Consider the following 281,348-nt stretch of genomic DNA (forward strand, 5'->3'; position numbering starts at 1 on the left):
ACCTGTTGCAGCATGACAAAGAGAGAATTCAGTGTCAAATATCTAAATCTCACAGTATAGCTTGCACAAAAATATTATGTCACATTTGACCCCTGATCTCACTTTTACATTTCACATCTGCCTTACTGTCAAGTGAACCTCAAAATGCGTCATATATAAAAAGCAAAATGTATTCATGGTAAGTTATTTACAAATAATGCCTATGACCCATTACCCTCTCCTACATTAAATATATATATATATATGTAGGAAAAATTTAATATTGATAATGATATTGTGATAACATCATTTTCATTGTAGTTTAGAAGTAATATTACATGCACTTTGCTTACAGACAAAACTCTTAACAGAATTATATTCTTGAAATAACAGTTTTGTCTGTAAGAAATATATAAAATTCCCGCTCTCACCCTGCAGGCATTCTTTGTCCTTCAAGCTCGGGCCTTTACCAGAGGCCTGGGAGTTTGAGGGTCCTGCACAGTATCTTTGCTGTTCCTAGGACTTCGCTCTTCAGGACAGAGATCTTGGATGTTGTTCCTGGGATGTGTTGGAGCTACTCGCCCAGCTTGGGGGTCACTGCACTGAGTGCTGTTATTAATGGGACCACTGTTACCTTCACCCTTGACATCTTGTCTTAGCTCTTGGTACTTATTAAGCTTCACGTATTCCTTTTTCCTGATGTTGCTATCGCTCAGTATAGCTCCAGCTACTAGTTACTACTATGTTGAGTTGGTTAGGCATCACCTTCCCTTGGCCTGGAAGATATCCGGACTTCTAGGCAATACTTGGTATAGATGTTGCTTTTTACTATGCCGGCCACTTGGTTATGGCGTTCCATATATACCCGGACTCTTGCACCCTGCTGTTATGTGCTGGATCATCTCAGGCTCATCTTTACACAGCCTGCACTTGGGGTCTTGCCTGGTGTGGTAGGCCCCAGCCTCTATGGATCTTGTGCTTAGGTCTTTGTTTCTGTGCTGCCATCATTAGTGCCTCTGTGCTGTCGTTCAGTCCAGAGGACTGTCCTTCCATGATAGTTCCTCTTCTTGCTCCTCATCCATCTTAGTTTTCTGCTGACTGAGGTATTCACTAAGTGGGGAATTTATATATGAATTCTACATGATTACTATTAATAAAAAGTAAATAAATACATGTTAAAACTAAACTTGTATCAAATAAATCTTTTTGATACCTTGTTGCACATAAAAAGGCTTCACAGATAATAGCAATAATAAGAGTGGTAATAATTATAACAACACAAACCTTTCAACATCTCTGCAACACTTAGACAGTAAGATGTTAACTATGTTAAACATAAAAACAAACCAACAGAAGTCAAAAGTAAATAAAAGAGTTAAAAGACTAAAATTAAGCACCTAGGATAGCAGTAGTAAAATTAATGACTAAGATATGATTCTATAGCAATAAAAAGTATATCAGAGCTCAAGAACAGAAGATGGGGAAGTTGTTATCTCTACAGTCCAGAGTCTATCTGGCTATATCTCAAAGCTACAATAAAACACTTGTGATAACTAGATGAGGTGCCAATAATAATAATTGTGTAACAATGTAAAAAAAAAAAGGAAAGATATTGCTGTTAAATAGCTCGGCTACACTCGAAAAATATCAGTTGTTCTGTTTTTGAGCCACAATGAAGAAGTTGTTGTGGGTCTTTTGTCTGTACGTTTTTTGTCTCCGTGGTTGTCAGAGCAGTGAGGTGAATGGAAGAGAGGACTTCATGCTTCTTGCAGGGCCTCTGACAAAGCAGGTGGTCAGAAGTTCGGACAGAAGCGTAAATGATGCCTTTGACTGCAGTCATCCCGTTCCTCCTGGCTCCAAGCAGTACTTTGAGTACCTGCAGAGCAGAGGGGTGACCCACTTCAAAGTACCGCTGTCATGGGCTCAACTTCTTCCTACAGGCAACCCCAGCCAGCCCCAGCAGGCTGTGGTTAGATGTTACCAGACCCTGCTGAAACAGCTGCTGGAAGCAGGTCTTCAGCCTCTGGTCATCCTTCATGGATGGACAGTTCCAGAGTCTCTGCAATCAAGGTATGGAGGCTGGGAGAGCCAGGAGCTGGCACAGATGTTTCAGCAGTATGCAGAGTTTGCCTTCCAAGAGTTTGCACCACTTGCACACTCATGGGTGACACTGGATGGTGTTTGGCATGACGGGCAGCCTGCACATGCTCCCAGTTTTCTGCAGAACATCCTTCAACTCAACAAGAACATTTACCAGATGTACCATCAGCGCTTTCCTGACAAAGGTGAATCAAATTAACAGAAAAAATGAAGATTAATGACAAAAGTGTCGTGACTAAATTTATGCTTTCAGAATTCTTCTCTAGTAAATACTTTTTTTTTATTTCTCTGAGGCTTGAGTTCACTTAAGGTTTTGTTTATAGACAAGTGTCTTGAGAAATCACTTGTAAAAATAAATCAAATTTTATAACCAACTAAGTTAATAAAATCCTTCAGCACATGTTCAGCTGTTCCCAATAGTAAAAGTGCCTTTCATGCTTGCATATTTACAGGCAGACGTCTGTCACTTGGACTGAAAACTAAAGATGTGGCTTCTCTCTCCCACATTAAAGCTTCAACAAGTGTAAGTTTTTTCTTTTTTTTTATAGATACATCATCTATACAATAATATATGTATAGTCAGAATTTCACCTCCTTGCATGATTTTTATTTAGGATCCTAATAATATTTTCGGTTGTTGATATTATTTTGATAATCGGCAATGAAATATTTTATATTTACAATAAGCTCCAGTTATTTACTCACCAAATATATGAGAAACAAAATTCTTCCACGGCCTCAGAATTGACAAATATCCCCTTTAATGATTTTCTTGCATTTAAAGCTTGTTTTTAAATCTCTCCAAAATATTACAAACCTCAAATTCAGCTTTTTAAGGAATTTGCTTATCTGCTTAGGATGAATATTCCAGTGAACGCCCCCACAGATGTTCGCTTACACGATGTTTACCACTCATTGATAACATAAAGTCTGTAAATGAATCAGTCCACATTAAAAGGCTTGCATGTATCACACAGGCGATTTTTACTGTGGCCAAACAATGAAATCTTACATTTGTCTCATGACAAAACTTTATTTCCATTCCAGTTAACGTGCATAAATTGCATGTTAACTGGCTGTTTTTGCGGGGGTTGCGTCTTGTAGAGGATTGTTCCCTTGTTATAAAATTATTTCAAGCCATTTAAATAATTATTTGATCCAATTTTTTAATATTTTATTCTTTTTATTTTGGTTTTGTTGAAGGCATTCAACAACTCTTTACTCCACACACTCTAGTGACAAGAACAGCAGCACTAACGTACCTGAGGTTAATTCCCAAAGGAAATTTTAATCATTTTCTCATAATCTGGAACTACTGACTGTTGTTATATGGATTTTATATGGATTGGTCATATAATTATATACTTTTTGTTTGTTTGTTTTTTGGTTTGTTTAGAATATGACTGATTTGGTTTTTTATGTCATGTTGAGTGCTGTGTGGTAGGCAGGATGTAGGACCCAATTTCAGGACTCATAAGACAGATTGAACTTAAAGCGGCAGCGTTTATATCTGGGAGACCTTCCATAAAAAGTAAACATCACAAAAAACAAACCAAAACCTCAAACTAGAAAACTAGAAATAAACTGGACACACTTGAATCTAAAAACTAAGAAACCAAGAAAACCACACAGCACGGTGATGGTACAACGCAACACTGATAGAGAGAAACACAGGGCTTAAATACACTGAAGGATAACAAAGGAATGAGACACAGGAGGAGAGCACAGCTGTGTCTTGTCAGCAAACATGGCGCGACCAAGGGGAAGCAAAAGTAGAAACACTGACAAGAGACAAGGGACTGTCAAAGCAAAACAGGAAACATGAGACAGTTCACAAAGACGCAGACTAGACACTATGACGTGGAAACACAACAGACCTAACAGAGGCAAGACCAAGACTACAAATACAGAATAAGTCAAGAGTATAATAATACTGGGCTAGGAAATATAAAATACACAGAGAACCTAACAAATAAACAAGACTCAAGAGAGAATCCAAACAAGGAGTTAAACAGGGAATAAAGGACACTCAAAACAGCATAACTAAGACTACCAGTGAATCAGAACATAAACCATACTACAAAATATTACCAAAACAAGAGAAACTCAAAATGCTGGGTCATACTGACCCTGAACCGTGACATTCAATTTATTTAAATGATGCCAATGAAAACAAAGAATAAGTCACTTTAATCACCTTAAAATTTCTAAAAAATGATGAAGTAATGGTTCAAAAAAGTCCCATCTCAGAATGATGTGACAACCTGATGTTGTGTATCTCCTGTTTTGAACAGATGGACTTCTTGTCAGTACACATTGACTACAACTGTGCCATCTCTTCAGAGTTTGAAAATGAACTGAGGAACTTACAGGTACAATAAGCATTATAAGATGTTTTTTTATACGTTGCATTTAACATTTTGCTGATACAGCAAAGCTACATATGTTTCATTTTATGTTGTAGATTTTGAGCGGGAACTTGCCTATCCTGATTTACAAGATGAGCGCTCATGATTGTTCTCCCAATGATTACCAGCTTCTTGGAGATTTCCTAAATGGTAAATGTCATGACAGCTTTTTGACTTTCCAAAATTAAGATATTAATAATCATTTCTCATAACAGAAACAAGAACAATACCTAATTTTATGAATGTGCAGCTGTATATGTAATACTACTTTCTGGTAGCTGTTGTAGTAGAGATTCGTGTTGTGAAATACGTACTCATGGTGCCTAATACACCAGTTAAACATTTCTGTGACTATAATACCACTTATTATTGTGTACAGTGTACATCCTTTCAAAAAACAGCTATCTGAAGATATTACGGGATGGCAGAATAAAGAAAAACCAAAGGCCACAACATCTGGGCAAATCCTCTGGTGTTGTTAACCAAACAGAATACATTGTTATGGGCCAGTGATGTTATATAAGGCACCCATAGACTTAGCACACACTTACGATGTTTTTCAGTAATAGTGAATACATATTGTTACAATAACATATATCAGAACTATATCAGAACTGAACTTAAAACAATTCATATTTCTTGAACACAACACAGTCTTGATGGACAATGGCCTGAATATTGTGGGATGTGACATGAAGGACATGTTAGGCAAGCTGGACATGGAAGATGCTCTTGTCAAGTAAGAGTTCATTTTCTGATTTATATGTACTGGACTTCTGTTATTTTTATTTTTTTTTCTTATTTGCTTAAAGATTTGCTTATATTTTTCATGTTTCTCTCTCTTTCCAAAAGTCATGGCATTTCACACCACACCAGGGTGACAGGGTTAAGAAACAGTTATCAGACTGTATGGGATAAATTTAAGTCCCAGACCACAGCAGAACAAGATCTTTTCCTTCAGGAATCATTCCCCTCTGGCTTCCAGTGGGCCACCTCCAGTGTATCTTTTAAGACTGAAGGTGGCTGGTCAGAAGGTGGGAAAGGAGAGACTATTTGGGACCGGTTTGGTCACGAGGGCTTGGCCTTTGCAAATCAGACAGCTGACCTAGCTTGCGACAGTTACCGTAAGGTAGATTATGATGTCTACCTTCTGCGAGGTCTTCAGGTCGACACCTACCAGTTTTCCATCTCTTGGGCCCGTATTTTCCCCACAGGGTACCGACAGAGCCAATCAGAAAAAGGAGCTCAATACTATGACCAGCTGATAAATGCTCTCATTGCATCTGGCATACAACCCATTGTCACTCTCTACCACTGGGATCTGCCTCAAGCACTCCAGAATTATGGTGGATGGACCAATACCTCCATTGTAGAGGCCTTCAAAGACTATGCAGACTTCTGCTTCTCCAGGTTTGGAGACAGAGTCAAGATCTGGAACACATTCAATAGTCCCTGGGTAGTGAGCCATGCCGGGTATGGTACTGGTGTGCATGCCCCAGGAGTAAAGGACTATGTGGAATCTTCCTATCAGGTGAGAGTGATGTTATCAGAATACTACAATTAATCACTTTATTACAAGTGTAATTATTGCACTGATGTATTTAACATTTGATTTTGCATTATCAGGTCACTCACAATATTCTCAAGTCCCATGCCGAGGCCTGGCATGTCTATAATGACAATTACAGGAAAACACAAGGAGGAAAAGTGGGCATTGCCTTGAACTCTGACTGGGCTGAGCCCAGTGACCCTGCCAAACCTGAAGACGTAGCAGCTGCAGACCGTTACCTGCAGTTTATGCTGGGCTGGTTTGCACATCCCATATTTGTAGACGGAGATTATCCTGCAATACTCAAAGACCAGGTAGAACAGAAGAAAACCGCATGCCCTGACTCTGTGCCAGCAAAGCTCCCAGTTTTCACTCCCACAGAGAGCAAGAGGATACTTGGTACTGCTGACTTTTTTGGTTTAAATCACTATACTTCTCGGCTGGTCAGCAACAGTAATGGTGGGTGCACCCCTGGTCCTGACGGTGTGGGTGACTTCCATGCAACTGTGGACCCCACATGGAGTTCCACAGCTTCTGACTGGATCTATCCTGTTCCTTGGGGACTTAGAAGGCTCCTGAACTACATTTCAACAGAATACCTGAATGTTAACAAATTGCCTATATACATAACAGGAAATGGGATGCCAACAAATTACAGTGTTGACAGTCTCACTGACACCAGCAGAATGGACTATATGAGAAGTTACATCAATGAGGCCCTGAAAGGTTAGTGTTGGGGATTTTCCTGATCTGAAGTCACTTTTTAGAGAGAGAGTTAAAATAATTCAAATATTAATTTTGTTTTTGTTTGTTCATTTTGTAGCAACACTCACAGATGGAGTGGATGTGCAGCGATTCACAGTGCAGTCACTCATGGATGGATTTGAGGCAAACCAAGGCTACAGCCAAAGATTTGGTCTTCACTATGTCAACTTTGAAGTGGGATCCAGACCAAGGACCCCAAAGCAATCTGCATATTTGTACGCTGAGATTATCGAGCAAAACGGTTTCAGTTCACAAAAAAGTAAGAAGTTTAAAGCTGCAGAAAGGCCATTAACTCGACGTTTAGCTGCTTTACCACCCTCAGAAGTTCCATCTCAGGCAAAGGTAGTTTGGGAGAAATTCTCTTCACAGTCAAATTTTCATAGAAAAATGTACCATTATGGCACTTTTCCTGAGGGCTTCAGTTGGGGAATTTCTTCTTCGGCCTACCAAATTGAAGGTGGCTGGAATGCTGATGGCAAAGGTCCTAGTATATGGGATAGATTCACGCAGACAACTAACACTATTCCTGATAAAGCAAACGGCAATGTAGCCTGTGACAGTTACAACAGACTTAATGAAGATCTCTACATGCTGCGGGCTCTGAGGGTGAAGTCATACAGACTCTCTTTGTCCTGGTCCAGGATCTTTCCTGATGGCACACGTAAGTCCCTCAACCAGAAAGGTGTTGACTACTACAACAGACTCATTGATGGTCTTATAGCGTACAATATCGAACCCATGGTAACACTGTACCACTGGGACCTTCCTGAAGCTTTGCAAAAGGTCAATGGCTGGGAAAGTGCAGAGATGATAGACATTTTTAATGACTATTGTGACTTCTGCTTTGCTACTTTTGGTGACAGAGTGAAATTCTGGATAACCATTAACCAGCCTCAGACAATTGCATGGTCTGGATATGGACTTGGAAATATGCCACCAAATGTTGTGGACCCAGGATATAGACCATACATAGTTGCACACAACCTCATTAAAGCCCATGCCAAGGCCTACCATACATATGATGACAAATATCGTCAGTTGCAGGGTGGTCTAATCTCCATAGCCCTCAACGCTGATTGGTTTGAACCTGCTGATGTCAACGTAGTCCGTGAAGTGGTGACTGCTGACCGGGCGATGCAGTTCCAACTGGGATGGTTTGCACATCCTATTTTTAAGAATGGTGACTATCCTGATGCACTGAAGTGGCAAGTTGGGAACAAAAGTGAAATCCAAGGTCTTCCACAGTCAAGACTTCCTTCCTTTACTGAAGAAGAAAAGAACTTCATCAAGGGAACTGCTGACGTATTCTGTGTAAATCATTACACTACAAGGGCAGTGAGCTATTTTACAGCTGCACTTCAGCCTCACTCCTATGAATGGGACCGGGACATGAGAGAAGCAGAGGAACCTGATTCACCAACTACAGCCATTCCTAACCAAAAAGCTGTAGCCTGGGGCTTGAGGAGACTCCTCAACTGGATCAAGGAGGAGTATGGTGATCCAGAGATTTATATTACTGAGAATGGAGCAGCAGTAGAATGGGATGACTTTGAAAGAGTAATGTTCTACAAGACCTATATCGATGAGGCTCTCAAAGGTGCAGTGATATAAAAATATTTCAGAAGATATTTAACATTTTCCACCACTGCCATGACTGGTTGTTCATTTATTTTGTATGTATGTGTTTGCATTTGTGGTTACATTACAGCCAATAACCTTGATGGTGTGCGGTTGCGAGGATACACAGCAACAGCTTTTATGGATTCTTTTGAGTGGCTGCACGGGTACAAATTTCTATTTGGGCTGCACCACGTGGACTTCACAAACCCAGATCGTCCAAGAACACCAAAGTACTCAGCTCATTACTATTACAACATCATAAAGGATAATGGTTTCCCCTTGCCAGATGATGAGAAGATGCTTCATGGCCACTTCCGTGAGGATTTCATGTGGAGCACTGCTTCATCGGCCTACCAAGTAACTTATACTTTTACTGCAATTTTACTTTTACTCAGTTAAGCAGTAGTTGGGGAATGATTTGAATACTGTCTTGCTTCCCTTGTTTTCATCTCTTTAAATTTTTGTTTTGCATTTACTGTGTCCAGATTGAAGGAGGATGGAGGGCAGATGGAAAAGGTCTAAGCATCTGGGACAAGTTCACTCACAGTCCTTCCAAAATATTAAATGATGACAATGGGGACATAGCCTGTGACAGTTACAATAAAATAGAAGAGGATGTTGCGATATTAAAGCAGCTGAAAGTAAGCCATTATCGTTTCTCCTTATCCTGGCCGAGAGTCCTTCCTGATGGCACCATTAATAACATTAACGAGGCTGGAATCAACTACTACCAAAGACTTTTGGACGCACTGCATGCTGCAAATATCCAGCCACAGGTATGAATAATTCTTTGCATTTCAAAAAGATACATTGGAAGTCAGTGAATTCAGTAAGAGTCATTTTTCCTTTCCTTTCCTTTCCTTTCCTTTCCTCTTCAGGTTACTCTGTACCACTGGGACCTGCCGCAAGCTATAGAGGATTATGGAGGCTTTTTGAATGACAGCTTTGTTAAGCTTTTCAGGGACTATGCTGACCTCATGTTTGACCGTCTTGGTGACAAAGTGAAAATTTGGATCACCTTTAATGAACCAATCATTATAACCAACCATGGATATGGCTTTGGAAGCTTTGCTCCAGGTACGGTTTAAGTAATTTTAAGTATTGCTTTAGTGCTGCATGCTCTCTCTTTCTCTGTGTCAAATGTGTCCATGTTTGTCTCCAGGAATCAGTTCAGGTCCAGACACTTTGCCCTACATTTCTGGTCACAACCTGCTTAAAGCTCATGCCGAGGCCTGGCATCTCTACAATGACAAGTACAGGGCCAAACAGAACGGCATAATCTCCATCACTGTCAACTCTGACTGGTCCGAACCCAGGAATCCTTATAGGCAGGAGGACTATGATGCTGCAAGATGTGTGATGGAGGTATGCCATTTCTTCTCAAATCTGACAAAAGGAAATTGACGGCAGTTAGTTTCAAATTACTATTATGTTTTGTCTTTGTGCAGTTCTACCTTGGCTGGTTTTCCCATCCCATATTTAATGGTGACTACAGTGAAATTGTGAAGACAAGAATACGAGAACGAAGTCTAGCTGCTGGTCTACCACAGTCTCGGTATTAGGAAGGCTATTATTAAATGCGTAAAAGTTTCTTTGTTATCCTTTAAGTAGCTCTATAGTAAAATACTTTAACTCACATACAAGTCCACTAAAATCAATAAGGTAAGTTTGGTGTCACTTCAATTTCTCCAGGTTGCCTGAGTTCACTGCAGAGGAGATTAAGAGAATCAAGGGCACTCATGACTTCTTCGGATTGAACCATTACACATCTGTCCTGGCATTCCCTGTGGACCATGGAGATGCTGCAGGCTTTGATGCAGACAGGTAAGAAGTTAACATTTGCAAAACAAATGCCGTCTTGACCTTCTTCTTCTGGGCCTTTTTTTTTTATTAAGTACTTTATGGAATTCTATCCTTTGTAGGGGTGTAGTTGTAGTTTCTGATCGTACCTGGCTGGATGCAGGCTCCGTCTGGCTTAAGGTTGCACCATTTGGCATCCGGAGATTGCTGAACTTCATTAAGAATGAATATGGAAATCCACCAATTATCGTCACTGAGAATGGAGTCTCAGAGCGGGGCCCTGTTGATCTAAATGATGTTCACAGGACCTACTTCTATGAAAAATACATCAATGAGGTGTTGAAAGGTATCAAAGCTTCTCATTCTAAGAAATCTAAATCCAGGAATGTCCTGGAGAGGAAACAAAAATACAGATGTTTTGTGTGTAATATGGATGCTTTCAAATTATTCTGCTCTTTCTTTTAAAGTAAGAAAAATAATTTGTCCTTCTCTTCACAGCTTACTTGCTTGATGGTGTGGATGTGCGTGGTTACACAGCGTGGTCACTATTGGACAACCTAGAGTGGGCTGCTGGCTATATAGAGAGATTTGGCCTGTTCTACGTTAATCGCTCAGACCCTAATCTTCCTCGAGTGCCCAAGAACTCTGTTAACTTCTACACCAAAGTCATAAAGTGCAACGGATTCCCTGACCCCGAATCAGGACATGAGTGCCTGAACACAGAGTCTGGTGGTAAAGGTATAAAAGATTTGCTCACATACCTGTTTTACAGAACCCAGTTAAACATCTTATCTAATGACAAAATGTGTCATGACAATGTAACAACATTTTATTTAGCATAAAATCCGGTTGCCTCTTAAACCTTTGCAACTTTTTACTTCAATACATTTGACTTCAGTGGTCTTCAACGTAGAGCAGTGTTTCACAAACAAAGAGCAGAGTAAAGCACTTAAAATCATTTTTTGTTAATGAGACCTGATGAAAATAAGTGTCAGGGTACTGTATCCGCTAAGGTTTGGACTTGTACTTGTTTTCCAGCTTCAGTCAGAACGCTGTTGTTATAAACTGATAAGATTTGCTCAGAAACCTGTTTTGAATGATAGACACTTAAATTAAATGTTCAAATAAATAACTTTTCAGCGGGTTAGTTAGTACCCCTTTGCCAAGCCTCTATGATCTCTACTACTGTGCAATAATTAAAATGAAGTTTTGATTTACAGTACTATACTTCGAATGTTCACAAATAATATGACAGTATTGTTTTCATTGTGTCTCTTCTGCAGCAACAACTGCGCCAACAGCTGCGCCAACAGCTGCGCCAACAGCTGCGCCACCAGTCAACATTAACAGCGTGAAATTCCTTGGTCTGGATCTCTCCGCCGATGATGCTGAGACTGGACTTTACACCACATTTGCTCTACTGATTGTTGCAGTAGTAGGAGTCATTTGTGTTTCTGTTTTCCTCTTTAAGATAAAAAAAAAAGCCATGTAAAGTGAACATGTGGACAGTATCAAAATGGAGTGAAAATTGTAACTGTAAATAAGCTTATGTGCAGTGTAGGCCCCCATAAACAGCATTTGATTGCAGCCCCTTAAATACTGAACAATACTTGAACTACTTACCTCATCAGACATAGTGTGTATAAGAGTTCCCATAACTAATATTGTAAGTTTATCATTGCGTATTCAGTTATTAAATCCTTGTACATTATAATTTGCTTGAGAACTGATCAAGATCATTAAAAGGGTCATTTCATCCTGTAATCAAAATAAAAATGTAATTTTTGTAATAAAAACACTCATTATAATACAGGATGTATCATGAGCCTCAACCATATTTTTGTCAAATAAAACACTGTAGAAAAAAAAACAATGAATTATGTCATGATTGCTATTAAAACGATTGCTATTCTTCATTTTCGGATTTGTTTTTTCACTTTTTTGTACAGTGAGAAGTATTATTCAATATTGATTATGGAAAATGTTACCTTGAAGTAACCAAAATGTCACGATCCTGGGTCGTTTGACCCAGCACTTTGAGTTTCTGCAGATGTTGATGGTTTATGTTTAAGTTTATTTAGTTATCTGAAGCTCCTAGATTGCCCAGTTATAGTTCATTGTTTATTAGATTCCCCTTGTGCCTTCGCCCCTGTGTTTAAGTCTCCCTCGCCCTTCATGTGTTTCAGTGATGTCTTTGTCTCCCATCTCCTCCTCTTGTTTACATGTTTCCCCTTTGTGACCCATTTCATCTATCGTGTGTCCCCCCCCCCCAAACCATTATGTTCTGTTTGTGCTTAGTTTTGTCCATGTCTCATCTCAAGTCCACTTTTCCCTCTGTGTGTAGTTATAGTGTGCGTGTAAATCTAGTCTGTCATGTGTTTCATGTCTGCGTGTCCTATGTTATGTCTGCATCCCATTATGTTTCCTGTTTTATTTTGAAGAGTTTGGTGTTTCCATGTTCAGTGTGTTTAGTTTTACTTCGTCATTATTTTCATTCGTATCAGCTGTTTCCCCATGTGTTTGCACTTCCCCTGATTACCTCTTGTGTGCATTTAGCCTCTAAGGTTTCATTTGTTCCTTGTCTGCCATGCTGCCATGAAGATCTTCATTTGCTCATGCCAAGTCTTCACGTTCCAGGTTTTTCCATGCCAGGTTTCCATGTTCATGTTCATCTTTCAGATTTTTTATGTTTTGGCTTAGTTCTCCCAGTTTAGGTTATTGTTTAGTTTCGCCTTTTCCTTTTTGTTTTCTACTGTTAACCAGCCTTAAATAAACGGCTCGCTTCCTGTTAAGATAAAGATTTGTTTTTCGCATGTCAGCACTTGGGTCCTCCACAGTCAGCTTCAACTAAATGTGACACAAAATTAAATTGTCAGTCAAAATGCAGTTTACTCCAAGTCCATCATCTCTTGCATTGGTCAGCAATGATATGCCCAGTATATCTGACGTGACTTTTACAGAAAGGCAAGCAGAGATGATTGCCCTTCCTCCACTACATTCATCTAACACAGGGGTGTCAAACTCAAATACACAGTGGGCCAAAATTCAAAACTGGAACAAAGTCGCGGGCTTCCTCTAGATATAAGAATTAATCTTTTCTTATGGACTCAAACAAGTTTTGCTGAAAAACTGAATATGGAACAAGCAAAGCTTAATACTAAACAATATATATATTAGCTGTATAATACCAGTAGGCCAGCTCTAATAGTAATTTGGTATGGCTTCGCGGGCCAAATATAATTAGGCTGCGGGCCAAATTTGGCCCACGGGCCAGAGTTTGACACCTATGATCTAACACGATTAAAATAAAACACACCATCTGTACACTCCACATGGGCTCTTCATCTTTCTGCCCTCCTTCCTGGCTGAAGAATTGTAAAATATAATTACTACTATAGACAAGTAAGTATCATATGTTACCAAAAATTATTTGTTATTAGTTTAAAATGATAAGTGGTGGAGGATTTTTTTAAACCATTTCTTTGGAAAAAGAAGCAGTGCAATTGTATGAAAACCCTTCAGAACACAAACTATTACTGGAAAATTGTGCATTAAGTATCAAAATTAAAATAATTATTCTTCAAAACACGTTCCCCATCAGTGTTAAATGGATCAATACCACTGCTACACATGTTTAAGACTGAGCCGATTTTAAATACTTTTGATGCTTTTTAATGTTCAATATCATATTCTATAAAACATATTTTTGTAGTGGCTGTTCTGTGATGACCTCTAGGTAGGTGGGAGGTATGATAAGGTTAACGATCAATATCTATAGAGAGAATTAAAATATGAATGAAAACTGAAGGTGGAGTGTTGACAAAACAGCTAGTTAAATGTATTCCATTCAGACATTCTCATAGATGCTAATCTAAAAGTGCTGCTCAGCCTGCACCTGCTCAACTTGCCTGTTTGATGGACATGGTCAGAGCTGCTGTCCGTCTCCATCTTCATCATTTCAGCTTTCCTTGCTAATGCACTAAAGCAGTTACTGATAACTTTTTCAAACACCATCTTCTGTGTATCACACATACTGGCCAAGGTGGTTAGCAAGAGGAAAGACATCTGTTACGATGCTCAATCACTTAAGTGTATTTACTTGCTAATGCTAGCCATGTTTCAAAATGAACTGCAGGTCCTGGCTGATCTCAGAACAGTAAAAGCTGAGGCACTGGCAGCTTGTCTCATAGGCTTCTCTCTCATCAGTTGACACGGAGCTTTCAGTGACAATGGCCATTCTCAATATGCGTACTTGTGTGTACTTGCATTCTCGTGGACTTGTGATACGTCATCAGTCACAGACAAAGTAATGTTCCAATTCAGAATACGCATCAAGCCAAATGTGTTCTTGCTCCTCCTATTTTATTGAGCATGCATCGGTGGTGACTTGTGTGGACTTGGTGCAGCCAAATATCCCAGAATGCATTTTGTCCAAACTCAAACGTGGCAATGGTGGAGGATAGTGGCTAAAAAGTTTGAAATATTACTGTTTCTGGGTCACAAAATAAACTTTTAAGATATTTTCAAGTGAGAATGTAGCTGAGTAAACTTCAAATATCTGCTCTGTTTATCAAGACACCACATATCCCTCCGGTTCTGTGCACCCCACACCGCCCTTACTTTAGTGTTTCAAAATTGGCCGGTCCTTGTTAATTACTCATATTTGTAAAAGTGCTCTGACATTTTCAGAGATGTCTGTTACCCCACCAGTTCGATCACTGACCGGGAGGACGAGGCTCACTAGAGCCGGCGAGAACAGTGGACTCCCAGCACATCGTTATCAACCTTGCATGCCTGCGATCTTTCGCTACTCAGGTTAAACATGATATATAAGTCACTTAGATAACTTCTAAATGTTAATGTTTGGTTTATTTTGGTGTGGCTAAGATTAAAGGTAAGCTGGACTGTTTAATTTAATATTGAAGTCTTGCTTGGAGAGCTGTCAGGATATTTTGAATTTTACCTGTCATATCCCCTGATGTAAAATGTTCTGTTCATATGTGAACAGCTAAATCTAAATAAAATGTAATGTTAAAAATATTTAAATTCAGGAGGAAGCATTTTCAACGGGAGCAAAAACAGCATGTTAATACATGGAGATCCTGAAGGCTGCTCTAAAAATGATCAGATTATATTTTAAATATTTGTTCAATTCTCTTCCAAACCCTTGCTGTCTATTGTAAGTTTGGAGTGTCTAATTTTTATTAAGAGAGAAATTAAGCTTGTGTTTCGCTCATGTAGTGATTGTGCTTAATTGTATGAAACCTATTAGACATTATTAAACAGATGATATGTAAAAGGGAATTTTGCCAAGCTGCAAATATTAATCACAAATTAATATTTATAAATATATATATTATAAATTAATATATTATAAATTAAGAGAGGATGGCAATAAAAACTCCTGAGCTGTGATTTCATCAAGTACACTGCAATTGTAGAATGACCACACTTCATTCTCTGGAAGTCCGGACTTCCGTGTGAACTTACATTTGGACTAGGAAGAACACAAGGACGGACTCGCAAACTTGAGTTTTGACAAACGACCACAATCTTACTGCAGCCATAAGATGGCAGTAATGTAATGGTTTATGTGTAATAAGTTAAAGAGTCTTGTAAATAAATAAATAAAAGAAAAAAGTCTGAGAAAAAGAAAATATTTGTCTGCAAACTGAGTTTTTTAGCACAACGTTTCACAGTCCATATACAGATTGTCACAGTTTAGGTGACTTCAAGTACATGGAATTTATATCTGTAAACTGACTAAACACAAATTGCCCTCACCACAAACTGCACCAATAGTTGACAAAACCTTTAATTTTAAATATGTTTATATTGTCTATTCTGTAAAATAGTCAGATTGTCTATTCTTATTTAATTCACTTAATGTACAGAATTCACCTGCTTGCTGCTACTACTGCACATTCACCTAATGTATATACTATATACAATACTATATACTATGTCGAGGAGCGTGTCAGGTTACATTTCACTGTGTGTTATACTTGTATAACTATGCATGTGACAAATATAAAGAACCTTGAACATTGGTTAAAATAACTTCAGTGGCATGACTTAGCACTGCATAGAATACAGGACACGGACTCTTATAATTGATGACATTGGTTCACATTTTATATAGAGTCTTTAATTAGATGTTGTAATGGTGTAACACTCCAAAAATCATCTCTTTCAGACACTGAACACAATATGCGACCCTTTACCTGAGCAACAGATACGGTTAAATGTCAGTCTTGTCACAGTCCTGGGTCATTGATCCAGTGCTTTGTGTTTGTGGACTTCTTGATTAAACGTTATGGCATTTCTAGAGTGACTAATTTTATCCCTTGTGGTTCTGGTTTATTTCCCTTAGTCTTTTCCTTCCTTGTGTGTTGTCCGTAGGTTTCCTGTGTTTGTTGGTCTTGTTGTCATGTCCTGTCTATTATAGTCTCTGTGTTCTGTCTTTAGCACACTCCTTAGTCTCTCTCGCCCTCTGTGCCTCCCTCTCTATCTTTCTCCCTCGCCCTCTTAGGCTACGTTCACACTGCAGGTCTTAATGCTCAATTCCGATATTTTGATCAAATCCGATTTTTTTGTCTGCTCGTTCACACTACAAATAAAATGCGACAGCAAATGCGCTCTAGTGTGAACCCTCAAAGCGGCCCGCATGCGCAAAAGAAGACGTCACACACAACGCGCTCTGTTTAGACCCCGACCAAACAATATTGTTTGACTGATGGCCCTTAATATAAAGACTTCGGATTTTACGTTTCCCAATTTTTGCTTGAAGTTATTTTGTTATTTACATAATAATGTAAATAACCTAATAATTATCCTTATTGCTGTTTTAGAGAGGAGCGGTGCTTCAAAGGATAGCTGCAGATTTCTGCCAGAATCTGCAGATTATACAGTACAAATAAAATGTTAACGTTTCTCCAACGTTGTCTTCCCAACAGTTTCACTGGATGGGCAGGAAGTGTTCGCGATGTCTTACCGGGCGCTTCTCCGGCGCTGATAATTCTTGTGTCTCTGTCTTGTGTCAGTGATGTAAAAGACGGATTTAATGCGACATGACCGTTCAAACAGCAGTCGCTTTCTAAAACATCGGATATGTATCGGATTCAGTACCACATACGAAAGTGACCCAGGTCGGATTTGAAAATATCGGATTTGTGCCGTTCACACTGTCATACCATGATCGGATATGGGTCGCATAGGGTCAAAAAAATCGGATTTGATGCGCTTTCGCCTGCAGTGTGAACGTAGCCTTTAGTGGTGTCTCTGGATTTCATCTCCCTTATTTGTTCCCGTGTTGCTCTCCTTGTGTTTCATTTTGTCTGCCCAGACTGTCACGTGTTTCCTGTCTGCTTGTTTCCTCTCCTGTTGTTACGTACTCTTTGTCTGGGTCTCACGGTGCGTGAAGAAGTGCGTGAAGCTACCTTGACTCATGTGTGTTATGTTCAGTTTTGCTTCCCCTGTTCGGTTAGTCAGATTTGCTCCAGCTGTGTTTAAACCTGTTGCCCATCCTCTTGTTATCCTGTGTATTTATGTTCTTCATCATGTCGTCAGTCTTGATGTCCTCCCGTCATGTTTCTCCCCATGCTGTGTGCTTCATGTTTTGCCTCTTACTTACCATACCAAGAGTTTATTGTTTGGTACTTTTAGTTTGTAGTTCTCAGCACCTCTGGAGTCCTGTGTTTGGGTCCAACCGCTGCTTGCCACACAGCCAGGCCTTGGTAGGTCTGTAGTTCCAAAGTAAACAATGTTAAAACCAAAGGTGATCTTAAAGCCAAACATTATTGTCAAAGGATGGTAATTATTGAAGGTAGTTATAAGAAAAATAAAAGCAACAACTTTTAATTATAACGAATCTTTCACGACACACCAACCCACTGACATAAATATGCTCAGTAATATGAAGTAAAAAGTAAGTAAAATGCAGTCAATAATAAACATCTGTGCCTTCAGTTTGTTCATTTGTTTTGCTCATGTTCATGTTTTAAAATGTATCACAACTTTAGTTATTGCAGCAGGTAGCCACGATGAGGAGCTATTATGCAAGAGTTATAAAGTGAATAAATCCATCATTCACCTTCTGTTGCATGAAACCACAACCAGACTGTTATGTAAAGGAAATCCTGCAAAGTTTGAAATGGGGTTTAGAAGGCACATCAGGGTCTAATCAAAGAAAATGCCACAGTTGTTTGTGCAAAACACTGAGAGGCACAACATACTTGAAAAAGATTTTAATGAACGCTGAAATTAGTAACAGGTAGGATTTTGCAGCAGTTCAGAACAGTACTGGAATTATTATCAATATGAAATCCTTTGTGTACGAAGGTAGTCTCAATAAGACTGAGACCTGTGTAAAAAAATAATTATAAATATAATATAAAACAACATATTAAAGATGATCACAAATTAAAAAAAAAAAAACACATGCAAGAGTTAAAAAATGTCAGACTCAATAATGTCCCAGTAAAATCAGAGATTGTAATTTTAAAGTTTTTTGTGGCTTGTTATAGGAACCAAAGTATTTAAACCTGGTTTTTCCAAGTTCACTGTGAGGAAGAGGTACAGTCAGTGTTAAAGTGTGTACATTCAGGTAGAAGCATGCATATAAAATATATCACCATAATCAATGTAGACAAAATTGTGAATTAGATGCTACGACGTGTGAATGAGAAGCAAGATTTAGATGTAAAAATCTGGTCTTTGTCTTTAATTTTTAATTTTAATTTAATAATTCTTGAAAGGCATTCCATATTGTTTTTAAAAGGAGTCTATCATCCAGCCAGAGTCTAAAGTATTTATAACAATCAACAGTTTCAATTATATGATAATGAAGGGTCTGAATATGAACTGTAGGCTGGGTCCTTTTATGTGCGTGTGTGTGATTGCCAAATTGAATCACACACAGACTGTTTACATTACATTAAAAATAGTGTAAACTTGGAAAAACATACATAAAAGAGGTCCAAAAATAGATCCCTGTGGAACACCTTTGTTATATTACTGGTGAGTGGACTTGACTTTAAACTCAGGTTCTAATAGAACGATAGTACTTAAACCATTTCAAGGACTGTTTATCCAAATGAACTGAGAATACCGTTTCTAATTCCAAATTGATCTCCAAATTTCCCAGTTCACTGAGATATTGCATTTAAAAAATAATACAGATGAACAGGAGCTGTAAATGAATGGTTGTTGGTGCAGCAGTGTAATACAGTAACTTTTGCATTAGGAATTGCCATATCTATTTACTAGGGGTGCAACGATACACAAAATTCACGGTTCGGTTCGGTTCGATACTTTGGTGTCACGGTTCGATATTTTTTCGACACAAAAAAAATGTTCAGGCTTTTTTAATTTGTCATTTATTAAAATTATAAATATATATTTTAACTCAAAAGTACAGTTTTTAAATTTAATGTTGCTGAAACAAAAAAGTAATAAAAAAAATAAATATATCTCAGGGCTTGCAAAATTTCAAAATCCCTGGTAGCCCTTCGGGCAGGGACTCTTCAGTTTTTGTAGCCCAAAATAAATTAAAGTAGCCCGAATAAAAAAGAGAGCAATTTTTTGATTGATGTTTTGTTTCCTGTTTTGTTTCCTTTACAATATTATACATTAAAGTATAATATTGTAAAGGAAACAAAACATTAATCAAAAAATTGTTGAAAAACAAATTACAACATTGTATAAAAATTACAATCATCAACTCAAATACTTGGATCTAATTGAACAGAAATTTCTATGAACTTGTAAGAACTGTGTAGAACATGAATCAGTCTGTGTCAGATCCTGAATTTGAAATTTCCACTGAAGTCACAAGTAAGAGGCAAGTGGAACCAAGATCTAGGCCATTTGCTTTTTGAAGTTTGCAAAGACTGCTAAATTTTGCCAGCGGTAGTTCACTCTTTGCAACATAGTACGCTGTTTTAAACTGATTTTCAGGTTTATTTTTAGTATGTTATTTGCAATTGGTGTTTGTTCTGGGAAAGATATTGCAGACTGAGCAATAATGCATTTCTTGCATTTCTCATGGGTTCTAATGGGGGCCTTTCTTAAAATGACTGGTCCCAGTAACAAAGGTGCTTGTCGACTCAGAAATCGAGGGAAAACCAACAACACACCCGGCAGAACATTATGTTATTTACACGGGTGCACATAAGTGGTCCGCATGTGCGCATTCGCTGTCAAAATAAAAGACGTGCACCAGATAAGAAGTTGCAACGCGCGTTTGCGTCCATATAAAAGGCACTGTTTTTGTCTAGAGTGGGATTTTCACGGCACATTCCACACCACATCTCTGTGCGTTCATCATTTGTTTGAAGCCAGATCACCTCCTGCAACCACTTTTCCGAGAATACGTGCTTCTTTTGTGGTTCGGTCTCCTTCTGACATTTCTTTGGAGGTGGAGGAAAACCAAAGTAATTGCTTAAAGGAGCTTGCTTCTTCGACATCTTTAAGAGTTCTAAACAAATGTCTGTCCTCCTCCAGAAAATCTTATGTACGCAAACACGCGTTGCAACTTCTTATCTTATGCACGTTTTTATTTTGACAGCGAATGCGCACCTGCGGACCACTTATGTGCAGCCCTGGTTATATAGCTTGTCATTTTGCAGCCACAGAAATTCTTTTGTCCATGAAACCATAAAGCTGCACTTTCTTTTTGCCTTATAGTCTGATTTGTCATAACTTTTCCGTTTTGTGGTAAGCTTTTCTTTGGCTGTCACTTCTTCACCCTGACCTGTCTTATTTGGCTCAGGAGAACTAAAATATATATCCTGCTGCTTTTACACACGCACTCACATAACGCTCAGTGATTCTCTGCGCGATCAACCTCTCACATGTTTAAGCTTGTTGCGGGAGATTTCACTTGTCATGTTTGCATAGTAAGCTAACGATTGATAAGACGATGTCAGAGGAATTGGTGCTCAAATTATCGTCACTCACCAATCAGTACTGTCGCTCTCTATACACAGTTCGCGCCATTGCAAAGTGAAAGCAAAAAACAAGCGCAAATTCAAACGCGATTTCAATATGTCACATATTGACAGTGGCTCACCGATGCCAATGACATAATTACCCAGCTACATTTCCGAAAGAATGCAAAAGCATTGACATATATCTTTCCTTCTTACGATAGCCCGACGGGCAGGGCAGAGATGGAAAAATCGCTAGCCCCGGGACGCCGGGCTAGCGATTTTGCGAGCCCTGTATCTGATTGAGGAATCACTCATCTTTGGAGAAGAGAGTTTATTACAGAGAAATGTCTCTTTCCAAAATAAAAGCTATACTATACGCTTCTTCTGGGCTATAATTCTCAGCAGCATATTAAACATATCAGGTCCCCATAAGGAGAATCATGTGCTAACGACTGTCTAAGTGACTCGGGTAAAGTTTGTAGCATGTGTGCTTGTTGTTTTTGTCTGCTTCCACTTGTCTTTGCACTAGGATGATGTTGGAGTAAATGTGCAGTCATATTCGTTGTGTTCCCACTAGTGCTGTCAGCGTTAATCTCGTTGAAATGACGTTAACGCCACAACACGGCAAATCTCCGTTAACGAGCTACCACGGATCGCCCCGTGCGTGGGGCTGGACGGCCAACACGTTAACGAGCTAACTGCGCTAACACGCTAGTTCCCACCCATGTAATTGAGCATTGCATGGCACATCCAACATACTGTTTTACTTTAGTCTATGACGCGCTTACCTTCAGGGTCATACTTCACATGAAAACCAAAATAGTTCCAAACACCAGATCTGAATGAGGGTGGGGGAGGTTCAATTTGCCATGTTGCAAGGAGAGCTTAACTTCTGTCTCGCTAGCTTGCCCTGCGCTCAGTGAATCTGCGTTCGACTACTCCGCCTAAGCTGCACTGTCGAGCGCAGATCCACTGAGCGCTCAACACAGACAGCATCGTCAGAAGGAAAGTTGATAAAATAAATTAAAAATTTTGTATTGTTCGATACATATGCGTACCGAACCGAAAGCACTGTATCGAACGGTTCAATATCGATACGAGTATCGTTGCACCCCTACTATTTACGTTTTGTTGCACTGGAGTCACCAGCATTTCCTGGTAACAGATGAATGTGAATTTAATGACATTCATTATGACTAATACCACATGCAGTCATTAATTTTGCTTTTCAGTCTCATGTTAAAGTACAGCACACTCTATTTTCACTTCTTCACTTGCCCACCTTAGTGGGTAAGTGACCTTTGGGACCTGTGATAAGCAGTTATGGAAAAAACACTGTCATAAATACTGTCATAAATACTGTACATCTAATAAATGTGTTCTGGACAATAAACTAAGACAAAAGAAAGCCTACCAAAGTAACTTTACCTCCTAATATAGTTTTCAAAAAAGTGAAAACTGAATTCTTTTTCTATGAAAACATGCAGGGTGTGACTTTGCTGTTAATACCCCCAGAAACACAACTCCTCTTAATTTAGATTTGGCCCATTTAGATTTTACTCTGCCAATGCAATCAACTTGAGGGCATTCAGGTGCCCCCCACCACCACCACCACCACTGCTTGACGTTAGGTCTCTCCTATTGTCAGTTTCAACTTTCAGTTTGATTTGTTGGTTTAGATTGTCTGTCTGTATTCGGGTTCTAAATACTGCGCTTCATAACATAGCACATATTACGGAGCAATACAGTTTTGGCTGTATAACCATTACTTATCATTGTACCTTGAAAGTTCGGGAGATTTTAATAGCCTTGTTTATGCAAGTCAGGAGGTTGAGTATCAAGAAGCTGATAGTGGTTTATGATGGATATTTTGTTTTGACAGCTGTAGCTGATACTCCAGTTCATCTACATAGAAATTAAGCTGGTGAGAAAAATACTCAGTTTTAATTCATTCCCCTTGGTCTTTTGAACTGCAGAACTAACTGACTTTTAAAATAAAATATCTTCTCATGCTTGTTTTCTGCTAATTATCTGTTTTTTTCCTTTTAACTGATATACTGTAACTCACACTGATATAAAAATTATACATTTTAAAAGGTATATTGCAGCTGCACATTCGAGACTTTTCAGATCACTGCAAGATAGGGATTCAATTATCAGTAGATTGAGTCCAGAGTCTTTCTGACCATATTTCACAGCTACAATAAACATGTTCACTTGTAATAATTACACAAGATACCGATCTTGATTGGGTAATTATGCAATAAGAACGAACAAAAATTGCCTTAAAGAACTCTGCAACCAGTGAATATTGTCACTTCGTTACTTTTCTTTGAGCCACAATGAAGAAGCTGTTGTGGATTCTTTGTCTGTACGTTTTTTGTCTCCGTGGTTGTCAGAGCAGTGAGGTAAATGGAAGGCAGGACTTCATGCTTCTTGCAGGGCCTCTGACAAAGCAGGTGGTCAGAAGTTCGGACAGAAGCGTAAATGATGCCTTTGACTGCAGTCATCCCGTTCCTCCTGGCTCCAAGCAGTACTTTGAGTACCTGCAGGGCAGAGGGGTGACCCACTTCAAAGTACCGCTGTCATGGGCTCAACTTCTTCCTACAGGCCACCCCAGCCAGCCCCAGCAGGCTGTGGTTAGATGTTATCAGACCCTGCTGAAACAGCTGCTGGAAGCAGGTCTTCAGCCTCTGGTCATCCTTCATGGATGGACAGTTCCAGAGTCTCTGCAATCAAGGTATGGAGGCTGGGAGAGCCAGGAGCTGGCACAGATGTTTCAGCAGTATGCAGAGTTTGCCTTCCAAGAGTTTGCACCACTTGCACACTCATGGGTGACACTGGATGGTGTTTGGCATGACGGGCAGCCTGCACATGCTCCCAGTTTTCTGCAGAACATCCTTCAACTCAACAAGAACATTTACCAGATGTACCATCAGCGCTTTCCTGACAAAGGTGAGTTAGAAGAAAAATAGACAATTAAGATGAGATACTAAGCAAATAGAGTAAAAATCAGAAGTAAGAAATCTTGAGAAATTTCTCAAAAAAATTCCTTCAAATAAGCTATTTTTAAAATATTGCTGAGAAATCAGATGCAAAGGCTTTTACAAAAGGAGTTTTTAATTTCACCTTTAAAAACACAAAATCAGTATTTCGAGAAAACTGCCAAAAAAAAAAAGCATTTTAAAAATCAAGTTTGATTGGAAACTACTATCAAAAGGTAAATAAAACAAACAAAAATAAATCACCATTAAATGTCATATTTGCTGTTTTCCAGTTCTCATATATGTCAAAAAGTTATATTTTGGTGTCATAAAATAAACACATAGATGTGTATTTTAGGCGTTTTTGTAATATTCCACAGCACATCAGATTTTCTGTATGTCTTAAGAAGTTAAAATACTGTTAAAAAATACCACCTGTTGAAAATACTTCATGGCCAACTGATACTGAAAGCCTTCAAAACATTGTTTATCGGACATATTACAAGAGACTGTCATGATTATCTCAGCAGCAATTGAATTCACTAAAATAATCTTGTATGTATGTCACTGTACAGTTTGACCCAACAAGCCATTTTTACAGCAGACATTTTATATTAAAATAAATATTAAAAAAGACTTTAATGCTTCTACATTTACAGGAAGACGTCTGTCAATTGGGTTGAGAGCAACAGATATGACTTCCCTCTCTCACATTAACGATTCAACAGCAGTAAGTTAAATACTCTATTTCATTATGTATGTAAACGTTATGTATACCTTAAGCTTTAATTAAGACCAAGTCCCTTTATTGTTAAAACTGAAAAGAAAATCAATCTGAAAATAACAATGAGACATGCTTATTTGCCCAGAGCTAGAAATATGTGAAGCTTTTTGAGGGTACAGGGAGAATCACCTTTACCCTTGAATTGGAGATTAGCTTGCCTAGATAAGATAATCATACACAGCTTGGATCAGCAACCCAACCCAACAGCCCGATTAAATTCCAAGTGATCTTTCTCCATCACACACCCTTTCACCTTGTTGTCACATGCCCACATTCTGCTCATCAGATTTTTCTTGAGCCTAAGCCATGAGCCTGATCACAGTGGTTCGATCACTGTATGAAACACTGCTCAGCCTGCATGAAGACTCAAGCAACAGTGCATAAAGAAAGTGAGTTCGCTGTCCAAGATCTAGATGCCTCATATATCAGGAGGGACCAAAGGAATTGGGGTAAAATGACATGCTGTTAAATCCAAACTCTTATTGCCTGGTAGGCCAGTCTTGCCTACCAGGCAATGGTTAAAGCTTGTGATTTAACCAAATCAAAAGCTTGTTGATGTTGCTTAGCATCTCTGAGGCTACAATCCAAGGCTTAAGATATGATATTGTGTGGAACAGATGGAAAGCAGAAGAAAGTGTGAGGCAGATAGGATTTTACTCTACCCTGGTTTGCGTGTTTGGTGGTTGTGAACAGCGCTGTCCTGTTTTCCTGTTTCATGCTAAAAACCAACTTGAACCCAGTTTCTGCATGGTATTAATGCTACTTTCAGAAATCGATCTCCCCCTGGTTTGTGCACTTTGAATATTTTCTCAAACATGGTTGCCTGTTTTCCGTTTGATGTAACCAGAGGACCACATGTTTGGTGGTTGTGGACTGCAATGTGCTATTTTCATGTTTAATGCTATGTAAATAAGAAATTATATTTCAACCTAATTTGGTATGGTTGAAAATGAATTGATACAGTTTTAGCAATGTGTTAAAGGTCCACAGTTTGAGAGAAATTCCTGTGACAGTTCATAAAACATAAAGATCCATGCCAAATTAATTATACTGAACTGTCCATTGTGGTGACCCACAAAAGAAGCTTTACATTCATTTATATGACAAATTGACAATTTTTGTAATAGACATTTTTAAACAATGATATTCTGGCACTTTGTGTTTCACATGACTATGTAATGGTATATTTTTGAAACAATAGTAGTGTGATATATATACATCAAAGAGTATCACATACAGTTTATTTTTTGATCAAGAGGCTTGAGTGTAATGGTATGCTGTTGTGTATCTTCTATTTTTAATAGATGGATTTCTTGTCGGTGCACATTGAATATAACTGTGTTATCTCCTCAAATTTTGAAAACGAGCTAAGGAGGATACAGGTACAGTAAACACATGAAGAAAAAAATTCCTAGCTTTTCAGATTTTGCATTACTGTTAAACTGCTGCATCTGTATATTCTGTAACACTGTAGATGTCCATTGGGAACTTGCCTATCCTGCTGTACAAGATGACTGCTCATGACTGTTCCCAGAGTAATTATCAGGTTCTTGGAAATTTTTTAAATGGTAAATACAATTATATTTTATGCTGTTATTTTCCATTAAATTACCAATGAATATGAAGAGCTATACAACTAAATTTGTATTTACAGATATATAGCATATAATCTCAAAAAGTTGATTCTGTTCATCTGGATGTAGAGTTTTCAGTTGGAGTAACGTTTCATCACTCATCCAAGTGACTTCTTCAGTCTTAACTGCATGCAGGTTTCCCCAACCTTATAAAGAGTACATTTGCATACTGACTGAAACTAGCACCGGTGACTAAAAGTGGACCGTGAGGTTTCCTAGCCCCATGAGCTTTCATAAATATGACAGTGGTTTGCCATACAAACTTTCGCGTCTGACTGGAGGTAGATGAAGTGCATTACACTTAAACCAGAAGGTGAAGTTAATATCGTTTAATATGTGGAACTGTTAAGAGATATTAACACCAAAACAATGACCAGCGCCACTGAAACCAGTGCTCACACTGGTAATCATGGAAAAATAAAAAAAATATTATGTCAAATAAAGAAATCCTCTGGTATTTACTGAAGAAAAAACACATTAATATAAGCTTTTACATTAGGCAACACTGTAAAAATTGACAATACTGCTCTCATAAAAGTGGAAGAGTTATCAAGTGAAAGTGATGAGTGTCATGTCATCATATTATGAGCCAGTAAAGTGCTAATAGAAAATGTTGGAGCACAGTCAATGCTTTCTGCATAACTGTTATGACAGATGCATTGTACCAAGAATATTGGGTTAAATGAAGAAAGTGTTTGCACTGTAGATTTTAGTTGACTAAAATTTCTTTTGGTAACCCAAGTATTAGCAAATATAAGCAAATATTATGACCCATTTTATTAGGATACACCATCCTAATCTGATATTACATAATGTATTATAACATTACATTCTATACTTTTAAATTCTGCATTTTGTCCTCAAACGAGCTGCCAAATGTACAAATAGGGCGGGTAAAATAAGTATTGAACACATTACCAAGTGTGTTTCTAAGTAAATATATTTCTAAAGGTGTTGTTAACATGACATTCTCACCAGACGTCTGTAGCAACCCATCCAAAGAGAATGCATTTTTTATTTCTTTATACTTACTGTTTTAACATTTTAACACTGACAAGACATAACTGTTTCTTGACCACAACACAGTCCTGATGGACAATGGCCTGAATATTGTGGGGTGTGACATGAAGGACGTGTTAGGCAAGCTGGACATGGAAGATGCTCTTGTCAAGTAAGAGTTTATTCTCTGATTCACATATATTGTTATTCTATTTTTTTTTAAGTTCACGTGTGATATTTATGTCTTTTTATTTTCTGAAAGTCATGCAGGTTCACACCACACCAGGGTGACAGGGTTAAGAAACAGTTATCAGACTGTGTGGGATAAATTTAAGTCCCAGACCACTGCAGAACGAGATCTTTTCCTTCAGGAATCATTCCCCTCTGGCTTCCAGTGGGCCACCTCCAGTGTATCTTTTAAGACTGAAGGTGGCTGGTCAGAAGGCGGGAAAGGAGAGACTATTTGGGACCGGTTTGGTCATGAGGGCTTGGCCTTTGCAAATCAGACAGCTGACCTAGCTTGCGACAGTTACCGTAAGGTAGATTATGATGTCTACCTTCTGCGAGGTCTTCAGGTCGACACCTACCAGTTTTCCATCTCTTGGGCCCGTATTTTCCCCACAGGGTACCGACAGAGCCAATCAGAAAAAGGAGCTCAATACTATGACCAGCTGATAAATGCTCTCATTGCATCTGGCATACAACCCATTGTCACTCTCTACCACTGGGATCTGCCTCAAGCACTCCAGAATTATGGTGGATGGACCAATGCCTCCATTGTAGAGGCCTTCAAAGACTATGCAGACTTCTGCTTCTCCAGGTTTGGAGACAGAGTCAAGATCTGGAACACATTCAATAGTCCCTGGGTAGTGAGCCATGCCGGGTATGGTACTGGTGTGCATGCCCCAGGAGTAAGGGACTATGTGGAATCTTCCTATCAGGTGAGAGTGATGTTATCAGAATACTACAATTAATCACTTTATTACAAGTGTAATTATTGCACTGATGTATTTAACATTTGATTTTGCATTATCAGGTCACTCACAATATTCTCAAGTCCCATGCTGAGGCCTGGCATGTCTATAATGACAATTACAGGAAAACACAAGGAGGAAAAGTGGGCATTGCCTTGAACTCTGACTGGGCTGAGCCCAGTGACCCTGCCAAACCTGAAGACGTAGCAGCTGCAGACCGTTACCTGCAGTTTATGCTGGGTTGGTTTGCACATCCCATATTTGTAGATGGAGATTATCCTGCAATACTCAAAGACCAGGTAGAACAGAAGAAAACCGCATGCCCTGACTCTGTACCAGCAAAGCTCCCAGTTTTCACTCCCACAGAGAGCAAGAGGATACTTGGTACTGCTGACTTTTTTGGTTTAAATCACTATACTTCTCGGCTGGTCAGCAACAGTGATGGTGGGTGCACCCCTGGTCCTGACGGTGTGGGTGACTTCCATGCAACTGTGGACCCCACATGGAGTTCCACAGCTTCTGACTGGATCTATCCTGTTCCTTGGGGACTTAGAAGGCTCCTGAACTACATTTCAACAGAATACCTGAGTGCTAACAAATTACCTATATACATAACAGGAAATGGGATGCCAACAAATTACAGTGTTGACAGTCTCACTGACACCAGCAGAATGGACTATATGAGAAGTTACATCAATGAGGCCCTGAAAGGTTAGTGTTGGGGATTTTCCTGATCTGAAGTCACTTTTTAGAGAGAGAGTTAAAATAATTCAAATATTAATCTTGTTTTTGTTTGTTCATTTTGTAGCAACACTCACAGATGGAGTGGATGTGCAGCGATTCACAGTGCAGTCACTCATGGATGGATTTGAGGCAAACCAAGGCTACAGCCAAAGATTTGGTCTTCACTATGTCAGCTTTGAAGATGCATCCAGACCAAGGACCCCAAAGCAATCTGCATATTTGTACGCTGAGATTATCGAGCAAAACGGTTTCAGTTCACAAAAAAGTAAGAAGTTTAAAGCTGCAGAAAGGCCATTAACTCGACGTTTAGCTGCTTTACCACCCTCAGAAGTTCCATCTCAGGCAAAGGTAGTTTGGGAGAAATTCTCTTCACAGTCAAACTTTGATAGAAAAATGTACCATTATGGCACTTTTCCTGAGGGCTTCAGTTGGGGAATTTCTTCTTCGGCCTACCAAATTGAAGGTGGCTGGAATGCTGATGGCAAAGGTCCTAGTATATGGGATAGATTCACGCAGACAACTAACACTATTCCTGATAACGCAAATGGCAATGTAGCCTGTGACAGTTACAACAGACTTAATGAAGATCTCTACATGCTGCGGGCTCTGAGGGTGAAGTCATACAGATTCTCTTTGTCCTGGTCCAGGATCTTTCCTGATGGCACACGTAAGTCCCTCAACCAGAAAGGTGTTGACTACTACAACAGACTCATTGATGGTCTTATAGCGTACAATATCGAACCCATGGTAACACTGTACCACTGGGACCTTCCTGAAGCTTTGCAAAAGGTCAATGGCTGGGAAAGTGCAGAGATGATTGACATTTTTAATGACTATTGTGACTTCTGCTTTGCTACTTTTGGTGACAGAGTGAAATTCTGGATAACCCTTAACCAGCCTCAGACAATTGCATGGTCTGGATATGGACTTGGAAATATGCCACCAAATGTTAAGGACCCAGGATATAGACCATACATAGTTGCACACAACCTCATTAAAGCTCATGCCAAGGCCTACCATACATATGACGACAAGTATCGCCAGTCTCAGGGTGGTCTAATATCCATAGCCCTCAATGCTGATTGGGCTGAACCTAAAGATGTCAGCGTTCGCCGTGAAGTGGTGGCTGCTGACCGGGCGATGCAGTTCCAACTGGGATGGTTTGCACATCCTATTTTTAAGAATGGTGACTATCCTGATGCACTGAAGTGGCAAGTTGGGAACAAAAGTGAAATCCAAGGTCTTCCACAGTCAAGACTTCCTTCCTTTACTGAAGAAGAAAAGAACTTCATCAAGGGAACTGCTGACGTATTCTGTATAAATCATTACACTACAAAGATTGTAAGCCATGTTACAGCTCGGCTTAGCCCCGAGTCTTATGAATATGACTGGGACTTCAAGGAAGAAGAGGAACCTGATTCACCAACTACAGCCATTCCTAACCAAAAAGTTGTGGCCTGGGGCTTGAGGCGACTCCTCAACTGGATCAAGGAGGAGTATGGTGATCCAGAGATTTATATTACTGAGAATGGAGTTGCTACAGAAGCACAGACAACTTGGGATGATTCTGCCAGAGTGTTTTTTTACAAGGCCTATATTGATGAGGCTCTGAAAGGTATACTGTTAAAGTGATTTCATTAGCTACATTGCATGATCTTTATAAGTATTTTCAATGTACCTAATTTTTTTGTGCGCTTGTTTACATTACAGCCTATAAAGTTGATGGTGTGACTGTGAAAGGATACACTGCAACCTCTCTAATGGATTCTTTTGAGTGGCTAAATGGGTACAACGTTGGATTTGGCCTGCACCACGTGGACTTCAGTAGCCCAAATCGGTCAAGAACACCCAAGTACTCAGCTCATTTCTATTATAACATCATAAAGGATAATGGTTTCCCATTGCCAGATGATGAGAAGGTACTTTATGGACATTTTCGAGATGATTTCATTTGGAGTACTGCCACAGCATCATACCAGGTACCCTAGATAAGGCCACTGCACATATATTGCAATGCTTACTCTATTTTCATTCATTTCAAATTACTGTTTTATACTTATTCCTTTCAGATTGAAGGGGGGTGGAGAGCTGATGGCAAAGGTCTCAGTATTTGGGACAAGTTTGCTCACACTCATCTCCGAATCTCCAATGATGACAATGGGGACATAGCTTGTGACAGTTACAATAAAGTAGAAGAGGATGTTGCCATATTAAAGCAACTCAAGGTGACCCATTATCGATTCTCCATATCATGGTCAAGGGTCCTTCCTGATGGTACCACCAACTACATTAATGAGGCTGGACTCAATTACTACCACAGACTGGTGGATGCACTGATTGCTGCAAACATTCAGCCTCATGTATGTATAATTACAGCTAAAAGAACTGTACTAGAATTGGTAAATTCAATAACGTCAGTAAACCCTTTCCCTTTGCTTTCAGGTCACTCTGTACCACTGGGACCTTCCACAAGCCCTGCAGGATATTGGGGGATGGGAAAATGACACTATTGTTACCAAATTTAGAGATTATGCTGACTTCATCTTTGACAGACTTGGCCACAAAGTGAAATTTTGGATCACTATTAACGAACCCTACAATGTAGCCATGATAGGACATGGTTATGGAGTAAGTGCCCCAGGTGAGCTTTATGCTTTAGTATTCCTGGTTGTCTGCTTTATTTAACAAATAGGAATAGTACTGTTACTGAACATGCAAAACTGTATATAAGGACACCAAAATTGTTCAAAACAAAATGTACTGTTACAAACATCAAACAAAATGTCTTCTGTAAAAACAATAAAGCAATCCTTGACCAAACCCTCAACAACAAAAAATATAAAGCGTAGAGGCTGCAAATGTGTCTGTTTGTCTCCAGGGATCAGTTTCCGACCAGGTACTCTGCCCTACATTGTTGGTCACAACCTGCTTAAAGCTCATGCTGAGGCCTGGCATATTTACAATGACAAGTACAGGGCCAAACAGAATGGAATTATCTCCATCACAATTAACTCTGACTGGTCTGAACCCAGAAATCCTTATAAGCAAGAGGACTATGATGCTGCAATACGCGCCATTCTGGTACACCAGTTCCTGTTATATTTTAAAGCAATATGTCATAGTGGTTATTTCAAGTGTCTTTTGTGTGTCTTTTTGTGCAGTTCTACATTGGCTGGTTTGCCCATCCTGTATATAATGGTGACTACAATGACATAATGAAGACAGTCATTCGTGAGCGAAGCCTTGCTGCTGGTCTGTCAAAATCTAGGTATTAAAAAAACTACATTTAGGCCCCAAAAGGAAAAAAAATATTTGCTACAAAGTTACCTTTAAAAGCAGCAGGACATTTTCACTTTTTTTGTTGTTTGGTCCTTTTTTCAACCACCACATAACCTGTTGGTTTCACTTCCATTTTCCAGGCTGCCTGAGTTCACTCCGGAGGAGGTTAAAAGAATTAAAGGCACTTATGATTATTTTGGGTTCAACTATTACACCACTGTCCTAACATTCCCTGTGGACTATAAGAACCTTCAGCACTATGATGGAGACAAGTAAGCAAACGTTAGATAAATATTATTAGAGTAATCTTTCATTTTTCTTCTAATAAAAGAAACCAACAGATTTAGCACAACTGACTTTGTTCTCTGCTGTGGCCGTTTACTGAAATGTGAAACTTATTTCATTGTTTTACTCAAACTCAAAAATCTAATCTTTTTGATCTTCACAGGGGTGCAGGGTCAATTGTTGATCTCACCTGGCTGGATTCAGGTTCAGGCTGGCTGAAAGTCACACCATTTGGATTCCGCAGAATACTTAATTTTATCAAGGAGGAATATGGAAATCCACCAATTATTATCACTGAGAATGGCATCTCAGAGCGGGGCACTGTTGATCTAAATGATACTCACAGGAGCCACTACTATGAAAAATACATCAACCAGGCGTTAAAAGGTATGAAAAATTTATCTTGGAATCTATTTAGGACCAGCACAGTTAGAGAGAAGAAGGCTATAAATATGTCTCAGATAAAATGTGGCTGTTTTTTTTTTCTTTCTTTTGTGGAAACATTAAGAAACTAGATTTTAAGTGCAAAAAAGTTAACTTATCTCTTTTCTCTTCCCAGCTTACTTACTAGATGGTGTAGACATCCGTGGCTACACAGCTTGGTCACTGATGGACAACTTTGAGTGGGCTAAAGGCTTTTCAGAGAGATTTGGTTTTTTTTACGTGAATCATTCAGACCCTAATATTTCTCGAGTAGCTAAGAAATCTGTTTCCGACTACTCTAAAATCATAACCTGCAATGGATTCCCTCACCCTGCGTCAGGACATGAGTGCTTGAATCCTGTGGAAGGTAAATTGACACCATGGATTGTAAATAGTACGTAGCCACCCTACTGTAAACATAAATATTTAAAGTCTATGTTTAGTTTCAGTTGTATCAGTTCAGCATTATGGTATTACCAACTTGGTACTTTAAAGTCAGAACACAATATATATTTGTGTGGGAAGTTTTCAGCTAATGCTAACCAGCCAGGTTGGCTCTCCATTGACACAGTTACATTGCTAAAAACTGCGAAATGCATTAAAGTTAAGAGAAGTGGAATTCCCACCTAACAAGGTGCTTCCACAGTGCAAAAGCAAGCCTTTTAGGACACCTAAACTGGACAGCTGCAATACAATATGCAGTTCCATGATCAGAAGTAACAGGGATACCGAGGGGGTCCTAAATATCTATTCCTGCATGCAAGCATTTTGTAAGTTGAGCTTAAGCGTTATAGCAGAGTTAAGCTTGTGTATTGTATGAATGCAGATCATTTAGACAGATGTAAGATGTTTGCAAGTGTGTTAGTTAACAGCACTAGCTTACTAACAAATAGCTAAAATTAGCATGATAATTAGACACGGTGCAAAAATAATGCTCTGACATAGTGAAAGCTAATGTTTTCATCTTGTTAGTGTTTTTCTTACCAGCTCACAGACACCTGCTACTTAGAGGTGTATAGACATACAAGAAACCTTGTTGTAAATAATAGCATTAAAAGTGCTCAGAATACTGAGAACAAAATTCAGAGGTCCAGTTCACTGACTCAGAATAGGTACAGCCTAGCAGAGTGCTAGCAACTGTAGCTGTAGTCAAACCTGCCACACCACACCAAATAAATTTAAACCTTAATGCAATTTCTGTGGGGGAATTCTAACAACAGGTAAAATAGGGCTTTGATTTACAGTTACTGCCTGCAAATGTTAAAAAATAATATGAAAACTTTGGTTTCTGTGTCTTTTCTGCAGGAACAGCTGCACCACCAATCACTGACAACAATGCCACTATGAGGTTCCTTGGTATGGAGCTCTCTGTCCGCAATGCTGAGACCGGACTTAATGTCACATTTGCTCTTCTGAGTGTTGCAGTGTTTGGAGCTGTTTGTGCATCATTTTGCTTCTTTAAGTCAAAAAATCAGATTTGTAAAAGTGGAAAAACATTCTAATTGCAGATAACTTGACGTATTATTAAAGCCCTCATATTGACAGATGCATTTTAATTGCAGGTATATTAATTATTTATTTTCCTCTTCTATAATGTTGCTGTCACTGTCAAGGTTAAACTACAATTTTAAATCATTTTTAAAAATGATCTGTGGTCCGTTTAGTTTGAGATACCATGTAAGCGTACATGTAAAAATATGTTTGTGTGTTTTGGGACTAATTAAGTAAAATATTTCTTCATTTGCTGTTTAGTATCAGACTTTCAGACTTCTGCATATAGGACTGACCTGCAAAAGCTTATTACCTGCTGTATTAGTCAACAAAGCCAAGTATTTTCTGTTAAAAATCATCAGTTTGTCAGCCAGGGTGATTAGTTTGTCTATATGGCTGTAAAATGGGTTTAAAAAGTGCTATTTAGAATATTATGTTGTTTCTTCAACTTTCTGTTCTCAGAAAGCTTTTTAAAAATGGAGTGTAGGAATCACCTAATTCCTCTAGAGGTCACTGGCTGTCTAAAGTAGCCATATAAAACGTACTATGCTAGTGCTCAGCTTACTGGATTGTGGCATGTTCAGTACCAGAAAGTAAAATAATCTGACTTACTGAAAATAAATGTATACCATACCGTACAGCATCAATAATGGTGTCTGTCCAACCATCAATTGTCTTACATTATCCTTGTCAGTGTCGCCGGAGGTTGGAGCCTATCCCAGCGGCCATAGGTGCGAGAGACAGGATACACCCTGGACAGGTCGTCAGCCTGGCACAGGGCTAACACAGGGACAGACAATCATTTGCGCTCACATTCACGCCTATGGGCAATTTAAATCCACCAATTAACCTAACCCCACCAACCGTATGTGTTTGGACTGTGGGAGGAAGCTGGAGTACCCGGGGAGGAGAACATGCAAACTCCACACAGAAAGGTGAGGTGGAGGAATCAAACTCAGGACCTTCTTGCTATGAGGCAGTGCCCTGTCTGATTTAAGTTGCAAATAAAACCTATTCATAGAAAATTAAATGTATGGCCAAATCCCCAAATAATTTATTTAATGATAAAACCTCACTGGAGACCTTTTGGGGTTTTTTTAGATCACACTCATATCATATCTAACTGGCCAGTTACATTATACCAATTCAATGTTTGGGCATGGTCAAGACCTGAGCACCAAAATGGAGAAGAAAGGTAGTTTAACTGACTTTGAATGTGGCATGGACAGCAGGATAGAGCACCGTGTCATAAAGCTCGGATCACCTCTGACTGATTTTCTGTGCACTCAAATGGCCTCCAGTCGCCAGACTGTGCACTTGTGAAAGCGGTAAGTGTAGCTACTCAGGTATCTAGTGAATGTAGATAGAAGTGACCCGACATATCAGCTTGGATTAGTCATTTGCAGGTGAAATTGTCAAGTATTAGACCTCACAGACATCATTCAAGTCACTGTACAGGTCACTGATGGAAAGTAACCGAGTTATACTTGTGGCCTTTTTCAATACATACAAAGATGGATCTATTTAACTGGACCACTTTCCAAATTTTACCCAAGATTGTGGGACGTGAGATAAAGCATACCAGTAAAGGTAACATAGACATTATTGTCCAATGTTGTCTAAAACAATATTTGTAAACAAAGAAAAACTAGGACCAAAAATCTGAATTTGGATTTTTATTTTAAAACTAACCACAAAGTTCTATCAATACAAAAAGTATAAAAAGTACAAAAAGCATTGTTCAAAAATAACTTGAGATGAAAATATGAATTGGCACTGTGGGTATTATTCAGAATAGAAAAAGATGGCATCTCGTCAGAGCGCGTTCAAGGCATTAAATTCACATTGATTTGATTACAGATCCTGGAACAGTGAAAACACTCATCCAGCAATCAGCACTTTCAGATATCAAACAGATACAGTTTTATCCCCACTTAACCAAAAGAAAAAAAAACAACAACAAAAGTTAACATTTCTTGTGGCCATACATGATGTGTACCTAATAAAATAAGAAAACAAAATTATTTAAATATTAAAGAGAAAAGTGTTGCAATATTATCTCAACTGTACCAAACAGAATACACCAGTCCAACAAAATCTGGCATCAGGGAGCTAAGACAGTAGCAAATACTCTTTGAAAAACAGGGAAAAAAACAAAACAATCCCAAACGTGTTGGCCACAGTGACAAGAGTCAAGACAACAACACTTACAACTAATACAAAAATACAGTATTAAATGTTTAAAACAATACAAGTCATTATCAAGAGTTAAATGGTTTTCAAGCATTACCCAGGTTTGTTTATTCCTTTGGACAAAGGCATCCCAAGTGTGTTCCAGTCACCAGTCAGGCACCAGACTTAGGAATGCTGACTGGTGCAACATCATCAAAATCACAAAAAACAAATCCTTTGACACACTTGAGGGAAACCTTTGTATGAAATGTTACCCCTCAAAGTCTTCATCAGCATGACAATAACTCCAGTACCTTTTCTTTATGAGTGGTGCCGTGTCCATTAACCCTTTGTTTGCATGTAAAAGCACTCTCACTTCTGCACAAAACACAAAATTCTTACAGTTTCAACATCTTTTTTTGCACATCTGGCTTGGCCTTAGAAAAATCCCATTAAGTTTTCCAGTTTTAATCTAATGCAAACTTTAGATGCAATCACTGAACATCCAATGGAGGACAAACTCATAAAAATGACTAATAGCTCTAAGACTTAAAGTTAATTATATTAAAAAAAAAAAATAGCTGCCCTGAGGGAGAAGCACATGGTAACCTTAACTGTTCTTGTTGCACTATGGCAGTTTGTAAGCACTTTGGATCTTCAGACCGGCTTGTGTCTCGAGTATTGCTGGGTTGAGACGACCGTTCTTGCAATTTGAACCGATGCTCGACCACAGTCGGCCATAACACTGGAAGGCTTGGGCTGACTTCATCCACCTCAAGCAATTTCACAACATCCCACTCACACATACAGACTCCCCTTGGTTCAAATCCCTTGTGTCCTCTCACTGCTCCTCGTGTTAACTGCCCAGCTGATGAGAATCTATGCACGAAGACCTGCAGACAGATCATCAGGGTTGTTAAGCAATGAGTTTCAAAAACAGCCAGAAAAAAAAATAAAACTGTGGTTATCAAGAGACAAAGACGGAAGCCTCACCTTTGTCACAGGTACTGCTCTGCTTTTCCTGGGCAAAGTTTAGCCTGTTCTGCTCCACTGCAGTGCCGTTAGATTCGGGGCTGCTGCTGCGTGACGGGCTGCTCTCCTCGTTCTGGTATGCCATATCCAGATGCTGCTGGGCCAGTTTTAGGTGCCTGCGCAGCCTCTCCAGCTCCCGAGACGATGCCTCGTCCCCGAAAGACTCGCGACCTGAGTCTCCCAGGTTATCTCGAAATCCCAGTTTTCCAGATGGATCCTTCTTCAAAGCAGTGTGATAGCCTGGAGGCGCAGAGGGCTGGCGGCAGATGGAGGACCTCTGGCTGGCCAGAGCTGAGTGTCGTGGGGTGGGGTGCCGGGGCCGTGGCGTGCAAAAGCAGTCACGGATACCACTGATGCCAAGGTGCAGGATCTCCAACAGGGTAAAGAGGAGACACAAGGCGCTGACGGCATACATTATAAGCAGGAAGATAGTCTTCTCTGTTGGGCGTGACACGAAGCAATCCACTGTGTGCGGGCAAGGGGAACGTGTGCATACGTACGACGGTGCCACTTCCAGACCATAAAGGATGTACTGTCCAAACAGGAAGGAGGTCTCAAAGATGGCACGTGATAACAGCTGGAACACGTAGACCTTCATCAGGCCATCTCTCTTGATGCGACGGCGCCCGTCGTGCTTTTTCTTGGGCTTTTCCGCAACCTCCTTTTCCTTTTCTGGCTCAATTTCTTCAGTGATCATGGGATCCTCCTCCCCATTGTCCTCCGCTTCCTCATAGTCCCTGTTAGCACCACGGCTCACTATAGGCATCCTCTTCCTGCCCTGGGGCCTGTAGTCATCGTCATCCATGCGAGCAATCTTGTGCATAGCAAACCCAAGGTACATGATGGTGGGAGTGGTGATCATGATCACCTGAAACACCCAGAAGCGAATGTGCGACAATGGCGCAAAGGCGTCATAGCATACGTTCTCGCAACCAGGTTGCTGCGTGTTACACACAAATTTACTCTGTTCATCGTAGTAGATCGACTCTCCTCCAACAACCGTCAGCACAATCCGAAAAACAATGAGGAGGGTGAGCCAGATCTTGCCCACAAAGGTGGAGTGATTGGAAATCTCATCCAAAAGGCGTGTGAGGAAGCTCCAACTCATTTTGTCTTTGGAACAGGAACACAGCTATGTCTGTGTAAGAGAGGGAAAAAAAGCATATATCAAAGTTAATTTCTGGATGTCTTTACCAAGAAGCTGGCCCGACAACAGAAAGCGCGTGAAGGAATATGGGTCAGTAAAATATGACCAAAAAAAAAAAAAAAGAAATACAGTAGTACTTAACATTTAAATTCACTGTAGTAGGTGTATCATGTTTTTGCAACACAAGGTGGTGCTATTATGTCACCCTCACAGTAGTACCCATTACAGCCATGGACTAAAATCTGCAGGCATGCTCAGGCAAGGATCTCCGATATTGTCTGAATAGATGCAATCAAAATCATGTAACCACAGGCAGACTGCGATGTGCAGATAGTCTAACCAGCAGACACGGTACATGGTGTTTATCACAGCAAAAAAAGAAAGAAAAAAAAGCCCTGAGGTCAGACATTAAAAAAAAAAAGAAGAAGCATTCATGTAAGGTCTGGAACCATGCGCGTGTTAGCGTGAGGAAACTTCAGCAAGCAAAATTTCAGTCAAGCACCACATTTCCATGTTACGACACTGCTGTGCAAAGACACTGAAAGCTGTCTTCATCTTTTACAGAGTTCAGTGACATTCGCAGAAGTTTAAGAAGTTACAAACTAATTCAGAGCCACGTGTGGTTGTTCTTAGCTGAATTTTAGTAATCTGACAACAAGGTAGTAATGAAGAGCTTGTGTGGTTTCACAACATCTGTGTCAAACCTCATAACTTCAGCTGTGTAATTATCCAGAACTATAAACCAAGCTGCTGCACTTCAACCAGCTACATGAGGTACAAGTTTCTATTCAAACTCTTATGCTGCTTTTTGCCTCTGCCTTGAAACGACTCTGTTCATATATCGGTCATAAAGACTGAAAAGCCTTTATTCAACTACATGAATCATAAAATAAAAAGTAGTGCTGTGCAAAAACCTCACGTCACCCCTCATTTCTTTAGTTGTTATCATGTGATGTATATACTATATATTAAATATAATTTTTTGTTATCTATGTTAATAGTGAGATCAAAAGTCAATTGTTGTTGTGACCACCTTTATTCTTCAACACAACCTGAACTCTCAGGCTGAGACGTTTCTGATGACGAATCCGTGCGCAGCAGATGGATCAACTGAAGGGCCAGATCCCTCTTCGCTGGATTTTTCCTATTTCTCAAGGTCATAACTTACAAATACTGTTATTCGCCTGTTTTTTTGCCCTTTTGTCTTCCCTTTGCCCAGTTTTCTCATTTTTTTTAAGCTGAAGCCCAACGTATGCCAAGTTTTTAGCTAACAGCCATGTGGGAAGCACTCTGTTGTTGCACAAACACTATTTCTTGCCCGTTGAACTTTTATCTGTGACCTTTTTCATCAACTCGACTAAAGAAATGGGAAATGACTTTTAACACTTTAACACATTATTAGTTTTATGCTTTTTATTCTTGACAAAGAACAGCTAGCACCCTACGGCAACATCAGCACAAAGGAATGGCTAAGACTCGACTGATCCTGACATCACCATGCGCTCTATTTATACTTTTTTTTTTATTGATTTCCTGCTCAATGCAACTAATTTATATCCAAGTCTCCACTGCCACTGTGAGCAGAGAAACACGGCTGGAATGAAAAAAGCAACCAATGAGCTTGATGGAACAGATTCTGGATTTCCATCCTCCCATCCCTACTGTGAATATAAAAGCATGAAGTTTTGAATAACTTATATATTATGGTTACAAAAAACAAACAAACCAAAAAAAGAACATATTCACCACATCATACCACAGAGTTTATATAACATCCAAACATATCTTTAGAGTTTAAAAGTTGAAGCCAACTGCAAGTACCTCAAATCGGAATTCTTTCAAATGCCCAAAAGGGGGCGCTCTCCATGGTTTTAAAAAGATGGTTGTATTGAAGTCTGTGGGGAAACTACTCTCAGCTGACAAACTCAGTTTTTCAGTCAGATCAGCTCATTGGTCATGTCGTCTGTGTGAAAGAACTTCCTTAGCTTGAGGTTTTGTGAGACTGCCAACGAGTGATGCCGTTATGCCGTCTCTGTTAAACGTGAAAAGAAACGCTGGACATGAAAGCCTCAAATTATTCAGCCAGCACATTTGTAGGATTTATTGTGCTTCCTTTCATAGCTTGGATTATGATACTTTTCCATCTACCCCATGTTTTTAGCAGTGAGGGAGAAATCACATTTAACATCATTTAAACATTCATTCATAACTGCTGATTAAAAGTATACATGCACACCTGCAACAAGCCTTTTAGCTGATAATATGCTGTGTGGCTAAGAACAACTGCATGCATGAAAAGATCAACTAGATCAAATAAGGGAAAAGTGACCCGAACGATTCCAACGCCAACTACCACTGAAAAGCCTTCCAAAGATCACACATTACTCTCCTCAGCGCTCCAGCTCAAAATGTGGTTTGTTATACCGGGCAACTCTCCAGTGTGAGTGGTACTCATGTTTGACGCAGGGTTGGCAAGGACAAAAAACAAAACAAAACAAAACAACAACTTCCTTAGATAAAGAACATTTTGCATTGTGCAGGAACAACTGGGTCATGACAATCAGATAAATGATCAGCAAGTTTTTGACGATTCAGTCTGAAACATTAACTACTAAATCAAAGAATTATCTTCCTGTGTTTAGTCACTGCTCCCCTCTCAGTATCTCATCTGTGGTTTATGTTGTTGCTGCATGCAGCCATTTCATTTGTACATGCAAAGAGATGCAGCAACACAAAAGTGTGGTATCGCAACTGTTGGGTTTCCATGGAGATAACACATACTAAATATTTGTGAGAACTATCTTTACCCTCCATCTAAACTGAGCTATACTGTAGTTTTGTTGATGCAAAGCCAGGAGGACTATAGGTCAAGATGATCCTCAGCTGCTTGAAATGTAGGTTAATAGTTAGATAGTAAGAACTGACATTTTGTTCAAGTCTGAGTGCTCACAAGCAAGCCTAAAGCGAAAAGCTGGAAGTAGCAGAAAGAGCTGAATGTAACCCTCAGCTGCTCTTGATAATTGAGCACTGGAATCAAAGAATGGTATGTAGATGGGCCTGTTGCTCATATCCTTATTTTTAGTTTTACAGCTCCTTCTCAGCACCACTATTCACTAGTCCATCACGTGCGAACTGCTAAGTTACTCAACAATTTATCAACTTTTACATAACAAAGATTGCCTAACAGAAATGCAGGACCTCACTGGATCAAATTCCGAGCATCAAAAACTCCATCAAAAACAATTTTTGGAATCGAGCTTATCACTTCCACTCATCAATGCTGGTACACTGCACATAACAAAACAAGGGACCTGAAGTCACGGCAGCGGAAGTGTTCATCCAAATTTTGATGAGTTTTTGTAGCGTTTCTACCCTGCTTTCAGTCTCCTTCAGCTGTGCTGACTCTGAAACCACTCATGGGCCTACCCACCTATCCAAGAAACAGTAATGTAATGTAAAATCCATCTATTTTCAATGACCACATTTTATATAGCTTGAACCATACATTTACTAGAGGGGTGATACGAACATCAGTATTAACAATTGAGATTTTGCAGAGACTCCCTGCATGTTCCCCACTCATCCGTCAAAAGACAAATGAGTTTCAGCCTTGTCTGCAGAGCCAGCCCGGGCCTGTCTGTGTGGTATTTGACAGAAAACAGGCTGCTTCCACCCAGTGGAGATTCAACACTGCCCTCACCCCCGCTGAACAGAGAGGGTTTTGTGCCACATCTGGGAGGCTCGCTGCAGTTAACCTTCCGGTACCTCAATGCGCTTAAGCATAGAAGCCCCTGCTCTGAAGCAGGGGGGAGAGACCGACAAGTAAGCAGGGAACGAGCAGACCTGAGTAAGGAGTGACTTCCGGTTAAGTTTAACGATAGAACCGGGTTTGGGGGGGAAAAAGACATCCCAAACCATCCGCCCATCACAGCACAGTGAGTCACATCATAAAACCTACTTAATTAGTAAAACTGAGGAAGAGTAATGACAAGAAAACAAGAAAAATCATTTAAAAACCCAAATTCAACGAATTCCGATATGGAATTTTAAGGAAGCTAATCCATTTGCAGGGAATAAAATTCCTCCTCGTGGCCAACGACTGGACACGTCGTCAGCGCGGTGCCCCGCGTGCTCCGTTAATGTTACCGACTGTTATCAAAGCAAACCGGTAGGCGACATTGTTTTTATAAATCCTGAAAACCGTTAAGAAAGTATCGATATTGCAGCTAATATCCCACATAAGCGTGTGTGGGCAGATTCCAGGGGGGAAAAACCAGACGGTTCCTGACCGTCCAATCACAAAGTGGATGCAGATAAAAGTCCCGTTAAAACGAGATAAATAGTCCGCGTGCCAACGCAGCTGTAACTGCACATGCTGCTAATTAGATATCTTTGCCTTAATGTGCAGTAAGATTCCCCTTTTCTCTCTTTAATTAGCGCTCCCTGCTTTCACACTGTGCGCGTAAACTCTCGTTTAACGGATTTGTGCTGTAACGCACGGCTTATTAAAAACGCTGCAGTGACCTCCGACGCTTTACAATCACAGCCACCGGCGGACAGGCCCGAGAAGTTGAAGATAAAAGTCTAGTTAAAGCTCTTATTTGTTAGCCAAAGCTAAGAGAAGATGCACCCGCGTCCCCGCCGCGCTTTGTCTGTGAGGTGTTTTACCTTCAGTTATGATTCCAGGTCCTCCTTTTCATTAAAGTCGTGGTCTGACGCAGGGTTTCTCTTTTAAATCAAAGTCCTCCCGCTCTTCATATCAAGCCATCCAGGTTTTTCTTCTTTTCCAACGAGGAGCTCGCGTCGTTTCTCCAGTTGTGTGTCGAACTGCTGGGCGAGGACAAAGAATATTCCCAAATCCCCCCTCCCCTCTTTTCTTCTCCTCCCAGTTCCAGCCAGGCACCCCACCCCCTTTCTGCGCAGCCAGGAGAAAAGCATTAAACTGCCAGCATTCCTGATGCAATCTTTGCTTCGTCTTATAATTCCAGGGTGAGAGGACCGAGAAATGTGTCGCAGGAGGAGCATTCTAGAAGCAAAGAATAAATCTGTTTTTTTACTGGAAAAAACAGAGAATGGGTTTAGTTCGCCACTTAAATTTTGGCCTCGTAAAAAGGCTTTAATTGTTAACAACAGAGACAGTTTTATTGGAGGTGCTTGAGCCTGTCTGCAACCTGCAGAAGTTTCCATTTCTGTCCAAACTGGATAATTTCCAGGTATCCAAACTGAATTAAATGTCTCGATTTAAACTCCAAGTCAGAACAAACTGTTCCAAATCAGATGAATTTAAAACAGGCTTTAGATGTAATGACTCAGTCCATCTCTGACTCAGAGGTCCAGAATAAAATCAAACACACACACACACACACACGTACAAACGAGGACTGACAGGTTCCAAAAAATTATAATAATGTCATACAGAAAAGCAGATGTGCAGTGCCTTCAAAGCTGAATGTCACAGTAATTCAAGTGTTTTAGATATCCACGTTCAAGGATTAAACACATCCAACAGATGCCAAAGAGATAAGATACACATTGAGGAAGACATGCATCAGTTTGTCTCACTGTTCAGGTTAAACATGTCCACACATACACTGCAGTGTATTAAATCAGATCCCACAAAAGCAACTGGCCTGCAGCTAGAAGTCTGCAAACAGGATGATTTTCCTTACTGTCCTTATTTTCCCTTCAAAAATAATTTTTTTGGAGAAACAATGATTAAATTAAACTATGGCACAAGGAGCGATGCGTCACTAAAGCTTGTGATGCTTAGAAAACACTGCCATCGCTAGTTTCACAACTGACATCTGGACCTAATGTTGTGTAGCAGACCAAACACAAATCTGTTTTTTCACAGCACAATTACGTAGAAAAATATGTGAATTGACGCAAACTCTCTGGACACTGAGACACAGTGTCCAGCTGTGATTCTGCCAATGACTGTGGATTCTCCTTATGCCATAGGCAATTACTAATGGAGGACAAACTCAGCGTCAGCATCTGTGGGCAGATAGAGCTGAATGCTTCATCTTCACTTTAATAAAGAGACAGAGCAAAAAGGGGCTTGGAGACAAAATCCTAAGTCTTTTCAGAAAGTTTCTTTCATTCATGAGTTTTACTTCTCTATCTCCCATTGGCCGTTAGGGCTGAATATGGACTATATTTTCCATATGGGCTATGGAAAATATAGCATATAACTGGTATCCTTCATACATTAGAGGTTCCAGCAGCAGTATCGCAGTATGCCATGAAAAAGGTGGCATCAAGCCATGAAGCAGCTGTCAACCATTGTTTTTCTAGAACAATACAGCCTGTTGAGAGTGGGTGCACCTCTTCCTGCTGATGCCAGCATTCGGAAGTTGTTGCTATCATAAGCCCCCTTCCTTTGTGTCACACTTTCTTTGCTAAGAAAAACATGTGTTTCCTGAGCCCCCCTTCAACACTTCTTTGAACCCACATCCCACAGTAAACAACATTGATTAGTCGCCGTCAAAGGAGAGTTAAAGCTTTTAAGCCATGTTGTGTTTAAATCAAGACCTTCTGTGTGCCCTAATCTGACATTGGCTCTAAATGTTCTTATTTATTTTTATTTATTTATTTTGGGGGGGGGGGGGGGGGGGGGGGGGGGAATGTGACACCCACCACGCATTATTGGCTTGCACTTAATCAAACCTGCTGAATTTGCAGTTGGCTGATGCTGCACTTTCGATAGAGAAGTGACATGAATGAGGTATGCACGGTCACCCAGATTAAATATCGCAAGCATGCAGTCAGCATCAGTCTCCCAAGATAGTCACTCAAACTGAATGATGACATTGTTCTCCCTGGATTCCCTGAAATGCTGCTCTCCGTCGCTTCACCGCACCTCTCCAGAGAAAAATGCAGACAAAGCACATCTACTCTACTTTCTGCATCAAAGCTGTGAATGCACCGTCAGGCTGGGGGACAGTTGGGCTTCGTCTTATCTCTTTGATAAGTGCTCGTTGCTGGTGAGAGCAAACAAGGAGAAGGACTTATTGTTTAATATCTGCTGCAAACAGGAGGTCAGTGGAGGAATGCAAAGCCCTTCCCCCTTTTCATGGTGCAGCCCGAGCTCTATTGTGAACCACAAGCATGCTTTTATTCATGGGGTGTAATGTGGGGTGCTCTGGGAAACCACAGTGCAAATGACAGTGAGAGATAACGAGGAGGCAAGGAAGCCTGGCCTCACGGCCCCTTCAGACCACGAGCTGATGCTTGTCTTCTTGTTAAGCAAACATGCATGTCTGCATCAACAGAAAGCACCAGTGTCTGTTAAACACATTTGCAGTGTGCCTGTCTCTCTTCAGCTCCTTGGCATTCAGATGGGTCTTCACTCCTGTCCGGTCAGCTGGCTTGATAGCAAAGAACACTGTGAAAATATTTGGATTTAGTATCTGGGTGACAATAAGTCTGCTAGGTGCTGAGAGCCCCTCGTCACATTTTAAAGAAGCATCTGCAAGCCAACAACACTGCCACAACACAGGAAGTGAGGCCTGTTAGGGAGCCACAACAGCTGGCTGTCAGTTTAACTGAGGCTCTCAATTTTCTGTAAATTAGTAAGCTTGCTGCTGGTTCTGCACTAGGAGTGATGCTACCAGTATGAGCTCTATCACATGAGTTAAAGACAATGAATTACAGGTAAATCTGGACTAGGATGTACATCCTCTCAACATGTATCATCAAAACACACAGACCCAGTTCAAAGGTCCTTTTGAGTTGGTAACAGCAGGTAATGTTGTCATGTAACTGATCAGTTTTGAAACGTATCAAAGCACTTTTAAAAGTAACTTTAATCAGTGCTGGTTAGGATCAAGGTTATTATAGTGAACTCAAACTAGACATGAAAAAGCATCATAGTTAATTCAAATAAAAATAAAAACTATGCTAACTGAAAGAAATGTGTAAATAAATAAATATGTAGAGGATTTTTTTTTTTTAGTTTTAGTATCTTTAATCTGAAAAACAGTGTTGCTTCCTACCTGATGAGGTGTTGATGAACATGTATGTCCACTGCTCTTTTGTTCTGTGTTTCTATTGTAATACCTGTCCTTATTTTCCCAAGTCACACCCCTGCTAAATGCCCTCCATACAATAACAATTAAAAAGCTAAAAAAAACAAACAAACACTGAAACTAATAAAAATAAACTGAAACTGAACATTTTCAAAAATAAAAACTAAAGTGAAACAAGATAAAACTCACTCTGGAAACTAACACAAACTAAACGTAATTAAGAACAAAAAGTCAAAATGAAATAACAATGCAACAAAACCACAGCAGCACTGGTTGGAATACATCCTACAAGTTTGCACATACAAACTGTAGACATTTTTCCATCCACGTCAAACATCTGCTGCCATGTTTGCCTGTAGAAACCGAACTTTTTCAGAAACAGTGTAGAAAAAAGTGTTTGTCAGCACTTTTTCTGTGGATGGAGAAACTGGTCTCAGAGCAGATCTTGATTTACGGCTTAAAGCTGCTTGCTCAAGTGGCCTTTGATTACCCAGCGGGGGAGACTTGAACATTCCTGTGTTGTACTGCTGTTACAGTGTGGGCCACATGGTTTTTTAAAAAACACAAATAGCTCTAAGTAATTAATCCGCACCCTTGCGGACAAGGTCTTACACCACTTGTTTATCACTGTTGTTGGGCTGTGCGTCTGTCCACTGGCTTTGCGGAAAATCTAAAAAAAAGAAAAGAAAGTAAAACACACGCGCAGTCACACGCACGCACATACATCCGGTCTTTTGGATGTGGTTTTGCAACATAATATTCAACTAAAAATGTGAAAGGGCTTTGCTCAAGAGTTGCCCTCTTGTTTGCCTCAGAACCTGAGCCACTCTGAATCATACTCTTGTGATATTTGCTTTCCTGCCACAAACGCACACACGCACATACACTTTTGATGAAAGGGTCAACCCAGACTGGTTTTGTGCTTGAACGCTTGTGTAAGTTCAACTGTTCCAACATACTGTTCCTCTTTTGGGCAGTTTTAGCAGAAAAAATATGTGTCACTCGGCAGGCTGTACTGATAAACTGTATTTGCTTATTTAACTTTTAGATCAGATATGTGCAGTTAACCATCTTATTAGACATCCAGAGAACGGATTCCCTTTCCCTCTGCCTTAGCACCACCCTGACAGAGCAGATAAACCACAGAAGCACACAGAACCACACCATATTAAGGTCTTGTTAAGAGTTTTGCTTGCTGCACGCCCTTGCTGGTTTTCATTTTTTAAATTGCATTCTTGTGGCTGTCTCCCAGCTACAACACACACACATATACACAGAAAAATGCACAAGGGCGCGACTCATTTTATGAAATGGCATTAGCGCAGGGTTAACGTGGCAACCAACCAGCATGACTTTGGAAAAATAACCACCCTGTCTTCACTGTGGCCCAGAGAAGAATTCCAGTCTCCTACAGCCTGACTGTCAGCTGTGTAACCTCTTTTGTTTTCTTCTAATAAGTAAGAAATGGTAAGTATTAATTCACTGCTTTGCACTCTCTTTCATACTCTGTGAAACTCTCTTCAGGTAGCTGATCCACCTGCACCTGTGAGGTTTTGGGCACTTACTTAAAATGACCCAGAATAATTCATTCCAGCAGTACCCAGAGTCCTAGCTGTAATATTATAATTCACAGTACAACAGGGAAGTGGAGCTTCCTGCCAAGAAGACTAATACTTTCCATCTGTGTGTTGTTTAGGAGCCAGTGTATCCCAAATAGTGCCTAATAAGGTTCTGCCTCAGATCAGAGTAACTCACTTCCACTCCACCTAATAATGCATCAGTAACAGAATGACGAGCTTATTAGCACCGGACAGGCATTTTAAAAGTTCACAGTTGTGCACATCAACATCTTATATGCATGCATGTGCACAACCAATGAAACAAAAAAAAGGAAAAAAGTATGCAGACAGGCCTAAAACTGTGTTGTATACCACACCTACGGCCCCATACATGGCAAAAAATAACCAGCTGTTAGTGCCAGGCCAAATGTAATTACAGCACCATGGCCACAAATTGCTTTTGGAATTAAAAAAGAAGAAAAAAAAAGTAGGCCTCGCTCTTGAGGCTGACTGGAAGTAATCAGCGTGTGCTAAAAAAATATGTGTTATGCCTTAGAATTTTCATCTCATTAATTAAATTAGATCAATGTGTTGTAAATGTATTCATTTTTAAGGAATGTGCAGCTTGAACATTGTTTTTCGTTTCACATGTTTATTGATTTCTGTGGCGTCTGAGCATTTGTCTTCACAGGTACTTCTTACTTCCTCACAGATACGCAGCTCCTATCTGTTCCTCTCATCTCAGTTTAAGAACAATGCATTTTTGGGGGGTGGTGGGTGGTGGTGGTGGGGAGGTAGAGTGACCAAGCACCCTGGATGGTAAAAGTGGGGGTGGCTGGGTTTCATTTGCGAGGTCACCTTGTCTTGCTTTGGGGGGAGGGGGAGTGATGTTCTCAAAGTGTGGCTCTTTCTCAGGTTTTTCTTTTTGTTTTTTTAAATCTAAATCTTTCCAGAATCTTTTTTAGAGGCGAAATTACCAAACATAAAATTCCTGAAGACACAAATCCCATTATGAAACCTCCTGTTTCTGTCATACAGTCAACATGAGCAGCACGCCTCGTCAGCATGGTCGGGTTACAGTTGGAACAGACTGCACGTGGGACACACAAAAGAAGCCTTACGGAGGAGGGGTACTGAGTTACCATGGAAACAGACAGCCCTACCCCGGAGCAGATGGTGGTGGTTAGGGTATCAGGGGCTGGGTGTAGTGATGGCGGGATCCACAGATGATTATCTGTCCCGGGTTTCTGTTCTCAAACAACAGCTTCTGTGTCTTCGTAGCAAAACAGGTGGCTCAGGTTTGTGTTATATTGTTAATGCACAACACGCGCAACTTCATTGCATTTTAATAATTGTTTTGATTACAATCTTCAACATACTTTATTTTTTATTTGAGCTAAAACTGGTTTGTCACTACTTGGAAGATTTTCATGATTCATTTTGGTGGATTACTTAGGTATCTACAAGGAACTGAGAGCTGGGCTCACTGCTCTTACCCTGAAGAAATCCTCCTTTTGCATAACAACACTGGAAGATGCATGAGTCATCAGTTGGTGAACTGAAGGAAAGTTACTCACTGAAAAAACTTGCAGCCAGGAACTTGGAAAAAAGGAGTTTCTGTTTCTCTGATATGCAAATCTGCCTTTTACAAATATATATTTCTTCCTTTGCTTCCCTGACAGGCTGTATTTTATGGATAATTCACATTAAAAATAGACTAACTCTGAAAGCCATACAGTGATTACTAACTAGTGAGGCCTATAGGGAATTTTACAGAGCAGCAATTGTCTTTAGCTGTTTTCAAGAAGTCAGGATGGAAATGATCAATCAATGAACACTGTAATTATACTGCCAACCTCAGGGATACTTCAACTGTGGGTATAGACCCATTTCAGGTGGGGTATGGCTGACTAGGGGAAGAATAAGAAGTTAATTGAAATAAATGTTATTTATATCAGAACAAAAACTTATTTCACTAAAATTCAGCTTGGATCCTGTTTTTTGTCAGTGTTAACAATTCTGGCCTTTTGAAGTGAAGCATGTCTGAAAAGGTTTGGAAGAAAAACTGGTGTTTCTCAATCTCAAAATATTATATCAGAATCAGAAAGACTTTATTTATCCCCAAGGGGCAATTAAGATACAACAGAGCAGCATGATGTTGAAGATAAGGACAGGGCATAAACAGGCAATGTATGCAACACATACTTATGATAAACTCTAACTCAGCTTCCTACATGTTATATCCAACCAGTGCATGAAACGACATGCCCGGGGGTTAAAGCGGGTAATCTTTTGGTGCCAAAGGCAGTCATTTGTAAACACTTCAAGGTGCAGGAAATATAGCTGGTGAGGATGGCCTCTGGGCTCTGCTGCTGCTTACAACACTCTGAGAAGCACGCTTCCTGCCATTTGGATTTTTGGCTTCCTTAAATGTAATTAAATGAGATAGAAAAAAAAGAGATTTGGTTATATGAATGAAGCATCATGTTAAATGTGTTACTCGTGTTTTGTTTTTAAAGCATTTTTAAGTGCAGCTGTGTGCATATTTCATCATTTGAAATAACTGAGGGCAAAGGTTTTGTTTTACCATGAGTGCAAAAAATGTTATGGGAGTATCACTTATCAGGCTGTTATCTCCATGCGCTTTTGCATACTCTCCTTTAACGGGGCGATCGTCGCTCAAGAGTTGGGAGTTCGCCTTGTAATCGGAAGGTTGCCAGTTTGAGCCCCGGTTTGGACAGTCTCGGTTGTTGTGTCCTTGGGCAAGACACTTCACCCATTGCCTACTGGTGGTGGTCAGAGGGCCCGGTGGCGCCAGTGTCCGGCAGCCTCGCCTCGCTGTGGCTACAATGTAGCTTGCCATCACCAGTGTGTGTGTGTGTGTGTATGTATGACTGGATCTGTAAAGCGCTTTGGGGTCCTTAGGGACTAGTAAAGTGCTATACAAATACAGGCCATTTTAACAGATTCTATTTGCACCTTAGTCTGGTTTGGAGGACATGTAACTGTAAATTGTCTCTTTCTATATCTCTACGCACTTGCATGTGGTATAAATACCAACCAAATAGCAAACTATGCTAGTAATTTTCCTACAGTGAGCCTCTTAAACTCCCCCACATTCTGGTCACTCTGATGGCGTCATCATGACTGTGCAAAAGACTCAGAAATGCGTAAAAGTATTTTTTGGAGCAAGTCTTTGAGTGTGGCCAGACAGTGAGGAATTATGAGTGGGGTAAAAATGCTAAGATCACCCTTGATTCAGCAAGTACAGAACCTCTCCTCCTGGATGACAGGAAAATGGGAGCATCAATCAAAGCAGCCGTGCGAGATGGCAGAGGAGCAGAGGATTTGTGGCTACGGAGCCATGAAAATACAAAAATGAGGCCAAGCTTCAGTATCACTGCCAAGCGGAATAAGTCAAAATTAAATTACCCTGTAAATTCCTTGTCGTGCATGTTGGGGTAATAGTTAATATCCATCAACCATTTCAAACATATCTGACTAATAAAGAGTGCTTATTGCCCTTTAACCTTTTTTTCAGGTTGATATCCAGTGACTGATGAGATTTCCGGTGATGAGATGCATGTCCGTAGAGTTATGGGTAGCTTGGACATGGTTTCTGTATCGCACATGTGTTTATTCCATCTGGCTCTGCTCATGTCTGAGTGGTGATGTCATGATAAGAGGCCTTTGGGTCTCACAGCTTCTTATTACACCATAGCACTGGGTCAAAGTTAGACTTTTGGAAGGTTGTGTTTAAGTGTGGGCAAAATTACAACGTTGAGTTACTTTTCCAAGTGGAAATAGTTCTCCCAACTGTTGGAGGACATGACTAGGGACATGAGCACAGCTGAAACTCAGGGCTCTGCCCTTAGTAAACAAGTGACTGAGAAAGCAAACAAAAGAATACCAGACTGCCTTTTTACAGTTATTCAGTGGGGATCATCCTCACCCCGTTGTTGCTTTAAGTGCAAACAGGGCAAGAGGTGTTAAACCTGATTCTATGCAAATGCCTCATCTCATTCTCATTCCTCTAAGCTGAATAATCATTACAGCAGAACCCTCAGAGCATTTTTAAGAAGAAGGTGAGGAAGCTTGAAAGATGTGTCCAGAGCAGGCAACTGGGCACTTCTCAAGCCCAGATAAAATCCAGTTAACATGCTGTAAGTGTAAGTGTCCACTGGCCAAGTAAGCAAGCATTAAACTTGAGTAGAAATATGCCACCAAAAACACAGTGACTTCCAGATGAGAATGGGAAATTCTTGTGGCCTTCTTTCAAGCTTTCCAGCCTGCAGAGACCTAATTGTCTGAGGATCCCATAAAAAAAGGCTCTTAAAAGAGAAGCTGGGTATTGTTATTCTAATTTCAGCTTACAAGTGTTTTATGCCTTTACAGAAAAAAGTGCAGATTGACAGCACAAATGCAGAAAGGAGACGCGGAAAATCACTTCCTTTCAGCTCACAACAGCCAGTGGTCACCCCGTATAGCATGCTTCTCCAGCGATCACAGGAAAAAATGGAGGGAAATGCAACGCAGCTGTCAGCAGATTCAAATCAGTACGTGACAGAGCACAAGTGAGTATGCTGTCAAAAATGTGTTATTTGAGGTTTGAAACCCTCCTTTGTTTGGTAGTATGGGTTGGCCAGTTTCATGCTGTCATCCCACCAAGGTAAGAAACAAGTCATCAGCAAGTGTGAGGACTTCTATAAAAGCCCAAGTGTTGACAGTTTGCTGGTCTGGAGCTTTCTGGTGTGAGTTAACACAATGCCACAGAGCAAAAACATCAGCAAGGATCTTAGAGAAGCAACTGCTGTGGCTCATCAATCTGGGAAGGATTATGTAGCCTTTTCCAAACAATCTGAAGTCCATCTACAGTGAGAAAGATTATTCACAAGTAAAAGGTTTTCAAGACAATTGCCAGGAGCCAAGTTAGATCTCAGACTCTACAGGCCTCAGTTAGCATGTTAAATGTTCAATGATAGCTGTCGCACAGCTGACTGTGGAGTAAAATGTAAATAAATGCAGAATCCAATCATTTACAAATCTCATAAACCATCTTTTAGTCACAATAAAACACAGAAGACATAGAAGACCGAGCAGTCCTGGGTCTTCTATGCAGTATTTGTTATTTCATGATGATCCTCCAGATGTTTTCAATTGGTGAAAGGTCTGGACTGCGGGCTAATTCAGCACCCGGACTCCTCTACTACAAAGGCATGTTATTGTAACAGATGCAGTTTGTGGTTTTGCACCCTCTTGCTGAAATACGCATGGATTTCCCTGAAAAAGACACCATCTGGATGGGAGAATATTTTGATCTGAATCCTGAGTATGTCATTCAGCAGGTGCAAGCGGTCAATTCTATAGGCACTAACCACCGCCATGCCATCTGAGATCCAGACTTCTGAACTCATCCCTTATAACATGCTGGAAGGTTCCTTTCCGCTTTAATCTAGAGAACCTAAGTCTACGAGTGTCTGTGCTTTCCAAAAAGAAATTCAAAAGAATTTCAGAGTTCAATCCATTCAACCACAGAGGTTTTCCACTTTTCCTCTGTCCATTTTCAACAAGCGTTGGCCCAGAGAAGATGGTGGCATATCTGGATCATATGTATGCTTTCTGAAAGTGGTCCTGAGCTCACACAGTGATTCCCATGACAGAATCTTGCCTGTTTTTTTAATGGAGTGCTGGAAATACTGCCCGAGGGCTTGAAGATCATGGGCATCCAATATTGATTTTCAGCCTAGCCTCTTCTACACGGAGAATTCCCCAGATTCCCAAAATCATTTGATAATTTAATAGACCGTAGACGATGAGATATCCACAGTCTTAGGACCGTTATTCTGAAATTGTTCCACAATATGTTGAGGTGGGTTTTTTTTATACAGACTGGTGAACTTCTGTCCATCTTTTCCTCTGAGAAGCTCTGGCTTTATAAGATGCTATTTTTTTTATGCTCACTTACTTTAGCGATCAACTTACCGATTTAGTTGGAATATGTTCTTCCAGCAGTTTCTTTTGAGAACCACTTACTTTTCCATGAAACAGTAAAATGTCTCATTGTAAACATTTGGTTTGCTTTCTTGTTCTATTGTGAATATTTTTTTTAATTTGTTTTTTTAAAAATTGAGTTTCCAGAAAAAGAATGAACAAGTATGGCTCGTTTGGACGGGTTGTCATCAGAATCAGAATTAGAATCAGAATACTTTATTAATCCCTGGGGGAAATTATTTTTTGTTACAGTGCTCCATTATAAACCAACATTAAGACAAGACAGACAATACGCTAACTAAGAATAGTACAATATATACATATATATACATACATAAGTCACTCATAAATAAATAGCTGGAAAAGAAACGTGTAGTTGTAGCAGTAACCAGTGTGTTAAGTGGATGCGTTGTACAGGGAGATGGCCACAGGCAGGAAAGATTTCCTGTGTCGTTCAGTGGTGCTTTTCGGTAATCTCAGTCTCTCACTGAATGAGCCCCTGTGACTGACCAGCATGTCATGGAGTGGGTGGGAGGTGTTATCCAACATTGTCTTTATCTTGGACAGCATCCGCCTCTCCGACACCACCTTGAGGGAGTCCAGCTCCATCCCCACAACATTACTGGCCTTACGGATTAGTTTATTAAGTCTGTTGGCATCTGATCTGTCATGTGAAGGCCTCTCCTCTCTAAAAGGAACATGGCAGCATAACTTAGGTTTGCAAAGTTGCATCTGAACAAACCACAAGACTTAACAAGAGTGAACCATGAATATCTCTGTATGCCAGTTCTAGAGTCAAACATGTGGCCGTCTGTCTCACAGCTAAAACTGGATCATGCAACAGGAAAATGATCCCAAGCAGACCACCAAATCTACAAAACAATGACTGGAAAAGAAAGACTCAAGATGTTGCAACGATCCAGTCAAAGTCCAGACCTCAACCTCATTGAAAGGCTGCAAAGGAACCTTTAAAAAGTTGTGCATAAACCAGTGCCCATAAACCTCAATGAAATGAAGCAGGTTTGTAAAGTACAGTGGTTGAACAGTTCTCCGCAACAATGTGAGAGACTGATAAAGTCATGCTGAAAAAGATGCTGTTAACTACAAAAACGTCTATAAAGACCAGAAAACCTTAAAGAAACTCAATAGTTCAAAACTACAGTTCAAACTCATTGTCTGCTAAGGTAGGGAAAATATTAAATAGCTATATATGTGTATAATTACTGTGTTTAGTTAGTTTTGATGGTTAGTAAAGTTCCTGTCATGTCTGTGTGGGTACTCAGGATTCTTTCCACAGTCCAAAGACATGTAGTTAGTGGGGTTAGGTGAAGTGCTGATTCTAAACTGGCCTCAGGTGAGAATAGTAGCTTCGATGGATGAATTCTGTGTTTAAGTATTTCTCATCAGCTGATCAATGGCAATGAACTTTTGTTCATGTTCATTCAGTGGAATCGACCTACGACAGTCTGAATATGTTGTCACATCTATGAAATGCTTCTTTCTTATGTCATTTCTGGTCACCATCCAAATGAAAGTCTGGTGGTTCAGAGACAAGCAGAGTTTCCAGGCCAGATTGTCTATGCCACCATGAGCAACCATGGTCTCACCATGTGACTAACGCAGTGGGTTCATATGAGTTAAACACTTCACCCTTTTATATAGTCATGTGGAGAAGTTTCACGTAAGTCAGACCAACGAGGGGAGCAGCTGTTTATAAAACATGAAAATAGCTTTATAGTCACCACTGTTTCCACCTCGCGAGCCTGTTTGTACAAGGAGTTGTAAAGTCAGCCTCCAATGATTGATTTTTTTTCCAAGTGAACTGAAATCCTCCCTGTTTAGTTTTCACAACCATTCAAACAGAGCCAACACTAACACAATATTTCCTGTGAGATTTAAACAGGTTGACTGGAGCACACAAAGAAGGGGGAGATTCGAGCGCCCCCTTCGGTGTTAGTATTCTAGATATATGTTATGTTATGTATGAGCATCTAAGACAAAGACAGAATTTAGCAAATTTGAAATGAAAATCTAATGTAAACAAAAAACAGGTTTGTGACTCTCCCTTACATGCTGATGATCTGGACTTTATGCTTGTTATCCTTGCCCTTTCCATTTCAGTGATGTTATTCCTGATGACACACACCTCAGCGCTGATTCAAGTGGACAGTATTTTGTAACCTCCTTGTAGAGCGACAGGTACACTGGAAAAACGTATGAGGTGCATAAGCCAGCAAGCAGACAGGTCTGCTGATGCACCTGTGATCCATCACGGTGGCAGCATTAAGCTTCCCAGATGGCACAGCACCAACCAAGGGAGACTGGAGCAGCAAAAGATGAAGTGCATCTGTACAGGTCCACTATAAGGTCAGAGCAAAGTAAATCTTCAGCAGTTATAGACGAGGCTCTGTGTGGATCCTCAACTGTGGAGCGTCAAAATCCTTGCTTTTAGAGCAGGCTAGCAAACAACAGCTAACTGAAACTAAGCAGTGTTGGTCAAGTTACTTGAAAAAAGTAATCAGTAACTAATTACTGATTACTTCCCCAAAAAAGTAATCCCGTTACTTTACTGATGACTTATTTTCAAAAGTAATTAATTACTTAGTTACTTAGTTACATTTTAAAAACACGATTTACAACCTGAATAGGTGATAAAGTGATAGATCTTTCAGCCCAATTCTACTTTTTCTGCATAATCCATCATACAAAATGTAATCAAATGGAAAAGTCTCTTTTTAAAACTTGTTTTATTAGTTTTAATCTTTTAACTTTATGCATCAAGCAAAAATTAAATTATATGCAATATTCACTGACTGGAAGAAATTTGTTTAACATTTAAACCTATTTTCTGCACACTTCAGCACATAAAATATATATTTCTTTTGTTTACACTCACTGTTTCAAATAGATGCAGGTCAAACACAGCAGAAAATAAATAAAATCAAAGACTCAGCAGTCCTGTTGCTCTATTTTACCTTTGTAAAGCAGGAGTGGGGCAGGCGGAGGTTTACCCTGGTGCAGGTGAGCCGCAGCGGTCAGTTGAAGAATCTGCGAGTTTCTCTGTGAGTTTCCCATTACGTTGTAGCTACTCGGTGCTTGCTTGGAAGTTTAGGGGTTTCTTTTCGCTGTAAAAAGAAGTTTAGTTCCCACGCACAGCGGACACTAATGTTTTTGTCACTTTTTATGGAATCAAACTCAAAGTAAGGTCAGTACTTCCACGCTTTCAACGCTGCACGCTCATACTCTCTCCTGCACTCGATATATTATCCATTGTTGATCTGCACACAGCTGTTGTCACGAACGTCGCACTCGCTTAGGTCACTGTCATCAGATGTTCTCGCAAAAAAATCACGGTTTTAGTAACGCAGTAACGCAGCGTTCCTACGGGAAAGTAACGGTAATCTAATTACCGTTTTTGCAATAGTAATCTCTTACTTTTCTTACGTTACTTGAAAAAAGTAATCGGATTACAGTAACACGTTACTGCCCATCTCTGCTACTCAGTAATCAATAATACTCTAGTGCTATATTTTTGACTTACATTCAAATGTATAGTGTACATAATATAACAAACTCACATGCATCTGTCCTGAATGAGCTGCTAAAGGCTGATAGTGTATGGAATTATATAGGGACTCATACGGTTCTGATTTTTGTGCATTCTTTGTGACAAAACCCACTTATTATGTTGAGTTTGTGGGATAACGATTTTTAAGCAAAACCAAATGCTAACCCAAGACAAGGAAGGGTAGAAAGCAGCAATAGAGGAATTTAGTTGAGGGGGGGAAGCAGGTTAACCACCAAAAGTTCACTAACTCAGCAAAGTACTGGGAAAATCAACAAAAGAGAGAAAGAACAAAGCCCAAGAGACTCAAAGGAGCTGAGGAAGAGGAGGTCAACGAAATCATGTACTGACAAACAACAAGAAAAGGCACACAGACTAAATATGCACAGGGAAGAACAATGGCAGGAAATAAAACACACACCAGGAAAAAACCTACAGAATAAAATTACTTGAAGCACCACACAGACATACACATGTAGAGAACAGACAGGTAGGAAGCACAAAAAATAGAAAAATAAAAACTAAGAGATACTTTTAAAACCACCAAATGTCTCTCATTCTTTTTGTTTGTTTTTGTGCCACCCTGACTGCAAAAACATCTTAGTGATGATGTTGTCCTTCACCTTCCATCTACCGAAGTTTAACTGTGGAAATGTCGACTTATATCAAAGACTGAACGGCATTATTAAAACAAATTGGGCATGTGTCCTTAGAATGTGATTCAGTGATAACATCCCTATTACTCTATTCAAGCCTAGGTTTTGGTAGCCAACAGCAAGGAGCAAACATGATTATAAGTTGCACAAGAAACACCTGAGGCTCAAACAAAAACAGCTGTTTGCCTTTGATTCTTGCGAAAGGAGTGTGTGATTAAGTGCCTGTTTTTCCTGAGCTTTTGTAAAGTGGAAATTCAGGAATTGTGCTTGAGTAAAGTTAATATAGAGGGACATGTAACTCTCACAGCATTACCGCAACTATGAAGGTGTGAAAAGTGCATTGAGAAAAATCCCCAATTATAGCTTGTAAAGCAGAGGTGGGTGAATTGATCCAAATATCAATAATATCGACACTAATACTGGTATTGGTATTAAATCGATATTAGTGCACTAGGATCAATAGTTTGTTTCTATCCTTTAAGTTCAAAATGTAGCCCACTGGACTGTGCTACATAAAAAATATGAGGTTTTTTTGGAAATAAAAAAATTAACCGGAATAAACTCGTGTTCAGAATTTGCAGATTAATGATGCTTCATCTCATAAGTCACAACACGCTGCTGTTCCCTACATAAGCTGCCTTTATAAGTTAAAAGTATCTGTATCTGTATTTTAATTGAATGAATATCAAAATTTACACTGTTGCACACCACTACTGTAAAGTTAAGTATCAATTAGTTAAGGAGCCCCAAACTGACTGTTTCACCAACAGCTGAAAAATAAACCATGCATTAATGCAGATATTACTGCGTAAACAGTCAATATCATTCCAGCACAGTACGAACAGTTTTAGGAAGGAGGAGGGTCCACGGAAGAATGAGGCTTCCAGGTCAGTGACTTAATCTTGCTATTAGTCAGATGGATCTTTTCCTTCTGCATGTCCTCTGGCACAACATGGGATTTATTGAATGTATTTCTGCAATAATTTATCGTATGTGGAGCGAAAGAGTCCACCACATGTCTGACTTTTGTTCTTCTGCCAATATCAATCATTGCTGAGTAATCTGTGATGAACTCAACCACAGAGGCACGACATATTTATTTTATCTCACTCAGAGAACTACAATATCATGTGACCTGTCAGATTAATGAGGCCTGCTCACTCAGTTTACTGGCTCCCAAACATGGTTCCACCCACCATTATAATGCCTGTGCTCTGACTGCACCCTTTAGGGCATATTATACATGTTCACTATTAACCTTCTCACACTGAACATCAAAACTCCTTCCTTCTCACAAAATCCGTGCCACTTGTTTTTGTTTAGCTGGAGACATATGGGTGGGACAGCTCTTTTCTCAGTCACCTGACACTTTAGTTATGAGTTTTAGATGAAAGGTTGGGGTGAGGTCTCCAGAGAACCTGATATTATTATTACAAACGTGTTGTTCTAAGTCTGTAAAAGGATACTTGTGGCTCTGGATGGGACAGAACTAAACTTTTTCTTCCTTGGCTCCATAACTGCACAACAGCCAAGTTTTTCAAGTGTTAAAAGTTAACATGTTGTATATAACTTAAGAAAAATCTACTTAAGAAGAAGAAGTGAAATGAGGCAGGGCTTACTCATAGTGCCTGTCAGCTCTCAAGACCCTCTTTGCTGCTTTCAAAGGAAAGAGCTGTGGGTTTTGTGGCCTGCCGATTCTCTTTTCATCAGCTTGTTTCCAGCTGTTTTTAGTAGAACAAACTTCTAATAAACCGACTGCTATAAATTGACAGTAAAATTATGCAATTAAAAACTAGAATTACTGCCTTGTGGTTGTATGATTTAAACAGGCAGTCAAATGCAGGCTTAAATTTATGTCTTGACTTATTTAATGGTCAAGGACCTTACTTAATTACTTGCATTGCAGTTTTTCTCAGGAGAGATGTCAATGGAGGAGGCAAAGAAGTGACACGAGGAAGGGGAGTCAAGAAATGTCTCACATGCAAAGTATGATGACCATTTCCCTTCTTTTCTATCTCACTGATAAAATGTGTCCTTGTCAAACATATGATGTCAGAGTGAAACTGACCTTTTGTGACATTTTGTCACAGTTAGTGTTTGAATACTTGAAATATGAACAAAAGTGTGTTTGTGTGTTCCAAGCAAACAATTATAACATAATAACAGATATAACCATACAGTAGATGTTCCTGTAATCTCACGTTTACAACAACTAGACCACAATTTTTTGTGATCACAGTGACTTTGATTTCCAATCTTTGATCATCAAAATGTAATCAGTTACTTCTTAACTCCAAATGAATTACTGCCAGATTTGAAGTAATTCATTTCACTATGAAGTGAATGATGGAAACACTCAGCGTCCTTTAACAGTAATATTCACTTTTTGTGAATCTGCAAAAATGGTGGTTTTTAAAAAAAAATGTTTTTTTTATTTTTTGTTTTTAGTAAACAACTAATTTAGGGTCACTTTTAGTCATTTAGGGCCATCATGTGACAGTATAATCTTTGAATTTGGACAGTTGTCTGGCTTGGAAGGAGGACATTCTGGATCCCTCTCTTATAACGTGATAAGTCATCCCTCACTCTGACCAAATCATGATATATTTTAATCCTCCATGAAAGTAAAGATTAAAGCTCTCTATAAGCCTGTTGTGGGAACAAAGAAGTGGACTCATGTAGTTGTGGAAATTCGTGATGCCTGGTCTGTACTGCATGTTCTGTACTCATAACCGCTACCAGCAGTTTGGAAATCATCCTACATCCTTCTCTGTGAGGACTGCTTTGTAAAATGACACACCAGTTTGAGTTACAGTGCAGGCAAAGCTCTGGCTCACTGCCACACTGCGAAGCTAAACCTGGAGAAACAAAAAGTGTTTACGAGTGAGGACTGAGTTGGGTTTAAAGTGTCCAATCACTCCGCATCAGTGTGCAAATGGCTCCAACAGGACATACACAACAAGCCTCAAAGCCCTGAGTCCCAAAGTTTTCCTGTTGCTTTGAAAGACAATGGGACGCTCCCGACACCATCCCCCGTGACACCATCCAGCGGCTCCAGTTCACCGGCTTCACCTCCCCCACCAACCACAGCAGGAGCCTTTGCGCAGCTGGCCACCTCAGAGGCTTTATTTATCCCCATTCCCACCAGGACGTCTCCATTCCAGAGGGATTTATTAACAGATTCTCCAAGAGAGAAAACCCCCTCAAACTAATTGGGTGATACTTTGTCTCACCATCAACCCTGAAGCACTGCACTGCTGATAAACTGTCTCCAGACATGTTTAGCACCATCACCAGAGAAACATCACATTCCAGCTTGTTTCAAGGCCCCCATTATTATCGCCATTCCCAAAAAGTCCAAGGACCACAGGGCCTACTAACTACCTCAATCTTGTTGTAAAGAGGTCATATGAGCACCTTGTGGTGTTCTGGTGAACCTAAAAATTGCAGTATTTTTTGTTTTAAATCCGTACACGTCTCACACTCTGCCTCCATCCAACCCGCTTGTTTCCTTCTCTTTCTGAATCAAGAGAAACAAGTGAGCTCCTCTCACATTCTCCCTTTCACTTCTTCTGATTGTCCGCTACATACAAACATAAGATGTTAAACACCACAAAGGAGTGGTTCTTTTGGACACAGCAGGAGAAGTTTGCCTAACCATAACCATACTCGAGATAACTCCTGTCACTGACATTGTGAGAATCAAGAGTGGAAAAAAACTGTCTGAAGTCTGAGCTTTTAGGTTACAGATTAGTCACCTGCACAAACTTGTGCCTCATTATTTTTAAGAGACCATGTTAACATGAGCATCTAACGTTGTAGCAACATGCACATAACAAACGATAAGGAAAAGCATAATAGACCACTGGTGACGCCTTTGCACGACCAGCTGTTTGACTTTATGTCCGGATGAATTCCAACTCCATCCTCTAAGAACTGAAACCATAGGAACCCGCCTTGTTTTCGGATTTGAATATGATTATCAAAACTGCTGCAGAACAACTTCTTAAACCTGAGTGTGCCTAAGTTTGTGTCAGGTAAAAACGAAACCTGTTGTTACACATGCACTTCACTTTTTTAGACATGCCAAACCAGAGCTACACTTGAAAACCTCAAATGTGTAATACAGCAGCTAACAGTGTGCCCTTTTTTATACACGAACGTGTCAGAAATCTTCTTGTAAACACCCAAAGGAAATTTATATGTGATGAACACGATCTTAATACATCCATCTGACAGCAGTGTAAATCTGCAGACTATTGCAAATGAACTGAAAGTTCATAACAAGGCAACAGTGTCCCAAATTTGTTTCTCTATGGAACCCCTACCCTTTGTTAAGGCCCTTCATCAAACTTCCACACATATATCCACACTCAAGACCAGTTTACAGCCTAGCATGCATGCCTTTGCACTGTGACAGGAAACTAGAGTAACCCAGACCAAACGTCTGCAGGTGCAGGAAAAACATGCAAACCACATGCAGCGAAGTCCCAGACAGGATGGAAAACTGAACTTTCTTACTGACTGAATGTTCATTTATTGGACCTCTAAAACTCAGATCTATTACTGCTTCTTATTTATGCATAGCTCCTGCATCTGGGCTTGCAAAAGTTTGTGAGCTAAGATCAATGACTGTAGAAATGGCTAAGATAAGATATTTTAGACTTAATTTGAATGGCTGAAAATACCCTTAATAACAAAGTAGTTAACCTTGGTTAAAATATGTTTCTGAATGTATATGCTGTGTCAAACTCAAGTTCAGTGCACAGTTAACATGGAAATCTACCCACTGCCTGAGGCATCTTGTGTGCATATCTTTGCGTTTGGACTTTATTATTTGTTATTCCAAATATGAATATGGCAGTGCAAAGCAAAACAAAAACTCAAATCCTTGAATGATAAACAAGACTCTATTTCATGTAATTAAAGCCTTTAAATGTGTCAGTGGATTTGGCTAAAGAAAAAAATATGAGTACACAGCTATGATACCTATTTGCACACATTCAAACATATTCTATTTAAAGCTTCACTGTGGATGTTTGATCTACTAACTTCCTTTCTGGTTGTAAGTACGCTCTTTTTACCATCTTCCTGTATAAACTTGTTTGACGTCCGACACTATTTAAAGGCATCATGGCTAGAACATAATACTTACTTAGCCTGGCCCTCATTACTTGATCTGTTGTGTTTCAGAGAGAACAAATATTAGAGCAATTTTTGTATCACTCAAATACCTGCTTCCAATATGTTTTTCAAATTGAAGCTTTACATCTAACCTAACTTTATTCCTTTGAAGTTTGAAAAATGTCTACTGTACATCCCCACATGAAAACAACTTACATAACCATGAAACTGGTTATATAAGGGAGGGCCATATCGCTACAGAGGAAAACAAGACAAAGCTCAGGCACTTTGTGCAATTGGCCTGCACCCTGCTGGACTGTCTTCCAACGTTTCACTTTGAAAAATAAGGCGAGGGCTGAAGTTTTGCACAGGCATCACTGTGTCACATTTTAAATACTTCCACATGTAAATGTAATGAAAAATGTAAAATGTAACTATAACACACTTTAGCTGTTCACCAATGTGCAGACCTGGAAGAAAGGAGCATGAATTTTGTTGTTGACTGGATTTACAGGACACTGCCGTATCACACGTGGTAGTCAGTAGGAACCAAAAAGTGAGCCGTCACTGTCACAACAAAGGTTTTACCGATGAGGGGGAGTGTACTCGTGCTACTGTTTTAAAATCCAGCTTAACCCGAGTTTAAATAGACACAACCTTTCGGCAGTGTGGTCACAAGCTAATCTCCAACCATCACGCACACAAAAACATAAGCAAACAGAGCAGGATGTGTAAACAGGAGTTCTGTATGGATGGTCTTATTACAAACTGACACACAGGCCGCTTTGTGTGCTGGATTTCTCTTTTGTGACGTATCCTAGATTGAGGTATTAAAATAACAAAGGTCTCCGTATGCCCTTGTATGGATCCTGAACAGAAGGGTGTTTTGTGACAGCTCCCTAATGTCACAGCTATCAGGTTAGAGCCCCTCAGAGATCAAGTATGGTAAGCAAATAACATCAATCTGGTCTTCAGTATCTTTAAATACAATTATGGTGAGAGATGACCCCTTTTCAAACACATCTAGAAACAGAGTTAGTAACTTGTAAGAAATGTAACGGTAAAAGAATAAACGCATCCAAACATACTTATTTGTTTGTATTTGAGGTGTGTTTTCCTGTTGGCAGCCTCCAACATGTTTACTTATGTGGGCCCGTCCTGGGAAAAATGCAAATTGGTTGACAGGTTTGGTTACTCCAAAAGAAAACAATGATTTTAATGGTTTAAAGTAAAGAAATGAAATACGTTTGTTCAGTCAGTGCAAACAAGTTTAACTGTACATTCAAAATCCCTGGAATATCTTAACATATAAAAAAAGAAAGCAATTTCAGGAAAAATCTGTCAACACGAATTCCTCTCATCCTACATACACACATTTTTTACTTCTTATCTTGGATCAACTCATAGGGGCAGTGTCTGAGCAGAGACGCCCAGACTTCCTTCACCCCAGCCACCCCTTCCAGCCCATCCATGTCATTCCCAAACCAGCTGAGAGATATAATCTCTCCTGCGAGCCCTGGGCTTGCCTCCATCCGATAAGACATTCCTTAAAAACCTCATCTAGGAGGCATCCAGGAGGCATCGAAGTCAAAAGTTATGGTCAGGCTATTATAGACAAGATATGTGCAAGAAGGATATGTGCAAATGTGCCAATATAGTACAGGAACAAATACCCAAACCAGGTCAACTGGCTCCTTTTGATGTGCAGAAGCAGCGGTTCTACTCTGAGTCCCTTTCAAATGACCTCACTCTAAGGAAGAGTAGAGCCAACCTTCAGATTCTTTCAGTCACTTCTCAGAGCTCATATCAGTCTAAATTCATAATCTCACAGGTGGTTAAATTGACAGCTCCATTTTTATGCTCAGCTCTCTCTCTCCCACAACAGATCAGTACATTCCAGTTGCCCAGTCAGTCAGTCTGCACCAATCTGTCTGTCAGTCTCCTGCTGCACTCGTCCCAGCTTTAGAACAAGACCCCAAGGTGGGCCATTTACCCTTTTCCTTCTGAGAACCATAGTCTTGGTTTTGGAGGTGCAAGCTGGAAATTTCCACCTGATGAAGCCAACAGAACCGCATCATCTGCAAAAAGCAAAGATGAAACGACTGCAGTTGTGACTGACTTAGCTTATGTGTGGAAGAAGAGTCAAATGACGTGTAGAAACCCTCCCTTTCTGTGAGTGCCGCATTCACATAGTCACAACAGCCTCAGTCAACGCTTTTATCTGACTGAGGTTTCAAGTTTTGTTTAACCTGATAACACACAAAACCCTGGCTCTTAAGAAAAATAACTTGCTACATAGTCCATCTCCCTGTGATGTTCTCCTCGTCTGTCTATGTTTGTATTTGCGCCAAGTTTGTGAGTTCTTGTGTTGCAGGGTTTTAATTGTAGTAGCAACTGGTGCAGTGCAGGTGGAGTATTAGTGTTAGTGGTTATATTAGTGTTAGTGGATTAGTGGAATACCATTGTATATTTGTCTGCCATTCACATCTTACGTCAGGTGACCTGATAGGATGAGGCAAGATCTCACAGTGGTTTCACCCAAAATCTGTGGCGATAATGACCCGAACCTTCCCCAAGCATTGGCTTATGTGACAAGGCGCATGATTAAGAGTAGGTCAACACCCATTAGGGTTTAAATACCTGTGATTCTCCAACTTCTGGTTTTAGAACTGAAGAAGCCTCTTGATGAGAGGTGTAGTGTCTTTACAAAACTTAAACTCCAGTCACATTTTTCCAAGCTCCTTACACTACCATGCTGTGGATGACTGAGAACCTACACAGACATTTTATGAGCCTTCATTACTTTTATCCTCATGTACCAAAGAACACGTTTTGTGTGAGCGTTGTATCAGTTTCTCAGAGATGGTGTTTTCTCTTAAAGAAAACTTACTGGTGATCATCAGCATACTCACTGTTTCTGAACTGAGGCTCTGTGTGTGTGTGTGTATATATATATATATATATATATATATATATATATATATATGTATAGCGAAATGCCCCCCTGGTGCATTTATAAGAATATAATCTGAAAGAGATCTAAATCTAGGAATTAAAAATAAATAATAACTTGCTAAATTTGGGTAAAATTAGGAGATAAAAAGGTACAATTACTAACTATACAATACTATAATAATAACTATACAATACTAACTATACAAAAAAGAAATGACAGAGACACTACGAAGTGGATTGTGCAGTAGGTATTGAATACTAGGTTCAAGTTATGGTCAGGATATTGTAGACAAGACATGTGCAAGATGGAAAATGTGCAAATATAGTATAATTTAGATGTGTGCAAATAAGCATATTGTTCCCAGGTCCAGTCTGTAGTGGGTTTGTGGAAGTTTTTGTTGTTTTTCAGTCTTTTGGTGAGTATTGTAAGGTGTTTGTAAAAGTCTTTGTGTATATCAGTCCTTCGGTGGTAGTTAGTTGAGACTGCTTGGGGGAAGAAGCTCTTGCAGTGTCTGGCCATTATGGTTCTGATGCTGCAAAACCGTCTGCCAGATGGAAAGAGGGAGAACAGTGCATGTGAGGGGTGGAAAGTGTCCTTCACTAAGCTGTTCAGACGTCGGATGATGTGTCTGTCGTAGAGTTGGGAGATGGATGGGAGAGGGCCTCCAATGATCCTCTCTGCTGTCCTCACTATCTGCTGCAGAAACTTCATTTCAGCAGAAATGCATTTCCCATACCAGAAGGTGATGTAGCAGGAGAGGATGTTCTCAGTGGTTCCATGGTAAAATGATGGGAGGATGGGAGGAGGAAGACTTGCCTTCTTCAGTTTCCTTAGAAAGTAGAGACGTTGTTGGGCTTTCTTCGTGATGGTGGTGGTGTTCAGGTTTCAGGAGGAGTCATCTGATATGTGCACACCCAGGAACTTCACACTGTGGACCATCTCAACAGCAGACTGTTGATGTGCAGTGGGCCATTAAGCTCTTCCTGAAGTTAACAGCCATCTCTTTAGTCTTCTGAACATTTACAGGCAGGTTGTTATTCTGACACCAGTCCACCTGGTGTTGTACCTTCTCTCTGTATTCAGTCTCAGTGTTTATATGCCTGGAAGTGTTTGATGTAACTAAGAGAGGCCTTGTTTTCTATGTTGTCATGTCAAGTTCTTGCAGATGAAGTTCTATAGAGCACGGCAGAAAAATATATCCCTATTGCCAAAGGATGTACTGAAAGGTTTTACAGTTTTAACCACTGTAAATGCAAGATTGTTTAACTATCTTCTCTGGGCATCTGTTGGGTTTTGTGGTCAGTGTTTCAGGCTAGAATCTGCTGATTAGACCAGCATGTGGTCCTACAGGTGGAGAAAGTCTTTAAATTGACACAGCAGGGTTATTATGGGAAGCGTTTACATTTAGTACAGGGAGTGCAGAATTATTAGGCAAATGAGTATTTTGTCCACATCATCCTCTTCATGCATGTTGTCTTACTCCAAGCTGTATAGGCTTGAAAGCCTACTACCAATTAAGCATATTAGGTGATGTGCATCTCTGTAATGAGAAGGGGTGTGGTCTAATGACATCAACACCCTATATCAGGTGTGCATAATTATTAGGCAACGTCCTTTCCTTTGGCAAAATGGGTCAAAAGAAGGACTTGACGGGCTCAGAAAAGTCAAAAATAGTGAGATATCTTGCAGAGGGATGCAGCAGTCTCAAAATTGCAAAGCTTCTGAAGCGTGATCATCGAACAATCAAGTGTTTCATTCAAAATAGTCAACAGGGTCGCAAGAAGCGTGTGGAAAAACCAAGGCGCAAAATAACTGCCCATGAACTGAGAAAAGTCAAGCGTGCAGCCGCCAAGATGCCACTTGCCACCAGTTTGGCCATATTTCAGAGCTGCAACATCACTGGAGTGCCCAAAAGCACAAGGTGTGCAATACTCAGAGACATGGCCAAGGTAAGAAAGGCTGAAAGACGACCACCACTGAACAAGACACACAAGCTGAAACGTCAAGACTGGGCCAAGAAATATCTCAAGACTGATTTTTCTAAGGTTTTATGGACTGATGAAATGAGAGTGAGTCTTGATGGGCCAGATGGATGGGCCCGTGGCTGGATTGGTAAAGGGCAGAGAGCTCCAGTCCGACTCAGACGCCATCAAGGTGGAGGTGGAGTACTGGTTTGGGCTGGTATCATCAAAGATGAGCTTGTGGGGCCTTTTCGGGTTGAGGATGGAGTCAAGCTCAACTCCCAGTCCTACTGCCAGTTTCTGGAAGACACCTTCTTCAAGCAGTGGTACAGGAAGAAGTCTGCATCCTTCAAGAAAAACATGATTTTCATGCAGGACAATGCTCCATCACACGCGTCCAAGTACTCCACAGCGTGGCTGGCAAGAAAGGGTATAAAAGAAGAAAAACTAATGACATGGCCTCCTTGTTCACCTGATCTGAACCCCATTGAGAACCTGTGGTCCATCATCAAATGTGAGATTTACAAGGAGGGAAAACAGTACACCTCTCTGAACAGTGTCTGGGAGGCTGTGGTTGCTGCTGCACGCAATGTTGATGGTGAACAGATCAAAACACTGACAGAATCCATGGATGGCAGGCTTTTGAGTGTCCTTGCAAAGAAAGGTGGCTATATTGGTCGCTGATTTGTTTTTGTTTTGTTTTTGAATGTCAGAAATGTATATTTGTGAATGTGGAGATGTTATATTGGTGTCACTGGTAAAAATAAATAATTGAAATGGGTGTATATTTGTTTTTTGTTAAGTTGCCTAATAATTATGCACAGTAATAGTCACCTGCACACACAGATATCCCCCTAAAATAGCTAAAACTAAAAACAAACTGAAAACTACTTCCAAAAACATTCAGCTTTGATATTAATGAGTTTTTTGGGTTCATTGAGAACATGGTTGTTGTTCAATAATAAAATTATTCCTCAAAAATACAACTTGCCTAATAATTCTGCACTCCCTGTATGTGCTGAGTAGGTAGAAGGGTGGTCAAGGGTCACGAGGATTCACAAGTGAATGAGCTCTATGGTGGTGATGTCAGAACACTCGAGGAACATCTGTGGTGGGATGGGCCTCCTAGATAACAGTGCTATTATTCAAACTCTCATTCGACTTTCGTTTCATGTGGTCACTTTGTGTAAGAACCACAAAAGCATTGTTTAACAGTGATACTCCTGAGTGGCTAGAGGTCTCTCATTAGTCATGTATCTGTGGATCAGCTTGATGTTCCATTCAAAGGTCAAAAAAGGAACAGAATCACATTTTCTTAAAATGCCAGGAGTGTTGTCTCTTCCTTTGTGTTCTTTGGTGAAGAAGCCCCCTTCTCAGATATCTTGAGTGTGAAGGTGCAGGTATTAATGTCTTATTCATTCTACAATTTTGAGAATGTAACTATACAATGCATGAATAGGCATAGACTATATACATAAGAAAAAGTACTATCCCTGCTCCAAAGCCCTGTTGCTATTCCTATACTGCAGATTTTAAATACTGTACAACTCAAAATGCAACTGCATGATGCTGCATGTCAGGAGTCGACAGGGGCAGGAAAACAGGGAACTTTGTAGAAATCTTCAGGGACTGGTGCAGTAGGAGCTGCCCCCACCTCAATACAGCTAAAACCAAGGAGATAGTGATGGCTTTTAGAAGATCTAGGCCATTCCAATCATCAGTCTCCATACATGGGCAGGACACTGAGGTGGTGTACTCTTATAAATATCTGAGGGTCCTATTGAAAGACAAGCTTGACTGGGCCCAAGAGTACTGATTCTCTTTACAAGAAGGGGCAGTGCCACCTCGTCTTCTTGCAGCTGCTGAGGTTCTTTGGTGTGTGATGAGATACTGAATATGCATTTGATCATACTGTGGTGGCCAGTGCTCTGTTTTAATGCTGCTGTGTGTTGGGGCCCAGCTTAATGGACAACATCACTAAGCAACTGGGCAAGCTGGTGAAAAAAGCCACTGAACAAACTGAAATCTATAATGGACAATGTCAGACTCAAGTCCTTTTAAACATTATTTTTTTTGTTTATTTATTTATGGTTATGACTGGAGAGATGTTTGTGCCCGGATGTTTGAATTTCAACTTGGGGATAAATAAAGTATCTATCCTAAGAGTTTGAAAGCGCATGATCTATTCTCTGAACACAGATAAGTGCTGCCCCCTACTGATGAAAATGTAGAGGAGTTTCTGGATGTAAAACATTTGAAGACTTCACAGACTCTCATTAGACTATATCAGGCGCTCAACTTGTTTTTTGTTGCCCATATTGGATACTGAAAGTTAAGACAGGAAGTCTTGGGTTAGAGGTTTTATTTCTGGGGTTGGATTGCATATTACGTGAAAATTCAATAAATTCAACCACGCAAATGCAAAACTTGTGTGTCATTTGACATCCCCCTGAATTCTTAGTAAATTGGCAAATCAATATAAAGCAATATTGCAGAAGTTCTACATTTATATAGTTTTTGCATATTCACAGTATTACATGTATACTCATGTACCAATGTGTGGAAAAAGAAGAAAGAAGAAAACTTAATTTCTAGTGAAGTAAAGGTGAAAGATGTGCATGACAAAATAAGACGATTCCCAAGGCCGCAGACATGCACACGGTAACTAAGCATCAAACAGGAAATACTAAGTTTAGAGGGTTTTTTTGCCCTTGTTTGAAACTTCTAACAAGGAATTCCAAACAAGGCATTTTCTCTGATAAAAACACGTTACACAATAAAACAGAGGCAATGATAAGTTTCCATTTTGTGGGAAAAACCCCCACATGAACAATTTTGAACTTGACGGTTAAATGCAACATGGAGTGAAAGGTAGCACTAAAATGGAAACTGAGCTCCTTATCTGATGGGGCTCTGGTAACTGTAGTAATGTAGACAATGTATTTTGCACATGCAAATTAAAAAATAAATAAAGAAGAAGAAGAAAAAAAACCCAGTTTAAAGTTTAAATTATCTACATTTTCTGCCAAAGGATCAAATTAGACAAAGTGACTTTTACATAAAGTGCCTCACTGGTATAATGTTTCCTGTCTGACATTTACCTGAGAGATCGTCAAAATGGTTTAGAAGACAACCTGTTGTCATCTTATTCATGTAGATCGCCACAGGCAGATAGTGTGTGTGGGTTCGCCCACTTCCCTTGAGCTGAACAATTTGCTAATAAAGCACCAGCAACACAGCTCTGCACAACCATTTCACAAGGACTTTAACCACATCTCTGAGCAAAAACAACACTCCTGACAAGGTGTTCAACTTGTGCACATCACAAAGAAACGATGGAGCAACAACTTTTCATACTTTTTGTTTTGAAGTGTTTTGTTCTCACCAATCAAGCTGTGAAAGGAACAGAGGTAATCAGTGGATATCTTTGACATTCGTGCACTTGTTGTGAATGTGAGCAAAAGAAAAGGGGACTATGGATGTGTGCTAGACTAAGAAATGATTTTCTTGCAAATTTTATTTCTAAATATTATGACACAATGATGACTGCAACTTGCTGCTTTACTGTTTACTTGTCTTCATCTTAGTACTACCGACTAAAATAGTTGGGGGTAATATTGCACCATCTACTTTGCACTGTACTATTTCTACCTGTGTCCTAGTATTAACACATTGTTATGTTTTGCCCCCCTGCAGGTCTTCCCCAATTTGGACAATCTCATTTTAAATTACAGTTATGACGAGGATGAAGAAAATAATTCAGAATCTTCTCCTTGCAATAAAACAGTGCCTGGATTTAACAACATGGGGATGACCGTCGTCTACATTATCGTGTTTGTTTTCGCCATCGTAGGTAACAGTGTTGTTGTCTTTGTCGTTTTCAATATGAAGAAAAGTAAAACCAGCACTGACATCTACCTGATGCACCTGGCGATTGCAGACCTGCTCTTCTGTCTTACCCTGCCGTTCTGGGCTGTGAAATGTAATGCTGGCTGGATCTTTGGAAACTTCCTGTGCAAACTCCTCTCAGGCTTTCAGGAGGCATCTGCATACAGTGGCGTATTCCTGCTGGCATGCATCAGTGTGGACAGATACTTTGCCATTGTCAGAGCTACGCGGGTCCTGTCCTCCCATCACCTGTTGGTCAAAGTTATTTGCAGTATTGTGTGGCTGGTGGCTGTAATGTTGTCCTTACCTGTGGTGATTAAGAGGGAGAGCATAGATACTGAATTTGGAGTGTCCATTTGCTTTGAAAACGTTACTGGTGAAAGCAGCGATCGCTGGCGAGTGACTCTACGCGTTCTGCGGCATACACTGGGCTTCTTCCTGCCTCTGGTGGTCATGGCTGTCTGCTATGGCTGGACTGTGGTGACTTTGTTTCACACACGCAACCAACAAAAGCACAAAGCTATGCGTGTCATCTTGGCCATTGTGCTGGCATTCATTCTGTGCTGGCTGCCTTATAATGTCACTGTACTGATTGACACACTCATACAGGGAGGATCTCTGGAACTGACTACATGTGAAACTCATTACACAGTGATTGCCATGCTGAGTGTCACCGAAATTCTGGCCTTCATGCACTGTGCAGTGAATCCGGTGCTGTACGCCTTTGTTGGGCAAAAGTTCCGTAACCAGCTGCTCTCAGCTCTTTACAGACACGGCCTCATCAGCAAGAGGCTCCAGATGGCTTACAGGAAGGGCTCTGCTGGCAGTGTAGGCAGCTTAAGATCCAGAAACACCTCAGTCACAATGTAAAAAAGCCCTGATGGATGATTATTTACAGGCTCAGGTGGTGGTCATTTTTTAAAATGCATCTTCAACTGGTCAAATGTCCTCAAAGTGCAATGTACTAAAGATCCAGAAAGTACATTGATGCAAACCACATATACACCATCACCCCTAAATAGCAAATTCAGAGAAAGTAATAACTAGATGTGTCACGTTTTTTACTCCATAACTGCTTTTGCAAGTCGTGTGAATTTCCAGGAACAGATATCGGGGGAGCGGATTGTCTTTTTCTTTCTTTTGCTGAGATTGAAAAGGTAGCAGAAAGCAGCATCGCTTGGCTTAAGATAAAATAGAAAACAGGAGAAAACATCTGTGTAGAACAAAATCTGGTGGTAAAAATAGTAATATGCAGATGTTTCTGGATGTTAGCATTTCACACAGCCAGTTCAGCTGTTTCCTTTGGTTAACAGGAGGATTTTGTTTTCTAAATAACTGGTCAGTATTTCTCAGTTTAACTCATTCCATTCTATTACTAGAATTTCCAAACAATACCCAAAATGAACTTGGTTCATTAGTAACAATGTTGCTACCAGATTTGAAATAAAATAGTCAGTTCAGTGCCTCACCTGGATGTCTCGTGGTGTAATGTATGGTGTAACTTTTGAAGTATTATTTCAGCACGAATATTGATTACTGAATCTAAGCAGTGCAACATTCAGAGAAAAAGAACGCAGGTGTTCAAGTTAAAAAGAGAATCAGATAACATGGTTAGCACTGTCATATAGCAAGAGAGTTCTGAGAAAGAAAGTCGGGGCCTTCCTGTGTGGAGCTTGCCTTGTCTGCCAGGGTTTCCTCTGGACACACTGGCTTTCTCCCACAGATATTCATGTTAACTTGTGCTGTAAATCACTTTAAGTGTTTAATAAAACTGTATAAAAGTGGTATAGAAATGTTAGTTTGACAGGTTTTGTGCTTTGAGCATTCACAAAAATATTGTTGCTGTACATGTTCTAATGACGCTTTAGTGTGTTTGTTCATTAAGAATAAAAAACATTTAAAAATCCAGTGTTGATGTGATATTATGCACATTATTCTGAGGCTGTCCAGTAAATATTTTTACCTTATTCTACACAGTAGTGGAGACAAAAAGTCTCAGTCTGATATTATGTTTCACACAGGAAGAAGCAGTGGTGAAATCTGCCGTCTGTTTCAAAAACAAGCTGTGTTTGTTTCTTTGATGAAAAGGTTTCATTTAAGTAACAGAAACTCTGTAGAAACTGATAGTTTGTGTTGTAATCAGTGCTGAGATACTGTTTTGTCCAAGAAGCTGTTTCTTGCATGATCAAACCAATGTGTATTTCTTTGACTCTGTTTTTTACTTGAAGGTGTGAAGTGATGTGCGAATGAGTCTGCAAAGTGTTGCTTCAAAATTAAAACTGCATGATATATGTGCACCGCACTGTGCTTCAAAATTAAATGTCTCCATTATGCAAGCTTATTCTTGTGTTACTACTAAATATGTGTTTAGGAAAATGTGGTATATCCAGATTTGTTTCTATTCAAGCATATTTGTCAAATTCTGTCTGCAGCTAAACTCAAATAAACGTCATCTCACACTTTGTGGTAGTCTGGCCATTTCCCTGTTTCCGGTTCTGCGTCTTGATGAATGAACAAGCTGTCTAAGAGGTATTTTTACCCTTACAATCATCTTTTGCACAACCTAATAAAGTGACTGTTACGTGCCAAGAGATGTGGCTTTGCTTTTGGTGTTCTTTTTATCGTTCAGGTGTCAAGCCTCCACCTATTGGCCAGTTCAAAGTTGATTGGCATGTGTCTATTGGCTGGTCTGGGCACAGTTGGCCAATCACTCTCCGAGGATCGCTACAAATGAGCAGCTTCCTGGCCAGCTGGGGGCTGCTGGCTTCTGCTTTGACAAACATTTGCGAACAGGCTTCTTTGTATTGTGTGTGTTGGGAGGCTGGACAGGTAAGCTGGGGTACCCTATACACTGGTTGTAGGTTTTACTCTGTTAGTCACACTAGGTTATGCAGTTGATGCCACTCTTGTATGTTTTCACTGACCTTTTGTCGAGTAGCTAGGTAGGCCTTTTGTTTTGCATTTTTTGTTTCAGTTAGGCCCTGGAAGCTATCGACCTCTTTTTGTTTTATTAATTTCTTTGATTTGGATCAACCGCCCAGTCCTCCTCCCCCACCTCTTTTCTTTTGTTAAGTTTGACTATCCAGGCAAGCAACCAATAAATCCTGCCTGATTCTTAACTGTTCTGTGGTCTTCCTCCTTCATTGATTGTGGTTGTCCAGTGTTGCTGTCTCCTTCCTACCTTTGCCTCCACCATGGTGGGGGGGACGTAACAGTGACTAAATCGACATTTTACATTTGAGTATATTACAAAGGAAAGTTCAGCACTGTGGCAGAAAATCTTTTTGAAAATTCCTAAAGAAAGAGATCTTCCTCGAAGAGGCAGATTTCAAAATGAAACTTTATTGCAGATCTCAGATATAACGCCCCCACTACAGTCTCCACTCTGTTGGAGTTTTTTAACAGAATCAATCACGTGTAAACACACGTGTGATGGTTTCAAAGCACCTTTTCCAAAAACATGTGGAGCAGGCCCACCAGCTGTAAGGCTTTTCTTCTAGGAGATGGAGCTGTATTTTGAGATAATCAACAGCATACAGCACTGCCAACTTTAACCCCTGAACAGCCTAATAATTAACTAAAAGAAACTAAAATGCATGTGAGGGCAGCAGTGCATCAAATATTCTGCTGGAATTAAATTACTGGGAATATTTTGACAGAAGACTTGCACATGAAGGTTAAGAAATAAAAACAGAAAAAAATGAACAAAGCTTAGGTTCAAGAGTTCAACCAGCTCTTAGAGGTGCTTCCTCACTTTCAGAGCTCTTAGATGTAATCAACGCTTCCTTTAGTTAACAGAACAGATGCATTTGCCCCTGGACTTACACAGAAAAAACATTTCCTAATAACAAATGTGAGGATCATCATGACACCAGGGGTTAACGCAGATAAGCAGGAACTGAAAGTGGCTGCAGTAAAAGGCAGAATGGGAGGAAGTTGCATATTTTAATCTCAAGACAATTAATACAGCATTTGGTGACGTGCATGTTCTAGACTTCAGGCCCTCATTGTTAGCAAAGGGTTTTAATCCAAGGATTAAAAAAATACAGTTGTTTGAGCCTATAAAGATGACGTGTATGGTTGTGTGTGTCTGTGGGGGGTAAAAATTGCACAATACTTAATACAATCATTTTAGTAAAACTATTAAATTAACTTCAATCATATCTTGATTTTTTTTGTTAGACTTAAAACACCCTGTGGTGATGCACAGAGGCAAGACTGCACAAAAAGCATATTTCTGGAGCTGGAGCTGAATATACTTTGTGGTAAAAGGAATTACCACAAGAACACACCCACGCACACACACAGGCTGCACAGTTGTGACCTTAGTCACAGAGAAGCAGAATGAAAAAGGAGAAGGAGGATGTCCCATATTAGGACATTTTTCATGCCAGTGGTGAGGCATCGTTTCCATATTTAGAGTAATTTATTTTTGCTTATCTGCGTAATAATTTTAAATCGATATTGTGTAACATTTTTGTTTTTAGTCAGCCTCTGCAACATAGTCACAAACACCATTAGAACAGTCACTTCAAAACACAGGTGTACGCTAATCACAGAAAACACACTGACACTCTGAATCCCACACAACTTGTTTGAAAGCAAAACAAAATACAAACAAAACATCATTGCATTTTATTCCACTATGTTAATACTATAAATAAGAAACATTTGCTGCACAAATCAACACACAAAAGCTCATCAGCGTTTTGCCCCCCTACAGGTCAAATGTCTGAGGGGAGGAGTACCAGATCCCCAGAATGTTGTGCTAAAATATTAACTATTAACTACTGGGCTATTTCTAGTGTATTGATATGTGAGCTGTCCTTCACGGGTGGCCTTGTTTCCAGGACACGCTGATGTGCTTTGTCTTATATATTTTTGATGTGCTATATATATAACTATATATCTATATTTTAACTAAAAAGAAAAGCTGAAAAAATGCAAATAATGTCAGGAATACAAAACAAACAAAATAATGAGATGTACAAGAAAAAGAAGTTAAAAGGAAGATGGAGGTATGTGTTCACTGTGAGATTTGTTGCAATGCAGTGTTTTTACTAAATAAATAAATAAAAATAGATAAATAAATAAAAATAATAATTCTATCTGGTGATTAATCATTTGCATCAAAAAACAAACAAACAACAGAACTTTTGTCCGACTATAAAATACAACCTTCTTTTCATGTGTTATACCAAGTATTGTGCAAAAATCTTGAGCCACCAGTTGTTTCTTTGTGAAGCCAGACTTTCTTATCATTCTTTTACAGTGCTCAGTAGTTGATGTTGGTCTTTCAAAGTTATTTGCTGGAGATTGGAGATTTTAAATAACATTTAGGTACATTGTTACTAGCAGGTTGTCAGAAAAATACATATTTTGCCCATTTCTTTATCTGAATCTATAAAAAATGCCAAAGATATCACAGTTCAACAGACATAAAACAGCATGTTTGCACCAATAAAGTCATAAAGAGCTATTAGCTGAATCTTTGGCATACCTCAGCATGGTGTGCAGTGTGTCTCAGTTATGTGCAGTAAGTGAACAGAGAACAGAACCAAAAGCAGAGACAAAGAAAGCTTTGAATGTCCTTCAGAAGAACCCTGGAGAACTACTGCTGAAGATACTTAAAGAAATTACAAAAGTTCGGACTCTTGAATTTTATGTTTGCTATAATTGTACAAACCCTATTTTTGCATGACAGACTTTATTTCCAGGTCTGTTTACGTGGAAATAAAGTCTTGAACGATATATAATATGTCGTTAACTTTTGCTCCTACAATCTAAACACATCTGGTACCTGCACTGCTATTTCCGGAGTGGGCGGGGAGAAGCCTGCGCGTAGGCCGATTCCATGTTACCATAGTAACAGCATAGCCGCAGCTCATCTGTTGGTTGTCCGCAGGAGCTGTGGAAAAACTGCGTTAAAGTGGTTGCTGGGCCATTTTTAAGCGCCGCGGAGCTGCAGGGAGCATCTCAGGACCGGGCAGGTAACATGGAGCTGTAATGGTGGATCCTATTCCACCAGATAGCGTTTGAGGTCACGCTTTCACGGCGCAGAAGATAACGTTAGCGGTCAGACCCACAAATTGTGATCAAGCCTGCAGCAGAGTGCGTTACTATTGGAGTAAGACTTCCGCTTTATTTTCAAAATAAAACTACGTTCAATTCAATTTTATTTTTACAGCGCCAAATCACAACAACAGTCGCCCCAAGGCGCTTTATATTGTACAGTATATCCTATAATAATAGATACAGAGAAAAATCCAACAATCATATGACCCATATGATAAAATGTTCTCATATTACTGTGAAATCAGAAATTGCGTCAAGCTGTAAATAAAAAATATAAGTGCGTGAATGCTGATTTTTTTATGTGTGCTGGTTAAAGTGGTTAACAATCGCACTTAAGGGTCTTTAAATACTTAAAAAGAAATAATTAAGCGTTAGTAAGTGTTTCAATGTGAAGACAGTTTAACACAGTTTTCCCCAATTTTATTTTAAATTGTTTCTCTTAGCAACCAGTTTAATAGTTTAAATATTCATTATAATATTTTTCTGCTCCTTGTGCATGTGACATCAGATGGGCGAAGCTATTAACATCATAGCATAATAACTTATATTAAAGAAACATTTCAAGGAAAGATTTTTCACTGTGTTAAACAGTGTAAAACATTAACCAAAACCACCATTAAAAGAAATTTTTAAAAAAGCTGAAACTGTAACGGTGCGTACACACTGAACACGATAGACGCGACCAGAGCTTCAGGTGTGAAAAACATCTCAGTGATATCTCTTATATCACTCCCCTTTAAATAGCTGTCCAGACAGCACAAAAGTGTACATTATTTGTTGAATTGTGTTTCTTATTTAATAAGCGCTCCTTTTAGAGAATAATTGACGACGAGCCTGAGGTAGAAAAAGTCTCTTACGAGAAATAACCTTAATATAATATGTTATATAACGTGTCTAGATAGAGTTATAGTGTTATTTTCCAGGAATTTCATTTTTTTCATTTTATAATACTAGTCACAATAATAATTATTATAAGAAGAAAGTAATTAATGACTTATTAATAGCTTATCTGTAATTATCACACTCTGAAAAGGCCTAGAAGTGGGCTCTTCGATCTAATCCTCAGTACACACTGCAGTAGTTGCACATCCTTAATATCTGCACAACCTGTGCAGTGTGAACAACACAGTTTACAGTACAATTTCAAGCATATATATTTAATTTGTGTTATATACTGGGAGCTATTCTATTTTATAACTTTATAATATATTAAATTGTTTAATTTAGTTTAGACAGTTACTGTTCTTCCTTCTTCGAGCAACTATAACCACATAATTTCCTCAAGGTTTAATAAAGTATTCTGATTCTGATTCTCTGAGGTTTGACACCAGTTTTTCCACTTTTACTTTGAAAGAACACCCCCGAAACCGGAAGTTTAGATGCCACAAAGAGTAACATTGTAGCTGCGCTCTTTAGCCGTGTTTCTGTCACAGTTATAACTCGCTATTAATACTCTAACGTCGTAGCTGTAGTTGCTGTAATGAAGTAGCTGGGGGGATTCATGCCGGCGGGCTAAGAGCCGCAGAGATACGAGCATTGTTAGCTTTCATTTCTTTAATAGCAGCTGACGTTAGCACAGGGTGTTAGCTGCCCTTGGTTTCGGATCACGCTGTAGTTTGGTTCTCCAGCAGGTTCTGAAGGACTCACGATGTCTAATGATCTCGCTGGAGTGTGGGAGGTGGCGCTGAGTGATGGAGTCCACAGAATCGAGTTTGAACACGGGACCACCACCGGAAAGAGGGTCATCTACGTGGATGGAAAGGTGTGTAGTCATACGGGAAACACTAGACGTGTTTTGCTGGACTAATCTTATTTATTAATTTATTTGAGTTTATTTGAGTGTTTCTGAGGTCAGCCTCATCAGCTCCTGTGATTTTCTGATTTATGCTCCAGGAGGTTCTGAGACGGGACTGGATGTTCAAACTGGTGGGGAAGGAAACTTTCAGCGTGGGCAGTTCAGACACCAAAGCCACCATCAATATAGATGCAGTCAGTGGCTTTGCCTATGAGTACACCCTGGAGATCAACGGGAAGAGCCTGAAGAAGTACATGGAGAACAGGTCAAAGGTCACCAGCACCTGGTTGCTCAACTTAGACGGCATTGACTGCAGAGTGGTCCTGGGTGAGCTCCTCTCAGTGTTTGTATCATTCAGCTCTTGTCCTTTTACTTCTGTTACTGTGACAGCTTATAATTATGATTTTTTATTCATACAGAAAAGCTCTATATTCAAGATTCTGCAAAAATTATGCAAAAAAACCCTCCCAACAACCCAAAACATGATCTCATAGGAGAAAAGATGCAACTTATTTTATAGCTTTAATAGGTTATAAAATACAAATATATATCTAAGCTACATAAAGCTTTAATTCATCTACATAGTCAGTCAGGATAGATATAGACCTGATATTTAGCACAGTGTGATTTATGCCTCTTCACAGCCACCCTCTAATATTATGCAGTAGCTGAGCCTAAGCTCCTTAACTACTCTAAGCTTGGACCATATACAGCCGTGTCTGTGATCTAGGCGAGTTAATCCTTCATATAATTGTACTGCTTACAGTGGATCAAGTGGCAAACTGCCTTGAAAGCACATGTCGCAAATAACCACTGTGCATTGTCTGCATTTGTAACAGAGATATCCCAGCTGGGAAAGAATGGAGATATTAAACTAAACTTTATATTAAAAACAATCTCTGTGGTTTGTCTTTCACTGTATATAGTACATTTTGTACTATGCTTTATCCAGCATGTCTTGTTCAACTATTCACACACATTCATACAAGCACTTCTACACCTAAGTGCTTTCCATCTAATAGTCACACTCTGATGAGCACATCGAAGAGCAACTTGGGGTTAAGTATCATGCCTAAGAATGCTTTGGCATGTAGACTGAGACAGACAGGAAAATGTAAATTAATCCAGAAACACTTTGTTCAAAGGATTCTGGCAAGACACAGTAAATACAACTTTTATTAAAAGTCAGGTTATCATGTTAAATATTCATTACCCTGATGTTGATCAAAATAACTGTGGTTGTGATTTTTGCTGTAACTGAGCTGCCTGAATTTGGTTCTTGTTGAGAAACAGAAACAAACAAAGACTTGATTTATAGTAGCCAAACAGAGCTCAGCAACTCTTTGGAATAATATACAGCATGAACAGTATATTAGATTAGCACAAAGATAATATCTCTGTGAAATGAACTCTAATAGGCTGTAATTGTGTGTAATTACTCATTTACTCAGTATGTAGCAGCCAGTGTTCTGCCATTGGAGGCATTTTCCATTTTTCTTGTCTTTATAACTCAGTCTGTGCATAGACTCATGTGGTCCTGCAGGTCTGAAGTCTTTGCTCTTCCCTGCCTTCAGTGAAAGTAACTTTATTAGCTCTGTTTAGTGTTTCACTGCAGAGAGCAGATGAATGCAGATAAAGATGAAGGCAAACAAGGGCGTTGCTCAGATCAGACGTTGCATCGCCTTTCAGTCACAAAGTTAATGCTGTGGCTCTTTAACAAATGCCAGCTGTGGTTTTATAATGTCAAGCGGAGAATTCTGTGCTGGTGCAGACCATAAATCTGGCTCTTAGTTTGCAGAAACCACCTACAAGTGATTAAATACGCAGAATAGATATGAGTAAGACAAGGACTGGAAACCACAAGACAATCAGATAAACTTTCTCATTCCAGCACCCAGCAACATTACACCTAAAGTTAAAGCTAGTCACTAACCTGCTCTCACTGGCTCAGCAGCTGTGTTGGCCAGTTTACTTACATTGTTTTTAATTGCTTATCTGGTAAATATTAATTTAAAAAAATCTATGTCTTTTTACTTTCAGAGAAAGACACCATGGATGTTTGGTGTAACGGACAAAAGATTGAGACTGCAGTAAGTAAAACACGAGTGACATAATACAGGTTGTTATTAGAGCAGCAGTTCCCTTAGTAACAGACCACTAGGGGTCCATGACCCGGGGACCCTGCAAGAGAGGTGGTATAAATCATAGATTCATTAAAGAGTGCTTATGTTGATGGGAGGCATTCACATTAAGGATTAGGGTGTGCGTACTTGTTTTGTGTATTAAAATTAGGTTTGGATATTGTCTTTGTGTTCGGATATGTAATTTTATCTGGGGTGTTGGTCTTATTATATTGACTAGTTAACTACAGTTGTAAAACCGTAAGTTGTTTACTGATGATTGTTTGTGTATTCCTGGTTGTTGTTTTATCTGCTCATTGCCTTTGAATATAAATTGATTGGTTGCTGGTGTGGTGCGGTGCATTGTTTTCTTTTGGGATATCATATTGGATCATTATTTTCGTTTGGAACAGGACGCTTCCTTTCTAAGTTCACGCTTTTGCGATTTGCGCCTGCAGGGTGAGTTTGTGGACGACGGCACAGAGACGCACTTCACACTGGGAGACCACAACTGCTGCGTGAAAGCTGTGAGCAGCGGGAAGAGACGAGACGGGATCATTCACACGCTGCTCGTGGACGGCACGGAGATCGCTGAATGCACAGAGTGAGCGTGACTGCGCCTGGATGAAAGCAGAGATCTGGTTTTGTATCTGTGACGCCGAGTGAGGGCGCGAGGTGATTTAAAGCTGATAAAGTCAGGGACCAACTGAGAGAAACAGTGCATTGCTGCTGTAGTGTGCGGAGTATATTAGCCATATATATACTGGTGAAAGCTGTCCTGTAAATAGCATAGCTGAAGACAGAAGCTAAGTTTGAGCAGTTTTAGAAGACCGAGGGCAGCTACTAATGCCAGAAACAAGCATTTACTGTCTCCAAATGTTCACACTGGATATTTGATGTGTACACTGGTCTTTATAATCATATTAACACTATTAATCTCAGTAATATCATCAACACGGGAGTCCAGATGTGCCACATTATTCTCTCTCAGCCAGGGTTTTAACACGAGCAGCTGTTTTTGAAGAAGTACTGTATCACACAGCCAAATGTTACCAGTGAGCTGTCCCAGTAAACCCTCACCTCATTCTGTCTTACCTTTGTGCTAGCTTTCTTGTATTTTCAAATGTTGTGGAGTGGGAGGTTCAACAACAGGGTAACTTTATTCCTTGAATGTAGCAGTGGACTGGTTCCTGTTCTGGTGTCGGCGTGTTACATGCTTTGTGTTTCCATTGGTTAATTCTGTTGATATGAAGTGATTAGCTTCCAACGGCCTGCTGTTGATGTGTCAGAATATTTACAGGGTGCGTTGTTCTCAGTTTTCACTTAGGCATAAATCATTTACACAGCTGCAATCACTCACTGATGTCCAAACATACTTTAAAGACGTTCTGTTCTCTTTAGAAAGATCTGTGACTGTGTTGTGCTGTTAATTCATGCGGTAGAATCATAGAGTGTATGATGGACAAAGCCACTGTGATGTCACCCACATTTGTCAAAGCCACATTTTTGGACCCTTCAGCTGTCCACTGTGACCCTCTTAGGGTTTTTAAACCAGATGTCACAGAAACGGGGTCGATCGGTCATTGCTCCCATTATCGTCTTTCTGAACATCATGTATTATATATGATGTAAATGTAGTGATTGATACCACTGATTAATTAATGAAGTGTTTACCGAGGTCACAGCTCAAATGACAGAGGGCTCCTTTTCCACTGAAATCTGTTGAGTTTTTTTTCCTGCTAACTACAAGTACAGAAGTCGCCCCCTGCTGGCTATTAGAAAGAATGCAGGTTAAGGCATTGGCTTCATTTTACCAGTATGGAAGCTATGTCCATCTTATACATGCAGTCTATGGATAATACAGAATTTGAGCTAAAAATATTTTAATAAAATCATGGTTATCAAAGATTGAAGATTTCTCCAGTGTATGTGAAACAAATGTTTGGTAAGAGACGTTCACTAAGGCTGTACTCACACTAAGAAAGCTGTGCCATGCCCGAGTATGTTTGTTTCCCATTTTCCAGTTTGTTTGACCAGACTGCTGCATGCTCCACCCCGGCAGGGTTACATGAACTGCTCCAGTCCAGGTTCAGTTGGACTCAACGTGTGCATGTTATGTGACCACTAATCGTGCACAAGTACTTACATGTAACTCCGGCAGTTGTTCAATGACAGCTGCCTGTGTGAAAATCACTGTGTTCAGCATTTCACAAATCTATAAGGCATATGAGAGGATGAAGTGTCACCACTTTAAAATTAAGCTAGATGCATAAAATCATGAACGTCACTGTAGACACACACTGATGCACACTCTGAGCCCACACTGTTAAGGGTGAATGCAGGCGATCAGTGGAGTGGTGACGAGGCGACAGCCATGATGTGTGTGAGTACATCCTCACTGTTAGAAATTGGAACCCAGATTTACTCAAACACTGAGCCAATCCAAACTGGGTTTAGGCATTAAAGAAAGTACTGTTGATATTTACAAAGAGAGCGCAGTGACAACATGGCATGTAGGAGATTTTGAACTGAGATTTTTGACCCGGCTGCATATATTTCTATGAGTTCCTTTTTCTAGGTGCAAAATATACAGAGAACTCTTAAAGCTCACAAATTGATTTACTAATGTTTGCAACACAATTTATTGCTAATCGTGATAATATTTAATTCAGAATAAAACATGAAAATGTTTCCAATTGTTATTTTTGTGCTTGATATTAAAATGAGCTGACTGTGTGTGTGTGTTGGAAACATAATACGTTTTGTAAATCATTGGTAAAGCTAACCACACCTTTGAGCTCACATGCCGTTTTGCCCCATTTAGTAAATCTGGCCAACTTAGCAAACTTCATCTGCTGATGTCTGTGAAACTGAACTGAAATGCAGCTGAAAGCTTCGTGAAACGGACACACTATTTGTTTTTCCTGTCAAACTGTTTCAAGGGTCAAAGGTGAAAATGTTTCATGCTCAGTAGACTGTGACATTGTATAGTTATGATTACCTTCTCACTCTGTTTTTCATGTGTCGTGTATACAGGAATAATGTTTATACATGTATTTCATTTTGTAAGTTGTTTAAATTGTATTTTATTTTATTAAATTTGTGTAGTTGATCAGGTTTTGTTGTTGAGCTTTAAGTTAAAAAAAATCTGGACACACTTAAAGCTTTGCTGTGTTTAATAGTTGTTTTTCCATATTTCAGTAAATGTTGTTACAACAAAAATATAAAAACAAAACATAAAATAAGTCCAGATTCCTCAAACAAACAACAATTTTAAATTTTATTTTGACATCAACACAGGAAAACTGTAACTACTCATGTCCATTATGACTCATTCTCCCATTCATCATGGAGTTCACCACCACCACCATTATTTTATGGACAAGCAAAGCTAGAATAAAGTCTTTTCATATTTATTGTGGTATTTGCTGTTATAATCATGTCTAAATTTATGGAGTCATGAGATGCCACTAAACAAATGAACCCTTTCAATCTAAAAACTACAGTGTTGTTGATATAAAACGCACATTATTAAGCTTAATCTTGATTGATAAACATGTGACTGGTTCTACTGATAAAATACATTTTGATAACTTGCTGCTGCCATTATTCAGCAATACATTATGAGAAAAATAAGCCCAGTCATTCCTTCATATTTTGCTACTAATATCCATTATATCAAGTCTATAACTGATACAAACATTTCTTTTTTACTAACAGTAAATATGCTCATTTTGGATCTCCTTGAGCTTGTTTTTTCTCACAGGTGATGATGTACCTGGGCAGGGCTTGATAACTGCTAAATATGACAAAGATGTCAGACACTCCTTTCACACTGTCATACCTAACTTGTGGATCTGTCCCTTTAGCAGGTGGCAGAATGAGATCTCGCTGACCCTCTGTGGAGTCCCCTCTCAGCACGTCAGCCTCCACAAAGTACAAATACTTATCCTTTTCCTCCTTCCAAACGTCCATGGCCTCCTTCACTGTCCCAGCAAAGTAGATGCCTTCTCCATATTTTGGGTCTAGATCCAGACAGGAATAAATATGTTTTGTTTCTAGGTGTGTTTTAATTATATTATCTGTAGCTTTGATATATATAATGTTAGCATACCTTCAGGTGGTGCACACTCTGCATGGAAACCAATTTGGCTAACCATCTCACAGAACTGTGCAGGTATGCGCTGAAACATTTTCTCAGAGGAGCACCCCAGCTGGTTTTTCTTGAGGTCAAACAGCTTCTTCAAGTTTAAGTTCTCCACTTTGTCCACCTAAAAATAAAACATTTCATTTTGAAATAAGGCACAAGGCTTATTTATATAGAGGAAGAAACTAATAAGCAACCAAATCCCTAAGCTTAATAGTAACCCACGAAAAGTTGAGGAACATTTTATGAAACATAATTTACCTTTAATATCCACAGACCAAGATTTCTAAAATCAAATATTCTTTCTTTGAACTCCCAGCTTGAGTTGTCCACTGTTTTTGTCTTTCTTTCTCTTTCACAAGGCACTTCAGCTAACAACTTGAACATTTCATCCTTTTCCTCTCTAACAAACTCCTCCTGGACAGTGCAGAGCATGGCCTCCACCTCCAACACAGCACCCACAACATCCTCAGCTGAATGCCCATCTACTGTTAGGCAGGCGTGACCCTTGGACAAAAACTCCTCAAACTTAACACCCTTTCTGGTTAGACGAGAGAGCTGCAGGTATTGCTTCTCACTCAGGTGCTGGATGAAGTTGTTGTAGATAACCACGGAGGGAGAGCGCCTGAAGAGAAGATGAGTGAGCCATTTTTCAGCCTCATGTAGTGATTCTTTACAAGGACTTCTCAAACTGATCTGTGGAGTTGGAGCTTTGTTGAATCTTAAGTCTTCTTTGTTATCATATGCTGGTGGAGAACACAAAAGAGAAAAATCACTGCTACTATTATTTTAATTATATTTGAATGGGATTAATAAAATTATAACCATCCCTCCATGCATTTACTTTTCTACATTAGTTTTTCTGGATTTTACAGAAAACACCATAACAACAATCAGTGATGAACAACCAAGCTTTCTTATTTCTTTCATGTTTTTATGCTTATATCTTCTTGACACCTTTCTTACAGGGTGAATGTATTCATTAGCAAAACAGCATTAAATATCTTAAAAAGACAAAATGTACACTGTTGAAACAAAATACTTTTTAAAATTAGTTTTAACTTTTTAACTTGCTATGGTTTTACAGGTAGTTAATTAACTGAATATAGGGACTTTGATAAAAACAAACCAACACTTAGATCAGTAATAAAAATGCTCATTACAAAGGTACTGAAAATAATCTAAAAAGAAAACAAAAATGCTGATGTATTGTTTTTTAATGTTCTAATGGAGCAGCACTGCTTCACTGTTTTACCTTGTCTGAAGCTGGAGTTGGAGATTTTGTGCTGGAGAGATTTCATTTGTCCCTCAAAAGCCTTTAAAGAAAAGGTAATTAAAAATATATTATTTAAAAAAAAATTGACAAAACAATAATGACATGAGTTGCACTTGCAACACTGCCAAACAAACCTAGTCAACAGTTTCCAGGAGGTGCAACAGTGCTTCCCACCACAACAAATTACAGATATGTATCTATTACAATGATAGTTACTTAAAATTCTAAAATCTTGACAGAATATGCAAAATACAACCTGAAATGTGTCACGGTCAGAAGGAAATATGACAAAGTAAACATCCATCTTTCTTTGAGCTGTTTGGGCAAAGTCAGCCACTGCCTCTAACATTATGTATGCAGCTTCTTGTTTAGGAAACCCGAGGTGTCCAGTTCCGATGGCAGGAAAGGAGATTGAGTTGTGGCCATTTATAACTGCCATCCATAAACATTCCCGTACTGAATCAGAAAGGGACTGCAATGAAATAATAAGAGAATAGAGAAAGAAAATCCAAGCTCTTATTATAGTCCAAAAAAAGCATCTTTTTTAAATTTTTATCATGATTTTTCAGAAAAATATATTATGATCTTTTGGTTCGAAAGTGTTTCCAAGGATTAAACTGTATTTTAAAATAATTGTCATATTATATTGTATGCTTTTTGTTTAGAGTTACAAATATAAACCAAATGAAAGTCCTTACAGTTTGGAATGTATCACACAATGACTATATTACACTATATGGACAGAAGTATTATGCCAAAACTTTTAATCTGAATTTAGATGTTCAATTCAGTTCTATTACCACAGGTGTACAAATTCAAGAACCTAGCTATTTAGTCTGCTTTTACAAACATTTGTGAAAAATGGGTTATTCTAAAGAGCTCAGTTAAACATAATTCTGTCATAGCATGCCACCATTGCCACAACTCAGTTTATGAAATTATCTTCCTGTGTGTAATGGGTAGTCCCAGTACTTTTGCCCATATAGTCTATATATCAGCATTTGACTTTTATGAAAATGATACACAAGATTTCATGTTATAATCTACCTTGTGTGCTGCTGTTTGTTGATTATGGAAACTGCAGAAAGTGTGAAACACCTCCTTACACCATAGTTTGTACGCTTTTGTAATGACAACTTGTTGCCCAGAAGGAGCCTTTAGTATTTCATGCTGCATTCTGTCGCCTGCTTTGCTCAGCAAAGCATTTGAGATCTGACCCATTTTCAGGTTTCTGTCAGATGATGCTGTGTTTACAATGACATCTGTCTAAGAGGATGCAAGAACAATTATTATATGAAAACAAATTGAACAAGAAAATACACAATGTAAAAGCAGTGGCCATAAAAATACACTACTGTAACTTGATGTGCACACTAAAGTAAACAAAAACAAAAACAAATGTGAAGAACAAGCTAACTTGCTGTTTAATAAAAATAGCAATTGAGAAACAGTACAAGACTTTACCTTCTGATCCTCAATTTTATCACTCTTCAGGGTTATAAGAACGTTCCCAATCTGGATGTTTGCTGTTTTGGCAGCACTCCTGGTGTTCCTTTCTGCTGCTTGGCTGTATGACAAACTTGGGTTAGATTGGTTGGGACCTAGGATGTAACGGCAGGCCATGTACATTTCTGTGACTGTTGGCTCATCATTGTTTACAAAGAAGATCTTAGTAGGAAGTTGTCGATGGGGAAATCTTTCATAGTAGTCTTTCACAGTTGACACTATAGTTTTTGCACAGTCTGACCGGGGGTAATTGAACAATCCAGAGCTTATAGCAGGAATGGCAAGACTGTCCAGACGATATTGTGTAGCTTTCTGAAGAATACTCGTGATGGTTGTTTTCAAAAAAGGTTCAGCACGTGAAACTTCGGGATAGGAGGGGTTAGGTAACAGTTGTGGACCCACAGCATGAATTATCTTCCTGCATGGCAGCGACCCAGCATTAGTGACAATGGCTTCTCCTGTTGGTAAGGAACCATATTTTTCGGTGTAATTGTCACTCTCCGTTTGGATTTGAGGACCACCAGCTTCACACAGAGCTTGAGCAAGGCCACCACCATGATGAAGAAAAGAGTTGGCAGCATTGACAACAGCATCCACTTTGAAATCGGTAAGATCAGCCTTCCACACAGACACCTCAACACCTGCAGGCAGCTTGACAGAAAACCTCTTCTCTGGGGCAACAGTCTGCCTCTTCTGCTGTCCACAGCTCACATCACTCTCAAAATCCACACCTTCGAAGGTGACCACACATCCAAATTTGCTGTCGAGGATATGACTCAGAGCAGATCTACTTTGTTTTACAATGTTGAGTGAGGATTCATGAAGGGGGATTTCTAATTTATGATCCATGGTTCCTGAACAGAATAAGACTGTCAGTGAATCAAAGAATGACAGAAGCATCACAGCTAAAACAGAGTTTGTTGCTGTTTTCTGTTTGCCTTTTTACTAAGTAATAAATCATGAAAACATTTTAGCTAATATGTAATTGGCTAAGATATATATTTGAGCAGACTATCTAAAAAACATGTACAAGTAAAACACAATCAATAATTGATTTTTCTTTGCTGTGTTATCTCGTAAACCAGGTATTAAATTTGTTTATGAAAGGTGCTATATAATTAAAGTTTGTTTATTTAATTATTATATTTAGAAAATTTCTGATCTATTTCATGTTATATTAGAATATTCAAATTTGCTTGTAAAAAGGCAATTCTAAGTGACACCCACTGTTGAGTGGCAGTGTTTACATAAAGGATGTCATTCAATATCAATCAAACTAGAGCATTATAGAGTTTATTAGCAAATCAAAGTATTGTTAATTATTGCTGATTTTATAGAGATTACAACAATGCAGTCAAACGATCTGTTCACTGTCTGCGGCCTGTGGTAACTTTAATTTGCACTGAAAATGCAACAACTAGGATCCCACCCACTGTAGGTTTTGTGGATAATAATAATGATAATATGAATATTAAATAATGTATTCTATACTTTTGTGGTGTTATCAAGTCTAAAATAGCCTGTTTGGCATTGGAGAATAAGTTTATGCGGCTCACGTGGTTGCAGGTGACCTACCCAGTAAAATTCCGTGTGAATTGCTGTTCTATCGTCACTGCAGCAGAGGGAGACAGAGACAAACAACGGACACTTTTAGGCCACTCAGAAATAATTTACCTGCTCCACAAACAACAACGTCGGGACAATTTTCCGTGTGCTTGAACACCGCTTGACTCCGTACTAAAGAACTTTATATATTTTCATAACATGTTACATTTGTACAATTTACGTAGAGAAAACAAAACTAAGTCAGTATTGTATAAGGTTTTGTTTTGTTGGGGTCTGTTGCAGTTCACTCACTACTTGTACACTGCGTCGCAGAGAGATAAAAATCATAGCTTGCTAATCTAACGTTATTCAGAACTTTCTTTTACCGGGTAGACCAGTATAAATGAAGAAACTGTCAAACATTTGACGTTTCTGCGTCCTTTTTATACATTGAAAAGCGAGCAACATAACACGCGACCAGTCAACGAAAGTTGCTTTTGCTGGTGACTGGAAACATAATGCATGAACAACACACACTCGACTAGCTTAGATAAAACATAGGTTTTAGTTTAAACGAATATTGAGGTTTATTGCGCAGAAGCCAGATACTCACCGTCGCACACTTTCAGCTGGAAAGTACCGAAGTGAAGGAGAAAGCGAAAGAATGAAAAGAGGGCGCGGACGTCTCCAAACTGCCTCCGTGGACTGCAGCCAAGTGTAAAAAGGTGTTTTTCAGCCCTTTCTCTGTAGCTGCACCCTGTTCTGAGCCAACCCTTCAAGGCCAAACTCAACAACACGCCAATAAAAACTGCGTTTCGTTTCATAGGAAACAAAAGTGAAACTAGTTCAGAGCAGACAGCAGCCGGCCTGCGAAGATGGCCGGCGCACACTCCTATCCTCTGCTCGTTGAACTCGAAGAAACCAAAATACCCAGATTAAAAACCAAGTTAGTGAAATACTTTCAAAGTAAGAAATCTAACGGTGGTGGCGAGTGTGAGGTGGAATATGAAAATGGCAGCAGGACGGCGATGGTGCGCTTCCGGAGAGAGGAGGGTAAGTTTGTCACAATAAAGTCATGTTTGCTTTATTTAAGCAGCTACAATATGATTTTTTTTTATCGACGGAGTTATGTGGTGACATGTGTTTGTGCTGTGTCATAGATCAGAGAAACGTTCTGGCCAAAGAGTCGCATCAGATCAGTTTGGAAAAGGGCGTTTTGAAGCTGACGGTTCGCTTACCCACGGAAGAGAAATCATCACGGGTGCGAAAAGTTTGTCATGAATCATTTATCAACAGCTGTTCTGTTCTGTGTACCTCAAATCTGTTCTTATATTGACGATGCTATTTATGAGATAAGGTTTCACTGTTGACAGTGCACCGTGAAACCTACGCACCTCTAATTTCTGTCGGACCCTCCTGTTCTCAAAAGGAAATGCGAGAATATTCAATTCCTCAATTTTGTGTGACCCTTGAGCCCCTCTACAGACTCCAAATTATCAGTCAGTTCCGTTGAACGTAAATCTGACCATGTTTATCTTTTACTGGAAGTCATGTGACTTTATAAAGCTAAAGCTGTGCTGCACACTGCTCCTTTCTTCCTGCCGTGCGGATATTGTAAAAGTCAAACTCACTGCTCGGAAAGCATTACTGGGTGCGGTTTGCTTAACAAAGCTGATAATGAATTTGTTTGCATGAATTACTTTTTGGACCAGCAAATATTTATGGCGCTTACACACACACACACACACACACACACACACACACACACACACACACACGCTATAATTCTAAACAAATGTGACTAACGTGTATTTTTTGTATTTTCTTTATACAGGAAACTCCGTCTGATAAAGATAAGAAGAAATGTAAGTACTGAGTGAGCAGAACTGTGTTTATAACCACTAGTGTAAAAGATCAGGAAGTCCTTTCACTTGTCCACCCCTATAGTTTATCTACTTTTAGTATACACCACTGTCCACTTTATTAGGTGCACCTTGTTAGTATCCTATTGCAGCGGTCTCCAACCTTTTTTGCGCCACGGACCGGTTTATGCCCGACAATATTTTCACGGACCGGCCTTTAAGGTGTCGCGGATAAATACAACAAAATAAAACTAGTACCGGTACCGAAAAAAGAAGATTTATTCACAACACGCGTGAAAAGACCCAGGAAAACCAAGTTAACGACAAAAACGATAACAAAATAACGCTGAAAACCGATAAAACCCTGAAAACCATACATTTCACACCTGAGCCTCAACTCTGGCGGCCCGGTACCAAACGACTCACGGCCCGGGGGTTGGGGACCACTGTCCTATTGGACCCAAATTCTGACCCTAACATACAAATATCATCAGATTAATCAGACATTGCTACACTTTCAAAAAAAAAAAAATTGTCCAGTTTTGGTGAGTGTGTATGAACTGTGGCCTCAGTTTTCTGTTCTTAGCTGACAGGAATGGAGAACAGTGTTGGTCTTCTGCTGTTGCAGCCCAGCTGCTTCAGTCTGTGACATGTTGTGTTTTTCAGCATCCCTCACTTGTAACAAGTGGTCTGACCATTATCCTCTGATGCCTGAGATCACCGAGCCATTGCTGCCCCACAGAACTGCTGCTCACTGCATATTTTCTCTTCTTTGACCATTCTCTATAAACCCTAGCGGTGGCTGTGTGGGAAAGCCCCACAGCTTCTGAAATATTCTGATCCGCCCACCTAAACACCAACAACCACAATATATACTAGAAAATCTCTAGGTTACACTTAGCAGGCTAACTGTGCCAATGTTAGCTATTACTGCAGTAAATGATAGTTGTACATCTTTGCTTTGAGCCATTACATGCTTTACTGATGGCTAAAGTTAGCGCCATTTGAAATCATTTAGTATCGTAGGTAAAGTAATTTCACAAGCTAGCATTTCTACTTAGTTATGATTTTACTACTGATGACTTTCGCAAACAACATTCTGTTTTCCAGCTAGTTGTTAACTTAACACTTCACAAATCTAGCAGGGCTACTTTGTGACACTGGAAAAGCTGAGTTAACACAACAGCCCTGGGTGTTTGAATTAATTAAGTGATCTCATCCACTCGAGGCAGGTTGTCTCAGGTAGTTTTCTCAGACATTCATTTTTTTTTCAGATGAATAGCAACTCCCCACCACCAAACACAATTTGGAACTATTCAGTGTTTGTATTGTATTACAAGTCCATCATCTCCTATTTGGCTTGCCTTTCATTTGTACTGTTTTAGTTGAGTTATTATTTGAAGTTAAATATTTGTATAAAGGAATGAATTCAATACGTGTGAGGCCACTGAAAGTACCTCAGGTTCTGTGACCCTTTCTGAACTGTATTTGCTAGATAGCTTGTGATTTGTCTGTTTAGCTAGCATTAGTAAGAAAACAAAACAAAAAAAACTGAATCTGTGAATCAGAGATTAGACAAGCTGACAAGCTTTATGAGATAAAACTGCCTCTCCCTCTCTCTCAATAAAATATCCAAAGCTTCATGCTATTTTAACATAGTGTGCTTTACACTTCAAGACTGGTAGGATACACTAGATGTCTCCTAGACGTTACGTCAATAAGACCATACAAAGTCTGATTATTTTTTTAAGTCAATATTAATGATTATTCTTATTTTAATTAATTTATTGATTAGTGTGAGGCAATAGCTGTGAGTGAAACACCAAAATAAGTAATTAAAATATAAGTGTTTTTAGTCTTGCACTATCTAAAAAGTATATGTTTGTTACACTTGGCCACATTTGTCTTTAACAGCAGATGTTGCTGCAGACAAACAACCTGCTGCTGATAAAAGCAACCCGACAGTTCAAACAGAAACAGAAGGTGGAGACGATGATACAGCAGAAGAAGAGCCATGTTCCACCTCGGCCGTTTTAGGGAATATTCTTGATAATACCAACCAGGAGTTCTTGGAGATGCTGGTGGAAAACATCACAAAGTCTCATGACTTCACTTTGGAATTCTTTCCTGACATCTCCTCTGCTGTGGTGACTTTCCAGAGTGGAAAAGGTACTCATTTCAGAATGAAATATTTATGATATGATAATATAAAGTTTAACCGGCCGTTTGATGCTGAAATCTGTATTGCATAACCAGGTCCAACACTCATTAACATAAAACAGCATAAAAATATGCCACAAATGTAATAAAAGAATTTTCCAGGACAATGTGGCCATTTTATTTGCCTGAGTTAGAATGACAAAGTTTTCTAGCGCACTAATGCACAGGATAGCAAAGCAACACAGACTACTGGTAGTGTAATGTACCTTGCTAATTATAAATGTGCTGATACTTCATTCTTTATCCTGCAGAATTTTTTTTGTTAAAAATGCCTTAAACCGTTTTTTAATCTCTATTTCACAGAAAATGCTAATTTTGTGGCAAAATGCCCCCAAAACAAAATGTTCACCAAGAAGGGATTTTCTGTTCAACCTCTCGAAGTCACAAAGCAAGTTCTAGTTGACGACATTCTACACTTCAGTGAAGAAGTTTTTCAGCTTTATTTTGAAAATGAAGGTGGGGATGTGGAAGAGGTCTTCCTTAATGAAGCGGAACAGTCTGCTGTCATCACATTTAAAGATCATCGAGGTAATTTATTTACACTACACTGTATGTTCCTGCAAACCTACAGTTATAACATGTGTGAATAATAATATACAGTATGTTACATTCTTTCTTCAAGCTGTTCAAAAAATCTTCAAGAAGAAGCATTCCATAAAAAAGGAAGAAATCAGAGTTTATCCTTTTTATAAAACTCTGGGCGTGGCCCTCTACGACAAAGACAAACCTTCACTGAAACTTCCCGCTGCCATCTCAGAGCCCATTGACAGTGCTGTCCTCAGATACCTAGCTCAAAATAAATCAGCAGCAGAGACCATTTGCAGTGAAATGGAAAAACACTTCTGCATCATAAACCTCGGCCAAACCACTGTGACCTTGAGTCCTGTGTCTTCTCTACTAAAGCAAAAGGATGCCAAAGCCATCATCAAAGAGTGGACTGATACTGTGAAGTCAGCGTTTGCACAATCTGTGTCACAGTTCAAATCTGTGAAGTTCTGTCCAGATTCAGATGCATGGAAAGAGTCTGAGAAAAAGATCAGAGAGATGTTACTGAATGAAAATGTGATTGTAGTACCTGATAAAGACAGAGGTGCTTTATCAGTGGCTGGTCCTGTTAGTGATGTCAACAGACTGGAGAAATCTCTTTCTGAAATTATTAACAAGATTGCAAAAACGATCCACAGGGAGAAATCAAGTAAAACCGAAGAGATCAACGTGTCACCATCAGTTTTTCATCTCCTGTGTCAGGATGGCCTTATGGACAAACTTCTACTTGTGTATCCAGAACTCAAATTGGCACCGGAGAGTCCTAATCTGAAAATAACTGGTTTAGGGGAAGAGGTTAATGCAGCAAGCAAAGTTATATTTGACGCAGTACTTGCATTAAAACGACAGAATCTGGAAGTAGATAAATATGTGCTTGAACTGTTGAAGGATGAGCAACAAGAGGAGCTTACAGATGCTCTCCTCACATCTCATCAAATAAACGCAGCGTTTGAAATCAGTGGAAACAGAGTGCAGCTCCTTGCTGTTTCTGACAGAGATCTGTCTCATGCTCAGGACCATCTAGGACAGCTGTTAACAACTCAGTACATTAATGTTGAAGACAGTAATGTCCTGAAGAAGCCAGAGTGGCAGCAGCTGGTCAGTCACTTAGAGCAGGCTAACAGTAAGCCATGCAGAACTCGAATCAACACAACTGCTCAACAAGTCGTGGTGTCAGGCTACAAGGATAGTGTCATAAAAGTTCAGCATCAGCTTGGTGACTTCTTAACACAGAACGCTCACATAGAAGAAACTGTTGTGGTCAAAGCTAATGCTGTCGTTAAATACTTGGAAGATTTGAACACATCTTGGATGGAGAAAGTGAAAGACAAGGTGAGAGTGTCTTACAGAAATGAGGCCATCTGTCTGAGTGGATCCAGAGTGAATGTGACACATTGCAAGACTGTGGTTGAAGGTGCCGTCTCTGCTGTAGTCTTTGACAGTCTGAATGTTTACAAGCCTGGAGTGAAGAAGCTCTTCCAGGAAAATGAAGCTTATTTTTCCACAATCAAAACTAAAAGTGGTTGCCTGGTTCAACTGGTCGATAAGCCAGGTGGTGGACAAGACAACATTAAACAAGTACGAACACCTTTATACCAACTTAAGATGCCTGGAGGAGTAGAAATTGCTGTTTACAAGGCAGATATGTGCAGTTACCCAATGCAGGCAGTTGTGAGTCCATTTAATCAAGACTTGAAACACAGTACTAGTCTTGCAGCAGCACTTTTGAAGGCTGCCGGCCCTCAGTTCCAAGATGAATTTTACAAAATGAAAAAAACAAAGGGTCAACTCAAGCCAGGAGACTGTGTCATAACTGATGCAGGAGGAACACTTTGTTGCCAAAAGGTCATCCATGCTGTGGCACCCAAGTATGAAAATCCACAGCAAGCTTCAGCTCAGTTGAACAAAGTTGTTAAAGGAAGCTTAGAAGCCGCTGAAAACCACGGATGCGTCTCAGTAGCTCTTCCATCTATTGGCAGAGGAATGCGCTGCTTTCCCCTCAAGCAGTGTGAACTCACCATTGTTAAAGCAGTGAAGGAGTACTGTTATGAGAACTATGATGACATTACCTTGCAGAAGATCCATTTCGTGAACAATGATGACATTGCTGTTCAGGATATGGTGGCTGCTGTCAGGCAGGAGTTTGGAAACCTCAGTGACTCTCATTCTCACCAAGGTCCTCATCTCACTGCTCCCACACAATCAGTATCACAGTCTACTGGATCTGACCTGTGTCTGAATCGTGTGCAGACCAAAGAAGGCGTGGACATCGTTCTTACAAAGGGAAACCTAGAAGCTTCCACGGTAATTCAGATTTTGGCTGTTTATATCTAATTAAAGTGAATAATAAATAAATTAATTAAGAGGCAAATTGTCCAGTACAGGAACCAACGACTTCATGCATTAACTATTTACATGTTGCTGTAAAGTGTCTTTTTGTTGAATGAATTTCAGGGGTTAATTTGGAGGGGGTAATACATGATAAATATGTACTAACAGTCTGCTAACCATTTTTTAGATGGAGGTCGTTGTGAACACTGTGTCTTCAGACCTTGACCTCAACAGAGGTGCAGTCTCACAAGCCATCTTGCGTGCAGCTGGACCCAAACTTCAGCAGTTAATAAATGCGCAGGGTGCTACTGGAAATGTTGGTGAGATCATTATTACTGATGGCTGCCAACTAAAGAGCAAAAAAGTCTTTCATGCAATCGCACCTCACTATAAGGATCAAGCCACATCTGAAAAGGTGAAGTACCTTACATTATAAGGTAAACGTTTAAGCTTCGAGGTTAAAAAGCCTGTTTGATCCAACTTTCATGATGAATGTCTTTATATATAACTGTCTTACAGACTTTGAGAGGAATCTTTAAGGACTGCTTGAACATGGCAGAGGATAATAATCTAACATCCATATCCTTATCAGCCATTGGTGCTGGAAACCTGGGTTTCCCAAAAGATCTCGTAGCTTCTTTGTTGTTGGATAAAATCTTAGAGTTTAGCAAAAAGAAACACCCCAAGCATCTGAAGAAGGTCGTGATTGTACTTTACCCCAGTGATACACAAACTATCCAGGTAAGAAAAAATAACAAGCTTTGAAGCAACACATTCTCAGTGCTAACCAGAAATCTTTTAGGTCAATTAACCATCAGCATTTTTAACCAGTAAAATCTATTTTTCTTTTGTTTCCATTGTAATCTTCTTTTGTTGGGGGTAGAACTGACCATATGGGGACAATATTATCAGCTAATGCCAGAAAACCTGGCATACTGCATCCATATACTCTGATATTTTATCTCAGAGATTTTTATACTTTTTGATCACTGTGTAGTCATTAGATAATTTTAGCTACCCTATTGTTTTTTTTTATTGTTGTAATTTTAATGTTTATCGTACATGTTAAATCTCAATGGGACTACTTGTATAATTGAAGGTTGAATTAAAAAAAATAATTGGCAACAAGTAACAAAAAATAAATTAATTAATAAAATACTAGTATTTAACTCATCAAAACGTCTTGGAAGGCTGTTAGTAATATTAACCATGCTGACTCAAGTTAGCAGAGATAAAGCACAGCACACAAATGAACACACATATTTCTTCTATGGGCATAAGGCCTACTTTTGGAGACAGCCTCCAGTAGTAATTAAACTTGTTCTGTTGTGTTATTTAGTTTCAGGTTTGGTGTCAAATTGGTGAGCTTCAGTTGAAGTAATCGCTCTTCTTTTCTGTCTGCAGGCTTTCAGTGATGAATTTCAGAAGAAGTTTCCCAGCGCCTCAAGTGGTTCAACAAGTTCTACACAAAGTAAAGGCAGGCAACACTGTTTGATATGCAGTTGCTATATAATGCTACCAAATAAAACAATACAAACAAAACAAAAACTGGATGTATTTTTGCCTGTTTTCAAAGAAATGTAACAAAACAGTTAGTACAAACATTTGTACTAACTGTAATAATAAACTCTATTATTTGTCCATATCCTAATGGACAATTAAATTAATAGTCAAAATTAATGAAGTTCTATTTTGTAATAATTTATTGCTGATAATTCTTTATTTTTGTCCATTTCCAGGAGGCCCCTTCTCTAAAATCACCTCAACCTCAGACATGCATGAGACCAAAATGGGCAATGTGACTATACAGGTAGTAACAGGAGACATAACCAAGGAGACCGCTGATGTCATTGTCAACTCCTCCAATGAAAACTTTACTCTTAAGTCAGGTAATAAAACTTTACTCTTAAGTCATCATAGTAAGAACTACAGTGCTTGAGCTGTGCCAAACCGTTAACAGCGGTTGTTATTATTTTTTTCCTGCTCTAAATATTTATTTTGACATATAAATATTAAAGATATTATAATAATATTTAATTTAATATTATATATTAGACATAATATATATTTATATATTAATATTTAGGTACAATATAGAGGATAATATGTAAATATAGTCCACATCTTTAAAGTATTTTTAGATAATAATACACAAATAAGAAAGAAGGTCACAAAGTAATTGTATCTTTCAGATTATGTGTACAGTATGTATTCAATGGTGATGTAACCTTTGCCTTCTCCAGGAGTGTCTAAAGCTATTCTAGAAGCAGCTGGTCCGGCTGTTGAAGTGGAATGCCGCAACCTTGGTAAGAAATCACACCAACCTTTTATAACGCTGTAATTCAGAGTTGGCACCAGACAGTATGGCCTTGTACACACTGAAATTTTTAATAAGGCTCATTAACATACGTTACCTTCACCTTTAGGTGCTGAGCCCAACCAGGGCATGGTATTGACGAGCCCCGGTAACCTGAAGTGTAAAAGGATCCTCCACCTGGCTGGACAGACAGACCCAGTAAAAATCAACAAGACTGTGAAAGATGCACTCCAGTTATGTGTGAAAAGCTCTTTCACCTCTGTATCGTTTCCTGCCATCGGGACAGGTGAGGTTTAGAAAGCATTTTGTCACTGACAGGTCACATATGTAAATGTCAGTTTTAGGCCATGATATTTTTTGTAGGTTAAGCTAAAATATGTTGACAGGCTGCAGCTTGTGCTGTACTGGATTGATGTAATTCAGGAAGTTGTGAGGAATGCTATGATTATAAAAGCCTCCTAACTTCCTACTGTAGCTTTCTAACTGATAAACACAGGGTGATGAATAATCCTCTGTTTTCAGCCAACTAAAGGCATTTTGTTATCTTGGGGTGAACTGTTTCCTCAAATGTATGACATGTTGTGCTCTTTCTCTATTCGTTTGCATTAGAAGGAGGCGTTGTGTACTTAAATACAATTTAAAATACATTTATTAGATTCTTTGGATTTAATTTGCAGTGAGTTTGCGTTTAGAAAGATGTGTATTGAGAGATACATCAAATTTCCTTATCACAGAACAAATTTAACATCAAGTTCAAAGAAGGTTTAATGGAGAAATTTTAGAGCCAGGAACAGTAATAATAGTGTTTTAATGGTGTCATCTGTCGATGTGGCTCGCCCCAGCAGTCTTCAGTGTGTGTTGTCCCTTTTTTTTTTAGGTCAAGGCAATGCACAGGCAAGACTGGTGGCTGATGCCATGTTGGATGCGGTGACTGATGTGTTGAGCCAAAACACTGCCAGCCCCCTGACTACAGTTCGCATAGTTATTTTCCAGAAACCTATGCTTAAAGACTTCCACAGCAGTATGCAACAGAGGGAAGCTGCTGATCCCGATTCTAAGGATAAAGGAGGGTGGAACTGGGGATGGAGCAAATTCAAATGTAAATACATAAAACGAAGAGCTTTTGGTTTCACATTCTCAAATCACATATCTCTAATCAGTTTCAAATGTTAAGTTCTAATGTTGTTTTTGAAATTTGTTATTTCAGCAATCTTTACTGGTGGAAGTGCTGACAAACCAAAGAATGACAAAGATTTTGTCATTGACAGTCTGAAAGTGGAGGCTACTTGTTTCCACATTTGTGGTGACACACAAACCAGTGTTGACTCTGCAAAGAAATGGATAAATGACAAGATATCCCAAGAATATCACAGCATGGAAATTGGAGACAATGCCATCCATAGTTTCTCTGATGCAGATCGACAGAAAATTGTTGACATGCAGAAGACCATGGACATCAGCATAAGGACTGAAAGCAACAAGCCAAAAGCCACAATCACTATTGAAGGACTCAGCAGGGATGTGCTCAAAGCTAACACTGAAATCATTAAAATGATGAGCAGGGTGAGAGACGAGGAGGAACTAAACAGGAAAGTGGACCTGGCCAGCGCTGCGGCAGACTGGCAGTATCAGCAGTCTGGGTTCCAGTTTCAGAGTTTTGATGAAATGACCAACTTCCACCTCGAGGAAGCACTGCAGCAAAATTTACCAACTGTAAAAGTTACATTCAAGGGTCAAGATTACACTGTCACCATGCCAAGAGGACCTGCCACTGACAGCCAGGGAAATATCCTGGAGATAAAGAGAATTGACAAGCTAAAAGGTATTTTAATAAAACCAAGAGTAGTAAAGTAAAGTAAAGTAAAGTAGTAATAAGAGATCAGCAGTGTGTTAGCATTTGAAATCTTGCATGGTTTCGCCTACTGGTAGGTCTCTCAGAGTTTTCACTACTGAAAGCTGAAGTATCTCCCCAAAAGCTATACAATTTTATTTTGTTTTGTTTTTTTAATTAATTTGTTACTAGGTGATGTTCCTGAAAACTGGGAACAAATGAAACCTAACGCCACCAATCAGGCTTTCCCATTACAAGCTGGGACACAGGAGTATGATGAAATCCAGAAGCTGTTCCAGGCCTCATGCAAACAAACCATTACCAAGGTAGCATCAATCACATTGTCTATTGTTTTAGCACATTAGCATTAGCCAAGTCAGATTACTAGATTAAAGTGTTTTTTCAGGAGTAAGTAAATTTACAAAGCAGCAGGTGACACAGAATTTATATCTCAATAAACGACATTAAAATGTTGTTCATTGAAAATGTAAAAGTTGCCCAGTAATATTCAAGTGTTAGTAGATTTGACACTGTGTGACGATGTTATGTAAATTATTTCTTTTCTTGCTCTTAGATTGAGAGGATCCAGAACCCTGCATTGTGGAGCGGTCTACAGGTTAAGAAGCGTGACATGGAGGTGAGAAATGGTCACCAGAACAACGAGAGACGTCTTTTCCATGGCACCTCCGAGGACACTGTGGCTACCATTAATGACCGTGGCTTCAACAGGAGCTACGCTGGAAAGAATGGTGAGACGTTTGTGGGCATTTATTTTGATTTTGTCAGAGAGCTCATAATAGAGACAAGGTGGGAAATGGGGGAGATACTGCCCATAAAGATATATTTAGATTAAGGAGATAGCAGTAAGCTAAAAAAAAACAACTACTAAAAGAATTTATCTCCAGGAGGTCCCAGAAGACTAATTAATAATAAATAACTGTTTTTTTGGTCTCTACTGGAAACATGAATTTAATGTTACATGCCCGTTTGGTCATAATGCTTTTAAGAGTTGCAGGTCATAAACACTTTCAAAAGAAACTTTGATTTACAGAAGTTTCTCTGATGCTTCATACCCATGCGGTATGTTCAAATTGTAGTCTTTGAGAATATCTACTACTGCTACTGGTAGAACAACAACAATAATAATAATAATAACAGAAAATATGTTCGATCTTTTTCATTGGCTTTCTCTTCTATTCTCAGCTGCATGCTACGGCAATGGAACTTACTTTGCTGTCAATGCAAGTTACTCTGCTAGCAATACCTACTCCAAGCCTAATCAGAATGGGGAGAAGTTCATGTACGTCTGCCGAGTTCTGACTGGGGACTATGCTCCCGGACAACAAGGCATGATTGTACCGCCAACAAAAGGCACCAGCACCATTTCCACTGGTCTGTACGACAGCGTTGTGGACAACATGGCCAATCCCAGCATGTTTGTTGTCTTCCATGATATCCAAGCTTATCCTGAATATTTGATTAAATTCAGCTAGTGCAGCTAGTGAACAAGATTGCAAATCTTAACTAGAGATCACCTTACGTCATTACATATAAGGTGATTACGTTACTCCATATTTTTATTCTTGGACTCTCCTTGAGTCACAGTTCAAAATGATTACATTAGATGAAAGATTTTAATTTCCAGTACATTAAAAAACATGTAAGAACATCAGCATCAGCTTGATTTATCCAACTATTATACAAGCATTAATCAGTGAATGGAAAAAAATATGAAAGCATTACAAAACAAAATTTGTAATGCACTTTGTAACAAAAGTTTACATGTTAATGCAGGTCAAGCTCAGATTAAGAATCACTTTGAAAGGAAAAGTGTAAAAGAAATTAGCTGCTGCTCACATAAACAAACCTGCAGAAATGATCAAGCACAACAATTGTTCTGAATGCTTAAAGTATAATAAATTTAAAGTGGCTTATGTATGCTTGATGTTGTCTCTAATTTTTTCCTCTTGAAGGTAAGCTATGATTTTGAATTTTTAGTTTTTTCAGTTTTCCAAATAGCATCTGTTCCAGATTTCTTTCTACATTTGATCTTTTCAATGTGTATGTTTTTTGATTTGAACCTGAAAAACAGAAGTGTGACTACTAAGAGAGATGCTGATTAAAGTTTTGTTTCCTCCAATCAGAAGTAATAAATATTCAATCTCTCTCTTTTATCCAATTCCAAAGGTTTGTCTAAATTGATTACATAGTGTGATCTATTGATCAATGGGATTTTTTTTGAGCAGTAAAATTGAATTTGAAGACATTTTCTGTAAGCATTTTATTGAAGTACGGAATCTTATTAATTCTTCCACAGTACACAGGAATGTAATGTCATTATTAAGCATGAATTTTTACTCCCAAAGACTAGCCGCTTCAGAAAACAAAACAGCAGTAGCACAAGACGTATATATGTGTGTGTGTGTGTGTGTGTGTCTCCAGAGCTCAAAATATCACCGGAGAGTCCTAATCTGAACATAACTGGCTTAGGGGAAGAGATTAATGCAGCAAATAAAGGTATATTTGATGCAGTACTTGCATTAAAACAACAGAATCTGGAAGTAGATAAAAATGTGCTTGAACTGTTGAAGGATGAGCAACAAGAGGAGCTTACAGATGCTCTCCTCACATCTCATCAAATAAACGCAGCGTTTGAAATCAGTGGAAACAGGGTGCAGCTCCTTGCTGTTTCTGACAGAGATCTGTCTCATGCTCAGGACCATCTAGGCCAGCTGTTAACATCTCAGTACATTCATGTTGAAGACGGTAATGTCCTGAAGAAGCCAGAGTGGCAGCAGCTGGTCAGTCACTTAGAGCAGGCTAACAGTAAGCCATGCAGAACTCGAATCAACACAACTGCTCAACAAGTCGTGGTGTCAGGCTACAAGGATAGTGCCATAAAGGTTCAGCATCAGCTTGGTGACTTCTTAACACAGAACGCTCACATAGAAGAAACTGTTGTGGTCAAAGCTAATGCTGTCGTTAAATACTTGGAAGATTTGAACACATCTTGGATGGAGAAAGTGAAAGACAAGGTGAGAGTGTCCTACAGAAATGAGGCCATCTGTCTGAGTGGATCCAGAGTGAATGTGACACATTGCAAGACTGTGGTTGAAGGTGACGAAATAAAATCAATAATGGGTCAACTCAAGCCAGGAGACTGTGTCATAACTGATGCAGGAGGGCAGCTTTGTTGTCAAAAATTCATCCATGGTGTGGGACCCAAGTTTGAAGAAGACAAACTTGACACCAGCTACAGTACGACAGTCAGGTCTTCTCAATAATAAATTGGAAATAAGCTTAGCAGTTAATCAAAATCTTTAGTTTTAACATAAGATTATCAGGAGAGCAAGTATGGCCTTGTACACACTCAAATTTTTAATAAGGTTCATTACCTTCCATTATCTTCACTTTTGGGTGCTGATATTAGCATGATATTGATGAGCCCCGGTAACCTGAAGTGTAAAAAGATCCTCCACCTGGATGGACAGACAGACCCAGTAAAAAAATCAACAAGACAGTGAAAGATGCACTCCAGTTATGTGTGAAAAGCTTTTTCATCCATCATTTTCTGCCGTTGGCACAGGTGAGATTTAGAAAACATTTTGTCACTGAGTCTGTTGGCATCTGCGAACTTCAACCTCAACATTTTGTCACATATCCAAATGTCAGTTTTGGGCCACCAGATTTTTGTAGGTTAACCTGAACCATGTTGTGCAACTTGTGCTGTACTGGAATGCAGTCATTCAGGAAGCTATGAGGAATGTGATGATTATAAGGGCCCAAGCTAACTAAAGTAGCGTGCTAACTGATAACTGACTTTAGCATTTCAACAGCTGATTAAACACACTGTGATGAATAATCCTCTAATGCTTTCAGCCAAATAAAATCATTTTGTTATCTTGGGGTCAGTTGTTTTCTCAAATCTATGACATGTTGTGCTCTTTCTTGACACACTCACATTAGAAGAGTGTGTTGTGTGTACCTAAATATAATTTATAATCTAGTTATTGCATTTCTTTGCAGTCAGTTTGTGTTTAAAAAAAATCACCCCCAAGGGAAGAAGGTAAAGAGAAAAAAGGATTGGCCCAAGAATTCATTTGCGGCTTCCTCAACTAAGAACTTCCCATTTGGAACTGAATCCATAGTGTTCTAAGTAAGACATGACAATGGTCACTGCTGTGTCGAAGCAGCAGTCAGATCTAGAACCACAAGAATGATAAGCCACCTGAATCTGTAGTTAGTAAAGGATCATTAAGATTTTTTCTGATTCAGTGTTGTGAATAGTTTTAAAATCAAACTGGAAATATCCAGAATTAGTCTAGAAAAGATTGCAATTGCAAAAATACAGTTCTCTTAAATTTTAGACATAAAAATGCAGTTTTTAAATCTAAAATCAGAGAGGTTAAAAGAACAGTTTTAATGGGGTTTTTTTTTAATCAGACGATCCACCATATCTTGTTTTATATAAATGGGTACAACACCAGAAGTAAGACTGCTGATAGTTTCTAGTTTTCTGGTCCTTTTAAAGCCCACAATTATTTCATTGGTCTTTGTCACGTTGAGCTGCAGGTGAATATGTTCACCACAGCCTGGTACTCCATTTCATCATCCCACTGATACAACCAACCACCACACAGTCATCAGATGACAGGTCTCTGTGCAGTGGCTCGAGTCCATGGTGTAGAAGATCAATAGGAAAAAGGAGAGGATGGGCTGTTGTGGTGTCCAGGTGTTGCTGATCAACTTGTCAGACACACTGGTAGTCTACAATCTAGGACATGAGAGCGGCATCCACCTGCATCGCTGTTAGCTTCTCACCCGGGAGGGTCAGCCTGTTGGTACCATAAGATAAGAAACATGACACTAAAATGACCCACAGGTCTTCTATGATGAAAACCTTGTCATATCTTGGCAAGATTTCAGCTAAGAGGTCAGAAAAGTCATTCATGAAGTCTGTTGTATTTAGAAGGTTGGTATATCACTACACATAGCGCTGGACTACTCCAGCTCAGCTCAAACATATCCAGCTCAAAGCTGCCAGGTTTCACAAACAAAAAGGAAACCCAGTTTTTGGCAGATGACGAGGTTGTTCATGATGAATGAAAGTCTTGTTTGTGATAGATCTATCACTTATCTGGGCGCACCAAGCAGGGCTCTTGGAGCCCACTTCTCCAGATGGTGTAGACTTGGCTCATTCCAGCAGTCTTTAATGTATATTGTATCTCTTTTAGGTCAAGGCAATGCACAGGCAAGACCGGTGGCAGATGCAGTAATTGATGTGTTGAGCCAAAACTCTTCCAGTCCTCTGACCACAGTCCGCATAGTTATTTTCCAAAAACCTTTGTTAAAAGACTTCCACAGCAGTATGCAACAAAGGGAAGCTGCTGATCCTAATCCTAAGGATAAAGGGGGATGAACCTGTGGGAACATTGGCTCCAAAATCAAAGGTAAATAATGGCTGCAGGTCTTATTTACCTTTGACCAACCTTTGACCTTTTTTGTAAAGGATTTAATACCTGTAATTGATTTGATTTCAGTTGGAAGTGTGTTCCATAAATCATAGACTACATAAATTGTCCAAATTTAAATCTGTGATGTGGTATTTTACTGTTGCTTTTCACTAATGTGATTATTGTCTAGTCACTCTAGGTCCAGACTATTTATACATTTGAAAACAAGTTTAAGAAAACACAAATAAATGAAACTCTCAAGACTAAGTATATTATATTACTTTAGATTGTGACAGTGATACAGCCGACATGGTTATTATCCCTTTTCTTTACAATTTAATTGTATAAAGATGTCAAATGCTAAATTAAAGGTGGTGATATTTGTGCCCAAACTGTCATACAATATAAAAAACGAAAGAATATCAGAATGCATAAGTAACCGAGCTGCAGAAGTGGGAATATAGTGTTGAATTAACTCATTCAAATTAGCTGTAACCGTCTTTGATATCTTACTTACGTGCTTAGCAAAATTTGAGATGTGGATCTAAAATTATTCTCAAAAACTTAAAATCATTAACCTTCTCTATATCTTCATTCTTGGATTTGATTTTAAAATCGTTAGATGGCCTGCATTTTCTAATAAAGAAACACAATTCAGTAAAGGATGATTATGTTCTTGCCACTGCTGGAAATCATCCAAATATGCTGTTATTTTCTTCTGTTTCACCAGGTGACTTAGCGGGGACGTATATAACTGCAAAAAAAGCACCATCCGTAGTTTCTCTGATGCAGATCACCAGAAAATTATTGACATGGTTGTCAATTTTATGGCAATAGCACATATTTTACTGTCAATGCTAGCTACTCTGCTCGTGACAGCTACTCCAAGCCAAATCCAAATGGAGAGAAGTTTATGTACGTCTGCCGAGTTCTGGCTGGGGACTCCACTCTTGGACAACCTCCACTGATCTGTACGACAGTGTTGTGGACAAAAAACCCAATCCCACCATGTTTGTTGTCTTCCATGCCACTCAGGCTTATCCTGAGTATTTGATTACATTTAAGTGATGCAGCCAACAAGGAAGATTATAAATCATAACTTGATATTACGTATAGCTCCATATTTTTATTCTTGGACTGTACTCGAGTGGCTTTGCGGAGTGAATAAAAACAAAACTAATATATAAAATAATTAGATTTTGTCAATTCATTTGCTTTTTTCTTTTCAGGTTTTAATTTTAAATTTTGTTCTTTTGAGTCACTGATAAATTTAGACCATTTTTTGGATGCTCAATCACCCCTAAATTTCCTCATAGCTCCCCTAAAATAACTATTATCTTTATTATTGTTTATTATTGTTTCCTGACTTTGTCTTCTAATGTTAAATTTTGCCAACTTTTCTATCAGAGAGGGTAAACGTTAGAATAAAAACAGGTTTAAATGTTGTGAGTTCTTGATGTCATGGTGTTACAGATCATTCACACAAGAGGATCTGCGTGGTTCCACAGCACAAGTGAATCAGTGGTGCAGATTAGAAAACACAATTGGCTTAAACAAGCAAAAGTGCAATTTCTTCTGATAATCCATGGTCAGTAATGTGACTTCAAGCATGAATTAAAAAGTGTTTTCTTATGTGTTTATGTTCTCTAAATAACAAAGCTAATGTTGGCTAGATAATATTTATAAGATTATAGCTTATTTTAACCTAATTAATAGCTGCCAGCCAAGGAGCTGATTTACTTTGTTTTATTTTGTTAATATTTGAGATTCTGGATGAACTGGATGAATTATGGTATAGACAGAAACACTGACTTATTAGAACTTACCTGCCAATGGCCACATTCAGTTAAAATGTTGCCACAAACTTTATTGGGTTGTAAATTCATTTTCACTGTTGCATTTGCCTTCTGGGTGTCAGCACAAAGAATTACAGCTCACAATAACTTCTAATGTGAGCTTCAGTAGATTTCTTAATGTACAGGTTGTGATCAGCTGACTCTTTGTTTATTTATACAAGTGAATTCCACAAGATGTCAGCAGTTCCACAGGTTGTTGGCATATGCCCTACACTGACAGTATATACTGTGTTTATACCAGACAGTATACAGTTGGTATAAGGGTGGAATTCAGTAAATTAATCTAAGCATCATCAGATTTAAATTAATCTCTGCTAATAAATTAAATAATACAATATGTTACAAAGTCAAAAAATATAAGAAATAGCTCTAATATATACAAATAGTTTAATTATAAATATCCAAAATATTACAGGTGCCTACAGTTCCTTTTTGACACCAGAAGAAGCCCATTCGTTAATAAATCCGACCCTTTATAATGACAGCTTTGTTTTAATGAACTTTGTTGTATGAAAGACTCATGAAGTGACAAATGGATTTAAACCGATTATGTTAACTGTGCATATTTTGAACTTCTCTTGGAAAAAGGAAAAAAAATAAATGTTTGTCTTTTAGTGGAATAGCTAATAAAAAGGGCACATTTAGAATAGAATAAACCTTTATTATCCCACAGATGAGAAATTTCGGTGTTACAGAGCTCTTACAGCAAGGGAAAATAAAATATAAAAGGAAGACACAGGGTGGTCCTATAAACATACAGGTATATCCAGGTAACAATGTACAATATATGTATAGAAAATTAGAAAAAATTGTACGGAGATATGTATAAAATGTACAGTAAACAAACAAGCTGGTGAGTAAGATGGACAATGGAAGGCAGCAGCAACACTTCAATCACATTGTCTTCAGGTTGTGGAAGCATATTTGTTGCATATTTTTTGCAGTCGTTGTTGATGATTTCAGTTTCTCCTCGTAAACATGCTGCATCTTGAATCTGCAATGTGTTTTTCTCAAATGTTTAATTTTTTTATTTTCTTTTCTGTTTTTTTCCCAACATTTTGGGAAATTTGCTCGTCTGTCTAGTCAAAGTTTTTTTTTTTTTCATAAATGGACGAGTTTATTTTTCTAATAATACCGCCAATATAAGCAGTATGTTAAACATTAAAATCGTTTTGGTTTGTTTGTTTGTTTGTTTGTTTGTTTGTTTGTTTGTTTGTTTGTTTGTTTAATGCATTTCAACCTGTCTAACACTGATACAGTTTGTTTTTTATTAGTTTCCACCATGGGAGGAACCAGTCCTACGTGTATTCTACTACAAGTGAAGCAGAAAGTGAAAGACTTTATTCTTCTTTGTGCGTCTTCCCGGCCTCTAACGATGGCCGAGGCACACTCGTATCCTCTGCTCGTTGGATTCGAAGAAACCAACATACCCAGTTTAGAAACAAAGTTACTGCAGTACTTTCGTACTGTCGGTGGCGACTGTGAGATTGAGTATGAAAATGGCAGCAGGACAGCGATACTGCACTTCACGAGAGAGGAGGGTAAGTTTGGCTCCATGAAGTAAACTGAAAATAATACTACTACTAATAATAATAATAGCTTCTACGCCGTATTATCAGTGGAGTTCTTTACTGCAGATTTTTATTCTCTCTTGTGTCACAGATCAGAGGAGTGTTCTGGCGAAAGAGTCTCATCAGATCAGTTTGGAAAAGGGCATTTTGAAGCTGACGGTTCGTTTACCCACTGAAGCGAAATCATCACAGGTATTATTTATGATAGGCCGGTGTAGTCAAGGGAGATCTGCATACCAAAAATGTTCAAGAATAGTTTTGTATGCCCTTGTCAATATAAATATGCTAAAGTAAAATATAGTAATGTTACACTATTTGTGGGTGGAAGTTGTTGAACCTCCTCCCCAGACTTCGAATTTAGGATTAGTTTATATTAAACGACGATCTGTGTCTCGGTTTTGAGCTGTTTATCCAGTTCTAGAGGTCACGTGACTTACCGTGAACTCAAAGCTGTTCTCTCTTTCTGCTGTAGGAATATTGCACAAAAAAAAAGCAAACAAAAAAACCCATTACTGTGTCTTTTGTTTTGTTTTGCTTTACACAAATTAAGTATAATTAAATATTTTTTCCATTATATTTCTTTAAAGACCAACAGCTATTTATAGTCTGGTCACACAAGATTTCAGTATAATAAAAAAATGGTGAATACATTTATATTTTTATTTGTTCCACACAGGAATTCCCATTGGATAAAAACAACACGAAATGTAAGTACTGAATAAAAACAACACCTCAATCTTATGCCATGCATGCTATATATGTAATGAAGGTATTTCGTTTCTACATAATATTTTTTTACAACCATGTGTTTGTCAAAAACTTCTACAAATCTCTAACTGGTATTTAAGGTGTTTTTTCTCTGATTAAGCATGTCTGGGTACATGAAATATTTTCCTGCTGTAATTTTGAATTGAGGAATCACTCCTCAACTCAAATATGAATTTTTGTCTAAAATATGAATTTGTCAGTTCTATTCATTTGTCTACCCCTCTGTTTTATCAGGTTAGAGTATGTTGTCATCGTTTCACAGAAATTGTGGCCTGGCATTGCAATTGTTAGTGATAGCTGATGCATGCTGTTGAGCTGGGTAAATAGAAAAAAAGGTCTTACATATCTAAATTGTTTTACATGTTTGTATTTCTTTCATTACAGCTGTTAAAAACATAAAGACGAAGAATTCCATAAAGAATGACGAGGCCAGAGTTAATCAGTTTTCTGTTTTAAAAAGTTTAAGAAGGTCATTTAAGGGCAAGGCATCAATAAAACTTCCCGCTGCCATCTCAGAGCCCATTGACAGTGCTGTCCTCAGATACCTAGCTCAAAATACATCAGCAGCAGAGGCCATTTGCAGTGAAATGGAAAAACACTTCTGCATCGTAAACCTCAGCCAAACTACTGTGACTTTGAGTCCTGTATCTTCTTTACTAAAGCAAAAAGATGCCAAAGCCATCATCAAAGAATGGACTGATACTGTGAAGTCAGCGTTTGCACAATCTGTATCAAAGTTCAAATATGTGAAGTTCTGTCCAGATTCAGATGCATGGAAAGAGTCTGAGGAAAAGATCAGAGAGATGTTACTGAATGAAAATGTGATCGTAGTACCTGATAAAGACAGAGGTGCTTTATCAGTGACTGGTCCTGTTAGTGATGTCAACAGACTGGAGAAATCTCTTTCTGAAATTATAAACAAAATCCACAGGGAGAAATCAAGTAAAACTGTAGAGATCGAAGTGTCACCATCAGTTTTCCATCTCCTGCATCAAAATGGGCTTTTGGACAACCTTCTACTTGTGTATCCAGAGCTCAAGTTGTCACCAGAGAGTCCTAATCTGAAAATAACTGGCTTAGGGGAAGAGATTAATGCAGCAATCAATGTTATATTAGATGCAGTACTTACAGTAAAACGACAGAATCTGGAAATAGATAAAAATGTGCTTGAACTGTTGAAGGATGAGCAACAAGAGGAGCTTACAGATGCTCTCCTCACATCTCATCAAATAAACGCAGCGTTTGAAATCAGTGGAAACAGAGTGCAGCTCCTTGCTGTTTCTGACAGAGATCTGTCTCATGCTCAGGACCATCTAGGCCAGGTGTTAACAACTCAGTACATTCATGTTGAAGACAGTAATGTCCTGAAGAAGCCAGAGTGGCAGCAGCTGGTCAGTCACTTAGAGCAGGCTAACAGTGAGCCATGCAGAACTCGAATCAACACAACTGCTCAACAAGTCGTGGTGTCAGGCTACAAGGATAGTGTCATAAAAGTTCAGCATCAGCTTGGTGACTTCTTAACACAGAACGCTCACATAGAAGAAACTGTTGTGGTCAAAGCTAATGCTGTCGTTAAATACTTGGAAGATTTGAACACATCTTGGATGGAGAAAGTGAAAGACAAGGTGAGAGTGTCCTACAGAAATGAGGCCATCTGTCTGAGTGGATCCAGAGGGAATGTGACACATTGCAAGACTGTGGTTGAAGGTGCCGTCTCTGCTGTAGTCTTTGACAGTCTGAATGTCTGCATGTCTGGAGTGAAGAAGCTCTTCCAGGAAAATGAAACACTGTATGTTTCCTCAATCAAAACTAAAACTGGTTGCCTGGTACAACTGGTTTATAAGCCAGGTGGTGGACAAGACAATGATGACACTGCTGTTCAGGATATAGTGGCTGCTGTCAGGCAGGAGTTTGGAAACCACGGTGTCACTCATTCTCAACAAACTCCTCCTCCCAAAGCTCACAAGCCACCAGTTTTTCAGCCTACTGGATTGGACCTGTACTTGTATCATGTGCAGACAAATGAAGGCCTGGACATTGTTCTTACAAAGGGAAATATAGAGGCTGCCATGGTAATTTGGATTTTTATTATACTTAGTTCAGATTAGATAGTTCCCTTAAGACAGAACTTTTCTTACCACAAGATGACAGACTGCAAGAGTATGTATGTAGCATTGACTACTCACCCTATCAAGCTTTAAATTATTATATAAATTATTATATAATAATTATTTAAATTATATAAATTATTATTATAAATTATCTTTTTAGTAAAGGGGTTCACTGTGTCTTCTTTTATTATTATTTTTTGTTTTCTTGTTTATAATAGTTATTTGCACTGCTGAACTGACGACTGATCACTTTCATAACTTTTTAGACAGAGGTGATTGTGAACAGTGTGTCTCCAGACCTCAACCTGAACAGTGGTGAAGTTTCACAAGCCATCTTGCGTGCAGCTGGACCCGAACTTCAGCAGTCAATAAATGCACAGGGTGCTGCTGGAAAGGTTGGTGAGATCATTGTTACTGAGGGCTGCCAACTAAACAGCAAAAAAGTTTTTCACTTAATTGCACCTTGCTGGGATAATGGACAAGGCACATCTGAAGAGGTAAAGTATTTCATCATATATAATACATTTTTAATAATCATTACAGTCTAAAATTGATGACATATGCATATTCTTGAAACTAAATGTCATTATCTTTAATATTATTAAATAGTATTTATTTGTTGCCTTACAGTGTTTGCAAGGAATCTTTTTGGATTGTTTAGACATGGCAGAGAATAATAATCTAACCTCCATATCCTTGCCTGCAATTAGCACTGGAAACCTGTGTTTCCCAACAACTGTCGTAGCTTCTTTGATGTTGGATACAATCTTAGAATTTAGCAAAATGAGACACCCCAAGCACCTGAAGATGGTTGTGATTGTACTTTACCCAGCTGATACACAGTGTATTCAGGTAAGAAAAGCTTGCACCGTAATATATCATATTTAAATAAACAGCAAGTCAAGTTTTTCTTTGGACATTGGCTGCCTTTTAATTTATTTTCAGACCATTTTCAGAGGATTTTTTGTTTTGTTTTGTTTCTCTTGGCACTTTACACTGACCTATGAATCATGCAAGCATAACAAACTCATGGGTTGAACCAGTTTTGTATTCACGTATTAGTAAAGATGTGAATACAATTATTTTTCTTTAAGCATGTCATGCCTGTCAGGCATGTTTGTTCCCATTTCTTTGCCTGACTCTACATAAAATATCACAGATAATACAGTTAGACAGACATAAAAAATGATTTTTCACAATGATATTCAAGCGGAAAACTTGCATTGGGCGCAGTTTGTCCTTAAAAAAATCTGAGAAAATTGGACAAGCGGACGAGAAAGGAAGAAGTGGTGGGAATCTTCCTCTGGGCATAGATTCAACAAGGTGCTAGAAAGATTCCTCAGAGATTCTGTTCCATACTGATATAATAGCAGATGTAATAATGATGTAATAACATATATAAACATATATAAATGATATAATTATACATTTGTTTCATTCTTGTGCTTTAGATGTATAATTTAATGCCCCCCTCTTGAATCACTATCTTATCATAGTAGAGGAGTTTGTATGTTCCAGGTATCCCAGAGGCTATCTTGTCAGTAGGTCCTCCCATGGCAAACTGATCCTGGGTGAGGGACCAGACAAAGAGCGATTTAAAAACCACAATGAGAACAAAATCAAGGGAACAGTTTACTCTGCCTGGGATAGGTTTACAGGAGCCCCACCCTGGAGCCAGGCCTTGAGAGGGTGCCTGAGGGCGAGTGCCTGATAACTGAGCCTTAGCCCATGGATCCCAGCCATGCACAGCCCAAAAATGCGACATGGAACTAGCCTGCTGTAGGCCTACCACCCACAAGAGGCAGTGCAGTGTGTGCTAAGCAGCAGCCAGGGGTGGAGACCCCAGCAAACCCATCCCTAACTACCAAAATTAGCATTTGGGGCATGGAACATCACCTCTCTGATGGGAAAGGAGCCTGAGCTAGTGTGTGAGGTCAGGAAGTACCGGCTAGATATAGTTTGGCTGTAGTTATCCAAGGTGAGAGGCGGTAGCCTGGGGTGGGTATCTTAGTATCCCAAAGTTTGCTGTCTGTACATTAGAGTTTTCCCCAGTGGATGACAGGGTTTGTTCTCTGCACCTTCGGGTCAGGGAAGGGTTCCTGACTGTTGTCTGTGCCTATGCGCCAAACGCATGTGCTCCAACTATAGGAGGAGCACACTCCTCAGCCTACCAGAAAAAGTCTATGCCACGGTGCTGGAAAGTAGAGTCTGTCCTTTAGTCAAACCTCAGATACAGAAAGAACAATGTGGTCTTTGTCCCAGTTGTGGAACACTGGACAGGTTCTTTACCCATTTGAATATACTTCAGGGTGCATGGAAATTTGCCTAACCAGTCTACATGTATTTTATGGACTTGAGAAGGCATTTGACCGTGTTCATCTGAGTATTCTGTGGGAGCTGTTTCTAGGTAATGGGGTTTCTGGCCTGTTGCCGTGGACATTTGATCCTTATTAGCTGTTCCCGTTGTCAACAGTTCTGTTCATACTTTTTATGGACAGAATTTCTAGGCGTAGCCAAGTGGCGGAAGACTTCCATTTGGGCGGTTTCAGAATCCTGTCTCTCCTTTTTTCGGATGATGTGGTTCTGTTGGCTTCTTTAGGTGGTGGCCTCTAGTGCAGTGATGAAAAGAGGTGGTGATGTGTTTATCAGTCGATCTATATCCATACCTTCACCTATGGACAAGAGCTTTGGGTAGAATGACATATACAAGTGGTGAAAATGAGCTTTCTCCAAAGGGTGGCTGGCCTTTCTCTTAGTGATAGGGTGAGGAGTTCCGCCATTTGGGAGGGGCTCAGAATAGAGCTGTCAGACTCCTGGGTGAGGTGTTATGGGCATCTCCCACCAAGAGAAGGTCTTGGGGAAGACCCAGGACATGTTGGAGAGATTAATTTAATTTTAATTTGCTTTATACTTTGATTTTTACTCACTGGTTAACTGTTGGCACAAAAACTATATTGTTAGGTTTATAAAATGGAAAGGAAATTAGAATTTCATTGCACATATTCTTCATTTAACGATACTAAAGATCTGTTTAAAGGTTCAGTAGAAACAGTCTTCTATGATGAAACAGTAACTAAGTTTTGTTATCTGTAGTACAATACTGGACCCTGTTTGTAGTATTAGTTTGGAAAGTACTTGCACTTTCTATATAATTATGTCCTCATTTCTTAACAATGCTGCTTCCCTGCTGACATATTCATAGTGCTACGTCTTGTAACACTGCACGCTACATCGCATATCTAAATCACAAGATGGTACCAAGGCCTCTGTAATGTCAGTTTTGATTCAATATTTTTAGACTGACATAATATGCCAAAGCCTGATTGCATAGAGTCAAAAAGGTCTTGGACAAATTCTAGAGATTCTGCTACATATTGACGTGATAGCATCACACAGTTGCTGCAGATTTATTAGCTGCTTATCCCAAATTCCCTTTCAAGTACGTACCAAGAGTGCTCTGCCGGATTGAGGTCTGTGGAGGCCACTGGTACAAAGTATTTTTCCAGTCTTCTGTTGTCCAGTGTTGGTGAGCCTGTGTGAATTTTAGTCTCAGTTTCCTGTTCTTAGCTGGCAGGTGTGGTCCCCACTGTGGTCTTCTGTTGCTGTACCTCATCTACTTCAGATGTGTTGTGCTTTCATAGATGTTTGAGTCATTGTTGCCTTCATACCACCTCAAAGTAGTCTTGCAAGTGTTGTCTGACCTCCAGCACAGAGATGGGCTCTACAGCTGCCCTCAAGTGGCCTTTTAGGAAATTGAATTCTGTGTGAACTTTGTTTTTAAACTCTGCAGGCTGGTGCTTTGTATATTGCATCGTTTAACTTCTATCTTGGTTTAAATATTAGTGATTTTTTTTCAGTTGAAGAATTTGGTTTTATTTTTGCAGGATTTCAGTCAGGAATTTAAGAAGTTTCCAAATGCCTCAGGCGATTCACGTTCAACAAAAGGTGAATGCACATAATATTGTTTATTTTTAATTTTTTATCACAACTTTTGCAAACATTTCAAATGTTGTTGTTTTTTTTCAATTGTTGATGCCAGGAGGCCCCTTCTCTAAGCTCACCTCGACCTCAGATATGTATGAGACAAAAATGGGAAATGTGACTATACAGGTAGTCACAGGAGACATAACCAGGGAGACAACAGATATCATTGTCAACTCTTCCAATGAAAGCTTTTCACTTAAGTCAGGTAAATCATAGAAAAAAGTGGAATATTCAAGTTTTGAAAAATATTTATAGTTATATGTAATTCTCTCCTCACTACTGCACAGTGGACATAGCAGTCAACAGAAGAATTAAGCATCTTATTAAATTAAGTATTGAATTACACAAAAGATGAATCCACCTACAGTAATCATTATCTTTAATTTTTATTATGTGTATAATTTTTCCACTTTATCCAGGAGTCTCTAAAGCTATTCTAGACGCAGCTGGTAAGGCTGTTGAAGTGGAATGCCACAACTTTGGTAAGAAATCACTTTAACTTTTAGATTTTATGACACTGTAACTCAGAGTAGACTCAACCTACAGTATAACAGTTTGGGGTTTTTTTAACAATAAAAATGAAGCTGACTTAATATAAAGCCCATTTTTGTAATCATACTCTAAGATTGCCAATAAAGGAAATATGGCCTAAATAAGCATCCTCATGGTCATTAAGGATAAAAGACATAAAGATCCACTATCTCCACATTTAGGTGCCAAGTCCAATCCAGGCATGATAATGACTCAGCCAGGTAACCTAAAGTGTAAGAAGATTCTTCACGTGGTTGGAGATTCTGACCCAGTAAAAATCAACAAGGTTGTGCAAGATGCACTTCAGATGTGTGTGAAAAGCTCCTACACCTCTGTATCATTTCCTGCAATTGGCACAGGTGAGATTTATTCATGTATGTCAGAAGTTCATGATATGGGAAATCTACATACCATTGTTACGTTAAGCCTATACCAGAGACTTGTATTATGAAAGAGGTTATGCTTCAGATTAGAGATCAACAGACATGAAATCACCTCCTACTGACCAATCAATTCTTTGCACAATAGCAAATAAAACAATTACTTTATAAATATTAATGCATGATCCTAAAACTGGACATGAATTTGCACTAGTTAACTTTATGTCAAATTTGCACACAGTCTAAGCTGGATCTTTACTTACTGTCAAAGCTTTAAACACCAACACCATACATGCAGCTGACGGAACTTCTGAACTGAAAAACTATTGTCAGCAGAAAGTACAGTTGTGGACAAATAGTATGTTTACACATGAAGCAAACTTTTCACTGATAGTAACTCAAAACTGTAAGACCAGACTGACCAGTCTGTGCACTGCCTGTGTTAACTAAAAGAAAGACTACAACTCATGGCCTCACACACGGATCTTGGAATGCCTAGAACAATACAAGATCAATGGGACCGTAACACTCTTCATCAGGAGTTTGATGGGGATGTGGCGAACAACAGTATAGGCTAACTTCAAGACAATTGCACATGTCACTGTCAAGTGCAGGATTTAACAAGGACTTTGGAGGCTTTGGCAGTGGCTAAAGAAAAACTCTGGTGTTTGAGGAGTTCAGTGAGGCAGGTGTAAAAGACTGTAAGACTGCCTCTAGGCAATTCTGGCAACTCAGGATCCCACTGACACATCTTTCAGCAGAGTGTGGGGATGAGGGAATGAGTCATCCATCACTGAGGGTGAGGTCACCAAGTCAGTTAAACAACTCCTTGTTAGCAGCCCCTGGGGTGGATGAGGTTAACCCCAAATGCCTGAAGGATGCTTTAGGGCTTCCTTGGTTGACTTGCCTCTACATTGTTGAATAGAAATCTGAAGCGATACCTCTGGATTGGCACATTGGGGTAGTGGCTATCTTCAAGAAGGGGGACTGGAGTATGTGCTCCAACTGTAGGGGACTCACGCTTCTCAGTCTGGGTAAGTCTATGACAGGGTGCTGGAAAGGAGGCTGTCCATTAGTCGAACCTCGGATACAGATAGAACAATGTGGTTTTTCGTCCTGTTTGCAGAACATTGGATCAGTCATGAGCACTGGGTAGTGACCAAAAGAACGAGATCACGGATAAAGGTGGTGGAAATTTGCTTTCTTTGAATGGTGACTGTTCTCTCCCTTAGAGATGGGGTGAGGAGTTCAGCCACCTGGGAGGGGCTCAGAGTAGGGTTGGTTCTCCTTCACATAGAAAGGAGGTAGTTGAAGTAGTTCAGGCATTTAAAAAAGGATTCTTCCTGGGCGCATCCTGGGTTAGGTGTTACAGGCATGTCTCGCCAGGAGGTTTGCCTCAGGCAGGCCCAAGACACGCTGGAGGGATTATATCTCTCAGCTGGCCTGGGAACGCTTTGATGTTCCCCCAGACAAGCTGGAGGAGTTGGCTGAGCACAGGGAGGTCTGGGCTTCTCTGCTTAGGCTGCTGCCCCTGTGACCTGGCTCGGAGAAGAAAATGGATGGAATGGATGGATGGATTTGGTTACAGTTAATCTTTTTGGTTTCTTGCTGATGCCCTCTACTATAATTCTGTTGTTTCTCTACTCACTTGTAGGAAACTAGAGGAAATAACTGTAGTTTTAAACGCTTACATGTACACACACAGTTAATGTCCCTCCATTTAGAAAGATGGAGGCATCAGAGTGAACTTCTCAATTCAACACAGAGGCTCTCACAACCTAAATCATGACGTCAGTTTTGAATAAATTAATTTTTTTAATTACATTTATGTATGCTGTATGCATTTTGTTCATTCCTAAGTTGTGAGTGTACACAACAGCCAAAATACTGTCTTTAGTTATTAACATTTGAAATGATGAAGGCACTTGAAATGCAACGCAAAATTAGCTGCCTTCACAGAAAAACACAAACACTTTAAGTACTGTATAAACTGTGTTTACTCTTTCCTTCCCAGGCTTCTAGAATTCCGATTGGCCAAAATTTCTGCACGGCTAGGATTTCACATGTTCTTGACAGTGTTTGACTGTGTTTTTGGCGTTTACATCTGGACAGGTTTTTTTTTTTAAAAACAAAAATGGAAAAATTAAATTTTCAAAAATACCCGTGTACGTATGGACGTAGCCTCAGTCTCTGGTTTCAACACCTTCTCAGATGTATGCTCATGATGGATAACAATAGTAGTAGTCGTGGTGGTGGGTATTCTTGTTAGACTTTCTTTTTCAGAACCATACAAACTTTAATTGGGTGATGTCACAGTGTTTTGAGTTTTGTGTGGAATTATTATTCTTTCCTTTGCATTAAGACAGGGGTGGGGTAACTCCAGGCCTCGAGGGCCGGTGTCCTGCAGGTTTTAGACGTGTCCTTGATCCAACACGGCTGATTTAAATGGCTAAATTACCTCCTCAACATGTCTTGAAGTTGTCCAGTGGCCTAGTTATGAACTAATCATTTGATTCAGGTGTGGTGGCCCAGGGTGATATCTAAAACCTGCAGGACACCAGCCCTTGAGGCCTTGAGTTCCCCACCCCTGCATTAAGAAGATTTTTTAAGTTTAAGCTTTGTACATTTTAGTTATTTTAGTGTATGCATTTGGGTCCTCTCTGCCTGAAACACAGCACCTCCATGACGGGTGACCTGGGTCATGACCCCCCCCCCCTCCCCATAACACCTCTTAACCTTTCTGATGAAACAAAAAAGTGTAAAACTCCCCTTGACCAGTTAAAAGGTTTTGCAGTGTGCTCAGATTTACAAAAAATGTACTCCAAACTGAATTGTTTATCTTTTAAGGTAGAGAGCATGAGGCTGGGCATTGGCAAAATAAGTAAAACATCCAAAGGCAGGTTTTACGCTTCCGTAAGAATAGCTAAAGAATTCTGACAGAGCTGAACTTGTCACTCTGGTTCATCCAGTAAACAATGAGACTCATTATGTACGCAAGTGCCTTAGGTCCATAATGACAAACAAAGTATGGAAATAAAGTGCAACTTATCATTTTTGAAATGAGGCAATTTTCTGTGTTGATTTTTTTAAATAGATTTTTTAATTATTATTAACCACACAGTGAATTTTGGAATTTCTAAGTTGAACATCACCATTTATGGAAAATTCCATTAAAAAACAAAACAAACAAACAAACAAACAAAAACAGTGTACATAAAATTAATGTTTCAGTAAAATACTTGATTAGCTAAATTAAACTCTAATAACTTCTACTGTAAAAATAATATTCTGACATCTAATCTTCTTAGAAGAGACACTTGCTGGCCTATACACCTCATGATTATCAGACTGCATAACTACTAAACCTCCTTCTGTGTAACTTGAATCAACTTACAGAAGACTGATGCTCTGGAAAGTTTACTAACAAAACCTGAGACTACACATAAATAGCATGTACCTTTAACAAATCAGTTCTTCAAATTATAATAATAGTATTATAATATTTTTAGGTCAAGGTAATGTAAACGCAAGACTAGTAGCAGATGCCATGTTGGATGCAGTGATTGATGTGATGAGCCAAAACTCTTCCGGTCCCCTGAGCACAATCCGCATAGTTATTTTCCCGAAAGCTATGCTAAAAGATTTCCACAGCAGCCTGGAACAGAGAGAAGCTACTGATCCTAATCCTAAGGATAAAGGACAGGGAACCTGGGGAGGCATTGGCATTGGCAAAGTCCAAGGTAAAAATATGTAGAAGAAAAATCCAGTACTGTTCTGCTGTCTCCAGTCAATGTTGAACCTTAACTTCTAATGGTTTTGAAATTGGTTTTTCAGGAATGTTTACTGATGGAAATACTGAAAAACCAAAGAAAGAGAAAGACTGCACAGCTGAAGGTCAGGAAGCTGATGCCACTTGCTTCCATATTTGTGGTGTCACTCAGGCTGATGTAGATATAGCCAAGAAACTATTGTTTCAAGAACCTGAGACAACCACAATTGAGGACGAAGCCATTGGTAAACTCTGTGATGCAGACCACCAGAAAATTGATGACATGGAGAAGACCATGGGTATAAGCATAAAAATAGAAAACAGTAAAGTCAAGCTCACTATTGAAGGACTGAGCAATGATGTGCTTAAAGCTACCTCTGAGATCAATATGATGCTAAGCAGGAAAAGAGAGGGTATTCCTGAGCAGTGGGAACGCATGCCAGCTGAGGCCACATGTCAGGCTTTTGCAGTACAAGCCAAGACATCAGAATATGACGAAATCCTGAAACATTTTCAGGCCTCATGCAGTGGATTTGTTACAAAGGTAACATTTGTTATTTATCACTCAGATCATTAGAGCAAAAGGTTTTTGGTGAATGGATCATCAAATTGATACTGACTAATCATTTCTAGATTTAAATTGAAAATGTATTTTCATGCATCTGTTCAAGTCTTTGTGCAGTCAAACCATTATGAAGTTAGTGTTAAACATTTTTTTTAAATCTTTTTTTTTAAAAAGTTTGTTTCACAAGAAAGCCAATAAAAGCAGTTAACATAAATCTACATCAGACTACACAAAAAAACACTTTTCTTCCTCTCAGATTGAGCGGATCCAGAACCCTGGATTGTGGAAGAGTCTAGAGATTAAGAAGCGTGAGATGGAGTTGAGAAATGGTCATCAGAATAACGAGAGACGTCTTTTCCATGGTACCTGCGACAGAGCTGTGCCAAATATTAATGACCGTGGGTTCAACAGGAGCTATGCAGGAAAGAATGGTGAGATATTTGTGGGTGGGGGATGTGTCAGTGTGCCAATTGTTTTCAGTTTGATCTTAATGCTACCGAGAGTTACAGAGTTGGCCATAAACACACTTTTTTCAAAATCAGCTTTAGACTACAGAAAGAATGGAATACACAGAATGTGGAGAAAACTTGCACAAGGAACAATGCTGAAAATAAATATTTTAGAAGAGAGTGAGAGACAATAAAAGGTCAGAGTAGATCAGAATAGGGATTATAAGTACTGGGACTGTGGCTGATAAGGGGAAAGAGCTGGCTGATATGATGGGCGAGAAGGAAGGTAGATATATATTGTGTGTAGGATACCAGGCGGAAGGGAAGCAAGGTCAGGAGCACCAGAGGTGGATTCAAGCTGCTACAATGATATAGATAGAAAATGAAACAGAGTAGGGATAATCTTGAAGGGAGAGAATGTGAATAGTGTTGTGGAGGGGAAGAGAGTGTCAGACAGAATCATGGGTTTCAGGCTGGAAATCAAAGGGTTGATGTTGTCAGTGTGTCTTCAGGGGGAGAAAGTGGTGATTGGAACAGCCCTCAGTGGAGATGTAGGTGAAAGGAACAGAGGTCAAATTTGGAAGAACAGATGGAAGGGGGTTTTGCTAAAAGGATGAAAATGGCTGTGGCCACCAAGTAAAGTCAAAAATCTAATATATGGGTCCACAGTGTTTGGGTTGTGGCTGCCCCTCCGGTGTACTTGCTGTAATTTCTATCTGTGGAACCCGAGGACTGAATCTTCAGATGATGTCTTCTGCTCATCACAAGACACAGAGAAAAAAAACTACCGCATTTTCCGAGCCGCCTTCTTTATACTCTTTTGTCCATTTGCCTCTCTCTCTCTCCTCCTGTCTGTTATTTACATATATCCAGCCACACTCTATCATCCTCTCCATCTTCAACCTTTCACTCTCTTTTAACTAAGGTGGTGGTTATTTTGTTGAAAGCACTTCCTTACATCTTCTTCTTTTCCATATTATACTTAACAAAATTTGTCAATAAATACACCGCATATGAACTTTCAGTTGTGTATTCAACAGCACTTCATACCATTTCTCTTATTCAGAATCATGTATAATGATTGGTTGGCAACATATTTCTATGTCTTTGACTACAAGTTAATTTGATTTACTATTAGCAGAAGCTAATAGTAAATCAAATTAACTCCGACTTGTAACCCCATGTGATGTCTGTGTTATGTGTATAAGGTCGGGGGGGGGGTCCCATTTTCACTGCAGGGCAACCTGCTTGTGACAAATAAAGCTTGATTGATTGATTGATTGATTGAAGCACACAGAAATAAACTCTGTTTTTGTATCAGACATAAAAGACTGGATGTTAATATTTTCTACTCTCTCTGTTAGTGTGAGTTTAATGTGAGGTTAACCTCAATGTGAGGTTATGGAAGTTTGAGAGGATTTAGTGTTTGATTTTCAGACTGGTGCAACTACTAGGAATAACAGAAAGCGTGTCAAAGAGTTTTTTCGTTGACTTTCTGCTGCTCTTCATTTTCAGCTGCATTATATGGCAATGGCACATACTTTGCTGTCAATGCTAGTTATTCTGCCAATGACACCTACTCCAAGCCAAATCAGAACGGGGAAAAGTTTATGTACGTCTGCAGAGTTCTGACTGGTGACTTCACTCTTGGACAGAAAGGCATGGTTACACCACCAGCAAAAAACCCCGGATCCACTGACCTGTACGACAGTGTTGTGGACATTGTTGCCAATCCCACCATGTTTGTTGTCTTCCATGACACCCAGGCTTGTCCTGAGTATTTGATTACATTCAAGTGATGGTAAATGGTAAATGGTCTGTATTTGTATAGCGCTTTACTTGGTCCTAAGGACCCCAAAGCGCTTTACACTATACACAATCATCCACCCATTCACACACACATTCACACACTGGTGATGGCAGCTACAGTGTAGCCACAGCCGCCCTGGGGCGCACTGACAGAGGCGAGCCAGTGAACAAGATTATGAGACATAATCAACTTACATCATAAAAGTGAGCCCATTATGCTACTTTTTAACTCTATATATTTATTCTTTGACTCTATTAGACTAGCTCTGCATGGTCCACAGTTCAAAATCATTTGAGCCTTTTATTGGCTCACATTGTGGTCATCAGAGTTTTGTAACCTTGTAAACCAAAATATCTGAAAATCTTGTGTTTGTGCATCTATAGATGATAGTTTGTGTGCTTGTAAAAAAATATTTACACATTACACTTTTTTTTTTGTTAAGGTCTGTTTACAGACAAAGCAAAAAATTACATGTAAAACTCTTCACTCGAGTTCCCTGGCTGTGTGTGTGTGCTGCAACTACGAATTTTGACCTGATTTTTCTTCCTTTCAGCTGATTGGTCAATGTCATGTCAATCACAAATTTAACAATCCAGTCAGAGAACAGACGGGTTTGGCTGTCAGAGGGGTGCTTTACAGGGATACAGGAAAAATAGAGGAAACAATAAAACATAAGATGGTCACAGGAGGAGATAGATGCCCCTGATCTTGAGACACAAAAACTCAAAAGCATGGAGGTCTCCACCCAAAGTCCAACTTTATTTTACTGTTTTCGCCTCCTAGGCATTATAAACCCTGCACAGGTTTTTTTTTTTGTCTTCTATTTTAAGTACAGAAGATTTTTATGTGGTTTTTTTATGTGTTTTTATGTGTTGATTAAACATACAGTTTAAGGTTATCAAAGAAAGACTAAAAAGAAATAAAATCCTATTTTAAACTCTACACCTTCTGTTTCTGCTTTTACCTCTTCAGTATTGTATCACTGGAGAATCTTTACCTTCCAAAGCAACTTGAGGTGACTGCTGCTGCCATGTAGTGCTATATAAATAAAACTGAATTGAATTAAACTAATCCAGCTTTAACTTATCACATGTTGTGAGTGTAGCTGTGTATCCATCTGAATCCATGGAAAGGTTTATCACTCTGTCCTAAATCTGTCTTTAAACTTACTTTTTTGGTTTTTGGTCTTGCTTGCCTTAACTCTGTACCAAAATCCTTATTAGGACCACAGTCAGTCATAACATTTCTTCTGGACAAACATTTGAATGCTTGCCCATCCTACAAGAGGAGATGAACTGTTCTGCTCAGGGGAGATGGAAAGGCCTTACATGCTAAAACTAAACTAACCCTCAAACTAACCTGTAAAATTAAATCTAGTGCAAACTATGGATAGTGTAATACATTTCCCATTTCCTTACCATGATGCAAGTTGTTTTTAGTAAAATAAAGGGTGGGGATGACAGCATCAGCACACTCTTATATGTGTAGTTTCACTTAAAAATTCATTGAGTTAAATTTCACCCTATACTGTCTCCTTGTGGAAGACAATAACAGTGTTCATCATATTCTGTGATTCTTTTCAAACAAATAACATCAATACCACTTTCTGTTTGAGGAACACAAACATTTTCTGGTAATTGTATAACAAATTTTGTGTATTTTCTAGGTATGAAAACCCCTCACATTGTTGAGTGTGCCCCCACATCTTTTAGTATAACATGAATTAAGTATAGAATTGCTTATATGCTGGGTTGACAGATTTTTTATTTTCTCAAGTTGTCAGTAGCCCAAATTACAAATAAAATAACATTTTCAGAAATTAATTTCTCATCATAATAAATGCATCTCATAACGCAGTTAAAATGTAAGCCCTGTTTATCAGTAACCACTATCCACCTCTGTGAAAGAAATTTATGTCAGGTTTGACCTAATGTGTAACTTCTATATCGAAATTAGACACATGAGACAAGTGCGATTTGAGGGTTTTTTTTAATGCTTAAACATTTTTATTTCTAATATTAAGTATTGGCAGTACTGAAATATAACTTAAAACACTCTTTGAATATCAATTTTCAAACAAAGGATAACCAACTAAAATATGTCTCTGTCCTAAGATCGAGTGGAACTCAAATAGGTTTTAAACGAGCTTACTGAAAGTTCTCACCACCTGCAAATGGCAGTGTGGAAAATAAATCCAGAACATTACTTAATATGTCTGTGAAGGTTCTCAGTCATCCAGGTCATCGTAGTCAAAAGAGCTTGCAAAGAAAGGCGTCTGGACTTCTTTAAGTTGCTTGAAGACGTTTCACCTCTCATCCGAGAAGCTTCTTCAGTTCTAATGTATACCTGGCTTAGCAGGAGGTCGTCAGATAAGTGATAATTTGTACGTAGAAGCTTACAAATGGTCTGTCTGCACTGGTGTTAGGTAAAACAAGCCAAACATTATTTTTTGTTAGAAATGAAGTAAGCTAACTAACACCGGGAAAGTCAAGCAGTTTCTTTCATGTGGACTTCGCTACGAGGTAAATTTCTTACCTGTTGCTTTTGAAGCCCAGATTTCCCTTTTAACGGAGCCGTCCTACTGTTAGGTAGCAGCGCGTGTTAAAAATGACAGTTTGACTCTTCGGCTGTTTTCTAGGGGCCTTGTCACTCATGAGCCCTTAGAATGAGCCCCTGTCCACTGTTATAGTGTCCCGCGGTTTGATAACCACTGAGGGAAATCACAGTTGCCATCACAGAGCTTTATTTAAATCAGAGTCTCTGGTGTAGCCTGCACTCTGGCGCTGTCTGCAGCACACAGTGAGTCACTGCACTATTATATCTGGATTTCTGCTGCGCTGTTCGCCAGAGTGAAAGAGTGCACGCCATTTGAAAATGATTTTTCTTTATGTGTGTGCGTGTGTGCGCGCGCGCGCGCAAAAGCCACGCTTATGTTTTTTTTTCTTGTTTATTGTTAGGGTGGAGTTTTATTTTTATTTTTTTTTAATTGTCAGACAGAATCATGGGTTTCAGGCTGGAAATCAAAGGGTTGATGCTAAATGTTGTCAGTGTGTCTTCAGGGGGAGAAAGTGGTGATTGGAACAGACTTCAGTGGAGATGTAGGTGAAAGGAACAGAGGTCAAATTTGGAAGAACAGATGGAAGTGGGTTTTGCTAAAAGGATGAAAATGGCTGTGGCCATCAAGTAAAGTCAAAAATCGAATATATGGGTCCACAGTTATTGTTAGGGTGGAGTTTTATTTTTATTTTTTTAATTACGCGGACTGTATTCCCCACCCATGGGCGCAGGTGTGTCTACCTGCCATTGGAAGTTTCGAACGCGGAAGTTTGTAGGACTGTCATGGTTGCAGGGAGAGTGCGGCGGACTGGTTTAGCTGCTCTGTAAAACGAAATACGCAAAACAGCAGCTTGTTCGGGCGCTGCGCCTACACAGGTTTTCTGGACTTCCCGACCCGAGTCGTCAGCCGTACAACGACCCAATGGCATCTCCCGGACCGGGGAGTACCAGCGGCCCGGTGCAGGGAGCGGGGCTCGGGGAGAGCCCGTCGATGAGCACTGAGAAACTGAGCTCCTCGGCTGTCAATCGCATGTTAATGGAGTTTCTGATTTACTGCGGGAGAGCCGTGTTCATCTTCTACCCCATATACCTGACGGGTTACCTGGGCCTCAGCATTAGCTGGGTGCTGCTGTGCATGTTTGTGCTCACTTGGTGGAAGAAAAATCGCCAGTGGAAGGACGCCCGGATCGGATCGGCTATTGACTTTGTGGACAATGAAAAGCACACGATCAACACCGAGCTGAAAAGTTCCCTACAAATGGCATCTTGGGTAGGTTATGTGTAAATATGTGTACAATAAGAAACTGTCGCTCTGCATCTGTTTTGCTTTAGAGCACTTCAGCAGCCTGGCAGCAAAGCCTTTTAGGTCAGCAGCTCTCCAGTCATCGTAGAAAAAGCTACCATGTCATTTATTTGTTTAAAACTGTAGGAAATAGTATCGTTCTCCCTTGCACTGTTTTGCATAACAAGACACACTCAGGCTGGTCCATTTTTTATTGCACCACACTCACCCAAAAGAGTGACTCATGGCACGCAACAAGGGTTAGGACAGACAATGAAAGAGGTTTCTTCTAATGTTAGAGGAATTCAGCACGCACAGTGGCTGTGAAACCAGGCCAGATTTTACTGATGGCTGTAGTTTGTGTCTTACAGGCTTATCTGTTCGTGTGTCCATGACCATGAAAGATGCTGATGACAGAGCCCCTGATGACAATTAAATCAAAGTCTCAGTTCATGCAAGACATATTTTAAATACAGCACACCCGAATTCTCATTTTAAAGCAGTTGGATGAGTTCATTTTAAATGAATTAGATTTGCATGACTAATTCTATAATTATATTGCATAATTAATAAGTAATTCATCTTCTGCACTCTTCATGTCAGCATGTTGTGCAGACAGTTTCAACTGAGATTATGTTTACAAAAGCACTTCTAACTTTAATCTATTTTTTCCTAAAGGTGAATTTCACTGATGTGGAGAAGGCTCAGTGGCTTAACAAGGTATAGTACTGAAGTTCACTTACTCCACCTCATCTGAGCTTTATGAGGTATGACACCAAGTATGTGTCCCATCAACACTCTGGGGGGGTTCATTGATAAATTAGCTGAAAGCAGACTGAATGAGTGACGATCTTTCATTTAATTACTGTTAAAAAAAATCGTATTAATTGGCTGTGACTTTGAAATGATAAACAAAAGTTTAATACTATACGCCTTTTTGAGTTCACCTAATTTAAAAGTATACTGTAAGTAAGATTCCATTTACTGTTTGATCAAGGTGTTTCCACATGGTGTTTTTTGTTATGTGTTCAGGTGTTGGAGCAGGCGTGGCCCTTCTTTGGGATCTACATGGAGAAGCTATTAAGAGAAAACATCCAGAAGTCTGTCAGGACCTGCAATACTGCACTCAAAGCATTTACTTTTACCAAGATCCATTTTGGACACATAGTGAGTTGCTGTGATTTATGCACCATTCCTTTTTGTACTGCTTCAAGTCCACTTTAATATGCAATGAGTTTTGTGATTGAGTGAGTTTCTTTAAATGCTTCTTTATTTTCAGCCTCTCAAGATCACTGGAATAAGAGCATACACACATGAAGTGGAACATAGGGAAGTGATTCTGGACATGAACTTAAGGTCGGTCAAATACATTTTTAAAATGTAAATTCCAAGTAGTCTGCATGTTGTTTTCTCTTGCTATCATTTATGTCTGACCAGCTCAGTTCACTCTGCAGTTATTCTGGTGATGTGGACATCGACGCTCAGGTGAACTCAGCAATCACAGCTGGTGTGAAAGGACTTAAAGTGAGCATCTCATTTTTCTGTCTTCTCTCTATCTATCTGCGTCATATTCTTATTGTTCTTCTAAAACTTTCTTTAAATCTTCCAGCTCCAGGGGATGATGAGAGTTGTTTTAGAGCCTCTTATTGGTCAAGCACCTCTGGTGGGAGGAGTCACTTTTTTCTTCATTCGCCGCCCTGTAAGTGGCCACAGATTTTAATCCGTTATGTGATTAGCACTGCTTAAATCTCCAATTGATCTCCAATTGATTTTTTTCAGACACTGGAAATAAACTGGACTGGCATGACAAATGTTCTGGACAGCCCTGCTTTTGGGTAAGAAAATCCCAGAGGTGCTTTTAAATTGAATCATTCTCTTGTTGTCTCTTTAGGGTCATCCAGACTTTTTGATATTTATTTGTATCACTCCATCTTTTGCTTTACAGTTCACTGTCAGAGGACACTATCATAGACATCATCGCTTCTCTCATGGTGTTGCCCAACCGCATGTGTATTCCCCTCATAGACCAGGTCAAAATGGACCAAATGAGGTTTCCACTTCCTCGTGTATGTACCATCACATTTCCAATTCACACATTTAGCTTCACCTTATAACCAGCAGCTACTTGGATTTTTTTGAGTAAGCACAGTGAATTTTAAGACAACATACGTTGTATATGTATACTTTTTGCTCTTTTAACCTATTTTTACTTGTTAATTATACAAAGATTCTATCATTAATATGAATCATGTGCTTTTCCCTCATAGGGGGTGGTGAGGGTCCACTTGCTGGAGGCAAGAGATCTGGTGGCTAAGGATACATACATGATGGGTTTAGTGAAAGGCAAATCAGACCCCTATGCCACACTCAGAGTGGGCAACACAAATTTCAAAAGCAAGACCATCAAAGAGAATTTGCACCCAAAATGGAATGAAGTGTATGAGGTAGGCTAACACAAACACACTTCAGTGACACACACTTTGATTTCAGTAATGGGATTACTATTTGATTCTGCTGTTTTTGTCCCTCTTTTAATTCCCAGACAAACTTGCTATCAGCTCAAATCAGCTAGTTTTTAGAACAATTTCTGCACAACCGTCTCTGATCTGCCTAAAACATTTTGAACTTATATAATGAAAGCTGTGAAAGTTTTGCTTCACACATCAAATCATTTTCAACAGTATTTTTTTCAAAATTGATTTTAAAACATTTTTTAACTGCAGATATGTATCAAAAGTATTTTCTCTTCAGTTTGTGGTAAGGACCCGACGCACACAAAGGTCTTTGCTGTGCTGATGTTTTATTATATATGAAGGCACGCTTGCATCAGGAGGCAGCTCCTTCCTCAGCTCCTCCACTGCACACTCACATCCCCACCATCTCCACCATCCCCAGATATATATAGAGAGCGACAGTCGTTAGTCACAGCACGCACCTCCTCTGCCACACCTACGCAGGACAGACAAGATAACATTTTAGGCTTTTATATTTAACAGTCTTTGAGATATTCATGTTCAAACATTGCTTCAGATTGTACACAAAAAGGCTTGAAAGTGGCTCAACAGACCATTTACCTAAAAATATATATTGAAAAGTATCTGATGGTAAATGGCCTGTATTTGTAAAGCGCTTTTCTAGTCCCTAAGGACCCCAAAGCGCTTTACACAACCTGTCATCCACCCATTCACACACTGGTGATGGCAGCTACATTGTAGCCACAGCCAGGGGGGGCACTGACAGAGGCGAGGCTGCCGGACACTGGCGCCACCGGGCTCTCTGACCACCACCAGTAGGCAACGGTGGCAGTGAAGTGTCTTGCCCAAGGACACAACGACCGAGACTGTCCAAGCCGGGGCTCGAACCGGCAACCTTCCGATTACAAGGCAAACTCCCAACTCTTGAGCCACGATCGCCATATGCAATTTTAGCTTTGCCATATGATATGCAAAGCTAAAATTTTTCAAGAATCATTGTATATGTTCAAATTTGTAAAATTTGTACGTAACTCGGAGATGGTTGAGCAGATGGCCTGTGCAGATTTGATGCGATCATCCTAACACAGACGTTTTTCTTACACTGTAATCCCGTCTGCATCATGCTACTGAAGACAGAGATGCTTGTTTTTGCTTGTAAAAAACAAATAACTCATTATTTGAAGATTACAATTTATTAGTATCTAATATCCCATTTTCTATAAGTAATCTACTAAAAACCTTACCCATAATATTTTAAGAAATCAGACTCATTAAACTTGAAAGACATTTTGAGATATCTTTGTTTTTTTTATGCAGTTTGTTGTCCATGAAGCGCCGGGCCAAGAGCTGGAATTAGAGCTCTATGATGAGGACACAGACAAAGATGATTTTCTTGGAAGGTATTTAGCAAACTTGTGCCATTTTGTGTTACCTATGATTTCTTTGGTTCTTAGCCCTCTGCTGATATCAGTAAAAGGCTGAGGTTGTTGTTGTCATCCCGCCAGGCGGGCAAAGGGGACACTTGAGGTTGTAAATGTGATGACCAGAAAACGAGGTGACGTAGGAGCTTTAAATTGATACCATAGCTGTATGCACTACAAGTCATAGATGAGTTTGAATCTCAGTAACCCTGACCTCAAGGTCAAGGTCAGAGGTCAAGTTTTCTGAAAATTTTGTGACCGCAATAGCTCAAGGAGAAAGTCACCTAGCAGTTTAAAATAGAAAGGTGCATCTAGTTATAGGCAGAAGGGTAGCACTGATAGACTCCGGTATTTCTACTTACCTCATCATGCTGGTCTGAGTCCCGGTGCAGAGCCACGTCTGCCTCAGTGCATTTTAAGAACCAGGCAACAGTTTGAAACTGTTGAGGTCTTTTTTATGGTCAGAAAATCGTATTGGACAGAATCTGTGGATAGCATCAATCATCTTGTATTAGTCCTTCCCAGAGTCATTGACATCAGTGGATTTGTAGCTATGAAAGTGATATAAACACGCAGTTCTGACGCATTATTGACGTTATGTTTTTATTTTACATCTATTTAGATATAACCTCGATTTGGGAGAAGTGAAGAGGGGAAAACAAATGGATCAGGTGAGCTCTTTTATCCTGAATAAGCTCAGTAACCTCTATAACACAACATTTCTTATCAAATGCTCTTGTATGTGTTACTATTTTCTATAGTTTTGTATTTACATTAAAGCTTTTGAAACATCCTCTTATTCTCCCAGTGGTTTGCTCTGGAGGATATACAGCACGGTGAAGTTCATCTTAAGCTCCAGTGGTTTTCCCTTCAGACTGACACCAGCCTGATGAAGGAGGTACAGCAGCCCAGTGTTTCTTCAGTCTCGCTAACATCCGCGTTCATACATTTTACTTTGAACTAAAAGCTGCGGCGGGATGTGCACTGCGCTCAGCTGCTCCATAAATCCCATTATTTTTCCCTCTCCAACACTTTCTTCCAGTCCACCGACAACCTTGCCTGTGCTATGCTTGCAGTGTATCTGGACAATGCCACTGATCTACCAGTAAGAATCTTCTAATGGGAAATATTGCTGTTGTTGTAAGGCATTGATTCAAGTGTGCTCAGCTATATTCTTCCACTTCTGTATAGAAAGATGGCCGTGAGGCTGCAGACCGTCATAAACATGGGAAGAACCCCAAAGAAGAACGGGTAAGATAAAAGTGTCGTTGCATAACTGATGCCAGTTAATAAAATTGGCGTCATTTCTGCATTTTCTACATTTCATTTTGCTTGTTCAAAAAAACCACATTACATAATTTATTTCCTTCTTAAGGGTAAATTGAGAAGATGTTTGCCTCAAAGTGTGTCGTTCACATACGCAGATGGTTGTTTTCTTTGACTGTCCAATAAAACTCTCGGCTTCTGTTTCATTTTAACACTGTGCAGTTGATAGCGCTTTCGTATCTTGATGTCTCGGTCAGATTAGCTTTCTCTTGTAGTTCTAGGTGTGGTTGTGTCTGTGAAAGCTGGTCCTTCCAGTTTGTCTGGTGCATGCCTGTCATTTTGTATGGGTGTGTTATTGTCAGCTAGTTTTCATATCACCTGAGGCTTTTCCAGGTTAACTTTCTCACACTCGCACAACTCATCAGGACTGTGCTGAGAAAAACTTAGAATGATGTTTCTAAGGTAACAATATTCACATTTTTCTTAGACTTTATGAATAAATATGAATCCCATCCATCTGATATTTTGGGCAATTATAGGAAACTGTGGGAATTATTTAAGAAAACGTTTTTACTCAGAGCGTTTAAGCTTCCACTTTGTGCAAGGTGGCATAATTTCATTGCCTCTGACTGTCCTCTGCTGGTCGTAGGATGAAAAAGCAGTCAAAAGTGTGTGAAAAGTAAAGTGTGAGAGAACACTGAGTGTCTTGAGTTAAGGTTTCATTATCCTGAAATGCAAAAAATGAGGGTTGGCCATTGTAGTGTGTGTGTGTGTGTGTGTGTGCCTCTAATGAATCTCAGCTTACACTTCTTTTTCCCACACATGTCCCAGTTTCTGTGGTGTGTTTGCATTTAATACTGGGTTGAATTCATAAGATTCCAGTCTGCTTGTTGACAAACACCCAACGTTTGTAGAACCCACATAGAATTTCAATGACAGAAGGCAGACTGCCGCTGAGTGTCACATACTGCAGCCTGCCTGTCAGGTATGCAGTGATCCATGAGATAAACGACATGTTTAGTGAGATTTCCTGTGGCTTCTGTCTCAGTAGAAACTGCTGAATCATGTTAAATACAGTTGAGAAATTCCAGAAGGTGATCTTCACCTTGTAGCTATGATTATCTAGATCTTATGTGGATTTTTTGTTTTGTTTTTCATCATCAATCCATCCATCCATCTTCTTCCGCTTATCCGGGGCCGGGTCGCGGGGACAGCAGCCTAAGTAGAGAAGCCCAGACCTCCCTCTCTGGGAGGCATCCTTGTCAGATGCCCAAACCACCTCAACTGGCTCCTTTTGAGGTGGAGGAGCAGCTACTCTACTCTGAGCCCCTCCCAGATGGCTGAAGGTCTCACCCTATCTCTAAGGGAGAGGCCAGCAACCCTTCATAGGAAGCTCATTTCTGCTGCTTGTATCCGCAATCTCGTTCTTTCTGTCACTACCCACAACCTCAGGGACATAGATCGACCGGTAAATTGTGAGCTTTGCTTTTACAGACAGCTCTCTCTTCACCACAACAGCGTCCGCATCACCGCAGCTGCAACACCAATCTGCCTGTCGAGCTCCCGCTCCCTACTCCCATCACTCGGGAACAAGTCCCTGAGATACTTAAACTCCACTTGGGGCAGGATTTTTTTTTGTTTTTTGTTTTCTTTTTTCACAGTTTACACAATTACTTAGTTATTCTTAATATATATATATATATATGTGCTCCTTTATAGACATTTTTTATTCACTGTGGTTTTGCAAATGGATGGCATGTGTAAAAAATCTGTAAAAAGGATGAAATCAAAGGTAAACACTGACTTAAGCTCACAAGCACAGGTTTGGCCACAGCTGAAGAATTCATACCGTATGTCTGTGAAGGTTCTCAGTCATCCAGGTCATTGAAGTCTAAGGAGCTTGGAAAGAAAAGCGTCTGGACTTCTTTAGGTTGCTTGAAGACATTTCACCTCTCATCTGAGAAGCTTCTTCAGTTCTAGGGTAAAATGGTGGAGAGTCCCACTGGGTTTAAATCTGGGACTCTCCGATCTTAAATCTGGGACCTAAAGAAGTCCAGACGCTTTTCTTTTCAAATTCATACCGTAATTATGACAAAATTTCACACGAAAAGATGATGGACTGGATGTAAACTGCGACTTAACCGTTATTAGAGATTTACCACTGCAAGTTGGTAATTCTGGTATTAGTGTTGACATAGAAGTCAGTAATTAGAAAACTGATCCTCTCACTGTCTCACTGATTTGCTTTATTTTCAGCTCACAAAGAGAGTCGCCTGCCCCAACTCCTTTGTTGAATTTTCCATTGACAAGGATGTTAAGAAAAGCAAGGTATTGCTCTCACTGCTGATACGTCATTTTCTCCTTTAAATGTTTCTGTTCTTTATATTCCTGTTCATATGTGATGAATCCAGATGGTTAGACTTGCTGATTTGCTACCGTTTATCCACTTTACAATTTTGTTTATATACAGTAGTTATGTTTGTGAACACTTTGTGTGATAATATTTCCCCTTTGTTCATAATGTAGCAGATTATTTTTTAAACCAGAGAATGGTCTACATTGAGGAGCTTTATTATGAAATATGTTAGAAAGCATAGCAGGTATATTTCAACTAAATTCTCACACACACACAAAAATCCCACTTATGACAGAAACGTGTCTGTCTGTGGATGTCTCAACAACCAAACTTATTTGTTATTTACTTCTGTGGGGCTCCAGTAAGAGAAGAACAGAGATTATCTATATTTCACTGCTCCAGATCCTACGAGTCACAGTACTGTCAACAGCATATTTTAAAAGAAAATATTAGTTGTGTAATGTTTTATAGATTTCATACCGTAGCTGCTATTAAGAAGGCATTTAATAAATTCACTTTAAGCTCAACATAATTAAACCTGAATGAAGTACTACAGCATTTGGGCTTGTTTTTTGCCAAAGTTCAGGTGGTAAAACACATTTTAGTCATTTCTAGTTAAATCAGAACTTTTAGTTTTAGGACTGACTTAGCATGGGGGAAAAAACTAAAGCCCACCAGCAACTCTAAGCATTATTTTCTCTAAAGTGGCCTAAAATTAAAAATGTTTGACTATTTTTATTCTAGAAGCACTTTGACCTTTGATCAGTAATATATATAAAGTCTGTGTTGTAAAAATAATTCCATTGCAAACAAGTAGCACAGTAACTGTCTTAAAATTAATTTTTTTTTTTTACTACTCGATTCACTGTTTCCCAGGTTGTGTATGCTTCCAAAGACCCGGTGTGGGAGGAGGGCTTCACCTTCTTTGTGCGTAACGTCAAAGCTCAGCAGCTCTCTATTCAGGTTTGTTTTCTCTCTCTGGCAAAAAAAGCAACAAAGCTATTTGCAAATTTATTTATTTTTTTTTTTTTACATTTTTTTTAACATTAAAGAAGTAAAGGTTTCTAATTGTATTTACCATATTCTTCAATCATTATTTTTCCACAACTACTTTATGATTCTAAATCATATTCTGAAACTAGATTCTTTCAATCTGTCTGATCTCCTCATGAGGTTAATGTAATTTGTATTTTTCATATTTTCTTTGTTCATGTGGTTCAGGTCAAAGAGCCTGAGAAGAAGAATCCACTCGGTGTTCTCAACTTGCCCCTCAGTCGCCTCCTCAACACCTCCGACCTGACTCTAGACCAGCGCTTCCTGCTGGAGCGCTCTGGAGCAACCAGCCAGATCAAACTGAAGGCCACTCTGAGGGTGGGCATGCATACATAAACACAAAGCAAATGATCTCTGTTGGTTTCCCCATTGTGTTTTCCACCTCTCTCATAAGTGATGGTTTTAGCCACAGTAGCATTGCTCATGTCTTCAACTCACACAGATTCTTAAATTGGAAGAGCCTCCACCCAAGCCTATCGTCAATCCTCCTTCAGAAGTCAAACAGCAACAGACCAAACAAGCAGGGAATACCTCAGTCTCCAATCCCTCCAACGCTCCATCCTCTTCTAACGCAGTTTCCTCCAAAGAAATTCCTGTTGTCTCTACTCCGAAACAAGTGCCAACTTCACCAAATGAAGGTTATTTAGCTCAACGCCGTGGCTCCTTCCAGGCGCCTGAAAACAGGAAGGAATCATCTTCATCAGCAAACTTGCGTCGGTTCGACTCTCACAGCCTGCTGTCGGAGAACTCCATTGCTTCATCACGATTCGACCTGTCAGATGGAGCCACCTATCCCGAGTGAGACTTTGTTCTCTGCATGTTCTGTTAATGTCGACGTCTAACCTTTCTAGAAATATGGTGAACTGAGGCAGTTGCTGCATTTTTGAAAGAGTAGAAATAAAAGTGACCTTTGCATATTTGTTTCTCTTTAGGGCCATTAGGAATCATCAGGGTTCGTTTGGAGAGATTGAGCTGGTTATACGCTACGCATCCCTGAGACATAAGCTTGTTGTCATTGTTAACAGGTGCAGGTATGTCCCAAAAATCTGTCCTCAATAGTATTTAAGGCAGTAAAAAATGTAATTAAATATTCAAAGCTTAAATACCGTGGCCTCTACCACACAGGAACCTATTCCCCTGCAGCGAGAATGGCACAGACTCTTACGTCCGCCTGTATCTCCTCCCCGACCAAACCTGGAAGCATCGTAAGAAGACGCATGTCAAGAAGAGGACAACTAATCCTGTCTTCAATGAAAAGTACGCTTACTGGATTCATTAACCATCTTGCACTAATTTTTTCAAATAGGAAGAATTGACAATTTATAGTTTGCAGATTGTGTATCTTTAAAGCTCAGCCATTGACATGGTTTCCTTTTTGTCCCAACCTGCTTTCATCACAGGGTTGAGTTTGACGTCTTACTCGAGCAAGCACAAACTAGGAAGTTGGATGTGTCTGTGAAAAATAACAAGATGTTGGTTTCCAGAGAGAGAAAGGACATTGGCTCGGTGGGTAATTATACTTATAGATCAGATGAGCTACTCATTTGGTAGTGATTCCCTGAAAATATAAATAATAAAATATGTAACTATGTACAATGGGGGGGAAGCATTAGATCCCCTGCTGAATTTGTAATTTTGCTAACTTAGAAGGAAATGAACACACTCTAATATTGATGCAGAAACACAGAATATGAACCGAAAGTCCAGAAAAGAAAGCATTACATCAAAGTGATAAATGATTTACATGTTGATGGTATGTTTTGAGTCACTGTCATGTTGGAAGACCTATCCACAACCCACATTCAGTGTTCTGTCTGAAGGAAGGAGGTTATTTTATGGCCCTGTTCATTGACCCCTTAATGTGCTGAAATCGTCCTGTACCCTTGGCAAAAACAAGGGAAAAAAGTCTCAAAGTATTATGTTTCCAGCTCCGTGCTTGACTTTCTTTGGGTCATACTCAGCATTTCCTTCCTTGTAAACATGGAGGAAACTGATCCTGTAGACAGGTGTGCTTTATAAATATAATGAATTGACATCAGTAGTATCTTGATTGATTGACTGTAATCACAGTAAATTGGTAGGAGCCAGAATAATGGCTTGGTTTTAGTCAATCAAATACTTATTTCAGTCAATGACATGCAAATCAGTTTATAACTTTTATGATTTTTTTTCTGGATTTTTGATAAATATTATGTCTTTAAAATGAAACTACCATAAAAAATGAGACTGTTCATTTCTTTGTGTGAAACGTACTTCCCTTTCTATATTTCTGTTCCTGACCCAAGCTTTAAAACTACTTGCAGCCGTCCAGTGCCACTCTTTGCCTCCTAGTAGATGAACCTATTGTATAATAAAGTCCTTGGTAACTTCCTTCTTGAGTTATCACATTAACAAGATTCTCAAAAAACTTGAGTTTTGAAATCCACATTGAAGTTGAGGTCACTAAGATTCAAAACTCAACTTAAAAAAAAAAAAAAACTCAACTTGAAATTCCTACATCGCCACTGGTGTCTGTCTGACGACAAGACCCCAGAAAGCCTTTTACAGCTGTGGGGTAAAAGGTTGTTAGTGAGACTGCTTGGTGCACGGTGATTTGTCAGACAAATATGCAACCTTTCATTTTCCAAACGGGCTCATAACAGTTTTCTTTTTTATTGATCCCTTTCATGTCAAACTGTCTTTGGCTGTCACTCTTTTGCAGCCTGTTCCAGATAATTAATGGCACTTTTGCTTCTGTCCACAGGTAATAATAGATCTATCAGAAATAGATCTAGTCAAAGGCATCACAGCGTGGTAAGGGGACACTTTTCTTTTTGCATGGTTTATGTGACACTAGCTACAAACAAAATGTTAGTAACTCCTGGTGTGTCGCTCTGATTGCCCCTTTGCTGTGGGGCACTTTTTTCCTGTTTCTTTTTTTTATATAACTTCCTGGACTATTGCTGCTGTTATGGAAGTTTTATAGCAATGTAGCATAAACAGTTTTTGTACAATTTCCCAGATGAGTGTAATTGTGGAGGGCATAGAGCCTATCTGCCTGATGGCAGAAGGGAATTAAAACAATAGAGGATAACCTTTGCTAATTTTTATTTTATACTTATAATCACATAAACGTCCGATATTTCTTTTCTCTGAAGGTATGAGCTCACTCTACCCGGGCTGAAGAAGTGAGTGTAGCATGTACAACTGAGAGAAACTTCAGCTTGAAAAGCTGCTGCTGCAACCTCTGCAGAGAAAATGACAGACGTTCATACTCCTTACTCATCCGAAACACAGCAAACCAAGATTTGTTTTTGTGTGTGTGTGTGTGTGTGTGTGCTTTTTTTTTTTTTTTTTTTTTGTGTAACAAAAAAAGACCCTTAATAACAATGAAAAAAAGGTTTGTGCAAGAAAAGCAATGTCTATATTTTGGTTATTTCATCTGAACCAAAGTTCATCTTTAGTGTTATATTGTAAATAGATTTATTGACAGTTTTTATATATATATTGGGGGAAATCAGGTAAAAGCCAAATGTTTGTTACAGCAATGTAGATGAGTGAGTGCATGGTGAGGAAGAATTACACACTTTGATAAACACTGAAATGCACGAAGTCCCACTAAGCAGATTTTACATTGAGGCAGCTGAGCTGTTCTGCAGCTCATTGGAAGTAAAACTGCATCCAAGAAGGGCACAAGCCAAGTTCTTTGGCCTCAGTTACTGACTCAATAAGATATCATTCCTTTTAAAGCTAATCCTCTCGGACCATTCAAAATAACATCTCAGTACGCCGTCATTCTCTTTATGAAGGACTACAGTTCTGAGCTAAGTAGTTAATCAGAGGTTTGACATAAACACTTTAAAGAAAGATTTTTTTTTGTATTTATGTATTATTTAAAAAAAAAAAAATCTCAATTGTAGTTGGTAAATTTGTTACAGCAGGTGGCAGAATATTTTTAGTAGAACTGTCTTCAGACTACCAGAGATCTATAGTGGATGAAGACTTTGTCTTGGCTAATAGTTTGATGTTTTTCTGTTTTACATTAATTATTGAGCAGGGAAGCTGTTCCCAGTTGTTTTTGAGCTGAAGCTAAAAGGGACATTCATTTTCAATTCATATTTATGGCAAATAAATATCTTCAAACTGATACATGGTTGATTTGACATCATTTCAGTGTGAGATTGTGATTGTGAAAAGAATAAATCTCTTCAGGCAGCTTCCCAGATGACCAGCTGGTCACGTTTGTTAGTCTGTTTAGCGTCCAAAGCTTTCCAAGATATCCTTTTCAAATTTTGTGTGATGGTAGATAATATGCATATCCAAAAATAAAGATTGTAAGTGTCATGATCTTGGGTCTGGTGAATATTCTCTATTTTGTGGTTCTCGTGACTTAGTCTTTTGTATTTGTAGCTCCCTAAGTTAGCTTTTGTATTTTGTGATTTCTAGGCTTTAGATTTTGTTACTGTGCCTCCCTGAATTCCTTGTGTTATGCCTGGTCGCCCTAGTTTCCATGTTCGTGAATTTCTTATTTTACTTTGACAGTCCTGCGTCTATTCTGTTTCACTTTCTCCCTGTCTCATGTGTGTGATTAGTCCCAGCTGTGTTCCCTGTTCCTGTTTCCCTCGTTACCCTCTTGTGTATTTTGCCCTCTGTCTTCCTTTATCTGTTGTTGGTTTGTCTGATTGTGTCCCTCCATGTTTCCAGGTTCCAAGTATCATACAGTGTTTTGTAGTTGGTTTTTCCAGTAAAGAAAAAAAAACGTGCAAAATTGTGAACCGCGTTATAGCGAGGGACCACTGTATTGCTATTTTATTGCTTATTATATTCCTCGCACTGTTTGCAATTTCCACATGCTCTTATATGAGTGATGGAGTACAGTACTACTTTTCAAGGCTGACTGTACTCTAGGAAAGAGTCGCTAGGGGGCAGTACCACCACATATACAGAGTCGGCTTGCTAATCTAAACAGGCGTTCCTGTTTAGATGATTTGTGATCCTGTTTAGTTAAACATAACATAACACCGAAGAGGAAAAGCAGTTGAAGCGTACATGCGCGTGGGTCCTCTTGTTCACAGGCTTTAGGGCGAGTTAATTGGTTACCTAGCAACGGCGCTGAGTTTCTCTAAAGAGTTTATGATAACTATGAACCTTTACAGATAGTTTAACACATGTAAGTGTTAAACCAGGGTTAACACAGGTACGTTCAAAATACTACAGCTGTCTGTTTCTTCTGATACAGCATGCCCCTTCAAAACCATCTTGCTCGAGGTTTTAATCATCACTGTCAATTCATTGAACACTACCTGAACAATGACGCAGCAGGCCAAAACTGAGGGAAACTGAAGTGCCTTTAAAAACAATCACTCCAACAGTATTGTACACAGCTCTTTCATATTATTCATGATATGCAAGCTTTGATATATAAGTGCTTGAAAAATTATTTGAAAGGACATTAAGGTTTGTATGCAGAGAAGGTGATCGGCGGTCCACTCCCCTCCCTGCACTTAATTGCCAGCTCAAGATGTCTCTCCAGAGCCAGGGCAAGTATACAGGACCACCTCCATCCTAACCACCACCTCTTCAACATCCTGCCTTCTGGAAAAAGGTTCAGATCCATCAGGTGCAAAAACAACAGACTAAAGAACACCTTCTTCTCGATGGCTGTCAGAACTCTTAATGCAAACTAAGAGTGTGTAAAGACTTGTCCAACACATCCACTCTGACACTGCTGTTGATCATCCATGTGCAATATCTCAATCTTTCCATGTTCTGTGCAATATTTTTTGGGCTCATGTGCAGTATCTTTGGTATGTGCAATATTTTCCGGTCTTGGGCAGTACTTTGGTCTCAGTAGAATTACCATCTCCACCCTAAATGACCATAGCACCTCCACCCTTATTTATTTATTATATTTTATAATTGCCCTTGTATGCAGACCCACAATGTTTCTTTTTCAATTTTTCTTACGCATACACCATGTATATAGTTTCACTCACATATATGTAAACATTGCTTTTTATTATTATTTTTCCCCCTTGTTGTATATTGTTTTCTCTTCTTACTTTTGCACCTTTGTGGTCCATCTACCCAATTTCACTGTGCAAGAAACTGCACAATGACAATAAAAAGCTCTAAGTCTCTAAGTATCATTTCTGACTGAAAGATATTTATTGCATTTATTAATTTTTATGCAGTATCATATAAAACCTCCAGAGGGAGGCATTGGGTGAAAAAAAATCCTACAGCTTTTCATTCTGGAGTTGTTGGAAATCTGCCTTTGTGATGTTGACTGGCTCTTGCTCTGGGAGGTTGCTGCTCTTGGGCCCATGAGCCACTTGTTGCTGTTGTGTCAGGCATCTTTCTCCCAGATGAAGGACTTGGCCTCTGCTTCTCTGCTGTATCTCTTCAGCCTTGGGGCCAGATCTGTGAGCCTTTGTTTGTCAGTTTCTAGAGTCTCCGTTACGGATATCTCTTTGTACCTTTTTCATCCAGGTCTCGTTTTTCATAACACCCCGCTGCATTTCAGTTAACCAACTATAAAATCTTTCCTGGCTTCCCCGAGTTCAGCTTCCAACCTTCTTCTCTATTAGGACCTTCCTCTAGATGCTTTTTTGATTTTATATATAAGTCTGGGATTGCTGTGGCAGTGTTGTATATGAGCTCAGTGGTTTCAATAATACTGGTAGACAGGTGTTCACAGTAACCATCAGAGCATATCCTCTGATGGTTCTTTGTAAGTGAGCTGGGGGAGTTGGGGGAGATTTGAGTTGAGTTTTTTTTTTTTTTTAATTTAATATAGTGCAAAGGTCTTGAAATGGTATTCAGCTACTCGATTCGATAATGTAATAAAAGTTTAAATAAGACTCTGATTTACAGCTCTTATTCACTGAGCTTTACTCAAGTGAGACTCTGATTTTCACTCTGCCTCCTTCTGCAGGACAGACTCCATCAGAGCAGATACTACTTTGTATGTGATTCTCCTGAATTGCACAACAGGATACACACCATGTGAAAATGTAAACTTTTGTTAAATTAAATTGCATCTATAAAAGTCACACATGATGTTGTTGTTCAAAATTATGTTTACAGTGCAATTCATTTTTTTTAAGCTGAACACATTCTCCACATTCCCCTCCCCAAGTAAGCCTACCTGCACTCAAGAAGTTTCAACATGGAAGTTTTGGGATTACAATGGTGGCTGAGTGAGTGCAGTAGACTGGTTTGTCTACTCTTTAAACCAAAGCAAGACACAGGAAAACTCATTTGTTCAGGCATTGATCCAAAATAGGTTTGCTGAACGTTTGGCAACTGGTCCTCACGGGGAGTACGACCCGATGGCATCCACCAGACAGTTGCCTCCAAGCAACCCAGCACAAGGAGCAAGGCCCAGGGAGAGTCCATTGATCCGGGTGAAAATGTTCAGCTCCTCAGCTATCACTCAAATATTAATTGATTTCCTGATTTCCTGCGGAAGAGCCATGCTCATCTTCTACCCGATGTATCTGACAGGTTATCTGGGCCTCAGTATCAGCTGGGTACTGCTGTGCATGTTTGTGCTCACTTACTGGAAGAAAAATCGCCAGTGGAAGGACGCCCGAATTGGATCAGCCATTGAGTTAGCGGACAGTGAAATAGAAGTGGTCAACACCGAGCTGAAAAGTGCTTTACAAATGGCGTCCTGGGTATGTAATGAATTAATACAGGGAGTGCCGAATTATTAGGCAAATGAGTATTTTGTCCACGTCATCCTCTTCATGCATGTTGTCTTACTCCAAGCTTTATAGGCTCGAAAGCCTACTACCAATTAAGCATATTAGGTGATGCGCATCTCTGTAATGAGAAGGGGTGTGGTCTAATGACATCAACACCCTATATCAGGTGTGCATAATTATTAGGCAACGTCCTTTCCTTTGGCAAAATGGGTCAAAAGAAGGACTTGACGGGCTCAGAAAAGTCAAAAATAGTGAGATATCTTGCAGAGGGATGCAGCAGTCTCAAAATTGCAAAGCTTCTGAAGCGTGATCATCGAACAATCAAGCGTTTCATTCAAAATAGTCAACAGGGTCGCAAGAAGCATGTGGAAAAACCAAGGCGCAAAATAACTGCCCACGAACTGAGAAAAGTCAAGCGTACAGCTGCCAAGATGCCACTTGCCACCAGTTTGGCCATATTTCAGAGCTGCAACATCACTGGAGTGCCCAAAAGCACAAGGTGTGCAATACTCAGAGACATGGCCAAGGTAAGAAAGGCTGAAAGACGACCACCACTGAACAAGACACACAAGCTGAAACGTCAAGACTGGGCCAAGAAATATCTCAAGACTGGTTTTTCTAAGGTTTTATGGACTGATGAAATGAGAGTGAGTCTTGATGGGCCAGATGGATGGGCCCGTGGCTGGATTGGTAAAGGGCAGAGAGCTCCAGTCCGACTCAGACGCCAGCAAGGTGGAGGTGGAGTACTGGTTTGGGCTGGTATCATCAAAGATGAGCTTGTGGGGCCTTTTTGGGTTGAGGATGGAGTCAAGCTCAACTCCCAGTCCTACTGCCAGTTTCTGGAAGACACCTTCTTCAAGCAGTGGTACAGGAAGAAGTCTGCATCCTTCAAGAAAAACATGATTTTCATGCAGGACAATGCTCCATCACACGCGTCCAAGTACTCCACAGCGTGGCTGGCAAGAAAGGGTATAAAAGAAGGAAAAACTAATGACATGGCCTCCTTGTTCAGCTGATCTGAACCCCATTGAGAACCTGTGGTCCATCATCAAATGTGAGATTTACAAGGAGGGAAAACAGTACACCTCTCTGAACAGTGTCTGGGAGGCTGTGGTTGCTGCTGCACGCAATGTTGATGGTGAACAGATCAAAACACTGACAGAATCCATGGATGGCAGGCTTTTGAGTGTCCTTGCAAAGAAAGGTGGCTATATTGGTTGCTGATTTGTTTTTGTTTTGTTTTTGAATGTCAGAAATGTATATTTGTGAATGTGGAGATGTTATATTGGTTTCACTGGTAAAAATAAATGATTGAAATGGGTATATATTTGTTTTTTGTTAAGTTGCCTAATAATTATGCACAGTAATAGTCACCTGCACACACAGATATCCCCCTAAAATAGCTAAAACTAAAAACAAACTAAAAACTACTTCCAAAAACATTCAGCTTTGATATTAATGAGTTTTTTGGGTTCATTGAGAACATGGTTGTTGTTCAATAATAAAATTATTCCTCAAAAATACAACTTGCCTAATAATTCTGCACTCCCTGTATGTGTACAAAATGAGACAGTTGATGGGCATTTTTATTGGGGTGATCTGTGTATGCTGCTTTGCTTTAAAGCATTTCAACAACCTGGTACCAAATGTATTTAACTGACTTGTGGGGAAAAAAGAGAGGTGATAGAAAATAAGATAAGCTTCTTCTTATGTCACAGGATTTCAAAATGTACAGGAGATGTGCTATTAGATTAGATTTTACTGATGGCTCCAGTTTGTGTCTTGTTTGTGTGTACGTGACTAAGAAAGAGAATATGCTTCTGCTGATAATGACAGACTTCATGGATTTAAATCTAAATTACAAGTTTGACTTCATGTACAATTCCATTTAAATACAGAAATCTTAATAAATGTACGTTGAGTTGTATGTAACTTTTTGTAAGACTTAAAATAAATTATACCATGCTTATCCTCCATATCCATTTTATTAAAAAATACCCTAAATGTTGTTGAATGAGAAATATCAGGGTTATTTCTTTGAGTTGTTTCCACCACTCTTAGAATCATTTAATTTTTTCATTTTATTTGAAAGTTTTTATGATCTGTTATCAAGATTTAATGACACCAATACATTTTCAACATCATTCTGCATACTCACTGTGTTGTACAGACAGTATTAATTGAAAATTTGATTCCAGACCCACTTGTATCTCTAACTTTATGTTTTGTTTTTTCCCAAAAGGTGCAATACACTGATGTAGAGAATGTTCAATGGCTTAACAAGGTACAGTATTAAAGCTATTTTGCCTAACATACCTCAGGTGAAGTATGTAAGTCCCAGCAAAATGTATTTGTTTCAGTGACCTATGATTTTTGTTTTATTTTAATCAAGACATTGGAGAAAAGTGTAGTAGCAAACGGCAGTTTGAACAGAGGGTCAGCTAGCCGGCTAAACAACACGCTCCTAATCTTGATTTTTATCGAGTAAAAAGCTTTAACAGAGATATTTTAGTAGGTAAGTATAATAGGTATATTTACCGCTCGCCCCTGCGGGTGGTCTATCCTTCAAGCTCAGGTCCTCTACCAGAGGCCTCGGAGCTTGACGGTCCTGCGCAGTATCTTAGCTGTTCCATCAGAAATCTCTGATGTTATTCCCGGGATTTGGTGGAGCCACTCGCCTAGCTTGGGGATCACTGCACCTAGTGCTCCGATTACCACTGGGACCACCGTTACCTTCACCCTCCACATCTTCTTGAGCTCTTCTCTGAGCCCCTGGTATTTCTCGAGCTTCTTGTGTTCCTTCTTCCTGATGTTGCTGTCATTCGGAACCGCTACATCGATCACTACGGCCGTCTTCTTCTGTTTGTCTACCACCACTATGTCCGGTTGGTTAGCCACCACCATTTTGTCCGTCTGTATCTGGAAGTCCCACAGGATCTTATCTCGGTCATTCTCCATCACCCTTGGGGGCATCTCCCATTTTGACCTCGGGACTTCCAGGTTATACTTGGCACAGATGTTCCTGAACACTATGCCGGCCACTTGGTTATGGCGTTCCATGTATGCCCTGCCTGCTAGCATCTTGCACCCTGCTGTTATGTGCTGGATTGTCTCTGGGGCATCTTTACACAGCCTGCACCTGGGGTCTTGCCTGGTGTGATAGACCCCAGCCTCTATGGATCTTGTGCTCAGAGCTTGTTCCTGTGCTGCCATGATTATTGCCTCTGTGCTGTCTTTCAGTCCAGCTTTGTCCAGCCACTGGTAGGATTTCTGGATTACAGCCACCTCCTCTATTTGCCGGTGGCACATACCATACACAGGCCTGTCCTTGCATGATGGTTCCTCATCTTCCTCCTCTTTCTTGGGTTTCTGCTACCTGAGGTATTCACTTAGCACGCTTGATGTCTTCGTGGATGTTCCTTGTCTCATCTTGGACCGTGGTGCTGACACTCACCAGTCCCCAGCCTACTTCCTTCCGCTTAGCTTACAGACATACTTACAGTCCCAAGTCCAGCTTACATGCAGGATACCTGATCACGGGCAGGGCGTAGGTGTTCTTACCATTCAGCTGACTCCTCAGGAATTGCCTGACCCTCTGCAGGTACTTGGTGGTTGCAGCTTTCCTAACGGCCTCTTCATGGTTCCCATTTGCCTGTGGGATCCCCAAGTACTTGTAACTGTCCCCAATGTCTGCAATGTTTCCTTCTGGTAGTTCGATCCTCTCAGTTCTGACTACTTTCCCTCTCTTTGTTGTTGTTGTTGTTATCATCCGACTACGTTTCTCCAGTCCGACTGACATTCCGATTTCATTGCTGTATATCCTGGTGGAATCGATGTTTCGTTCACTCTTGGCATACAGCTTGATGTCATCCATGTACAGGAGGTGGCTGAAAACTGGCCCACTTTTCATCAGGGTGCCCTGGTTCCTCAACACCTGACGAGGGCCTTGCTGATCTGGGTGACGTCCGAACCGGCATCCCTTCATATTTATCTGTCTCGTTCATGTCTGTGGTAGGCTCGCTTAGCAGTGGCTTGCAAAAGTATTCGGCCCCACATTTTGTCACATTTCAGCCACAAACATGAATCAATTTTATTGGAATTCCACGTGAAAGACCAACACAAAGTGGTGTACACGTGAGAAATGGAACGAAAATCATACATGATTCCAAACATTTTTTACAAATAAATAACTGCAAAGTGGGGTGTGCGTAATTATTCAGCCCCATGAGTCAATACTTTGTAGAACCACCTTTTGCTGCAATTACAGCTGCCAGTCTTTTAGGGTCTGTCTCTACCAGCTTTGCACATCTAGATACTGAAATCCTTGCCCATTCTTCTTTGCAAAACAGCTCCAGCTCAGTCAGATTAGATGGACAGCGTTTGTGAACAGCAGTTTTCAGATCTTGCCACAGATTCTCGAGAAATTTAAAGCAGGCTTAGGCTGCAAAAATATTAAAATAAGTTGTCATTTTAAAAAGTTAAATAAGCCATTTGATACATTAAGCCTTTTTGTTTTCACCTCATATAAGAGAGCAAGTAAAATTCTATGCACTATGTGATCTCATAGGTGCTGAATCAAGTTGCGCTAAAGTGGTGTGGGGTTTTTTTATGTGTTCAGGTGCTGGAGCAGGCGTGGCCATTCATTGGGATGTACATGGAGAAGCTACTTAGAGAAAAGATCCAGCCATCCATCAGGTCCTCCAATCCTGCACTCAAAGCGTTCACATTTACCAAGATCCATTTTGAATACAAAGTGTGTGGTTTTGATTTATGCACCATTTTTATTTGTTCTGCTTCAAAATTCAGTGACATTCATCATTGGAAGTGCATCATAGGTGATATATTGTGGCCGAGTGATTTTTTTAAAATTATTTCGTTTTTTTCAGCCTCTCAAGATCACTGGAATAAGAGCATACACACATGAAGTGGAACATAGGGAAGTGATTCTAGACATGAATATAAGGTTGGTCAAACACATTTTTTCACCTTAGTTTACAAAGTAGTGTGATGTTTTCTCTTGTCATCATTTATGTCTGACCAGCTCAGTTTACTCTCCAGTTATGATGGTGATGTGGACATCAGCACTGATGTAAGCCTGGCAATCACAACTCGTGTGAAAGGACTTAAAGTGAGCATCTCATTTTTCTGTGTTCTCTCCATCGTCTATATCACATGCTTACTGTTCATGTAAAACTCGCTCTGAATCTTCCAGCTCCAGGGGATGCTGAGGGTCATTTTAGAGCCTCTTATTGGTCAAGCACCGCTGGTGGGAGGAGTGACTTTTTTCTTCATTCGCCGCCCTGTAAGTGGCCAGAGACTTTCTCACAGTCTTATTATGACGAGTGGAGCCTTGTAGTTAGTAATGTTTAAAACTCTGCACATAAACTGGACTGGTATGCCAAACCTTTTGAGCATCCCTTCTTTAAGGTCTCAAATAATATTTGAAATATTTGAAATGAATGATTTTATTACTCGGTGTTTACTTGTTTGGTTGCTGTCCTCTCTCATCACATCTTTCACCTCACAGTTCACTGTCTGAGGAGACGATCTTGGATGCTATAGCTTCCATCATGGTGTTGCCCAACCGCATGTGCATTCCCCTCATAGACAAGGTCAAAGGGGACCAGATGAGGTTCCCACTTCCTCGTGTACACTCAGAAAAATAAAGGTGCCAACTGGAACCAAAAGTGGTTCTTTAGACTGATGCCATAGAAGAACCTTTTTTGGTGCCACAAAGAACCTTTCAAACAATGGTTCTTTGAAGAACCATTTCTTTCAGTGGTTCATTGAAGAACCTTTAAAGGTTTTTCAAAGAACCTTTTTAAAAATGGTTCTTTAAAGAACCATTTTTAAAAAGGTCCTTCAAATGGTTCTTTAAAAAACCCATTTTGAAGAACCTTTTTTGAGTGGTTCTTTAAAAAACCATTTTAAATCTTTCAAAATAAAATGTATCATAAATTGAATTTGAGTAGGGTAAAATAAATACGAGAACAGCGTAGACATATATTAATGGTTTATTGTCATTTTGTAGTTACCAAAAGACAAAAAGGCATTTTAACCCTCAGCACAACATCACTACTAATACATGTCACATATTAGTGTTTTAAACAGTAATAATTAAATATATTTGCTATACTATAAATAAATATATATAAATACTATATCTACAGATAACACAAAAATGAATACATGTATTGTTTAATTAATAAAACATCAGAAAGTGATAAAACACATTAGAAATAGCAATAGCTTCATAACAGACCAATAAATCAACACATTTTCATCAGCAGATGCTTGCATGTTCAGTAAAAACATTTCAACAACAAGTTTATGATTAAAATGATCAATGAACTTCAGCCTTACACTATGTAATGTACTTTTCATGTTGTACTCATGGTCCTTTGTTAGTCCAGTTTAGGATAATGTCTCTGACGTATGTTTCATATCAAATATATGTCATATCAAAACAAGCCCACACCTGCAGTTGTTTCAGTTTTTCACTGATGTTTCCTGTCAGCTGGTCAACCTCACTCAGGCGGACATCCATATCAGCCAACCAAACGACAAGTTCCTCCCTTTGTGCTTCAAATCCCTCCCACTCTGAGACAAGGAGCTGAAAGAGAGAGAAAAGAGTCAATTATAAAGAAGAGAGAAAAGTGAAACCCTCCTCAGAAGGTCTGACTCGCATACCTGCAGTTGACCTGTGATGGACTCCTGTTTGGCGTTCACGTCATCCCTTGCCGATGCCAACAGCCGAGTCTGCAGGGTGCCCTGGAAGAGCTGAGTTAATGTTCGACTCCTCCTGGTCAGGCTCTCCAGCTGGATGAACCGAGGTCTCCCCTCTCGCCGCTGCCTCTGAACACAGAAACACAAATTGCATCTGAAGCAGGAGGTGCAGATTTTTTTTCTATTCTTTTCTAAATCCAGGCTAGATCACGTGGAGGTATTTGGAAAACTTTTTTGGCCAGCGGACGACTGTTGTCTTGCAGAAAGTCAAATCAAACATATGTGATACACAATCAATTCACAAGAACACATTATAAAAAATAAGTCCAGTTCTTGCCTGATTTCAAGTGAATTCTGCATCAAAACAGGGTAAAACGAGTGTTTGCAGCAAATGTGAGCACAAAGCCTCACTTTGTACAAGTCTGCTATTAAAGTTCTCCTCTATGCAGACGACTTTCCTGTTTTCAAGGCACAACTTGGATCTGCTGTACGAATCTTATGGATACACACTAAATGAAACAATAGTGTGCACGACTCCAGATTCTGATCCCTCATCCTAATATGGTCCCAACATAGCAACAGCAATAAAGTAAATGTTGAGGCTTCAAAATACAAAGTCCATAAACCAATGGCTGACATGGGTTTTATCATAAGGGTGATAAATATACAGATTTCAGTCTGTCTTAGAGATTTGATGTTCATTTACCTGCAGATGCACTATACGTGCCTGCTCTGTGGTTTTCCACAACGTTTTGCACATCACTATTTAATACAGGAAGTAAGTGAACTAAAACAAGTCATCTTTCTTTGTGAGAGGACCATGTTAATGAAACAAACCTCAATGACATCATAGGGATCCCTAAAGATGCTCCTGCTGCTTCTCTTCCTCCTCATCCAAAGCTTCCTTCTCCTTGTCCTCGCCTTCCATCCAATTGTAATTCAACCTAATTGTGTTTCTCCCCCTCCTCTTCCTCATTTTGTTGGAGCTGTGAACACAATTAATGTGAATCTGGATTCATTTGTGCAAACAAGAAAAATCTACAGCTTTTTGGTCAGAGGTGCTCTTGTGATTTAAGCCGGGTAGAGTAGATTTATGTGTTGATGCTACCTGCTTCAGCTCTGGCTGCTGAGTGATATTTACACCCTGGCTGGATTACAAACTTTAACCATGTGCTGAACTTTGGCCCAGCGTTGATAACTCTTGTTAGTATAACGACCACTTCTTAGCTTGTATGTATGATGGTGGATAAATGAAATATACAAAGAAAAATTAACTATATTACAAAAGGACATCTATCTTGGAAACATCAAATGACCGGAGCATAACTTGTCAACTAGTCCGAAAATAAGTTATACAGGAACAGTCAAGGACACACCTTCTCATGTCACATTTCTATTCATTTCTATATAATTAAAGTTAGAGTTACCTAATCTAATTATTCATTCAAAACACTTATGCATAGCTGTATACAGCTCATACAGAATTCAAAGTACAGGTTCATGTGAGTATTTAATGTACGGCTCAGATCTACAGAATTTCAGAGTTTCTAGAGCAGACACAGAGCTCACGTCACAACAGGCTTCAGGCGCCATTTTAGTGACTTTAACAATATATTAAATTTTAATTTCGGTCTAGCTGACATTAGGTTATGTACGCAGCACGCAATTGAACCACATATTTTAGAAGCCAAAGGTTCAAATTAGCTGGGAGCACCTTCACTTAATTATAACAGTGGTTTTGTTAGGAAAACAGTTTCTGTATACCGGATACTAAATTGCGCTGACGTCAACGGCTAACGTATCTAGCTAATCGCTACTGTTAGCACAACATTAACAGCAAGCTACTATCGTCGTGTCCAAATTCATGAGAAGGGTCTGGCCGCAGCCACTGGGGAGCGCCATATTGCGACCTCCACAGGAGGAGGATGTTACTCTCAATGTTGTTGGTGCATTTCAGGAGGACCCTGCTAATAAAGTTACACAATCACACAGTGAATTCGCGTTTATTGTTATATTTACAAAATACCAGTTGACAGTTGGTTTAAATAATAATAATTGATTGCATTTATATAGCGCTATTCAAGACCCTCAAAGCACTTTACAATTCCACTATTCATTCACTCTCTCATTCACACACTGGTGGAGGCAAGCTACAGTTGTAGCCACAGCTGCCCTGGGGCAGACTGACAGAGGCGAGGCTGCCATATCGCACCATCGGCCCCTCTGGCCATCACCAGTACGTGGTAGGTGAAGTGTCTTGCCCAAAGACACAACGACCGAGACTGTCGGAGCCGGGGCTCAAACCGGCAACCTTTGGATCGATTCGGATCGGTCGCTTCCCAGCTCATCCGACCCGGATCCGCATCGGATCCGCTGTTGATTATAAGCTAGAATGATGCCCGCTAATGTTTGGCTCGGGTGTCCTAAAATCACACTTTCCCTCTGAGAAACAGTTTCATTACACTTTAATACCGTATTGAAATGACCGTGGTCTTCCCTCATTCTCATATACGTCACAACTTTCTCACAGCAAAATCAAACAAATTAGTGACAGTGAATATGGAAAAGTTGTCTTCATTCACTGCAACACACCTTTGCACATGGGCTCGTGAGCGCCTGTGTTGTGCTATATGAATGTTGACAATATGATGCGGTGTTTATAAAGGGACTGAGAAGGAAAGGTATTTAATTAAGAGCAAATTTCATTTAAAAAAAACAGAACTACACTCACACCTTTGCGCATGCGCACACGAAGTGCTGCTCTTATGGAACGCGCGTGCGTCATATTCGATTTGTGCATGTATCTGTTTGTAACGTCCCTGAAAAAGTTGCGGTTTGAAATTTTTCTTCTGCACCTAAATTTTCTGGTTCAGATGAGTTCAGTGAGAAGTGCTAAACGTCCAAATTTACGGATAAGCACACTTAGTGATTCAGTGTCTTCAACTTTCGTTTTAAGTGAAGGTAAGTGCAATCTTTAGACTAAAAATCAACAAGTACAAAAACAGAGTATGTTTTAGCTTCACATCTTACATTTAATATATGTGTTTCAAATCTGAACATTTTAAAAATGATATCCAGTTGATTATGTCAGAAAAGCCCTTTTTAGTGCATTCTACTGTAAAGGTGATTTTACTGCTTACCTGTTAGACGCAGTTTGTCTGATAAAAATTGATTTCCTTTTGTATATTAACTATAAAAACAAAGAGATTTTAATTCTTAAAACCTTTTGACAGTATTTTGGGCCAAATTCATTTAGTTGCTTTGAGCTTTTCTTTACCGCTGTGGTGATTTCCTCTTTTTCTGAATTTTAAAAACTACATTGTGAACAAACAAACTGACATGTGAAAGAGATTCTTTTGCAAGAAAAGCAAGAAAATGTTGTGATCTGTTGCTATGATATGAATCATAACAATATGACGCTATGTTTTTGAAGACACTGGGAAAATAAAGTTCTTTATTAAGAGCGGATTTCATAAATGGGTGTGATTCAAATATTATTCTGTTCATTAAAAAGAACAAGCTGGCACCGTGAAGTTTATATATAAGAGAATTTGCACTGATTTGTACAGAGTTGCTTCTGATGGAAACATGCTCAAATCATAGTTATGAAGTCTGATAAGCTTTGTGTTAGAGACTCACTTAACCCCATGTTTCCCTTTCATTTTACAGCCATGTTGAGAAGAAGCCAAAGACTTCAGTCTAACGGCTATTACGGCAGCCAAGGAGAGCCGTTAATCTCCTACAAGGAGACTTTACACAGGTTAGTGCTGGTCTACATGTTCTTTGTTGTCATCCACTGACATAGATGCATGTTTTGTAATCATAATCCATTTGTTCTTCCATGTACATTTTTTCTTACATGATTTTGTTTTTACTGTGCAGAGTTTTCAAAAGGCGACGGCCCCGTCCCCATCCAGTCCCTGACAATATTGACCGAGACACAGCTGAATACAACACTGTTGACTGTGACACTGTGGACTACAATGACAATGATTTTGTTGACTACAGTAGTGGCAGCAGCAGAGGTCTCTTTAGAGCCATCAAGGCATTGGGACTTTTGGTCCTCATGCTGGCCTTGTGTTTTGGTAAATGATCTCCTTCCACAAACAATTACAGTCTTTCTAGTACTATGTGCTTTTCTTCTGGATTAAGCTTCTCTTCTTATTCTGTGTTTCTCGTCATCCACCAGGATTGATTTTCAGTATTGGAGGGCTGAAAATGGACTTTTCCACCCCGTTCATGAGTGAGGTATGAAAAACATATGAAGCTCATAATATATTCCCTGAAAATTACTCAGATAATGACAGTTTATTATTATATATATATTATAACATGAATGGTTCTTCTCAATTGCAGTACTCAATGAATGGACAAGAACAGGTGGAAAGGCAGCTACAAGAGCTGCAAAGGGAGTTAATGGACTTACGAAAAAGAATTGACTTCCTTCTTCCAGTTGGGGACAGGATGCCCAACTTTGCTCTGGAGGAACTGGGTAAGACATGAAATCGGATCAGAATTCACGTAAGAATTTCTTTGTTGTTGTTTTGCGATTCCTTTCTCACTCTGTGTTTTTATCTACAGGAGCAAAGATTGTTAAAGAACAGTCTTCAGCATCCTACCTTTCAGAACAGGCTGGATTGAAGCTGTGGGGGCTTACATTGATACCCGCAAAACCACCCTGTGTAAGCCCAAGAGTCGTTATTCAGGTATAATCTACTTTCACAAAAAAAACAAGATACTATCTCACACATCTGCATGATTTAATAGTCAAACACTAGCGGTCCAAACTGAACTCTGTTTTTGTTTCTTTTTCTCTGTAGGGTGGAGCACCCATGGTCCCAGGAGTGTGTTGGAGTTTTGCGGGCTCCCAGGGACATTTAACAATTAAGCTGCCACACAGCATCGCCATCAGTCATGTGACACTGGGTCACATTTCTAAGACTGTGTCACCATCTGGAAAGGTCTCCAGTGCTCCCAGGATGTTTTCAGTGTTTGTAAGTCACAGATTTCCACTGCACCACTGTTCAACTGTTGCATTTTACATATGTGTATATAGAGAACAACTTTATCTGTATTTATTTCTGTCTTTTCAGGGAAAGAGAGAATTAGACGACAGTGGTGTCCACCTGGGAACATTCGTCTATGATGAAAATGGAGATCCACTCCAAACATTCAGGATACCCGTGAGTACACTGTGCCATTAGACACATGCACATAGACTTTTCTATCCAGAGTACTTAGAGGTTAGCTCCCCTTGCTATCTGTATATCCTCCCTCATAATAATCACAGTATTCCTAAATTTACCATCCTTTCAAGAGTCAAGAAAACTATTATGCAACTAACCCATCTTGCTTTTGTTTTGTCTCTCAGGACGACAAAGTAGACGTCATCCGCTCCATTACGCTGCATGTGTTGGACAACTGGGGCAATCGTGAGTATTCCTGTCTGTACAAGTTCCGAGTTCATGGAAAGCTGGCATAACTAGCTTCCCATGAACTCCATCTATAAAAGAAAAGAGAGGAAAATGTGAAAGTGAATCAGACTGCAACACATTGAAATAATTGTATTTGAAAAAAAAATGTCAATTTAACCCATTTTGTTTCTCCAGCGAACATCCATCCTACCAGGTAAGACATGTCTGATTAAGATGTTTGCAGTCTGATTCACCTCACCCCCAACCAGCCGTGGCAGAGGGCTTGCCCCTCCCTGAGCCTGGCTCTGCCAGAGGTTTCTTCCTGTTAAAAGGGAGTTTTTCCTCTCCACTGTTGCCAAGTGCTTGCTCAGAGGGGATCATCTGATTGTTGGGGTTTTTCTTCTCTTATATTGTAGGGTTTTTATTCTACATATACAGTGCTTAACAAATTTATTACATCACCTGTCATAGAAATAAGAACACCCCAAATGTCTTAAACCTGTAATTCTTACATTAGGTGATGTTCGACTAACTTTGTTAAGCACTGTGTTATTGTGAATTGGCCCTCAATTGGAACTCATTTGGACTGAATTAAATTTCTTGTAAAACATAAAAATTCTCTAAATTGTCTCCACTGGAAATTTAGAGATATTTTTAAAACAACAAGAATAAAATTTTAAGAAAATATTTTTCATGTCTTTTGGTATTCTTAATTGTCAGAGTATATTAAACAAGCGTGATAACACTATGGCCAGAGGATTTAAATTTTGAAAAATGAACATTTAAACTCCCAAAAGTAAAGAAAGTAAAGTCCATGTTGCATGTGCTGTAATATGAGAAGCCTTCACTGTGATGCAGGCTTTGAGGTTTAGTGAGGTAACTTCAGGTTTAACCATGTGTTTGTAGTTGGGACACCAGATAGACCAGGGGTCGGCAACCTGCGGCTCCGGAGCCGCATGCGACTTTTTAGTCCTTTTAGTGCGGCTCCGCGTGGTTTGGGAAAATAAATTTGGTTTATTTTAAGTAATTAGCTGAAGTGTATTTTATTTATGTTAGTTCTTTTTTTAACTTGTAGTTCTAAATTGGAAGATTATTGTGATATTGAAATACAAACATAAAATTATATTCTATTATTTTTTGATCGCTCAAAATAAGCGTCACACTCACGGAAGCCGGCGTACCCGCTGAAACGCCGTGCATTTATCGAGACTTTCAACCCCAGGTAGGCGATTATGGATCTTCGGATCCACATTATGTCAGCAGCTGTTCTCCACCGTAAACTATGTTAAAAACAAACACCGCTCGCGCCTGACAGATGACAGCTTACAGTCCTGCGTAAAGATGAAAGTGATTTCGTACAGCCCCGATTTCCAGACACTGTGCGCAGAGCTTCGGGAGCAGAAGTCCCATTGTAAACATACCACGGCAGACTCGACGATGTTTCCATGAACATGCTTTTCAGCATCTCTTTATTGACCACTTTTCACACACAGTTGCTGTACAGCCGGCTGTAGCTTTTCAGTTCACAGCCCGACATACACCAACAACAAGACAATAGCATAGATGGCACAGACGTTAAGGTGGCGAGGCGTGATTGCGGGTGCCGCTCAGGTGCATCCGCCTCCCCTGCAGCGGCGCTGCAGACCACGCCCCGCCACACACATTAACCAGGTAAAATACATATTTAGGCAGAATTTTGCAAATATCTGTTTTTCAATTTTTAGCAGCACAGTGCTTTTTTTCCAATTATTTTTTTAAAAGTCAGGCCAAGGCTCCAAAAGCCCAAAGACGATATAAGGGTGGCGGCTCACAACAGTTTTTGTTTGCTACATGGATCATTTTAGTTCAGCTGGGTGTCTTTCCTTTTGTTATATTTCTTTAAGAGTTCAAAATGTGTTAATTACATAAATAAAAGAAAAATTTTATTTATGCCATGATAGAGAAATATAGAGAAAATGTAATTTTCTCTATAGCAGTTCATGGATTTCATAAGCAACACACCTTAGTTGTTCACACAAAGCATAAAGGTAAAAAAAACCAATATATAGACTGTTATCTTCATTTTAGATGTCAAAAAGTATTTGCGGCTCCCAGTGTTTTCTTTTGCGTGGAAATCGTGTCCAAATGGCGCTTTGGGTGTTAAAGGTTGCTGACCCCTGAGATAGACCATTAAGCATATTGCATCTTGTTTTTTAACTTCATCAATTTTGCAGATTTCACTGGAAATTTGAATTTAATAACCCCAAATTTGGACTTATTGATAACAGAAACAAGCTTCTACACTCATTTTATTTAGTTCTGTTATTTTCAAAACAAAGCTTTTTTTTCCTTTTTCTTGACTAATGGTGTCACCTCCTGTAAGTTGTCATGACTTTTGAGTCATGATATGTATAAATTCTAAATGAGTGAAAGTCAGGGACTGGGCCAGATCGGACGGTCTGAGGCAGCTTTGTTCTGGTCTCCACCTCTGTGTGGAGTTGCTTCCTTGAGCTCATCCACTCACATCTGCAGGTAGTTTGAAATCAAGAGGCTGTGCATTTAGGAGCTGTGGTGCTAGATCTCCAGCAGTTTGTATTTCTGCCATGGTAGTAAATGGGCTCTGTCTCTTGTCTTCTTTTTTTTTTTTGAAAAACTTCAAAAAAAAATCCACGTTATGCAAAAACATGCAGGCAGAAAATGCATTACTTCAAAAATCAATGAGGAGAGAAGCAGAGGCCCAGACTTCTGAATCAAAACAACAACACATGCAGATGTTTGACATCAACGCCAACTACAGAAGTGACTTAACAGCAGTGAATCTTTGCACTCTGATGTAGTAAATAACCGGATGCTTGGATGTGATCACTAATCTTACCACACATTTACAGATGATTAAATACACAACTTCCTAACCACAGAAATCTGTGTGAGGTGGCATACATGAGATAGTGGCTTCAGTCTTTCCTACTTGCTGTTTTTGTTACAGTGAAGGAGACACAGGGATGATGCCTTTGTTGTTTTGTCATAGATGATGTGAAGGTAATCATTTTCATCAAGGCCTCATTTTTAGAACAGATTACAAATGGTAAAGATGAATTACACTGGACTCACTGTTTCTTATACGAAGTAATTTTGATTATTAATTACATGATTGATTAACAACTGACTGAAAAGCAGAATCAGATAATTAAAGGTATTTACAGGTTTATCTGACTTTTATACATCACATATACAGCTTCAGCCAAAGTGCCCACTAGAGGGCACACTTGTTCAAAAGTCTACAAATATTCTAAATCACAAAACTAATGAGTCATAATTCTGGTTTGTTTTTGTGCTGTCTTTCAGTCCAGCTTTGTCCAGCCACTGGTAGGATTTCTGGATTACAGCCACCTCCTCTATTTGCCGGTGGCACATACCATACACAGGCCTGTCCTTGCATGATGGTTCCTCGTCTTCCTCCTCTTTCTTGGGTTTCTGCTACCTGAGGTATTCACTTAGCACGCTTGATGTCTTCGTGGATGTTCCTTGTCTCATCTTGGACCGTGGTGCTGACACTCACCAGTCCCCAGCCTACTTCCTTCCGCTTAGCTTACAGACATACTTACAGTCCCAAGTCCAGCTTACATGCAGGATACCTGATCACGGGCAGGGCGTAGGTGTTCTTACCATTCAGCTGACTCCTCAGGAATTGCCTGACCCTCTGCAGGTACTTGGTGGTTGCAGCTTTCCTAACGGCCTCTTCATGGTTCCCATTTGCCTGTGGGATCCCCAAGTACTTGTAACTGTCCCCAATGTCTGCAATGTTTCCTTCTGGTAGTTCGATCCCCTCAGTTCTGACTACTTTCCCTCTCTTTGTTGTTGTTGTTGTTATCATCCGACTACGTTTCTCCAGTCCGACTGACATTCCGATTTCATTGCTGTATATCCTGGTGGAATCGATGTTTCGTTCACTCTTGGCATACAGCTTGATGTCATCCATGTACAGGAGGTGGCTGAAAACTGGCCCACTTTTCATCAGGGTGCCCTGGTTCCTCAACACCTGACGAGGGCCTTGCTGATCTGGGTGACGTCCGAACCGGCATCCCTTCATATTTATCTGTCTCGTTCATGTCTGTGGTAGGCTCGCTTAGCAGTGGCTTGCAAAAGTATTCGGCCCCACATTTTGTCACATTTCAGCCACAAACATGAATCAATTTTATTGGAATTCCACGTGAAAGACCAACACAAAGTGGTGTACACGTGAGAAATGGAACGAAAATCATACATGATTCCAAACATTTTTTACAAATAAATAACTGCAAAGTGGGGTGTGCGTAATTATTCAGCCCCCTGAGTCAATACTTTGTAGAACCACCTTTTGCTGCAATTACAGCTGCCAGTCTTTTAGGGTCTGTCTCTACCAGCTTTGCACATCTAGAGACTGAAATCTTTGCCCATTCTTCTTTGCAAAACAGCTCCAGCTCAGTCAGATTAGATGGACAGCGTTTGTGAACAGCAGTTTTCAGATCTTGCCACAGATTCTCAAGAAATTTAAAGCAGGCTTAGGCTACAAAAATATTAAAATAAGTTGTCATTTTAAAAAGTTAAATAAGCCATTTGATACATTAAGCCTTTTTGTTTTCACCTCATATAAGAGAGCAAGTAAAATTCTATGCACTATGTGATCTCATAGGTGCTGAATCAAGTTGCGCTAAAGTGGTGTGGGTTTTTTTTATGTGTTCAGGTGCTGGAGCAGGCGTGGCCATTCATTGGGATGTACATGGAGAAGCTACTTAGAGAAAAGATCCAGCCATCCATCAGGTCCTCCAATCCTGCACTCAAAGCGTTCACATTTACCAAGATCCATTTTGGATACAAAGTGTGTGGTTTTGATTTATGCACCATTTTTATTTGTTCTGCTTCAAAATTCAGTGACATTCATCATTGGAAGTGCATCATAGGTGATATATTGTGGCCGAGTGATTTTTTTTAAATTATTTCGTTTTTTTCAGCCTCTCAAGATCACTGGAATAAGAGCATACACACATGAAGTGGAACATAGGGAAGTGATTCTAGACATGAATATAAGGTTGGTCAAACACATTTTTTCACCTTAGTTTACAAAGTAGTGTGATGTTTTCTCTTGTCATCATTTATGTCTGACCAGCTCAGTTTACTCTCCAGTTATGATGGTGATGTGGACATCAGCACTGATGTAAGCCTGGCAATCACAACTCGTGTGAAAGGACTTAAAGTGAGCATCTCATTTTTCTGTGTTCTCTCCATCGTCTATATCACATGCTTACTGTTCATGTAAAACTCGCTCTGAATCTTCCAGCTCCAGGGGATGTTGAGGGTCATTTTAGAGCCTCTTATTGGTCAAGCACCGCTGGTGGGAGGAGTGACTTTTTTCTTCATTCGCCGCCCTGTAAGTGGCCAGAGACTTTCTCACAGTCTTATTATGACAAGTGGAGCCTTGTAGTTAGTAATGTTTAAAACTCTGCACATAAACTGGACTGGTATGCCAAACCTTTTGAGCATCCCTTCTTTAAGGTCTCAAATAATATTTTAAATATTTGAAATGAATGATTTTATTACTCGGTGTTTACTTGTTTGGTTGCTGTCCTCTCTCATCACATCTTTCACCTCACAGTTCACTGTCTGAGGAGACGATCTTGGATGCTATAGCTTCCATCATGGTGTTGCCCAACCGCATGTGCATTCCCCTCATAGACAAGGTCAAAGGGGACCAGATGAGGTTCCCACTTCCTCGTGTACACTCAGAAAAATAAAGGTGCCAACTGGAACCAAAAGTGGTTCTTTAGACTGATGCCATAGAAGAACCTTTTTTGGTGCCACAAAGAACCTTTCAAACAATGGTTCTTTGAAGAACCATTTCTTTCAGTGGTTCATTGAAGAACCTTTAAAGGTTTTTCAAAGAACCTTTTTAAAAATGGTTCTTTAAAGAACCATTTTTAAAAAGGTCCTTCAAATGGTTCTTTAAAAAACCCATTTTGAAGAACCTTTTTTGAGTGGTTCTTTAAAAAACCATTTTAAATCTTTCAAAATAAAATGTATCATAAATTGAATTTGAGTAGGGTAAAATAAATACGAGAACAGCGTAGACATATATTAATGGTTTATTGTCATTTTGTAGTTACCAAAAGACAAAAAGGCATTTTAACCCTCAGCACAACATCACTACTAATACATGTCACATATTAGTGTTTTAAACAGTAATAATTAAATATATTTGCTATACTATAAATAAATATATATAAATACTATATCTACAGATAACACAAAAATGAACACATGTATTGTTTAATTAATAAAACATCAGAAAGTGATAAAACACATTAGAAATAGCAATAGCTTCATAACAGACCAATAAATCAACACATTTTCATCAGCAGATGCTTGCATGTTCAGTAAAAACATTTCAACAACAAGTTTATGATTAAAATGATCAATGAACTTCAGCCTTACACTATGTAATGTACTTTTCATGTTGTACTCATGGTCCTTTGTTAGTCCAGTTTAGGATAATGTCTCTGACGTATGTTTCATATCAAATATATGTCATATCAAAACAAGCCCACACCTGCAGTTGTTTCAGTTTTTCACTGATGTTTCCTGTCAGCTGGTCAACCTCACTCAGGCGGACATCCATATCAGCCAACCAAACGACAAGTTCCTCCCTTTGTGCTTCAAATCCCTCCCACTCTGAGACAAGGAGCTGAAAGAGAGAGAAAAGAGTCAATTATAAAGAAGAGAGAAAAGTGAAACCCTCCTCAGAAGGTCTGACTCGCATACCTGCAGTTGACCTGTGATGGACTCCTGTTTGGCGTTCACGTCATCCCTCGCCGATGCCAACAGCCGAGTCTGCAGGGTGCCCTGGAAGAGCTGAGTTAATGTTCGACTCCTCCTGGTCAGGCTCTCCAGCTGGATGAGCCGAGGTCTCCCCTCTCGCCGCTGCCTCTGAACACAGAAACACAAATTGCATCTGAAGCAGGAGGTGCAGATTTTTTTTCTATTCTTTTCTAAATCCAGGCTAGATCACGTGGAGGTATTTGGAAAACTTTTTTGGCCAGCAGACGACTGTTGTCTTGCAGAAAGTCAAATCAAACATATGTGATACACAATCAATTCACAAGAACACATTATAAAAAATAAGTCCAGTTCTTGCCTGATTTCAAGTGAATTCTGCATCAAAACAGGGTAAAACGAGTGTTTGCAGCAAATGTGAGCACAAAGCCTCACTTTGTACAAGCCTGCTATTAAAGTTCTCCTCTATGCAGACGACTTTCCTGTTTTCAAGGCACAACTTGGATCTGCTGTACGAATCTTATGGATACACACTAAATGAAACAATAGTGTGCACGACTCCAGATTCTGATCCCTCATCCTAATATGGTCCCAACATAGCAACAGCAATAAAGCAAATGTTGAGGCTTCAAAATACAAAGTCCATAAACCAATGGCTGACATGGGTTTTATCATAAGGGTGATAAATATACAGATTTCAGTCTGTCTTAGAGATTTGATGTTCATTTACCTGCAGATGCACTATACGTGCCTGCTCTGTGGTTTTCCACAACGTTTTGCACATCACTATTTAATACAGGAAGTAAGTGAACTAAAACAAGTCATCTTTCTTTGTGAGAGGACCATATTAATGAAACAAACCTCAATGACATCATAGGGATCCCTAAAGATGCTCCTGCTGCTTCTCTTCCTCCTCATCCAAAGCTTCCTTCTCCTTGTCCTCGCCTTCCATCCAATTGTAATTCAACCTAATTGTGTTTCTCCCCCTCCTCTTCCTCATTTTGTTGGAGCTGTGAACACAATTAATGTGAATCTGGATTCATTTGTGCAAACAAGAAAAATCTACAGCTTTTTGGTCAGAGGTGCTCTTGTGATTTAAGCCGGGTAGAGTAGATTTATGTGTTGATGCTACCTGCTTCAGCTCTGGCTGCTGAGTGATATTTACACCCTGGCTGGATTACAAACTTTAACCATGTGCTGAACTTTGGCCCAGCGTTGATAACTCTTGTTAGTATAACGACCTCTTCTTAGCTTGTATGTATGATGGTGGATAAATGAAATATACAAAGAAAAATTAACTATATTACAAAAGAACATCTATCTTGGAAACATCAAATGACCGGAGCATAACTTGTCAACTAGTCCGAAAATAAGTTATACAGGAACAGTCAAAGACACACCTTCTCATGTCACATTTCTATTCATTTCTATATAATTAAAGTTAGAGTTATCTAATCTAATTATTCATTCAAAACACTTATGCATAGCTGTATACAGCTCATACAGAATTCAAAGTACAGGTTCATGTGAGTATTTAATGTACGGCTCAGATCTACAGAATTTCAGAGTTTCTAGAGCAGACACAGAGCTCACGTCACAACAGGCTTCAGGCGCCATTTTAGTGACTTTAACAATATATTAAATTTTAATTTCGGTCTAGCTGACATTAGGTTATGTACGCAGCACGCAATTGAACCACATATTTTAGAAGCCAAAGGTTCAAATTAGCTGGGAGCACCTTCACTTAATTATAACAGTGGTTTTGTTAGGAAAACAGTTTCTGTATACCGGATACTAAATTGCGCTGACGTCAACGGCTAACGTATCTAGCTAATCGCTACTGTTAGCACAACATTAACAGCAAGCTACTATCGTCGTGTCCAAATTCATGAGAAGGGTCTGGCCGCAGCCACTGGGGAGCGCCATATTGCGACCTCCACAGGAGGAGGATGTTACTCTCAATGTTGTTGGTGCATTTCAGGAGGACCCTGCTAATAAAGTTACACAATCACACAGTGAATTCGCGTTTATTGTTATATTTACAAAATACCAGTTGACAGTTGGTTTAAATAATAATAATTGATTGCATTTATATAGCGCTATTCAAGACCCTCAAAGCACTTTACAATTCCACTATTCATTCACTCTCTCATTCACACACTGGTGGAGGCAAGCTACAGTTGTAGCCACAGCTGCCCTGGGGCAGACTGACAGAGGCGAGGCTGCCATATCGCACCATCGGCCCCTCTGGCCATCACCAGTACGTGGTAGGTGAAGTGTCTTGCCCAAAGACACAACGACCGAGACTGTCGGAGCCGGGGCTCGAACCGGCAACCTTTGGATCGATTCGGATCGGTCGCTTCCCAGCTCATCCGACCCGGATCCGCATTGGATCCGCTGTTGATTATAAGCTAGAATGATGCCCGCTAATGTTTGGCTCGGGTGTCCTAAAATCACACTTTCCCTCTGAGAAACGGTTTCATTACACTTTAATACCGTATTGAAATGACCGTGGTCTTCCCTCATTCTCATATACGTCACAATTTTCTCACAGCAAAATCAAACAAATTAGTGACAGTGAATATGGAAAAGTTGTCTTCATTCACTGCAACACACCTTTGCACATGGGCTCGTGAGCGCATGTGTTGTGCTATATGAATGTTGACAATATGATGCGGTGTTTATAAAGGGACTGAGAAGGAAAGGTATTTAATTAAGAGCAAATTTCATTTAAAAAAAACAGAACTACACTCACACCTTTGCGCGTGCGCACACGAAGTACTGCTCTTATGGAACGCGCGTGCGTCATATTCGATTTGTGCATGTATCTGTTTGTAACGTCCCTGAAAAAGTTGCGGTTTGAAATTTTTCTTCTGCACCTAAATTTTCTGATTCAGATGAGTTCAGTGAGAAGTGCTAAACGTCCAAATTTACGGAAAAGCACACTTAGTGATTCAGTGTCTTCAACTTTCGTTTTAAGTGAAGGTAAGTGCAATCTTTAGACTAAAAATCAACAAGTACAAAAACAGAGTATGTTTTAGCTTCACATCTTACATTTAATATATGTGTTTCAAATCTGAACATTTTAAAAATGATATCCAGTTGATTATGTCAGAAAAGCACTTTTTAGTGCATTCTACTGTAAAGGTGATTTTACTGCTTACCTGTTAGACGCAGCTTGTCTGATAAAAATTGATTTCCTTTTGTATATTAACTATAAAAACAAAGAGTTTTTAATTCTTAAAACCTTTTGACAGGATTTTGGGCCAAATTCATTTAGTTGCTTTGAGCTTTTCTTTACCGCTGTGGTGATTTCCTCTTTTTCTGAATTTTAAAAACTACATTGTGAACAAACAAACTGACATGTGAAAGAGATTTTTTTGCAAGAAAAGCAAGAAAATGTTGTGATCTGTTGCTATGATATGAATCATAACAATATGACGCTATGTTTTTGAAGACACTGGGAAAATAAAGTTCTTTATTAAGAGCGGATTTCATAAATGGGTGTGATTCAAATATTATTCTGTTCATTAAAAAGAACAAGCTGGCACCGTGAAGTTTATATATAAGAGAATTTGCACTGATTTGTACAGAGTTGCTTCTGATGGAAACATGCTCAAATCATAGTTATGAAGTCTGATAAGCTTTGTGTTAGAGACTCACTTAACCCCATGTTTCCCTTTCATTTTACAGCCATGTTGAGAAGAAGCCAAAGACTTAAGTCTAACGGCTATTACGGCAGCCAAGGAGAGCCGTTAATCTCCTACAAGGAGACTTTACACAGGTTAGTGCTGGTCTACATGTTCTTTGTTGTCATCCACTGACATAGATGCATGTTTTGTAATCATAATCCATTTGTTCTTCCATGTACATTTTTTCTTACATGATTTTGTTTTTACTGTGCAGAGTTTTCAAAAGGCGACGGCCCCGTCCCCATCCAGTCCCTGACAATATTGACCGAGACACAGCTGAATACAACACTGTTGACTGTGACACTGTGGACTACAATGACAATGATTTTGTTGACTACAGTAGTGGCAGCAGCAGAGGTCTCTTTAGAGCCATCAAGGCATTGGGACTTTTGGTCCTCATGCTGGCCTTGTGTTTTGGTAAATGATCTCCTTCCACAAACAATTACAGTCTTTCTAGTACTATGTGCTTTTCTTCTGGATTAAGCTTCTCTTCTTATTCTGTGTTTCTCGTCATCCACCAGGATTGATTTTCAGTATTGGAGGGCTGAAAATGGACTTTTCCACCCCGTTCATGAGTGAGGTATGAAAAACATATGAAGCTCATAATATATTCCCTGAAAATTACTCAGATAATGACAGTTTATTATTATATATATATTATAACATGAATGGTTCTTCTCAATTGCAGTACTCAATGAATGGACAAGAACAGGTGGAAAGGCAGCTACAAGAGCTGCAAAGGGAGTTAATGGACTTACGAAAAAGAATTGACTTCCTTCTTCCAGTTGGGGACAGGATGCCCAACTTTGCTCTGGAGGAACTGGGTAAGACATGAAATCGGATCAGAATTCACGTAAGAATTTCTTTGTTGTTGTTTTGCGATTCCTTTCTCACTCTGTGTTTTTATCTACAGGAGCAAAGATTGTTAAAGAACAGTCTTCAGCATCCTACCTTTCAGAACAGGCTGGATTGAAGCTGTGGGGGCTTACATTGATACCCGCAAAACCACCCTGTGTAAGCCCAAGAGTCGTTATTCAGGTATAATCTACTTTCACAAAAAAAACAAGATACTATCTCACACATCTGCATGATTTAATAGTCAAACACTAGCGGTCCAAACTGAACTCTGTTTTTGTTTCTTTTTCTCTGTAGGGTGGAGCACCCATGGTCCCAGGAGTGTGTTGGAGTTTTGCGGGCTCCCAGGGACATTTAACAATTAAGCTGCCACACAGCATCGCCATCAGTCATGTGACCCTGGGTCACATTTCTAAGACTGTGTCACCATCTGGAAAGGTCTCCAGTGCTCCCAGGATGTTTTCAGTGTTTGTAAGTCACAGATTTCCACTGCACCACTGTTCAACTGTTGCATTTTACATATGTGTATATAGAGAACAACTTTATCTGTATTTATTTCTGTCTTTTCAGGGAAAGAGAGAATTAGACGACAGTGGTGTCCACCTGGGAACATTCGTCTATGATGAAAATGGAGATCCACTCCAAACATTCAGGATACCCGTGAGTACACTGTGCCATTAGACACATGCACATAGACTTTTCTATCCAGAGTACTTAGAGGTTAGCTCCCCTTGCTATCTGTATATCCTCCCTCATAATAATCACAGTATTCCTAAATTTACCATCCTTTCAAGAGTCAAGAAAACTATTATGCAACTAACCCATCTTGCTTTTGTTTTGTCTCTCAGGACGACAAAGTAGACGTCATCCGCTCCATTACGCTGCATGTGTTGGACAACTGGGGCAATCGTGAGTATTCCTGTCTGTACAAGTTCCGAGTTCATGGAAAGCTGGCATAACTAGCTTCCCATGAACTCCATCTATAAAAGAAAAGAGAGGAAAATGTGAAAGTGAATCAGACTGCAACACATTGAAATAATTGTATTTGAAAAAAAATGTCAATTTAACCCATTTTTTTTCTCCAGCGAACATCCATCCTACCAGGTAAGACATGTCTGATTAAGATGTTTGCAGTCTGATTCACCTCACCCCCAACCAGCCGTGGCAGAGGGCTTGCCCCTCCCTGAGCCTGGCTCTGCCAGAGGTTTCTTCCTGTTAAAAGGGAGTTTTTCCTCTCCACTGTTGCCAAGTGCTTGCTCAGAGGGGATCATCTGATTGTTGGGGTTTTTCTTCTCTTATATTGTAGGGTTTTTATTCTACATATACAGTGCTTAACAAATTTATTACATCACCTGTCATAGAAATAAGAACACCCCAAATGTCTTAAACCTGTAATTCTTACATTAGGTGATGTTCGACTAACTTTGTTAAGCACTGTGTTATTGTGAATTGGCCCTCAATTGGAACTCATTTGGACTGAATTAAATTTCTTGTAAAACATAAAAATTCTCTAAATTGTCTCCACTGGAAATTTAGAGATATTTTTAAAACAACAAGAATAAAATTTTAAGAAAATATTTTTCATGTCTTTTGGTATTCTTAATTGTCAGAGTATATTAAACAAGCGTGATAACACTATGGCCAGAGGATTTAAATTTTGAAAAATGAACATTTAAACTCCCAAAAGTAAAGAAAGTAAAGTCCATGTTGCATGTGCTGTAATATGAGAAGCCTTCACTGTGATGCAGGCTTTGAGGTTTAGTGAGGTAACTTCAGGTTTAACCATGTGTTTGTAGTTGGGACACCAGATAGACCAGGGGTCGGCAACCTGCGGCTCCGGAGCCGCATGCGACTTTTTAGTCCTTTTAGTGCGGCTCCGCGTGTTTTGGGAAAATAAATTTGGTTTATTTTAAGTAATTAGCTGAAGTGTATTTTATTTATGTTAGTTCTTTTTTTAACTTGTAGTTCTAAATTGGAAGATTATTGTGATATTGAAATACAAACATAAAATTATATTCTATTATTTTTTGATCGCTCAAAATAAGCGTCACACTCACGGAAGCCGGCGTACCCGCTGAAACGCCGTGCATTTATCGAGACTTTCAACCCCAGGTAGGCGATTATGGATCTTCGGATCCACATTATGTCAGCAGCTGTTCTCCACCGTAAACTATGTTAAAAACAAACACCGCTCGCGCCTGACAGATGACAGCTTACAGTCCTGCGTAAAGATGAAAGTGACTTCGTACAGCCCCGATTTCCAGACACTGTGCGCAGAGCTTCGGGAGCAGAAGTCCCATTGTAAACATACCACGGCAGACTCGACGATGTTTCCATGAACATGCTTTTCAGCATCTCTTTATTGACCACTTTTCACACACAGTTGCTGTACAGCCGGCTGTAGCTTTTCAGTTCACAGCCCGACATACACCAACAACAAGACAATAGCATAGATGGCACAGACGTTAAGGTGGCGAGGCGTGATTGCGGGTGCCGCTCAGGTGCATCCGCCTCCCCTGCAGCGGCGCTGCAGACCACGCCCCGCCACACACATTAACCAGGTAAAATACATATTTAGGCAGAATTTTGCAAATATCTGTTTTTCAATTTTTAGCAGCACAGTGCTTTTTTTCCAATTATTTTTTTAAAAGTCAGGCCAAGGCTCCAAAAGCCCAAAGACGATATAAGGGTGGCGGCTCACAACAGTTTTTGTTTGCTACATGGATCATTTTAGTTCAGCTGGGTGTCTTTCCTTTTGTTATATTTCTTTAAGAGTTCAAAATGTGTTAATTACATAAATAAAATAAAATTTTTATTTATGCCATGATAGAGAAATATAGAGAAAATGTAATTTTCTCTATAGCAGTTCATGGATTTCATAAGCAACACACCTTAGTTGTTCACACAAAGCATAAAGGTAAAAAAAAAACAATATATAGACTGTTATCTTCATTTTAGATGTCAAAAAGTATTTGCGGCTCCCAGTGTTTTCTTTTGCGTGGAAATCGTGTCCAAATGGCGCTTTGGGTGTTAAAGGTTGCTGACCCCTGAGATAGACCATTAAGCATATTGCATCTTGTTTTTTAACTTCATCAATTTTGCAGATTTCACTGGAAATTTGAATTTAATAACCCCAAATTTGGACTTATTGATAACAGAAACAAGCTTCTACACTCATTTTATTTAGTTCTGTTAATTTCAAAACAAAGCTTTTTTTCCTTTTTCTTGACTAATGGTGTCACCTCCTGTAAGTTGTCATGACTTTTGAGTCATGATATGTATAAATTCTAAATGAGTGAAAGTCAGGGACTGGGCCAGATCGGACGGTCTGAGGCAGCTTTGTTCTGGTCTCCACCTCTGTGTGGAGTTGCTTCCTTGAGCTCATCCACTCACATCTGCAGGTAGTTTGAAATCAAGAGGCTGTGCATTTAGGAGCTGTGGTGCTAGATCTCCAGCAGTTTGTATTTCTGCCATGGTAGTAAATGGGCTCTGTCTCTTGTCTTCATTTTTTTTTTAAAAACTTCAAAAAAAAATCCACGTTATGCAAAAACATGCAGGCAGAAAATGCATTACTTCAAAAATCAATGAGGAGAGAAGCAGAGGCCCAGACTTCTGAATCAAAACAACAACACATGCAGATGTTTGACATCAACGCCAACTACAGAAGTGACTTAACAGCAGTGAATCTTTGCACTCTGATGTAGTAAATAACCGGATGCTTGGATGTGATCACTAATCTTACCACACATTTACAGATGATTAAATACACAACTTCCTAACCACAGAAATCTGTGTGAGGTGGCATACATGAGATAGTGGCTTCAGTCTTTCCTACTTGCTGTTTTTGTTACAGTGAAGGAGACACAGGGATGATGCCTTTGTTGTTTTGTCATAGATGATGTGAAGGTAATCATTTTCATCAAGGCCTCATTTTTAGAACAGATTACAAATGGTAAAGATGAATTACACTGGACTCACTGTTTCTTATACGAAGTAATTTTGATTATTAATTACATGATTGATTAACAACTGACTGAAAAGCAGAATCAGATAATTAAAGGTATCTACAGGTTTATCTGACTTTTATACATCACATATACAGCTTCAGCCAAAGTGCCCACTAGAGGGCACACTTGTTCAAAAGTCTACAAATATTCTAAATCACAAAACTAATGAGTCATAATTCTGGTTTGTTTTTGTGCTGTCTTTCAGTCCAGCTTTGTCCAGCCACTGGTAGGATTTCTGGATTACAGCCACCTCCTCTATTTGCCGGTGGCACATACCATACACAGGCCTGTCCTTGCATGATGGTTCCTCGTCTTCCTCCTCTTTCTTGGGTTTCTGCTACCTGAGGTATTCACTTAGCACGCTTGATGTCTTCGTGGATGTTCCTTGTCTCATCTTGGACCGTGGTGCTGACACTCACCAGTCCCCAGCCTACTTCCTTCCGCTTAGCTTACAGACATACTTACAGTCCCAAGTCCAGCTTACATGCAGGATACCTGATCACGGGCAGGGCGTAGGTGTTCTTACCATTCAGCTGACTCCTCAGGAATTGCCTGACCCTCTGCAGGTACTTGGTGGTTGCAGCTTTCCTAACGGCCTCTTCATGGTTCCCATTTGCCTGTGGGATCCCCAAGTACTTGTAACTGTCCCCAATGTCTGCAATGTTTCCTTCTGGTAGTTCGATCCCCTCAGTTCTGACTACTTTCCCTCTCTTTGTTGTTGTTGTTGTTATCATCCGACTACGTTTCTCCAGTCCGACTGACATTCCGATTTCATTGCTGTATATCCTGGTGGAATCGATGTTTCGTTCACTCTTGGCATACAGCTTGATGTCATCCATGTACAGGAGGTGGCTGAAAACTGGCCCACTTTTCATCAGGGTGCCCTGGTTCCTCAACACCTGACGAGGGCCTTGCTGATCTGGGTGACGTCCGAACCGGCATCCCTTCATATTTATCTGTCTCGTTCATGTCTGTGGTAGGCTCGCTTAGCAGTGGCTTGCAAAAGTATTCGGCCCCACATTTTGTCACATTTCAGCCACAAACATGAATCAATTTTATTGGAATTCCACGTGAAAGACCAACACAAAGTGGTGTACACGTGAGAAATGGAACGAAAATCATACATGATTCCAAACATTTTTTACAAATAAATAACTGCAAAGTGGGGTGTGCGTAATTATTCAGCCCCCTGAGTCAATACTTTGTAGAACCACCTTTTGCTGCAATTACAGCTGCCAGTCTTTTAGGGTCTGTCTCTACCAGCTTTGCACATCTAGAGACTGAAATCTTTGCCCATTCTTCTTTGCAAAACAGCTCCAGCTCAGTCAGATTAGATGGACAGCGTTTGTGAACAGCAGTTTTCAGATCTTGCCACAGATTCTCAAGAAATTTAAAGCAGGCTTAGGCTACAAAAATATTAAAATAAGTTGTCATTTTAAAAAGTTAAATAAGCCATTTGATACATTAAGCCTTTTTGTTTTCACCTCATATAAGAGAGCAAGTAAAATTCTATGCACTATGTGATCTCATAGGTGCTGAATCAAGTTGCGCTAAAGTGGTGTGGGTTTTTTTTATGTGTTCAGGTGCTGGAGCAGGCGTGGCCATTCATTGGGATGTACATGGAGAAGCTACTTAGAGAAAAGATCCAGCCATCCATCAGGTCCTCCAATCCTGCACTCAAAGCGTTCACATTTACCAAGATCCATTTTGGATACAAAGTGTGTGGTTTTGATTTATGCACCATTTTTATTTGTTCTGCTTCAAAATTCAGTGACATTCATCATTGGAAGTGCATCATAGGTGATATATTGTGGCCGAGTGATTTTTTTAAAATTATTTCGTTTTTTTCAGCCTCTCAAGATCACTGGAATAAGAGCATACACACATGAAGTGGAACATAGGGAAGTGATTCTAGACATGAATATAAGGTTGGTCAAACACATTTTTTCACCTTAGTTTACAAAGTAGTGTGATGTTTTCTCTTGTCATCATTTATGTCTGACCAGCTCAGTTTACTCTCCAGTTATGATGGTGATGTGGACATCAGCACTGATGTAAGCCTGGCAATCACAACTCGTGTGAAAGGACTTAAAGTGAGCATCTCATTTTTCTGTGTTCTCTCCATCGTCTATATCACATGCTTACTGTTCATGTAAAACTCGCTCTGAATCTTCCAGCTCCAGGGGATGCTGAGGGTCATTTTAGAGCCTCTTATTGGTCAAGCACCACTGGTGGGAGGAGTGACTTTTTTCTTCATTCGCCGCCCTGTAAGTGGCCAGAGACTTTCTCACAGTCTTATTATGACGAGTGGAGCCTTGTAGTTAGTAATGTTTAAAACTCTGCACATAAACTGGACTGGTATGCCAAACCTTTTGAGCATCCCTTCTTTAAGGTCTCAAATAATATTTGAAATATTTGAAATGAATGATTTTATTACTCGGTGTTTACTTGTTTGGTTGCTGTCCTCTCTCATCACATCTTTCACCTCACAGTTCACTGTCTGAGGAGACGATCTTGGATGCTATAGCTTCCATCATGGTGTTGCCCAACCGCATGTGCATTCCCCTCATAGACAAGGTCAAAGGGGACCAGATGAGGTTCCCACTTCCTCGTGTACACTCAGAAAAATAAAGGTGCCAACTGGAACCAAAAGTGGTTCTTTAGACTGATGCCATAGAAGAACCTTTTTTGGTGCCACAAAGAACCTTTCAAACAATGGTTCTTTGAAGAACCATTTCTTTGAGTGGTTCATTGAAGAACCTTTAAAGGTTTTTCAAAGAACCTTTTTAAAAATGGTTCTTTAAAGAACCATTTTTAAAAAGGTCCTTCAAATGGTTCTTTAAAAAACCCATTTTGAAGAACCTTTTTTGAGTGGTTCTTTAAAAAACCATTTTAAATCTTTCAAAATAAAATGTATCATAAATTGAATTTGAGTAGGGTAAAATAAATACGAGAACAGCGTAGACATATATTAATGGTTTATTGTCATTTTGTAGTTACCAAAAGACAAAAAGGCATTTTAACCCTCAGCACAACATCACTACTAATACATGTCACATATTAGTGTTTTAAACAGTAATAATTAAATATATTTGCTATACTATAAATAAATATATATAAATACTATATCTACAGATAACACAAAAATGAATACATGTATTGTTTAATTAATAAAACATCAGAAAGTGATAAAACACATTAGAAATAGCAATAGCTTCATAACAGACCAATAAATCAACACATTTTCATCAGCAGATGCTTGCATGTTCAGTAAAAACATTTCAACAACAAGTTTATGATTAAAATGATCAATGAACTTCAGCCTTACACTATGTAATGTACTTTTCATGTTGTACTCATGGTCCTTTGTTAGTCCAGTTTAGGATAATGTCTCTGACGTATGTTTCATATCAAATATATGTCATATCAAAACAAGCCCACACCTGCAGTTGTTTCAGTTTTTCACTGATGTTTCCTGTCAGCTGGTCAACCTCACTCAGGCGGACATCCATATCAGCCAACCAAACGACAAGTTCCTCCCTTTGTGCTTCAAATCCCTCCCACTCTGAGACAAGGAGCTGAAAGAGAGAGAAAAGAGTCAATTATAAAGAAGAGAGAAAAGTGAAACCCTCCTCAGAAGGTCTGACTCGCATACCTGCAGTTGACCTGTGATGGACTCCTGTTTGGCGTTCACGTCATCCCTTGCCGATGCCAACAGCCGAGTCTGCAGGGTGCCCTGGAAGAGCTGAGTTAATGTTCGACTCCTCCTGGTCAGGCTCTCCAGCTGGATGAGCCGAGGTCTCCCCTCTCGCCGCTGCCTCTGAACACAGAAACACAAATTGCATCTGAAGCAGGAGGTGCAGATTTTTTTTCTATTCTTTTCTAAATCCAGGCTAGATCACGTGGAGGTATTTGGAAAACTTTTTTGGCCAGCGGACGACTGTTGTCTTGCAGAAAGTCAAATCAAACATATGTGATACACAATCAATTCACAAGAACACATTATAAAAAATAAGTCCAGTTCTTGCCTGATTTCAAGTGAATTCTGCATCAAAACAGGGTAAAACGAGTGTTTGCAGCAAATGTGAGCACAAAGCCTCACTTTGTACAAGTCTGCTATTAAAGTTCTCCTCTATGCAGACGACTTTCCTGTTTTCAAGGCACAACTTGGATCTGCTGTACGAATCTTATGGATACACACTAAATGAAACAATAGTGTGCACGACTCCAGATTCTGATCCCTCATCCTAATATGGTCCCAACATAGCAACAGCAATAAAGCAAATGTTGAGGCTTCAAAATACAAAGTCCATAAACCAATGGCTGACATGGGTTTTATCATAAGGGTGATAAATATACAGATTTCAGTCTGTCTTAGAGATTTGATGTTCATTTACCTGCAGATGCACTATACGTGCCTGCTCTGTGGTTTTCCACAACGTTTTGCACATCACTATTTAATACAGGAAGTAAGTGAACTAAAACAAGTCACCTTTCTTTGTGAGAGGACCATGTTAATGAAACAAACCTCAATGACATCATAGGGATCCCTAAAGATGCTCCTGCTGCTTCTCTTCCTCCTCATCCAAAGCTTCCTTCTCCTTGTCCTCGCCTTCCATCCAATTGTAATTCAACCTAATTGTGTTTCTCCCCCTCCTCTTCCTCATTTTGTTGGAGCTGTGAACACAATTAATGTGAATCTGGATTCATTTGTGCAAACAAGAAAAATCTACAGCTTTTTGGTCAGAGGTGCTCTTGTGATTTAAGCCGGGTAGAGTAGATTTATGTGTTGATGCTACCTGCTTCAGCTCTGGCTGCTGAGTGATATTTACACCCTGGCTGGATTACAAACTTTAACCATGTGCTGAACTTTGGCCCAGCGTTGATAACTCTTGTTAGTATAACGACCACTTCTTAGCTTGTATGTATGATGGTGGATAAATGAAATATACAAAGAAAAATTAACTATATTACAAAAGGACATCTATCTTGGAAACATCAAATGACCGGAGCATAACTTGTCAACTAGTCCGAAAATAAGTTATACAGGAACAGTCAAGGACACACATTCTCATGTCACATTTCTATTCATTTCTATATAATTAAAGTTAGAGTTACCTAATCTAATTATTCATTCAAAACACTTATGCATAGCTGTATACAGCTCATACAGAATTCAAAGTACAGGTTCATGTGAGTATTTAATGTACGGATCAGATCTACAGAATTTCAGAGTTTCTAGAGCAGACACAGAGCTCACGTCACAACAGGCTTCAGGCGCCATTTTAGTGACTTTAACAATATATTAAATTTTAATTTCGGTCTAGCTGACATTAGGTTACGTACGCAGCACGCAATTGAACCACATATTTTAGAAGCCAAAGGTTCAAATTAGCTGGGAGCACCTTCACTTAATTATAACAGTGGTTTTGTTAGGAAAACAGTTTCTGTATACCGGATACTAAATTGCGCTGACGTCAACGGCTAACGTATCTAGCTAATCGCTACTGTTAGCACAACATTAACAGCAAGCTACTATCGTCGTGTCCAAATTCATGAGAAGGGTCTGGCTGCAGCCACTGGGGAGCGCCATATTGCGACCTCCACAGGAGGAGGATGTTACTCTCAATGTTGTTGGTGCATTTCAGGAGGACCCTGCTAATAAAGTTACACAATCACACAGTGAATTCGCGTTTATTGTTATATTTACAAAATACCAGTTGACAGTTGGTTTAAATAATAATAATTGATTGCATTTATATAGCGCTATTCAAGACCCTCAAAGCACTTTACAATTCCACTATTCATTCACTCTCTCATTCACACACTGGTGGAGGCAAGCTACAGTTGTAGCCACAGCTGCCCTGGGGCAGACTGACAGAGGCGAGGCTGCCATATCGCACCATCGGCCCCTCTGGCCATCACCAGTACGTGGTAGGTGAAGTGTCTTGCCCAAAGACACAACGACCGAGACTGTCGGAGCCGGGGCTCGAACCGGCAACCTTTGGATCGATTTGGATCAGTCGCTTCCCAGCTCATCCGACCCGGATCCGCATTGGATCCGCTGTTGATTATAAGCTAGAATGATGCCCGCTAATGTTTGGCTCGGGTGTCCTAAAATCACACTTTCCCTCTGAGAAACGGTTTCATTACACTTTAATACCGTATTGAAATGACCGTGGTCTTCCCTCATTCTCATATACGTCACAATTTTCTCACAGCAAAATCAAACAAATTAGTGACAGTGAATATGGAAAAGTTGTCTTCATTCACTGCAACACACCTTTGCACATGGGCTCGTGAGCGCCTGTGTTGTGCTATATGAATGTTGACAATATGATGCGGTGTTTATAAAGGGACTGAGAAGGAAAGGTATTTAATTAAGAGCAAATTTCATAAAAAAAAAAAAAACAGAACTACGCTCACACCTTTGCGCGTGCGCACACGAAGTACTGCTCTTATGGAACGCGCGTGCGTCATATTCGATTTGTGCATGTATCTGTTTGTAACGTCCCTGAAAAAGTTGCGGTTTGAAATTTTTCTTCTGCACCTAAATTTTCTGGTTCAGATGAGTTCAGTGAGAAGTGCTAAACGTCCAAATTTACGGAAAAGCACACTTAGTGATTCAGTGTCTTCAACTTTCGTTTTAAGTGAAGGTAAGTGCAATCTTTAGACTAAAAATCAACAAGTACAAAAACAGAGTATGTTTTAGCTTCACATCTTACATTTAATATATGTGTTTCAAATCTGAACATTTTAAAAATGATATCCAGTTGATTATGTCAGAAAAGCACTTTTTAGTGCATTCTACTGTAAAGGTGATTTTACTGCTTACCTGTTAGACGCAGCTTGTCTGATAAAAATTGATTTCCTTTTGTATATTAACTATAAAAACAAAGAGATTTTAATTCTTAAAACCTTTTGACAGGATTTTGGGCCAAATTCATTTAGTTGCTTTGAGCTTTTCTTTACCGCTGTGGTGATTTCCTCTTTTTCTGAATTTTAAAAACTACATTGTGAACAAACAAACTGACATGTGAAAGAGATTTTTTTGCAAGCAAAGCAAGAAAATGTTGTGATCTGTTGCTATGATATGAATCATAACAATATGACGCTATGTTTTTGAAGACACTGGGAAAATAAAGTTCTTTATTAAGAGCGGATTTCATAAATGGGTGTGATTCAAATATTATTCTGTTCATTAAAAAGAACAAGCTGGCACCGTGAAGTTTATATATAAGAGAATTTGCACTGATTTGTACAGAGTTGCTTCTGATGGAAACATGCTCAAATCATAGTTATGAAGTCTGATAAGCTTTGTGTTAGAGACTCACTTAACCCCATGTTTCCCTTTCATTTTACAGCCATGCTGAGAAGAAGCCAAAGACTTCAGTCTAACGGCTATTACGGCAGCCAAGGAGAGCCGTTAATCTCCTACAAGGAGACTTTACACAGGTTAGTGCTGGTCTACATGTTCTTTGTTGTCATCCACTGACATAGATGCATGTTTTGTAATCATAATCCATTTGTTCTTCCATGTACATTTTTTCTTACATGATTTTGTTTTTACTGTGCAGAGTTTTCAAAAGGCGACGGCCCCGTCCCCATCCAGTCCCTGACTACAATGACCATGATTTTGCTGAATACAGTAGTGGCAGCAGCAGCGGTCTCTTTAGAGCCATCAAGGCATTGGGACTTTTGGTCCTCATGCTGGCCTTGTGTTTTGGTAAATGATCTCCTTCCACAAACAATTACAGTCTTTCTAGTACTATGTGCTTTTCTTCTGGATTAAGCTTCTCTTCTTATTCTGTGTTTCTCGTCATCCACCAGGATTGATTTTCAGTATTGGAGGGCTGAAAATGGACTTTTCCACCCCGTTCATGAGTGAGGTATGAAAAACATATGAAGCTCATAATATATTCCCTGAAAATTACTCAGATAATGACAGTTTATTATTATATATATATTATAACATGAATGGTTCTTCTCAATTGCAGTACTCAATGAATGGGCAAGAACAGGTGGAAAGGCAGCTACAAGAGCTGCAAAGGGAGTTAATGGACTTACGAAAAAGAATTGACTTCCTTCTTCCAGTTGGGGACAGGATGCCCAACTTTGCTCTGGAGGAACTGGGTAAGACATGAAATCGGATCAGAATTCACGTAAGAATTTCTTTGTTGTTGTTTTGCGATTCCTTTCTCACTCTGTGTTTTTATCTACAGGAGCAAAGATTGTTAAAGAACAGTCTTCAGCGTCCTACCTTTCAGAACAGGCTGGATTGAAGCTGTGGGGGCTTACATTGATACCCGCAAAACCACCCTGTGTAAGCCCAAGAGTCGTTATTCAGGTATAATCTACTTTCACAAAAAAAACAAGATACTATCTCACACATCTGCATGATTTAATAGTCAAACACTAGCGGTCCAAACTGAACTCTGTTTTTGTTTCTTTTTCTCTGTAGGGTGGAGCACCCATGGTCCCAGGAGTGTGTTGGAGTTTTGCGGGCTCCCAGGGACATTTAACAATTAAGCTGCCACACAGCATCACCATCAGTCATGTGACCCTGGGTCACATTTCTAAGACTGTGTCACCATCTGGAAAGGTCTCCAGTGCTCCCAGGATGTTTTCAGTGTTTGTAAGTCACAGATTTCCACTGCACCACTGTTCAACTGTTGCATTTTACATATGTGTATATAGAGAACAACTTTATCTGTATTTATTTCTGTCTTTTCAGGGAAAGAGAGAATTAGACGACAGTGGTGTCCACCTGGGAACATTCGTCTATGATGAAAATGGAGATCCACTCCAAACATTCAGGATACCCGTGAGTACACTGTGCCATTAGACACATGCACATAGACTTTTCTATCCAGAGTACTTAGAGGTTAGCTCCCCTTGCTATCTGTATATCCTCCCTCATAATAATCACAGTATTCCTAAATTTACCATCCTTTCAAGAGTCAAGAAAACTATTATGCAACTAACCCATCTTGCTTTTGTTTTGTCTCTCAGGACGACAAAGTAGACGTCATCCGCTCCATTACGCTGCATGTGTTGGACAACTGGGGCAATCGTGAGTATTCCTGTCTGTACAAGTTCCGAGTTCATGGAAAGCTGGCATAACTAGCTTCCCATGAACTCCATCTATAAAAGAAAAGAGAGGAAAATGTGAAAGTGAATCAGACTGCAACACATTGAAATAATTGTATTTGAAAAAAAATGTCAATTTAACCCATTTTTTTTCTCCAGCGAACATCCATCCTACCAGGTAAGACATGTCTGATTAAGATGTTTGCAGTCTGATTCACCTCACCCCCAACCAGCCGTGGCAGAGGGCTTGCCCCTCCCTGAGCCTGGCTCTGCCAGAGGTTTCTTCCTGTTAAAAGGGAGTTTTTCCTCTCCACTGTTGCCAAGTGCTTGCTCAGAGGGGATCATCTGATTGTTGGGGTTTTTCTTCTCTTATATTGTAGGGTTTTTATTCTACATATACAATGCTTAACAAATTTATTACATCACCTGTCATAGAAATAAGAACACCCCAAATGTCTTAAACCTGTAATTCTTACATTAGGTGATGTTCGACTAACTTTGTTAAGCACTGTGTTATTGTGAATTGGCCCTCAATTGGAACTCATTTGGACTGAATTAAATTTCTTGTAAAACATAAAAATTCTCTAAATTGTCTCCACTGGAAATTTAGAGATATTTTTAAAACAACAAGAATAAAATTTTAAGAAAATATTTTTCATGTCTTTTGGTATTCTTAATTGTCAGAGTATATTAAACAAGCGTGATAACACTATGGCCAGAGGATTTAAATTTTGAAAAATGAACATTTAAACTCCCAAAAGTAAAGAAAGTAAAGTCCATGTTGCATGTGCTGTAATATGAGAAGCCTTCACTGTGATGCAGGCTTTGAGGTTTAGTGAGGTAACTTCACGTTTAACCATGTGTTTGTAGTTGGGACACCAGATAGACCAGGGGTCGGCAACCTGCGGCTCCGGAGCGGCATGCGACTTTTTAGTCCTTTTAGTGCGGCTCCGCGTGGTTTGGGAAAATAAATTTGGTTTATTTTAAGTAATTAGCTGAAGTGTATTTTATTTATGTTAGTTCTTTTTTTAACTTGTAGTTCTAAATTGGAAGATTATTGTGATATTGAAATACAAACATAAAATTATATTCTATTATTTTTTGATCGCTCAAAATAAGCGTCACACTCACGGAAGCCGGCGTACCCGCTGAAACGCCGTGCATTTATCGAGACTTTCAACCCCAGGTAGGCGATTATGGATCTTCGGATCCACATTATGTCAGCAGCTGTTCTCCACCGTAAACTATGTTAAAACAAACACCGCTCGCGCCTGACAGATGACAGCTTACAGTCCTGCGTAAAGATGAAAGTGACTTCGTACAGCCCCGATTTCCAGACACTGTGCGCAGAGCTTCAGGAGCAGAAGTCCCATTGTAAACATACCACGGCAGACTCGACGATGTTTCCATGAACATGCTTTTCGGCATCTCTTTATTGACCACATTTCACACACAGTTGCTGTACAGCCGGCTGCAGCTTTTCAGTTCACAGCCCGACATACACCAACAACAAGACAATAGCATAGATGGCACAGACGTTAAGGTGGCGAGGCGTGATTGCGGGTGCCGCTCAGGTGCATCCGCCTCCCCTGCAGCGGCGCTGCAGACCACGCCCCGCCACACACATTAACCAGGTAAAATACATATTTAGGCAGAATTTTGCAAATATCTGTTTTTCAATTTTTAGCAGCACAGTGCTTTTTTTCCAATTATTTTTTTAAAAGTCAGGCCAAGGCTCCAAAAGCCCAAAGACGATATAAGGGTGGCGGCTCACAACAGTTTTTGTTTGCTACATGGATCATTTTAGTTCAGCTGGGTGTCTTTCCTTTTGTTATATTTCTTTAAGAGTTCAAAATGTGTTAATTACATAAATAAAATAAAATTTTTATTTATGCCATGATAGAGAAATATAGAGAAAATGTAATTTTCTCTATAGCAGTTCATGGATTTCATAAGCAACACACCTTAGTTGTTCACACAAAGCATAAAGGTAAAAAAAAAACAATATATAGACTGTTATCTTCATTTTAGATGTCAAAAAGTATTTGCGGCTCCCAGTGTTTTCTTTTGCGTGGAAATCGTGTCCAAATGGCGCTTTGGGTGTTAAAGGTTGCTGACCCCTGAGATAGACCATTAAGCATATTGCATCTTGTTTTTTAACTTCATCAATTTTGCAGATTTCACTGGAAATTTTAATTTAATAACCCCAAATTTGGACTTATTGATAACAGAAACAAGCTTCTACACTCATTTTATTTAGTTCTGTTAATTTCAAAACAAAGCTTCTTTTCCTTTTTCTTGACTAATGGTGTCACCTCCTGTAAGTTGTCATGACTTTTGAGTCATGATATGTATAAATTCTAAATGAGTGAAAGTCAGGGACTGGGCCAGATCGGACGGTCTGAGGCAGCTTTGTTCTGGTCTCCACCTCTGTGTGGAGTTGCTTCCTTGAGCTCATCCACTCACATCTGCAGGTAGTTTGAAATCAAGAGGCTGTGCATTTAGGAGCTGTGGTGCTAGATCTCCACCAGTTTGTATTTCTGCCATGGTAGTAAATGGGCTCTGTCTCTTGTCTTCATTTTTTTTTTGAAAAACTTCAAAAAAAAAATCCACGTTATGCAAAAACATGCAGGCAGAAAATGCATTACTTCAAAAATCAATGAGGAGAGAAGCAGAGGCCCAGACTTCTGAATCAAAACAACAACACATGCAGATGTTTGACATCAACGCCAACTACAGAAGTGACTTAACAGCAGTGAATCTTTGCACTCTGATGTAGTAAATAACCGGATGCTTGGATGTGATCACTAATCTTACCACACATTTACAGATGATTAAATACACAACTTCCTAACCACAGAAATCTGTGTGAGGTGGCATACATGAGATAGTGGCTTCAGTCTTTCCTACTTGCTGTTTTTGTTACAGTGAAGGAGACACAGGGATGATGCCTTTGTTGTTTTGTCATAGATGATGTGAAGGTAATCATTTTCATCAAGGCCTCATTTTTAGAACAGATTACAAATGGTAAAGATGAATTACACTGGACTCACTGTTTCTTATACGAAGTAATTTTGATTATTAATTACATGATTGATTAACAACTGACTGAAAAGCAGAATCAGATAATTAAAGGTATTTACAGGTTTATCTGACTTTTATACATCACATATACAGCTTCAGCCAAAGTGCCCACTAGAGGGCACACTTGTTCAAAAGTCTACAAATATTCTAAATCACAAAACTAATGAGTCATAATTCTGGTTTGTTTTTGTGCTGTCTTTCAGTCCAGCTTTGTCCAGCCACTGGTAGGATTTCTGGATTACAGCCACCTCCTCTATTTGCCGGTGGCACATACCATACACAGGCCTGTCCTTGCATGATGGTTCCTCGTCTTCCTCCTCTTTCTTGGGTTTCTGCTACCTGAGGTATTCACTTAGCACGCTTGATGTCTTCGTGGATGTTCCTTGTCTCATCTTGGACCGTGGTGCTGACACTCACCAGTCCCCAGCCTACTTCCTTCCGCTTAGCTTACAGACATACTTACAGTCCCAAGTCCAGCTTACATGCAGGATACCTGATCACGGGCAGGGCGTAGGTGTTCTTACCATTCAGCTGACTCCTCAGGAATTGCCTGACCCTCTGCAGGTACTTGGTGGTTGCAGCTTTCCTAACGGCCTCTTCATGGTTCCCATTTGCCTGTGGGATCCCCAAGTACTTGTAACTGTCCCCAATGTCTGCAATGTTTCCTTCTGGTAGTTCGATCCCCTCAGTTCTGACTACTTTCCCTCTCTTTGTTGTTGTTGTTGTTATCATCCGACTACGTTTCTCCAGTCCGACTGACATTCCGATTTCATTGCTGTATATCCTGGTGGAATCGATGTTTCGTTCACTCTTGGCATACAGCTTGATGTCATCCATGTACAGGAGGTGGCTGAAAACTGGCCCACTTTTCATCAGGGTGCCCTGATTCCTCAACACCTGACGAGGGCCTTGCTGATCTGGGTGATGTCCGAACCGGCATCCCTTCATATTTATCTGTCTCGTTCATGTCTGTGGTAGGCTCGCTTAGCAGTGGCTTGCAAAAGTATTCGGCCCCACATTTTGTCACATTTCAGCCACAAACATGAATCAATTTTATTGGAATTCCACGTGAAAGACCAACACAAAGTGGTGTACACGTGAGAAATGGAACGAAAATCATACATGATTCCAAACATTTTTTACAAATAAATAACTGCAAAGTGGGGTGTGCGTAATTATTCAGCCCCCTGAGTCAATACTTTGTAGAACCACCTTTTGCTGCAATTACAGCTGCCAGTCTTTTAGGGTCTGTCTCTACCAGCTTTGCACATCTAGAGACTGAAATCTTTGCCCATTCTTCTTTGCAAAACAGCTCCAGCTCAGTCAGATTAGATGGACAGCGTTTGTGAACAGCAGTTTTCAGATCTTGCCACAGATTCTCGAGAAATTTAAAGCAGGCTTAGGCTGCAAAAATATTAAAATAAGTTGTCATTTTAAAAAGTTAAATAAGCCATTTGATACATTAAGCCTTTTTGTTTTCACCTCATATAAGAGAGCAAGTAAAATTCTATGCACTATGTGATCTCATAGGTGCTGAATCAAGTTGCGCTAAAGTGGTGTGGGTTTTTTTTATGTGTTCAGGTGCTGGAGCAGGCGTGGCCATTCATTGGGATGTACATGGAGAAGCTACTTAGAGAAAAGATCCAGCCATCCATCAGGTCCTCCAATCCTGCACTCAAAGCGTTCACATTTACCAAGATCCATTTTGGATACAAAGTGTGTGGTTTTGATTTATGCACCATTTTTATTTGTTCTGCTTCAAAATTCAGTGACATTCATCATTGGAAGTGCATCATAGGTGATATATTGTGGCCGAGTGATTTTTTTTAAATTATTTCGTTTTTTTCAGCCTCTCAAGATCACTGGAATAAGAGCATACACACATGAAGTGGAACATAGGGAAGTGATTCTAGACATGAATATAAGGTTGGTCAAACACATTTTTTCACCTTAGTTTACAAAGTAGTGTGATGTTTTCTCTTGTCATCATTTATGTCTGACCAGCTCAGTTTACTCTCCAGTTATGATGGTGATGTGGACATCAGCACTGATGTAAGCCTGGCAATCACAACTCGTGTGAAAGGACTTAAAGTGAGCATCTCATTTTTCTGTGTTCTCTCCATCGTCTATATCACATGCTTACTGTTCATGTAAAACTCGCTCTGAATCTTCCAGCTCCAGGGGATGCTGAGGGTCATTTTAGAGCCTCTTATTGGTCAAGCACCGCTGGTGGGAGGAGTGACTTTTTTCTTCATTCGCCGCCCTGTAAGTGGCCAGAGACTTTCTCACAGTCTTATTATGACGAGTGGAGCCTTGTAGTTAGTAATGTTTAAAACTCTGCACATAAACTGGACTGGTATGCCAAACCTTTTGAGCATCCCTTCTTTAAGGTCTCAAATAATATTTGAAATATTTGAAATGAATGATTTTATTACTCTGTGTTTACTTGTTTGGTTGCTGTCCTCTCTCATCACATCTTTCACCTCACAGTTCACCGTCTGAGGAGACGATCTTGGATGCTATAGCTTCCATCATGGTGTTGCCCAACCGCATGTGCATTCCCCTCATAGACAAGGTCAAAGGGGACCAGATGAGGTTCCCACTTCCTCGTGTACACTCAGAAAAATAAAGGTGCCAACTGGAACCAAAAGTGGTTCTTTAGACTGATGCCATAGAAGAACCTTTTTTGGTGCCACAAAGAACCTTTCAAACAATGGTTCTTTGAAGAACCATTTCTTTCAGTGGTTCATTGAAGAACCTTTAAAGGTTTTTCAAAGAACCTTTTTAAAAATGGTTCTTTAAAGAACCATTTTTAAAAAGGTCCTTCAAATGGTTCTTTAAAAAAAACATTTTGAAGAACCTTTTTTGAGTGGTTCTTTAAAAAACCATTTTAAATCTTTCAAAATAAAATGTATCATAAATTGAATTTGAGTAGGGTAAAATAAATACGAGAACAGCGTAGACATATATTAATGGTTTATTGTCATTTTGTAGTTACCAAAAGACAAAAAGGCATTTTAACCCTCAGCACAACATCACTACTAATACATGTCACATATTAGTGTTTTAAACAGTAATAATTAAATATATTTGCTATACTATAAATAAATATATATAAATACTATATCTACAGATAACACAAAAATGAATACATGTATTGTTTAATTAATAAAACATCAGAAAGTGATAAAACACATTAGAAATAGCAATAGCTTCATAACAGACCAATAAATCAACACATTTTCATCAGCAGATGCTTGCATGTTCAGTAAAAACATTTCAACAACAAGTTTATGATTAAAATGATCAATGAACTTCAGCCTTACACTATGTAATGTACTTTTCATGTTGTACTCATGGTCCTTTGTTAGTCCAGTTTAGGATAATGTCTCTGACGTATGTTTCATATCAAATATATGTCATATCAAAACAAGCCCACACCTGCAGTTGTTTCAGTTTTTCACTGATGTTTCCTGTCAGCTGGTCAACCTCACTCAGGCGGACATCCATATCAGCCAACCAAACGACAAGTTCCTCCCTTTGTGCTTCAAATCCCTCCCACTCTGAGACAAGGAGCTGAAAGAGAGAGAAAAGAGTCAATTATAAAGAAGAGAGAAAAGTGAAACCCTCCTCAGAAGGTCTGACTCGCATACCTGCAGTTGACCTGTGATGGACTCCTGTTTGGCGTTCACGTCATCCCTCGCTGATGCCAACAGCCGAGTCTGCAGGGTGCCCTGGAAGAGCTGAGTTAATGTTCGACTCCTCCTGGTCAGGCTCTCCAGCTGGATGAGCCGAGGTCTCCCCTCTCGCCGCTGCCTCTGAACACAGAAACACAAATTGCATCTGAAGCAGGAGGTGCAGATTTTTTTTCTATTCTTTTCTAAATCCAGGCTAGATCACGTGGAGGTATTTGGAAAACTTTTTTGGCCAGCGGACGACTGTTGTCTTGCAGAAAGTCAAATCAAACATATGTGATACACAATCAATTCACAAGAACACATTATAAAAAATAAGTCCAGTTCTTGCCTGATTTCAAGTGAATTCTGCATCAAAACAGGGTAAAACGAGTGTTTGCAGCAAATGTGAGCACAAAGCCTCACTTTGTACAAGTCTGCTATTAAAGTTCTCCTCTATGCAGACGACTTTCCTGTTTTCAAGGCACAACTTGGATCTGCTGTACGAATCTTATGGATACACACTAAATGAAACAATAGTGTGCACGACTCCAGATTCTGATCCCTCATCCTAATATGGTCCCAACATAGCAACAGCAATAAAGCAAATGTTGAGGCTTCAAAATACAAAGTCCATAAACCAATGGCTGACATGGGTTTTATCATAAGGGTGATAAATATACAGATTTCAGTCTGTCTTAGAGATTTGATGTTCATTTACCTGCAGATGCACTATACGTGCCTGCTCTGTGGTTTTCCACAACGTTTTGCACATCACTATTTAATACAGGAAGTAAGTGAACTAAAACAAGTCACCTTTCTTTGTGAGAGGACCATGTTAATGAAACAAACCTCAATGACATCATAGGGATCCCTAAAGATGCTCCTGCTGCTTCTCTTCCTCCTCATCCAAAGCTTCCTTCTCCTTGTCCTCGCCTTCCATCCAATTGTAATTCAACCTAATTGTGTTTCTCCCCCTCCTCTTCCTCATTTTGTTGGAGCTGTGAACACAATTAATGTGAATCTGGATTCATTTGTGCAAACAAGAAAAATCTACAGCTTTTTGGTCAGAGGTGCTCTTGTGATTTAAGCCGGGTAGAGTAGATTTATGTGTTGATGCTACCTGCTTCAGCTCTGGCTGCTGAGTGATATTTACACCCTGGCTGGATTACAAACTTTAACCATGTGCTGAACTTTGGCCCAGCGTTGATAACTCTTGTTAGTATAACGACCACTTCTTAGCTTGTATGTATGATGGTGGATAAATGAAATATACAAAGAAAAATTAACTATATTACAAAAGGACATCTATCTTGGAAACATCAAATGACCGGAGCATAACTTGTCAACTAGTCCGAAAATAAGTTATACAGGAACAGTCAAGGACACACATTCTCATGTCACATTTCTATTCATTTCTATATAATTAAAGTTAGAGTTACCTAATCTAATTATTCATTCAAAACACTTATGCATAGCTGTATACAGCTCATACAGAATTCAAAGTACAGGTTCATGTGAGTATTTAATGTACGGATCAGATCTACAGAATTTCAGAGTTTCTAGAGCAGACACAGAGCTCACGTCACAACAGGCTTCAGGCGCCATTTTAGTGACTTTAACAATATATTAAATTTTAATTTCGGTCTAGCTGACATTAGGTTACGTACGCAGCACGCAATTGAACCACATATTTTAGAAGCCAAAGGTTCAAATTAGCTGGGAGCACCTTCACTTAATTATAACAGTGGTTTTGTTAGGAAAACAGTTTCTGTATACCGGATACTAAATTGCGCTGACGTCAACGGCTAACGTATCTAGCTAATTGCTACTGTTAGCACAACATTAACAGCAAGCTACTATCGTCGTGTCCAAATTCATGAGAAGGGTCTGGCTGCAGCCACTGGGGAGCGCCATATTGCGACCTCCACAGGAGGAGGATGTTACTCTCAATGTTGTTGGTGCATTTCAGGAGGACCCTGCTAATAAAGTTACACAATCACACAGTGAATTCGCGTTTATTGTTATATTTACAAAATACCAGTTGACAGTTGGTTTAAATAATAATAATTGATTGCATTTATATAGCGCTATTCAAGACCCTCAAAGCACTTTACAATTCCACTATTCATTCACTCTCTCATTCACACACTGGTGGAGGCAAGCTACAGTTGTAGCCACAGCTGCCCTGGGGCAGACTGACAGAGGCGAGGCTGCCATATCGCACCATCGGCCCCTCTGGCCATCACCAGTACGTGGTAGGTGAAGTGTCTTGCCCAAAGACACAACGACCGAGACTGTCGGAGCCGGGGCTCGAACCGGCAACCTTTGGATCGATTTGGATCAGTCGCTTCCCAGCTCATCCGACCCGGATCCGCATTGGATCCGCTGTTGATTATAAGCTAGAATGATGCCCGCTAATGTTTGGCTCGGGTGTCCTAAAATCACACTTTCCCTCTGAGAAACGGTTTCATTACACTTTAATACCGTATTGAAATGACCGTGGTCTTCCCTCATTCTCATATACGTCACAATTTTCTCACAGCAAAATCAAACAAATTAGTGACAGTGAATATGGAAAAGTTGTCTTCATTCACTGCAACACACCTTTGCACATGGGCTCGTGAGCGCCTGTGTTGTGCTATATGAATGTTGACAATATGATGCGGTGTTTATAAAGGGACTGAGAAGGAAAGGTATTTAATTAAGAGCAAATTTCATAAAAAAAAAAAAACAGAACTACGCTCACACCTTTGCGCGTGCGCACACGAAGTACTGCTCTTATGGAACGCGCGTGCGTCATATTCGATTTGTGCATGTATCTGTTTGTAACGTCCCTGAAAAAGTTGCGGTTTGAAATTTTTCTTCTGCACCTAAATTTTCTGGTTCAGATGAGTTCAGTGAGAAGTGCTAAACGTCCAAATTTACGGAAAAGCACACTTAGTGATTCAGTGTCTTCAACTTTCGTTTTAAGTGAAGGTAAGTGCAATCTTTAGACTAAAAATCAACAAGTACAAAAACAGAGTATGTTTTAGCTTCACATCTTACATTTAATATATGTGTTTCAAATCTGAACATTTTAAAAATGATATCCAGTTGATTATGTCAGAAAAGCACTTTTTAGTGCATTCTACTGTAAAGGTGATTTTACTGCTTACCTGTTAGACGCAGCTTGTCTGATAAAAATTGATTTCCTTTTGTATATTAACTATAAAAACAAAGAGATTTTAATTCTTAAAACCTTTTGACAGGATTTTGGGCCAAATTCATTTAGTTGCTTTGAGCTTTTCTTTACCGCTGTGGTGATTTCCTCTTTTTCTGAATTTTAAAAACTACATTGTGAACAAACAAACTGACATGTGAAAGAGATTTTTTTGCAAGCAAAGCAAGAAAATGTTGTGATCTGTTGCTATGATATGAATCATAACAATATGACGCTATGTTTTTGAAGACACTGGGAAAATAAAGTTCTTTATTAAGAGCGGATTTCATAAATGGGTGTGATTCAAATATTATTCTGTTCATTAAAAAGAACAAGCTGGCACCGTGAAGTTTATATATAAGAGAATTTGCACTGATTTGTACAGAGTTGCTTCTGATGGAAACATGCTCAAATCATAGTTATGAAGTCTGATAAGCTTTGTGTTAGAGACTCACTTAACCCCATGTTTCCCTTTCATTTTACAGCCATGCTGAGAAGAAGCCAAAGACTTCAGTCTAACGGCTATTACGGCAGCCAAGGAGAGCCGTTAATCTCCTACAAGGAGACTTTACACAGGTTAGTGCTGGTCTACATGTTCTTTGTTGTCATCCACTGACATAGATGCATGTTTTGTAATCATAATCCATTTGTTCTTCCATGTACATTTTTTCTTACATGATTTTGTTTTTACTGTGCAGAGTTTTCAAAAGGCGACGGCCCCGTCCCCATCCAGTCCCTGACTACAATGACCATGATTTTGCTGAATACAGTAGTGGCAGCAGCAGCGGTCTCTTTAGAGCCATCAAGGCATTGGGACTTTTGGTCCTCATGCTGGCCTTGTGTTTTGGTAAATGATCTCCTTCCACAAACAATTACAGTCTTTCTAGTACTATGTGCTTTTCTTCTGGATTAAGCTTCTCTTCTTATTCTGTGTTTCTCGTCATCCACCAGGATTGATTTTCAGTATTGGAGGGCTGAAAATGGACTTTTCCACCCCGTTCATGAGTGAGGTATGAAAAACATATGAAGCTCATAATATATTCCCTGAAAATTACTCAGATAATGACAGTTTATTATTATATATATATTATAACATGAATGGTTCTTCTCAATTGCAGTACTCAATGAATGGGCAAGAACAGGTGGAAAGGCAGCTACAAGAGCTGCAAAGGGAGTTAATGGACTTACGAAAAAGAATTGACTTCCTTCTTCCAGTTGGGGACAGGATGCCCAACTTTGCTCTGGAGGAACTGGGTAAGACATGAAATCGGATCAGAATTCACGTAAGAATTTCTTTGTTGTTGTTTTGCGATTCCTTTCTCACTCTGTGTTTTTATCTACAGGAGCAAAGATTGTTAAAGAACAGTCTTCAGCGTCCTACCTTTCAGAACAGGCTGGATTGAAGCTGTGGGGGCTTACATTGATACCCGCAAAACCACCCTGTGTAAGCCCAAGAGTCGTTATTCAGGTATAATCTACTTTCACAAAAAAAACAAGATACTATCTCACACATCTGCATGATTTAATAGTCAAACACTAGCGGTCCAAACTGAACTCTGTTTTTGTTTCTTTTTCTCTGTAGGGTGGAGCACCCATGGTCCCAGGAGTGTGTTGGAGTTTTGCGGGCTCCCAGGGACATTTAACAATTAAGCTGCCACACAGCATCACCATCAGTCATGTGACCCTGGGTCACATTTCTAAGACTGTGTCACCATCTGGAAAGGTCTCCAGTGCTCCCAGGATGTTTTCAGTGTTTGTAAGTCACAGATTTCCACTGCACCACTGTTCAACTGTTGCATTTTACATATGTGTATATAGAGAACAACTTTATCTGTATTTATTTCTGTCTTTTCAGGGAAAGAGAGAATTAGACGACAGTGGTGTCCACCTGGGAACATTCGTCTATGATGAAAATGGAGATCCACTCCAAACATTCAGGATACCCGTGAGTACACTGTGCCATTAGACACATGCACATAGACTTTTCTATCCAGAGTACTTAGAGGTTAGCTCCCCTTGCTATCTGTATATCCTCCCTCATAATAATCACAGTATTCCTAAATTTACCATCCTTTCAAGAGTCAAGAAAACTATTATGCAACTAACCCATCTTGCTTTTGTTTTGTCTCTCAGGACGACAAAGTAGACGTCATCCGCTCCATTACGCTGCATGTGTTGGACAACTGGGGCAATCGTGAGTATTCCTGTCTGTACAAGTTCCGAGTTCATGGAAAGCTGGCATAACTAGCTTCCCATGAACTCCATCTATAAAAGAAAAGAGAGGAAAATGTGAAAGTGAATCAGACTGCAACACATTGAAATAATTGTATTTGAAAAAAAATGTCAATTTAACCCATTTTTTTTCTCCAGCGAACATCCATCCTACCAGGTAAGACATGTCTGATTAAGATGTTTGCAGTCTGATTCACCTCACCCCCAACCAGCCGTGGCAGAGGGCTTGCCCCTCCCTGAGCCTGGCTCTGCCAGAGGTTTCTTCCTGTTAAAAGGGAGTTTTTCCTCTCCACTGTTGCCAAGTGCTTGCTCAGAGGGGATCATCTGATTGTTGGGGTTTTTCTTCTCTTATATTGTAGGGTTTTTATTCTACATATACAATGCTTAACAAATTTATTACATCACCTGTCATAGAAATAAGAACACCCCAAATGTCTTAAACCTGTAATTCTTACATTAGGTGATGTTCGACTAACTTTGTTAAGCACTGTGTTATTGTGAATTGGCCCTCAATTGGAACTCATTTGGACTGAATTAAATTTCTTGTAAAACATAAAAATTCTCTAAATTGTCTCCACTGGAAATTTAGAGATATTTTTAAAACAACAAGAATAAAATTTTAAGAAAATATTTTTCATGTCTTTTGGTATTCTTAATTGTCAGAGTATATTAAACAAGCGTGATAACACTATGGCCAGAGGATTTAAATTTTGAAAAATGAACATTTAAACTCCCAAAAGTAAAGAAAGTAAAGTCCATGTTGCATGTGCTGTAATATGAGAAGCCTTCACTGTGATGCAGGCTTTGAGGTTTAGTGAGGTAACTTCACGTTTAACCATGTGTTTGTAGTTGGGACACCAGATAGACCAGGGGTCGGCAACCTGCGGCTCCGGAGCCGCATGCGACTTTTTAGTCCTTTTAGTGCGGCTCCGCGTGGTTTGGGAAAATAAATTTGGTTTATTTTAAGTAATTAGCTGAAGTGTATTTTATTTATGTTAGTTCTTTTTTTAACTTGTAGTTCTAAATTGGAAGATTATTGTGATATTGAAATACAAACATAAAATTATATTCTATTATTTTTTGATCGCTCAAAATAAGCGTCACACTCACGGAAGCCGGCGTACCCGCTGAAACGCCGTGCATTTATCGAGACTTTCAACCCCAGGTAGGCGATTATGGATCTTCGGATCCACATTATGTCAGCAGCTGTTCTCCACCGTAAACTATGTTAAAACAAACACCGCTCGCGCCTGACAGATGACAGCTTACAGTCCTGCGTAAAGATGAAAGTGACTTCGTACAGCCCCGATTTCCAGACACTGTGCGCAGAGCTTCAGGAGCAGAAGTCCCATTGTAAACATACCACGGCAGACTCGACGATGTTTCCATGAACATGCTTTTCGGCATCTCTTTATTGACCACATTTCACACACAGTTGCTGTACAGCCGGCTGCAGCTTTTCAGTTCACAGCCCGACATACACCAACAACAAGACAATAGCATAGATGGCACAGACGTTAAGGTGGCGAGGCGTGATTGCGGGTGCCGCTCAGGTGCATCCGCCTCCCCTGCAGCGGCGCTGCAGACCACGCCCCGCCACACACATTAACCAGGTAAAATACATATTTAGGCAGAATTTTGCAAATATCTGTTTTTCAATTTTTAGCAGCACAGTGCTTTTTTTCCAATTATTATTATTATTATTAATTTTTTAAAAGTCAGGCCAAAGCTGTAATTTTCTCAATAGCAGTTCATGGATTTCATAAGCAACACACCTTAGTTGTTCACACAAAGCATAAAGGTAAAAAAAACCAATATATAGACTGTTATCTTCATTTTAGATGTCAAAAAGTATTTGCGGCTCCCAGTGTTTTCTTTTGCGTGGAAATCGTGTCCAAATGGCGCTTTGGGTGTTAAAGGTTGCTGACCCCTGAGATAGACCATTAAGCATATTGCATCTTGTTTTTTAACTTCATCAATTTTGCAGATTTCACTGGAAATTTTAATTTAATAACCCCAAATTTGGACTTATTGATAACAGAAACAAGCTTCTACACTCATTTTATTTAGTTCTGTTAATTTCAAAACAAAGCTTCTTTTCCTTTTTCTTGACTAATGGTGTCACCTCCTGTAAGTTGTCATGACTTTTGAGTCATGATATGTATAAATTCTAAATGAGTGAAAGTCAGGGACTGGGCCAGATCGGACGGTCTGAGGCAGCTTTGTTCTGGTCTCCACCTCTGTGTGGAGTTGCTTCCTTGAGCTCATCCACTCACATCTGCAGGTAGTTTGAAATCAAGAGGCTGTGCATTTAGGAGCTGTGGTGCTAGATCTCCACCAGTTTGTATTTCTGCCATGGTAGTAAATGGGCTCTGTCTCTTGTCTTCATTTTTTTTTTGAAAAACTTCAAAAAAAAAATCCACGTTATGCAAAAACATGCAGGCAGAAAATGCATTACTTCAAAAATCAATGAGGAGAGAAGCAGAGGCCCAGACTTCTGAATCAAAACAACAACACATGCAGATGTTTGACATCAACGCCAACTACAGAAGTGACTTAACAGCAGTGAATCTTTGCACTCTGATGTAGTAAATAACCGGATGCTTGGATGTGATCACTAATCTTACCACACATTTACAGATGATTAAATACACAACTTCCTAACCACAGAAATCTGTGTGAGGTGGCATACATGAGATAGTGGCTTCAGTCTTTCCTACTTGCTGTTTTTGTTACAGTGAAGGAGACACAGGGATGATGCCTTTGTTGTTTTGTCATAGATGATGTGAAGGTAATCATTTTCATCAAGGCCTCATTTTTAGAACAGATTACAAATGGTAAAGATGAATTACACTGGACTCACTGTTTCTTATACGAAGTAATTTTGATTATTAATTACATGATTGATTAACAACTGACTGAAAAGCAGAATCAGATAATTAAAGGTATTTACAGGTTTATCTGACTTTTATACATCACATATACAGCTTCAGCCAAAGTGCCCACTAGAGGGCACACTTGTTCAAAAGTCTACAAATATTCTAAATCACAAAACTAATGAGTCATAATTCTGGTTTGTTTTTGTGCTGTCTTTCAGTCCAGCTTTGTCCAGCCACTGGTAGGATTTCTGGATTACAGCCACCTCCTCTATTTGCCGGTGGCACATACCATACACAGGCCTGTCCTTGCATGATGGTTCCTCGTCTTCCTCCTCTTTCTTGGGTTTCTGCTACCTGAGGTATTCACTTAGCACGCTTGATGTCTTCGTGGATGTTCCTTGTCTCATCTTGGACCGTGGTGCTGACACTCACCAGTCCCCAGCCTACTTCCTTCCGCTTAGCTTACAGACATACTTACAGTCCCAAGTCCAGCTTACATGCAGGATACCTGATCACGGGCAGGGCGTAGGTGTTCTTACCATTCAGCTGACTCCTCAGGAATTGCCTGACCCTCTGCAGGTACTTGGTGGTTGCAGCTTTCCTAACGGCCTCTTCATGGTTCCCATTTGCCTGTGGGATCCCCAAGTACTTGTAACTGTCCCCAATGTCTGCAATGTTTCCTTCTGGTAGTTCGATCCCCTCAGTTCTGACTACTTTCCCTCTCTTTGTTGTTGTTGTTGTTATCATCCGACTACGTTTCTCCAGTCCGACTGACATTCCGATTTCATTGCTGTATATCCTGGTGGAATCGATGTTTCGTTCACTCTTGGCATACAGCTTGATGTCATCCATGTACAGGAGGTGGCTGAAAACTGGCCCACTTTTCATCAGGGTGCCCTGGTTCCTCAACACCTGACGAGGGCCTTGCTGATCTGGGTGACGTCCGAACCGGCATCCCTTCATATTTATCTGTCTCGTTCATGTCTGTGGTAGGCTCGCTTAGCAGTGGCTTGCAAAAGTATTCGGCCCCACATTTTGTCACATTTCAGCCACAAACATGAATCAATTTTATTGGAATTCCACGTGAAAGACCAACACAAAGTGGTGTACACGTGAGAAATGGAACGAAAATCATACATGATTCCAAACATTTTTTACAAATAAATAACTGCAAAGTGGGGTGTGCGTAATTATTCAGCCCCCTGAGTCAATACTTTGTAGAACCACCTTTTGCTGCAGTTACAGCTGCCAGTCTTTTAGGGTCTGTCTCTACCAGCTTTGCACATCTAGAGACTGAAATCCTTGCCCATTCTTCTTTGCAAAACAGCTCCAGCTCAGTCAGATTAGATGGACAGCGTTTGTGAACAGCAGTTTTCAGATCTTGCCACAGATTCTCGAGAAATTTAAAGCAGGCTTAGGCTGCAAAAATATTAAAATAAGTTGTCATTTTAAAAAGTTAAATAAGCCATTTGATACATTAAGCCTTTTTGTTTTCACCTCATATAAGAGAGCAAGTAAAATTCTATGCACTATGTGATCTCATAGGTGCTGAATCAAGTTGCGCTAAAGTGGTGTGGTTTTTTTTTTATGTGTTCAGGTGCTGGAGCAGGCGTGGCCATTCATTGGGATGTACATGGAGAAGCTACTTAGAGAAAAGATCCAGCCATCCATCAGGTCCTCCAATCCTGCACTCAAAGCGTTCACATTTACCAAGATCCATTTCGGATACAAAGTGTGTGATTTTGATTTATGCACCATTTTTATTTGTTCTGCTTCAAAATTCAGTGACATTCATCATTGGAAGTGCATCATAGGTGATATATTGTGGCCGAGTGATTTTTTTAAAATTATTTCGTTTTTTTCAGCCTCTCAAGATCACTGGAATAAGAGCATACACACATGAAGTGGAACATAGGGAAGTGATTCTAGACATGAATATAAGGTTGGTCAAACACATTTTTTCACCTTAGTTTACAAAGTAGTGTGATGTTTTCTCTTGTCATCATTTATGTCTGACCAGCTCAGTTTACTCTCCAGTTATGATGGTGATGTGGACATCAGCACTGATGTAAGCCTGGCAATCACAACTCGTGTGAAAGGACTTAAAGTGAGCATCTCATTTTTCTGTGTTCTCTCCATCGTCTATATCACATGCTTACTGTTCATGTAAAACTCGCTCTGAATCTTCCAGCTCCAGGGGATGCTGAGGGTCATTTTAGAGCCTCTTATTGGTCAAGCACCGCTGGTGGGAGGAGTGACTTTTTTCTTCATTCGCCGCCCTGTAAGTGGCCAGAGACTTTCTCACAGTCTTATTATGACGAGCGGAGCCTTGTAGTTAGTAATGTTTAAAACTCTGCACATAAACTGGACTGGTATGCCAAACCTTTTGAGCATCCCTTCTTTAAGGTCTCAAATAATATTTTAAATATTTGAAATGAATGATTTTATTACTCTGTGTTTACTTGTTTGGTTGCTGTCCTCTCTCATCACATCTTTCACCTCACAGTTCACTGTCTGAGGAGACGATCTTGGATGCTATAGCTTCCATCATGGTGTTGCCCAACCGCATGTGCATTCCCCTCATAGACAAGGTCAAAGGGGACCAGATGAGGTTCCCACTTCCTCGTGTACACTCAGAAAAATAAAGGTGCCAACTGGAACCAAAAGTGGTTCTTTAGACTGATGCCATAGAAGAACCTTTTTTGGTGCCACAAAGAACCTTTCAAACAATGGTTCTTTGAAGAACCATTTCTTTCAGTGGTTCATTGAAGAACCTTTAAAGGTTTTTCAAAGAACCTTTTTAAAAATGGTTCTTTAAAGAACCATTTTTAAAAAGGTCCTTCAAATGGTTCTTTAAAAAACCCATTTTGAAGAACCTTTTTTGAGTGGTTCTTTAAAAAACCATTTTAAATCTTTCAAAATAAAATGTATCATAAATTGAATTTGAGTAGGGTAAAATAAATACGAGAACAGCGTAGACATATATTAATGGTTTATTGTCATTTTGTAGTTACCAAAAGACAAAAAGGCATTTTAACCCTCAGCACAACATCACTACTAATACATGTCACATATTAGTGTTTTAAACAGTAATAATTAAATATATTTGCTATACTATAAATAAATATATATAAATACTATATCTACAGATAACACAAAAATGAATACATGTATTGTTTAATTAATAAAACATCAGAAAGTGATAAAACACATTAGAAATAGCAATCGCTTCATAACAGACCAATAAATCAACACATTTTCATCAGCAGATGCTTGCATGTTCAGTAAAAACATTTCAACAACAAGTTTATGATTAAAATGATCAATGAACTTCAGCCTTACACTATGTAATGTACGTTTCATGTTGTACTCATGGTCCTTTGTTAGTCCAGTTTAGGATAATGTCTCTGACGTATGTTTCATATCAAATATATGTCATATCAAAACAAGCCCACACCTGCAGTTGTTTCAGTTTTTCACTGATGTTTCCTGTCAGCTGGTCAACCTTACTCAGGCGGACATCATTATCAGCCAACCAAACGACAAGTTCCTCCCTTTGTGCTTCAAATCCCTCCCACTCTGAGACAAGGAGCTGAAAGAGAGAGAAAAGAGTCAATTATAAAGAAGAGAGAAAAGTGAAACCCTCCTCAGAAGGTCTGACTCGCATACCTGCAGTTGACCTGTGATGGACTCCTGTTTGGCGTTCACGTCATCCCTCGCCGATGCCAACAGCCGAGTCTGCAGGGTGCCCTGGAAGAGCTGAGTTAATGTTCGACTCCTCCTGGTCAGGCTCTCCAGCTGGATGAACCGAGGTCTCCCCTCTCGCCGCTGCCTCTGAACACAGAAACACAAATTGCATCTGAAGCAGGAGGTGCAGATTTTTTTTCTATTCTTTTCTAAATCCAGGCTAGATCACGTGGAGGTATTTGGAAAACTTTTTTGGCCAGCGGACGACTGTTGTCTTGCAGAAAGTCAAATCAAACATATGTGATACACAATCAATTCACAAGAACACATTATAAAAAATAAGTCCAGTTCTTGCCTGATTTCAAGTGAATTCTGCATCAAAACAGGGTAAAACGAGTGTTTGCAGCAAATGTGAGCACAAAGCCTCACTTTGTACAAGCCTGCTATTAAAGTTCTCCTCTATGCAGACGACTTTCCTGTTTTCAAGGCACAACTTGGATCTGCTGTACGAATCTTATGGATACACACTAAATGAAACAATAGTGTGCACGACTCCAGATTCTGATCCCTCATCCTAATATGGTCCCAACATAGCAACAGCAATAAAGCAAATGTGGAGGCTTCAAAATACAAAGTCCATAAACCAATGGCTGACATGGGTTTTATCATAAGGGTGATAAATATACAGATTTCAGTCTGTCTTAGAGATTTGATGTTCATTTACCTGCAGATGCACTATACGTGCCTGCTCTGTGGTTTTCCACAACGTTTTGCACATCACTATTTAATACAGGAAGTAAGTGAACTAAAACAAGTCATCTTTCTTTGTGAGAGGACCATGTTAATGAAACAAACCTCAATGACATCATAGGGATCCCTAAAGATGCTCCTGCTGCTTCTCTTCCTCCTCATCCAAAGCTTCCTTCTCCTTGTCCTCGCCTTCCATCCAATTGTAATTCAACCTAATTGTGTTTCTCCCCCTCCTCTTCCTCATTTTGTTGGAGCTGTGAACACAATTAATGTGAATCTGGATTCATTTGTGCAAACAAGAAAAATCTACAGCTTTTTGGTCAGAGGTGCTCTTGTGATTTAAGCCGGGTAGAGTAGATTTATGTGTTGATGCTACCTGCTTCAGCTCTGGCTGCTGAGTGATATTTACACCCTGGCTGGATTACAAACTTTAACCATGTGCTGAACTTTGGCCCAGCGTTGATAACTCTTGTTAGTATAACGACCACTTCTTAGCTTGTATGTATGATGGTGGATAAATGAAATATACAAAGAAAAATTAACTATATTACAAAAGAACATCTATCTTGGAAACATCAAATGACCGGAGCATAACTTGTCAACTAGTCCGAAAATAAGTTATACAGGAACAGTCAAGGACACACCTTCTCATGTCACATTTCTATTCATTTCTATATAATTAAAGTTAGAGTTACCTAATCCAATTATTCATTCAAAACACTTATGCATAGCTGTATACAGCTCATACAGAATTCAAAGTACAGGTTCATGTGAGTATTTAATGTACGGCTCAGATCTACAGAATTTCAGAGTTTCTAGAGCAGACACAGAGCTCACGTCACAACAGGCTTCAGGCGCCATTTTAGTGACTTTAACAATATATTAAATTTTAATTTCGGTCTAGCTGACATTAGGTTATGTACGCAGCACGCAATTGAACCACATATTTTAGAAGCCAAAGGTTCAAATTAGCTGGGAGCACCTTCACTTAATTATAACAGTGGTTTTGTTAGGAAAACAGTTTCTGTATACCGGATACTAAATTGCGCTGACGTCAACGGCTAACGTATCTAGCTAATCGCTACTGTTAGCACAACATTAACAGCAAGCTACTATCGTCGTGTCCAAATTCATGAGAAGGGTCTGGCTGCAGCCACTGGGGAGCGCCATATTGCGACCTCCACAGGAGGAGGATGTTACTCTCAATGTTGTTGGTGCATTTCAGGAGGACCCTGCTAATAAAGTTACACAATCACACAGTGAATTCGCGTTTATTGTTATATTTACAAAATACCAGTTGACAGTTGGTTTAAATAATAATAATTGATTGCATTTATATAGCGCTATTCAAGACCCTCAAAGCACTTTACAATTCCACTATTCATTCACTCTCTCATTCACACACTGGTGGAGGCAAGCTACAGTTGTAGCCACAGCTGCCCTGGGGCAGACTGACAGAGGCGAGGCTGCCATATCGCACCATCGGCCCCTCTGGCCATCACCAGTACGTGGTAGGTGAAGTGTCTTGCCCAAAGACACAACGACCGAGACTGTCGGAGCCGGGGCTCAAACCGGCAACCTTTGGATCGATTCGGATCGGTCGCTTCCCAGCTCATCCGACCCGGATCCGCATCGGATCCGCTGTTGATTATAAGCTAGAATGATGCCCGCTAATGTTTGGCTCGGGTGTCCTAAAATCACACTTTCCCTCTGAGAAACGGTTTCATTACACTTTAATACCGTATTGAAATGACCGTGGTCTTCCCTCATTCTCATATACGTCACAACTTTCTCACAGCAAAATCAAACAAATTAGTGACAGTGAATATGGAAAAGTTGTCTTCATTCACTGCAACACACCTTTGCACATGGGCTCGTGAGCGCCTGTGTTGTGCTATATGAATGTTGACAATATGATGCGGTGTTTATAAAGGGACTGAGAAGGAAAGGTATTTAATTAAGAGCAAATTTCATTAAAAAAAAACAGAACTACACTCACACCTTTGCGCATGCGCACACGAAGTGCTGCTCTTATGGAACGCGCGTGCGTCATATTCGATTTGTGCATGTATCTGTTTGTAACGTCCCTGAAAAAGTTGCGGTTTGAAATTTTTCTTCTGCACCTAAATTTTCTGGTTCAGATGAGTTCAGTGAGAAGTGCTAAACGTCCAAATTTACGGAAAAGCACACTTAGTGATTCAGTGTCTTCAACTTTCGTTTTAAGTGAAGGTAAGTGCAATCTTTAGACTAAAAATCAACAAGTACAAAAACAGAGTATGTTTTAGCTTCACATCTTACATTTAATATATGTGTTTCAAATCTGAACATTTTAAAAATGATATCCAGTTGATTATGTCAGAAAAGCACTTTTTAGTGCATTCTACTGTAAAGGTGATTTTACTGCTTACCTGTTAGACGCAGCTTGTCTGATAAAAATTGATTTCCTTTTGTATATTAACTATAAAAACAAAGAGTTTTTAATTCTTAAAACCTTTTGACAGGATTTTGGGCCAAATTCATTTAGTTGCTTTGAGCTTTTCTTTACCGCTGTGGTGATTTCCTCTTTTTCTGAATTTTAAAAACTACATTGTGAACAAACAAACTGACATGTGAAAGAGATTTTTTTGCAAGAAAAGCAAGAAAATGTTGTGATCTGTTGCTATGATATGAATCATAACAATATGACGCTATGTTTTTGAAGACACTGGGAAAATAAAGTTCTTTATTAAGAGCGGATTTCATAAATGGGTGTGATTCAAATATTATTCTGTTCATTAAAAAGAACAAGCTGGCACCGTGAAGTTTATATATAAGAGAATTTGCACTGATTTGTACAGAGTTGCTTCTGATGGAAACATGCTCAAATCATAGTTATGAAGTCTGATAAGCTTTGTGTTAGAGACTCACTTAACCCCATGTTTCCCTTTCATTTTACAGCCATGTTGAGAAGAAGCCAAAGACTTCAGTCTAACGGCTATTACGGCAGCCAAGGAGAGCCGTTAATCTCCTACAAGGAGACTTTACACAGGTTAGTGCTGGTCTACATGTTCTTTGTTGTCATCCACTGACATAGATGCATGTTTTGTAATCATAATCCATTTGTTCTTCCATGTACATTTTTTCTTACATGATTTTGTTTTTACTGTGCAGAGTTTTCAAAAGGCGACGGCCCCGTCCCCATCCAGTCCCTGACAATATTGACCGAGACACAGCTGAATACAACACTGTTGACTGTGACACTGTGGACTACAATGACAATGATTTTGTTGACTACAGTAGTGGCAGCAGCAGCGGTCTCTTTAGAGCCATCAAGGCATTGGGACTTTTGGTCCTCATGCTGGCCTTGTGTTTTGGTAAATGATCTCCTTCCACAAACAATTACAGTCTTTCTAGTACTATGTGCTTTTCTTCTGGATTAAGCTTCTCTTCTTATTCTGTGTTTCTCGTCATCCACCAGGATTGATTTTCAGTATTGGAGGGCTGAAAATGGACTTTTCCACCCCGTTCATGAGTGAGGTATGAAAAACATATGAAGCTCATAATATATTCCCTGAAAATTACTCAGATAATGACAGTTTATTATTATATATATATTATAACATGAATGGTTCTTCTCAATTGCAGTACTCAATGAATGGACAAGAACAGGTGGAAAGGCAGCTACAAGAGCTGCAAAGGGAGTTAATGGACTTACGAAAAAGAATTGACTTCCTTCTTCCAGTTGGGGACAGGATGCCCAACTTTGCTCTGGAGGAACTGGGTAAGACATGAAATCGGATCAGAATTCACGTAAGAATTTCTTTGTTGTTGTTTTGCGATTCCTTTCTCACTCTGTGTTTTTATCTACAGGAGCAAAGATTGTTAAAGAACAGTCTTCAGCGTCCTACCTTTCAGAACAGGCTGGATTGAAGCTGTGGGGGCTTACATTGATACCCGCAAAACCACCCTGTGTAAGCCCAAGAGTCGTTATTCAGGTATAACCTACTTTCACAAAAAAAACAAGATACTATCTCACACATCTGCATGATTTAATAGTCAAACACTAGCGGTCCAAACTGAACTCTGTTTTTGTTTCTTTTTCTCTGTAGGGTGGAGCACCCATGGTCCCAGGAGTGTGTTGGAGTTTTGCGGGCTCCCAGGGACATTTAACAATTAAGCTGCCACACAGCATCGCCATCAGTCATGTGACACTGGGTCACATTTCTAAGACTGTGTCACCATCTGGAAAGGTCTCCAGTGCTCCCAGGATGTTTTCGGTGTTTGTAAGTCACAGATTTCCACTGCACCACTGTTCAACTGTTGCATTTTACATATGTGTATATAGAGAACAACTTTATCTGTATTTATTTCTGTCTTTTCAGGGAAAGAGAGAATTAGACGACAGTGGTGTCCACCTGGGAACATTCGTCTATGATGAAAATGGAGATCCACTCCAAACATTCAGGATACCCGTGAGTACACTGTGCCATTAGACACATGCACATAGACTTTTCTATCCAGAGTACTTAGAGGTTAGCTCCCCTTGCTATCTGTATATCCTCCCTCATAATAATCACAGTATTCCTAAATTTACCATCCTTTCAAGAGTCAAGAAAACTATTATGCAACTAACCCATCTTGCTTTTGTTTTGTCTCTCAGGACGACAAAGTAGACGTCATCCGCTCCATTACGCTGCATGTGTTGGACAACTGGGGCAATCGTGAGTATTCCTGTCTGTACAAGTTCCGAGTTCATGGAAAGCTGGCATAACTAGCTTCCCATGAACTCCATCTATAAAAGAAAAGAGAGGAAAATGTGAAAGTGAATCAGACTGCAACACATTGAAATAATTGTATTTGAAAAAAAATGTCAATTTAACCCATTTTGTTTCTCCAGCGAACATCCATCCTACCAGGTAAGACATGTCTGATTAAGATGTTTGCAGTCTGATTCACCTCACCCCCAACCAGCCGTGGCAGAGGGCTTGCCCCTCCCTGAGCCTGGCTCTGCCAGAGGTTTCTTCCTGTTAAAAGGGAGTTTTTCCTCTCCACTGTTGCCAAGTGCTTGCTCAGAGGGGATCATCTGATTGTTGGGGTTTTTCTTCTCTTATATTGTAGGGTTTTTATTCTACATATACAGTGCTTAACAAATTTATTACATCACCTGTCATAGAAATAAGAACACCCCAAATGTCTTAAACCTGTAATTCTTACATTAGGTGATGTTCGACTAACTTTGTTAAGCACTGTGTTATTGTGAATTGGCCCTCAATTGGAACTCATTTGGACTGAATTAAATTTCTTGTAAAACATAAAAATTCTCTAAATTGTCTCCACTGGAAATTTAGAGATATTTTTAAAACAACAAGAATAAAATTTTAAGAAAATATTTTTCATGTCTTTTGGTATTCTTAATTGTCAGAGTATATTAAACAAGCGTGATAACACTATGGCCAGAGGATTTAAATTTTGAAAAATGAACATTTAAACTCCCAAAAGTAAAGAAAGTAAAGTCCATGTTGCATGTGCTGTAATATGAGAAGCCTTCACTGTGATGCAGGCTTTGAGGTTTAGTGAGGTAACTTCAGGTTTAACCATGTGTTTGTAGTTGGGACACCAGATAGACCAGGGGTCGGCAACCTGCGGCTCCGGAGCCGCATGCGACTTTTTAGTCCTTTTAGTGCGGCTCCGCGTGGTTTGGGAAAATAAATTTGGTTTATTCTAAGTAATTAGCTGAAGTGTATTTTATTTATGTTAGTTCTTTTTTTAACTTGTAGTTCTAAATTGGAAGATTATTGTGATATTGAAATACAAACATAAAATTATATTCTATTATTTTTTGATCGCTCAAAATAAGCGTCACACTCACGGAAGCCGGCGTACCCGCTGAAACGCCGTGCATTTATCGAGACTTTCAACCCCAGGTAGGCGATTATGGATCTTCGGATCCACATTATGTCAGCAGCTGTTCTCCACCGTAAACTATGTTAAAACAAACACCGCTCGCGCCTGACAGATGACAGCTTACAGTCCTGCGTAAAGATGAAAGTGACTTCGTACAGCCCCGATTTCCAGACACTGTGCGCAGAGCTTCAGGAGCAGAAGTCCCATTGTAAACATACCACGGCAGACTCGACGATGTTTCCATGAACATGCTTTTCAGCATCTCTTTATTGACCACTTTTCACACACAGTTGCTGTACAGCCGGCTGTAGCTTTTCAGTTCACAGCCCGACATACACCAACAACAAGACAATAGCATAGATGGCACAGACGTTAAGGTGGCGAGGCGTGATTGCGGGTGCCGCTCAGGTGCATCCGCCTCCCCTGCAGCGGCGCTGCAGACCACGCCCCGCCGCACACATTAACCAGGTAAAATACATATTTAGGCAGAATTTTGCAAATATCTGTTTTTCAATTTTTAGCAGCACAGTGCTTTTTTTCCAATTATTTTTTTAAAAGTCAGGCCAAGGCTCCAAAAGCCCAAAGACGATATAAGGGTGGCGGCTCACAACAGTTTTTGTTTGCTACATGGATCATTTTAGTTCAGCTGGGTGTCTTTCCTTTTGTTATATTTCTTTAAGAGTTCAAAATGTGTTAATTACATAAATAAAATAAAATTTTTATTTATGCCATGATAGAGAAATATAGAGAAAATGTAATTTTCTCTATAGCAGTTCATGGATTTCATAAGCAACACACCTTAGTTGGTCACACAAAGCATAAAGGTAAAAAAAACAATATATAGACTGTTATCTTCATTTTAGATGTCAAAAAGTATTTGCGGCTCCCAGTGTTTTCTTTTGCGTGGAAATCGTGTCCAAATGGCGCTTTGGGTGTTAAAGGTTGCTGACCCCTGAGATAGACCATTAAGCATATTGCATCTTGTTTTTTAACTTCATCAATTTTGCAGATTTCACTGGAAATTTTAATTTAATAACCCCAAATTTGGACTTATTGATAACAGAAACAAGCTTCTACACTCATTTTATTTAGTTCTGTTAATTTCAAAACAAAGCTTCTTTTCCTTTTTCTTGACTAATGGTGTCACCTCCTGTAAGTTGTCATGACTTTTGAGTCATGATATGTATAAATTCTAAATGAGTGAAAGTCAGGGACTGGGCCAGATCGGACGGTCTGAGGCAGCTTTGTTCTGGTCTCCACCTCTGTGTGGAGTTGCTTCCTTGAGCTCATCCACTCACATCTGCAGGTAGTTTGAAATCAAGAGGCTGTGCATTTAGGAGCTGTGGTGCTAGATCTCCAGCAGTTTGTATTTCTGCCATGGTAGTAAATGGGCTCTGTCTCTTGTCTTCATTTCTCTGCGTTTACTCTTTAGTAACTTTTGTATATCATCTTCTCTGTAGAACTACACACCTGCTACTATATAACTCATCTGGAAATCTTACCTCTCCTGTCTCGAGGAATTTCCAGTTATCAGCAGGTTTTTGCCATTCTGCTTGCAGCTACGCCAGGGGTGGCCAACTCCAGGCCTCGAGGGCCAGTGTCCTGCAGGTTTTAGATCTCAACCTGGGTCAACACACCTGAATGAAATGATTAGTTCATTACCAGGCCTCTGGAGAACTTCAAGACATGTTAAGGAGGTCATTTAGCCATTTAAATCAACTGTGCTGGATCAGGGACACATCTCAAACCTGCAGGACACCGGCCCTCAAGGCCTGGAGTTGGACACTCATGAGCTGCGCCATGCCTCTCCAAAAAGCCCCAAAATCACACACGCTTGGTTTGAAACCCAGCCAGCCCACTGATAACCACCCTTGCCATCATCACCCAGTGCATGCCAAGTAAGGCAAAGCAGAGCAGTTATCCAAGCAGCCATTCTCCATCTTCTCACCTACGAGTACTATCTTATATGATACCTGATATAGCTCATAGCTTCTGCCCACCCAGCTCCCCCTCTTCCCAGCAGCACTTTGAAAACAAATACTGAAAACACAAATCCCACCATCTGGCTCTGTTTTTGGTGCTCAGTAACAGTCGAATCATGGCACTGAAAATTCTTTTTTAATGGTATCCGTCATGTTCTCTAGGAAGTGGTTGGAGAGCTCAACCTCACAGCTGTGTAAACTTTCATGTGCTCTTCTACTAAAAACACTTAAAGTGCTTTACACAACTTGCCTCATTCACCCAGAAGATCCATTAGAGCTGATTGAGGAGCATCAGGGTGCAGAAGTAAGCTTGAGAGAAGGCGAGAAGGAGAAAAGACACAACCAACACGAGCACAAGGACAAACTAGGGTCACACACACAACTTTATACAAGTAAAGACACACATACATGTACAGTAGTACAAAGAATATTATGTAAAGCCGCTCGACAATAGTGGAAAGAATACCAATAAAGTGTATCAATATGAGTCAAAGTATGCGTCTGCAGTTCAGCATCAACAAATGAAGTTAACAGGAGTTCATGTGACTAGTTCACATGACATAGAAATCAGCTTTTAAACAGAGTGCAGTTATGGGTTTCTTCAAATATTAACTAGGTGACAATAAATGTCACCCACAGAGCCACCAATTAAACTGTAAACAAGACATGATCAGCGTTAATTGTTCACTGTTTCAAAAGAAAATAAAGTCCCTGTAACAACGTGTCAGTGACACAGATGTTTTTGAAGCTGTTGTTAAAGTTGTTTACACCAACGTTTAAATCTAATACAACAGGAAGGAAGAACAAAAATGGTCACAACTATTACTAACAGTGTGACTCACAGTAGTAATTGCTTCATTCAAGCTGCCACATCAGAGCACTCTACCTGAAAAAAAGGACAGCAGGTGTGTTTTTGTAACATTTTTTTAAAGAAAAAAACTTAAATGAAATTAAACATGAATTGTTTTTGAAGTTTTTCAAAAAAAAAAAAATCCACGTTGTGCAAAAACATGCAGGCAGAAAATGCATTACTTCAAAAATCAATGAGGAGAGAAGCACAGGCCCAGACTTCTGAATCAAAACAACAACACATGCAGATGTTTGACATCAACGCCAACTACAGAAGTGACCTAACAGCAGTGAATCTTTGCACTCGGATGTAGTAAATAACCGGATGCGCATCCCGCAGCGGTGCAAAAAAAAGAAAAGACGCCACAAAACATTCTGAGGCGGCCCATCACCACAACAAAAGAGTCCAGGCGGCCTACCTCGGGTCCCGTGACGGCAGTAGGACGCTTTAGGCGGCCGACCTCGAGTCCAGTGGGGGCAGCGTTGCAGCTCCGGCGGGCGGCCGTGGGTCCGGCAGCAGCAGCAAAACGGTTCTGGGGGCCTACAACTGATCCAGTGGCGGCGGAGCTGCAGCTCCGGTGGCTTGCCATGCGTCCAGAGGTGGCGGCGCTGTACCTCCGGCGGCCTGCCACAGGTCTGGCGGTAGCAGTGAAACGGTTCCGGCGGCCTGCCCTGGGTCCGGTGGCGGGGGCGCTGCCCCTCCTGCGGCCTGCCCCAGGTCCGGTGGCGGCGGCGGTGCTCCTCCGGCGGCCTGCCCCGGGTCCGGTGGCGGCGGCGCCGCTGCTCCGGTGAGCAACAGCGAGGTGTGGTACATGGCCGATGACGCGCTGGTCGCTGACGTGGACGCGCTGGACGTGGATGGCGTGAAGGGCGTGCTAGACATGGGCAGCGTGGAGGGCGCGCTAGACGTGGGCAGCGTGGAGGGCGCGCTAGACGTGGGCAGCCTGGAGGGCGCGCTAGACGTGGGGGTCCCTCCGGCACACTGACCTCCAGTTCTGGCCGAGCGGGTCTCTCCGGACCTCCGAGCCCCTCCCGCTCGCCGATTTCCTGCTCCGGCTCGCCGATCTCCTCCGGCTGCGGCGCGGGCTCCTCCCGCTCGCCAAGCTCATCTGCTGGCAACGCCGGTCGCTCCGGCTCGTTGAGGTCCTCCAGCAGCGGCGCTGGCTCCTCAGCTGGTGGCTGGCCGAGCTCCGGCGCGGGCCCCTCCCGCTCGCCGAGCTCCTCTGCCGGAGGCGCGGGTCGCTCCCGCTCGCCGAGCTCCTCTGCCGGCAACGCCGGTCGCTCCCGCTCGCCGAGCTCCTCTGCCGGCAACGCCGGTCGCTCCCGCTCGCCGAGCTCCTCCGGCGCCAGCGCCCCCGCTCGCCGAGCTCCTCCGGCGCCAGCGCCTCGGCCGGCTCCCGCGAGCTCCTCTGGCTCCCGCGAGCTCCTCGGCCGGCGGCGCGAGCTCCTCCGGCTCGCCGGGCTCCTGCTCCTCGGCTGGCGGCGCGAGCTCCTCCGGCTCGCCGGGCTCCTGCTCCTCGGCCGGCGGCGCGAGCTCCTCCGGCTCGCCGGGCTCCTGCTCCTCGGCCGGCGGCGCGAGCTCCTCCGGCTCGGGCTGGGCAGGTCCAGGTGGCGACATAGCAGCCGGTGAAAAAGATGGCAGAATGGTGGCTGCAGGCAGATGAGACGACGGCGGTGCTACAGCTGCAGATGGTGAAGCAGCGAGTGGTGTGGAGACCTCTGACCGAGGTCTCCGCAGCGAGTGGTGTGGAGACCTCTGACCGAGGTGATGTTACCTGCGCTGTCGGCTCGTCCACTGCAGACACAAACACAGATGGTGAGGGAAATGGAAAATTGTCCGTACTACTCACCACAGCCGGCTCTTGAGATGTCCGTGGATCAGGCTGCGGTGAGGAACGTCGTTTCCGTGTAGACGTCGGGGCCGGCGTCTCAGGCTGTGAAACCACCAGCTGTCCGGGCCGGTGAGCAGCCTGAGGAGGAGAGTGGAGGTGGAGGGTGGAAAGCAGGAAGTCCATGACGATTGGATTGAGATCGTCAACCAGCCAGGGAAATTTAAAAAGCGTCTCCTGCAGCCGCCTCTCCACGGCACGACGCAAACCTTCCGCGGGCTTCTCCCACCATAACTCACAGAGTCTGTAAACCCTGTCCATAATCTCCCTCCTGAGCCTCTCCTCAGAGACCGCTGGGTCCATGTCTGGCGGGATCATTCTGTCACGGTTTGGCATGGCAAACCGTGGGGGTGTGAGGAAAAGGAGGACCCAGGCGCGGAGCTCTGTGTGCTAAGCAGTGTGTTTATTTACAGTGGTAAGGAAAATAACAGTAAATCCTCTGTGCAATCCCGACTCCCGTGACGTGTCCTCTTCCCAGTGTCCCTTCTCCCCGCTCCTTGGTGTCTGAGCACCCCATGCTCGCTGTCCTCTCGTCTCCCCGCTTCTCCTGGGGAGATAACAAACAGGCAGCCGTAAGACACACACACAATGCGGAAGAACAATCGTACTGACTGGCCGAGAGACTGACGTGAAGTCACGCAATGATCCCGCGTCGGAGAGAGCTCCACCACACTCTCAAGTAGCTCCTCCGACGAGGCCTGATCAGCTGCAGGTGTGACATGGTCTTCAGGTGTGGCCAATCACCTGCCAGGGCCACACCCACACACACAGACACATATGCAGGGAGAACGAGGGACAGCAATACAAAATACATATATTATAATATTAGTCCAAAACTGCTCAGGGTCCCTGGGTCGCTCAGACCCAGTACCCTGACAAAATAATTGTATTAGATCCAAAACATCCGGAAGCATAAACACAAATAACCACACACATAGAGACGGGGAAAGCAGAGAAAACAACAAAACACTACACACGGAAAATAAACATATTTATAAGGACCTCCCGAGGAGGATGACCCATGAGGATCGCCAGCCCGAGGTAAGTACAAAAAGACATAAGTCCTGGGTCCCCAGATCCAGGCCATGATATAAAGTGGTCAGTGTAACTGTTCTCCCAGGCAGTATTATAAAGGGTAGTATCCAGGCATCCATGAAAAAGAAGATTTATAAGGTTGAGGTGAGTTAGAAGTAAGCTAGCCAGCTGACATGATATATTTTGTACCGGCTAATGTATTTAATAAAACGCACATACAACACTGCTAAAACAGTGGAAGTAAACAAAATTGAAAATCTCCATAACAGAGTTTTTTGGAGAGTTAGTTACGTTAGTTGAGATTATCTATCTGCCGGGTGACTAGCTACAGTGGTGCCAGTACACACAGCAGCACTGCAAGTGTTTCTTAGAATGTTTAGGGTAAGCATTAACTTTCTTTCAATGTACGTGCATGTTGAGGGTCAGTCAGTGAGGTTCAGCTCCTGTGAGTGCCCGATTGGCAAAGATAAGTGCCATCATATGGCTGCATTGTTGATTTGGGTGGAGAAGAATGTGTATCGCACTGATGTGGAATGTGTATAGAAGAGCGTGAAATTATCCAAAGCAGAAGAAATTACTGCCAAGAGAGTCTGACATGACACCATCAACAACACAAGGTCAGTTATTCATTTAAAATTCACTCTTTGTTCTAATTATTCTCTTAATTTTACTTAAAGCATTGTGTTTAATATTGAGACACACATGTAGTGTACATCAAAAAATTTAAAATGTTCTTTAAGTGAAGAGTCCTATATAAATGCTCGATAGTATCTGATCTTAAAATTACTACTTATTAAAAGTATTTTCTGTTTCATTTTATTTAAGCTGGAATCAAAAGACCTGTCACCCAGGAGGACAAAGAATGGGCAGTGGCATCTCTCTCAGAACTTAAGCGTTTTACAGGGATGGGGTGGATTTTGAGTCCAGAAGGCCCTCAGGGAATTTGATATTTACTTTAACACATGGTATAAATTATACATTTATGTAAACTCCTGTAAACTACAGATCATAGTGTTTGCCTCCACTGTCCCCACTTTAATTTTATATGTATTTTGTGTACTCTACACTCGACTTTGTCTACTCTGTGGTCAAGTTTGCTTGGTCCCATTAAAACCTTTAAAATCCTTTTGCTTTAAATCTTGACTCTACCAACAAAGACATTTGATGGAGTGCTAAGGAACCTGCGATTTGCCCAAGCAGAAGACAAGGCTAATTATTTACTGGCATCACTGGCTGTGTCTAAGGAAGAGGAGAAACAGGTCAAGGAAGCAACAGTTGGGCTAACGAAGAATGCATTGAAGTAAGAAAGTGCCTTGAAATTAAGTCTGTTAGGTGTTAAGCAAGAAATTTTAGTTAACTGTGTCTCTTAATTTGTCTTTGTTTATAAAAGTTCAGTATATCACAAGAGGAGAATTGCAGCCAGCAATTTCGGTTTGGTCCTGGGTGCAGTCCAGCGGTGCTCATACCCTCCTTTCTTATTTAAGACTCTGCTTGGCCAGTGCAACCTGACAGAAGGATCTAATGTAAGCTGTTAGTAAATAGGGTCTGTGCTTCTGTAGCTGAGATATAATGTACTGAGTGAGTCACAGTGAACATTCTCAAAAATGCATTGTATATAGTTTATTTTTTATTATGTGAATTTTTTTTTTGTAATATTAAGGTTCCACATGTCACTGTTGTAGTGGGGCTTTATTCAGTGAGACACCGCATGTAGACTGGGGCCAAGGCCCTGTCTCAATATGCGTACTTGTGCGTACTTGCGTTCTCGTGTACTCGTGATACGTCATCAGTCGGAGACCAAGTACTGTTCCAATTCAAAGTACGCATCAAGTCGAGAACGCGAAAAAGTCCCGGATGTTGATGCTTTTTCCGCTGAAGAATCAGAATGTATGGGCAAAACTCTGATTGTGCACCCTCTGTTGGAGCCTACTAAGAACATTTCTGTCGATACAGAGTTAACCCCGGACAGTTTGAATTCAGTCTTGACATGTACTGCTGAATCTATGAGTGATGCTGTGGGTTCGCAACCCAAGAATGGGGAGGGAGACTTAACGGGCTGTTTCTGCCCTGTTCTCTTAGAGCAGAGAAGCCTAAGCAGAACTGTTTCTTCTGAACTCGTTCAGCTAGTTAAACCGAGCCCTAGAGGCTCAGGGGAGCCTATACCACCCCCTGCATCACGCTCACTACAAACACCTCTTCAACTGTTAGCTCATTCAGCAGCCCAGTTAGCTGTTCAGCTGCCCTCAGGTCAGTCAGCTGCCCAGTTAGCTACCCCGTTACCTATAGCACAATCATCTGCTCCTTCACTAGTTTCGTTCTCACCACAACGGTCACTTCAGTCTTTCTCAACCCAGTCTCCTGCTGAGCAGCCATCTTTTCTCACTCGTGTTAAGCAGAAAAACATGCCCAACAGGACTGTTTTCGTTCCTCAAAAGCTGGCCCGATTAGAGACATTTACTACCTCCAGGGCCTCCCCAGAGTCCGAGTTTCAACCCGCAGTTGACTCTGGACCCCTGGAGGCTAAGGAGTCAGCCGAGGACTGCACCCAGCTGTTGCCTCCTGAGCCTAACCTATGTGTTGCTCAGCCCCAGTCCCCGCACCTGCTGGTTCTGAGACTGTTTTCGCTGGAGGGCCCGAGGAGCCCGCCCAGCCTCCTGCTTCGCCAGCTGGAGGGCCCAAGGAGCCCGCCCAGCAACCTTCCTCGTCAGCTGGGGGGCCCGATGAGCCCGTCCAGCCACCAGCTGTTCCACCAGCAGCCTCATCCACGCCTGCAGCAGCAGCCGCATCCACAGTTTCGTCCACGCTGCCACCTGCTGCAGCGCCTCCGTCTCCGGCTTCCACGCCGCCGCCAGCTGCAGCCTCGGAGTCGTCATCCTCGCCAGCTGCGGCCTCCGTGTCTTCATCCTCGCCAGCTGCGGCCTCCGTGTCTTCATCCTCGCCTGGTCCAGCTTCAGCTTCACCCACGCCGTCGCCTGGTCCAGCTTCAGCTTCACCCACGCCGTCGCCTGGTCCAGCTTCAGCACCACCCACGCCGTCGCCTGGTCCAGCTTCAGCACCACCCACGCCGTCGCCTGGTCCGGCCTCTGCCTTAGCTTCGCCTTCGCCTGGTCCAGCCTCGTCTGGGTCTGCGGTTTATCGGCCACCTTCCAGGCTACTGGTCGGGCGACATCGCCGCCGCTGCCTTCCGCGCGGCCGGCCCCCGGAACCCCTTCGCCTGAGTCGCCGCCGCTGCCTTCCGCGCGGCCGGCCCCCTGAACTGTTTCCACATCGCCGCCATTGCCGCACGCACGGCCGGCCCCCGGAACTGTTTGCCCGTCGCCACCGTTGCCGTCCGCACGGTCGGCCCCCTGAACTTTTTAGGGACTCATGATAGATTTGGTTTAGTTTGTCGATTTTCCTGGACTTTTTGCTCCTTGTCTTTTGGTTGTTTCTGTCCCTCCTTCCTGGACCCCCTCCGCCCTCCCTGGTCTGGTTTCGTGGGTCTGTTGGTTTTGTTTTGGGCTGTCGGGAGCCAGCCCTTACGGGGGGGGGGTACTGTCACGGTTCTGGGTCATGTTGACCCAGCTTTCTGTTTTTCATGCTTTGGTGTTTTTCTAGATTATGATTTGATTTATCAGTGATACTGTTTTGATTATGATTATTATTTAGTAGGCTTGGTCAGTGTCAAGTCTGTCTCTCTCTGTCTAGTCCGTGTCTTAGTAAAGTGTGTTTTGTTTCCTGTTTTACTTTGAAGGTTCTTGTTCCTGTCTGATGTCAGTGTTCCGGCTTTGCTCTCCCTGTCTCGTTAGGTCTTATTCCTCCCAGCTGTGTCCCCCTTCTGTCTCTAATTCCTTGATGACTCCCTCAGTGTATTTAAGCCCAGTCTGTCTTTGTGTCAGTGTCGCGTCGTTAACGTCTGTTCACCCGCACTTGCTGTGTGTTCATGATTTCCAGTCCTCCTGCATCTCAGTTTAGAGTTTTGTTTGCTTTTGTGAGTTTTATTTTATGTTGAAGTTTTGTTCCAGCAATAAAGCTGCATTTTCAGTTGAAACCTCGGTTCCTAAGAGTCCTGCATTTTGGGTCCACCACTCCTGCCTGCCTGCCACACAGCCGACCATGACACAACCTGAAGAGCCGGTTCGGAGCCGAAAGAGCCGGCTCTTTTTAGAGAACCGGCTCTTTCGGTTCGGCTCACTAAAAAGAGCCGGAAATCCCATCACTAGTACTTAGAATTGAGAAAGGGCCATGCTGCTAGTGATGGGATTTACGGCTCTTTTTAAAGCTCGACTCACTAAAAGGAGCCGGATTTTTCGGCTCCCAACTAGTGATGTGCGGGTCGATCCTGAAATATCGATTTCTCCGATACCAATCATTTATGTTCTAGAATCAATTCTCACATTAAAATATCGATATTTTACTAATTTAGAGTAAATTTGTAGTTTATCATTAACAGGAACACAGTGGAAAGAAACTATAACATTCGGATTGTCTACATTCAAAGGAACTACTTCCTCTTCCGCCTTTCATAGTCATGTGCGAAATACAGCTGTATAAATGTCTCGCAGCCCCTTGGCGTGCGCACTCACAACAATGGCTGAGTGTAATTGGAGTCATGTGCGGACATATTTTAACTCCACAAACAGCTTAGACGTGGTTTGCGATATATGTGGCAAAAAAGTGCTCCAAGAGTGAGGTGTTGTGGCCATACTAGGGAGACATTCAAAAGGGCTGTTTGGGGGGGGGATAAATACATTTTACAGGGTTTATTTATTGGATAAAATACGTTAAATGTCACCGTTATTATTGGCCGGCCCGGAAACAGCGGGGGTTGTCCAAATTCAGAGGCTGCTTCCACCTGAGGACCCGGCCTTTGCGGTCTAAAGAAAGCCGGGTAGTACGTCACGAGCTCCCTCGGTGGACTGAAACTCTGCCGTCTGCTCCTTGCTATCTAAAATATAACCGGGCACTGACTTAAACTCTCGACCGTCTCACACTTCTGTTTAATCAGTTTTCTGTTTGACGTTTATTCAGCTGTGTGAAAACCCCAGAGGAACCCACCCGAGGGATTAATAAAGTTAAATTTAATTCAATCTAATCTAACAACTTTAATCTCAGCCAAACCGATTTACTCACGAACAAATAAAACACTGAAAAAGCCAAACAATAACATTTTTAAGTTATCAAAGTGACTTATATATCATGTTTAACCCGAGTAGCGAAAGACCGCGGGGGTTTGAAAACGATGTGTCGACCGGCTCAGATATTTGAAGTTTACACAGCTACATACTCACCTGAAAATACAGGGAGTGCAGAATTATTAGGCAAATGAGTATTTTGTCCACATCATCCTCTTCATGCATGTTGTCTTACTCCAAGCTGTATAGGCTCGAAAGCCTACTACCAATTAAGCATATTAGGTGATGTGCATCTCTGTAATGAGAAGGGGTGTGGTCTAATGACATCAACACCCTATATCAGGTGTGCATAATTATTAGGCAACGTCCTTTCCTTTGGCAAAATGGGTCAAAAGAAGGACTTGACAGGCTCAGAAAAGTCAAAAATAGTGAGATATCTTGCAGAGGGATGCAGCAGTCTCAAAATTGCAAAGCTTCTGAAGCGTGATCATCGAACAATCAAGCGTTTCATTCAAAATAGTCAACAGGGTTGCAAGAAGCGTGTGGAAAAACCAAGGCACAAAATAACTGCCCATGAACTGAGAAAAGTCAAGCGTGCAGCTGCCAAGATGCCACTTGCCACCAGTTTGGCCATATTTCAGAGCTGCAACATCACTGGAGTGCCCAAAAGCACAAGGTGTGCAATACTCAGAGACATGGCCAAGGTAAGAAAGGCTGAAAGACGACCACCACTGAACAAGACACACAAGCTGAAACGTCAAGACTGGGCCAAGAAATATCTCAAGACTGATTTTTCTAAGGTTTTATGGACTGATGAAATGAGAGTGAGTCTTGATGGGCCAGATGGATGGGCCCGTGGCTGGATTGGTAAAGGGCAGAGAGCTCCAGTCCGACTCAGACGCCAGCAAGGTGGAGGTGGAGTACTGGTTTGGGCTGGTATCATCAAAGATGAGCTTGTGGGGCCTTTTCGGGTTGAGGATGGAGTCAAGCTCAACTCCCAGTCCTACTGCCAGTTTCTGGAAGACACCTTCTTCAAGCAGTGGTACAGGAAGAAGTCTGCATCCTTCAAGAAAAACATGATTTTCATGCAGGACAATGCTCCATCACACGCGTCCAAGTACTCCACAGCGTGGCTGGCAAGAAAGGGTATAAAAGAAGAAAAACTAATGACATGGCCTCCTTGTTCACCTGATCTGAACCCCATTGAGAACCTGTGGTCCATCATCAAATGTGAGATTTACAAGGAGGGAAAACAGTACACCTCTCTGAACAGTGTCTGGGAGGCTGTGGTTGCTGCTGCACGCAATGTTGATGGTGAAGAGATCAAAGCACTGACAGAATCCATGGATGGCAGGCTTTTGAGTGTCCTTGCAAAGAAAGGTGGCTATATTGGTCGCTGATTTGTTTTTGTTTTGTTTTTGAATGTCAGAAATGTATATTTGTGAATGTGGAGATGTTATATTGGTTTCACTGGTAAAAAATAAATAATTGAAATGGGTATATATTTGTTTTTTGTTAAGTTGCCTAATAATTATGCACAGTAATAGTCACCTGCACACACAGATATCCCCCTAAAATAGCTAAAACTAAAAACAAACTAAAAACTACTTCCAAAAACATTCAGCTTTGATATTAATGAGTTTTTTGGGTTCATTGAGAACATGGTTGTTGTTCAATAATAAAATTATTCCTCAAAAATACAACTTGCCTAATAATTCTGCACTCCCTGTATGTTAAAAGTTTTTTTGCGACCCAGAAAGAGAAATAAGAGTAATATTAAAACTAAGTAGCTGCAGTAGTAGTAGCCATTGTTGGAAACTGGAATTGGCTGGGCCGCGCTATAAATTCTGTGATATGGTTTTTCAATTTTGTTGCCCGGTGGAAAATTGGGAAAAATTCGGGAGAATGGTGGCTCCGGGAGATTTTCGGGAGGGGCACTGAAATTCGGTGTTCTCCCGGAAAAATCGGGAGGGTTGGCATGTATGGTTGTGTCAACATCACTAACATGGTCAAACACCTCAGAGTAAATCATATCACAGAATATGACGAGCGTATGTTGAGGCGAACTGAAGAGGAGGACAGGGACAGGTGCTGCTAGGGCGAGACAGACATCTCTCACGGAGTCCTTTAGTGCTGCAGGCAGGCAAGGTGTTCAAATAGCGCACAACTTCAGTTTTTTTTATTTCTATATGATGAACTCTGCATTATTAAATAATAATAATAAGTAATCTGATGTCCTGTAATCATTATGATGCTATAATTTGAGATACAATAAATAAAATAACTTTTTGTACAAAGTATCGGTATCGGATCAGTATCGTCGATACCACCCTGAATATTACTATCGGATCGGAAAGGAAATCAGTGGTATTGCACATCACTACTCCCAACCAGCTCTTCAGGTTGTTTTGTTGCTTTAATTAATTTATTATTAACAACAATATAAAATTATGTACAAAAGGAATTACTAATGTAAAAAAAAAAAAAAAACCATGGTTTTATTTATATATGTTTATATAAAAATATATACGGTGCCCCCTAGAGACAAAGCACGTACAAACTCCAAAAAACATGTACAAACTCCAAAACACATTTCTAGCGTTAACTGAACTTAGAAAACAGAGCTACCTAGATCAGTGGTCCCCAACCCCCGGGCCTCGGACCGGTACCGGTCCGTGAGTCGTTTGGTACCGGGCCGCGAGAGTTGAGGCTCAGGTGTGAAATGTATAGTTTTCAGGGTTTTTATCGGTTTTCAGCGTTATTTTGTTATCGTTTTTATCGTTAACTCTGTTTCCCTGGGTCTTTTCACGTGTGTTATGAATAAATCTTCTTTTTTTCGGTACCGGTACTAGTTTTATTTTGTTGTATTTATCCGCGACACATTAAAGGCCGGTCCGTGAAAAATATTGTCGGGCATAAACCGGTCCATGGCGCAAAAAAGGTTGGAGACCGCTGACCTAGATCACTTAGGCTACGTCCACACGTACACGGGTATTTTTGAAAATGGAGATTTTCCGTTTTAAAAAATAATCCCATCCACACGTAAACGCAGAAATGAAGGAAAACGCTGCTAGGAACATGCCAAAGCAACAGGTGGCGATATATTCCTAACCGTGTAGAAATGTTGGCCAATCAGAAGTCTAGAAGCGTCGGTGGGAAAAAGTGAACAAGGATGGGGCATAGAAGCAGAACCGAGTCGTATGTGTGGAGGGAGAGTAACTGTGTGTGTCTATGTAAGCATTTAAACACTGCAAAGAGTACAATTAACAGTAACAGCATTGTAGAAATTCATTTCATCAAAACAATAACGTGGCGCACAGTGTGACGTCAAAAAAGGCGCACACCTTTGACGCTGCGTTTTCTCCGTTTTTCTTGTCCACACATAAATGCAAAAACTGAGTTTTCAAAAATATCCACCCTGGCCGGAGTTTTTAAAAATCTCAGTTTTCAGTGACCGAAAACGCCGTTTACGTGTGGACGAAAGGTGCAAACGCATAGAAAAATCTGCGTTTTCAAAAATACCCGGGTACGTTTGGATGTAGCCTTAAATTACACAATTCAAGGCATATGTGTATTGTTTGTGTATTTATACACAAGCACTCATATATATTCAAATAATTTAAAAAAAAAAGTTCATTTACCTTTTACTACCACACACCAAATCCGGTTGTTGGTACTTCCTGGCTTGTGTAGCCACTAGGTAACAAAAGCTCAACATTGCGCCTTGCATCCTGGAGCACTTCTGTTGTGTTTTGTACATGTTTTGGAGTTTGTACGTGCTATGGAGTTTTTACGTGCTTCGGAGTTTGAACGTGCTTTGGAGTTTGTATGTGCTATGGAGTTTTTACGTGCTTTGGAGTTTGTACGTGCTTTGGAGTTTTTACGTGCTTTGGAGTTTGTACGTGCTATGGAGTTTTTACGTGCTATGGAGTTTTTACGTGCTTTGGAGTTTGTACGTGCTTTGGACTTTGTTCGTGCTATGGAGTTTGTACGTGCTTCATTCATATCTGCATGAGAAATGCATCATTCAAACTGTTTATTGTTAGTTTTAAAACAAATAAGTTGTTTTTTTTATGATGTAAAATCCCGAGTATATACATAAAACACGTACGAAAAATGTATGTATGTTTCTAGGTCTGCTGGAGCTGCTCAATTTGAATCCACCAATCAGAGAGGCTGTGTACTTTTTCCCGCCAAAACAGCTGCATCTGTTTCAGCCCTTTTACACACACAGTACAGAGAGACAGGCTTTTTGCAGTGTATTTCTCATATTGAGGATTCCCCTCGAACAAATGGCCATAATTTCCTAACTGTAGGGTCATTCTTAGAGTGTTTTGTTCAGAAGAAATGGGGGAATCTTTAAGTGGTGACCATTAATAATTAAAACATGAATTATTAAAGATATATGACTTGTAATGTACCATAACTGAGTAGAGGCGAAGCAAAAACTGCCTTGACTTGCCCTCAAACAACGTTTTGTAACTCTAAATCTATATGGAGCATCGATATCATTCTTTCACAGAGATACAGCAGGCTTTGGTGAACAGTGATGGAAGTTTTCAGGGCTCTGTGGAAATCCATCAAAAAGATATGACGAGAGAAAAAGTGCTTCATTTCCAGAGTGTGAAATCTGAAGAAATCTGAGCAGGGGACAAATTTCCAACCCTCAAACAAATGTAATTCATGGCCAAATGGTAATTTGGTCTTGACTTCTGCACTTCCATAATTATTTGAATAAAACAGCAATTTAAGCATTAAAACAGCAGGAATGGTAAAATGAATAATGAAATGAATTTGTTGGCTTCTTCAAAGGTACCGAATGAAATATTGTTTATGGACCTGCCCCCTTTAATACCTACAAAATACAATATTAAGCTTTGATCTTCATTTCTAGGTGTGTTATTAATGTTTTTAAACTGTTTAAGAAAAACATATATAACATTTTAGCCTTCTAAAAAATAAAAAATAAATTAAAAACTGTAACATATGATGCTGACCATACAGATAGGCAGTTGTTGACCTAGTGGAGGAATGTTCTTTATGGAATGTTTAAGTGTTTAAAAAGTCTGTTAAGCTCTGTACATCCTTAAGGATTAAAGAGTGTTTTATTAACCATGCTTTCTGTTTCATTTAATAAACACGGCAGTTTTATGCATTTCCAGCTATTTAATAGATTTAAAAAATAAATAAATAAATAAACAATTAGCACAGGAATACACTTGAAACTATAACTTTTAAATATTGTTTAAATTAATGAACATAACAAGTAATAAAAAAAAGTATAAGTATATATAAATAAAATATAATTAAAAAACAATTCATTCTTTATAAAATAAAATTTTGCATATTTGAACATTTTAAACCGTATGAACAAAAAAAAGGAACTATATACATATTTTTTTTAATTCTCTATTTTTGATGTCAAAAATTTGTTTTCCTCTGATTTTCACACTGGCGGTGACCGTGGCCTTCTCAAAGTCTTCCTCATAGGGCTTCCACGTTTCACCATCGATGAACAGGGTTTCTCCAGTTTGTAGGAGTACCTCTAGTTGGTTGGACTGCAGTGCACTGCACTGCTCTGCAGTGGCCACACCAACTATATGTACCTCTGTTCTGTCATCTTCCTTTGTCTGTCGATACACAATAGGCATATATTTAACCTTGCAAGCTTGACCTTTTTTCATATAAAAACTACAAAAATATGGTAATCACGTGTCTTGATGCACGGTCAATCATCCAGGTAAGGAAATCCCAAAAGATTGATTCTGTTCATCTGGACGTAGCTTTTTCAAGTGGGAGAAGCATTTCGTCACTCATCCAAGTGACTTCTTCAGTCTCAGCTGACTGCAGGTTTCCCCAATTTTATAAACAATACATTTGCACAATGACTGAAACTAGCACCACTGAAGGAACAATGGGCTGGGAGGTCAGTTCCTTAATCAATAATATGCAAATTGTCATGACCATTGATCAACAACCACTGATCAAAGACCACTGAGACCTGCAGTCAGCTGAGACTGAAGAAGTCACTTGGATGAGTGACGAAAGGTTTTTCCCACCGAAAACGCTACGTCCAGATGAACAGAGTCAATCTTTTGGAACAACTATAATTCGAAACATTTTGGTAAATGACATTGCTATTACATGTTGGTACAAACATATGGCTTCTTCATACCTCAGTCTTTGTATATGAGGTCGTCTGCAGCTGTAGACCATAAGCTGAGCGGTTCAGTTTAACGTGGGAGACCTTTATGTGGTCTCCTACATGAACATCATGAATTGATGCCTCCCTCCACAAGGAGACTGTCATGGTGTCGTGCCCATCCTGATATCACAAACATGACAGAATGAAAGATTTATTCATTAACTAATACGAAAAGTCACTAACTACCAAAAAAAAGCCTGCAAGCTAATACAATCTGCTCATCTAACACCAATCTCAAATATGCCAAATGCTAAATTTCACCATTTTCAATATTACACTTTCGTTGCACCATTACCTGCTTTAGCTGCAGCTTTCTTATAGGCACTTGTTGTTTGCCTGCAACAACTTTCCTCACTGCCGAACACTGAAAATTCAATTAAAATCTAATGTCAGTTATAGTGATTGCATAAACCTGTGTGTGTAGATCTAGGCGTTTCTTTTTTTTTTTGACTTACTACATCTATTATTTTATTATTGTTGTTAATGATAAATCTAAAACCATTTACAAAATAACAGCGGTTGATCTTGTTCTCACAATTTAGTGTTTGTTTGACAACAACAACAACAAAAAATATTATTTTTTACTTTTAAAGACATAAAAAAGTAATGGTTTCTTTGAAAACCTAAACAAATATTTATTTAAATGTCCCTGGGAGCCCGCAAAACTCCAACACACTCCTGGGACCATGGGTGCTCCACCCTACAGAGAAAAAGAAACAAAAACAGAGTTCAGTTTGGACCGCTAGTGTTTGACTATTAAATCATGCAGATGTGTGAGATAGTATCTTGTTTTTTTTGTGAAAGTAGATTATACCTGAATAACGACTCTTGGGCTTACACAGGGTGGTTTTGCGGGTATCAATGTAAGCCCCCACAGCTTCAATCCAGCCTGTTCTGAAAGGTAGGACGCTGAAGACTGTTCTTTAACAATCTTTGCTCCTGTAGATAAAAACACAGAGTGAGAAAGGAATCGCAAAACAACAACAAAGAAATTCTTACGTGAATTCTGATCCGATTTCATGTCTTACCCAGTTCCTCCAGAGCAAAGTTGGGCATCCTGTCCCCAACTGGAAGAAGGAAGTCAATTCTTTTTCGTAAGTCCATTAACTCCCTTTGCAGCTCTTGTAGCTGCCTTTCCACCTGTTTATGTCCATTCATTAAGTACTGCAATTGAGAAGAACCATTCATGTTATAATATATATATATAATAATAAACTGTCATTATCTGAGTAATTTTCAGGGAATATATTATGAGCTTCATATGTTTTTCATACCTCACTCATGAACGGGGTGGAAAAGTACATTTTCAGCCCTCCAATACTGAAAATCAATCCTGGTGGATGACGAGAAACACAGAATAAGAAGAGAAGCTTAATCCAGAAGAAAAGCACATAGTACTAGAAAGACTGTAATTGTTTGTGGAAGGAGATCATTTACCAAAACACAAGGCCAGCATGAGGACCAAAAGTCCCAATGCCTTGATGGCTCTAAAGAGACCTCTGCTGCTGCCACTACTGTAGTCAACAAAATCATGGTCATTGTAGTCCACAGTGTCACAGTCAACAGTGTTGTATTCAGCTGTGTCTCGGTCAATATTGTCAGGGACTGGATGGGGACGGGGCCGTCGCCTTTTGAAAACTCTGCACAGTAAAAACAAAATCATGTAAGAAAAAATGTACATGGAAGAACAAATGGATTATGATTACAAAACATGCATCTATGTCAGTGGATGACAACAAAGAACATGTAGACCAGCACTAACCTGTGTAAAGTCTCCTTGTAGGAGATTAACGGCTCTCCTTGGCTGCCGTAATAGCCGTTAGACTGAAGTCTTTGGCTTCTTCTCAACATGGCTGTAAAATGAAAGGGAAACATGGGGTTAAGTGAGTCTCTAACACAAAGCTTATCAGACTTCATAACTATGATTTGAGCATGTTTCCATCAGAAGCAACTCTGTACAAATCAGTGCAAATTCTCTTATATATAAACTTCACGGTGCCAGCTTGTTCTTTTTAATGAACAGAATAATATTTGAATCACACCCATTTATGAAATCCGCTCTTAATAAAGAACTTTATTTTCCCAGTGTCTTCAAAAACATAGCGTCATATTGTTATGATTCATATCATAGCAACAGATCACAACATTTTCTTGCGTTTCTTGCAAAAAAATCTCTTTCACATGTCAGTTTGTTTGTTCACAATGTAGTTTTTAAAATTCAGAAAAAGAGGAAATCACCACAGCGGTAAAGAAAAGCTCAAAGCAACTAAATGAATTTGGCCCAAAATCCTGTCAAAAGGTTTTAAGAATTAAAAACTCTTTGTTTTTATAGTTAATATACAAAAGGAAATCAATTTTTATCAGACAAGCTGCGTCTAACAGGTAAGCAGTAAAATCACCTTTACAGTAGAATGCACTAAAAAGTGCTTTTCTGACATAATCAACTGGATATCATTTTTAAAATGTTCAGATTTGAAACACATATATTAAATGTAAGATGTGAAGCTAAAACATACTCTGTTTTTGTACTTGTTGATTTTTAGTCTAAAGATTGCACTTACCTTCACTTAAAACGAAAGTTGAAGACACTGAATCACTAAGTGTGCTTTTCCGTAAATTTGGACGTTTAGCACTTCTCACTGAACTCATCTGAACCAGAAAATTTAGGTGCAGAAGAAAAATTTCAAACCGCAGCTTTTTCAGGGACGTTACAAACAGATACATGCACAAATCGAATATGACGCACGCGCGTTCCATAAGAGCAGCACTTCGTGTGCGCATGCGCAAAGGTGTGAGCGTAGTTCTGTTTTTTTTTTATGAAATTTGCTCTTAATTAAATACCTTTCCTTCTCAGTCCCTTTATAAACACCGCATCATATTGTCAACATTCATATAGCACAACACAGGCGCTCACGAGCCCATGTGCAAAGGTGTGTTGCAGTGAATGAAGACAACTTTTCCATATTCACTGTCACTAATTTGTTTGATTTTGCTGTGAGAAAATTGTGACATATATGAGAATGAGGGAAGACCACGGTCATTTCAATACGGTATTAAAGTGTAATGAAACCGTTTCTCAGAGGGAAAGTGTGATTTTAGGACACCCGAGCCAAACATTAGCGGGCATCATTCTAGCTTATAATCAACAGCGGATCCAATGCGGATCCGGGTCGGATGAGCTGGGAAGCGACCGATCCGAATCGATCCAAAGGTTGCCGGTTCGAGCCCTGGCTCCGACAGTCTCGGTCGTTGTGTCTTTGGGCAAGACACTTCACCTACCACGTACTGGTGATGGCCAGAGGGGCCGATGGTGCGATATGGCAGCCTCGCCTCTGTCAGTCTGCCCCAGGGCAGCTGTGGCTACAACTGTAGCTTGCCTCCACCAGTGTGTGAATGAGAGAGTGAATGAATAGTGGAATTGTAAAGTGCTTTGAGGGTCTTGAATAGCGCTATATAAATGCAATCAATTATTATTATTTAAACCAACTGTCAACTGGTATTTTGTAAATATAACAATAAACGCGAATTCACTGTGTGATTGTGTAACTTTATTAGCAGGGTCCTCCTGAAATGCACCAACAACATTGAGAGTAACATCCTCCTCTCTGCTTCTTGATGCTCTCCGGTCGCTATGGTAACGCGTAAATAGTTCTTTCAAAATAAGACACACGGCTACAACACGGGAAAAGACCCAGGGAACCCGACTTAACGATTAAAAACCCTGAAAACCATACACTTCACACCCGAGCCTCAACTCTCGCGGCCCGGTACCAAACGGGCCCGGGTGTTGGGGACCGCTGCCGTTCAGAAGACACGGCACTAGATTGATTGACAATGGTCTACAGCAATCAGAACGCACAAAACAATTTGCTGTTTAAAAAATAAAAAATAAAAAATCAGCGAAACAGCGAGTCCGTGAAAGGTGAACCACGTTATAGCGAGGGACCACTGTACAATAATTTCCAGTAGCACTGCTGATATATGAAATGGTGAGTTTTGAGGTTGTCTTCAAACAAGTGCATTGTACTAGAAAAGGGTGTTTGGAGGATTAAAAATTTAAAAAGTAATGACTATTTTATATTTGTGAAAAAACTTTATGCAGAAAAAGTAGCAAAGAAACAAAAACATAACACATGGACACTTTTGGCCATGAAAAAGCTGGAGGGATGGTGATTTTTTTTAATAAACCCAGATTGTTTAAAAAAAACAATTAGAATCAAATTTATTTATCAGCAGCATCAATAGTAACAAAAATACAATTTAGTTTTCGCTGTCAAAGTCGATTTAACTGAAGTTGTGTTTCCGGTTACTGTGGAGGTCACGTGTTTCCAGTTAGTGTGGAGGTCGCAATATGGCGCTCCCCAGTGGCTGCAGCCAGAAGCTCTTGAAATTCATGGGCTGCATCCTCCTGAGGACCCGGCCTTCGTGGTCTACGTGGGCCGGGTCCTCAGAAGGTCAGGTAGGCCGGAAGTAAACGGCTGGGGAAATTGGACGGTCTAGCCTTCTGATTAGCGTCACCGCTGTCTCGGTGGAGTTTAATAAACTCGGCCGTCTGCTCCTTGCTATCTAAAATATAACAGGACAATGATGAGTAACAAAAACAAAACAGTAATAAGGTTTTAATGAAAATGTTTTACCTTTTCCAACAGTCCCAGAATCCAGAGCTTCAAAGTCCAGCAGGTACTGAAGACTGTTATCGGTTTCGCTGTCACCGTCCGTGAGAGGTTTTTTCCCCCGAAAGGTCAAGGCCCGCCGCTCGCGCACTCTGTCTGCGCATGCGCATCCCAATGACTGACCCCCTCCGTCCACTCCCGGGAGGTTATAGTATGACGTGTTCTGACCTCACTCTCTCTCTCCCTGTCATTTATTTGGCTCTAAACACATATTAACAAATTGCTCAGTGATGAACAACTACTCAGATCATTTACCTAAGCAGTGCGCTTTGTCAAAACCAAGTGTGTGTTCATTACACTGACATTCTGTTCCTCAATTGTTATTTACTTGCATTTTATAATTTGACTTTACATACTGCTGGGTGGTTTGTAAAGTTTACAATAACTAGTATTATCATTATGCTATATTTTCAAAAATATATAATAATCTCAAAAGTAATGCCTTGGAGTAGAAAATAGTAATGCTTTCATCTTTTAACTGCCGCTGTAGGTAGCTCAGCATCCAGCTGCTATGTAACTCACGTTCATTCTCTCTCCCAACTCTTCCTTCCAGTCCACGGACAACTTTGCCTGTGCTGTGCTTGCAGTGTACCTGCACAGTGCCACAGATCTACCAGTAAGTATCTTCCAATAGAGAGTATTAGAAAATACTGACGTAAGTCAGTGATGCAAATGTGCTCAGCTGTATTTTTGTACTGCTCTACAAAAAGATGGCCATGATTCTCGAGAAAAGTAGTTTCACTTTATTATCTTCTAATTTTATAAGAATATTTGGTACCAAAGTACAGTATTAGAGCGCTTTATATTTAACTGAGTGTTGCGCCACTAAAAAACGGGGTAATACACAGTAAAAGTGTGTTTATTTTAAATTAAAATTTGACATAGGTATATAAAAAATTCAAGCTTTGTTTTACTCATTAAAAATAACAGAGAGTGATATATTTTACTTCTCGGCAGCGAGCACATAAACATCTAACTTTCTGTGTGATTGCACATATTGTTTTTAAAACCAGCCCACTGGTCATAATGGAGATATTTTTTCATCTGATATCAGATAAAACTGGCGTCAGTTCTGAGAATGCATTTTGTAATTTAATTTCTGCTGCACTAAAAAAGAAAAATAAATCACATAAATTTGTCGTTAATGAAAAATTTAGATATGGGGGGGGGGGTTGTTAAATGTCTTTTCTTTCTACTATAAAATTGTCCGAAAATGTAACTCTCTTGAACAATATTTCAACTTTGCATTCGAGTTTGTGGCTCATAACCAAGGACAGTTGTTATCTTTCATTGGTACTTAGCTTTTCTTTCATTTTTGTGTCCTAGAGTTGACGATGCTTTTGAATGTTGATGTCTCAGTTTGATCAGGAGCTTTGTGTTATCACTCCAAGTGCTCTTGTATCTGTGAAAGCTGGCCTTTCCCATTTGTCTGGCAAATGCCTCTGATTTTACGTAGCTGCGTTACTGACAGCTGGTCTTCCTCCTGAGCAATGTTCAGGTTACGTTTCCTAGTATAAAGAAAAATGCAGAAAGTGAACATAATCGGGAACTTTTGAGGAAATTAGAACTATTAAATCTTTTTTTTTTTTTTAAATCAGACACACACTGACACATTACCAAGGTTGCTATACTCACAGATCTTTTTATAGTTACATGCTATTATGTGTGAATCCATTCATCTTGTTATTTAGGCACTGGCAGGCAAGGAGCATGTTTTCACAGAGACCAGCTAAACATTTCTCAGTTCTGTTGCCTTCAGAAGCATTGCCTCTGACTGCCCTCTGGTGGCCATAGTGTGACAACGCAATAACACAGTGAAGTGTGTGGGAGTATTTTTGCAACGGCCTGTCATTATATCAGATTTCCGTCATTACTGTGGTATTCCCCAAAACAATTGTATTCTTATTTTTGTAGATATTTATTTATTTATTTATTTTATTTGATATCCAAATAGCACCAATAAAACAAAAATGCCCTTAGAGTATGATTGTAAGGCAGTGGAGAGAAGCTCTTCAACCAGAACTGTACAGAAGTTCATAAAATAAACAACTGCACAATTATTTATTACATTATGATATGTGTATTATACAAAGAGAGAAGGTTCAGGTTTATATCCCCCCTCTGGCCAGGGTTTTTCTTTGCAGACTTTGCATGGTCCTCCTCATGTCTGCGTGGGTTTTCCCTGGCTTCCTCCCACAGTCCGAAGTCATGCAGGTACCGGGGTTAGGTTAAATGGTGATTCTAAAACAGCCATAGGTGTCAAAGTGAGTGTGAACGGTCGTGTGTCTCTGTGTGTTAGCCCTGCGATAGACTGGCGACCTGTCCAGGGTGTACCCCACCTCTTGCCCTGTGCCAGGTGGGATAGGCTACAGCCCCTCCCCCTTCAACTGGATGAGTGAAAGAAGATAGATGGATGGTTGGATTCAAGGATAAACTGATTTGTTGGTCAATGATAAAAGCTCACTAATATCTCACAAAACACATTTTGCCTATACCTGAAGAACTCCTAGCCTAATTGTGACAAAATGTCCCACAATTAATGAAATGAAATAATGGTATGGATGTACACTTACCTGGCTGGCACAGGTTTATATGTGCAAGGGTTTTTTCTGGTTTAAATGTTGACAGTGGCTCACAGAAACACAGACTCAGCTAACAGTAGTTGTAAACTAGAACAGATGTTCTCACTGCCTCACTGGTTTGCTTTTATTTCAGCTCACAAAGAAAACCACCTGTCCCAACTCCTTTGTGGAAATGTCCATTGACGACGACGTTAAGAAAAGCGAGGTAGGTATTGCTAATACGCCATTTCCACCTTTAAGTGCATATGTCCTTTTTTCAATTATTTTTCTACTGTAAAAATTTTAAACACTGGTCAGTTCATCTGCTTCAGAGATTGCAGTTACATCCACACATCACAGTGACCGTCTCGCTTAACTAATGCTCTCTTTCCACAGGTTGCGTATGCATCTAAAGATCCAGTTTGGGAAGAGGGCTTCACCTTCTTTGTGCATAATGTCAGTGCACAGGAGCTCATTGTTCAGGTTTGTCATTTACTCCGTACTGTTTGTAAAATAATGTAAAATAAATAATTTAAAACCTTTAATTTAATAACCTAATTAGAAAAGTGATAGCATGTTCTCACATTTTTTCCATTTTTTTAATCAGATGTGCTCTTCATACAGTTTTTGTTTTGTATGTCTGTAAACCAATCATTCAAACCTTGATTTCTCCAGTGTGTTGCCAATGTTGCAACACCATATTCCATCTGATCTCTTCATAAGTTTAATCTAATCTCTGTTTTTTCATATTTTCTTTGTTCATGTGGTTCAGGTCAAAGAGCCTGAGAAGAAGAATCTACTCGGTGTTCTCAACTTGCCCCTCAGTCACCTGCTCAGAACCTCCAACCTGACTCTAGACCAGCGCTTCATGCTGGAGCGCTCTGGAGCAAACAGCCAGATCAAACTGAGGGCCACTCTCAGGGTGGGCATGCAAGGCTAAATATCTCTTAGGTTTCCCTGTTTTATTTATTTGTGTTGTTGTTTTTGTTCCCCCCGCCCCCATTGTGTTATTCACTAGTACTGCCAATACAATTCCTCATCAGCTCTGATGTAAATCTCACACAGATTCTTAATTTGGAAGAGCCTCCATCCCAGACTATCTTCAGTCCTCCTCCACAAGTCAAACAACAACAGGCCAGAAAATCAGGGTACAGCTCAGTCTCCAATCCCTCCAATGCTCCACCCTCCTCTCACACAGCTTCCTCCACCAATATCCCTGCTGCCTCTACTCCGAACCTGGAGGGAGCATCACCAAGCGAAGGTTATTTGGCTCAAGGCTGTGGCTCCTCCCAGGCGCCTGAAAACAGGAAGCTATCATCTTCATCAATAAACTTGCGTCGGTTCGACTCCCACAGCCTGCTGTTAGAGAACGTCATCGATTCATCGCGATTCGACCTGTCAGATGGAGCCTCCTATCCAGAGTGAGACTTTGTTCTCTGTGTGTCCATTTCTGTCCTCTAACGCTGACTTTTAATATTTTTACAGATATAATGAACTAAGCGAGATGCTGCATTTTCAAAAGAACTGAAAGAAAGAAAAAGTGACATTCATATATTTATTTTTACCTCTAAAGGGCCATTAGGAATCATCTGGGTTCATTTGGAGAGATCGCGTTGTCTGTACGATATGCAGCCATGAGGAACAAACTCATGGTCTTTGTTAACAATTGCAGGTATGTCACAGCGATCAAGCAGCACCAGTTATGATTTGCATTTTTAGTGTGATGACATTAAACTCTTTTTCTAATAAGCACCATATGTTGAAATAATATATATACACATAGGTCCAGGATATTGAAAATATGTCATATAATATGTTTGCGGTAGCTGGTATAAGTCATAAACAGGTTTAATTTAAGAATATTAAGATATTCATTATTTTTTGTTTTAAATTATCTGAACTCAACACATCAGATGAGAAAAAGGCAACAGTTAGAGATTGAAAATTGCACATATTATATACAGTTTTCTTTTAAAATCCTCTGTCACACAGGAATTTATTCCCCTGCAGTGAGCACGGCACAGACTCTTACGTCTGCCTGTATGTCCTTCCTGTCCAAAGCATAAAGCATCGCAAGAGGACCAGTGTCAAAAAGAGGACGATCAATCCCATTTTCAAAGAAAAGTAAGCGTAATAAACTCATTCTACATATCCAGTTTGTTTTTAAAAAATGAAGAGCTGGGCGTTTTAAAGTTTGTGCACAGTGTTACTTTCTTTTCCTTTTCTGCCAATCATCTTTGGTCACAGATTTCAGTTCGATGTGACACTCAGGGAAGCACAAACTAGGAAGTTGTATGTGTCTGTGAAAAGTAACAAGATGTTGGTCTCCAGAGAGAAAAAGGACATTGGCTTGGTATGTTATGCTACGTCAGGGTAAACGGCATTGATACCTTAAAAATAATAAAACTATACACTGAGGAATATTCCTATTTGTAAATAAACATTTTTATAGTAATTAGAGTGATATATGCTTCTGATAAAAAATAATCTTAATATTTAAAAACATATTAAGAAATAATCAGTATTGGTGTCATTAAAATTGAAACAAATATAATTACTATATAATATATACAACACATTTTTTCTGATACAAGCTTTAAAAAGCAGTTTAATCTATTTGTTATCTATCTATCTATACATACATATGAGTGTCAGTATGAAGCATCTTATAAGGGGCAATATTCCCTTGTTTCTAGGTTTTCGCTAAAATAACCACTTTCAGCACCAAATACAAACTGGTGCTGGTTTCTTTGTTTCTTTGTTGATTGCAAGTCATGGACATGGACTCTAATGTAAAACAGTGTGTGGGTGATTATTTGTTTTTAGATATAGTCACGTGAATATTTCACACTTGTTTCTCTAAAGGTATGAGCTCAGTCTGCTTGGGCTGAAGAAATCCATCTAGCAAGTAGTGGATCTGAGAAAAGCTTTGCAACTTAAAAATCACCTCATCAGCCACTGCAGGGAAAACTGCAGACATGATGCTTGAAGAGTTTTATACTCCTTTATGGATTTTTTTTTTCAAAAGTAGCAGAAAAACTATCTTTGATAGTGTAAATAAGGAACACTCTGATCCCAGGCACAAAATTCATCTTCCAATCTAGTAACACTGGAGGTCTTACTTGAAACTGACACACTTAAACATAAGATTAAAACAAGTTTGTGTCACTTTTTGTATGCAAGAAAAGACAGTTTGTCAGAACTACAGGGAGTGCAGAATTATTAGGCAAATGAGTATTTTGTCCACATCATCCTCTTCATGCATGTTGTCTTACTCCAAGCTGTATAGGCTCGAAAGCCTACTACCAATTAAGCATATTAGGTGATGTGCATCTCTGTAATGAGAAGGGGTGTGGTCTAATGACATCAACACCCTATATCAGGTGTGCATAATTATTAGGCAACGTCCTTTCCTTTGGCAAAATGGGTCAAAAGAAGGACTTGACAGGCTCAGAAAAGTCAAAAATAGTGAGATATCTTGCAGAGGGATGCAGCAGTCTCAAAATTGCAAAGCTTCTGAAGCGTGATCATCGAACAATCAAGCGTTTCATTCAAAATAGTCAACAGGGTCGCAAGAAGCGTGTGGAAAAACCAAGGCGCAAAATAACTGCCCACGAACTGAGAAAAGTCAAGCGTGCAGCTGCCAAGATGCCACTTGCCACCAGTTTGGCCATATTTCAGAGCTGCAACATCACTGGAGTGCCCAAAAGCACAAGGTGTGCAATACTCAGAGACATGGCCAAGGTAAGAAAGGCTGAAAGACGACCACCACTGAACAAGACACACAAGCTGAAACGTCAAGACTGGGCCAAGAAATATCTCAAGACTGATTTTTCTAAGGTTTTATGGACTGATGAAATGAGAGTGAGTCTTGATGGGCCAGATGGATGGGCCCGTGGCTGGATTGGTAAAGGGCAGAGAGCTCCAGTCCGACTCAGACGCCAGCAAGGTGGAGGTGGAGTACTGGTTTGGGCTGGTATCATCAAAGATGAGCTTGTGGGGCCTTTTCGGGTTGAGGATGGAGTCAAGCTCAACTCCCAGTCCTACTGCCAGTTTCTGGAAGACACCTTCTTCAAGCAGTGGTACAGGAAGAAGTCTGCATCCTTCAAGAAAAACACGATTTTCATGCAGGACAATGCTCCATCACACGCGTCCAAGTACTCCACAGCGTGGCTGGCAAGAAAGGGTATAAAAGAAGAAAAACTAATGACATGGCCTCCTCGTTCACCTGATCTGAACCCCATTGAGAACCTGTGGTCCATCATCAAATGTGAGATTTACAAGGAGGGAAAACAGTACACCTCTCTGAACAGTGTCTGGGAGGCTGTGGTTGCTGCTGCACGCAATGTTGATGGTGAACAGATCAAAACACTGACAGAATCCATGGATGGCAGGCTTTTGAGTGTCCTTGCAAAGAAAGGTGGCTATATTGGTCGCTGATTTGTTTTTGTTTTGTTTTTGAATGTCAGAAATGTATATTTGTGAATGTGGAGATGTTATATTGGTTTCACTGGTAAAAATAAATCATTGAAATGGGTACATATTTGTTTTTTGTTAAGTTGCCTAATAATTATGCACAGTAATAGTCACCTGCACACACAGATATCCCCCTAAAATAGCTAAAACTAAAAACAAACTAAAAACTACTTCCAAAAACATTCAGCTTTGCTATTAATGAGTTTTTTGGGTTCATTGAGAACATGGTTGTTGTTCAATAATAAAATTATTCCTCAAAAATACAACTTGCCTAATAATTCTGCACTCCCTGTACAAGCAAAAATCAGCTTGTTTTTCAATGCTAAATAATATTTTCACAGTTTCCATCAAACTGCAGTAAGTTGAGGACTTGACCATTAATGTTGATGGTTGATCAGACAGTACCACTAAGTTAATGAGTGTCATGTGCTCTTTGGTCAACATGTATCTGGTCCCACTATCCTCGCAAAAATGCACCTTGGACATATCTTATGGTGTTAAGTTGGCAGTCTGCACATAAATGAAGTTGCTTTTGGTGACCATAAGTCACTCTTTTAATGTTCATTTTAACTAAGTATTAACAACGTGTTTGTATTAGGATCTGGCATTCAATTGATGACTGTTATTTCAGAGATGAACGTTTGATCCTCTTCTTTATTTGAAAGATCCTCTCCACTATTATAATGAAGCAGTGCAAGGGAATGGATCTTTTTATTTCAGCAATCTCAATCTAATTGTGACAAGAATAATCCCAGGATGACTGTAATCTATTTCTCAATCATTTTGTAAATAAGGTGACAGAGTTACCATAAGATCCAAGTTCTCCTTATGTTCCTCAGCATGTGAAGATGGCTCTTAGTGAGCTGAGTCCTTTACGTCATTCTTTCCAGTTATTGTTAATGGCTTTGTTACAGTAATGGACTAGATCAGCGGTCCCCAACCTTTTTTGCGCCACGGACCGGTTTATGCCCGACAATATTTTCACGGACTGGCCTTTAAGGTGTCGCGGATAAATACAACAAAATAAAACTAGTACCGATACCGAAAAAAAGAAGATTTATTCATAACACACGTGAAAAGACCAAGGAAAACCGAGTAAACGATAAAAATGATAACAAAATAACGCTGAAAACCGATATAAACCCTGAAAACTATACATTTCACACCTGAGCCTCAACTCTCGCGGCCCGGTACCAAACGACTCACGGACCGGTACCGGTCCGAGGCCCGGGGGTTGGGGACCGCTGGACTAGATAAAACCCTCTTCATACTTATTAGAGATTTTACCTCTTTCCTGTTTGGGACTTTTACAAGTATGGTTCTTCATTTCTAACTACTGTTAACAACTGTTTGAAGTAAGGTTGTGGCATTCCCTGTTTTAAGCATTCCGAGCCAGTTTTGTTACTTTAAAAAATTTAATCTTGATGCCAGTTCTGTTGGGAATTGTCCATCTGTTTCAAAATTGCCATTTACTCTATCAGGAGATTATTAGAAACAGTTGTGGGGAGTCAATTGAGATCCTTTTTATGCAAAAAACAGATTTCTGACCTGTTCCAGTTTGATTTTCCAAAGCAGCACTTCCTTGAGATTGAGAGTCTATAATGTGATTCTAATGGTATTTGATTCAGGAAATTGTTCTGTACTCATTTTAGTTGATCTCAATAGAGCCCTTCATACCATTGACTATGGTATGTTACTTAATAGGCTTGAGGTTTCGGTTGGTATCTCTGGCTTGGTGTTAGACTTCCTCCGATTTTTCAGACAGGACTTTCTCTGTTTAGGGTAAGCAACTCTAACATTGCTTCTCTAACCTGTGAGGTTCCACAAGGTTCAGTCCCGGGTCTCTTACTACTATATCGCTACATCCTTCCTTTAGCTGCCATCGTTCAACCTTTCCATTTCTTATTTATTTATGCTGACATTCAGCTGTTTTTGTCTTTTAAGCCTTACCGGCTCGAGAGGCTATCCACCTAGTTCAATGTCTATCCCAACGATTGATTTGTTTTGAATTTCAACAAGACTGAGGCCATGATTGTAGCTCCTGAACTACACTGAAAAATCAGTCAAGTGATTGCTTCCTTTTGCTCGTCCAGCATTCAGAATTTTGCTATAGTATTTGTTTCTTCTTTAGGCTTTAACTTTTATATAAAATCTATTTCACATTTCTGTTTCTTTCATTTAGGTGTATAGTCTCCTCAGCTGAACTGGAGAAAATGATTCATGCAAACCGTAAAGTCCTTTTTTACTGACTTAGTTACATCATCTATTTTTCACTTCCAAGCTTTACAAAACGGTGCAGTCAGACTGCTGATGTGTTTTACGTGTTTTATGTGTGAAATTCACATTCTTGCACAGAGGTCACTAAGTGAACAAGGTCTAGACTATTTATCTAAGCTTGATTTTACTCCTTCGAGCCTTCGATCACAGACTCTGAATTTAATAACTGTTCCTTGTTAGCGACTGAAGGGGGGGGGATTTTTATTGCTATTTATGTTAGCTGATTTATTGTGACTTTTATTTTATTCTTTTTGAACTTGCTTTTGTATTATTGTTAACAGTGTTTTTTTTAATCTTCTGATTTTTTTTTATTGTGATTCTTCCTCATTTTAATTTATTTGAATGTACAGAACTTTGTGACTATTTGTCTGTGAAAACAGGTGTATTAATAAACATTATTTAATCAAACAAAGCTCAGTTCCTTACTACTGAAGAAAGGTAATGAAATGTTAACGAGATGCTGTACAGCTGGCTGGGTGAAAACCCTCACTCCCATAACGGCATCCAGACCAGCTGTCTTTCCATTCTCCATCCTCTTCACAGCTGCCCTCACTTCCTCCTTACCAATCCTCTGCACTTCCTGATTCACTAACTGTGCTCCCCTCTCTCTCCTTTTGTTCCTTTCATCTTATCAACACACTCTCTTTGCACGCATATTAGTACAATACCATCTCTGCCCATACACCATAACCTGCTGCACATCCTTTCCAGCTCAATCTTGATGTCTAGCTTAAGTGAAACTGGGACCGTTGTGGGGGGCCACACCAACCACACGGAATTTGATTCTGCTCAATATATTTTCTCTTATAAACTGCTACTGGTAAGAGTAGATGTTTACAAGTGGGTAATAAAAATGTGAAACATGCATAGTGAAAATGCCAGAATTAATCAGCATTGCCAAAAATAACTATGAAGAAAATGTGCACTGACACAAACAAGAGAAAAAGAATACATTGAAAAAGAGTAGAACACAAACAAACATTTGTACATATTTGTAGAGTTTGCATTCAATTAAAACTGGGTGTGAGTTTCATGTGGTTGAACCCACTGCGTGGATATGGGGATCTACATTATGTGGTTAGGTGAGTCATCATTAAATAATAATAATATCAATAATAATATTAAAAATATTGGTAATAATAACAATATAAGTAATAATACCACCGCCAGTACTATTTGTACCACTACTGATGGTAATGATAATACTAAGAAAAAGACAACAAAAAAATCAAATGAAGCTAAATAAAGATATTAATGAAAACATGAATTGAAATAATGATAAAAGAAAGATGAGAATTGGTAACAAAAAATATATATGAAGTTTCCTTTTTGTTAATTACGTCATCTGCTATTTTTCCGTTCCTTTTTTTCTTGTCCATGGAGAGAAATGCGGTCTGTTTGGGACATAAACGAGCGCAATAAAGTCGGGTTCAGTAAGAGAGGATCTGTATCTGTATTTGTTAAACTTCATCACTGAGGAATTTTAAGATCCAAAGAGAACCGACACCTTATAAGCACATCTCCGTGTGCGTGGAAAGTCCTGACTTGAAGCGCACTACTGACACAGTAGGTGCCAGTAAGGAATCAAAAGTGCAACAACGTGCGTGTGATTGTGCGCTCGTGCCCTGATGACGTTACTGTGTAGTTACAACATCAACAATATGGTTCGGGGTGTTTTGGCACTGACTTACACAGCACCTCCCGGTGCAGAATAGGCATACAGCGTGAAAATCTAAGTTCCAGGTCTGGATTTATTTCCGTCATTTTATCCTGCATATTTATTTTTGTTTAAAAAAAAACACGGAGAAGGTTTAGGACTACTATGAGCGCGAGGTAAGTGTGGAGGACTGGTTTGTCTACTTTTCAAATGAAAATGAAATGAAATACGCTACACAGAAAGTTGTTCGCCCACTGATCATACAATAAGTGCGTTTTCTGAACCAGGTCCTCAGACCGTGTCTGACCCGATGGCACAAAAATCGTCCGAAAGCATGCAGTGCACGGACAGGCTGAGCTCATCGACTGTTAACCACGTAATAATAGAGTTCGTGATGTACTGCGGGAGAGCGGTGTTCATCTGCTACCCTGTGTATCTGTTAGGCTATCTGGGCATCAACATCAGCTGGGTGTTGCTGTGCGTGTTTATGCTCACCTACTGGAAGAAAAATCGCCAATGGAAAGTCGCCCGGATCACATCAGCCATCGACTTAGTGGACAATGAAAAACGCGCGATCAAAACCGAGCTGAGAAGTGCCTTACCGATGGCATCCTGGGTATGTTCTGTTTTTCTGTTACAGCCTAAACTTCTGAGGGAGGTTTTTAATCATCACACCTCTTCATCTTCCACCAACGCCGTCATGCATGACACTGTGACACGTCAACTTTTAACTTTAATGTCCAAAAGTTGATTCTGTTCATCTGGACGAAGCGTTTTGTGGGAGAAACGTTTCACTTGGATGAGTGACGAAACGTTTCTCCCACAAAACGCTTCTTTTTCAATCAACTTTTGGAGATTTACTTACCTGGATGATTGAGCATGCATCAAGATTTTAACTTTAATGCTTTTCCCCCAAAGGTGCAATTCTCTGATGTAGAGAAGGTTCACTGGCTTAACAAGGTACAGTATTCAAAATTTTTCACATGTTAAGAGTGATATTATCTATTAAGTCCTTTTTTTAAAACAGGTTCTCTCAGTGAGATTGAAATCTCTTTTTCAAGAAAGATACCAAGACTAAAAACAGGTGCAAGAGTAGTTGCAGATGCACAAATACAACAATTTGAAATTTTCACATTATGCACTGTGATACACAGAATTTAATTCAAATTCATTCAATTCAATTTTATTTATACAGCGTCATATCACAACAACAGTCACCTCAAGGTGCTTTATATTGTTAATTATACCCTACAATAATGCATACAGACAACATATGTCTCACTATGAGCAAGCACTTTGGAAACAGTGTGAAGGAAAAACTCCCATTAGAGACCTTAAGGTGGATATAGATGCACTCATAAAACAATAGCACCATAATCAAGTGGAGACAAAATTGTGGGTTGTGCAATGATCTTGCAGCTTGTGAATGAGATTAAAAAAAAAAAACTATATAAAAACCAGATCTTCATCTTTTTTCATTTTTTTTTATAGAAAAGTCTCTTTATCATCCAGCCAGAGTCTCAAGTATCTATAACAATCAACTGTTTCAGCTTTACAACCATAAAAGGTTTGAATATGGACTGTAGGGTGATTCAGTAAGAAGGACTAGATGTTACAGTCCCTGATAATGCATTGCTTTAGATGGAGAGACTCTTGAGGGATGGCTGTTATGAGGAAAGGCAGCCCAGACTTTGTCAGCAGCACGCATCGTTGTGTGCCTTTTACCCAGGCTAATCTGACATTTTCCTTCCTTGGTTAGGTTTAGGGATTAGAGATCTGATCTAGCTTATGATTTTAAAATTTAGGACAAATCGTCAGTAGTGGACCTTGGATTCATCGGGTATTTCGGCCATTATCACTAGACATCCTCATCCAAGGAGGCCCTGCCAGGGTTGATCAGGCCCTGGAGTGTGTCACTGGTTTATGTTAACTTGTTATTTCTCTTCTTCTTTCTTCTGTTTAGTTTCCTACAGTTTATTTTCTATCTATTCACTGCAACTGAGAAATAATACTTACCTTTTTAGCATTTATGGAGCCTTGAAAGGGATAGAAAAGGTGATAGAGAGAAGTCAGACAAAAACAGGGGGCGCCTGATCTGGCTTCCCACACCTCCCTGCCGGATCGGGCTGTACTGGATACCTTTAGGTGACCTCATTAAGATCAAGTAGAATCCCGCCCATATTTGTAATGTTTTGTTCTTTTGATGCATTTTTAGGCTAATTTATGACAATTGTCATCTTTATTTTGACACAAACATTGGAAGAAAGATGGAAAATGTGGGAGAGAGAACATGTAGGCACACTGCAGCCATTCCAACAGTGGATCTGCTGCTTATGCCATATGGAACCTAACAACATGCACCAAATAATGATTTTTAAAAGATTTAAAGCAAAATCTGTTAGTTTCATATAAATGCAAAATTATGGCATGTTAAAAATCAGTCAAAAAGAAAAAAAAATGGAGTCATTGTTGATCAGTTTATTCAACAGTCTAGTTAGACCTAACCAGAACGTGGCACCACTTATTTTTTTAAAATGTACTGTGCTGCATGTAATGAGAGTCAGAACTGCCTTACTTGTCCCATATTTGGGGGTTGTGAAGTGGTAGCACCATGACTCCTGGTTTGAACCTTCTGTCGTTCTATGTGGCGTTTACATGCTCACCCTGTTCCATGCATGTTCAGTTAATTGGTGATTTAATTGGCACTGAAGATATGTCCAAATAAGCCCACATCAAATATCATAAAATCTGGTATCCAATACACCAGTTAGTCTGTAAATATTGAATCAGCTACACATAGGTCCATTAAATCTTGGACAATGATAAGTTTTACTACTGTAACTTGCACTCTCCACTTTCTGCTGTGACACAACAAATTTCCTACGTATGGGACTAATAAAGGTTTCTCTTCTCTTCTCTTCTCTTCTCTTCTCTTCTCTTCTCTTCTCTTCTCTTCTCTTCTCTTCTTTTTTAAAAATAATTTTTCGTCTGTATTTCGCAACAGTGGATTTGAAATCAAACAGTCAATATATGATAGAAGTGCTGACTTCCAGCTTTACTTTAAAGGTTTTTAAAAGTATAGTATTTTCAGCTCACCTTGCAGATGAGTTTGTGCAGTGATGAGGTGTCTGTCATCTGTCCTTCCATCCACAATTCCCAGGAATCATTCCTGCCAGATTACTGATCAGAGTTTATGATCACCTAATGAACTTATGGGAGTTCCTAAAACATGCTGATGCATGTGAATGAGGACTTTATGAGACAAAACAAAACAAAACAAAACAAAACAAAACAAAACAAAAAACTTTCAGAGAAAGAGAGAGACAGAAAGAGCACAAACCTGCAGCCAAATTAACAATCTGGTATATTCTTACAAAGATTCAATGCCCTAGCCAGCTCAGCAACACCAAAAGCAAAGAAAGACCACAGAAGACAACTAAAGTGCATTATAACACAATTGTTTCCATGGTTAAGAAAAACTTCACTGCATCTAACCAGGCCAAGAACACTCTTAAAGAGGTAGATCTATCATTCACAGAGCAAAACCCAACACAGCAAGGTTCAAGGTTCAAGGTTCTTTATTTGTCACATGCATAGTTATACAAGTATAACACACAGTGAAATGTAGCCTGACACGCTCCTCGACATGTGCAAAAATGGGGGGTGGGGGGGGGGTGGGGGGTGGGGGGGTAGAGGAAGAACATTATATATATAAATAGTATATACATTGGGTGAATGTGCAGTAGTAGCAGCAAGCAGGTGAATTCTGTACATTAATATGAATAGACATCTGACTATTATACAGAATAGACAATATAAACATATTTAAAATTAAAGGAATTTGGAATGTACATTGTGCCTGGTTTAGAGTGTCTGGAAGAGAGTCCTGTCTCAGTCAATTATAGATGATGTGAGAGGGCGGGTGTGTGTGTGTTTAGGGCCCGGATGGCTTGGGGATAGAAGCTCCTCTTGAGTCTCTCTGTCCTTGCCCGGATGATGCGGAACCTTCTACCAGATTGCAGAAGTTGGAACAGTTTGTTGCCAGGATGGGACGGGTCCTTCAGTATCTGCGCTGCTCTAGTCCGGCATCTCCTGGTGTAGGTGTCCTGAAGCGGGGGGAGAGCGATCCTGCAGCAGCGTTCTGCTGTACGGATCACTCTCTGGAGAGCTTTTTGGTCCTTCACACAGCTGTTCCCAAACCACGATGTCATGTTCTGTGTGAGGATGCTCTCCACAGCGCCTGTATAGAAAATCCTGAGGATCTTTGGAGAGACCCTGAACTTCCTCAGTTGTTGTAGGTGATACAGGCGCTGCCTAGCCTTTTTGGTCTGGACCTGAATGTGGGCAGCCCATGTCAGGTCTGAGGAGATGTGGACACCAAGATATTTGAAGGACTGCACCCTCTCCACTGGAGCTCCATTGATGATAATGGGCTTGTAGTCTCTGTGCTGACCCCTTCTGAAGTCCACCACCAGCTCCTTGGTCTTGCCGACATTCAGCTGGAGGTGGTTGTCCTGGCACCATGATGCCAGATTCTTCACTTCATCCATGTAGGCCGCCTCATCGTTGTTGGAGATGGCACCCAACACCACTGTGTCGTCAGCAAACTTCACAATGGTGTTGGAGCCATGGGTGGCCACACAGTCTGAAGTGTAGAGGGAGTAGAGCAGTGGCGAGAGGACACATCCCTGAGGTGCTCCTGTGTTGATGGTGATGCTGTTAGAGACGCATCTACCCACCCTCACCACCTGAGTTCTGCCAGTGAGGAAGTCCAACACCCATGCACATAGATGGCTGTTAAGTCCCAGATCCCTGAGCTTTGTGAACAGTCTGCAGGGCACTATTGTGTTAAACGCTGAACTGTAATCAACAAACAGCATTCGCACATAGTTACCCTGTTTCTTGTCCACGTGGCTGAGGGTGGTGTGCAGGACGTGGGCGATGGCATCCTCTGTGGATCTGAATGCAGGCTGAATGCAGTGACACAAACAAGCAGCAACTTGTTTTTTGGAATGTATGTGGTATTTGTTTTCAGGCAGAAAGAATAATAGTTCAGGAATACGTGACAAAACAAAAGTTCTCCGCATACAGGAAATCTTATAGATTTTAATTGTACCCAGGTCCCTATTCATGGACATAACTGACACAAAAAGAAAGAGTTCATAGAAAAAAATGATTTTCTTTTTTACTTTGTTAAACAGAAAAAGCAAGCTCCTTATAGAAGAAAAAACTGGACAAAAATTGGAATGTGATATTGAAGGAAAAGTTAAAAAACTAACAGACAGACACATAACAAACCCAAGCCAACAAACATGGGGAGAATTACAGAATATTTTATGTAAGAACACAACCTAGAAATAACAATTTCAAAGAAAATAATAAATCAAGCAAATTCCTAGCAAATCAACTCCAGCGTAACAAAGGAAAGTCACTCACAGTCAGACATTCAGCTGGGCAATACACACAACAGGACATTAATAATACCTTTTATAGTCCATCCATTCGCTTCCGCTTATCCTTTTCAGGGTTGCAGGCAGCACTGGAGCGTATCCCAGCCGTCATAGGGCGAGAGGCGGGGTACGCCCCTGGACAGGTCGTCAGTCTGTCGCAGGACTAACACACAGAGAGAGACAACCATTTGCATTCACACCTATGGGCAATATAGATTAATCAATTAACCTATCCCCACAAACTGCATGTCTTTGGACGGTGGGAAGAAGCCAGAGTACCCGGAGGGAACCCACGCAAACATGGGGAGAACATGCAAACTCCACACAGAATGACCCCAGCCTGATGGAGGAACTGAACTCAGGACCTTCTTGCTGTGCGGCAACAGTGGTATCCACCCTGCCACCGTGCTGCCAGATAACTTTTATGCCTTTATATACCTTTTGTAGTTATTACTGTGATTTCTATTCTGCTGAAAATAAACACAATCCAGAAGATATTCGGTTATTCCTCTATAACACAAACTAGTTAAGGCCCTGCTGATCTAGAGTACACAAAACCTACACCTTGATGCAAAGCATGAGGACAGAAGGTCAAAGTCAGAGATAGATTAGCTGAAAGCAACATGGAGACTGCAGGAAGTGCAAACTATATTAAATAATTACTAACAAAAACATTTTACAACTAAGTTGTAATTTTAGAAAGCTAAACAAAGCATTTGATACATTAAGCCTTTTAGTGTTAATCTCAGTTAACGTTGTGAGTAAATTTCAGTTTGCTATTCTGAATCAAGTGTTCACATGTTTTTTTGGTCGTGTGTTGTCAGGTGTTGAAGCAGGCGTGGCCTTTTTTTGGGACGTACATGGAGAAGCTACTTAGAGAAAACATCCAGCAGTCCATCAGGTTCTCCAGTCCTTCACTGAAAACTTTTACTTTTACCAAAATCCACTTTGGGCGCATTGTGAGTGTCTTTGATTTGTGCAGTTCTGAAAAAGAACTGAGTCTGTCATGGTCCTGTGGCTGCTACCCAGCATTTTGAGCTTTTTGCACTTTGAAGTTTTGTTTAGTTTAATTATTTATTTAATTCCTGGCTTATTTAGTGTTTACATTTACTTCATTTATTCCGTGTTCTGTGTATTTTGTTTTGTTCCTAGTTCTCAGTTGCTTTAGAGTTTAGTTCTTCCCTCAATGTCACTTCCTGTTGCGTTGAGTCTCCTTCATTGAGTTCATTTGTGTGTTTTCCCTGTTAAGTTTTGCTTTTCCTGCTTTATTTTCACCTCTGTCAGTGCACCCGATGGTGGCTGTGGCTACAACGTAGCTTGCCATCACCAGTGTGTGAATGTGTGTGTGAATGGGTGGATGACTGGATATGTAAAGCGCTTTGGGGTCCTTAGGGACTAGTAAAGCGCTATACAAATACAGGCCATTTACCATTTTGTGAGTTGGTTGCTTGTATTGTGCTTTGTTCCACTGTGTGTGTGTGTATATATATATATATATATATATATATATATATATATATATATATATATATATATATATATATATATATATATATATGTATATAGTTTCTGTCTCCCCTTGTCAGCACTTCTGTTCACCTTTCTCAGTGTTCCATAGCCCTAGTATGTTTCCAAGTTTGTTGTTTTTCAGCAACTTTTCAGTTATACTGTGGTATCTTATTCTTTGCTTCTTTTCTGAAATCTGTCAACGATCTAATCAATGACTCGTGTTCAGTCTGCACTCGGGTCTTCATCTCCCTACACATTACAGGGCGACTGTAATGGAAATAAAAACAGAATGCAATGCAAATCTCATAAATCTGTATTTCATTCACAACAGAACACAAAATATGTTTTGTAATATTTCAACTGAGAAAATACATAATTTAAAGAAAAATGTTAGCTCATTTTGAATGTGATAGCAGCAACACGTCTCAGAAAAGTTGGGATGCAGTCACGTTTACCACTCTTCTTTCTGCTTCTGATGTTTTTAGTTGGTGAAAGTTCTTCTACTGCAGGCAATCCATGATTTTGCAGTCCATCATTACTTCTTAGAAACTCTCTCTTTCTAAGATGCTCCAAACCTTTTTAAGACATCTCATGGAGTTCAAAATGAGCTATGAGTATTTTTTTTCTTAAAATGGTCCATTTTCTCAGTTCTACTGTGAATAAATTATAGGTCTGTGGGATTTGCAGATCATTGCATTTTGCTTTAATTTACATTGTGCACGGCGCCCCAGCTGTTTTTAAATCGAGTTTGTATTTGTTCTGCTGGAAATCCACCCTAATATCCAGTGACATTTATACATTGGAAATGCATTGGAGGTGATGTGTTGTGGCTGAATGGTTTTCTTTAAATGCTTCTTTATTTTCAGCCTCTCAAGATCACTGGAATAAGAGCATACACACATGAAGTGGAACATAGGGAAGTGATTCTGGACATGAACATAAGGTCAGTCAAACACATTTTTTTTTTACTTTAAATTCCAAGTCGTGTGCAGGATGTTTTCTCTTGCCATCATTTATGTCTGACCAGCTCAGTTTACTCTGCAGTTATGACGGTGATGTGGACATTCGTGCTGACATGAACTCAGCAATGACAGCTGGTGTGAAAGGCGTTAAAGTGAGAATCTCATTTTCCTGTTTTCTCTCCATCATCTGTATCACATGTTTACTATCCTTGTAAAACTTTCCCTGAATCTTCCAGCTCCAGGGGATGATGAGAGTTATTTTAGAGCCTCTTATTGGTCAAACACCGCTGGTGGGAGGAGTCACTTTTTTCTTCATTCGCCGCCCTGTAAGTTGCCACAGATTTTCTCAGTGTGGAGTTGTGAGATGTGTATTTGTGTGTTTAATATTATCTAAAGCGCTCTTTTTTTCAGACATTAAAAATAAACTGGACTGGCATGACAAACCTTTTGAGCAGCCCTGCCTTTAGGTCAGAGAATCTTTAAAAATAATCCTATTATTACCGATTCATCCAGAATTTTTGATGTTTGCTTGTCTCACTCCATCTTTCGCTTTACAGTTCACTGTCAGAGGAGACCATCATGAACATCATTGCTTCTTTTATAGTGTTGCCCAACCGCATGTGTATTCCCCTCATAGACCAGGTCAAAATGGACCAAATGAGGTTTCCACTTCCTCGTGTATGTACCATCACATTTCCAATTCACACATTTAGCTTCACCTTATAACTGGCAGCTACTTGGATTTTTTTATAAGCACAGTGCATTTTAAGATAAAAAAAAAAATATGTTAACTATTTGCTCTTTAAACCTATTTTTACCTTTACTTGTTACTTATACAAAGACACTATCATTAATATGAATCTTGTGTTTTTTCCTCATAGGGGGTGGTGAGGGTCCACTTGCTGGAAGCCAGGGACCTGCTGGCTATGGACACATACGTGATGGGTTTAGTGAAAGGCAAATCAGACCCCTATGCCACACTCAGATTGGGCAACATACACTTCAAAAGCAAGACTGTGAAAAAGAATCTACATCCAAGATGGAATGAAGTGTATGAGGTAGGCTAACACAAATTCCCCCACACAAAATTCAAACACATGACTGTATTTCATACCCTGTAATGCTGGGTGTGTCACTCATCTTCGGTTTTACTTGTTTCATTGTATTGTTGTACAGCATCAGTATCTATTATTCCATTTTCTGCATGTGACCTTGTCGTCTTAGTGCTTTTAAAAACTTCCTCGCTTTCTTTATCTGTGCAGTTTGTTGTCCACGAGGCCCCTGGCCAAGAGCTAGAAGTAGAGCTGTATGATGAAGATGTAGATAAAGATGATTTCCTTGGAAGGTATGTCGTACAGTTTTGAGTTATGATGATGTTTTTCTTGGCTTTTCCTTATCTCATCATGCAGGCCGCAGTCCTCGTGCAGAGTCAGTTATGCCTCAGTAAATTCCTAAGAAAAGCCCTTCTCAAAGTTCCTGGCATCAGTGGATTCTTACCTGTGAAGAGCTTATAAAAAATCTAACTAATATTGACATTAACAATGTGATTTGTATTTTACATTGGCTGTCTGCTTTAGCTATAAGTTCGATTTGGGAGAAGTGAAGAGAGAGAAACAAATGGATCAGGTGAGATCTTTTACCCTGAATAAGCTGACAAATGAAAAATGTATCTAAAATCAGGGTTAATGGAATTGAAACTGAAAGAGTGTACGAAAATAAATTTCTTGGAGTGATAACTGATGATAAGCTTAGCTGGAAGTCTCATATAAACCACGTGAAAGCAAACATTTCAAAAACCATTGTTATTCTCTACAAAACAAAGCATGTCCTGAACAAGAAATCATTATACACACTTTATTGTTCTCTGTTGCTTCCATATATGACTTATTGTCTAGAGATATGGGGTAATGCTTATAAACAAATACTCTTCCTATTTCTGAGTTATAAAAAAGAGCTATAAGAATTATAAATCAATCAAACTATATAGAACCAACTAACTTTTTTTTAATAAATCTGAATACCCTGAAATTTTATGATTTAGTTGAATATAAAATGGCACAGATAATGTATAAAGCACAAAATAACTTGCTTTGCCACAGTACCCAGAAGCTGTTTAAAGTCAGAGAGAGTTAATATGACTTAAGGAGAACAGATTTCTTAAAAAAAACAAGGTAAGGACAAACATAAAGCAGAGATGTGCTTCTGTTAGAGGAGTTAACTTGTGGAATAGTTATGACAGTGATTTAAAAAGGTGTAGTTCATTTTCCTTGTTTAAAGACATGTTTAAAAATAGAGTATTAGAAAAATACATAAATTATTTTAATGAAATTTAATTTAATGTAGTTACTCATCTCAGGTGGAAAGTTTTTGCTTTGCTTTGTTTGTTTGTTTGCTTTGTTTTGTTTTACTCTTTGCTTCGAGCCCTGTGTACATGAGCTGCATGCTAAAAGATCTTCTGTTAAAAGGGTTGGCGTAATAAGCAACCCTTGTGCTTCAGGCAATACCTTTTGATTAGCCTTGTCTCGTGCTTTCTTGCTTTGTGGTAGATCTTTTTTCTGCATTCACTGAGATATTTGAATGCTAATCAATAAATCAATATTCAATAGATTAATCTTCATAACACAACATTTCTGTACCACAGTGCACTGTTTCATATAAAATGCATGTGCTACCATTTTCCCTGGTTTTCTGTTTGCACTAAAGCCATTCAAACGTCCTCTTACTCTTGCAGTGGTTTCCTTTGGAGGATGTGCCACACGGTGAAGTTCACCTTAAGCTCCAGTGGTTTTCCCTTCAGACTGACACCAGCCTACTGCAGGAGGTACAGCAGCCCACTATTTCTTCAACATAACATTCGAATTTGTATATTTCACTTTGAACTAAAAGCAGCAGCTGTATGTGTGTCAGTGTCCAACTGCTGTGGAAATCACATTTCTTTCCTCTCACAACATTTTCTCCTAGTCCAACGACAACTTTGCCTGTGCCATACTTGCGGTGTATCTGGACAATGCCACAGATCTACCCGTAAGCATCTTCTGTTGATAAGTAGTATTGTTCTTGTTGTTGTCATGCAAATGTTCTCAGCTGTATTTTTGTCCTGCTCAGAACTCAGACCAACAGAGGCTCAGGAAGAACTCAAAAGAAGCGCAGGTAAGACGACAGCTTTTTTAGCATTAATGCATCAGGCTGTTTTTCTTGTTGCAATTTGTTTTAATGCCAAATTTATACAGATATTTGGATCAAATGTGCAATATTAGCTCTAATAATAGAGACGGCAAAGCAAGTCCTTCACTATCACTTGTTTTGATCACGTTGAGGACCCTTATGTCTTTCTGTCCTAAACATGTTTATAAAAATATCCGTGATTTTTGGGTGTTAGTGGGAGCCCAAAGCTTATTGAGTTTGCCAGTGAGAGTATGTTTTCTTTTACAATAATAGATGAGCATATTAAAACAAAAGTTTTGTTTTACTTTTATTTACTTCATTTCAATGTCCTGCAGCTGATAGTGCTTTTGTATATTGATGCCAAAAAGCCATATCAGTCAGGTCATCTGCTTTCTGTAGGTGTTCTAGATGTGCCTGTGCGTGTTCAGAGGTGGTCTTTCCAGTTTGTCTGGCGCATGCCTGTAATTGTATATGCCTGTTATTGCCAGCTGCTCTTCATCTAACTCCTTGAACCGAGACATGTACAGATTAAATTTCCCAGCCTTAAGAAACATGCAGGAAGGAAACTTAGAACATGGAGGAAACAGACTTTTTTTTAAAAAAAAAAATGAAGGTTCTACTTTCACAGATTTCATAATTGATATAAATTCCATTCATTTGGTATTTTAGATAATTATAAACCAACTGGTAGAATTATTAAGGATTTTTTTTAAATAACAAAACTCTTTTACTCTTTTCTCAATTCAAGGTTTCCTAATTTCATTAGTACTGTCCTCTGCTGGTTATAATGTGAAAATGCAGGATAAAAATGAACTGAAAACTTAATTTCTTATCTTTATGCATCATTATTTGGAAGTGTAAAGACGGAGGTTGGCCATTAGTATTTTTTTCTGCTTCAGTAATGATTGTCAGCATAAATGTTTTTCTTCTTCCTCGTTTTAGTTGGTGGTGTGGTTTATTACAGAGTTGAATAAAGAACGTTGCAGTTTATTGTTGGAAGACTCCCAATTTTGGTTTTGTACAAGCCAAATAATATTTTTATGAAAGGAGTGTCATAAGAATGCTACCAGAGAATCCAGGTGAAGTATGAAATAGTAAAGTAATTGCAATTATATGTTTATATAATCCCACTCAAACTCATACATACATTTGATAAATGACATTTACAAATCCATAGAGACACCGTGAACCATTCTCCTAATGAGGACTTCATCCTGAGGGTTCGCAGGATTCCTCGGTCACTGTATTAATTAAACACTGCTTACAATTGGTTATGCAGTAATCACATTTACTATAATTATTCTTTGTTTCCTGTAAAAAAGCTGACTTGTTACCTCCCTTTTGTGCCTACCTTTAAGGATTTGTGGGTAAATATAATTACACAGTAATTTCAAATAAAATTCTGTGAAATTCCATTTAATTACATGGGACTTGGTCTTACCAAAAATTTGAACGTCTGTTTTCTGCAGAATCAACTACATTTAAAATATGAGTATAAACAACCAGATAAACTAGTTCTTCAAAACACATTTAAAGTCAATATAAAAATCCAAAATATTCACCCGGTTATAGGAAAAAGCTCACGGAGACCTCACAAAGCACACAGAATTCATCACATAATTATGACAAAATTCACACAAAAAACAGGAAAAAAATATGGAACAGATGTAAACTGCTACCTAACCTGGTTGGCAGAGGTTTACAATTACAAGGCAGGTTATATGTTTTCAATATTGACACTGACTGAAAGAAAAAGATCCACTTAACCGTATTGGAATTGGAATAGAGCTCTACAGATGTTCTGACCAGGTCATTGTTTTGCTTTGTTTTCAGATCACAAAGAGAGCAGCCTTTCCCAACAGCTTTGTTGAATTTTCCACTGACAGCAATGTTCAGAAAAGCAAGGTATTGCTCTCACTTTACCATAAAAACACATAACTTTCCCCTATGATATCAAATATGATCATTAAAGCTGTTATTATAGCTGTATGGGCACTTGCTTTAAATGGTAATGCTTCACCTTTTTTCATTAAGTTACAATTTGTTATGAATGAAAAAGATCACTTTTATGATATTTACAGATTTTAGACCATTTCCGCTACCAGGAAGATCAAAAGTGAGGTCAGAGTAGAGGTCTACAGATCAAATGGAGATATCAATTCATTTGAAATTTGATAAAAGCCTAAATTCAGTAAAACTGAAGAATAGTTTGGGATGAGAACCCATCTGAAAATGAGCACCTACCTGCATTTTTGGCAAAATTCAAGTCTTAAAATCAATTTTTGTCATTTCTGGTTTCAAATAAGAACGTGTGTCACTTACCTACCAACAGTTTTAAGCAACATTTTTAGGTTTAGTGATCCAAAATAAATACATTTTGACTGCATTTTATCTGGAAGCATTTTGACTCTAGATCAGTGAAACTATTATAAAGTCCGTTGAAAAAATACTGCAGTGACAAATGCAAAGCACACTAACTGTGTCATCTTTTTGCAGTGAATAACTTGAATTACTACTGATGCACTGTTTCTCCAGGTTGTGTATGCTTCCAAAGACCCGGTGTGGGAGGAGGGCTTCACCTTCTTTGTGCGTGACGTCAACAGGCAGCAGCTCTTTGTTCAGGTTTGTTTTTTAATCCAGAACAAATTGCTGTCAAAAACAACCATTTGGAAAGTATTGTTTTTAAAAACTTGACTATAATCACTGCTGCTAAAAAAAAAAAAAAAATAGTGCTATATTTATCATGTTCCCATTTAATTGTCCAATTTTGACTCAGAATGAAACTTTTATTACAATTGACACAAATGATTCTAAAGCATATTCTGAACCCAGACCTCTTTCAGTCTATCTGATCTCTTCATGAGGTTAATGTAATTTGTGTTTTTTTTAATATTTTTTTTGTTTATGTGGTTCAGGTCAAAGAGCCTGAGAAGAAGAATCACCTCGGTGTTCTCAACTTGCCCCTTAGTCGCCTCCTCAACACCTCGGACCTGACTCTAGACCAGTACTTCCTGCTAGAGCACTCTGGAGCAAACAGCCAGATCAAACTCAAGGCCACGCTCAGGGTGGGCAAGCACACACACACACCCATCTGTCTTCCTGTACAAAGCAAATGTTCTCTGTTGGTTTTCTCATTGTCTTATTCACCTCTGTCATAAGTAGCATTGCTCATGTCTTCTATCTCACACAGATTCTTAATTTGGAAGAGCCTCCACCCAAGACTTTCATCAATCCTTCTTCAGAAGTCAAACAGCAACAGGCCAGAAAAGCAGGGAATACCTCAGTCTCCAGTCCCTCCGATGCTCCATCTTCCTCTCACACAGTTTCCTCCAACAATACCCCTGGTCCCTCAACTCCGAACCAAGAGACAGCTTCACCAAATCAAGGTTATTTAGCTCAAGGCCGTGGCTCCTTCCAGGCATCTAAGAAAAGGAAATCATCTGCGAATGTGCGCCGGTTGACCTCTCACAGCCTGCTGTCACAGAACTCCATCACTTCATCCAGTTTTGACCCCTCGGATGAATTCTTATTTCCAGAGTGAGACTTTGTTCTCTGCGTGTCCTTTAATGTCAACTTCTAACCTTTCCAAAGATATCCTGAACTGAGCTGGATGCTGCATTTTCAAAAAAGTATAAAAATGAAACTGACCTTTGCAATTTTTTCTCTTTAGAGCCATTAGGAATCATCAGGGTTCATTTGGAGAGATTGAGCTAAATGTACGCTATGCAACCCTGAAACATAAGCTTATAGTCTTTATAATCAGATGCAGGTATGTCACAAAAATCTGTCCCCATTACCATTTAAGTTATTAAAAGGCTTTAATTAAAATATACAGAAACAGTTCTCCTAAATACCGGGGCCTCTCCCACACAGGAACTTATTGCCCTGCAGTGAGCACGGCACAGACTCTTACGTCCGCCTGTATCTCCTCCCCGATCAAACCTGGAAGCATCGTAAGAAGACGCATGTCAAGAAGAGGATGATCAATCCCGTCTACAATGAAAAGTAAGTCTAATACGCTCATTCACCATTTTCTATTTGTTTGTTGTAAAGGAATAATTTATATTTTTATACTTTGTAGTTTGTGTGTCTTTAAAGCAGACACTGAGATGGTGTCACTTTCTTTACCTGCTTTCATCACAGGTTTGAGTTTGATGTGTTACTTCAAGAAGCACAAGCTAGGAAGTTGGATGTGTCTGTGAAAAACAACAGCATTTTGGTCTCTCAAGAGAGAAAGGACATAGGTTCGGTATGTTAAGCTCATTTTGAAGCTGAACTACTCATTTGGTATTGATGTCTTAAAATATATATAAAAAAAATATAAAACTATATATGGAACAATATATGGAACAATATTTATACATGTACATTTTTTTCTTATACATATTTATGCTGACATTTGCTTTTTATTAAAAAAAAATCCTAAACATATATTGCATGGTTTATGAAAATATAACTTGAAAAATATTTTTTAAATATTTTTAAATAACAAGTACTGCTATCATAACAATTGTAACAAAAATAAGCAATATTTTTTGTGCTAATAACACTCATGCTGCTCCTGGTAAATTCTGCATTTTTCTTCCTGTCACAAGCTTCAAAGACTTAAAAGCTTAAAACTCTCTAACTGAGCTAAACTGCTTTATGTGTTTACTCATTCTTCAGACAAATATGCGACCTCTCATTTTCCTACTTTTCTTCATTGTGGTTTAAATATTTATTTTATTTTCTTCATATGTGGCATAAATTGAAATCCTAGCTGCTTTCACTATCACACTTTTGCAGCTTGTTCCAGACAACTAATGGCAGTTCTGCTTCTTTCTGCAGGTAATAATAGATTTATCAGAAATCGATCTAGTCAAAGGCGTGACAGCGTGGTAAGGGGGCCAGTTTTCTCTTATTACAATTAGATTTATGTGACACTGAATGTGAATGTGCTGACTTTAAGTATCAATACTTCCTTCTTTTATTGTCTTGCGGTCATCAGTTTGTAAAGAAAATCCTCCCTGACCAGCTTAATTAAAGGAACAGTTTGAGGAAAATTCACATATTGACTTTCTTGCTGGGAGTTAGATAAGACTGATGGTTCTCTATTCCTCTGTCTTATCTGGTGGTAAATGAAGCTCCAGCCTGCAGCTCATTGACTTAGCACAAATAATGGAAACAGCTACAGCGGCTTTGTCCAGCAGTAATAAAATCTGCCTGCACCTTTGTTGCTGGGCACTTTTTAACTGGTTTCCTTTTTTCTATATAACTTCCTGGAACTTCCTTGCTGCTTTTATGGAAGTCTCACATTGTTTTTGTACCAATTACACAATTGTGAGGCATAAGAAGACAAATGTTTCTGTGTTTCTGTGTTTTAGTTAATTTAGCTGAAGTACAGATAAACTTGTGGTCAGATTACAGAGAACAATCACAATTCCAAAAATGTTAGGAAACTGTGTAAAACATAAATAAAAATTCAAAATGATTTGCAAATATATATAAACCCATAATAGAATATAGAATTTAAACATATGAAATGTTTAAACTGAGAAACCTTCAAGAAAGTATTACCTTATTTAAAATTTCATAGCTGTAACATGGTCCAGAAAAGTTGGGAGAGGGCAACAAAGGGCTAGAAAAGTAAGTGAAACTGAAAAGAAACTAATTTTTTTTGGCAACAGGTTATTAAAATATTCAAATATATTAAAAAAAACAAACAAGTAAAGACTTGCAATCTAAGGGCTTACATATCTGGAAAGTCACTGTCACTGCTCAAAGGTATAAACAGGTTTTAGAGGAACTTATGCTCTCGTCCAGGTGATGCCTTTTTCAAGGAAAGGCCTTGCATATTTCAGCAAAAACAATAATAAACTGCACCTGTTAAAACAGGATGATCTCTTCAAATGGCAAATGTTTGTGTGCTTTTAAAAGACGAGTGTTAAACATGATTTGGAAACAGTTATGCTATGGTTCTTACGTAATAATGGTTCCAACCTGAACTCATGGTGAAGTTGCATATTTGTTATTTTATCTGCACTTCTCCATTTTGTCCATTTTCAATTTTCACAAGTCAGATTCCAGTGAAACAAGATCAATTTTTCATGACTGTGACTCTGCGAGCCTCCTTGACATCTCAGTGGAAATGAATTCTTATTACTTTGTGCAATAGAGCCACCCAGTAACAAGAAAACTCATTTAACTTGCAGCAACAAATACATGTTTTTTAAATAACTGGTTGACCAAATCTGGTTGTAGGGCATGGACCCTAAAAAAAACAGAGTGTGCATGCTTATTTTTTTTATCCACACGATCTTATGAACATTTCATGCTTCTTTTCTCTGAAGGTATGATCTCACTCTGCCTGAGCTGAGGAACTCCATGTAGGAAGTGGAACAGAGAAATACTTCTGTGTGCTGCGATCTCTGATATAAGAAGTCAGTCTGGTTTCCAGACAGTCCTACTGAAGATCTTACTTGAAATAGAATAAACCTGAGAACATTCTGGTTCTCTTGTTTCCACATGTTTTCTGGATAATATAACATAAACCAGTGGTTGTTAATAATATAATTTCTAGGCATTAGAAAATATTCGTTTCTCTACAGAAACAAGGCAGTGTCTGTATTTTTAATGTTTTATCCGAGCCAAAGCTACCTTTGTAATTTTGTGTAAATAGTTTTTACAGTTTTTATGCAATATACTGAGGGGAATAAAATAAATAAAAGAAATGTGTAGATGAGTCAATACAGGGCAAAGAATGTTTACACACTTTGATAAACACTGAAATGCACAAACTCATACTTAAAATATTTTACATGTCAGTTACCGATATAGGGAGAAGTACAGTATGCATTTTAAACCTAAAGACCTCAGACCAGCTACATTAATCTATTTTAAAAACTCACTCATAGCCTTTATGAATAGCTTCAGTTGTCAGTTGAATAGTTCATAGCTCAGTTGGTATTTGGTAAATTGGTTTCAACAGGCATCAGAATATCAGAGTGACTCTATTATTAGACTGTCAAACATTGATGGTGGGATGGTAAAGACGTTGTCTTGACTAAAAGTTTAATGTTTTGTATTAATTATTGAGCACAGAACCAGATTCAGATTGTTGTATTTGAGTTGATGTTTAAAGTGACTTTTATTTTTACTAATATTTATGGCAAATAAACATCATCCAATAAACACATGGTGTATTTGAAATAATTTCAATAAGTGTATGATCATAACAGATTTCTTCATCTTGATCTATCTTTGTGTATCTTTATTTTACAACATCATTCATTCTTTGAATGTATTGAGGAAATAAGAATAGGTATATGCAGGCACAGTGACTGTGCAGGAATGTTTTTTTTTCTATATTCAGTTATTATAAGATAGAAATATCTCAAAGAATGCTGAAATGAAACCTATGAAGTATAATTACGAGGAGCGTAAACTAAAAAAGTGCATCTTTATTAAACATGGTTTTGTTTTTATTGCTTTTCTTATTGCTCTTAGTTTCTCCGTTTTCCACTTCTCAGCGCTGTATCGGAAAGGGGGCAGTACAACCACGTGCCACACAATGAAAGGACTCGCTCACCTAAACATTGATGTTGCCAGGGGAGATTAAAGTCTAACAGACCCGCGAGGACTTTCACGACATAACGTGAAACACAGAAACAGTGTTCACGACAGACACAAAAACTCCAGAGAAAAGCAAATAAAACGTCAATTATTTTAAATATGAAGCTTTAGATTTTTGTTGCTATTCTACCCAAACGTCCACGCGCGCGGGTCTTCCTGTTGTCCACAGGTGTTTACGCGAGGTCACCGTTAATCACTTGGCAACTGCCCTAGCAACGGCACAGAGCTTCGGTAAAGAGTTTAGCGGTGGTTTTATGGTAATTTGGCACAAATATGAGTTCAGCGAAGAAAAGAAAAACTATCACAGGTAGTCGCTCACTTTTGCCACTGAGTCCAGCACAGGTAAGTTCAGAATACCTGATCTCGAATGTCGTCTGTGTTTCTGTGCTGCTAACTGACCGCAACAAAAAAGTTAGGAAGCCGGTGTTAGCGCACTGCGGACGTGAAGTCCAGCCTATGTGTGTAAAGAAGACAAATGAAAGCTTGACCCTGGTTGTTATAGCAAATTATTAAGATAGCTAATTATTAAAGTTAATTGTTTTATTTATTTACTTACTTATTTTCAGGTGTATGTGTATGCCTGCTTTCATTTAGGTTAGCTTAGTCTTATTTGTTTTCGGGGGAGGGCGGAGGGGGACTTACCTTGAACTCCTCTCTGTTGTACCATAATAGATTCCAGTATTCTGGAGTCAAATGTCAGAGGTCATTATTATTATTATTAACAGTTAAAGCTTGGCTGGTATTGGGTCTTACAACTGGACAGTGATCTGATGCACGCCTGTAAACCTCCAACAGAGCGGCTGAAAAAAAAAAGTCCAGGCTCTGCAATGGCCCACTCAAAATTCAAACCTCAACCCACTGAAGTGCTTTCGTTGGATCTTTAAAAAGAGGTGTGAATAAATGACTGGTGTCAGACCCTAAGCAGAACCAACTGTGAAAAGTTGAGTGGACCATAATTACTCCACAATGATGTGAGAGACTGAAAGCCATACAGAAAACTCTTACTGTTACTTCACATTATTGCTGTTAAATGTGCTTCTGGGGTGTGCTTTTTTTTAAAGGGACTGCTTCGAGTCCTGAGGAGACTTTATTTCATATGGCTGTGTATTTAATTTTTTTAGAGTTTGTTTTTATTTTTCTGAAGGCTTGTATTTCTGTTAACTCAGCAATTATCTCAATTTCTAATTTAGTTTAGTTTTTGATAACTCCAATAACCTCTCTCCACTGCCCAGGTCCTCAAAAAGCAGCCCTGGATGGAAGCAAGACCGTCATTTTCGCTGTTTCCTCTAATCACACAGAAACCTGATAGGACTGAAACAGCTTCAAAACGTGGGTTCATTCCTCTAGGTTTTGAGTTGTTGCCTCTTTTTTTGGATGGTTTTATGCCAGCAGTTTTGTTTTGTTTTTGTTTTTTTTTGTAGCTTACAGCTTACCTTCCTGAACTGTTTCTGTGCTGTAGGAGATGAGTTAAATGATGAGGCAGGCAGCAGGGCCTTTCAAAGCCATGGCAGACCTCAGAGTCAGTTTGAGGACAGAATGTGGATGCAGACCCGTTGGACCTCCAAGCGTCGCAGCAGAATCCGCAAAAGCATCAGTCGAAAAAACCTGAATCTCAGAAAAAACCTGGTTAAATTTATATGGTGAGTTCACTGTTTATTTCTGGTCCTTTATAAGTACTTATTTGTCTGTTATAGTACAGATATCAATCTGTTTAAAATATAAAGTAAAGCATGTTTATCTCCTCCCAGTGAATGGTAATTTCTTTCACAGTAATACACTAATTCAAACTAAAAAGCAGCTAAAATAAACATTAAATAAACTGCTAATGGACAGATCTTTATGTCAGATTTCTTTTAACTTTTGCAGAAGGCTGGGAGCAGCCAGTCTGTCTGTTTCTAGCAGCAGTGAGGGTAGCCTGCAAGTGAAAGCACAGCTTTTACTCTACTGCATTATTTTAAAACCTTAGATGCTTTATTTCTAATTGAAATATGATATCTAAATTATGCTAAGCTTCTAGCAGTATGTAAAGTAATTAAAGTTGCTTTTTTGTGGGCCTGAAAAAAACCATATTACTGGTTTGGTTGTCCGGCATGGAAAAAATGCTCTGCATGCTGACACCGGGCTTTGAGTTTGACATGTGCTGTATGCTTTGGCAGCATGGAAGGGATGTGACTAACCACTTCACCACACATTTATGGATGGTTTTTGCATTAATATTGAATAAACATTTTATGTTCTTACTATAATGTATAAGAAAACTTTTTCAAAGGCAATACAAACCATAACTGAGATTAAAGTATTGCGGCTTTAATGTGTTTAATATATGGAAATACTATTTAATATGATAAAGTGGCATCTGTTTTTACTCTTATTTGCATTTTCTGACTTAGCCGGCAGGAAGAGGAGGAGGAGGAGGAGGAGGATGGCAAAACACCAGCAAGTAGAGACTGTGAAATGGTAAAATTGAACTGTGTGCTTCATGTTCGGTCACTTTTTTTATTGTGTATATCCTCATTAACAAGATGTTGGACCCGAAGTGTAACAATTCTGTAACAGAAACAAAAATCCCCATCCAAATGTTTGCAATATGGTGATGTAGTCCCAGTTTCCCCTACACTGACACCCATGCATAGATTTTAATGCACAGATAAAGGATTCAGGTTTAGAGATCATTTATGTAACAAGTTTACTGGAAACATAATGGTAAACCAAATCCTACAGGGAATTTGTAAAGACGACTTTTTTCTTCAGTTTTTCTTGTTTACTTCGATATCATCTCGGTTGTGGTTTTGAGCAGTTCTTTTTGAAAATCTTTATACAATATAGTAATCATGTTTTCTTGGTTAAGTGCTTGCAGTTGGTAACTGCAGGATTTTTTATTTACCGTGAATGATTTCCTTTACTTAAACATGCATTTTGATTTGGTAGTATAGTAAATGCAAGAAGTAAAAACACATTAATTTGAACTTCCATAGTGGTGCACCTTAAATAAATGAAAACAAGTAATATACTAAGAATATACTGTAGGTCATTCAGAAAGCACGCACAAAGAAAAATGTGTGTGCCCAGTAAAAATGGGATATTCACATGTTGAATCATATCTTTGAGTTGCATATAGGTGCAGAGTGATTCACTGGATATAGATGGATAATTTTATCAACTATTTTTTGGCTTTTTTTTTGTCCTGTCAGAGATATAACTACTACATTGAGAATGGTATAGACCTGGACCATGTGTCACCTCTGGAGGAGTCTTGGGTGGAGAGCATTATGAAAAGGGTCTCCCCAAACCTGAGGTGCCACAGCGCATCACTGGAACTGCTGGTTGATGAGATCAAGGAAGACTATTTGCACAGCATCAAGACAGCAATCTGTATTTATTCATATATACTTAATATATACATATACTTTTAATCCGCAAATCATTCTGAGAATTGTTTATGAAATCCAAAACTAATTTATAGTCTTTTTTTATTGGGTTAATATGTTGGGTTAACACAAAACCTGAAGAGTTTAGTAATAATAATAAGAAAGTGGTTTCAGTGTGGGGTTTGTGTGTGTGTGTGTGTGTGTGTGTGTGTTTGTGTGTGTGTGTATAATTGCAGTGAAATATACATTCAGAGAATCAAAGGAAAGTGACAAAGAGAAAGAAAAAGATCTGCCCCCTCACAGACTAGAGTAAGTCTGCAGGATATTTATTGCATTAAAAACCTCTGCTAATATTCATAAGCAGTAACTACAAGACTAAACAAAATGTTCTAATTGTGTAAAGGCTCGTGGAAAATAGTTTTTTTCCTTACTGGCCCTTTATTGTTTACTGTCAGAGTGGAAAAGGTGCCAAAACCATGGAACAAGTCTTTTGTCCATGCACGCAAGAGGATCGGTGAAAAGCTTTACTCTGTCAACCCCACTGTGCTGAAAATACTCTACCTTTGGCATTTCTCCTTCAAGTGAGTATGGTTGGAAAGATGATAGCTTCAAATTAATTTGGTTAAAATGAAATATTTTCTAATTTAGAAACTTTTAAATTACAAATGAATATTTAATTTAGTCACAAGTCCAGTATGCTGAAAATAGACTGTTGTTACTGGTATTTGGAAGCTGTTATGTAATAATTGATGGTGTAAAATATAGATCTCTCTCTGCTTTTTGAAAATTTGTGGCATTGAAACATTGCACCATGTCACAAACATTAAAAAAACAAAAAACAAATGATCAATGTAGAAGAGTCTTGTTTGCCCTGCTTGGCTATCTGGTTACAGAAATCTCCGGCTGATAGATGTAGAGGAGTTCCACCGCAGAAACGAGTCCATAGAGCTTTCTGAGTTTCAGCAGATTGTCGCTCGACATGTTGACAGTGCCAGAGGAGTCCTCCTCCAAGAGTAAGTCTGCTTTGAAATTCCACCGTTTTCGGTTTGAAACGCATTTGGTTGTAAGATGTTTAATGACTTATTTCATGTACTGCCTGTTTCAAATCCACCCACCTCATTTCATTAGGATTTAAATCTGAGCTGACTCAGTATTTTAAAACCCTCCATTACTTATTTTTGAGTCATTTTTTGCAGACTTTATAAGTCACAGTTGAACCAATGGCTAGAAGGTTCCACTCACAAAGGCCACAGCAGACTATCCCAAAAGTCCTTTGCCTATGATTTTAGGTATGGTGGTGGAGTCGTTGGCATGGTCACAGGAAAAAGTTTCCCTGTTCAAAGCTTGACTGAGGCCCGTCTGTGTGGAATTTTCATTTTCCCCCTATGGCCTGTAGGGGTCTTCACCTTCGTCTCACAGTCAGAAGACATACATGTTAGATTAACAGTTCATTCTAAATAGGCCAGGGTAAATAAAATGCTTAAAGTTAATAGAATAAAGTGCTGTATCAATGTGGCTTGTAGTTAAAGTGCTTTGAGTGGTCAGTTAGACTGTCGGGTATCGACATGTGTGGTTCTCATTAACGTAATGTAATCTTGAAGCTGATGTTGTGTTTCTTTTTGCCCTAGTTGGCTCCTTGAAGTACAGAACATTTACCACCAAGGGTGCAAGTGTGAACTGGTGCCTTTCAAAAGCAACATGACCAAACTAGAATCTTTTTTCAACTGTGTGGCTGCGCTGATGACTTCCCAACTGCAGAATCTTCTAACAGATTCAATCATCGACTATACACACTTAATTTCACAAGATCCGGTAAGAAGAAACTGAGTAAGCTAAAGGGATTTAAATATATTTTGTTTATATTTTATGAGAGGGTGAACACTTTTTTTTTTTTGGTATCATTTTAATTTGGTCACCTAGCGTTCAGAACGAGCCAGTGAGCACTCAGGCTTTGTTCTGCATCTGATCTTAGAGGACAGGGAGATCAAGTTTGAGCCCAACCTCAAAATATATGAGGAGGCCTTCCTAAATGTGTACGAGTTCATGCTCAGATCTGTCAGCGTGATACCTCGTGTGGAAACCAAACTGTACTCTGACTGGGTAAGGAGACAACTCTATATACAGCCCTGTTTAATAGCACGCTTCCCCCTGATTTTTATACCTTACTTTGCTTTTCTCCAGCCAAGCTCACAGTTTGGAAATACCCTGAAGCCCATCATCCTTCCAGAGGTCCTTCATGCCCACCAGGAGGAGGTACGCAGGGTATTCTGGGCTGAGTGTGTCAGGCCCAAGGAGTACATCCACAAGTATGATAAATATGCCACACTGGTATCGAGGCAGGCGGAAAAAGATGTGGAGCAGGTCCTCCGTGACCAGCACTCTTTCCAGGAATTTATGGTGCAGGTGCTATACTACCAGAAGCTTATCGATGAGATCCGGTATATGCCTTCCAAGGTAAATGCATTAAAAAAAAATCCCTAAACCAAGGTCCCATAACTTACTCTGTAACTATTCATGTTTCCTTCCAGTTATACTGATATATATTTTGCTGAAATAGTGTCAAATCAAAAAAGCTAAACAGTGGGAAAGCATAAAACTAATAATCTAATTCTTAAATCTGTGTTTCTTTGATTGGGCTTATTTAAAAGCTCTTGCATCATTTATCACTGGTCATTTCTTAAATTGTGTTAACTGTGTCACTTATTTATACCATGGATTTTAGGTGGTACGACTTGGCATGTTTGAGGTCCAGTCCTATAAGCTCATCCAGTCTCTTGTCAAGTGTGCACGGGACATACAGCAGAAACTGGTTACACGGATGCTAGATGACCATCAGAAAGCCAACAAGAAGTTAGTTGGTTCTCTTTTTTTTATTCTCAGCAAGAGTGTTTTCTCTCTACATCAGCATAGTTCACCAATACAGCGGAAGGAAGTTATCATTAAAAAAAGCTGAGAGGGATTAAGCAGCTTCTGTTTGGCAGATACTACTGAAATATGCATAGGGAAGCTTAAGAGTGCAGACCTAAGCTGGTCACTCTAAAAGAATACACTGTGTGAAAGTCATAAGGGATGTCGTTTAGTGCTCTTTGTGATTTTCGGCCCTGTGTTAGCTGCTCTGTGGTGTTCTCTATTGCCAAGCGGTGCCATAATAAGATTGTAAATCTGTGAAATCCTCCGTATACATCACTGAATTAATGCCATTCTTCCTCTCACAGGCTCTGTCATGAATTTGAGCAGATTTCAGAGAAGGCAGTGAGCACACCGCCAGATACTCAAAAGCTGATGGAACTTAAGGTGACTGCACCAAAAAATCACACATACCAGGCTTGTTGCATTATGCCATGCACAATTGTCCTTTACAGATTGTCCACAAAGCAGTTATGGAGTGCACTTAACACCAGTCAGTAAACTTTGTCTTTTATTTCTTTTCTTGTGGTTTTGAGTGTTTTTGGTAGTAGGCCCTCAGCTGAGGCTACAGAAAGCCTGGAAGGTCTTGCATTCCTTCACACTTATGAACTACCTTAGTATGGTTGCTGTACATTTTTTTAAGATATAAATGACAATTTTTTTTTCTTATCCAGGCTTATATTAAAAAGGTGGAGACCACAGAGATGCCTCTTTTGCAACAAAGACTAGCAGACTCTGCCACGCAGTTGTGTTTCCTGGTGGAGTTTGCCACCCTGTCAACACTGGATATGAAGCTCAATACAAAGACAATCCAGTGGTTTAAACGTATGCCATCCATCTTTGAGGAACACCAGCAGATAGTTAGCAAAATGACGGAACAATATCAGAGTGGGCTTAAGGTCTGTGTTTTTCTGTTTCAGTGTATTTTAATGTTTAATGTAGAGAAAACATACCGGTGGCTAAAATACAAGGACATCTTTCCTTACCCTCATTCCAGTTGTACCGTGAGCACTTGTTGCAAGAACTGGACAGCTATAGTAAACAAGTGGAGGAGTTTAAGGCCTTTCGTGAGACAGCCAATCTCAGCAAGTACCTGACAAAAGCTCAGGCCCTCAATACCAAACTGGAGTTAGCTGCTGAAAAGGTATATCACAACTTGTTACCTGCAAGCCTAGAGATATATATCTGTACAGGTAGTGATTATATATATATATATATATATATATATATATATAAATACACACACACACACACACACACACACACACACACACACACACACACACACACACACGTATGTATGTATAAAATGCTGCCCTCTAGAGGTTAAATGTATATAAAATTGCTTAGTTCACAGGCGTTATCTCAGGCTATATTATGTGTTTATGTCTTATTTATAAATCAACTATGCATCTACTCATTATTTTATCTTTTCTTTCCATGTCTTTGTTTATTTCTGTATTTTACTTCTACTCTTACCTTTGACCCTTACCTCTGTGGAAAGATTAATGATTTAAATCTAGACGAGGAGGCTTTCGGCTGGTCTGTTTCCCAATATCCAGAGCGGACGAAGGCGCAGGAAAAGTTGACACCATTCCTGCGCCTCTATGAGACAGCTACTGATTTCATAAAACAGCGTGAGAAGTGGCTGCATGGACCCCTCACCAGTGTGAACCCAGACAAGGTAAAAGCAGTAGAAAAATTACTTTGTATTCAATGCAGGAGTGACTGGGGAGTTTAGGTGACAGATTGAGCTCAGTTCTAATTTTCTGATTTTCATTCATATAACAATGACATTCTCTGTCTTATTTACAGCCTCAGTGGTCCAACAGTAGTATAAGGGCATCCAGACCGTCATAAAGATTCAGATTTCTATTTTTTTGTTGAATGGTGCATTTTATCAAGTCCCTGGGAAGATAAAAAAAAAAAAAACGGAACAAATATAAATGCAAAAATAACGCAGAGCTTATTTTGTAGTATTGTGAACATTCAAAACAGCTAACTTGGGTAGTTCAATAAGAAAGTGGTTGGTCAGAGTAAGAGTAGACTGAGTAAGAAAGCAATAAGATTAAATGGTGAATATAATGTAAAAAAAAAAAATCAAATGAACTTAGTCAACTTTCTTTGTATAACTAAAGCCCTTGAAGGAGCTGATGGATTTTTTGGACTGCATTTTTATCTGTTTGTGCCTTCTTATTTACATAATGACATCACTGCATGTGGTACTTTTTATTATACTCTGATGGTATTAGTATTATTAGCACTGCCATTTCCCTTTTATATTACAGCCATTTTTCCACATACTATATATATATGAGAGCAGCAAAGCACTCAGCATTTTTCACTTCACTGATGTTGAGCTCCACAAAGCAGAGCTCCACATGAAACAACGTTTTCTGCTTAAACTCCTTTCCTTTTTTCCTTTTAATGCTTATTTAAGTACTTCTTTCATTAACTACATCCTCAGCTATTATTACTATAAGTACATCTGTAAGCATTCCTAACACTGCTGCTGCCTCTACTACAATCAATAATTGTACTATTAAAAACACATTGTTAAATCTAGGATTTAATACTTGCAAGAAAACACCCTAAATACTCATAGCAACCATCTACCTTTTCATCTTGTGTTGTGGAAGTTTTCCATTAAGGTTCACACTCCCTTGCTACCTCCCAGAGTCCTCGAAGAGACAAAAGACTCTTCCTGTGGAGTTGTCTGCTTCCCCCAACTTCCTTACTAGACCCCCACCATTTGTCTTACTGTATGAGTGTGAGACATGTTAGAATCCAGTGGCACCAAGGCATTATACAATAAAATAATGTGATTAGTACACAAGTAAAAGAAATTCCTATACATCTTGGCAACAACAACAGTACAAATCTTGGAATAACCTTTAGCTTTCTGCCTTTATGTTCGTTTGTTTAATGTCTGTGTTCTTTGATTTATAAAAAAAATTAAAAAATAAATTTTCCTTTTGTATTATTATAAATCCTGCTGTAGAGTGGAGAGCTAAGTTATGATGTAATGCTAGCAAACATGATTCCTAAGGTCCACACACAGATAGCAAAATCCAAAACTGCAGTTCAGGCCTCCAAGATGGTCAGTCAGCTGACCACAGCTTCAGTCATTCATAATTTTAAACTATAATATGATTTTAAAGAGGGAGTCTATTTTTTAAACACCCTGTAACTGTAGTAATGGAGGAAACTCAAACCTTTTTTTTTTTGTACTAGGTTGTACACATATGCATATTTCTATTATAAATTTGGGCATTTTAACAAGGGAGTCTAAAGAAATTGACCTTTGGAGCGAGTATGAGAAGACAACTTTATTATTCAGTTTAATGAGTCATTATAACGTAACTTAAGTAGAAAAAGTTATTTAAATTTTTGCTAAAAGTTATTTTAACTTTTGCTAGAAGTTATTATAGCTCTGATGAATAAACATTTGGTGGTACAAAAATATGACATAATAAATATTTTTATTGAATTACTTGATGTGAAATTTTTATAAATTCTATTTATGTCCTGTTGTTATGTAAAAAAAATACCCCCATTCCCAAAATAGGTAGAAGGTGATGTTGGCAACTATTGGCGCGCTCTATACAAGCTGGAGAAATCCTTAAGTGAAGTACCCAATGCCCTTAATATAGCAAACACTATAAAGGCTAAGGTGGAAGACTTCAAGGAACACATTCCTATGGTGCAGGTGAGAAATCAAGAGTAAGATTTGGTATTTGACTTTAATACAATATCATTTGAAATTTTGGAAGTAATTTGGACTGGATGTACTTTTTCATAGGTACTGTGTAATCCCGGCCTGCGTAAACGTCACTGGGATGCCATGTCGGACTTGGCTGGCATCTACCTGGAGCCAGCTGATGATCAGGTGTCTGTGTCTAACTTCCTATCAATGCACCTGGAACAGCACTTGAGCAGCTTCGAAGGCATCAGTGAAGCAGCCAGCAAGGAGTACTCACTGGAGAAGGTCATGGAGAAAATGGCCAGTGAGTGGGATCACATGGAGTTTAATCTCCTTAGCTACCGAGAGACGGGCACCTCAATCCTGTCATCGGTGGAAGAAGTGCAGATGTTGTTGGATGATCACATTGTGAAGACACAAACCATGAAAGGCTCACCCTTCATTAAACCTTTTGAAGTGGAAATACGGTGAGAGTCAAGAGGAATTGTTTTTGAGTAATTTTGCTTTGCTTGCTTGGAAAATAAGTTTGGTGTAATGTTATTAAGGGGAAAATTCCATACACTCACTATTTAGCAGCAATCTGTTGGCAGTCTATGTATTGCTTGCTGCAGGGCTCGGCTGAGATTGTGTGGCAAACAGACATCTGTGCCCCACCGCCCTTACTGCTAATGTGAACTTGTTGCATAATTTAGCTGCCAAAATTGACTGTTTTTGTGAGCATCTGTGCTGCCCGAAACACCAACAAAGAAGCCCAGAGATGTACGGCTTATTCATAGATGCTGTGGTGATAGTGAGCTAATGAGTTCTATCCAGAAGGACTTCACATTTAAACAGATGCCACATGTGGATTAAAGTACCCACAACAATCCCTGCTGAGATCAGAAGAGCTTGAAACATTTTTTCAACCTCTACAGAGAGGTAAAAGGTCTGAACTGATGAACTGAAACAGTTTTATAGGGAAACATTGCACATCATTGTACAAGTATAATAAGCAGCTATAGAAAATGTCTTATGGATGTTGTGTGAGTTTTCATCAAAGACATGGAAAGCACACATGTGTGGTCTTAGTTTAGGTCTGGTCGTGTTTTTTTTTTTTTTTTAAATAACTGTGATCAGGATGAAGATGACAAATATTATATGTAATCATTGAAAACAAAAACTTTAAAAATCAGTTGGAATTTTTTTTTAAATGCACCAACCTTTTTTATTTTTGTGAACAATGAAATATTATATAGCAAAGATTGCAAAACAAAACAAAAAAGAATAATAGCATGTAAAGGAATCAGTTTGTCTTTTACAAAGCTTGAATCTGACCCTCTGCATCTGATTGCAACATTTTAACTGCAAAATGACTACACATCAGTAAGTAATATTATTATAATTTTTATCATTAGGGAATGGGAGGGCAAGTTGCTGCTTCTCCAAGAAGTTCTGGACGAGTGGTTAAAGGTGCAGTCGACTTGGCTGTACCTGGAGCCCATATTCAGCTCCCCAGACATCATGGTTCAGATGCCTGAAGAGGGACGCCGATTCACAACTGTTGACAAAACATGGAGAGACATCATGAAACAGGTTTCACTGGTGAGTGTTTTTGATCTAACACTATTGCCTTTGAAAAGCAAAAATCTGAAGGAGATTTGGGTTTCAAGACCTGTGTATTTGTACTTGTTCTGTGGTTTGAAATGCAAATATAGCTATAGCGCATCCAGCTCAGGACAAGTATTTATTACTAGACAGCATACACCTTAAAATTTCAAGTGTTCTACTGTAATCAGATTAAATTCAGTGCATTAACCTGAGCAGGTGGGTCAGCGTGCAGACACATAAACATAAACGCACACTGAGAGATTGTGAGAATATGTAGGAAAAGAACAATGTCAGCCAAATACACCGATACAGCCAAAGCAGAAAGGAGCATTCAGACAGAGGGAATGCGATAAGAGTGAATCAGTCTGAAACGGATGGGGAGCGAGACAAAAACAACTGAGCAGGGATAGAAAGTGAGTGTTGCAAGAGCATCCTCAAAGAGTTTCCAAAGGGTAATTGGCGTCCTCAGTAGACCTGAAATGAGACACATCAATTTCAGGCAGTGTCCTCCGAAAGCCCAGCCTGACTGCACCATCAAATAGAAATTATGGATTTTGTCTGGAAGGGGCAGGGGTGTATGGAACCACAAAGAAAATGAGGTCACCGAGGGATGGGCAGCCTGCACACAAAGACGCTCATGTGTACACTCTAAGCTGCTTTAATATGTTGCACTGTGTTATTGAGCATGTCAGCATAAATACTAAAGCAGTACAGTTTAAACTTAATTTTTTTCCTGTATAATGGAGCTCAGTTTCTAAAGGCTATATGTACTTTTTTCTTTTATTAAAGTAACGTATGGCCAAAATGTTGTATCAATATAAGGATTAAAAATTTAATAGAAAATAGAGTGAGAGAAAATTATAGATTATGAAGGCGTGATCAAAAAGTTTGTGGATTGGTTCATTAAAAATCAGAAATTTTACCTCAATAAATTTCAGTGTTTCTCTATTCAAGGTCATGTTTTCAAGACCATCCAGATTGTGGTGGATATTTTTAGATTGCTCCCTGGAAGTCCTGTTCTGACCACTTGGACTGTGCGTCTGGAATTTGGCTGCAGACCTTAAATTCGTCCAGAGAGCAGCCATCAACTTCAGTTTCAAATTTAGCCAGATTTTATTTAAAGGATCATTAGAGCTGGGCCTCCAGCTTCCACCGAGCAGTTTTCAACAGCTTTCAGTTACCGAGCCTGAGTGCGGTGTATCAGATTCAGTTCTGCACCGCGAAATCATACTCCAAAGTAAACCTATGCTCTAAATTGACCTTTCTGCAGTGTCCTGAAGCGTCATGTTGGAAGGAGAGCGTTCATCGTTGCGTTGTATCATGCCACACATACAGCACAGTGCTGGCCACAGTAACACAATCTGCGCTCAACAACTTGACTGCTTGCCAGATTTGGTTCATTGTAAGTTTGTCAAACAAAAATCAAACTATTTGGAAGCAGTGGAAGAGATGCATCGAGTATGAGGTTGGGAAAAAAAATTGGTATGGCATAGTATTATAATATTTTGCATGGGGGATATTGTATATATATTAGTGCATTGAACCAAAGGGAAAGTGGTTCAGTGTGGCACCAGAAAATGATCTTAAACAGATCCCCAAAATTTAATTTTCTTTTTAAAAAATTTTTTTGATAGAGGAATTCCCTATCAAACCCTAACTTTTGATAAATGTGAATGTATAGCGCTACCAGTAATGACAGGGGGAAAAAGTTTGTGAACTTTTTAAAAAATGTCAGTTAGATAGCTAAATAAAAACAAATAAACAAATAAATAAATAACCAAACATCGCCTCCCAGTTTTAGTAGTCAATTTTGATGTCTCACTCTGACATGTCAGTGCTGCTGCTTCTCTGCCCTGGTGTTTGACACCCAAACATCCATCTGTGTGCTCTGGTGGGAGATTTACTCATCACTCATTAATTTCTGTATTTGAGGGCAGTGATGAGCTCAAAATCTGTAACTGTCCTCTGCTGCTGTAATATAACCCCAAATCCAGGCAAGCTGGGATGCTGTGTGTAATGTAAATAAAAACAAAATGCAATGATTCAATGCAAATCTCATAAACACACGTTTTTTTCACAGTGCAAGACTGAAAACATAACAAATTTTGTCAGTTTAAACATTTGATATGTTTTCTGTCTTCTCTTGTGTATAAAATATGTATTTATTTCGAGTCATTGCGTTCTCGTTTATAATTTAACAGTGTCCCAACTTCATTGTAACTGGGGTCATAAATCATTTCAAACAAGAGTTCCCCGACAAAATTGTAATTATGGCCATAAAAATTATGATTTTCTGCTTTTTGTTCTCAAATTTTGTTCATTGCTTAAAGCTCATTTTAATTCACCACCACACGAGGGCCAGTTACAGAAAAATACCTCCATGGCATGATCTTGTACTGCATCAAAATCTGACAAACAGTACATCCCTTCTCTTTGTCAATAAGACTGATCAGTGATGCATGAAATTAGAATCATCTCAACTACATGCTATGACACGAGTGTGAGCAAAGTCAGATCCTCTGTCCACATCAGGACGTCTTTGCCCAGGTTGTTGTCATCACATCAGCCACTGGGAGTTGCTCAAGATCCACTCATCTTCTAGCACCTTACAGCATCACCATCTTCACTTAATTTTCCTGGTCTTTTTTTTATTTGCTGCTTGTATTAGTGTGTCACTTACTTTACTATTGCATGCTCAGTTGAAAGTACAAACAGGGTAAATCAATTTAAAAGATTTATTTCTATGAACCTGATTCCTTTTAACTATGCAGCGCACCACACCCAACTTCCTTTGAGTGAGTGAAGAAGGGGAGAAACAGCTTACCTATGAGCACAAAGAGAAGACGACTGGCATAGTGTTTATTAATATAACCATAGATATAGATATACCTCTAATAAACCTGAGAATGAGCTAGTAAACTAGCCAAAGACTAGTTCACACTCATATTGTGTAATAAAGGACAACAAAATTTTTGTCCTGGATGTGTGTTATTTTTTTAAGACCTGCTATATCAGCTGGGAACAGTTCCTACCCTTTGCTGATTTGTATGGTGCATAGAAATCTACATTACCTCACAGTACCTCCATAAAGCAATATTAGCATTTCAACATAAAATATAAAAATAGACCTGTTATTACAATGTACTCCTAAAGAATGGACCAAAATCACAAATGTGAAGATTCATAGTTCATCAATCAGGAGCACTTTGTCAGAATAATTACATGCTGACAGAAATGCAATCAAATGTGCCTTGTCTTTGCAATTGAGCTTGAACGTCTGATTTAGGCTTTCATTTCTCGGTTACTGTATTTTAAAATTGTATCTTTTGGCCTGATTTAAGAAAGAAAAAACATGATCTACAACAGTTTAAACCTCTCATTGTTTAAATGTTACTTTCACTATATTTGTAGGAAACAAAACCTTGGGAAAACTGCCTATACTTGGCACATTATACAAAGTCAAGAGCAACCACGTGTTAAGGATGACTAAATCATTGCAAATCAGCATAAGGTGATACCGTGTCTGCACCATTTTTACCTTCAAGGTATAATCAGTTATCGTTTTGGCTTTCTCTTTCTTCTACATCCAACATTTGTTTGGCTTCCAGACGTCTCTGTGTCAAACCTTTGATCAAGTTATCCAGCCAGTATATATACTAGTTTAAGATAGCCTTGATGCTTCCTTGTTTTACCTGATTGATTTTTCATGTGCATTACTGTATGGAGCCCCTTACCAGATTTGTTTTCTTTTGGTGACAGCCTGTTTGTTCTTGTACATGACCAGCAATCGGGAGAAATGCCTTGTTCTTCTCTTACTCCATGTTTATGAAATTTTGCACAATTTTGAAAAATTCACAATCTAAGGAGACACAAACACGGGTCATCTGACCAGGAATCAGACCGCGGGCATTGTGATTATGTGTTGTAACCATTAGACCAAATGTTCATCCATGTTTTTTCATGTTGACTCCACACTGGCTCTGCTCCTTCCTGTCTGTTATTTCATTCCTAGAAGATGATATCAGACTTCATTTCAGAACTGCCAAAATCTTCATGTGAGCGGGTTAGAGGTTCACTGTCCAACCTTGGAAATTAGACAGACTTTTTATTTAGACGCTTCCTGGGGGTGACAGCTCCAGAGGATATTGAATTAGTGTACAGATGAGATGATACGAGAGCTGAAATATTTCAAAGGTGCTAGACATGCCTCAGGTGAAATCTCTATTGCTCTCTCCCACCATAGATTTTTCTCTAGACTCTGTGTGACAGGTGGATCTCAGTGTGGAGCATAAAGTGGATTTTGTTAAAGGAAGAAATTGCAGTGTTTTAGTGTCACCTTCAGAGCAGCATTGACAACACTTATGCAAAGCAGAAACCTAAAAGGAATGTGAATTTCTCCTGAATGTTAATGTTTTATAAATAAATCAACTCACTCCGATCACTATTATTTAGTCATCGGAGTAGTCACTTTTGCATTTTTCTCACTTTTCCAACATGGTAACTTCATTCATTTGTAATTCTGGTATTTATGTTGTGCTTTAAGCTGTCCAGGGTGCACAGTCTGCCACTCAAAGCCAACTGGGATAGACTTCAGGCTGTGTTTTACACTAATTTTCTGACATTTGTGGTTAATAGCTGTATACTCAACATTTCTGTTTCCAGGCTGCCACACTGTTGAGCCAGTTGTAAAGTAGCACATTGTTCCTCACCAAATGCTGCCGTGCATGTTATTCGTCTCATTATCCCTCAGAATTTTGCTCTTCTGATGGATTTGAATTTGCTCTCTCTGTCAGTGGATCTCTGTGCTGTGTATTGATATGAGCTGAGTCCTGAATTTGCATCCAGGATGTTTCCAAACTCTTATGTATAATTGTCAGTGCAGCCTCACCAACTTGTATGCAGGAAAGATGTGAAAAAGAAAAAAAAGAAACAGTTGCTGATTCATCCAGGACTAGTATTATCACAGGACTCTGTATGGTATTTCCTTTTAACTAGAGCTTTATCAGACATTTATCTGACTATGACTAAGATTAGTGCTACTTCTCATTGAACTAAGTCATGGTGCTGTACAAGATTGTGACTATCTGGGAAGCTAATGTGATATAACGTTTGTATTCTTGTATTAATAGCTAACCCAGTGGAAAGCTTCATGTTACAAATAAGCCAACATAAAAAAAACATTTTGGTAACACACCTGTGAAACTGAAGTGTGTAGTTGCCTGTTCACCACCCAAAAGAACATAAACTCAGAACTTAGAATAATCCATTTCAAACGTTTTGTACTAATTAGTTTTTTAAATGTGCTGAAGTGAGTTGACAATGAAGATCAGATTTCCCGCATTGACAGTGGACAAAGCATTAAAGGTGATTCTCTTCAATGCAGAACAAGCACGTGTTGGCTGTGATAGCCATCGACAAGATCCTGGAAAGACTGCAAATGTCCAATGAGTTTCTGGAAATGATCCTCAAAGGTCTTAATAACTACTTGGAGAAGAAACGTCTCTACTTTCCACGGTTCTTCTTCCTCTCAAACGAGGAGCTGCTGGAAATCCTCTCTGAGACCAAAGATCCTACAAGGTAAAGAACTATAAGTGTGCACACAGTTAGATTTATTTTTTATCATAACAACAATAATAATAATTTTAATCAATTAGCTATGGATGTTATCGACAACCCTTAAAGAGAAACCCCCCCATCAAAACTAGCTTTGTACTAGAGATGGCACGATACCACATATTTTATGTCCGATACCGATACCGATATCATAAATTTGGATATCTGCCGATACCGATATGAATCTGATATAGTGTGTTTTTTAATCAATAAAACATTTTTTTTAATATCTTGCTGCATTTTGTATAAGTTCATACTCAAGTTTAAATAAACAACAACACTAAAGCTATTCTGTTATACCTGTATGTAAAAAAACACACTGCACCCAAAATATTTCATAGTTCAGCAACACTGATCAATCTAATAAACTCAAACCTACTCCATCCTCCCTATTCTGGTATTTTAAAGAGTACTTAGCAGAAATATTAAGCAACCTAACTAATAGGGTTGCAAACTCCCAGCAAAAGAAAATAGGGAACCACCCTCCACCTCATGATGCTTAATCGACGTAATCAAATTTAATTTGATGCAGGGTGAAAAAAAAAATGCACAGAAATAAATTATTTTTCAAGAATAATTAAATAGATTCAACATCTTTCTTCAATGGAATTGCAGACTGCACAGATGGTACTTTCCCAAAGGAAAAAGTAGTATAGCTTACTAGGGTATATTAGACTTAACAGTTACTATATACAGTAATGGACTTCTATACATTTTACATCAGATTAAAACTTTGGGTGTAAGATTCAGATAATTATAAAATAATGAAAAGCTAGATATTTTAAATGAGAATAAGAAAGAAAAGTATGTCTTTGTGCCCCCTTTTCCCTGTTCATGCCCTATCGGCCCCCCTGGCTAAACTTTGCTAGATCCGCCCCTGCACAGTTACAGCCATCAGCTACGTAGAAAAGGATCCTGGTCTAGAAAGTAATATTAAATAAATTTTAACAACAGCTTAGCAAGGTTAAACGTGCTGCTGTTGTTCAGCTGCTGGTTTCCTCTTTCTGGTGCAAAGTGGGCCAAAAACAAAGAAGAGAGACGGACTTGCGACAGAAAAGCCGATCAGCTGATCATTAAGCCGTTTCACGATTGAAGTAGCAGCAGGAGAGAGAGAGAGAGAGAAGAGGCAGTCACTCTATATATCAGTTGTTAAGCTTAACATGGGAATGCTTTACAAACATTCAGAGATGAACTTACACACTTGCTTTACTTCTTTCTGGGATAACTTCCTCGGAGATGAAATGCTGGGAGGCTACAAATACACACAGCCGCTCTATCACGTGGTACATACTGCTCGGTTATGAGCAGAGTTACGCCGTGTCGCAAGTTTTGTGAGGTTCTTCTTTGATATTTAATGGATCGATTACATTTTTTATTTCTCACCGATATCCGATCCAGTAATTTAGGTCAGTATCGGACCGATACCTATACGTAATATCGGATCGGTCCATCTCTTCTTTGTACTACAATGTATAGCATATAAAAAGGTCTCAGAACATTTTCCAGTAAAAAGATTTGAAACTGAGATTTATGAAGTGAAAGAAGAAATGCAGAAAAGGAAATGGAAGACTGTGATTGGGGGCTATAAATTAATCATAACAGCTCTTTGTTTTCTTGTGCTTACAGCAGCTACTTTACCTCCATAGTGGTTACCCAGAAATCCTCACTGATAACCAACACTTGTCTCATTTCACCCTGGGCGTTCAGTTAATAATAAATGTGATTTGAGGCAAGATGTTCAAGCCTCTTACTCTCCTCCTGTTATTTCTTTTTCTCATTTCATTTTCATTCTGCTCTCCCTCAATTCGCTCTCTGACTGCTGGGACTTCACAGTACATCTGTACAGATACACAGTCATCAGCTCTTCTGTAAAGAAGGGATTTCTGCAGCACTGATGTGGATGGTGGGTTTGTGTAGGCCACAGAGGGGTATTAATGTTGGGGGAAATTTGCATTACTTGTCACTGAATGTAATGTCCTGAGAAAAACGCTTACTTTAAATTCAGGGACTTTTTTAGCAAATGCCACAGACAAATGTGGCATTTACAACATAGCAAACCACAGGACATGAAGCGTTAAATTAGGATGCTTGACTGAGAGTCATCTCTTTGAGGTTTTATAGGTCCAAGTGTATGAAAATTCTCCAACTAACTAAATTCAGTGATTTAATACTCAAAGAAGTCATAATCATATACTTGTGTACCTTTTGGAAAGTAACCTGATACTATTAAGACCTAAAAAAAACATGCTTTTTTGCCTACCTATGGATAGAAAATCATGTAGCAGCTGGTGTCTTGTGGCAAACTGAAGAACACTGAAAAGTATTGAGACTTGAGTGCAGTTATCTTTTTTCGTGTGTGCTCTCTTTTTCTTTTTAAGAATTTCTGTTTTTTAAACTCTTCTGTAATTGACAAATCCAAGTTTTATTATTCAGTACAACAAATGAGAGCTCAGCCAGTATAAATGCAGACCAATAAATCACCCTCATTGCTGGGGACATAAGCATCAAATAAAACCCCCATTGTACAATTTTGTTTCAATATTCTTTGAAATGATTCTGTTTGCAAAAGTTTCTATTAGTAGAAAATTACACTGTTCAAATAATAATCCATTCTTCTGTTGCTTTGAATCAGTTTGCTCAATTTCCTCAGATGAAAGCGGGAGAGAAGATTTATTACGCGATGTCTTTTTGAATACAGCAAAATCAGAAGTTTTCAAACTCTCCACATGGGGAATTTCGCACATAACGATATAGAAATTGTCTGGGTGATATTGATCCAGACACACAGACAATTTACTGCTTGTCTCACTGACAGTGCAGTAAAAGAGGGGCATCAGCAGCTTGCAGACAAAGCTGTAGTTTTGTCTAAAGTGGATTCATTTCAATCCAAATTAAGCTTCACAAAGCTAACAGGCTAACAGACAATTGTATATATGGCTGTGTGCAAGCTTGATACTGTGTTAAAGTGAGGGACAGTGTAAGTTTGCATATATTTTGGCCATTTGATCAGATATACAGGCCTGTGGACCTTGAACTGTAACTTTGAGTGATTCACTTTCTTGCATTCCTCTCCACAAGGGTGCAGCCCCATCTGAAGAAGTGCTTTGAAGGCATTGCTAGTGTGTTGTTCACTGATGTGCTGGATATCACCCACATGAAGAGCAGTGAGGGTGAAATGGTGCAGCTCCTGGATGTCATTTCCACCTCCAAAGCCAGGGGACAGGTGGAGAAATGGCTTTTAGAACTGGAGAGTGGCATGACTGCCTCCCTGCATAAGGTGTTGTGTGGATTTTTTTGAACTATTTTTAAAGATTAATTCATTTATAGCATAGAGAAACGTTTGAAAACAACATATTTCATACCTCAGATGCTGTTTTTAGATTGCTTTATAAAAGTAGTAGGGTTGAGAATTTGCTCTTATGTGTTATTTCTGTTTCCAGCCACAGTTGGCCGCGTATGTTCCAGGTTGCACCAAAGCCTAAGGGTGCAGCCAAACCATCATGATACACAGTTATTTGAGAGATTTGCTGCTATTTTGGTCAATTGCAGGTAATAGGGGAGGCTATCGAGGCATACCCCAATGAGCTGAGGATAAACTGGGTGCGTGCTTGGCCAGGCCAGACTGTATTGTGTGTTTCACAAGTCTACTGGACGAAGCATATCCACAAAGCTATCAAAACAGGACAGAAGGTAATCAGCTCAATATATATCTATTTTTTTATATATATATATCATATACAGTATATCCTGAATATGGGCTAAAAAGTTGATTGTCAACAATATCACCAGATTGGGCTGTTGTAACCAGCTGCTGGATGGAAACATCTCACAGAATAAATGTTTTTTTAATATCTGTCAGAAATTCTTTACAATTTATTTCACAGGATTAAGGACAGTGAGCCAATTAGAGCACCAAGAAAAATGCAATCTCTTGATTGTGGACTTTTTTTTTATTAGTAATTTCAAAGATTGAACTTGATGCTGTTATCTTTCTGTCTTGATGAACTCTGTCTTCCTCTTCTTTCTGTTTAATGATGTTTCTCCCTTAGGCTCTTGATGCTTACCTGGAGCAAAACAACAGACAGATTGATGACATTGTGGGTCTTGTGCGTGGAAAACTGTCCAAGCAGAACCGGGTCACCCTCGGAGCCCTTGTCGTGCTGGATGTCCACGCCAGGGATGTGTTAGCCACACTGGTGCAAAAGGGGATAAGTGATGAGAATGACTTTGAGTGGCTTAGCCAACTGCGCTATTACTGGGTGGTATGTGAAAGGAGTGATTGGGGAAACTGGGCATTCATGGCAACTCATAATACCATTGCAGTCATTTACTTCAGACTCTGCATCACACGCTTTGCAGGAAAACCATCTCCAAACCAAGATGATCAATGCTGGTTTGCCATATGGCTACGAATACCTGGGCAACACTCCACGTCTGGTCATTACACCACTCACAGACCGCTGCTACCGGTAAATCTACTGCAGTAACATACCCAAGAGTTAACTGCACTGTTAGTTAGTCTCCTGTCTTATTACTTTTAACACAAAGATACATTTTTTTAGACTTTTCCTATCATCTTAAGGTGATATAATGTTACAGGTATAACAAGAACTGAACAAGGCTTTCACTTTCAGTTTTTGTTACCCTTCAGCTATGCAGAGAAGGGTGAGGGAAATTCAGTGTAGAGGCTACATAGTGTAAACATTTGCATCTGGCAAGCCAAGAGCGTGTTGTCTGTCTAGGATACGCTAAACATAGCTCAATGCTTACTAGTAAAAGAAAAAGTACTTTAAACAGGAAAGGGTCCAAGAGGACCAAGAAGTTGTTGCAGTTTAATTTTTTTTGTAGTGAAGTTTCTTGCAACTTATTACAGCCTTATTCTCCCTGACAGGAAGAACGTTAAAGAGTATTTGACATTAATGTTAAAGGTTCTGTGCTGTAAGTCCACAGGTGAATCAAAGTTTTTCAGAAAGCTTGTTGCTGTCGTCTGTGGCAGTGTCCAAAACAGTTGGAACAAGAGTTCATATTGTTGCAGTAATGTTAAAAT

The 281,348-nt window shown here is 39.6% G+C and overlaps 20 protein-coding genes, 1 long non-coding RNA gene and 1 pseudogene across 39 annotated transcripts in view; 15 read left to right on the forward strand and 7 right to left on the reverse strand.

The window, feature by feature from the left end:
• Positions 1-1,651: 1,651 nt before the first annotated feature.
• LOC146370225 (lactase/phlorizin hydrolase-like) lies at positions 1,652-11,755 on the forward strand (annotated as a pseudogene).
• An 11,739-nt stretch (positions 11,756-23,494) lies between these two features.
• Positions 23,495-34,785, forward strand: LOC146370226 (lactase/phlorizin hydrolase). The gene is made up of 17 exons (XM_084908233.1): positions 23,495-24,107; positions 24,796-24,866; positions 26,225-26,302; positions 26,395-26,488; positions 27,641-27,725; positions 27,816-28,494; positions 28,590-29,238; positions 29,336-30,886; positions 30,982-31,250; positions 31,341-31,631; positions 31,714-31,912; positions 32,150-32,352; positions 32,433-32,539; positions 32,691-32,822; positions 32,999-33,222; positions 33,395-33,625; positions 34,564-34,785. The coding sequence occupies exons 1-17, from the start codon at positions 23,495-23,497 to the stop codon at positions 34,758-34,760; spliced, it is 5,673 nt and encodes a 1,890-aa protein (XP_084764359.1). The 3' UTR covers positions 34,761-34,785.
• Positions 34,786-36,410: 1,625 nt separating this feature from the next.
• gjc4b (gap junction protein gamma 4b) lies at positions 36,411-43,969 on the reverse strand. The gene is made up of 3 exons (XM_084908234.1): positions 43,769-43,969; positions 37,915-39,091; positions 36,411-37,814 (listed from the first exon to the last, which is right to left on the reverse strand). Exons 2-3 carry the CDS (start codon positions 39,059-39,061, stop codon positions 37,801-37,803), a joined length of 1,161 nt encoding a protein of 386 aa, XP_084764360.1. The 5' UTR covers positions 39,062-39,091; positions 43,769-43,969; the 3' UTR covers positions 36,411-37,800.
• Positions 43,970-72,213: 28,244 nt separating this feature from the next.
• Positions 72,214-75,276, forward strand: cxcr2 (chemokine (C-X-C motif) receptor 2). The gene is made up of 2 exons (XM_084908177.1): positions 72,214-72,352; positions 72,639-75,276. Exons 1-2 carry the CDS (start codon positions 72,278-72,280, stop codon positions 73,698-73,700), a joined length of 1,137 nt encoding a protein of 378 aa, XP_084764303.1. The 5' UTR covers positions 72,214-72,277; the 3' UTR covers positions 73,701-75,276.
• A 3,408-nt stretch (positions 75,277-78,684) lies between these two features.
• Positions 78,685-85,932, forward strand: LOC146370229 (fas apoptotic inhibitory molecule 1-like). 5 transcript variants are annotated; one of them, XM_084907715.1, is made up of 5 exons: positions 78,685-78,820; positions 80,534-80,667; positions 80,799-81,027; positions 82,741-82,790; positions 83,279-85,932. In XM_084907715.1, exons 2-5 carry the CDS (start codon positions 80,554-80,556, stop codon positions 83,426-83,428), a joined length of 543 nt encoding a protein of 180 aa, XP_084763841.1. In that variant the 5' UTR covers positions 78,685-78,820; positions 80,534-80,553; the 3' UTR covers positions 83,429-85,932. The 5 variants fall into 5 exon arrangements, with proteins under 5 accessions (XP_084763841.1, XP_084763840.1, XP_084763843.1 ...); XM_084907714.1 differs by having other exon boundaries at positions 80,537-80,667; XM_084907717.1 differs by lacking the exon at positions 78,685-78,820 and adding an exon at positions 78,829-78,957.
• Positions 85,933-85,978: 46 nt separating this feature from the next.
• Positions 85,979-92,118, reverse strand: parp9 (poly(ADP-ribose) polymerase family member 9). Of its 2 annotated transcripts, XM_084907712.1 has the most exons (9): positions 91,908-92,019; positions 91,325-91,361; positions 89,708-90,603; positions 89,291-89,509; positions 88,500-88,715; positions 88,223-88,283; positions 87,229-87,713; positions 86,935-87,091; positions 85,979-86,845 (listed from the first exon to the last, which is right to left on the reverse strand). In XM_084907712.1, the coding sequence occupies exons 3-9, from the start codon at positions 90,596-90,598 to the stop codon at positions 86,550-86,552; spliced, it is 2,325 nt and encodes a 774-aa protein (XP_084763838.1). In that variant the 5' UTR covers positions 90,599-90,603; positions 91,325-91,361; positions 91,908-92,019; the 3' UTR covers positions 85,979-86,549. The 2 variants fall into 2 exon arrangements, with proteins under 2 accessions (XP_084763838.1, XP_084763837.1); XM_084907711.1 differs by lacking the exon at positions 91,325-91,361 and having other exon boundaries at positions 91,908-92,118.
• Positions 92,119-92,169: 51 nt separating this feature from the next.
• On the forward strand, positions 92,170-104,738 carry parp14rs1 (poly(ADP-ribose) polymerase family member 14-related sequence 1). 5 transcript variants are annotated; one of them, XM_084907705.1, is made up of 17 exons: positions 92,170-92,347; positions 92,455-92,555; positions 93,129-93,159; positions 95,071-95,325; positions 95,680-95,904; positions 95,999-98,226; positions 98,441-98,668; positions 98,773-98,994; positions 99,658-99,730; positions 99,993-100,142; positions 100,497-100,559; positions 100,680-100,856; positions 101,448-101,669; positions 101,778-102,392; positions 102,594-102,727; positions 102,976-103,150; positions 103,605-104,738. In XM_084907705.1, exons 1-17 carry the CDS (start codon positions 92,170-92,172, stop codon positions 103,892-103,894), a joined length of 5,367 nt encoding a protein of 1,788 aa, XP_084763831.1. In that variant the 3' UTR covers positions 103,895-104,738. The 5 variants fall into 5 exon arrangements, with proteins under 5 accessions (XP_084763831.1, XP_084763833.1, XP_084763832.1 ...); XM_084907707.1 differs by having other exon boundaries at positions 99,658-99,724; XM_084907706.1 differs by having other exon boundaries at positions 95,074-95,325.
• Positions 104,739-111,071: 6,333 nt separating this feature from the next.
• On the forward strand, positions 111,072-126,647 carry LOC146370232 (protein mono-ADP-ribosyltransferase PARP14-like). Its single transcript, XM_084908813.1, has 14 exons — positions 111,072-111,251; positions 111,373-111,473; positions 111,958-111,988; positions 112,434-114,121; positions 114,427-114,657; positions 114,791-115,012; positions 118,045-118,105; positions 118,200-118,349; positions 118,564-118,626; positions 118,858-119,034; positions 122,565-122,795; positions 122,890-123,368; positions 123,646-123,820; positions 125,354-126,647. The coding sequence occupies exons 1-14, from the start codon at positions 111,086-111,088 to the stop codon at positions 125,635-125,637; spliced, it is 4,059 nt and encodes a 1,352-aa protein (XP_084764939.1). The 5' UTR covers positions 111,072-111,085; the 3' UTR covers positions 125,638-126,647.
• A 2,072-nt stretch (positions 126,648-128,719) lies between these two features.
• Positions 128,720-142,382, forward strand: LOC146370233 (extended synaptotagmin-3-like). The gene is made up of 23 exons (XM_084908776.1): positions 128,720-129,474; positions 130,165-130,206; positions 130,519-130,653; positions 130,766-130,842; positions 130,941-131,010; positions 131,096-131,185; positions 131,266-131,321; positions 131,432-131,552; positions 131,754-131,930; positions 133,278-133,360; positions 134,004-134,052; positions 134,190-134,279; positions 134,424-134,486; positions 134,573-134,632; positions 136,904-136,975; positions 137,880-137,966; positions 138,225-138,374; positions 138,499-138,854; positions 138,989-139,087; positions 139,182-139,313; positions 139,457-139,562; positions 140,800-140,849; positions 141,194-142,382. Exons 1-23 carry the CDS (start codon positions 129,127-129,129, stop codon positions 141,225-141,227), a joined length of 2,547 nt encoding a protein of 848 aa, XP_084764902.1. The 5' UTR covers positions 128,720-129,126; the 3' UTR covers positions 141,228-142,382.
• Positions 142,383-145,369: 2,987 nt separating this feature from the next.
• LOC146370234 (extended synaptotagmin-3-like) lies at positions 145,370-151,520 on the forward strand. Its single transcript, XM_084909081.1, has 8 exons — positions 145,370-145,717; positions 147,990-148,031; positions 150,366-150,500; positions 150,634-150,710; positions 150,806-150,875; positions 150,960-151,049; positions 151,104-151,174; positions 151,275-151,520. Exons 1-8 carry the CDS (start codon positions 145,370-145,372, stop codon positions 151,411-151,413), a joined length of 972 nt encoding a protein of 323 aa, XP_084765207.1. The 3' UTR covers positions 151,414-151,520.
• A 3,874-nt stretch (positions 151,521-155,394) lies between these two features.
• Positions 155,395-163,121, forward strand: LOC146370235 (sperm-associated antigen 4 protein-like). Of its 3 annotated transcripts, XR_014797221.1 has the most exons (11): positions 155,853-156,233; positions 156,356-156,558; positions 156,663-156,721; positions 156,830-156,965; positions 157,055-157,179; positions 157,294-157,467; positions 157,567-157,656; positions 157,845-157,905; positions 162,590-162,724; positions 162,858-162,934; positions 163,030-163,121. XR_014797221.1 is itself a non-coding variant. In XM_084908788.1 (10 exons), exons 2-10 carry the CDS (start codon positions 156,145-156,147, stop codon positions 161,349-161,351), a joined length of 1,077 nt encoding a protein of 358 aa, XP_084764914.1. In that variant the 5' UTR covers positions 155,395-155,434; positions 156,143-156,144; the 3' UTR covers positions 161,352-162,535. The 3 variants fall into 3 exon arrangements, 2 of the variants coding, with proteins under 2 accessions (XP_084764914.1, XP_084764913.1); XM_084908788.1 differs by lacking the exons at positions 162,590-162,724; positions 162,858-162,934; positions 163,030-163,121 and adding exons at positions 155,395-155,434; positions 161,212-162,535 and having other exon boundaries at positions 156,143-156,233; XM_084908787.1 differs by lacking the exons at positions 162,590-162,724; positions 162,858-162,934; positions 163,030-163,121 and adding an exon at positions 161,212-162,535 and having other exon boundaries at positions 155,852-156,233.
• A 1,052-nt stretch (positions 163,122-164,173) lies between these two features.
• Positions 164,174-166,580, reverse strand: LOC146370236 (uncharacterized). The gene is made up of 3 exons (XM_084908791.1): positions 165,535-166,580; positions 164,662-164,826; positions 164,174-164,584 (listed from the first exon to the last, which is right to left on the reverse strand). The coding sequence occupies exons 1-3, from the start codon at positions 165,589-165,591 to the stop codon at positions 164,417-164,419; spliced, it is 390 nt and encodes a 129-aa protein (XP_084764917.1). The 5' UTR covers positions 165,592-166,580; the 3' UTR covers positions 164,174-164,416.
• A 799-nt stretch (positions 166,581-167,379) lies between these two features.
• LOC146370237 (SUN domain-containing protein 3-like) lies at positions 167,380-174,785 on the forward strand. 2 transcript variants are annotated; one of them, XM_084908779.1, is made up of 10 exons: positions 167,380-167,658; positions 168,367-168,457; positions 168,580-168,782; positions 168,887-168,945; positions 169,054-169,189; positions 169,279-169,403; positions 169,518-169,691; positions 169,791-169,880; positions 170,069-170,129; positions 173,433-174,785. In XM_084908779.1, the coding sequence occupies exons 1-10, from the start codon at positions 167,463-167,465 to the stop codon at positions 173,570-173,572; spliced, it is 1,275 nt and encodes a 424-aa protein (XP_084764905.1). In that variant the 5' UTR covers positions 167,380-167,462; the 3' UTR covers positions 173,573-174,785. The 2 variants fall into 2 exon arrangements, with proteins under 2 accessions (XP_084764905.1, XP_084764906.1); XM_084908780.1 differs by lacking the exons at positions 167,380-167,658; positions 168,367-168,457; positions 173,433-174,785 and having other exon boundaries at positions 168,682-168,782; positions 170,069-171,055.
• Positions 174,786-178,323: 3,538 nt separating this feature from the next.
• On the forward strand, positions 178,324-188,137 carry LOC146370238 (sperm-associated antigen 4 protein-like). 3 transcript variants are annotated; one of them, XR_014797219.1, is made up of 13 exons: positions 178,332-179,883; positions 180,592-180,682; positions 180,805-180,953; positions 181,058-181,116; positions 181,225-181,360; positions 181,450-181,574; positions 181,689-181,862; positions 181,962-182,051; positions 182,240-182,300; positions 186,983-187,117; positions 187,251-187,327; positions 187,423-187,492; positions 187,577-188,137. XR_014797219.1 is itself a non-coding variant. In XM_084908781.1 (10 exons), exons 1-10 carry the CDS (start codon positions 179,688-179,690, stop codon positions 185,742-185,744), a joined length of 1,221 nt encoding a protein of 406 aa, XP_084764907.1. In that variant the 5' UTR covers positions 178,324-179,687; the 3' UTR covers positions 185,745-186,975. The 3 variants fall into 3 exon arrangements, 2 of the variants coding, with proteins under 2 accessions (XP_084764907.1, XP_084764908.1); XM_084908781.1 differs by lacking the exons at positions 186,983-187,117; positions 187,251-187,327; positions 187,423-187,492; positions 187,577-188,137 and adding an exon at positions 185,605-186,975 and having other exon boundaries at positions 178,324-179,883; XM_084908782.1 differs by lacking the exons at positions 186,983-187,117; positions 187,251-187,327; positions 187,423-187,492; positions 187,577-188,137 and having other exon boundaries at positions 178,442-179,883; positions 182,240-183,204.
• A 2,793-nt stretch (positions 188,138-190,930) lies between these two features.
• LOC146370239 (sperm-associated antigen 4 protein-like) lies at positions 190,931-200,140 on the forward strand. 3 transcript variants are annotated; one of them, XR_014797220.1, is made up of 13 exons: positions 190,931-192,054; positions 192,763-192,853; positions 192,976-193,124; positions 193,229-193,287; positions 193,396-193,531; positions 193,621-193,745; positions 193,860-194,033; positions 194,133-194,222; positions 194,411-194,471; positions 198,986-199,330; positions 199,426-199,495; positions 199,580-199,669; positions 199,895-200,140. XR_014797220.1 is itself a non-coding variant. In XM_084908784.1 (10 exons), the coding sequence occupies exons 1-10, from the start codon at positions 191,859-191,861 to the stop codon at positions 197,744-197,746; spliced, it is 1,221 nt and encodes a 406-aa protein (XP_084764910.1). In that variant the 5' UTR covers positions 190,931-191,858; the 3' UTR covers positions 197,747-198,893. The 3 variants fall into 3 exon arrangements, 2 of the variants coding, with proteins under 2 accessions (XP_084764910.1, XP_084764911.1); XM_084908784.1 differs by lacking the exons at positions 198,986-199,330; positions 199,426-199,495; positions 199,580-199,669; positions 199,895-200,140 and adding an exon at positions 197,607-198,893; XM_084908785.1 differs by lacking the exons at positions 198,986-199,330; positions 199,426-199,495; positions 199,580-199,669; positions 199,895-200,140 and having other exon boundaries at positions 194,411-196,144.
• Positions 200,141-200,625: 485 nt separating this feature from the next.
• LOC146370240 (uncharacterized) lies at positions 200,626-202,396 on the reverse strand. Its single transcript, XM_084908790.1, has 3 exons — positions 201,931-202,396; positions 201,058-201,222; positions 200,626-200,980 (listed from the first exon to the last, which is right to left on the reverse strand). The coding sequence occupies exons 1-3, from the start codon at positions 201,985-201,987 to the stop codon at positions 200,813-200,815; spliced, it is 390 nt and encodes a 129-aa protein (XP_084764916.1). The 5' UTR covers positions 201,988-202,396; the 3' UTR covers positions 200,626-200,812.
• Positions 202,397-203,861: 1,465 nt separating this feature from the next.
• On the forward strand, positions 203,862-207,461 carry LOC146370241 (sperm-associated antigen 4 protein-like). Its single transcript, XM_084908786.1, has 9 exons — positions 203,862-204,054; positions 204,763-204,853; positions 204,976-205,178; positions 205,283-205,341; positions 205,450-205,585; positions 205,675-205,799; positions 205,914-206,087; positions 206,187-206,276; positions 206,465-207,461. Exons 1-9 carry the CDS (start codon positions 203,892-203,894, stop codon positions 206,573-206,575), a joined length of 1,152 nt encoding a protein of 383 aa, XP_084764912.1. The 5' UTR covers positions 203,862-203,891; the 3' UTR covers positions 206,576-207,461.
• Positions 207,462-210,549: 3,088 nt separating this feature from the next.
• On the reverse strand, positions 210,550-212,915 carry LOC146370242 (uncharacterized). The gene is made up of 5 exons (XM_084909082.1): positions 212,294-212,915; positions 211,845-212,256; positions 211,527-211,801; positions 210,959-211,414; positions 210,550-210,576 (listed from the first exon to the last, which is right to left on the reverse strand). Exons 1-5 carry the CDS (start codon positions 212,762-212,764, stop codon positions 210,550-210,552), a joined length of 1,641 nt encoding a protein of 546 aa, XP_084765208.1. The 5' UTR covers positions 212,765-212,915.
• A 12,167-nt stretch (positions 212,916-225,082) lies between these two features.
• Positions 225,083-225,925, reverse strand: LOC146370243 (uncharacterized). Its single transcript, XR_014797222.1, has 3 exons — positions 225,811-225,925; positions 225,597-225,721; positions 225,083-225,482 (listed from the first exon to the last, which is right to left on the reverse strand). It is a non-coding gene; the product is annotated as an uncharacterized LOC146370243 (long non-coding RNA).
• A 76-nt stretch (positions 225,926-226,001) lies between these two features.
• Positions 226,002-227,463, reverse strand: LOC146370244 (uncharacterized). The gene is made up of 4 exons (XM_084908789.1): positions 227,344-227,463; positions 226,545-226,635; positions 226,220-226,422; positions 226,002-226,115 (listed from the first exon to the last, which is right to left on the reverse strand). Exons 1-4 carry the CDS (start codon positions 227,429-227,431, stop codon positions 226,051-226,053), a joined length of 447 nt encoding a protein of 148 aa, XP_084764915.1. The 5' UTR covers positions 227,432-227,463; the 3' UTR covers positions 226,002-226,050.
• Positions 227,464-240,433: 12,970 nt separating this feature from the next.
• Positions 240,434-258,684, forward strand: LOC146370245 (extended synaptotagmin-3-like). 2 transcript variants are annotated; one of them, XM_084908777.1, is made up of 24 exons: positions 240,434-240,602; positions 240,714-241,042; positions 241,345-241,386; positions 246,701-246,835; positions 248,252-248,328; positions 248,430-248,499; positions 248,584-248,673; positions 248,759-248,814; positions 248,905-249,025; positions 249,229-249,405; positions 249,610-249,692; positions 249,925-249,973; positions 251,079-251,168; positions 251,309-251,371; positions 251,453-251,497; positions 253,346-253,417; positions 254,048-254,134; positions 254,428-254,577; positions 254,703-255,049; positions 255,183-255,281; positions 255,386-255,517; positions 255,656-255,761; positions 256,340-256,389; positions 257,842-258,684. In XM_084908777.1, exons 2-24 carry the CDS (start codon positions 240,737-240,739, stop codon positions 257,879-257,881), a joined length of 2,487 nt encoding a protein of 828 aa, XP_084764903.1. In that variant the 5' UTR covers positions 240,434-240,602; positions 240,714-240,736; the 3' UTR covers positions 257,882-258,684. The 2 variants fall into 2 exon arrangements, with proteins under 2 accessions (XP_084764903.1, XP_084764904.1); XM_084908778.1 differs by having other exon boundaries at positions 240,870-241,042.
• A 481-nt stretch (positions 258,685-259,165) lies between these two features.
• Positions 259,166-281,348, forward strand: part of dnah7 (dynein, axonemal, heavy chain 7) — a 73,763-nt gene continuing 51,580 nt past the window's right edge. The window contains exons 1-24 of one of the 2 annotated variants that reach the window (XM_084954670.1): positions 259,166-259,465; positions 260,356-260,452; positions 260,583-260,763; positions 261,514-261,580; positions 262,315-262,495; positions 262,728-262,800; positions 262,947-263,072; positions 263,385-263,504; positions 264,120-264,303; positions 264,412-264,591; positions 264,673-264,945; positions 265,214-265,341; positions 265,707-265,785; positions 266,073-266,297; positions 266,396-266,542; positions 266,903-267,082; positions 268,967-269,107; positions 269,201-269,568; positions 270,496-270,682; positions 276,072-276,265; positions 279,380-279,578; positions 279,851-279,991; positions 280,351-280,563; positions 280,661-280,770. In XM_084954670.1, the coding sequence (XP_084810796.1) occupies positions 259,397-259,465; positions 260,356-260,452; positions 260,583-260,763; positions 261,514-261,580; positions 262,315-262,495; positions 262,728-262,800; positions 262,947-263,072; positions 263,385-263,504; positions 264,120-264,303; positions 264,412-264,591; positions 264,673-264,945; positions 265,214-265,341; positions 265,707-265,785; positions 266,073-266,297; positions 266,396-266,542; positions 266,903-267,082; positions 268,967-269,107; positions 269,201-269,568; positions 270,496-270,682; positions 276,072-276,265; positions 279,380-279,578; positions 279,851-279,991; positions 280,351-280,563; positions 280,661-280,770 (3,863 nt within the window). In that variant the 5' untranslated portion in view covers positions 259,166-259,396. The remainder of the gene's footprint in view (positions 259,466-260,355; positions 260,453-260,582; positions 260,764-261,513; positions 261,581-262,314; positions 262,496-262,727; positions 262,801-262,946; positions 263,073-263,384; positions 263,505-264,119; positions 264,304-264,411; positions 264,592-264,672; positions 264,946-265,213; positions 265,342-265,706; positions 265,786-266,072; positions 266,298-266,395; positions 266,543-266,902; positions 267,083-268,966; positions 269,108-269,200; positions 269,569-270,495; positions 270,683-276,071; positions 276,266-279,379; positions 279,579-279,850; positions 279,992-280,350; positions 280,564-280,660; positions 280,771-281,348) is intronic. The other variant, XM_084954669.1, reaches the window with a different exon arrangement.

Source organism: Perissodus microlepis, chromosome 16 (genome assembly GCF_051167445.1).
Source record: "Perissodus microlepis isolate ML-2025 ecotype Zambia chromosome 16, ASM5116744v1, whole genome shotgun sequence".
Lineage (NCBI taxonomy): Eukaryota > Metazoa > Chordata > Actinopteri > Cichliformes > Cichlidae > Perissodus > Perissodus microlepis.

What these genes read in the sequence shown, in the direction of transcription:
- LOC146370226 (XM_084908233.1), top strand. Translation starts at nt 23,495, where the DNA reads ATGAAGAAGCTGTTGTGGATTCTTTGTCTGTACGTTTTTTGTCTCCGT. An exon ending in ATGGAAGATGCTCTTGTCAA is followed by an intron (nt 27,726 to 27,815) that starts GTAAGAGTTTAT and finishes ATTTTCTGAAAG; the next exon opens with TCATGCAGGTTCACACCACA. An exon ending in CTGCCACAGCATCATACCAG is followed by an intron (nt 31,251 to 31,340) that starts GTACCCTAGATA and finishes TATTCCTTTCAG; the next exon opens with ATTGAAGGGGGGTGGAGAGC.
- gjc4b (XM_084908234.1), bottom strand. Translation starts at nt 39,061, where the DNA reads ATGAGTTGGAGCTTCCTCACACGCCTTTTGGATGAGATTTCCAATCAC.
- cxcr2 (XM_084908177.1), top strand. Translation starts at nt 72,278, where the DNA reads ATGGAGCAACAACTTTTCATACTTTTTGTTTTGAAGTGTTTTGTTCTC. An exon ending in AAGCTGTGAAAGGAACAGAG is followed by an intron (nt 72,353 to 72,638) that starts GTAATCAGTGGA and finishes GCCCCCCTGCAG; the next exon opens with GTCTTCCCCAATTTGGACAA.
- LOC146370229 (XM_084907715.1), top strand. Translation starts at nt 80,554, where the DNA reads ATGTCTAATGATCTCGCTGGAGTGTGGGAGGTGGCGCTGAGTGATGGA. An exon ending in TCATCTACGTGGATGGAAAG is followed by an intron (nt 80,668 to 80,798) that starts GTGTGTAGTCAT and finishes TTTATGCTCCAG; the next exon opens with GAGGTTCTGAGACGGGACTG. An exon ending in GACAAAAGATTGAGACTGCA is followed by an intron (nt 82,791 to 83,278) that starts GTAAGTAAAACA and finishes TTGCGCCTGCAG; the next exon opens with GGTGAGTTTGTGGACGACGG.
- parp9 (XM_084907711.1), bottom strand. Translation starts at nt 92,118, where the DNA reads ATGAAACGAAACGCAGTTTTTATTGGCGTGTTGTTGAGTTTGGCCTTG. An exon ending in AACAAACAGCAGCACACAAG is followed by an intron (nt 88,716 to 89,290) that starts GTAGATTATAAC and finishes ATTTCATTGCAG; the next exon opens with TCCCTTTCTGATTCAGTACG. An exon ending in TTGGTCTGTGGATATTAAAG is followed by an intron (nt 87,092 to 87,228) that starts GTAAATTATGTT and finishes TTTTATTTTTAG; the next exon opens with GTGGACAAAGTGGAGAACTT.
- parp14rs1 (XM_084907705.1), top strand. Translation starts at nt 92,170, where the DNA reads ATGGCCGGCGCACACTCCTATCCTCTGCTCGTTGAACTCGAAGAAACC. An exon ending in TGATAAAGATAAGAAGAAAT is followed by an intron (nt 93,160 to 95,070) that starts GTAAGTACTGAG and finishes TGTCTTTAACAG; the next exon opens with CAGATGTTGCTGCAGACAAA. An exon ending in GAAACCTAGAAGCTTCCACG is followed by an intron (nt 98,227 to 98,440) that starts GTAATTCAGATT and finishes ACCATTTTTTAG; the next exon opens with ATGGAGGTCGTTGTGAACAC.
- LOC146370232 (XM_084908813.1), top strand. Translation starts at nt 111,086, where the DNA reads ATGGCCGAGGCACACTCGTATCCTCTGCTCGTTGGATTCGAAGAAACC. An exon ending in GGATAAAAACAACACGAAAT is followed by an intron (nt 111,989 to 112,433) that starts GTAAGTACTGAA and finishes CTTTCATTACAG; the next exon opens with CTGTTAAAAACATAAAGACG. An exon ending in TGGCATTGGCAAAGTCCAAG is followed by an intron (nt 122,796 to 122,889) that starts GTAAAAATATGT and finishes TTGGTTTTTCAG; the next exon opens with GAATGTTTACTGATGGAAAT.
- LOC146370233 (XM_084908776.1), top strand. Translation starts at nt 129,127, where the DNA reads ATGGCATCTCCCGGACCGGGGAGTACCAGCGGCCCGGTGCAGGGAGCG. An exon ending in AATGGAATGAAGTGTATGAG is followed by an intron (nt 131,931 to 133,277) that starts GTAGGCTAACAC and finishes TTTTTTATGCAG; the next exon opens with TTTGTTGTCCATGAAGCGCC. An exon ending in GTCATTGTTAACAGGTGCAG is followed by an intron (nt 139,088 to 139,181) that starts GTATGTCCCAAA and finishes TCTACCACACAG; the next exon opens with GAACCTATTCCCCTGCAGCG.
- LOC146370234 (XM_084909081.1), top strand. Translation starts at nt 145,370, where the DNA reads ATGGCATCCACCAGACAGTTGCCTCCAAGCAACCCAGCACAAGGAGCA. An exon ending in CTCGTGTGAAAGGACTTAAA is followed by an intron (nt 150,876 to 150,959) that starts GTGAGCATCTCA and finishes TGAATCTTCCAG; the next exon opens with CTCCAGGGGATGCTGAGGGT. An exon ending in TTGAGCATCCCTTCTTTAAG is followed by an intron (nt 151,175 to 151,274) that starts GTCTCAAATAAT and finishes TTCACCTCACAG; the next exon opens with TTCACTGTCTGAGGAGACGA.
- LOC146370235 (XM_084908787.1), top strand. Translation starts at nt 156,079, where the DNA reads ATGAAGTCTGATAAGCTTTGTGTTAGAGACTCACTTAACCCCATGTTT. An exon ending in TACAAGGAGACTTTACACAG is followed by an intron (nt 156,234 to 156,355) that starts GTTAGTGCTGGT and finishes TTTACTGTGCAG; the next exon opens with AGTTTTCAAAAGGCGACGGC. An exon ending in GCCCAAGAGTCGTTATTCAG is followed by an intron (nt 157,180 to 157,293) that starts GTATAATCTACT and finishes TTTTCTCTGTAG; the next exon opens with GGTGGAGCACCCATGGTCCC.
- LOC146370236 (XM_084908791.1), bottom strand. Translation starts at nt 165,591, where the DNA reads ATGAGGAGGAAGAGAAGCAGCAGGAGCATCTTTAGGGATCCCTATGAT. An exon ending in ATCCCTATGATGTCATTGAG is followed by an intron (nt 164,827 to 165,534) that starts GTTTGTTTCATT and finishes TTCTGTGTTCAG; the next exon opens with AGGCAGCGGCGAGAGGGGAG. An exon ending in CCATCACAGGTCAACTGCAG is followed by an intron (nt 164,585 to 164,661) that starts GTATGCGAGTCA and finishes TCTCTCTTTCAG; the next exon opens with CTCCTTGTCTCAGAGTGGGA.
- LOC146370237 (XM_084908779.1), top strand. Translation starts at nt 167,463, where the DNA reads ATGGAACGCGCGTGCGTCATATTCGATTTGTGCATGTATCTGTTTGTA. An exon ending in CATGCTGGCCTTGTGTTTTG is followed by an intron (nt 168,783 to 168,886) that starts GTAAATGATCTC and finishes GTCATCCACCAG; the next exon opens with GATTGATTTTCAGTATTGGA. An exon ending in GCCCAAGAGTCGTTATTCAG is followed by an intron (nt 169,404 to 169,517) that starts GTATAATCTACT and finishes TTTTCTCTGTAG; the next exon opens with GGTGGAGCACCCATGGTCCC.
- LOC146370238 (XM_084908781.1), top strand. Translation starts at nt 179,688, where the DNA reads ATGGAACGCGCGTGCGTCATATTCGATTTGTGCATGTATCTGTTTGTA. An exon ending in TACAAGGAGACTTTACACAG is followed by an intron (nt 180,683 to 180,804) that starts GTTAGTGCTGGT and finishes TTTACTGTGCAG; the next exon opens with AGTTTTCAAAAGGCGACGGC. An exon ending in GTTGGACAACTGGGGCAATC is followed by an intron (nt 182,301 to 185,604) that starts GTGAGTATTCCT and finishes GCTGTCTTTCAG; the next exon opens with TCCAGCTTTGTCCAGCCACT.
- LOC146370239 (XM_084908784.1), top strand. Translation starts at nt 191,859, where the DNA reads ATGGAACGCGCGTGCGTCATATTCGATTTGTGCATGTATCTGTTTGTA. An exon ending in AACTTTCGTTTTAAGTGAAG is followed by an intron (nt 192,055 to 192,762) that starts GTAAGTGCAATC and finishes TTCATTTTACAG; the next exon opens with CCATGCTGAGAAGAAGCCAA. An exon ending in TACAAGGAGACTTTACACAG is followed by an intron (nt 192,854 to 192,975) that starts GTTAGTGCTGGT and finishes TTTACTGTGCAG; the next exon opens with AGTTTTCAAAAGGCGACGGC.
- LOC146370240 (XM_084908790.1), bottom strand. Translation starts at nt 201,987, where the DNA reads ATGAGGAGGAAGAGAAGCAGCAGGAGCATCTTTAGGGATCCCTATGAT. An exon ending in ATCCCTATGATGTCATTGAG is followed by an intron (nt 201,223 to 201,930) that starts GTTTGTTTCATT and finishes TTCTGTGTTCAG; the next exon opens with AGGCAGCGGCGAGAGGGGAG. An exon ending in CCATCACAGGTCAACTGCAG is followed by an intron (nt 200,981 to 201,057) that starts GTATGCGAGTCA and finishes TCTCTCTTTCAG; the next exon opens with CTCCTTGTCTCAGAGTGGGA.
- LOC146370241 (XM_084908786.1), top strand. Translation starts at nt 203,892, where the DNA reads ATGTATCTGTTTGTAACGTCCCTGAAAAAGTTGCGGTTTGAAATTTTT. An exon ending in AACTTTCGTTTTAAGTGAAG is followed by an intron (nt 204,055 to 204,762) that starts GTAAGTGCAATC and finishes TTCATTTTACAG; the next exon opens with CCATGTTGAGAAGAAGCCAA. An exon ending in TCCAAACATTCAGGATACCC is followed by an intron (nt 206,277 to 206,464) that starts GTGAGTACACTG and finishes TTTGTCTCTCAG; the next exon opens with GACGACAAAGTAGACGTCAT.
- LOC146370242 (XM_084909082.1), bottom strand. Translation starts at nt 212,764, where the DNA reads ATGCCAAACCGTGACAGAATGATCCCGCCAGACATGGACCCAGCGGTC. An exon ending in TAACATCACCTCGGTCAGAG is followed by an intron (nt 212,257 to 212,293) that starts GTCTCCACACCA and finishes CCTCGGTCAGAG; the next exon opens with GTCTCCACACCACTCGCTGC. An exon ending in CTGCCGTCACGGGACCCGAG is followed by an intron (nt 210,577 to 210,958) that starts GTAGGCCGCCTG and finishes CCTTTTTTTCAG; the next exon opens with GTAGAGTGCTCTGATGTGGC.
- LOC146370244 (XM_084908789.1), bottom strand. Translation starts at nt 227,431, where the DNA reads ATGAGTTCAGTGAGAAGTGCTAAACGTCCAAATTTACGGAAAAGCACA. An exon ending in AACTTTCGTTTTAAGTGAAG is followed by an intron (nt 226,636 to 227,343) that starts GTAAGTGCAATC and finishes TTCATTTTACAG; the next exon opens with CCATGTTGAGAAGAAGCCAA. An exon ending in CATGCTGGCCTTGTGTTTTG is followed by an intron (nt 226,116 to 226,219) that starts GTAAATGATCTC and finishes GTCATCCACCAG; the next exon opens with GATTGATTTTCAGTATTGGA.
- LOC146370245 (XM_084908777.1), top strand. Translation starts at nt 240,737, where the DNA reads ATGGCACAAAAATCGTCCGAAAGCATGCAGTGCACGGACAGGCTGAGC. An exon ending in AGGTTCACTGGCTTAACAAG is followed by an intron (nt 241,387 to 246,700) that starts GTACAGTATTCA and finishes GTGTGTTGTCAG; the next exon opens with GTGTTGAAGCAGGCGTGGCC. An exon ending in GTCAAAGGCGTGACAGCGTG is followed by an intron (nt 256,390 to 257,841) that starts GTAAGGGGGCCA and finishes TTTTCTCTGAAG; the next exon opens with GTATGATCTCACTCTGCCTG.